The sequence below is a fragment of the Oncorhynchus mykiss genome, chromosome 11 (genome assembly GCF_013265735.2).
Source record: "Oncorhynchus mykiss isolate Arlee chromosome 11, USDA_OmykA_1.1, whole genome shotgun sequence".
NCBI classification, from domain to species: domain Eukaryota; kingdom Metazoa; phylum Chordata; class Actinopteri; order Salmoniformes; family Salmonidae; genus Oncorhynchus; species Oncorhynchus mykiss.
In genome coordinates, this window is record NC_048575.1 from 85,229,457 (window position 1) to 85,517,814 (window position 288,358).

The 288,358-nt window shown below is 43.7% G+C and overlaps 3 protein-coding genes and 1 long non-coding RNA gene across 11 annotated transcripts in view; 2 read left to right on the forward strand and 2 right to left on the reverse strand.

Annotated features, from left to right (window-relative positions):
• Positions 1–10,152: 10,152 nt before the first annotated feature.
• kank1a (KN motif and ankyrin repeat domains 1a) lies at positions 10,153–162,546 on the reverse strand. Of its 4 annotated transcripts, none has more exons than XM_036936599.1 (14): positions 162,166–162,541; positions 113,143–113,198; positions 57,089–59,360; positions 56,462–56,955; positions 33,573–33,719; positions 31,429–31,528; positions 28,167–28,376; positions 24,678–24,765; positions 23,389–23,439; positions 22,628–22,847; positions 22,223–22,365; positions 18,744–18,944; positions 18,481–18,579; positions 10,153–17,101 (listed from the first exon to the last, which is right to left on the reverse strand). In XM_036936599.1, exons 2-14 carry the CDS (start codon positions 113,177–113,179, stop codon positions 17,039–17,041), a joined length of 4,125 nt encoding a protein of 1,374 aa, XP_036792494.1. In that variant the 5' UTR covers positions 113,180–113,198; positions 162,166–162,541; the 3' UTR covers positions 10,153–17,038. The 4 variants fall into 4 exon arrangements, with proteins under 4 accessions (XP_036792494.1, XP_036792496.1, XP_036792497.1 ...); XM_036936601.1 differs by lacking the exon at positions 162,166–162,541 and adding an exon at positions 116,094–116,215; XM_036936602.1 differs by lacking the exon at positions 23,389–23,439 and having other exon boundaries at positions 162,166–162,475.
• LOC118937432 lies at positions 62,190–66,484 on the forward strand. The gene is made up of 3 exons (XR_005034783.1): positions 62,190–62,295; positions 62,520–62,561; positions 66,327–66,484. It is a non-coding gene; the product is annotated as an uncharacterized LOC118937432 (long non-coding RNA).
• Positions 162,547–180,362: 17,816 nt separating the features above from the next.
• On the forward strand, positions 180,363–200,053 carry fbp1a (fructose-1,6-bisphosphatase 1a). 3 transcript variants are annotated; one of them, XR_005034779.1, is made up of 8 exons: positions 180,363–180,694; positions 190,497–190,659; positions 192,080–192,172; positions 193,883–194,023; positions 195,807–195,944; positions 196,653–196,772; positions 199,190–199,474; positions 199,543–200,053. XR_005034779.1 is itself a non-coding variant. In XM_036936606.1 (8 exons), exons 1-8 carry the CDS (start codon positions 180,525–180,527, stop codon positions 199,422–199,424), a joined length of 1,026 nt encoding a protein of 341 aa, XP_036792501.1. In that variant the 5' UTR covers positions 180,363–180,524; the 3' UTR covers positions 199,425–200,053. The 3 variants fall into 3 exon arrangements, 2 of the variants coding, with proteins under 2 accessions (XP_036792501.1, XP_036792500.1); XM_036936606.1 differs by having other exon boundaries at positions 199,190–199,372; positions 199,407–200,053; XM_036936605.1 differs by having other exon boundaries at positions 199,190–200,050.
• Positions 200,054–222,728: 22,675 nt separating this feature from the next.
• The window catches only part of dapk1 (death-associated protein kinase 1), a 206,557-nt gene continuing 140,927 nt past the window's right edge, over positions 222,729–288,358 (reverse strand). For all 3 annotated transcript variants that reach the window (XM_036936598.1, XM_036936596.1, XM_036936597.1), the window contains 12 exons: positions 280,964–281,161; positions 269,480–269,677; positions 267,190–267,288; positions 260,821–260,898; positions 254,934–255,150; positions 242,088–242,273; positions 241,403–241,600; positions 238,830–239,089; positions 231,797–231,985; positions 230,302–230,490; positions 229,695–229,898; positions 222,729–224,141 (listed from right to left, as the gene is read on the reverse strand). In XM_036936598.1, the coding sequence (XP_036792493.1) occupies positions 223,248–224,141; positions 229,695–229,898; positions 230,302–230,490; positions 231,797–231,985; positions 238,830–239,089; positions 241,403–241,600; positions 242,088–242,273; positions 254,934–255,150; positions 260,821–260,898; positions 267,190–267,288; positions 269,480–269,677; positions 280,964–281,161 (2,910 nt within the window). In that variant the 3' untranslated portion in view covers positions 222,729–223,247. The remainder of the gene's footprint in view (positions 224,142–229,694; positions 229,899–230,301; positions 230,491–231,796; positions 231,986–238,829; positions 239,090–241,402; positions 241,601–242,087; positions 242,274–254,933; positions 255,151–260,820; positions 260,899–267,189; positions 267,289–269,479; positions 269,678–280,963; positions 281,162–288,358) is intronic.

Consider the following 288,358-nt stretch of genomic DNA (forward strand, 5'->3'; position numbering starts at 1 on the left):
ACTGACTGGGCCACTACAGAAGGTGTATTTTCTTCTGTTGAAGCCATTTTGTTGTTGATTTACATCTGTGTTTTGGGTCGTTGTCCTGTTGCATCACCCAACATTTGTTGACCTTCAGTTGACAGATAGCCTTATATTCTACTGAAAAAATGTATTGATATTCCTGGGAATTCATTTTTCCGTCGAAGATAGCAAGCTGTCCAGGCCCTGAGGCAGCCCCAAACCATGATGCTCCTTCCACCATACTTTACAGCTGGGATGAGGTTTTGATGTTGGTGTGCTGGGCCTTTTTTCTCCACACATAGTGTTGTGTGTTCCTTCCAAACAACTCAACTGTAGTTTCATCTGTCCACGTAATATTTTGCCAGTAGCGCTGTGGAACATCCAGCTCTTTTGCAAACTTCAGACCTGCACAGATTTTTTTTTTGGACAGCAGTGTCTTATTCCGTGGTCTCCTCCCCTGAACACAGTTCTTGTTTAGTGTTTTATGTATCGTAGACTCGTCAGAGATGTTAGCATGTTCCAAAGATTTCTGTAAGTCTTTAACTGACACTCTAGGATTCTTCTTAACCTCATTGAGCATTCTGTGCTGTGCTCTTGCAGTCATCTTTTCAGGATGGCCACTCCTAAGGAGAGTAGCAACAGTGCTGAACTTTCTCCATTTATAGACAATTTGTCTTATCGTGGACTGATGAACATCAAGGCTTTTAGAGATACTTATGTAACCCTTTCCTGCTTTATGCAATTCAACAATTCTTAATCTTAGGTCTTCTGAGATCTCTTTTGTTCAAGGCATGATTCACATCAGGCAATGCTTCTTCTGAGTGGGTGTTTTTTATAGGGCAAGGCAGCTCTAACCAACATCTCCAATCTAGTCTCATTGATTGGACTCCAGGTTAGCTGACTCCGTATTCCAATTAGCTTTTGGAGAAGTCATTAACCTAGGGGTTCACATACCTTTTTTTCCAACCTACACTGTGAATGTTTAAATTCTGTTTTCAATATAAGAAATAAATAAAAATACAATAATGTATGTGTTATTAGTTTAAGCACACTATGTTTGTCTATTGTTGTGACCTAGATGAAGATTTGAAGACTGATAACAGGTTCAAACAAGTTGCCATTAATACAGGTAACAAGTGGAGGACAGAGGAGGCTCTTAAAGAAGAAGTTACAGGTCTGTGAGAGCCAGAAATCTTGCTTGTTTGTAGGTGACCAAATACTTATTTTCCACCATTATTTGCAAATAAATTCATTAAAAATCCTACAATGTGATTTTCTGGATTTTTTTTCTAATTTTATCTGTCATAGTTGAAGTGTACCTGTGATGAAAAATACAGGCCTATCTCATCTTTTTAAGTGGGAGAACTTGCACAATTGGTGGCTGACTAAATGCTTTTTTGCCCCACTGTATATATACAGTGTATTCGGGAAGTATTCAGACCCCTTGACTTTTTCCACATTTTGTTTTACGGTACAGCCTTATTCTAAAATGTATTAAATTAAATGTTTTCCTCATCAATCTACACACAATACCCAATAATGACAAAGCAAAAACAGTTTTGTTTTTTGTTTGCACGTTTGTGACTTGTTTCAGGAAACTAGGCGTATGTCGAGCATCACTACTTCACAGGAAAGCCATTTAAACGTAAACTTTCTTTTAAAAAGTTTTGGCAGAAATGCCTTCTGGAACATAAAATTGGTAAATTATGAGCCTAGTTCGTTTAGTCACAGAAAAAGCCAGTAGCCTTCCCACTAGCCATAATTGGCTGAGATACTGAGTGGGCTGGACATGCCGAGAGATGAATTCGGATTGGTCTGTCATTGGACCTGGTCAGCATGTATAGGCAATCCTGTCTAATGCTGCTTTAAAAATATATATTTATCACGTAGTATAACTGCATAAGTGTTGCTCTCCACTTTCTGGAGGACAGAGTTTTTTGAAATCAGTGGAATTAGAGTATGATAACTAAGGAGACGGCTATTACACCTGTCGCTGGATTTCACCTTCAAACTAAAGGCAACCGTGGCATCCGTGACAGAGAGGGAGAAGCGTTCATCCATGTATATGGGTAAGATAGTCTAGCTAGCTACATTTTCATGGTTTTCATTTCAATTTAAAGTGTACTGTTAGCTAGCTAGCTAATATTACGTGTATGATCTTATTATTTGTATCTTAGAGCCATTGCTACTTATAGCCTAATGTTAGCTAGCTAACATTGAACCTGGTTGGTTAGCTACCTGCAGATCAATGCAGGGTAGTAACATTTTGAGTTGGGATTATGGTTCATTCTTTAGCTAGCTAGCTACATGTCTTGACAAAAGGCTCCACTATACAAGTCAGCATTTCAATAGAATGTTAATGATGTCACCGCGAAAACTATTGATACGCCGATTTCAGAGCACTTTCATGTCAGTGTACCAGAGCGCAGAATAACTGACGAATTTACGAACGCTCAAAACCCGTTGAATATGGCCAGTGTCAGTAAATGTTGGCAAAAAAAAAACGTACATTTTTGCCAGCAGCACAGTTGCCATCACCAACGGTATGGACAACATAAAAACAGCCTAACTAGCTCTGCTGGGGCGAGTAAAATAGCCAGTGAGCTTTTTTCTTCATTTGTGTCTGGAAGTAGATAGTAAACTAGCCAACGTTAGCCAGTTACCTTGGGTGCTTGATTGCAGTTGTTTGGACAGAACGCTCAGATCAACCCTTAAAGAGATGTGTGGGGTTAAGGCTTAAGAGGTTGTGAACATTGCTGAATGGGTGTAGACAAAGAAGAGCTCTCCAGTAGGTGTACCAAAACATTCAAGGTCCATTTTCTCAAAAGTGAGGTTACAAATTTATCAACTTTCAAAGCAGAATTACTTTCCCATTGTTCCTCAACTATAGTGTATGATATACCATTTTATAGCTCCGAGTCTCTAATTTTATCCAATGTAAAAACACATTTTGATACATATGACCAATTTGAGCCGGTCGGTCACATTTATTAAAAATAAAAATGTCAGACCATTTGCTATGATACACGAAATTGAGCTCGGGTGCATCTGTGGTAAAGTCTACCTGTTGATTTGAAAAGGCACACACCTGTCTATATAAGGTCCCACAGTTGACAGTGTATTTCAGAGCAAAAACCAAGCCATGAGGTCAAAGGAATTGTCCTTAGTTCTCCAAGACAGGATTGTGTCGAGGCACAGATCTGGGGAGGGTTACCAAAAAATATCTGCAGCATTGAAAATCCCCAAGAACACAGTGACCTCCATCATTCTTAAATGGAATTAGTTTGGAACCACCAAGACTCTTCCTAGAGCTGAACGCCTGGCCCAACTGAGCAATCGGGGGAGAAGGGCCTTGGTCAGGGAGGTGACCAAGAACGTGATGGTCTCTCTGACGGCTCCAGAGTTCCTCTGTGGAAATGGGAGAACCTTCCAGAAGGACAACCATATCTGCAGCACTCCACCAATCAGGCCTTTATGGTAGAGTGGCCAGACGGAAGCCACTCCTCAGTAAGTCACATGACAGCCCACTTGGAGATTGCCAAAAGGCACCGAAAGGACTCTCAGACCATGAGAAACAAGACTCTCTGATCTGATGAAACCAAGATTGAACTCTTTGGCCTGAAAGCCAAGTGTGAAGTCGGGAGGAAACCTGGCACCATCCCTATGGTGAAGCATGGTGGTGGCAGCATCAAGTTGTGGGGATATTTGTCAGTGGCAGGAACTGGGAGGCTAATCAGGATCGAAGGAAAGATGAACGGAGCAAAGTACAGAGAGATCCTTGATGAAAACCTGCTCCAGAGCGCTCAGGACCTCAGACTGGGGTGAAGGTTCACCTTCCATCAGGACAACGACCCTAAGTACACAGCCAAGACATGGCAGGAGTGACTTCGGGACATGTCTCTGAATGCCCTTGAGTGGCCCAGCCAGAGCTTGGACTTGAACCCGATCGAACATCTCTGGAGAGACCTGAAAATAGCTGTGCTGCCATGCTCCCCATCCAACCTGACAGAGCTTGAGAGGATCTGCAGAGAAGAATGCGGAGAAACTCCCCAAATACAGGTGTGACAAGCTTGTAGCATAATACCCAAGAAGACTGGAGACTGTAATCGCTGCCAAAGGAGCTTCAACAAAGTACTGAGTAAAGGGTCTACTGACAGTACCAGTCAAAAAGTTTGGACACACTTACTCATTCAAGGCTTTTTCAAAGTTAAACATTTCAGAGTTAACATAGGCTAATGTGATTAGCATGAGGTTGTAAGTAACAAGAACATTTCCCAGGAAATAGACATGTCTTATTTGGGCAGAAAGCTTAAAATCTTGTTAATCTAACTGCACTGTCCAATTTACAGTAGCTATTACAGCGAAAACATACCATGCTATTGTTTGAGGAGAGTGCACAGTTATGAACTTGAAAATGTATTACTAAACCAAATAGGCACATTTGATACAACATTTTGAACAGAAATACAATGGTTCATTGAATCAGTCAAAAACGGCGCACAGATTCCTAAGTCAAATATTGGCCTTTCTTTTGCATTTAAAAGATGAAACCAAATAAATATTGTATTATCTTTTACCAGATCTAATGTGTTATATTCTCCTACATTACTTTCACAAACTTCAAAGTGTTTCCTTTCAAATGGTATCAAGAATATGCATATCCTTGCTTCAGGTCCTGAGCTACAGGCAGTTAGATTTGAGTATGTAATTTTAGGCAAAAATTGAAAAAAAGGGGTCCGGTCCATAAGAGGTTTTAACAAGGCTTACCTGTTCATTGAAATGCATTCCAGGTGACTATCTCATGACGCTGGTTGAGAGAATGCCAAGAGTGTGCAAAGCTGTCAACAAGGCAAAGGGTGGCTAATATGAAGAATCTCAAAGATAAAATATATTTTGATTTGTTTAACACTTTTTTTTGGTGACAGCATGATTCCATATGTGTTATTTTGTAGTGTTGATGTCTTCACTATTATTCTACAATGCAGAAAATAGTTTTAAAAAGAACTTGAATGAGTAGGTGTGTCCAACCCTTTGACTGGTACTGAATTTAAATGTGATATTTCAATTTTTTGTAATACATTTGCAAACACTTCTAAAAGCTGTTATTGCTTTGTCATTATGGGGTATTGTGTGTAGATTGAGGGGGGAAAATAATCTAATCAATTTTAGAATAAGGCTGTAATGTAACAAAGTGGGGAAAAATTCAAGGGGTCTGAATATTTTCAGAATCCCTTCCTTCTGTAACGGTTTTCTAGGTGTGAAGGAGAGTCGGACCAAAATGCGGCGTGGCTATTGAGATTCATGTTTAATAAAACAGCGTAAACACGAATCAATACAAAAACAAACGTAACGTGAAAACCGAAACAGCCTAAACTGGTGCAAACTAACACAAGACAGTTACAAGGACACTAAGGACAATCACCCACGAAACACCCAAAGAATATGGCTGCCTAAATATGGTTCCCAATCAGAGACAACGATAAACACCTGCCTCTGATTGAGAACCACTTCAGACAGCCATAGACTTCACTAGAACACCCCACTAAGCTACAATCCCAACACACCACATACAAAAACCCATGCCACACCCTGGCCTGACCAAATAAATGAAAATAAACACAAAATACTTCGACCAGGGCGTGACACCTTCCTCTCTCTCTTCTGTCTCCCCCCCTTTCTCTCTCTCTTCTGTCTCCCCCCTTTCGCTCTCTTCTCTCTCTCACCTTTATCTCCCTGTTCTCTCTCCCTTCTTTCTCTCCCTGTTCTCTCTCCCTTCTTTCTCTCCTTTCTTTCTCTCCCTTCTTTCTCTCCCTGTTCTCTCTCTCCCTTCTTTCTCTCCCTGTTCTCTCTCTCCCTTCTTTCTCTCCCTTCTTTCTCTGCCTTCTTTCTCTCTCCCTGTTCTCTCTCCCTTCTTTCACTCTCCCTTCTTTCTCTCCCTTCTTTCTCTCCCTGTTCTCTCTCTCCCTTCTTTCTCTCCCCCTGTTCTCTCTCCCTTCTTTCTCTCTCCCTTCTTTCTCTCCCTGTTCTCTCTCCCTTCTTTCTCTCCCCGTTCTCTCTCCCTTCTTTATCTCCCTGTTCTCTCTCAATTCTTTATCTCCCTGTTCTCGCTCCCTTCTTTAGCTCCCTGTTCTCTCTCCCTTTTTTATCTCCCTGTTCTCTCTCCCTTCTTTCTCTCCCTGTTCTCTCTCTCACCTTTATCTCCCTGTTCTCTCTCTCACTTCTTTATCTCCCTGTTCTCTCTCCCTTCTTTATCTCCCTGTTCTCTCTCTCACCTTTATCTCCCTGTTCTCTCTCCCTTCTTTATCTCCCTGTTCTCTCTCACTTTTATCTCCCTGTTCTCTCCCTTTTTTATCTCCCTGTTCTCTCTCTCACCTTTATCTCCCTGTTCTCTCTCTCACCTTTATCTCCCTGTTCTCTCTCTCACTTCTTTATCTCCCTGTTCTCTCTCCCTTCTTTATCTCCCTGTTCTCTCTCTCACCTTTATCTCCCTGTTCTCTCTCTCACTTCTTTATCTCCCTGTTCTCTCTCCCTTCTTTATCTCCCTGTTCTCTCTCCCCTTTCTTTCTCCCTTCTTTATCTCCCTGTTCTCTCTCCCTTCTTTATCTCCCTGTTCTCTCTCCCTTCTTTCTCTCCCTGTTCTCCCTCTCACCTTCATCTCCCTTTTCTCTCTCACTTCTTTATCTCCCTGTTCTCTCTCCCTTCTTTATCTCCCTGTTCTCTCTCTCACCTTTATCTCCCTGTTCTCTCTCTCACCTGTATCTCCCTGTTCTCTCTCCCTTCTTTATCTCCCTGTTCTCTCTCACCTTTATCTCCCTGTTCTCTCTCCCTTCTTTATCTCCCTGTTCTCTCTCTCACCTTTATCTCCCTGTTCTCTCTCTCACTTCTTTATCTCCCTGTTCTCTCTCACCTTTATCTCCCTGTTCTCTCTCCCTTCTTTATCTCCCTGTTCTCTCTCCCTTCTTTATCTCCCTGTTCTCTCTCACCTTTATCTCCCTGTTCTCTCTCCCTTCTTTATCTCCCTGTTCTCTCTCTCACCTTTATCTCCCTGTTCTCTCTCTCACTTCTTTATCTCCCTGTTCTCTCTCCCTTCTTTATCTCCCTGTTCTCTCTCTCACTTTTATCTCCCTGTTCTCTCTCTCACCTTTATCTCCCTGTTCTCTCTCTCACTTCTTTATCTCCCTGTTCTCTCTCCCTTCTTTCTCTCCCTGTTCTCTCTCCCCTTTCTTTCTCCCTTCTTTATCTCCCTGTTCTCTCTCCCTTCTTTCTCTCTCCCTTCTTTCTCTCTCTTTCAAACTCAGTGCCTCTTTGCTTGACATCATGGGACATGAAAAGAAATCAGCCAAGACCTCAGAAAAAAATTATAGACCCCCACAAGTCTGGCTTATCCTTGGGAGCAATTTCCAAACGCCTGAAGGTACCACGTTAATCTGTACAAACAATAGTACACAAGTATAAACACCATGGGACCACGCAGCCGTCATACCGCTCAGGAGACGCATTCTGTCTCCTAGAGATGAACGTACTTTGGTGAGAAAAGTGCAAATTAATCCCAGAACAACAGCAAAGGACCTTATGAAGATGCTGGAGGAAACAGGTACAAAAGTATCTATATCCACAGTAAAACGAGTCCTATATCGACATAACCTGAAAGGCCGCTCAGCAAGGAAGAAGCCACTGATCCAAAACCACCATTAAAAAGTCAAACTACATTTTGCAACTGCACATGGGGACAAAGATCGTACTTTTTGGAGAAATGTCCTCTGGTCTGATGAAACAAAAATGGAACTGTTTGGCCATAATGACCATCGTTGTGTTTGGAGGAAAAAGGGGGAGGCTTGCAAGCCGAAGAACACAATCCCAAACATGATGCACGGGGGTGGCAGCATCATGTTGTGGGGGTGCTTTGCTGCAGGAGGGACTGGTGCAGTTCACAAAATAGATGGCATCATGAGGGAGAAAAAGTATGTGGATATATTGAAGCAACATCTCAAGACATCAGTCAGGAAGTTAAAGCTTGGTTGCAAATGGGTCTTCCAAATGGACCCCAAGCAGAAATAAAAGCTGAAATAAGTCATTCTACTATTATTCTGACATTTCACATTCTGAAAATAAAGTGGTGATCCTAACTGACCTAAGACAGGGCATTTTTACTAGGATGAAATGTCAGGAATGGTTAAAAAATGAGTTTAAATGTATTTGGCTAAGGTGTATGTAAACTTCCAACTTCAACTGTATATAGTAGTCTATGAGGTAGTCTTTGTGGTAGTATATCTGGTAGTCTATATGGTCTACATGATAGTCTATAAGGTATATTAGGTAGTCTATATGGGCTATATGCTAGTCTATATGGGCTATATGCTAGTCTATATGGGCTATATGCTAGTCTATATGGGCTATATGCTAGTCTATATGGGCTATATGCTAGTCTATATGGGCTATATGCTAGTCTATATGGGCTATATGCTAGTCTATAAGGGCTCTATGCTAGTCTATATGGGCTAATGCTAGTCTATATGGGCTATATGGTAGTCTATATGGGCTATATGCTAGTCTATATGGGCTATATGGTAGTCTATATGGGCTATAAGGTAGTCTATATGGGCTATATGGTAATCTATATGGTAGTCTATATGGGCTATATGGTAGTCTATATGGGCTATATGCTAGTCTATATGGTAGCTTATATGGGCTATATGGTAGTCTATATGGGCTATATGGTAGTCTATATGGGCTATATGGTAGTCTATATGGGCTATATGGTAGTCTATATGGGCTATATGGTAGTCTATTTGGGCTATATGGTAATATATATGGTAGTCTATATGGGCTATATGGTAATCTATATGGTAGTCTATATGGGCTATATGGTAGTCTATATGGGCTATATGCTAGTCTATATGGTAGTCTATATGGGCTATATGCTAGTCTATATGGGCTATATGGTAGTCTATATGGTAGTCTATATGGGCTATATGGTAGTCTATATGGGCTATATGCTAGTCTATATGGTAATCTATGTGGGCTATATGGTAGTCTACATGGTAATCTATGTGGGCTATATGGTAGTCTATATGGGCTATATGGTAGTCTATATGGGCTATATGGTAATCTATATGGTAGTCTATATGGGCTATATGGTAGTCTATATGGGCTATATGGTAATCTATATGGGCTATATGGTAGTCTATATGGGCTATATGGTAGTCTATATGGGCTATATGGTAGTCTATATGGGCTATATGGTAAACTATATGGTAGTCTCTATGGGCTATATGGTAGTCTATATGGGCTATATGCTAGTCTATATGGGCTATATGCTAGTCTATATGGGCTATATGGTAGTCTATATGGGCTATATGCTAGTCTATATGGGCTATATGGTAGTCTATATGGGCTATATGCTAGTCTATATGGGCTATATGGTAGTCTATATGGGCTATATGCTAGTCTATATGGGCTATATGCTAGTCTATATGGGCTATATGGTAATCTATATGCTAGTCTATATGGGCTATATGCTAGTCTATATGGGCTATATGCTAGTCTACATGGGCTATATGCTAGTCTATATGTGCTATATGGTAGTCTATATGGGCTATATGCTAGTCTATATGGGCTATATGCTAGTCTATATGGGCTATATGCTAGTCTATATGGGCTATATGCTAGTCTATATGGTATTAAGCTACCAGCTAGAACAGCCCATTAAAACCAGCAGGTAAAGAAAATGATATGAAATGTAGCCAATTAAAAAGACCAGCTTTCCAAGCTCTTCTATTAACCCAGGCCAATAACTAACACGTACCACTGCAGTACACACAGTGTGCAAGCTGCCGTTCTGTTGTAACTCAACATAACGGCAGCAGATATTCTGTGGTTCCTTTGGCACCATACTGCAATGATAGTTCATGCTAGGCTTATGTCACATGATTTATACAGTTTATTTGTAATTTCGAAATATCCAACAAATACATAAAGTATATAAAATATGACCAATGATGCAGCTGTAGAACGGGTCTGCCTTGGGAAGGGCTTCTGCATTTACAAACTACCTGCAAAATACCAGTTACCACCAGCAGATGGAGACAGTCCCCTGGAAACCTGTAACATTCTTCACCACCAGACAGACTGAGGACAAGACAACCCCAGGTTGTTTGAATTAAGTTTATTGTTATATGGCAATATGTTCCAGGCACTTTAAACTTCAACCAGATCAAAGTACCTCCTCTCCTTCTCAATGTTTTACTACAACAGGACAATACACTTACCAGCTCCAACACTTTACAGTACATACAAGGAAAAACAATGATATTTGCATTAAAAACTATACCTCGATAAATATATATCTTCATGTAACGTTAAGAAGTAATAGGAAATATTCAAAATATTGTGATTTTTAAATACATACAAATTAAATAGATTTGTATAAAAGTAGAATTTATATCCAATCCATAGAAAATTGAGTTACAATTATCCATTTGAGAAGGTCCCATGTACACTTACAGGCCCATTAAAGGTGGTAGAGAACACATACAGGCCCATTAAAGGTGGTAGAGTACACATACAGGCCCATTAAAGGTGGTAGAGAACACATACAGGCCCATTAAAGGTGGTAGAGTACACTTACAGGCCTATTAAAGGTGGTAGAGTACACATACAGGCCCATTAAAGGTGGTAGAGTACACATACAGGCCCATTAAAGGTGGTAGAGAACACATACAGGCCCATTAAAGGTGGTAGAGAACACATACAGGCCCATTAAAGGTGGTAGAGTACACATACAGGCCCATTAAAGGTGGTAGAGTACACATACAGGCCCATTAAAGGTGGTAGAGTACACATACAGGCCCATTAAAGGTGGTAGAGTACACATACAGGCCCATTAAAGGTGGTAGAGTACACATACAGGCCCATTAAAGGTGGTAGAGTACACATACAGGCCCATTAAAGGTGGTAGAGTACACATACAGGCCCATTAAAGGTGGTAGAGAACACATACAGGCCCATTAAAGGTGGTAGAGTACACATACAGGCCCATTAAAGGTGGTAGAGTACACATACAGGCCCATTAAAGGTGGTAGAGTACACATACAGGCCCATTAAAGGTGGTAGAGTACACATACAGGCCCATTAAAGGTGGTAGAGTACACATACAGGCCCATTAAAGGTGGTAGAGTACACATACAGGCCCATTAAAGGTGGCGGGGTGTGTACATACAGGTCCATTAAAGGCGGCAGGCAGGTGAAGAAAACAATATGACAATACAATATGATATAATATGTACAAACATTTAGTCTAAATGAAAGGCTGTATTGTGGGTGACATAGAATCTAATATACCAACTGCCTCCTGGGGTGACGATGATGATGATGATGATGATAAACAATATGGTGATGATTAATAATAATAACAACATGTCCTTATGCTCTTTAGCCTTCATCACAACTATGAGCTGTATGTTAATCTGCTCAGGAGCATGAATATCAACAGACTGTATCTAGTCTTATAGTGTCTGTATACTGCTGGAACCTATAGACCTTTTTAAGAGGAGCGCAAGTGAACCGTGGAACCCCAAAGAACTTCCGGTGAGTTTGTAAAAAAAAAAAAAAACAGCTGTTCCGTGGCGGCTGTAAACAGCTAGCTAGTTAACTTAGTGTAGTTGTTTTCTCAAGGTCAGAATGAGCATTTTTGACCATAGTAGTCATCTGTGGGATGGTCCTTACATCCTGGGAAAATGTAAGTTTAACGTTATAGCTAGATTTCCCAAAGAAGCATCGCAGCGAGCTGCATTGCCTGCATGGATGGTGACGTTAGCAGCAGCAGCAGGCGGTGGCGGCGCCAGGATGATGTGTAGCACACGGGCAAGCTGTTTATCAAGTTAACCATCTATTCTAGTTCATGTCAGGTAGCTAGCTAGCTACATATAAATAGGATAGACAGCCATCCAATATTCGTTTTTTTAATGACACAAACGGTAGCTTGATATGCTAAAAACAACAAGTTAGCTACCTAGCTAGTAGCTTAGCTAACTAGCTAATTGAACATATTTCCAGTCCCGAAGAGAAAACTATGACAATAGACCATTTAATATCAAACGCTATATCACTTGAGAATAATGAAGCAAAGTCCTGGTCTAAGGTCTATGTTTCTAATGAAGTCCTGGTCTAACGTCTATGTTTCTAATGAAGTCCTGGTCTAACGTCTATGTTTCTAATGAAGTCCTGGTCTAACGTCTATGTTTCTAATAAAGTCCTGGTCTAACGTCTATGTTTCTAATGAAGTCCTGGTCTAACGTCTATGTTTCTAATGAAGTCCTGGTCTAACGTCTATGTTTCTAATGAAGTCCTGGTAACGTCTATGTTTCTAATGAAGTCCTGGTAACGTCTATGTTTCTAATGAAGCAAAGTCCTGGTCTAACGTCTATGTTTCTAATGAAGTCCTGGTCTAACGTCTATGTTTCTAATGAAGTCCTGGTCTAACGTCTATGTTTCTAATGAAGTCCTGGTCTAACGTCTATGTTTCTAATGAAGTCCTGGTCTAACGTCTATGTTTCTAATGAAGTCCTGGTCTAACGTCTATGTTTCTTAATTTCAGATACAGAGACGTGTGAAAGCTGCTAAATCATGTCTGCGGATGAAGGTCCCAATGAAAGTCCCTGAAGAGACTAAAGGCTATATTTCCAATGGGTGATATGCTATTGGTTTACAGTTAGATTTGGTTGTAGGATTACAACAATACTGTTAGAGTAACAATACATAGATATAGAACATGCATGGCCAACCTTGCCGCTAGAGATCTATCTACTGGCTGAGCAGGTTTCTGTTCCAGCCCTTGCTGATTATATCTATTAGACACGATTCATTTAACTAATCAATCATCTCTTGTGTTGGAGTAAGATGGGTGTCTAAACCCACTACCCACATAACGAGGATAACCATGTTGAAAGAGACCAGATTAGACTCATAATGAGACTGACCATGTTGAAGGAGACCAGATTAGACTCATAACGAGAATAACCATGTTGAAGGAGACCAGATTCGACTCATAATGAGGCTGACCATGTTGAGGGAGACCAGATTAGACTCATAACGAGGATAACCATGTTGAAGGAGACCAGATTAGACACATAACGAGGATAACCATGTTGAAGGAGACCAGATTAGACTCATAATGAGGCTGACCATGTTGAAGGAGACCAGATTCGACTCATAATGAGGCTGACCATGTTGAAGGAGACCAGATTAGACTCATAACGAGGATAACCATGTTGAAGGAGACCAGATTAGACTCATAACGAGGATAACCATGTTGAAGGAGACCAGATTAGACACATAACGAGGATAACCATGTTGAAGGAGACCAGATTAGACTCATAATGAGGCTGACCATGTTGAAGGAGACCAGATTCGACTCATAATGAGGCTGACCATGTTGAAGGAGACCAGATTAGACTCATAACGAGGATAACCATGTTGAAGGAGACCAGATTAGACTCATAACGAGGATAACCATGTTGAAGGAGACCAGATTCGACTCATAACAAGGATAACCATGTTGAAGGAGACCAGATTCGACTCATAACGAGGATAACCATGTTGAAGGAGACCAGATTCGACTCATAACGAGGATAACCATGTTGAAGGAGACCAGATTAGACTCATAATGAGGCTGACCATGTTGAAGGAGACCAGATTAGACTCATAACGAGGATAACCATGTTGAAGGAGACCAGATTCAACTCATAATGAGGATAACCATGTTGAAGGAGACCAGATTAGACTCATAACGAGGATAACCATGTTGAAGGAGACCAGATTAGACTCATAATGAGGCTGACCATGTTGAAGGAGACCAGATTAGACTCATAACGAGGATAACCATGTTGAAGGAGACCAGATTAGACTCATAACGAGGATAACCATGTTGAAGGAGACCAGATTAGACTCATAACGAGGATAACCATGTTGAAGGAGACCAGATTAGACTCATAATGAGGCTGACCATGTTGAAGGAGACCAGATTAGACTCATAATGAGGCTGACCATGTTGAGGTTGACAGGCTCAGGGGAGACATTATGAAGGTGGGCCTTGAGGTTGACAGGCTCAGAGGAGAGACATTATGAAGGTGGGCCTTGAGGTTGAGGCTCAGAGGAGAGACATTATGAAGGTGGGCCTTGAGGTTGACATGCTCAGAGGAGAGACATTATGAAGGTGGGCCTTGAGGTTGACAGGCTCAGGGGAGAGACATTATGAAGGTGGGCCTTGAGGTTAACATGCCCAAGGGAGACATTATCACATATCACTATCAAGGTGTGCAGAAAGGAATATTTTAAGGTTAATTTGATTTAATCTAAAAAGACGTTGCTAAATATGTTGCTTGAAATTATTTTGAAATGAGTTCGCTTCATGTTATATACCATCCTGGTGTAATTAATATGCAGTTCAACATTATCACCACAAGGTGTCAGCACTAGCATTTGTATAGTCTAGCTTTACTGTAACCAAACCACTAGCTATGTCTCGTAACGTGCGGTTGATAATATATGAATAGCACAAGCTAGCAGTTCATTTAAACTACACTATATTTCTTAATTGAAACTAAGTGGGCAAAAGACCTGGGTAAAATATAGATGTGTTTTGGAGGAAAAGTCGACGAGCTGAGTGACAGATTAGTGAGGGGGGGGAGAGAAAGGTTGATAGTGGGGTCATTTTTAAACTGCTAGCTAACTTTGTTGTAAACAATGAGTCCGTCAAACATTGGATACTAACTACATTTAGTTTAGTTATATTGTTGGCTGTTGTGAGAGAAATGAATCCAGCTGGCTAACAAGGTCAGCTGATCTTTCTCTACCCTCACATCACGCTAGCTCTGGCTGGCTAATAAGGTCAACTGATCTTTCTCTACCCTCACATCACGCTAGCTCTGGCTGGCAAACAAGGTCAACTGATCTTTCTCTACCCTCACATCACGCTAGCTCTGTGCTGGCTAACAAGGTAAACTGATCTTTCTCTACCCTCACATCACGCTAGCTCTGGCTGGCTAACAAGGTCAACTGATCTTTCTCTACCCTCACATCACACTAGCTCTGTGCTGGCTAACAAGGTCAACTGATCTTTCTCTACCCTCACATCAAGCTAGCTCTGGCTGGCAAACAAGGTCAACTGATCTTTCTCTACCCTCACATCACGCTAGCTCTGTGGTTATTTACTGTGCTAGCCTAATGCAACACCACCAGAGCAAACGGATAATAAATTAGATATAAACATTGTCTCATGATTGTGTTTAGTGGATCTGGTAGCAAGTCAATAGGTCAATAAGTTGTTTTTTCAGTTTTTTGGTGGATCAAGAAATGCGAACTTGACATTTTGTGCTAGCTAGCCAACTACCTAGCTAGTTAGCAATTATGGGGTACCGTAGCACCGGGTGTTTACTGGGGAACCTCTTGGTTGCGCGTACAGAACGTGGTATTATTTTGACAGTTGAAAAGGTCTATAGTCTGGATAAGTAAGTATCCTTATCTGAACCTCTCTCTCTCTCTCTCTTGTGAGGCAGCTCTTGATGTACACATTCACTGCCTGGACAGGACGCTTGTCTATTGCAGCCCATATCTAGAATACAGTATTTGTGTTTCTGGGTTCTTATGAAGTCCAGCTCCTCAAGTAGTATGGCCTCTCTTCTCCTTCTCTCTCTCCTCCTCCTTCACACTCTCTCCTCTCCCACTCCTTCTTTCCCTCCTCCTCTTCCTCCTCTCTCTCTCCCTCCTTCTCTTTCTCCTCTCCCTTTCTCCTCTCTCTCCTTCTCTCCCTCCTCCTCTCCCTCCTCCTCTCTCTCTCTCCCCCCCCTCCTTCTCGCTCTCCTCCTCCTCTCTATCCACTCAGAGCAGACAGAATGCTGGTGGTGGTTTAACAAGGGCACTTTGGGATGTTCATGTAGAAGACTGACCAATACCAGCTCATCTTATTACAAGACTGACCAATACCAGCTCATCTTACTACAAGACTGACCAATAACAGCTCATCTTATTACAAGACTGACCAATACCAGCTCATCTTACTACAAGACTGACCAATACCAGCTCATCTTATTACAAGACTGACCAATACCAGCTCATCTTATTACAAGACTGACCAATACCAGCTCATCTTACTACAAGACTGACCAATAACAGCTCATCTTATTACAAGACTGATCAATACCAGCTCATCTTACTACAAGACTGACCAATACCAGCTCATCTTATTACAAGACTGACCAATACCAGCTCATCTTACTACAAGACTGACCAATAACAGCTCATCTTATTACAAGACCGACCAATACCAGCTCATCTTACTACAAGACTGACCAATAACAGCTCATCTTATTACAAGGCTGACCAATACCAGCTCATCTTACTACAAGGCTGACCAATACCAGCTCATCTTACTACAAGGCTGACCAATACCAGCTCATCTTACTACAAGACTGACCAATACCAGTTCATCTTACTACAAGACTGACCAATATGTTTCATCTTTCATCATGGTCAATAAACCCAAGGAACCTTTCTGTTGGTACCGCATGGTCTTTAAACCCAGGGATCCTTTCTGGTTGGACCACATGGTCAATAAACCCAGGGAACCCTTCTGGTTGGACCACATGGTCAATAAACCCAGGAACCTTTCTGGTTGGACCACATGGTCAATAAACCCAGGAACCTTTCTGGTTGGACCACATGGTCAATAAACCCAGGGAACCTTTCTGGTTGGACCACATGGTCAATAAACCCAGGAACCATTCTGGTTGGACCACATGGTCAATAAACCCAGGGAACCTTTCTGGTTGGACCACATGGTCAATAAACCCAGGAACCTTTCTGGTTGGACCACATGGTCAATAAACCCATGGAACCTTTCTGGTTGAACTGCATTGTCAATAATCCCACATGGTCCAATCAGGTTGTCAGGGGGTGGGGCCAAAGTCTGTCCCTGGGGGTTGAAATCCTCAGCGGTTGGTTGGTTGGTGTCATGAGACTTGACCAATGGGCGGTGGCGCTAGTCAAACATGCCCCTCCTGGTGGGACTGGGGGACATCTTCCTGCTCAGACGAGGGGTTCCCTGGAGACACACACACACCATGCGCCCACACACACACACACACACACAAACCATGCGCACACACACAACATGTGCACACAAACGAACACAACACACACACCATGCACACACACACAAACCATGCGCACACACACAACATGTGCACACAAACGAACACAACACACACACCATGCACACACACACAAACCATGCGCACACACACAACATGCGCACACAAACGAACACAACACACACACACACAAACCATGCGCACACACACAACATGCGCACACAAACGAACACAACACACACACGTAGATAACATTAGAACTACAGCGGGAGAATAGTTGCTCTGCTCAAAACAAAAACATGTTTGTCAAGAAGTGATTTCAGGGCAAGCAGCTCTGGTACAGGGAACAGAGGTAAGAGTTAGAGGTCAGGGAACAGAGGTAAGAGTTAGAGGTCAGGGAAGAGAGGTAAGGGTTAGAGGTCAGGGAACCGAGGTAAGGGTTAGAGGTCAGGGAAGAGAGGTAAGGGTTAGAGGTCAGGGAACCGAGGTAAGGGTTAGAGGTCAGGGAAGAGAGGTAAGGGTTAGCGGTCAGGGAACAGAGGTAAGGATTAGAGGTCAGGGAAGAGGTAAGGGTTAGAGGTCAGGGAACCGAGGTAAGGGTTAGAGGTCAGGGAAGAGAGGTAAGGGTTAGAGGTAAGGGTTAGAGGTCTTGGGAACAGAGGTAAGGGTTAGAGGTCAGGGAACAGAGTTAAGGGTTAGAGGTCAGAGAACAGAGTTAAGGGTTAGAGGTCAGGGAACAGAGGTAAGGGTTAGAGGTCATGGAAGAGAGGTTGGGGTTAGAGGTCAGGGAAGAGAGGTAAGGGTTAGAGGTCAGGGAACAGAGTTAAGGGTTAGAGGTCAGGGAACAGAGTTAAGGGTTAGAGGTCAGGGAAGAGAGGTAGGGGTTAGAGGTCAGGGAAGAGAGGTAAGGGTTAGAGGTCAGGGAAGAGAGGTAAGGGTTAGAGGTAAGGGTTAGAGGTCTTGGGAACAGAGGTAAGGGTTAGAGGTCAGGGAACAGAGTTAAGGGTTAAGAGTTAGAGGTCAGGGAACAGAGGTAAGGGTTAGAGGTCAGGGAAGAGAGGTAGGGGTTAGAGGTCAGGGAAGAGAGGTAAGGGTTAGAGGTCAGGGAAGAGGTAAGGGTTAGAGGTCAGGGAACCGAGGTAAGGGTTAAGGGTTAGAGGTCAGAGAACAGAGGTAAGGGTTAGAGGTCAGGGAACAGAGGTAAGGGTTAAGGGTTAGAGGTCAGAGAACAGAGGTAAGGGTTAGAGGTCAGGGAACAAAGGTAAGGGTTAGAGGTCAGAGAACAGAGGTAAGGGTTAGAGATCAGGGAACAGCGGTAGAGAGTACTGACCGGTGACTGCGCCTTAGAGAAGTTTACGTGGGCATACAACAACACTGCTATGTCCTTGTGACCCGCTTCCAGAGCGATAGACAGGGCATTGCTCTCATCCTAGAGAGAGAGAGAGGAAGGAGGGAGAAGTAGAAAAAGGTAGAGAGGGAGAGAGAGAGCACAAGAGAGAGAGAGAGAAAGGGGGATACCTAGTCAGTTGTGCAACTGAATGCCTTCAACTGAAAGGAACAGACAGACAGACAGACAGACAGACAGACACTCACACTGTCGCTGAGAGTGGCGTCGCAGCCCGGCTGGGCCAGCAGTAGTTTGACTATCTCAGCGTGGCCATGTTCGCTGGCACACATCAGGGCTGTAGAACCCTCATCATCCTGGATATTGACCTCTGCCCCCTGGGCCAGCAGCGCCCGAACCATGTCCATCCTGCCATGACTGACCGCCAGCATCAGCCCTGTCTGGCCAGCCTGAGGGAGGGAGGGAGAGGGTTAGCATCATGTCCATCCTGCTAACATCAGCCCTGTCTGGCCAGCCTGAGGGAGGGAGGGAGAGGGTTAGCATCATGTCCATCCTGCTAACATCAGCCCTGTCTGGTCAGCCTGAGGGAGGGAGGGAGAGGGTTAGCATCATGTCCATCCTGCTAACATCAGCCCTGTCTGGTCAGCCTGAGGGAGGGAGGGAGAGGGTGTTGTAATAACATATTAAAACATGTAATGACGCATTCACGGACTGTTGTTAAACACACTGATACCCCATGAATATACACTGCTCCAAACCCTTTGGGATGGGCTACAAAGACAAAGAACTCTGTCAAGAACCAATGGGATACTGACAACAGGCTGGAGAGGACTGTCTATCACCTACGAACAACCAACCAGGAGCCAGGACTACTAGAATCTACCTACGTCATTTCAATGTATAAATGTACTGCCCAAATATGTGTTACGCTCTCTTTTTCCGAAAGCTCCCTAAGAGTGGACGATAGGAGCCGTGCTGCACGTTTGCCAGATATTACTATGCTCGATTAAAGTGCCTCAAATATACCGTATCCGCCTTGTCCAGAGTCTCATCTTGGTCTTGTTTCTCCTATAACTAATCATTGACAAGGGTTAGCATCATATCCATTCTGTTAGCATCAGCCCTGTCTGGTCAGCCTGAGGGAGGGAGGGAGAGGGTTAGCATCATGTCCATCCTGTTAGCATCAGCCCTGTCTGGTCAGCCTGAGGGAGGGAGAGGGTTAGCATCATGTCCATCCTGTTAGCATCAGCCCTGTCTGGTCAGCCTGAGGGAGGGAGGGAGGGAGAGGGTTAGCATCATGTCCATCCTGTTAGCATCAGCCCTGTCTGGTCAGCCTGAGGGAGGGAGGGAGAGGGTTAGCATCATGTCCATCCTGTTAGCATCAGCCCTGTCTGGTCAGCCTGAGGGAGGGAGGGAGAGGGTTAGCATCATGTTCATCCTGTTAGCATCAGCCCTGTCTGGTCAGCCTGAGGGAGGGAGGGAGAGGGTTAGCATCATGTCCATCCTGTGAGCATCAGCCTTGTCTGGTCAGCCTGAGGGAGGGAGGGAGAGGGTTAGCATCATGTCCATCCTGTGAGCATCAGCTTTGTCTGGTCAGCCTGAGGGAGGGAGGGAGAGGGTTACATCTTCACAAATGATTTTAGACAGGTCTAAAGGAACATGATTTGAAGAAAATGTAGTCTATTTCAGAAGAACAGAACAGCATGGCTGTGGGCTAGTTCATTTAGCAGACAAGATGTGCTTAGGAGTATGTGGAATTATTGAGTAGTATTATTGTATAGTATTATTTTATAGTATTAGTGTATAGTATTATTTTATAGTATTATTTTATAGTATTATTTATAGGACACAATTAAACAAAGCTGAATATAACAGAAAGGATATTTTCTCCAAATTATTTGAGGGAGTGTGAACATGTGGCTATTCTGTATTGAGCTGTTAACAAAGAAACAGGTACTCCAATATGCTTCATTTAGAGTTATTCATGTAACTTTAGTTGTTCTACAAACGTTGGGCTGTATGTTTTGATTTGTAATACATTGTAAGGCTGCATGATGAGACTAATGGTGATCTGATAAAAGCCACTTGGAAGGCATGAGCAGGCTGTACACACTACATAAGTCTCTCATTCACAATTTGACAAGCACTTGATTATGCCTCACATTTCACTGTTGCTTCCCCTTTGTGGCCATAATGCCCCTTAAAATCCATGCCTTTGTTGTGCCCTTCTCCCTGATTGCTTCGAAACACTCACTGAGTGAGCTCTCCATCACATGATTGGGTCTTTCTCACAGGCTACAAGTGAAGACAGACACCCTTAGGGACGCAAATGCACGCGTTCTTATCCAATTCCGAGGTCCATATTGAAGATATTGGAAGAATTGTCCACATTTACTTTTCGTCAGCCAACAAGAAGAGCAGGCCTAACAAACAGCAAAATCACAAGTTTATGTCAATCTACTATCCCCCATAGTACAACAGTTGACTTATTCTATTCTGTGAGAGAAATAATTATTTCAAACATAGTCTGGGACAGTTGTGGGATGGAATAGATCCCTAATTAATACAACCACTAGGATCAAAAAAACTTTTTTAGACAATGTGGCTGACGCAACAGATCAGAACGTTTAGCTTAAAATGGTGATAAACTATTAGGATATTTTCAAATTCAAATCAGATTGTATTAGTCACACCGAATACTTACTTACCCCTAACCAACAATGCAGTTAAAAAAAATATGAATAAGAAATAAAAGTAATAAGTAATTAAAGAGCAGCAGTAAAATAACAATAGTGAGACTATATACAGGGTGTACCGGTACAGAGTCAATGTGGAGACTATATACAGGGGGTACTGGTACAGAGTCAATGTGGAGACTATATACAGGGGGTACTGGTACAGAGTCAATGTGGAGACTATATACAGGGGGGTACCGGTACAGAGTCAATGTGGAGGCTATATACAGGGTATTACGGTACAGAGTCAATGTGGAGGTTATATACAGGGGGTACCGGTACAGAGTCAATGTGGAGGCTATATACAGGGGGTACCGGTACAGAGTCAATGTGGAGGCTATATACAGGGTATTACGGTACAGAGTCAATGTGGAGGCTATATACAGGGGGTACCGGTCCCTCCTGCCCCTGACCCCATACCTGGCTGGCCCCATACCTGGCTGGCCCCTGACCCCATACCTGGCTGGACCCTGACCCCATACCTGGCTGGACCCTGACCCCATACCTGGCTGGACCCGGACCCCATACCTGGCTGGCCCCATACCTGGCTGGCCCCTGACCCCATACCTGGCTGGCCCCATACCTGGCTGGCCCCTGACCCCATACCTGGCTGGCCCCATACCTGGCTGGCCCCTGACCCCATACCTGGCTGACCCCATACCTGGCTGACCCCTGACCCCATACCTGGCTGACCCCTGACCCCATACCTGGCTGGCCCCATACCTGGCTGACCCCTGACCCCATACCTAGCTGGCCCCTGACCCCATACCTGGCTGGCCCCTGACCCCATACCTGGCTGGCCCCTGACCCCATACCTGGCTGGCCCCTGACCCCAGACCTGGCTGACCCCTGACCCCAGACCTGGCTGACCCCTGACCCCATACCTGGCTGACCCCTGACCCCATACCTGGCTGGCCCCTGACCCCATACCTGGCTGACCCCATACCTGGCTGACCCCTGACCCCATACCTGGCTGACCCCTGACCCCATACCTGGCTGGCCTTAGCGTTGACGTCTCCCTTGCTGAAGAGGTACTCTACGATGGCCATGTCTTTAGGAGCCTCCACAGCCGCCAGCACAGACAGCATGATGGGAGTATAGCCAGCCTTATTCTGCTGGTTCACGTTACACACATCTGGAATAAACAACAACAACGTTACAGTCTGGAAGTAAACAACAACAGTCTGGATGTAAACAACAACATTAAAGTTGAAGTAAAAAACAACAGTCTGGATGTAAACAACAACATTAAAGTTGAAGTAAACAACATTTTGTTTAAATGTTTATTTATTTAACACTAACTAGTGTTGTAACACTAGACAGACAGGAGGACAGAGAGACTGTATGATGTAACACTAGACAGACAGGAGAACAGAGAGACTGTATGTTTCCCTCACTTGCGTTGAGCAGCGTCTTGACGATGTGGAAGTTGGAGTGTGACACGCTGTAGTGGAGCGCTGTGTTCCCGTTACCGTCCGCCATGTTGACAATGTGACGCAGCATGGCCGGGGAGATGTCACGGAACGCTGTCAAATAGTCCTCCACTATGCCGGGCACCACCGTCTTCTGACTGGACACCCAGAACCACTCGCTCTGAACTGTGTTCACACAGGCTCTCTAGAGGACGGCGACAGAGAGATCAGACACTGTGAACCACTAGAACAGTGCTGCTGTGATGTGAATAGGAGTTGCTTTACAGTGAGTCAAATCTCATAAATAAATGTTAGTGATGGTTCATTTCTTCATTGTTCTTGTGAGCTACGGCAAACATAAAATCAGGACAATCGTCAGAGCAGACGGCATCCTCTGCCAGAAATCTGCCGGGCCGACAGCCCAGTAGAGAAAAGAGGAGAAAACCTGAGTAAAATGGACTTGCAGCGGAGTTACTTCCTGACTCTACTGTGCTGAGAGAGACAAGAGTTGTTTGGACAGACAATAGTGAGTGGGACAATACAAGGAGAGAGAGAGAGAGCTAACCAAGGAGGGCCTACAACAGCACCTAGATCTTCTGCACAGATTCTGTCAGACCTGGGCCCTGACAGTTAATCTCAGTAAGACAAAAATAATGTTGTTCCAAAAAAGGTCCAGTTTCCAGGACCACAAATACAAATTCCATCTAGACACCTTTGTCCTAGAGCACACAAAAAACTATACATACCTCGGCCTGAACATCAGCACCACAGGTAACTTCCACAAGGCTGTAAACGATCTGAGAGACAATGCAAGAAGGGCTTTCTATGCCATCAAAAGGAACATAAATTTGACATCCCTATTAGGATCTGATTAAAAATAGTTGAATCAGTTATAGAACCCATTGCCCTTTTTGGTTGTGAGGTCTGGGGTCCGCTCACCAACCAATAATTCACAAAATAGGATAAACACCAAATTGAGATATCCTCTGTGTACAACATAAAACACCAAATAATGCATGCAGAGCAGAATTAGGGCGATACCCACTAATTATCAAAATCCAGAAAAGAGACGTTAAAATCTCTACAACCACCTAAAAAGGAAGCAATTCCAAAACCTTCCATAACAAAGCCATCACCTACAGAGAGATGAACCTGGAGAAGAATCCCTTAAGCAAGCTGGTCCTGGGGCTCTGTGGGGTGTGTTTGTGTTTATGAACAGAGACCCAGGACCAGCTTGCTTAAGGGACTCTTCTCCAGGACAGCAACACAATTAGACCCAACCAAATCATGAGAAAACTAAAAGATAATTAGTTGACACATTGGAAATAATTAACAAAAAACTGCAAACTAGAATGCTATTTGGCCTTAAACAGAGAGTACATAGTGGCAGAATACCTGACCACTGTGACTGACCCAAAATTAAGGAAAGCTTTGACTATGTACAGACTCAGTGAGCATAGCCTTGCTATTGAGAAAGGCCGCCGTAGGCAGACATGGCTCTCAAGAGAAGACAGGCTATGTGCACACTGCCCACAAAATGAGGTGGAAACTGAGCTGCACTTCCTAACCTCTTGCCAAATGTATGACCATATTAGAGACACATATTTTCCCTCAGACTTCAAAGACCCACAAAGAATTAAAAAACAAATCCAATTTTGATAAACTCCCATATCTACAGGGTGAGATACCACAGTGTGCCATCACAGCAGCAAGATGTGTGACCTGTTGCAGCAAGAAATGGTCAACCAGTGAAGAACAAACACCATTGTACATGTATTTATTTTCCTTTCTTTTCCCTTTTGTACTTTAACTATTTGCAAATATGCCATTTGTAATGTCTTTAGTCTTTTGGAACTTATGTGAGTGTAATATTTACTGTTCATTTGTCTTGTACATTTCACTTTTGTTTATTATCTACTTCACTTGCTTTGGCAATGTAAACATAGGTTTCCCCTGCCAATAAAGCCCATTGAATTGAGAAAGAGAAAAAAATAGGTAGAATTGTTCAGAAGCAGAGTTAATAACTGTTGCTCACCACATCTTTACTGGTTAAGGCCTTGCCATCATTCAGGTGGTTCTTCAACACGTTACAGGCAGCCAACATCTTCTCACTCAACTCAAACCTGGAGAGACAGAGAGACACGACTCTGAATTTAATTCAGACAAATGGACAATTTCTTTATTTTCCAAATCTAGGGGTGAAAGTAGATGTGGTTTCTTACTGGTATAGGACGTACTATGTTATTAATCACCGTAGTCACATAATTAGATATAGAACCTCTATTAATGTAGTATGATCTCAGTGGGTCTAATCATAGAATTAGACATAGAACCTCTATTAATGTAGTATGATCTCAGTGGGTCTAATCATAGAATTACATATAGAACCTCTATTAATGTAGTATGATCTCAGTGGGTCTAATCATAGAATTACATATAGAACCCCTATTAATGTAGTATGATCTCAGTGGGTCTAATCATATAATTACATATAGAACCCCTATTAATGTAGTATGATCTCAGTGGGTCTAATCAGAGAATTACATATAGAACCCCTATTAATGTAGTATGATCTCAGTGGGTCTAATCATAGAATTACATATAGAACCCCTATTAATGTAGTATGATCTCAGTGGGTCTAATCATATAATTACATATAGAACCCCTATTAATGTAGTATGATCTCAGTGGGTCTAATCATAGAATTACATATAGAACCCCTATTAATGTAGTATGATCTCAGTGGGTCTAATCATATACAGTGCCTTGCGAAAGTATTCGGCCCCCTTGAACTTTGCGACCTTTTGCCACATTTCAGGCTTCAAACATAAAGATATAAAACTGTATTTTTTTGTGAAGAATCAACAACAAGTGGGACACAATCATGAAGTGGAACGACATTTATTGGATATTTCAAACTTTTTTAACAAATCAAAAACTGAAAAATTGGGCGTGCAAAATGATTCAGCCCCTTTACTTTCAGTGCAGCAAACTCTCTCCAGAAGTTCAGTGAGGATCTCTGAATGATCCAATGTTGACCTAAATGACTAATGATGATAAATACAATCCACCTGTGTGTAATCAAGTCTCCGTATAAATGCACCTGCACTGTGATAGTCTCAGAGGTCCGTTAAAAGCGCAGAGAGCATCATGAAGAACAAGGAACACACCAGGCAGGTCCGAGATACTGTTGTGAAGAAGTTTAAAGCTGGATTTGGATACAAAAATATTTCCCAAGCTTTAAACATCCCAAGGAGCACTGTGCAAGCGATAATATTGAAATGGAAGGAGTATCAGACCACTGCAAATCTACCAAGACCTGGCCGTCCCTCTAAACTTTCAGCTCATACAAGGAGAAGACTGATCAGAGATGCAGCCAAGAGGCCCATGATCACTCTGGATGAACTGCAGAGATCTACAGCTGAGGTGGGAGACTCTGTCCATAGGACAACAATCAGTCGTATATTGCACAAATCTGGCCTTTATGGAAGAGTGGCAAGAAGAAAGCCATTTCTTAAAGATATCCATAAAAAGTGTTGTTTAAAGTTTGCCACAAGCCACCTGGGAGACACACCAAACATGTGGAAGAAGGTGCTCTGGTCAGATGAAACCAAAATTGAACTTTTTGGCAACAATGCAAAACGTTATGTTTGGCGTAAAAGCAACACAGCTGAACACACCATCCCCACTGTCAAACATGGTGGTGGCAGCATCATGGTTTGGGCCTGCTTTTCTTCAGCAGGGACAGGGAAGATGGTTAAAATTGATGGGAAGATGGATGGAGCCAAATACAGGACCATTCTGGAAGAAAACCTGATGGAGTCTGCAAAAGACCTGAGACTGGGACGGAGATTTGTCTTCCAACAAGACAATGATCCAAAACATAAAGCAACATCTACAATGGAATGGTTCAAAAATAAACATATCCAGGTGTTAGAATGGCCAAGTCAAAGTCCAGACCTGAATCCAATCGAGAATCTGTGGAAAGAACTGAAAACTGCTGTTCACAAATGCTCTCCATCCAACCTCACTGAGCTCGAGCTGTTTTGCAAGGAGGAATGGGAAAAAATGTCAGTCTCTCGATGTGCAAAACTGATAGAGACATACACCAAGCGACTTACAGCTGTAATCGCAGCAAAAGGTGGCGCTACAAAGTATTAACTTAAGCGGGCTGAATAATTTTGCACGCCCAATTTTTCAGTTTTTGATTTGTTAAAAAAGTTTGAAATATCCAATAAATGTCGTTCCACTTCATGATTGTGTCCCACTTGTTGTTGATTCTTCACAAAAAAATACAGTTTTATCTTTATGTTTGAAGCCTGAAATGTGGCAAAAGGTCGCAAAGTTCAAGGGGGCCGAATACTTTCGCAAGGCACTGTAATTACATATTGAACCCCTATTAATGTAGTACGATCTCAGTGGGTCTAATCATAGAATTACGTTTAGGGACCGGTCGAAATGAATGCAACTGTTACCCGGAGGAAAATGGGAGAGAGTTTTGCTTTTTTTATTTAGTCCAGGGAGGGTCATGTAATTAGTAATTTATTAAATGTCAGAAGTTTGGAATTTACGTATTGAATTCGACTATGTGTAACTTTGGCGTACAACCCCTCTCTCTTATTCTCCTCGCTGAGCCTGGGTGGGTACCTTTTCATTTGCTGTTCGATTAGCTATCCAGAACGTGGGCGTGTAGAGTATCTAGTGAATCAAATAGCGCTTGCAGTGATAATGTAGGGAGCTAGCGCGCAACAACAACAAAAACAGTGGTAGAAATGCCGCAATTGAAAACAGCAACTTGGAACTCTGAAATATCCGACTTCAGACTTCAGTGCGTTCAAGAAAACTGGGAACTCTGGAAAAAAACTACCTCCGACTGGGAACACAGTTTTGAACGGTCATCTAACTTGGAATTCAAAGTCGGAATCCTTCTACACCTAAAGACCACTCGAGTTCCCAGTTTTTCTTAAAAGCACAAAAAAAACTCTGTTTGATCACAGCAACAAGCATGGCTTCTCACAATTAAGTAAGTAACACAGCTTGTGAAAATAGTTACCTTCACAATAATTTAAGGGTTTCTTTGCAGTCACTGTCTACTGAAAAGTTCAATGGAGGTTTGGAGACAAAAGAAGATGTTTCCTCAATGAGGAAAAAAGCTAACAGATGAAATCGAGTGTTGGAGGAGTTGCTACCGAATGGGGAAGACAACATGTGGATGGCTATCGGTTTGCCTACGAGTTGTTCTCCTCCTTTTTTAATTTTTAATTTCCTTTATGTGACCCAATTCAGGAAACTAGGCGTATGTCGCAAGTCACAACTTCACAGGAGAGCTGTTTGAACATACAATATTTTTATCATTTGCAAATGTTCATGGAGCTGACATGCGATAATGGAGTCATTTATTTTCCTTGGCATTTCATTTAAATTATTGTGATAAGTTTTGTTTTACCGGTACGGCGTACCCCCACTATTAATTTCCCGGGAAGCCGTACCGGCTTACTTTCTCCCCTGAATTCACTCAACCCACCTCTCTCTCATCTCTAGCTTGTCTCCTCCTCCCTCCTCTTCACTCCCTCCCGCTTCCACTGCTCCCTCATTCTGGAATTCCTCTGTGTTCCTCTCTTCAGCTTCCTCTCCTCCTCCGAACACCTTCTCCTCCTCTTCCTCCTCCTCCTCCTCCTCTTCTGTATCAGAGGAGCTGCTGTCCTCTGATTCATCACTCGACGTTGTCTCGTACCTGCATCAGAACGCCAACAGGGGAAGACAAAGTCAACACTATCTCACAGAACTACTGCATGTCAGTCAGGTTTCAGAAAGAAAACACAACCAGCCAGGAGCATGATACTACATCATACTTCTTCCTGCCTGTGGGCTGTTGATTGATTTGGGCTGCCTGTAGATACTGTTGATTGATTTGGGCTGCCTGTAGATACTGTTGATTGATTTGGGCTGCCTGTAGATACTGTTGATTGATTTGGGCTGCCTGTAGATACTGTTGATTGATTTGGGCTGCCTGTAGATACTGTTGATTGATTTGGGCTGCCTGTAGATACTGTTGATTGATTTGGGCTGCCTGTAGATACTGTTGATTGATTTGGGCTGCCTGTAGATACTGTTGATTGATTTGGGCTGCCTGTTGATACTGTTGATTGATTTGGGCTGCCTGTAGATACTGTTGATTGATTTGGGCTGCCTGTAGATACTGTTGATTGATTTGGGCTGCCTGTTGATACTGTTGATTGACTGACTGATTTGGGCTGCCTGTTGATACTGTTGATTGATTTGGGCTGCCTGTAGATACTGTTGATTGACTGATTGAGTTGGGCTGCCTGTAGATACTGTTGATTGATTTGGGCTGCCTGTGGATGCCGTTGATTGATTTGGGCTGCCTGTAGATACTGTTGATTGATTTGGGCTGCCTGTTGATACTGTTGATTGACTGACTGATTTGGGCTGCCTGTTGATACTGTTGATTGACTGAGTTGGGCTGCCTGTTGATACTGTTGATTGACTGACTGATTTGGGCTGCCTGTAGATACTGTTGATTGACTGACTGATTTGGGCTGCCTGTTGATACTGTTGATTGACTGACTGATTTGGGCTGCCCGTAGATACTGTTGATTGACTGATTTGGGCTGCCCGTTGATACTGTTGATTGACTGACTGATTTGGGCTGCCTGTAGATACTGTTGATTGACTGACTGATTTGGGCTGCCTGTTGATACTGTTGATTGATTTGGGCTGCCTGTGGATGCCGTTGATTGATTTGGGCTGCCTGTAGATACTGTTGATTGATTTGGGCTGCCTGTAGATACTGTTGATTGACTGATTGAGTTGGGCTGCCTGTAGATACTGTTGATTGATTTGGGCTGCCTGTGGATGCCGTTGATTGATTTGGGCTGCCTGTAGATACCGTTGATTGATTTGGGCTGCCTGTTGATACTGTTGATTGACTGACTGAGTTGGGCTGCCTGTTGATACTGTTGATTGACTGACTGATTTGGGCTGCCTGTTGATACTGTTGATTGACTGACTGATTTGGGCTGCCTGTAGATACTGTTGATTGACTGACTGATTTGGGCTGCCTGTTGATACTGTTGATTGATTTGGGCTGCCTGTGGATGCCGTTGATTGATTTGGGCTGCCTGTGGATGCCGTTGATTGATTTGGGCTGCCTGTGGATGCCGTTGATCGATTTGGGCTGCCTGTAGATACTGTAGATTGATTTGGGCTGCCTGTAGATACTGTTGATTGACTGATTGAGTTGGGCTGCCTGTAGATACTGTTGATTGATTTGGGCTGCCTGTGGATGCCGTTGATTGATTTGGGCTGCCTGTTGATACTGTTGATTGACTGATTGATTTGCGCTGCCTGTTGATACTGTTGATTGACTGACTGATTTGGGCTGCCTCTAGATACTGTTGATTGACTGACTGATTTGGGCTGCCTGTTGATTGACTGATTGATTTGGGCTGCCTGTTGATACTGTTGATTGACTGACTGATTTGGGCTGCCTGTAGATACTGTTGATTGACTGACTGATTTGGGCTGCCTGTTGATACTGTTGATTGACTGACTGATTTGCGCTGCCTGTAGATACTGTTGATTGACTGACTGAGTTGGGCTGCCTGTTGATACTGTTGATTGACTGACTGATTTGGGCTGCCTGTAGATACTGTTGATTGACTGACTGATTTGGGCTGCCTGTAGCTACTGTTGATTGACTGACTGATTTGGGCTGCCTGTAGATACTGTTGATTGACTGACTGATTTGGGCTGCCTGTTGATTGACTGATTGATTTGGGCTGCCTGTAGATACTATTGATTTACTGATTGATTTGAAAACACATACAGTATATACTCGGTAGATTTGTTGAAATGTGACTAATAATAGTAATAATACTACTACCACTAATAATAATAATGTGAACAATAATATAAGCTGGGATTGCAAAAGTTGCCAATTTATTTCCATTGTCTCGGATTATTATTTTTGTTTTAATGTCTACTGATACGAACGCACTACAGAGATACACATTCAAAATGGCTACTGATATAAACGCACTACAGAGATACACATTCAAAATGGCTACTGATACGAACGCACTACAGAGATACACATTCAAAATGGCTACTGATACGAACGCACTACAGAGATACACATTCAAAATGGTTACTGATACGAACGCACTACAGATATACACATTCAAAATGGTTACTGATACAAACGCACTACAGAGATACACATTCAAAATGGCTACTGATACAAACGCACTACAGAGATACACATTCAAAATGGTTACTGATACGAACGCACTACAGAGATACACATTCAAAATGGCTACTGATACGAACGCACTACAGAGATACACATTCAAAATGGCTACTGATACGAACGCACTACAGAGATACACATTCAAAATGGCTACTGATACGAACGCACTACAGAGATACACATTCAAAATGGCTACTGATACGAACGCACTACAGAGATACACATTCAAAATGGCTACTGATACGAACGCACTACAGAGATACACATTCAAAATGGCTACTGATACGAACGCACTACAGAGATACACATTCAAAATGGTTCTACTATTAGCTGTTTGCATTGAACAGTTCAAATCACAGTCTCTAGACCAGTGGTATTCAAACTTTCTCAGCAGGGCCCCCATTTTATTCTACAGAATTTCTGGCAACCCCACTGCAATTACCTGAGTCGTAACCCCGACTGTGAATACCACTGCTCTAGGACCTGTTGTAATAACTACATCCTGCAGACTGACCCTCCATTGACTCCTACAAACTGTAGGTTCTTCTTGGTTCCCAAAGAAACGTGGCGGCCATCTTTCTTCTTCATGATGGACTTCAGGGCGCTCTTACGACCTGGGAGGGATGAATGAAAGGGAGGAGACAACACTTATTAATGAACATATAAATCTGGAGGACATGAATGTTCGGTATGTCACCTATTTTGTTCATGACCCCTGATCCATCGAACAAAAGGACCCATGTCAGGACGAATCAAATGTTATTAGTCACATGTGCCGAATACAACAGGTGTAGTAGACCTCACAGTGAAATGCTGAATATAACAGGTGTAGTAGACCTCACAGTGAAATGCTGAATACAACAGGTGTAGTAGACCTCACAGTGAAATGCTGAATACAACAGGTGTAGTAGACCTTACAGTGAAATGCTGAATACAACAGGTGTAGTAGACCTTACAGTGAAATACTGAATACAACAGGTGTAGTAGCCCTTACACTGAAATGCTGAATACAACAGGTGTAGTAGACCTTACAGTGAAATGCTAAATACAACAGGTGTAGTAGCCCTCACAGTGAAATGCTGAATACAACAGGTGTAGTAGACCTTACAGTGAAATGCTGAATACAACAGGTGTAGTAGACCTCACAGTGAAATGCTGAATACAACAGGTGTAGTAGACCTCACAGTGAAATGCTGAATACAACAGGTGTAGTAGACCTCACAGTGAAATGCTTACTTAAGTCCTACAGCTAGCCCCTGTGTCTGTGTAGCAGGGTAACAAGTCCTCCAGCTAGCCCCTGTGTCTGTGTAGCAGGGTAACAAGGCCTCTAGCTAGCCCCTGTGTCTGTGTAGCAGGGTAACAAGGCCTCTAGCTAGCCCCTGTGTCTGTGTAGCAGGGTAACAAGTCCTACAGCTATCCCCTGTGTCTGTGTAGCAGGGTAACAAGGCCTCTAGCTAGCCCCTGTGTCTGTGTAGCAGGGTAACAAATCCTACAGCTATCCCCTGTGTCTGTGTAGCAGGGTAACAAGGCCTCTAGCTAGCCCCTGTGTCTGTGTAGCAGGGTAACAAGTCCTACAGCTATCCCCTGTGTCTGTGTAGCAGGGTAACAAGGCCTCTAGCTAGCCCCTGTGTCTGTGTAGCAGGGTAACAAGGCCTCCAGCTAGCCCCTGTGTCTGTGTAGCAGGGTAACAAGTCCTACAGCTAGCCCCTGTGTCTGTGTAGCAGGGTAACAAGGCCTCCAGCTAGCCCCTGTGTCTGTGTAGCAGGGTAACAAGGCCTCTAGCTAACCCTGTGTCTGTGTAGCAGGGTAACAAGTCCTACAGCTAGCCCCTGTGTCTGTGTAGCAGGGTAACAAGTCCTCCAGCTAGCCCCTGTGTCTGTGTAGCAGGGTAACAAGACCTCTAGCTAGCCCTTGTCTGTGTAGCAGGGTAACAAGTCCTACAGCTCCAGCTATCTCAAACATTATAAATGGGCTGTGGGGGTTTTCCAACAGTAGTAGGGAACAGTATAGTTCTGTGCCTGAGAAGCGTTGCCAGATTGAGAGGCCAGTCCAGCCGTAGCACGGTATCGTGCAGGAGTAATGTATTGTGTGTGTGTGTGTGTGTGTGTGTTAGAGTGTGTTGCCAGATTGGAAGTAGTTCCATTGGTTGTCATATTGGTAGTAGTTCTGTGTGTTGCCAGATTAGTAGTAGTTCTGTGTGTTGCCAGATTGGTAGTAGTTCTGTGTGTTGTCAGATTGGTAGTAGTTCTGTGTGTTGTCAGATTGGTAGTAGTTCTGTGTGTTGTCAGATTGGTAGTAGTTATGTGTGTTGCCAGATTGGTAGTAGTTATGTGTGTTGCCAGATTGGAAGTAGTTATGTGTTTTGCCAGATTGGAAGTAGTTCCATTGGTTGTCATATTGGTAGTAGTTCTGTGTGTTGCCAGATTGGTAGTAGTTCTGTGTGTTGCCAGATTGGTAGTAGTTCTGTGTGTTGCCAGATTGGTAGTAGTTCTGTGTGTTGCCAGATTAGTAGTAGTTCTGTGTGTTGCCAGATTAGTAGTAGTTCTGTGTGTTGCCAGATTAGTAGTAGTTCTGTGTGTTGCCAGATTAGTAGTAGTTCTGTGTGTTGCCAGATTAGTAGTAGTTCTGTGTGTTGCCAGATTAGTAGTAGTTCCGTACCGTTCAAGGCGCTGGACATCTGCTGGTCCATGCGGTGCTTCAGCGTGGCCGGGCTGGGCGGGGACCTGGGGTCAGGTGACACTACCTCCGTCTGGCTAACCTCTGAACTCTGCATGACTTCACTGGACACCTGCAGCTGAACCCGATCTGGACCAATCACAGAAGAGGGGAGGAGTCAGATGCAGAAGTGGACACAGGAAGAGGACAGATACAGACAGAAGGGGACAGATATAGACAGAAGGGGACACAGGAAGAGGACATATATAGACAGAAGGGTACACAGGAAGAGGACAGATATAGACAGAAGGGGACACAGGAAGAGGACAGATATAGACAGAAGGGGACAGATATAGACAGAAGGGGACACAAGACGAGGACAGATATAGACAGAGGGGGACACAGGAAGAGGACAGATATAGACAGAGGGGGACACACGAAAAGTACAATAGCCGAGGACGACACACAAATACTAAAGCAGGAGTCTGTTTTTAAAAGTGTTCAGAGGAGGCAGTTAAAGAGTACAACAGGAGTCTATCTTCAAGGAGTAGAACACCGGACTAGTTCTCTGATCTGCGTCCAGAGACCGTCTGTCTGGTTCCATGAGGCTACTGAACTGGAAGCAGTTAGAGACTTGGCTTCAGCATCATCTGATCAACTACCACTGGAATGTCCTGCTTCTAGAATTCACCAACACTATTTTAATACTCAGCTGAGTCCATATAAGCAGCGAGGTGAACAAGCATTAGGGAGAAGTGGGCTGATTATGTGCAACAGCAGACATGCATGTACACTTCTACCACACACCCAAGTGGTACCGAGTAGCTGCTAGAAATGAGTGCCCAGCACATGGCTACCAGGCTACCATTCCAGCGTTACATAACAGAGAAGGGTTATGAATCAGTTGTAGCTTAAGACAGAAACAACAAGTGTCCGTTGAGTCCTATGCTGGTTCTGCCTGTTCATCTAGGGCTCTGAACCCCTAAAGATACTGACTGTTGAAAGGTGCTTAACACCTCGGCAGTTCACTTTATGTTTGTTCATATATCACAGATACCTCACTGATCCAATAGTGTCAAAATACCCCAGAACACAAGGTGGCAGTAACTTGTTTGGCTTGTACAAAAGTATGTGGACACCCCTTCAAATTAGTGGATTATAATTTCAGCCACACCTGTTGCCGACAGGCCTATAAAATCTAGCACACCGCAATGCAATCTCCATAGACAAACATTGGCAGTAGAATGGCCTTACTGAATAGCTCAGTGACTTTCAACATGGCACCATCACAGGATGCCACCTTTCCAACAAGTCAGTTTGTCAAATGTCTGCCCTGCTAAAGCTGCCCCGGTCAACTGTAAGTGCTGTCATTGTGAAGTGGAAACGTCTAGGAGCAACAACAGCTCAGTCACGAAGTGGTAGGCCACACAAGCTCACAGAACAGGGCCGCCGAGTGCTGAAGCGTGTTCCAAACTTCCTCCGGAAACAACGTCAGCACAAGAACTGTTTGTCAGGACCTTCATGAATGGGTTTCCATGGCCTTGCAGCTGCACACAAACCGAAGATCACCATGCGCAATGCCAAGCGTCAGCTGGAGTGGTGTAAAGCTCGGTGCCATTGGACTCTGGAGTAGTGGAAACGCGTTCTCTGGAGTGATGAATCACTCTTTACCATCTGGCAGTCCGACATACGAATCTGGGATTGGCGGATTCCAGGAGAATGCTACCTGCCCGAAGGCATTGAGCCAACTGTAAAGTTTGGTGGAGGGGGAATAATGGTCTGGGGCTGTTTTTCATGGTTCAGGCCCCTTAGTTCCAGTGAAGGGAAATCTTAACGCTACAGCATACAATGGCATTCTAGACGATTCTGTGCTTCCATCTTTATGGCAACAGTTTGGGAAAGGCTCTTTCCTGTTTCAGAATGACAAATCGAGGTCAGTGTGGTAGAACTTGACAGGCCTGTACAGAACCCTGACCTCAACCCCACCTTTAGATGAATTAGAATGCAGACTGCGAGCCAGGCCTAACCGCCCAACATCAGTGTCCGACCTCACTAATGCTATTGTGGATGAATAGAAGCAAGTCCCCGAAACAATGTTCCAACATCTAGTGGAACGCGTTCCCAGAAGAGTGGAGGTTATTATTGCAGCAAAGGGGGGACTCCACACAGATCTTCAGTTTCTTGGCAATATCTCGCATGGAAAAGCCTAAATATCTCAGAACAAGAACAGACTGACGAGTTTCAGAAGAAAGTTCTTTGTTAATGTCCATTTTGAGTCTGTAATCGAACCCTAAACGATATCGTAACCGCAATTGATAAAAGACAGTACTGTGCAGCCGTCTTCATCGACCTGGCCAAGGCCTTCGACTCTGTCAATCACCGCATTCTTATCAGCAGACTTAATAGCCTTGGCTTCTCAAATGACTGCCTCGCCTGGTTCACCAACTACTTCTCAGATAGAGTTCAGTGTTTATTTTTTAAAATTTTATTTCACCTTTATTTAACCAGGTAGGCCAGTTGAGAACAAGTTCTCGTTTACAACTACGACCTGGCCAAGATAAAGCAAAGCAGTGTGAACAGACAACAACACAGAGTTACACATGGAGTAAACAATAAACAAGCCAATAACACAAACAAATCAATGACACAGTAGGAAAAAAAAAGTCAATATACATTGTGTGCAAAAGGCATGAGGAGGTAGGCAATAAATAGGCCATAGGAGCGAATAGTTACAATTTAACAGGGTTAACACTGGAGTGATAAATGAGCAGATGATGATGTGCAAGTAGAGATACTGGTGTGCAAAAAAGCAGAAAAGTAAACAAAATAAAAACAGTATGGGGATGAGGCAGGTAGATTGGGTGGGTGGGCTATTTACAGATGGACTATGTACGGCTGCAGCGATCAGTTAGCTGCTCATATAGTTGATGTTTAAAGTTGGTGAGGGAAATAAAAGTCTCCAACTTCAGCGATTTTTGCAATTCGTTCCAGTCACTGGCAGCAGAGAACTGGAAGGAAAGGCGGCCAAATGAGCTGTTGGCTTTGGGGATGATCAGTGAGATATACCTGCTGGAACGTGTGCTACGGGTGGGTGTTGTTATCGTGACCAGTGAACTGAGATCGTTGAAGCTCGTTTGGAGGTTAGATAGCACAGTGTCCAAAGAAGGGCCAGATACAGTGCCTTGCGAAAGTATTCGGCCCCCTTGAACTTTGCGACCTTTTGCCACATTTCAGGCTTCAAACATAAATATATAAAACTGTATTTTTTTGTGAAGAATCAACAAGTGGGACACAATCATGAAGTGGAACGACATTTATTGGATATTTCAAACTTTTTTAACAAATCAAAAACTAAAAAATTGGGCGTGCAAAATTATTCAGCCCCCTTAAGTTAATACTTTGTAGCGCCACCTTTTGCTGCGATTACAGCTGTAAGTCGCTTGGGGTATGTCTCTATCAGTTTTGCACATCGAGAGACTGAATTTTTTTCCCATTCCTCCTTGCAAAACAGCTCGAGCTCAGTGAGGTTGGATGGAGAGCATTTGTGAACAGCAGTTTTCAGTTCTTTCCACAGATTCTCGATTGGATTCAGGTCTGGACTTTGACTTGGCCATTCTAACACCTGGATATGTTTATTTTTGAACCATTCCATTGTAGATTTTGCTTTATGTTTTGGATCATTGTCTTGTTGGAAGACAAATCTCCGTCCCAGTCTCAGGTCTTTTGCAGACTCCATCAGGTTTTCTTCCACAATGGTCCTGTATTTGGCTCCATCCATCTTCCCATCAATTCTAACCATCTTCCCTGTCCCTGCTGAAGAAAAGCAGGCCCAAACCATGATGCTGCCACCACCATGTTTGACAGTGGGGATGGTGTGTTCAGCTGTGTTGCTTTTACGCCAAACATAACGTTTTGCATTGTTGCCAAAAAAGTTCAATTTTGGTTTCATCTGACCAGAGCACCTTCTTCCACATGTTTGGTGTGTCTCCCAGGTGGCTTGTGGCAAACTTTAAACAACACTTTTTATGGATATCTTTAAGAAATGGCTTTCTTCTTGCCACTCTTCCATAAAGGCCAGATTTGTGCAATACTCGACTGATTGTTGTCCTATGGACAGAGTCTCCCACCTTAGCTGTAGATCTCTGCAGTTCATCCAGAGTGATCATGGGCCTCTTGGCTGCATCTCTGATCAGTCTTCTCCTTGTATGAGCTGAAAGTCGTTCCACTTCATGATTGTGTCCCACTTGTTGTTGATTCTTCACAAAAAAATACAGTTTTATATCTTTATGTTTGAAGCCTGAAATGTGGCAAAAGGTCGCAAAGTTCAAGGGGGCCGAATACTTTCGCAAGGCACTGTATATACAGAATGGTGTCGTCTGCGTAGAGGTGGATCAGAGAATCACCAGCAGCAAGAGCGACATTATTGTTATATACAGAGAAAAGAGTCGGCCCGAGAATTGAACCCTGTGGCACCCCCACAGAGACTGCCAGAGGTCCGGACAACAGGCCCTCCGATTTGACACACTTATAAACACCTGTGATTACTGTATGCCTCGCTGTATGTCTCTCTCAGATGTCAATATGCCTTGTATACTGTTGTTCAGGTTAGTTATCATTGTTTTAGTTTACAATGGAGCCCCTAGTTCCACTCACATGCTGTGACCTCTCCCATTATAACCAGCTTATCCAGAGATACAACCTGAGCAGCTTACCGATCACTGTACCTGTACACAGCCCATCTGTAAATAGCCCACCCATCTACCTCATCAACATACTGTTTTTATTTACTTTGCAGCTCTTTTGCTCCAGTACCCCAGTATCTCTACTTGCACATCATCATCTGCACATCTATCACTCCAGTATTAATGCTAAATTGTAATTATTTTCACCTCTATCTATTTATTACTCTTCTACATTTGCACACACTGTACATAGATTTTTCTATTTAATTTTGTGTTATTAACTGTACGTTTGTTTATGTGTAACTCTGTGTTGTTGTTTGTGTCGCACTGCTTTGCTTTATCTTGGCCAGGTCACAGTTCTCAACTAGCATCTGGTTAAATAAAGGTTAAATAAAGGTGAAATAAAAAATAAATAAAAATGTAGATATTCCATTTTAAAAATCAGTAATTTCCATCTACAATAGTCATTTACAACATTAAAAATGTCTACCCTGTATTTCTGATCAATTTTATGTTTTCTTTCAAAAACAAGGACATTTCTACGTGACCTCAAACTTTTGAACGGTAGTGTAGGTCTCTTTTTCAAATGCGCCCTTGTATAATACAACATAAATATACAAAAACACAGTCATGGTAAGTACAAATAAAACATCCCAAATCACCCAGAAAGGGGCCCCCCGAGCGGCGCAGTGGTCTAAGGCACTGAGTCCAGGCTCTGTCACAGCCGGCCGCGACCGGGAGACCCATGGGGCGGTGAACAATTGGCCCAGCATTGTCCGGGTTAGGGGAGGGTTTGGCCGGCAGGGATGCGACTCTTGTGGCGGGCCGGGCGCAGTGCACGCTGACACGGTCGCCAGGTGTACGGTGTTTCCTCCGACACATTGGTGAGGCTGGCTTCCGAAGGGTTTAGCGGGCATTGTGTCAAGAAGCAGTGCGGCTTGGTTGGGTTGTGTTTCGGAGGACACAAGGCTCTCAACCTTCGCCTCTCCCGAGTCCGTACGGGAGTTGCAGCGATGAGACAAGACTGGATACAAATTGGATACCACGAAATTGGGGCGTAAAGGGGGTAAAAAACAAAATAACAAACACTAAAATAAAAAATAAACAAAGTCCCCGATCAATACTCTAAACTGCCCGAACGGCACCAGAACATCAGTTACATAGTCCCCGATCAATACTCTAAACTGCCCGAACGGCACCAGAACATCAGTTACATAGTCCCCGATCAATACTCTAAACTGCCCGAACGGCACCAGAACATCAGTTACATAGTCCCCGATCAATACTCTAAACTGCCCGAACGGCACCAGAACATCAGTTACATAGTCCCCGATCAATACTCTAAACTGCCCGAACGGCACCAGAACATCAGTTACATAGTCCCCGATCAATACTCTAAACTGCCCGAACGGCACCAGAACATCAGTTACATAGTCCCCAATCAATACTCTAAACTGCCCGAACGGCACCAGAACATCAGTTACATAGTCCCCGATCAATACTCTAAACTGCCCGAACGGCACCAGAACATCAGTTACATAGTCCCCGATCAATACTCTAAACTGCCCGAACGGCACCAGAACATCAGTTACATAGTCTATGATCAATACTCTAAACCACCAGAACATCAGTTACATAGTCTATGATCAATACTCTAAACCACCAGAACATCAGTTACATAGTCCCCGATCAATACTCTATACCACCAGAACATCAGTTACATAGTCTATGATCAATACTCTAAACCACCAGAACATCAGTTACATAGTCCCCAATCAATACTCTAAACCACCAGAACATCAGTTACATAGTCTATGATCAATACTCTAAACCGCCAGAACATCAGTTACATAGTCCCCGATCAATACTCTATACCACCAGAACATCAGTTACATAGTCCCCGATCAATACTCTAAACCACCAGAACATCAGTTACATAGTCTATGATCAATACTCTAAACCGCCAGAACATCAGTTACATAGTCCCCGATCAATACTCTAAACCACCAGAACATCAGTTACATAGTCTATGATCAATACTCTAAACCGCCAGAACATCAGTTACATAGTCCCCAATCAATACTCTAAACCACCAGAACATCAGTTACATAGTCTATGATCAATACTCTAAACCGCCAGAACATCAGTTACATAGTCCCCGATCAATACTCTATACCACCAGAACATCAGTTACATAGTCCCCGATCAATACTCTAAACCACCAGAACATCAGTTACATAGTCTATGATCAATACTCTAAACCGCCAGAACATCAGTTACATAGTCCCCGATCAATACTCTAAACCACCAGAACATCAGTTACATAGTCTATGATCAATACTCTAAACCGCCAGAACATCAGTTACATAGTCCCCAATCAATACTCTAAACCACCAGAACATCAGTTACATAGTCTATGATCAATACTCTAAACCGCCAGAACATCAGTTACATAGTCCCCGATCAATACTCTATACCACCAGAACATCAGTTACATAGTCCCCGATCAATACTCTATACCACCAGAACATCAGTTACATAGTCTATGATCAATACTCTAAACCGCCAGAACATCAGTTACATAGTCCCCGATCAATACTCTATACCACCAGAACATCAGTTACATAGTCCCCGATCAATACTCTAAACCACCAGAACATCAGTTACATAGTCCCCGATCAATACTCTAAACCACCAGAACATCAGTTACATAGTCTATGATCAATACTCTAAACCGCCAGAACATCAGTTACATAGTCCCCGATCAATACTCTAAACCACCAGAACATCAGTTACATAGTCTATGATCAATACTCTAAACCGCCAGAACATCAGTTACATAGTCCCCGATCAATACTCTATACCACCAGAACATCAGTTACATAGTCCCCGATCAATACTCTATACCACCAGAACATCAGTTACATAGTCTATGATCAATACTCTAAACCGCCAGAACATCAGTTACATAGTCCCCGATCAATACTCTATACCACCAGAACATCAGTTACATAGTCCCCGATCAATACTCTAAACCACCAGAACATCAGTTACATAGTCCCCAATCAATACTCTAAACCACCAGAACATCAGTTACATAGTCTATGATCAATACTCTATACCACCAGAACATCAGTTACATAGTCCCCGATCAATACTCTATACCACCAGAACATCAGTTACATAGTCTATGATCAATACTCTAAACCACCAGAACATCAGTTACATAGTCCCCGATCAATACTCTAAACCACCAGAACATCAGTTACATAGTCTATGATCAATACTCTAAACCACCAGAACATCAGTTACATAGTCCCCGATCAATACTCTAAACCACCAGAACATCAGTTACATAGTCTATGATCAATACTCTAAACCGCCAGAACATCAGTTACATAGTCTATGATCAATACTCTAAACCACCAGAACATCAGTTACATAGTCCCCGATCAATACTCTAAACCACCAGAACATCAGTTACATAGTCTATGATCAATACTCTAAACCGCCAGAACATCAGTTACATAGTCCCCGATCAATACTCTAAACCACCAGAACATCAGTTACATAGTCTATGATCAATACTCTAAACCGCCAGAACATCAGTTACATAGTCTATGATCAATACTCTATACCACCAGAACATCAGTTACATAGTCCCCGATCAATACTCTAAACCACCAGAACATCAGTTACATAGTCCCCGATCAATACTCTATACCACCAGAACATCAGTTACATAGTCCCCGATCAATACTCTAAACCACCAGAACATCAGGTACATAGTCCCCGATCAATACTCTAAACCACCAGAACATCAGGTACATAGTCCCCGATCAATACTCTAAACCACCAGAACATCAGTTACATAGTCTATGATCAATACTCTAAACCACCAGAACATCAGTTACATAGTCCCCGATCAATACTCTAAACCACCAGAACATCAGTTACATAGTCCCCGATCAATACTCTAAACCACCAGAACATCAGGTACATAGTCCCCGATCAATACTCTAAACCACCAGAACATCAGTTACATAGTCTATGATCAATACTCTAAACCACCAGAACATCAGTTACATAGTCCCCGATCAATACTCTAAACCACCAGAACATCAGTTACATAGTCCCCGATCAATACTCTAAACCACCAGAACATCAGGTACATAGTCCCCGATCAATACTCTAAACCACCAGAACATCAGGTACATAGTCCCTAATCAATACTCTAAACCGCCAGAACATCAGTTACATAGTCCCCGATCAATACTCTAAACCACCAGAACATCAGTTACATAGTCCCCGATCAATACTCTAAACCACCAGAACATCAGGTACATAGTCCCCGATCAATACTCTATACCACCAGAACATCAGTTACATAGTCCCCGATCAATACTCTAAACCACCAGAACATCAGTTACATAGTCCCCGATCAATACTCTATACCACCAGAACATCAGTTACATAGTCCCCGATCAATACTCTAAACCACCAGAACATCAGGTACATAGTCCCCGATCAATACTCTAAACCACCAGAACATCAGTTACATAGTCCCCGATCAATACTCTAAACCACCAGAACATCAGTTACATAGTCTATGATCAATACTCTAAACCACCAGAACATCAAGATGAAATGTATTGTGAATTTTGTTCGAGCAATACGGGGCATTAAAACTAAAAGCAGATTTATCTAGAGGAGGAGACCCTAGGAACATCAAGAGTTAACCAATCCTCTGAACAGGTTAGGCAACTCATGTGTCCATTCTTCAACAGCAAAGTTAGATAAGATAGAAGTTTATGAAGTAGGGTCTTGTGAACAAAAAGGGAGTAATGTCGAGATCTCTGTGTCTTTAGCGAAGTCCTGCCAACCTTTTGATACCGGATGCAGTGATTAGTATCACACATGTCACCTGTAACAAAACGAAGGGCACTATGGGAGATGGCATCCAATGGTTTAACACTTTTTTGGTTAGTACATGATTCCATATGTGTTATTTCATAGTTTACAACTTGATTGGAGTCCACCTGTGGCCAATTCAATTATTTGGGCATGATTTAGAAAGAAACACACCTGTCTATATAAGGTCCCATGGTTGACAGTGCATGTCAGAGCAGAAACTATACCATGAAGTGTCTGTCGATCTCCGAGATAGAATTGCGATGACGCATATATCTGGGGAAGGGTATAAAACAATTCTTACAGTGTTGAAAGTTTCCAAGAGCACAGTGGTGTTCATTGGGAAATGTAAAAAATACCAGACGCCTAAAACTGTCTGTCTAACCAAACTGAGCAACTGGGAAAGAATGACGGTTAGGGACGTGACCAAGAAGCCCATGACCACTCTGACAGAACTACATCTTGGCTGAAATGGGAGAACCTGGCAGAATGACAACAATCTCTACAGCACTTCACCATTCTGGACTTAATGGGAGAGTGGCCAGACAGACGCCACTCCTGAGAAAAAGGCACCTGACAGCACGCCTGGAGCTTGCAAAAAGGCACGTGAAATTCTCTGGGCAGATGAAACAAGAATGTACATCTTTGTCCCTGAATGCAAAGTGCTGTGTCTAGAGAAAACCAGGCACAGCTCATCACTATCCCTACCGTGAAACATGGGGGTGGCAGCATCATGCTATGGGGATGCTTTTCAGTGGCAGGGACTGGGAGACTGGTAAGGATAGAGGGAACAATGAATGGAGTCAAATACAGGCAGATCCTTGATGGGCACCTGCTTCAGAGTGCAAATGACAATAGACTGGGGTGACGATTAACATTCCAACAGGACAATGACTCCAAGTATACAGTCAAAGTGGCCCAGCTAAAGCCCAGACTTGAATCCCATTGGAAATCTATGGAAAAGATTTGAAGATTGTTGTCGCTCCCCGTCTAATTTAAAAGAGCTTGAGAAAATCTGCAAGGAAGAAAGGGAGAAAATCCCCAAATCCAGGTGTTCAAAGTTGATATAGACAAAGTTGTAATTGCCACCAAATGTGTTTCTATAAAGTACTGACTCAGGGGTGTGAAAACTTATGTAAATGAGACGTTTCAGTATTTCATTATCAATAAATGTGCGAAAATGTTGAAAAACACGTTTTCACTTTGTCATTACGGTGATTTTGAAATCCAGTTATTAAAAACAAAATGTGGAATAAGTCAAGGGGTATGAATACTTTCTGAAGGCTCTGTATAGTGAGCAATATGCTTGGAACATCAAATCGCAATAAAATCGCACTATTGAAAATCTCAATACATATTGTAACGACACTTAAGTATCATGATAATATCACATTGTGAGGTCCCTGGCAATTCCCGCCCTACTAGCTGGAGTATTAGCTAGCTAGTACACAGTGTCATTCGCCCCGGCCTGCCGAGCACCTGCCCTCGCCTTAACGTTAACAGAATTACAATCTTCTTCTTCAAATCAAATCAAATGTTATTGGTCACATGGTTAGCAGATGTTAATGCGAGTGTAGAGAAATGGTTGTGCTTCTAGTTATGACAGTGCAGTAACATCTAACAATTAATCTAACAATTCCCCAACAACTTATTCTGTGGGGTTTACAGTGGTTGGCATCCAACACTATGGTGCATTATCGTTACCTGCCGTACTGGAGTGCCCTGCCTCCCGCCTGTGTCCCAGAGTCCTAGCTGAAAAATGGACCAATAGAGAGTATAAAAAGGGGTTCCTGCAGATGCACACCCTTCTCCTGTCGGTTTCCCCACGGAGGTTCTTGCTCTCTGATAAGCTCAAAGTCAAGTTGTCGACCACTGCCCAGCTTTCCGATTCTACAGCGAGAAATGTCAGGTTCGTCGGTACCACCAGCAGTGAGGTTGAAGCTACCAATTACTACTTCTTCACATTGGAAGAAGTTAAGATACACTACATCTACCCTTTAAAAATTATATTGTTTACTGAACTAAAGTTACTGAGAAAAAAGTAGTTAACCACATCCAAACTACTACGTGACTACAAATTATTATATCTAAACCTGAAATGCCATAGACTACAAATTGCAAGATATGATAACTCTGGAGTCAGAGATTCAAGTGAGAATTAGGATTCTTAGGAAATTCTTGCCAATTTAACACACTTTTCTTTTTGCAAAAAAACAATAGTATGTAGTTCCAGTAGTTAGCTACACCGCTACATGGTAAAACAGTAGTGTGTAGTCCCAGTAGTTAGCTACACCGCTACATGGTAAAACAGTAGTGTGTAGTCCCAGTAGTTAGCTACACCGCTACATGGTAAAACAGTAGTGTGTAGTTCCAGTAGTTAGCTACATGGTAAAACAGTAGTGTATAGTCCCAGTAGTTAGCTACACCGCTACATGGTAAAACAGTAGTGTATAGTCCCAGTAGTTAGCTACACCGCTACATGGTAAAACAGTAGTGTGTAGTTCCAGTAGTTAGCTACACCGCTACATGGTAAAACAGTAGTGTGTAGTCCCAGTAGTTAGGTACACCGCTACATGGTAAAACAGTACTGTGTAGTTCCAGTAGTTAGCTACACCGCTACATGGTAAAACAGTAGTGTGTAGTCCCAGTAGTTAGCTACACCGCTACATGGTAAAACAGTAGTGTATAGTCCCAGTAGTTAGCTACACCGCTACATGGTAAAACAGTAGTGTGTAGTTCCAGTAGTTAGCTACACCGCTACATGGTAAAACAGTAGTGTGTAGTTCCAGTAGTTAGCTACACCGCTACATGGTAAAACAGTAGTGTGTAGTCCCAGTAGTTAGCTACACCGCTACATGGTAAAACAGTAGTGTGTAGTCCCAGTAGTTAGCTACACCGCTACATGGTAAAACAGTAGTGTGTAGTTCCAGTAGTTAGCTACACCGCTACATGGTAAAACAGTAGTGTGTAGTCCCAGTAGTTAGCTACACCGCTACATGGTAAAACAGTAGTGTGTAGTCCCAGTAGTTAGCTACACCGCTACATGGTAAAACAGTAGTGTGTAGTCCCAGTAGTTAGCTACACCGCTACATGGTAAAACAGTAGTGTATAGTCCCAGTAGTTAGCTACACCGCTACATGGTAAAACAGTAGTGTGTAGTTCCAGTAGTTAGCTACACCGCTACATGGTAAAACAGTAGTGTGTAGTCCCAGTAGTTAGCTACACCGCTACATGGTAAAACAGTAGTGTGTAGTCCCAGTAGTTAGCTACACCGCTACATGGTAAAACAGTAGTGTGTAGTCCCAGTAGTTAGCTACACCGCTACATGGTAAAACAGTAGTGTGTAGTCCCAGTAGTTAGCTACACCGCTACATGGTAAAACAGTAGTGTGTAGTCCCAGTAGTTAGCTACACCGCTACATGGTAAAACAGTAGTGTATAGTCCCAGTAGTTAGCTACACCGCTACATGGTAAAACAGTAGTGTATAGTCCCAGTAGTTAGCTACACCGCTACATGGTAAAACAGTAGTGTGTAGTCCCAGTAGTTAGCTACACCGCTACATGGTAAAACAGTAGTGTATAGTCCCAGTAGTTAGCTACACCGCTACATGGTAAAACAGTAGTGTGTAGTTCCAGTAGTTAGCTACACCGCTACATGGTAAAACAGTAGTGTGTAGTCCCAGTAGTTAGCTACACCGCTACATGGTAAAACAGTAGTGTGTAGTCCCAGTAGTTAGCTACACCGCTACATGGTAAAACAGTAGTGTGTAGTCCCAGTAGTTAGCTACACCGCTACATGGTAAAACAGTAGTGTGTAGTTCCAGTAGTTAGCTACACCGCTACATGGTAAAACAGTAGTGTATAGTCCCAGTAGTTAGCTACACCGCTACATGGTAAAACAGTAGTGTATAGTCCCAGTAGTTAGCTACACCGCTACATGGTAAAACAGTAGTGTGTAGTCCCATTAGTTAGCTACACCGCTACATGGTAAAACAGTAGAGTGTAGTCCCAGTAGTTAGCTACACCGCTACATGGTAAAACAGTAGAGTGTAGTCCCAGTAGTTAGCTACACCGCTACATGGTAAAACAGTAGAGTGTAGTCCCAGTAGTTAGCTACACCGCTACATGGTAAAACAGTAGAGTGTAGTCCCAGTAGTTAGCTACACCGCTACATGGTAAAACAGTAGTGTATAGTCCCAGTAGTTAGCTACACCGCTACATGGTAAAACAGTAGTGTGTAGTCCCAGTAGTTAGCTACACCGCTACATGGTAAAACAGTAGAGTGTAGTCCCAGTAGTTAGCTACACCGCTACATGGCAAAACAGTAGTGTGTAGTTCCAGTAGTTAGCTACACCGCTACATGGTAAAACAGTAGTGTGTAGTTCCAGTAGTTAGCTACATGGTAAAACAGTAGAGTGTAGTCCCAGTAGTTAGCTACACCGCTACATGGTAAAACAGTAGTGTGTAGTCCCAGCAGTTAGCTACACCGCTACATGGTAAAACAGTAGTGTATAGTCCCAGTAGTTAGCTACACCGCTACATGGTAAAACAGTAGTGTGTAGTCCCAGTAGTTAGCTACACCGCTACATGGTAAAACAGTAGAGTGTAGTCCCAGTAGTTAGCTACACCGCTACATGGCAAAACAGTAGTGTGTAGTTCCAGTAGTTAGCTACACCGCTACATGGTAAAACAGTAGTGTGTAGTTCCAGTAGTTAGCTACATGGTAAAACAGTAGTGTGTAGTTCCAGTAGTTAGCTACATGGTAAAACAGTAGTGTGTAGTTCCAGTAGTTAGCTACACCGCTACATGGTAAAACAGTAGTGTGTAGTTCCAGTAGTTAGCTACACCGCTACATGGTAAAACAGTAGTGTGTAGTCCCAGTAGTTAGCTACACCGCTACATGGTAAAACAGTAGTGTGTAGTCCCAGTAGTTAGCTACACCGCTACATGGTAAAACAGTAGTGTATAGTCCCAGTAGTTAGCTACACCGCTACATGGTAAAACAGTAGTGTGTAGTTCCAGTAGTTAGCTACATGGTAAAACAGTAGTGTATAGTCCCAGTAGTTAGCTACACCGCTACATGGTAAAACAGTAGTGTGTAGTTCCAGTAGTTAGCTACATGGTAAAACAGTAGTGTGTAGTCCCAGTAGTTAGCTACACCGCTACATGGTAAAACAGTAGTGTGTAGTTCCAGTAGTTAGCTCCTCCTCAACACTTCTTAAGACACATTCATTCTACACTACATGTAGTTCACTCCTCCTCAACACTGCTTAACTTGTTGGTGACAGGGGGCAGTATTTTCACGCCCGGATGAAATGCATGTCCAAATTCAACTGCCTGCTACTCATCCCCAGAAGATATGATAGTGTTTTCTATCCAAATAAATATGCCTATGAAGTTTCTAAAACTGTTTGAATCATGTATGTGAGTATAACAGAACTTATTTAGCAGGCGAAACCACGAGGACAAACCATTCAGATTTATTTTTTTGAGGTCACTCTCTTTCCAATGCATTTTCATTGGGAATCCAGATTTCTAAGGGACCTTCTTGCAGTTCCTATCGCTTCCACTGGATGTCACCAGTCTTTAGAAATTGGTTGAGGTTTTTCTTTGTGTAATGAAGAAGTACGGCCATCTTGAACGAGGGTCACTTGAAGTGTACTGTTAGATAGAGGCGCATGTCCAGAAAGGTACCGTCAGTTTGTTTTCCTCCTGTATTGAACACAGATCATCCCGTCTTCAATTGTATCGATTATTTACTTTAAAAAAAGAGGGACGGAAGCTATACTGTTACACTGGCAATACTATAGTGCCTATAAAACATCCAATAGTCAAAGGTTAATGAAATACAAATGGTATAGAGAGAAATAGTCCTGTAATTCCTATAATAACTACAACCTAAAACTTCTTACCTGGGAATATTGAAGACTCATGTTAAAAGGAACCACCAGCTTTCATATGTTCTCATGTTCTGAGCAAGGAACAGAAACGTTAGCTTTCTTACATGGCATATATTGTACTTTTAGTTCTCCAACACTTCGTTTTTGTATTATTTAAACCAAATTAAACATGTTTCATTATCTACTTGAGGCTAAATTGATTTTTATTGATGTATTATATTAAGTTAAAATAAGTGTTCATTCAGTATTGTTGTAATTGTCATTATTTCAAATATTTTTTTTTTTTTTTTTTTTTTAAATCGGCCGATTAATTGGTATCGGCTTTTTTTGGTCCTCCAATAATCGGTATCGGTGTTGAAAAATCATAATCGGTCGACCTCTATTCTACACTACATGAAGTTCACTACTCCCCAACACTGTGCAGCCGTACGTCTTTTGTTTCAGCAGTCAGATCTCTCGGTGTGTGACCTCTATCAGCTCCCAACAGGTCCCATCAGGTCCTGGCTGCTGCAGAGATAACTGTGGTCCCATCAGGTCCTGGCTGCTGCAGAGATAACTGTGGTCCCATCAGGTCCTGGCTGCTGCAGAGATAACTGTGGTCCCATCAGGTCCTGGCTGCTGCAGAGATAACTGTGGTCCCATCAGGTCCTGGCTGCTGCAGAGATAACTCTGGTCCCATTAGGTCCTGGCTGCTGCAGAGATAACTGTGGTCCCATCAGGTCCTGGCTGCTGCAGAGATAACTCTGGTCCCATCAGGTCCTGGCTGCTGCAGAGATAACTGTGGTCCCATCAGGTCCTGGCTGCTGCAGAGATAACTCTGGTCCCATCAGGTCCTGGCTGCTGCAGTGATAACTCTGGTCCCATCAGGTCCTGGCTCCTGCAGAGATAACTCTGGTCCCATCAGGTCCTGGCTGCTGCAGAGATAACTCTGGTCCATTCAGGTCCTGGCTGCTCCAGAGAGAACTCTGGTCCCATCGCATCACACATCACTTCACACATAACGACGATCACAAATGGCACCCTACTAGTAGTGCACTATGTAGGAAATAAGGTGCCATTTCAGACGCATAAACAGACATGCTTCTGTGAACCGCGACCCTAGAGCTCTGAACCAATCCTCTCCTCCTCCCCCTCTCCCTCTTTTCCCCACCAGATTCTAAAAATACATACTTTGGACAGCAGCTGTCTGTCTGTCTCCCTGGCTCCCTGGAGCACCTTCAATTACATTTTGGGCAAAAAGGCAAACTCAGCTCCATCATTCATTGAATCAGATGGCTGATTAATCACAAAACCCACTAATATTGCCAACTACTTTAAGCAAACCAAGACAGTCGTGAAGAGGGCACGACAAAATCTATTCCCCCTCAGGAGACTGAAAAGATTTGGCATGGGTCCCCAGATCCTCAAAAAGGTTTTACAGATGCACCAGAGAGCATCCTGACGGGTTGCATCACTGCCTAGTATGGCAACTGCACTGCCTCCGACCGCAAGGCACTACAGAGCCCAGTACATCACCGGTGCTAAGCTTCCTGCCATCCAGGACCTCTATACCAGGCTGTGTCAGAGGAAGGCCCTAAAAATTGTCAAAGACTCCAGCCATCCTAGTCATAGACTGTTCTCTCTGCTACCACACGGCAAGCGTTACCGGAGCGCCAAGTCTAGATCCAAGAGGCTTCTAAACAGCTTCTACCACCAAGCCATAAGACTCCTGAACATCTAATCAAATGGCTACCCAGACTATTTGCATTGCCCCCCCCCCTCTCTTCCACGCTGCTGCTACTCTCTGTTATTATCTATGCATAGTCACTTTAATAACTCTACCAACATGTACATATTACCTCAATTACCCCGACACCGGTACCCCGCACATTGACTCTGTACCGGTAGCCCCCTGTATATAGCCTCCACATTGACTCTGTACCGGTACACCCTGTATATAGCCTCCACATTGACTCTGTACCGGTACCCCGTTTATAGCCTCCACATTGACTCTGTACCGGTACCCCGTTTATAGCCTCCACATTGACTCTGTACCGGTACCCCATGTATTTAGCCTCCACATTGACTCTGTACCGGTACCCCGTTTATAGCCTCCACATTGACTTTGTACCGGTACCCCCGTTTATAGCCTCCACATTGACTCTGTACCGGTACCCTATGTATTTAGCCTCCACATTGACTCTGTACCGGTACCCCATGTATTTAGCCTCGCTATTGTTATTTACTGCTGCTCTTTAATTATTTGTTACTTTTAACTCTTACTTTTTTTTGTATTTTCTTAACTGCATTGTTAGATAAGGGCTTGTAAGTAAGCATTTCACCTGTTGTGTTCGGCGCATGTGACAAATAATAACAATTTGATTTGATTCTTTCATTGGAAAGCAAACATGACATGCCAGCAACAAACGCTGACAATACACATCCAAGTATAACTGGCCAAATTATGAAAGAAACATTATTGTTGTCTATCAACAATGACAAGCCACCGGGGTCTGACAACTTGGATGGAAAATGACTGAGGATAATAGCGGACAATATTGCCACTCCTACTTGTCATATCTTCAATTTAAGCCTACTAGAGAGCGTGTTCCCTCAGGCTTGGAGGGAAGTTAAAGTCATTCCACTTCCTAAGGATAGTAAAGCCCCCTTTACTGGCTCAAATAGCCAACCAATCAGCCTGTAAGAATCTCTACAGGATCGGTGTTCCACCCTCGGGACTGTTGAGCTAACGTGCGCTAATGTGAATAGCATGACGTTGTAAGTAACAAGAACATTTCCCAGGACATAGACATGTCTTATATGGGCAGAAATTCTTGCTAATCTAACTGCACTGTCCAATTTACAGTAGCTATTACAGCGAAAACACACCATGCTATTGTTTGAGGGGAGTGCACAATTATGCACTTGAAAATGTATATATTGACCAATTAGCCACATTTGGGCAGACTTGATACAACAGTTTAAAAGAAATGCAATGGTTCATTGGATAAGTCTGAAAATTGAAAACATACACTGCTGCCATCTAGTGGCCAAAATCTAAATTGCGCCTAGAGTCCCAAGTTAGATAATGGCCTTTCTCTTGCATTTCATGAGGATGGAACAAAAACAAATTAAAAAACGTATGTTTTTATGTATCATCTTTTACCAGATATAATGTGTTATATCCTCCTACATTCATTTCACATATCCACAAACTTCAAAGTGTTTCCTTTCAAATGGTATGAAGAATATGCATATCCTTGCTTCAGGTCCTAAGCTACAGGCAGTTAGATTTGGGCTAAAATTCCTTAATTAAGAGGCGTTAACAACCCTTTGTAAACTTTTTGAAAAAATGGTGTTTGACCAGATACAATGCTATTATGCAGTAAACAAATTGACAACAGACTTTCAGCTCGCTTATAGGGAAGGACACTCAACAAGCACAGCACTTATACAAATTACTGATGATTGGCTGAGAGAAACTGATGATAAAAAGATTGGGGGGGGGGGGGGGGGGGGGGGGCTCTCTTGTTAGACTTCAGTGCAGCTTTTGATATTATCGATCATAGTCTGTTGCTGGAAAACCGTATGTGTTCTGGCTTTACACCCCCTGCTATAACATGGATAAAGAGTTACCTGTCTAACAAAACACAGTGGGTGTTCTTTAATGGTAGCCTCTCCAACGTAATCCAGGTTTAATTAGGAATTCCCCAGGGCAGCTGTCTATGCCCCTTACGTTTTTCAATCTTTACTAACGACATGCCCCTGGCTTTGATTAAAGCCAGTATGTCTATGTATGTGGATGAATCAACACTATAGACGTCAACTACCACAGCGACTGAAATGACTTCAAGACTTAAAGAGCTGCAGCTAGTTTCAGAAAAGGTGGAAAGGAATTAGTTAGTAGAATGGGTGGAATAAGTTAGTACTACATATTTCAAAAACAAAAAAGCATTGTATTTGGAACAAAACACTCACTAAACCCTAAACCTCAACTAAATCTTGTAACAAATAATGTGGAAATTGAGCAAGTTGAGATGACTAAACTGCTTGGAGTAACCCTGGATTGTAAACTGTAATGGTCAAAACATGTTGATACAGGAGTAGCTAAGATGGGGAGAAGTCTGTCTATAATACAGCGCTACTCTACCTTCTTAACAACACTATCAACAAGGCAGGTCCTACAGGCCCTAGTTTCTACCTTAACAACACTATAAACAAGGCAGGTTCTACAGACCCTAGTTTCTACCTTAACAACACTATAAACAAGGCAGGTCCTACAGGCCCTAGTTTCTACCTTCTTAACAGCACTATCAACAAGGCAGGCCCTACAGGCCCTAGTTTCTACCTTCTTAACAACACTATCAACAAGGCAGTTCCTACAGGCCCTAGTTTCTATCTTCTTAACAACACTATCAACAAGGCAGGTCCTACAGGCCCTAGTTTCTACCTTCTTAACAACACTATCAACAAGGCAGGTCCTACAGGCCCAGTTTCTACCTTCTTAACAACACTATCAACAAGGCAGGTCCTACAGACCCTAGTGTCTACCTTAACAACACTATAAACAAGGCAGGTCCTACAGGCCCTAGTTTCTACCTTCTTAACAGCACTATCAACAAGGCAGGCCCTACAGGTCCCAGTTTCTACCGTCTTAACAACACTATCAACAAGGCAGGTCCTAGTTTCTACCTTCTTAACAATACTATCAACAAGGCAGGTCCTAGTTTCTACCTTCTTAACAACACTATCAACAAGGCAGGTCCTACAGGCCCTAGTTTCTACCTTCTTAACAACACTATCAACAAGGCAGGTCCTACAGGCCCTAGTTTCTATCTTCTTAACAACACTATCAACAAGGCAGGTCCTACAGACCCTAGTTTCTACCTTAACAACACTATAAACAAGGCAGGTCCTACAGGCCCTAGTTTCTACCTTCTTAACAGCACTATCAAAAAGGCAGGCCCTACAGGTCCTAGTTTCTACCGTCTTAACAACACTATCAACAAGGCAGGTCCTAGTTTCTACCTTCTTAACAATACTATCAACAAGGCAGGTCCTAGTTTCTACCTTCTTAACAACACTATCAACAAGGCAGGTCCTACAGGCCCTAGTGTCTACCTTCTTAACAACACTATCAACAAGGCAGGTCCTAGTTTCTACCTTCTTAACAACACTATCAACAAGGCAGGTCCTACAGGCCCTAGTTTCTACCTTCTTAACAACACTATCAACAAGGCAGGTCCTACAGGCCCTAGTTTCTACCTTCTTAACAACACTATCAACAAGGCAGGTCCTACAGGCCCTAGTTTCTACCTTCTTAACAACACTATCAACAAGGCAGGTCCTACAGGCCCTAGTTTCTACCTTCTTAACAACACTATCAACAAGGCAGGTTCTACAGGCCCTAGTTTCTATCTCCTTAACAACACTATCAACAAGGCAGGTTCTACAGGCCCTAGTTTCTATCTTCTTAACAACACTATCAACAAGGCAGGTCCTACAGGCCCTAGTTTCTACCTTCTAAACAAGGCAGGTCCTACAGGCCCTAGTTTCTATCTTCTTAACAACACTATCAACAAGGCAGGTCCTACAGGCCCTAGTTTCTACCTTCTTAACAACACTATCAACAAGGCAGGTTCTACAGGCCCTAGTTTCTATCTTCTTAACAACACTATCAACAAGGCAGGTTCTACAGGCCCTAGTTTCTATCTCCTTAACAACACTATCAACAAGGCAGGTTCTACAGGCCCTAGTTTCTATCTTCTTAACAACACTATCACCAAGGCAGGTCCTACAGGCCCTAGTTTCTACCTTCTAAACAAGGCAGGTCCTACAGGCCCTAGTTTCTACCTTCTTAACAACACTATCACCAAGGCAGGTCCTACAGGCCCTAGTTTCTACCTTCTTAACAACACTATCAACAAGGCAGGTCCTACAGGCCCTAGTTTCTACCTTCTTAACAACACTGTCAACAAGGCAGGTCCTAGTTTCTACCTTCTTAACAACACTATCACCAAGGCAGGTCCTACAGGCCCTAGTTTTATCACGTGTGGTCAGGTGCCACAAATAGGAATTTAGGAAAAGTATAATTGTCTCAGAACAGGGCAGCACTGGCCATTGGATGTACACAGAGAGCTAATTTTAATAATATGCATGTCAGTCTCTCCTGGCTCAAAGGGGAGGAGACATCGACTTCATCACTACTTGTATCTGTGAGAAGTGTTGACATGTTGAATGTACCGAGCTGTCTGTCTAAACTACTGGCACACAGCTCAGACACCCATGCATACCCCGCAATACATGCCACCAGAGGTCTCTTCACAGTCCCCAAGTCCAGAACAGACTATGGGAGGTGCACAGTACTACATAGAGCCATGACTACATGTTACTCTATTCCACAGTACTACATAGAGCCATGACTACATGGAACTTTATTCCACAGTACTACATAGAGCCACGACTACATGGAACTCTATTCCACAGTACTACATAGAGCCATGACTCCATGGAACTCTATTCCACAGTACTACATAGAGCCATGACTCCATGGAACTCTATTCCACAGTACTACATAGAGCCATGACTACATGGAACTCTATTCCACAGTACTACATAGAGCCATGACTACATGGAACTCTATTCCACAGTACTACATAGAGCCATGACTACATGGAACTCTATTCCACAGTACTACATAGAGCCATGACTACATGGAACTCTATTACACATCAGGTAACTGATACAACAATAGAATTAGATTTAAAAAGCAGATAACACACCTTATTGAACAGCGGGGACTGTGAAGCAACACAAACATAGACACATTCATAAAAACACACAATAACATAAGCACTATACACACACGTACACATGGATTTAGTATTGTAGATATGTGGTGGTTGAGTAGAGGCCTGAGGGCGCACACTAAATGTGTTGTGAAATCTGTTGTGAATGTATTGTAATGCTTTTAAAAATCTAGAACTGCCTTACTTTTTGCTGGACTGCCTTGTCAGCAGCTAATGGTGATTCATAAAAATGACAAATACAAACTGTCACCAGGTGAGGGACAGTAATGTTTTTGGTGATACTGTCTTGGGTTGTGGGTTCGATTCCCACGGGGGATCAGTATGAAAATGCATTCACTACTGTAGGTTGCTCTGGATAAGTGTCTGCTAAATGTTGAGGCTGTTCCTGTAACAATTCTTAACCTAAACATAAACCTACTAAAACATGAAATAGCATTTATAAAGTTCAGCAGTAATGTTACGATGTGACTGTGCTCCTCTTTCAGCTCAGTAAACAGAGATATCCTATTGTTAGGTCAATACTAACCCGACTGAGAAGAGAGCAGGCTAACAGTAGATAAATGGTCTGTCTGGTGAAATGACTCAAACTATTAGATATTCTGTGTGGCCTACCTGTAGTGGTGCAGCTGCTATCTCGCTGTGTTCTCAGATCCTCAGCACTGCCATACTTCATGACAGAGCTGATAGAAGTCAGAGTGTTGACCAGCTGGCTGTTGATAGAACCAAAGTGGGTGAACTGAGAAGAGCAGGGCTGTCCGAAAGCATCCGCTAGCTCACTGTAGTTCTCAGTCAACAGCATCTGTTGTTCCTGAAGTAGCTTCTGAAGCCTCTCTATGTAGTGGTCTAGTCCTGCCCCCCCCTCCACCTGCTGGGGCGGTGGTATGGCCTGGGCCTGGGGTGGTACAACAGTCGTCACTGCAATGGTCTCCTGGGTAACAGCGGTTCCGTCCAGGTGGGAGGGGCCACATGCAATGTTCCGGGTCTTCAGGCCGACCAGGAAGTTAGTGTGGATGCCGACCAGGCCGACGCCCACCTCTTTGGTCTGGGCCGACCATGCCTCCTCCGTACCGCCGTCTCGCTCCGCTGTGTTTCCCACGGCAACAGACCTAAGGACGACCACAATAGAAACATTTTATTCAACTTTTATGTGTTCAAAAAACATGTTTAAATGTATTGTATTATATCCACGTGGTTAAAATGTGTTGTTAAATGGTTAAATTAATCTAATAGAAAAAGTACCTGGTTTTGGTCTGTGGGTCTTTGATCAGCCCCTCGCCCACAGCGACAGTCCTTGTGTGATTGGTTAGCGTGCTGGTGTGTTTCTCAGCCGTGTGGAGCAGGGGGGTGTTGGTACAGCCGTCAGCTAGCACCACTGTCTCTGTGTTGGTGTGTTGGGAGGCTGTGTCTGGGGTTACCATGACAGCAGAGTCCGTGGTGGTGCCAAGGACAGGGTTAGTCCCCGTGGTAACCAGCTGTCTGATGGGAGAGACGGTGACGTCTCTAGAACACTCCCCAACGCCCACCGACCTGCTCTCCCTCTCCCTGGCCTCGGTCTCCTGGGCCTGACACAGCTCTAGACTGTCTACTTCCTCATCAGTGTTTACTCCCTGGTCACACAGCCCCACCTCCACCCCCACCCCCTGGTCACACACCTCCAACTGCCTCCCCACACACTGGTCCTGCACCTCTACCCTCTCCTGCACCAGCCACCTCTCCATGGGCAGGTCAGGACCCGAAGCAGTGTGTCTCAGGCTGGGTTGACAGGACACCCCTACCCCTACAGTGTGGAGGGTCTCCCCTGTGGAGGCATGGCTGGTCTCTAGATGGTTCCCCACTCCCTGGCTGTGTGTCTGGACTCTCCAGGTCTCTGAGCCAGTGCTCTGGGTGTCTGGCCGCGCCTGGCAGGCCATGCTGTAGGTGTCTGGCCGCACCTGGCAGCCTTTATCAGCCCTCTTCTTATTGGCTCCCCCAGCGGCCTGCAGCTCTAGCTTCAGCTTGGACATCTCCATCAGGTGGGTGGTCTCTCTCAGGTCCACCTCTAGCCGGTAGATCTTCTCCTTCAGGGCCTCGATGGTCTGCTGCTGCAAGTCTAGCTCTGCCTCCACCTCGCTGGTCACGCCCAACATGGCTTCTGTCACGCCCGTCCCAGCACTGCGAGTCTCACGCTGCTCCGTCGCCATTCCGACGTCACAGTAGAAGCGTCGTTGTTGTACCATCGTCATCACCGGCGACTTCCTCTGGGCGACCACCGAGGCGTCGTTCATGTTCTCATCTGGGCCGACCGCCGTGGAGGTGAGCTGGTTGTTGTTATTGTGGGTGAGAGGGAGGGAGGTCTGGGTCTGCCTGGCCTGGTGAGACCCTTGATCCTGGCTGTTTGCCCCCAGGGCTTGGACCTCTGCAGCCAGCCTCCTGAACTCCTCCATCCCCTTGGTACTCTGACTATGGCCCTGACACTCCTGGCCCTCTGGCTCCATGATGTGCAGCTCCTGGGTCTGTAGGGTATGTGTCTGGGGGTCCAGCTGGTCGGCCAACTGATCAGCACTGCCCACGCTATAGGACCTCTTCCTGAACCCCCCCCCCACTATGCCCCCCACCCCCAGCCTCTGGTTCTTCTGACAGGTCATCTGTCTCTTCTCCTCCTGCAGCACGGCTATCTTCACCTGCAGGACAGGTATGGTCTTCACCTTGTCCTCTAGCTCCTTCAGCCTCCGCAGTGCCACCACCATCTGCTCCCGGATGTGCTGCAGGTGGAGCGGAGACACGTTGGTGGCCGGCGTGGTCATGCCCGAGGACATGGGGCTGTGGTGCATAGAGGAACCCATGGAAGTGTAGTAGGGGTTGTACTCTCCACTACCTCCACCCCCGTTGGGAAGCAGGGGGGAGAACAGGGAGGTGCTGGACCCCCCCATCCCTCCGAAGGAGGCCAGGCGGTGGCGAGGAGCAGGGCCAGGGGGTTCGGAGGGGGAGGGGGGCTGCATGAGGTGGCGCTCCTGTTCTAACCTCCTCCTAGTCTCCATCAGGGTCTTCTCAACCTGGGGGTTGAGGAGGGGAGGTTCCCACGGAGAGGGGGGCGGAAGAAGGGGCCGTTGAGGGGCTTCGGCGGGGACGCTCAGGTAGCCCTCGGGGGGTAGGGGAGGAAGGGGAGGGGGAGGCTCACAGGAAGGGAGAGGGGCATGGGCGTGGTAAATCAGGGTGGGGGGAGGGTGAGGCTGGGGGGAGGAGTAGAAGAGGGGACTCTGCTGTGCCTCTTCACTGGAGGAGGGTAGGGAGCCTGTGGAGGTCCATTCAGCCTGGCCCTGCCCACTGTACCCACTGCCCCCACCAGAGCAACCTCCCCTGGGCACGGGCTCCGCCGTCGGCCGGACAGGCCTGGATTTCCGCTGGATGTTCAGCCTCTTGATGGTGTTGCCACGCTGTATGTCGTCCACATACTTCAGGAAGTCCAGGTCTAGCTGATAGCCATATGGGGGCGTGGCCTCAGTACCCCTGCTGACAGACCTCTCTCCTCTCTCTATGGGAAGAAGAGAAGAACAAAAGGCATTGGAACTAGAGTCATACCAGGAAACACATGTTGCAGTAAATTGGTTCTGTAACAATGACATTACAGGTATGGAACAATAGCTATAAATGGATCAGAGAATTCAATTCTTTACATGACAACTTTAAACCCCAGTGTTGCTTCTCTGGCAGCTGCTGGGAGAACAGTGGTCTAGTATGACGTGAGAACGTAGCCTCATCACCCGACAGTCATGGCCACAACAAGCATGGACAACATTAGCTACAATACAAAGTTTCACCAAGGACTATGCTGTCAACAGCAGACAGACCGCAATTATATGTTTAAAAAGAAACAAGTTTGGTCATTGAAAAGGGGATGAAGGCTGTGGAAATGGAGTGGCTTGCTACCTCGGGAACTGATGGACCGTGATATTACTCAAACCTGGTAAGACAAACCTCAAAACTAATGTTAGCTTAGCAACATTTCTTTGCAATTCCTCTCTGCTGTAGACATGTTGGTTGTTTAGAAACAAAACCGAGGCGTGCGTAACCATGGGGAAAAACAGACGGGGTCGATTGTTGCCATGGAAAATATCCTCCAATGTTTATTGAAAACATAAATACATTTGCACTTGTTGTCTCTCAAATACATCAATACAGTTATTGGTTAGCTAGCTATCGGGTTTTAGCCATTTTAGCCATACATATGCATCGCAGCGCTAGCTGTGCCACCAGAGACTGGGTTCGCACCCAGGCTCTGTCGCAGCCGGCCGTGACTGGGAGTGGGTGGGGCGACGCACAATTGGCCTAGCGTCGTCCGGGTTAGGGAGGGTTTGGCCGGTAGGGATATCCTTGTCTCATCGCGCACCAGCGACTCCTGTGGCGGACAGGGCACAGTGCGCGCCAACCAAGGTTGCCAGGTGCACAGTGTTTCCTCCGACACATTGGTGCGGCTGGTTTCCGGGTTGGATGCACGCTGTGTTAAGAAGCAGTGCGGTTTGGTTGGGTTGTGTTTTGGAGGACACATGGCTTTCGACCTTCGTCTCTCCCGAGCCCGTACGGGAGTTGTAGTGATGAGACAAGATAGTAATTATTAACTACCACGAAATTGGGGAGAAAAGGGGGTAAAAATGTGAAATAAATCAAATGGACAGTGACGGGGGTAAGGGGGGATACCTAGTCATATTTTGCATCGTCACTGCAGGGGATCACGACTCTCAAAAAAAAAAAGTTTACTTCTGAAGATCACTTTAGCACCGTCTGTAAAATCCGATTCAAATTCGACACAAACCTTCAAATAGGTATGTAATGACACATTATATAAACTCTTTATAGTGTTTTATTTACATTTTTAGAGGCGATAAGGTGATAAGTTGGACAGATCGAGTGAAAAAAAGCTATTTTCCCACATGACACCTCTCCTTCTCACTATCACGCATTAGTTTCTCTTCCCCACCCGCCATGTTTAAAAAGACCCGACGGAGCTCATTGCCTTGTTGAATTATGCAGAAACGGGCAGCATGGAGGTCATGTCATTGATTCTGTTGGAAAGGGGAGAGATTGTGCTTTACAATGGTATTGACATTACAGTTGATCTGGAAGTATTACATTTTGGGGCGTTAAAATAAGGTCAATTGTACGGACAAAGGCGATGTACAAAAGTGAGTGAGTTTACGTTACCGTGAAATGATTACTTAGAAGCACTTTCCCAACAATGCAGAGTTAAAAAGTATTAAAAGATGAGTAAAAACATACAAATAAAGAAAATAGTAACAATAACAACAGTCTATAAACAAGGAGTGCCAGTACCACATCCTCACAAAAACAGATATAACAGCAGTATACTGAAAATACTGCGTCTAATTTTGTTTTCCCACTGCAGGAATTTTGCAGTTTAATTGTAGTACACTGCAGTTATTCTGAGTCCAAAATACAGTTACTGCACTTTTACTGCAACATGTTTTTGTAAGGGCGAGTCAATGTGCGAAGTAGCTGAGGTAATATGTACTTGTTGGTCATCTAACGTTCATCGTACTGTTCCAGCAAAGTGTTTTTTAAAGTTTTTTTTGTTTTTATTTTTACATGTTGTAGAAAGCTAGCCGAGCTAGCTAACTGGTCTACTTTGCTAAGCACCATATTAATTCGCTATGCAGAGTGTGTGGTGTAATTATCATTATAAATCATATCTTTATTGCTTGGTCAACGTACTGTATTTAGTTGCTTCAGCATTGCTATTTATCCTTTAATTTAAGAGCCATAGTGGAGCCTGAGGTCGAGTGGAGCTAATGACGGTTTCATTTCTATTTATCCTCAGCCATAGTGGAGCCTGAACGTCGAGGGGAGCTATTATCCTCAGCCATAGTGGAGCCTGAGGTCGAGTGGAGCTATTATCCTCAGCCATAGTGGAGCCTGAGGTCGAGTGGAGCTATTATCCTCAGCCATAGTGGAGCCTGAGGTCGAGTGGAGCTATTATCCTCAGCCATAGTGGAGCCTGAACGTCGAGGGGAGCTATTATCCTCAGCCATAGTGGAGCCTGAACGTCGAGTGGAGCTATTATCCTCAGCCATAGTGGAGCCTGAGGTCGAGTGGAGCTAATGACGGTTTCATTTCTATTTATCCTCAGCCATAGTGGAGCCTGAGGTCGAGTGGAGCTATTATCCTCAGCCATAGTGGAGCCTGAGGTCGAGTGGAGCTATTATCCTCAGCCATAGTGGAGCCTGAGGTCGAGTGGAGCTATTATCCTCAGCCATAGTGGAGCCTGAGGTCGAGTGGAGCTATTATCCTCAGCCATAGTGGAGCCTGAGGTCGAGTGGAGCTAATGACGGTTTCATTTCTATTTATCCTCAGCCATAGTGGAGCCTGAACGTCGAGGGGAGCTATTATCCTCAGCCATAGTGGAGCCTGAACGTCGAGTGGAGCTATTATCCTCAGCCATAGTGGAGCCTGAGGTCGAGTGGAGCTAATGACGGTTTCATTTCTATTTATCCTCAGCCATAGTGGAGCCTGAGGTCGAGTGGAGCTATTATCCTCAGCCATAGTGGAGCCTGAGGTCGAGTGGAGCTATTATCCTCAGCCATAGTGGAGCCTGAGGTCGAGTGGAGCTATTATCCTCAGCCATAGTGGAGCCTGAGGTCGAGTGGAGCTATTATCCTCAGCCATAGTGGAGCCTGAGGTCGAGTGGAGCTATTATCCTCAGCCATAGTGGAGCCTGAACGTCGAGGGGAGCTAATGACGGTTTCATTTCTATTTATCCTCAGCCATAGTGGAGCCTGAGGTCGAGTGGAGCTATTATCCTCAGCCATAGTGGAGCCTGAGGTCGAGTGGAGCTATTATCCTCAGCCATAGTGGAGCCTGAGGTCGAGTGGAGCTATTATCCTCAGCCATAGTGGAGCCTGAAAGTCGAGTGGAGCTATTATACTCAGCCATAGTGGAGCCTGAGGTCGAGTGGAGCTAATGACGGTTTCATTTCTATTTATCCTCAGCCATAGTGGAGCCTGAGGTCGAGTGGAGCTATTATCCTCAGCCATAGTGGAGCCTGAAAGTCGAGTGGAGCTATTATCCTCAGCCATAGTGGAGCCTGAGGTCGAGTGGAGCTAATGACGGGTGATGTGGAGGTAAACCCAGGCCCTGCATGTCCCCAGGCACCCTCATTTGTTGACTTCTGTGATCGAAAAAGCCTTGGTTTCATGCATGTCAACATCAGAAGCCTCCTCCCTAAGTGTGTCTTACTCACTGCTCTAGCACACTCTGCTAACCCTGATGTCCTTGCCGTGTCTGAATCCTGGCTCAGGAAGGCCACCAAAAATTCTGAGATTTCCATACCCAACTATAACATCTTCCGTCAAGATAGAACTGCCAAAGGGGGAGGAGTTGCAGTCTACTGCAGAGATAGCCTGCAAAGTAATGTCATACTCTCCAGGTCCATACCCAAACAGTTCGAACTACTAATTTTGAAAATTACTCTCTCCAGAAACAAGTCTCTCACTGTTGCCGCCTGCTACCGACCCCCCTCAGCTCCCAGCTGTGCCCTGGACACCATTTGTGAATTGATCGCCCCCCATCTAGCTTCAGAGTTTGTTCTGTTAGGTGACCTAAACTGGGATATGCTTAACACCCCGGCAGTCCTACAATCTAAGCTAGATGCCCTCAATCTCACTCAAATCATCAAGGAACCCACCAGGTACAACCCTAACTCTGTAAACAAGGGCACCCTCATTGACGTCATCCTGACCAACTGGCCCTCCAAATACACCTCCGCTGTCTACAACCAGGATCTCAGCGATCACTGCCTCATTGCCTGTATCCGCTACGGAGCCGCAGTCAAACGACCACCCCTCATCACTGTCAAACGCTCCCTAAAACACTTCTGTGAGCAGGCCTTTCTAATCGACCTGGCCCGGGTATCCTGGAAGGACATTGACCTCATCCCGTCAGTTGAGGATGCCTGGTCTTTCTTTAAAAGTAACTTCCTCACCATTTTAGATAAGCATGCTCCGTTCAAAAAATGCAGAACTAAGAACAGATATAGCCCCTGGTTCACTCCAGACCTGACTGCCCTCGACCAGCACAAAAACATCCTGTGGCGGACTGCGCTAACATCGAATAGTCCCCGCGATATGCAACTGTTCAGGGAAGTCAGGAACCAATACACACAGTCAGTCAGGAAAGCTAAAGCCAACTTCTTCAGGCAGAAGTTTGCATCCTGTAGCTCCAACTCCAAAAAGTTCTGGGACACTGTGAAGTCCATGGAGAACAAGAGCACCTCCTCCCAGCTGCCCACTGCACTGAGACTAGGTAACATGGTCACCACCGATAAATCCATGATTATCGAAAACTTCAACAAGCATTTCTCAACGGCTGGCCATGCCTTCCGCCTGGCTACTCCAACCTCGGACAACAGCTCCCCCCCCCCCGCAGCTACTCGCCCAAGCCTCTCCAGGTTCTCCTTTACCCAAATCCAGATAGCAGATGTCCTGAAAGAGCTGCAAAACCTGGACCCGTACAAATCAGCTGGGCTGGACAATCTGGACCCTCTATTCCTGAAACTATCCGCCGCCATTGTCGCAACCCCTATTACCAGCCTGTTCAATCTCTCTTTCATATCGTCTGAGATCCCCAAGGATTGGAAAGCTGCCGCAGTCATCCCCCTCTTCAAAGGGGGCGACACCCTGGACCCAAACTGTTACAGACCTATATCCATCCTGCCCTGCCTATCTAAGGTCTTCGAAAGCCAAGTCAACAAACAGGTCACTGACCATCTTGAATCCCACCGTACCTTCTCCGCTGTGCAATCTGGTTTCCGAGCCGGTCACGGGTGTACCTCAGCCACGCTCAAGGTACTAAACGATATCATAACCGCCATCGATAAAAGACAGTACTGTGCAGCCGTCTTCATAGACCTTGCCAAGGCTTTCGACTATGTCAATCACCGTATTCTTATCGGCAGACTCAGTAGCCTCGGTTTTTCGGATGACTGCCTTGCCTGGTTCACCAATTACTTTGCAGACAGAGTTCAGTGTGTCAAATCGGAGGGCATGCTGTCCGGTCCTCTGGCAGTCTCTATGGGGGTGCCACAGGGTTCAATTCTCGGGCCGACTCTTTTCTCTGTATATATCAATGATGTTTCTCATGCTGCGGGCGATTCCCTGATCCACCTCTACGCAGACGACACCATTCTATATACTTCCGGCCCGTCCTTGGACACTGTGCTATCTAACCTCCAAACGAGCTTCAATGCCATACAGCACTCCTTCCGTGGCCTCCAACTGCTCTTAAACGCTAGTAAAACCAAATGCATGCTTTTCAACCGTTCGCTGCCTGCACCCGCACGCCTGACCAGCATCACCACCCTGGATGGTTCCGACCTTGAATATGTGGACATCTATAAGTACCTAGGTGTCTGGCTAGACTCTAAACTCTCCTTCCAGACCCATATCAAACATCTCCAATCGAAAATCAAATCAAGAGTCGGCTTTCTATTCCGCAACAAAGCCTCCTTCACTCACGCCGCCAAACTTACCCTAGTAAAACTGACTATCCTACCGATCCTCGACTTCGGCGACGTCATCTACAAAATTGCTTCCAACACTCTACTCAGCAAACTGGATGCAGTTTATCACAGTGCCATCCGTTTTGTCACTAAAGCACCTTATACCACCCACCACTGCGACTTGTATGCTCTAGTCGGCTGGCCCTCGCTACATATTCGTCGCCAGACCCACTGGCTCCAGGTCATCTACAAGTCCATGCTAGGTAAAGCTCCGCCTTATCTCAGTTCACTGGTTACGATGGCAACACCCATCCGTAGCACGCGCTCCAGCAGGTGTATCTCACTGATCATCCCTAAAGCCAACACCTCATTTGGCCGCCTTTCGTTCCAGTTCTCTGCTGCCTGTGACTGGAACGAATTGCAAAAATCGCTGAAGTTGGAGACTTTTATCTCCCTCACCAACTTCAAACATCTGCTATCTGAGCAGCTAACCGATCGCTGCAGCTGTACATAGTCTATTGGTAAATAGCCCACCCATTTTCACCTACCTCATCCCCATACTGTTTTTATTTATTTATTTTTATTTTTCTGCTCTTTTGCACACCAATATCTCTGTACATAACCATCTGATCATTTACCTGTACATAACCATCTGATCATTTATCACTCCAGTGTTAATCTGCATAATTGTAATTATCTGCCTACCTCATGCCTTTTGCACACAATGTATATATAGACTCCCCTTTTTTTCTACTGTGTTATTGACTTGTTAATTGTTTACTCCATGTGTAACTCTGTGTTGTCTGTTCACACTGCTATGCCTTATCTTGGCCAGGTCGCAGTTGCAAATGAGAACTTGTTCTCAACTAGCCTACCTGGTTAAATAAAGGTGAAATAAAATAAAAAAAAATAAAAATAGTGGAGCCTGAGGTCGAGTGGAGCTAATGACGGTTTCATTTCTATTTATCCTCAGCCATAGTGGAGCCTGAGGTCGAGTGGAGCTATTATCCTCAGCCATAGTGGAGCCTGAACGTCGAGGGGAGCTATTATCCTCAGCCATAGTGGAGCCTGAACGTCGAGTGGAGCTATTATCCTCAGCCATAGTGGAGCCTGAGGTCGAGTGGAGCTAATGACGGTTTCATTTCTATTTATCCTCAGCCATAGTGGAGCCTGAACGTCGAGTGGAGCTATTATCCTCAGCCATAGTGGAGCCTGAGGTCGAGTGGAGCTAATGACGGTTTCATTTCTATTTATCCTCAGCCATAGTGGAGCCTGAGGTCGAGTGGAGCTATTATCCTCAGCCATAGTGGAGCCTGAGGTCGAGTGGAGCTATTATCCTCAGCCATAGTGGAGCCTGAGGTCGAGTGGAGCTATTATCCTCAGCCATAGTGGAGCCTGAGGTCGAGTGGAGCTATTATCCTCAGCCATAGTGGAGCCTGAAAGTCGAGTGGAGCTATTATACTCAGCCATAGTGGAGCCTGAGGTCGAGTGGAGCTAATGACGGTTTCATTTCTATTTATCCTCAGCCATAGTGGAGCCTGAACGTCGAGTGGAGCTATTATCCTCAGCCATAGTGGAGCCTGAACGTCAAGGGGAGCTAATGACGGTTTCATTTCTATTTATCCTCAGCCATAGTGGAGCCTGAGGTCGAGTGGAGCTATTATCCTCAGCCATAGTGGAGCCTGAAAGTCGAGTGGAGCTATTATACTCAGCCATAGTGGAGCCTGAGGTCGAGTGGAGCTATTATCCTCAGCCATAGTGGAGCCTGAAAGTCGAGTGGAGCTATTATCCTCAGCCATAGTGGAGCCTGAGGTCGAGTGGAGCTATTATCCTCAGCCATAGTGGAGCCTGAACGTCGAGTGGAGCTATTATCCTCAGCCATAGTGGAGCCTGAGGTCGAGTGGAGCTATTATCCTCAGCCATAGTGGAGCCTGAACGTCGAGTGGAGCTATTATCCTCAGCCATAGTGGAGCCTGAGGTCGAGTGGAGCTATTATCCTCAGCCATAGTGGAGCCTGAGGTCGAGTGGAGCTATTATCCTCAGCCATAGTGGAGCCTGAACGTCGAGTGGAGCTATTATCCTCAGCCATAGTGGAGCCTGAGGTCGAGTGGAGCTATTATCCTCAGCCATAGTGGAGCCTGAGGTCGAGTGGAGCTATTATCCTCAGCCATAGTGGAGCCTGAGGTCGAGTGGAGCTATTATCCTCAGCCATAGTGGAGCCTGAGGTCGAGTGGAGCTATTATCCTCAGCCATAGTGGAGCCTGAGGTCGAGTGGAGCTATTATCCTCAGCCATAGTGGAGCCTGAGGTCGAGTGGAGCTATTATCCTCAGCCATAGTGGAGCCTGAGGTCGAGTGGAGCTATTATCCTCAGCCATAGTGGAGCCTGAGGTCGAGTGGAGCTATTATCCTCAGCCATAGTGGAGCCTGAAGTCGAGTGGAGCTATTATCCTCAGCCATAGTAGAGCCTGAGGTCGAGTGGAGCTATTATCCTCAGCCATAGTGGAGCCTGAGGTCGAGTGGAGCTATTATCCTCAGCCATAGTGGAGCCTGAGGTCGAGTGGAGCTATTATCCTCAGCCATAGTGGAGCCTGAGGTCGAGTGGAGCTATTATCCTCAGCCATAGTGGAGCCTGAGGTCGAGTGGAGCTATTATCCTCAGCCATAGTGGAGCCTGAGGTCGAGTGGAGCTATTATCCTCAGCCATAGTGGAGCCTGAGGTCGAGTGGAGCTATTATCCTCAGCCATAGTGGAGCCTGAGGTCGAGTGGAGCAATTATCCTCAGCCATAGTGGAGCCTGAGGTCGAGTGGAGCTATTATCCTCAGCCATAGTGGAGCCTGAGGTCGAGTGGAGCTATTATCCTCAGCCATAGTGGAGCCTGAGGTCGAGTGGAGCTATTATCCTCAGCCATAGTGGAGCCTGAGGTCGAGTGGAGCTATTATCCTCAGCCATAGTGGAGCCTGAAAGTCGAGTGGAGCTATTATACTCAGCCATAGTGGAGCCTGAGGTCGAGTGGAGCTAATGACGGTTTCATTTCTATTTATCCTCAGCCATAGTGGAGCCTGAGGTCGAGTGGAGCTATTATCCTCAGCCATAGTGGAGCCTGAGGTCGAGTGGAGCTATTATCCTCAGCCATAGTGGAGCCTGAACGTCGAGTGGAGCTATTATCCTCAGCCATAGTGGAGCCTGAGGTCGAGTGGAGCTATTATCCTCAGCCATAGTGGAGCCTGAGGTCGAGTGGAGCTATTATCCTCAGCCATAGTGGAGCCTGAACGTCGAGTGGAGCTATTATCCTCAGCCATAGTGGAGCCTGAACGTCGAGTGGAGCTATTATCCTCAGCCATAGTGGAGCCTGAGGTCGAGTGGAGCTATTATCCTCAGCCATAGTGGAGCCTGAGGTCGAGTGGAGCTATTATCCTCAGCCATAGTGGAGCCTGAGGTCGAGTGGAGCTATTATCCTCAGCCATAGTGGAGCCTGAGGTCGAGTGGAGCTATTATCCTCAGCCATAGTGGAGCCTGAACGTCGAGTGGAGCTATTATCCTCAGCCATAGTGGAGCCTGAGGTCGAGTGGAGCTATTATCCTCAGCCATAGTGGAGCCTGAGGTCGAGTGGAGCTATTATCCTCAGCCATAGTGGAGCCTGAGGTCGAGTGGAGCTATTATCCTCAGCCATAGTGGAGCCTGAGGTCGAGTGGAGCTATTATCCTCAGCCATAGTGGAGCCTGAGGTCGAGTGGAGCTATTATCCTCAGCCATAGTGGAGCCTGAGGTCGAGAGGAGCTATTATCCTCAGCCATAGTGGAGCCTGAAAGTCGAGTGGAGCTATTATACTCAGCCATAGTGGAGCCTGAGGTCGAGTGGAGCTAATGACGGTTTCATTTCTATTTATCCTCAGCCATAGTGGAGCCTGAGGTCGAGTGGAGCTATTATCCTCAGCCATAGTGGAGCCTGAGGTCGAGTGGAGCTATTATCCTCAGCCATAGTGGAGCCTGAGGTCGAGTGGAGCTATTATCCTCAGCCATAGTGGAGCCTGAACGTCGAGTGGAGCTATTATCCTCAGCCATAGTGGAGCCTGAGGTCGAGTGGAGCTATTATCCTCAGCCATAGTGGAGCCTGAGGTCGAGTGGAGCTATTATCCTCAGCCATAGTGGAGCCTGAGGTCGAGTGGAGCTATTATCCTCAGCCATAGTGGAGCCTGAGGTCGAGTGGAGCTATTATCCTCAGCCATAGTGGAGCCTGAACGTCGAGTGGAGCTATTATCCTCAGCCATAGTGGAGCCTGAGGTCGAGTGGAGCTATTATCCTCAGCCATAGTGGAGCCTGAGGTCGAGTGGAGCTATTATCCTCAGCCATAGTGGAGCCTGAGGTCGAGTGGAGCTATTATCCTCAGCCATAGTGGAGCCTGAGGTCGAGTGGAGCTATTATCCTCAGCCATAGTGGAGCCTGAGGTCGAGTGGAGCTAATGACGGTTTCGCCTATATTACACCGTAGGTGCCTGGAAATACGATGACATTGCTCAAGTAGGCAAATAAGTAGTAGGAAACAACTTGGCCATCATTATGATTTAGTCAAATGTACTTTAGAGAGAGGGCAAAGTTGGTCAAAGTTTTTACCCTTGTAGGGTGACCAAATTAATGGAGGCCAGAGAAAAATGGGGTCAAAAATAAGGAGAATGGCACAGCATGATGTCAGCTAGTCTGGGTGATATCTGACAGGTTCCCCTGGAACTCGTCATCTTCTCGAGCATGAAGGACATAAAACAATATTTTTTAAAATATTTTAACAAACGTAATATTAATACAAAATTCGGATAATTTTCCAAAAATTTCACAGAGAGCCAGAATTCTTACTGGTTGGTAGGTGATCAAATACTGATGTCATGCAAATGAATTACTTAAAAATCATACAATGTGATTTTCTGGATTTTTGTTTTAGATTCCATCTCTCACAGTTGAAGTGTACCTATGATAAAAATGACAGACCTCTACATGCTTTGTAAGTAGGAAAACCTGCAAAACAGCAGTGTATCAAATACTTTGTGTTTCTTGTTTTGTATTTAGTTGCATTTATTTTATTAAATCACTCACTCCCCGAACTTGCTTCCCGACTCTCAGCGCACGTTGTTACATGAGTCATGTCAAAATGTACTTTTGACCAAAGCTACAAACTATCTTTAGTTTACTAGGTAATGTACATGAGATGTTCTCAATTTCCATGATGAAACGTGGACTACAGCTCAGTATTTAACACCATAGTTCATCACTGGGTCTAAACCTTGCTCTGTTCAACTGGACTTCCAGCCCCCAGCTGGTAAAGATATGCAACAACACCTCTGCCCATCTGATCATCAACACAGGGGCCCCGCAGGGGTGTGTGCTCAGCCCCCTCCTGTAAACCCTATTCACCCACGTCTGGGTGGCCTCCACGACACGACTCCAACTCAATCATCAAGTTTGCTGATGAAGCGTGGTATGCCTAATTACCAACAACACTGAGACAACCTATAAGGAGGAGGTGAGGAAAATAACCTCTCCCTCAACAAAACAAAGGAGCAGATGGTGGACTTTCATCCTCGTCGACGGGCCCCAGTGGTGAGGGTCAAAAGCTTCAAGTTCCTTCGGCGTGGACATCACTTAAAAACCTGAAATGGTGCCTATTCAACTTTGGCGGCTGAAGAAATTCGCCCCCCCCACCCCCCATCACAAACTTCTACAGATGCACCATTGAGAGCATTCTGTCGGCCTACATCCCTGCCTGGTACAGGAACTGACCTCAACCACATGGCTCTCCAGAGTGTGGTGCGGTCTGCCCAACGCATAACCATGGGGCACGCCCCACATTAAAAAATACCACAGTTTACTATAGAAAACTACAGTACTTACTATGGAATGTTAGAGTAAACTGTAGTATACTGTAGAATACTGTACTACACACTGTAGTATCCATCCATCATGTGTAGTACTTGGTATTGAATGTTATAGTATAATACAGCAAATACTACAGTAATATCCACAAAAACACACTTTTTCACTATAGGAAAAACTACAGTTTTTAATTTGCATCCTTTTCACTCCCCCACCCATAACTGAGAGACCGACATGCCATACTGTGTTCCCTACAGGTTATATGTAAAAGACAATGAAATCGTATGCTAAAGTATTTTATAATGTGGGGCTGCTTGCCCTCCAGGACATTTAAAGCACTCTGTGTCAAAGGAAGACCAAGAAGATCATTAAGGAGCTCAGCCACCCGAACCACAGTCTGCTCACCCCGCTACCATCTAGCAGACAGAGACAGTACAGGTACATCAGAGCTGGAACCAAGAAACTGAGACACAGCTTCTATTACCATCAGACTGCAGAACAGCTTCTATCACCAGACCATCAGACTGTAGAACAGCCATCACTTGCCGGCTACCTCCCAGGTACTCTGCCCTGCACCTTGAGTCTGATGCCCCATGTAAAGTTGAAGTCAGAAGTTTACATTACACTCAGGAAGGAGACGCGTTCTCTCTCCTAGAGATGAACGTTCTTTGGTGCGAAAAGTGCAAATCAATCCCAGAACAACAGCAAAGGACCTTGTGAAGATGCTGGAGGAAACAGGTACAAAAGTATCTATATCCACAGTAAAACGAGTCCTATATCGACATAACCTGAAAGGCAGCTCAGCAAGGAAGAAGCCACTGCTCCAAAACCAACATAAAAAAAGCCAGACTACGCTGTGCAACTGCACATGGGGACAAAGATCACAATGACCATCATTATGTTTGGAGGAAAAAGGGGGAGGCTTGCAAGCCGAAGACCACCATCCAAACCGTGAAGCACGGGGGTGGCAGCATTATGTTGTGGGGGTGCTTTGCTGCAGGAGGGACTGGTGCACTTCACAAAATAGATGGCATCATGAGGGAGAAAAATTATGTGGATATATTGAAGCAACATCTCAAGACATCAGTCAGGAAGTTAAAGCTTGGTCGCAAATGGGTCTTCCAAATGGACAATGACCCCAAGCATACTTCCAAAGTTGTGGCAAAGTGGCTTAAGGACAACAAAGTCAAGGTATTGGAGTGGCCATCACAAAGCCCTGACCTCAATCCTATAGAACAAATTCACCCAACTTATTGTGGGAAGCTTGTGGATGGCTACCCGAAACGTTTGACCCAAGTTAAACAATTTAAAGTCAATGCTACCAAATACTAATTGAGTATGTAAACTTCTGACCCACTGGGAATGTGATGAAAGCTGAAATAAATAATTTTCTCTAGTATTCTGACATTTCACATTCTTAAAATAAAGTGGTGATCCTAACTGACCTAAGACAGGGAATTTTTACTTGGATTAAATGTCAGGAATTGTGAAAACTGATTTAAATGTATGTGGCTAAGGTGTATGTAAACTTCTGACTTCAACTGTCGCTGTACTCTCCACGTAGCTGTACTCTCCACGTAGCTGTACTCTCCACGTAGCTGTACTCTCCACATAGCTGTACTCTCCACATAGCTGTACTCTCCACATAGCTCATCCTATTATACCTACTACAGTACATACACGTGTTTACACACCATGAATGTATATTTAGATTCTGACACTGATATATCTACTTGAATTGTTAATTTCTTGATTTCTTGTATTAGATTTGTTGATTATTTCTGTATTCGTATTGTATTTGCTAGACATTCTACAGTAGTAACATAAGCATTTTGCTACCCCTGCTATAACCCCTGCTATAACCCCTGCTATAACCCCTGCTATAACCCCTGCTATAACCCCTGACAAATACACTTTTATTTGATATCGTGCTCTATTTTGAACCAACCCATGTGTCAGGTAAATGGTGCACGCTTAGGTGTATAATCCACAACAGACAATCACTGCTACAGGTTCAAACACCACTAAACTGTTTCACATACTTCTGCCAGCGGGGTATGAGAGCGAGAGAAAGAGAGAGAGAGAGAGAGAGAAGGAGAAAAATAGAAAGAGGGAGCTAATTATTTTACTGAGGAGAGGTTGAGTCAGGCTGAAAATATGTGGCTGTAGAGAAACTATGTTATAACAGACACACACTTTTCTAAGACTCATACGACGAGCTGCGGTAAACAGTGGTAAAGCTATCGTTGACGTTAGTTCATCCGTACGCTGTTTTAAAGTTGTTTTAGTACATTGCGTTCTGGCGACAGGGAATGAACAAAAGTAGAGCACACACTAATCAGATCCAGCAGTTTACAGAACACCAACAGGGAGATAGGCTGAGAGAGGGATGAGAGGAGAGGGAGGAGGGGAGGGGAGAAGAGGAAGGGGAGAGAGGGAGGAGGGGAGAGGGGGGAGAAGAGGAAGGGGAGAGAGGGAGGAGGGGAAGGGGAGAGAGGGAGGAGGGGAAGGAGAAATAGGGAGGAGGGGAAGGAGAAATAGGGAGGAGGGGAAGGAGAAATAGGGAGGAGGGGAAGGAGAAATAGGGAGGAGAAATAGGGAGGAGGGGAAGGGGAAATAGGGAGGAGAAATAGGGAGGAGGGGAAGGGAGGAGGGGAAGGGGAAATAGGGAGGAGAAATAGGGAGGAGGGGAAGGGAGGAGGGGAAGGGGAAATAGGGAGGAGAAATAGGGAGGAGGGGAAGGGAGGAGGGGAAGGGGAAATAGGAAGGGGAAATAGGGAAGAGGGGAAGGGAGGAGGGGAAGGAAGGAGGGGAACAGGAAATAGGGAGGAGGGGAAGGGAGGAGGGGAAGGGGAAATAGGAAGGGGAAATAGGGAGGAGGGGAAGGGAGGAGGGGAAGGGGAAATAGGAAGGGGAAATAGGAAGGGGGGAAATGGGGAGGAGGGGAAGGGGAAATGTGACAAAAACACATTTACTTGAAGAACAGTGCAGATGCAAAGTTTGGTAACAGAATGTTGGCATAAACAGCACCAACCGTTTTTCTGTTACCAAACTTTAAATCTGCACTGTTCAAATCGTATGACACGTGCGCCGAATACAACAGGTGTAGTAGACCTCACAGTGAAATGCTGAATACAACAGGTGTAGGTAGACCTTACAGTGAAATGCTGAATACAACAGGTGTAGTAGACCTCACAGTGAAATGCTGAATACAACAGGTGTAGTAGACCTCACAGTGAAATTATGAATACAACAGGTGTAGTAGACCTTACAGTGAAATGCTGAATACAACAGGTGTAGTAGACCTCACAGTGAAATGCTGAATACAACAGGTGTAGTAGACCTCACAGTGAAATGCTGAATACAACAGGTGTAGTAGACCTTACAGTGAAATGCTGAATACAACAGGTGTAGTAGACCTTACAGTGAAATTATGAAATACAACAGGTGTAGTAGACCTTACAGTGAAATGATGAATACAACAGGTGTAGTAGACCTTACAGTGAAATGCTGAATACAACAGGTATAGTAGACCTTACAGTGAAATGATGAATACAACAGGTGTAGTAGACCTTACAGTGAAATGCTGAATACAACAGGTGTAGTAGACCTTACAGTGAAATGCTGAATACAACAGGTGTAGTAGACCTCACAGTGAAATGCTGAATACAACAGGTGTAGTAGACCTCACAGTGAAATGCTGACTACAACAGGTGTAGTAGACCTCACAGTGAAATGCTGACTACAACAGGTGTAGTAGACCTTACAGTGAAATGCTGAATACAACAGGTGTAGTAGACCTCACAGTGAAATGCTGAATACAACAGGTGTAGTAGACCTTACAGTGAAATGCTGAATACAACAGGTGTAGTAGACCTCACAGTGAAATGATGAATTACAACAGGTGTAGTAGACCTTACAGTGAAATGCTGAATTCAACAGGTGTAGTAGACCTTACTGTGAAATACTGAATACAACAGATGTAGTAGACCTTACAGTGAAATGATGAATACAACAGGTGTAGTAGACCTTACAGTGAAATGCTGAATACAACAGGTGTAGTAACCTCACAGTGAAATGCTGAATACAACAGGTGTAGAAGACCTCACAGTGAAATACTGAATACAACAGGTGTAGTAGACCTTACAGTGAAATGCTGAATACAACAGGTGTAGTAGACCTTACAGTGAAATGCTGAATACAACAGGTGTAGTAGACCTCACAGTGAAATACTGAATACAACAGGTGTAGTAGACCTTACAGTGAAATGTTGAATACAACAGGTGTAGTAGACCTTACAGTGAAATGCTGAAAACAACAGGTTTAGACCTTATAGTGAAATGCTTACTTACAAGCCCTTAACCAACAATGCTTTAAGAAGATAAGCGAAATAATAATAAGTAAAAAAAAATGTAAATAAAAGTAACAACTAATTAAACAGCAGCAGTGAAATGCATTGTTCTTCAGGTAAATGTGTTTTTGTAAAATGTTCAGTGGAACATACTGAAGGCCCAATGCATCCGTTTTTATCGCAATGTCAAATCATTTCTGGGTAACAATTAAGCACCTTACTGTGATTGTTATCAATTATAATTGTTAAAAATAAACTACATTTGCTTCTTAGCAAAGAGAAATGTCTCAAGCAAGAATTTAGCGAGGACTGTCTAGGTCTTACTTCTCGCAGCCATTGAAGAGGAGTGGGATACTATTCCACAGGCCACAATCAACAGCCTGATCAACTCTATGTGAAGGAGATGTGTCGCGCTGCATGAGGCAACCAGATACTGACTGGTTTTCTGATCCACAACCCTACTTTTTTTTAAAGGTATCTGTGACCAACAGAGTATTGTATTCTGTATTCCCAGTCATGTGAAATCCGTAGATTAGGACCTAATGAATTTATTTAAATGGACTGATTTCCTTTTATGAAATGTAACTCAGTAAAATGTTTGAAATTGTTGCATGTTGCGTTTCTATTTTTGTTCAGTGTAATTTAGCGCCTCCATATCATCAGTCCAAAACAAACTCTAACACCAAAAGGGCAATTTTCACAATTTCACAGTATTATTCCAACCTCAAAGTGTGGAAATACACGTGCCTGTATGACCTCCCTAAAACGCCTGGGCTCCTGATGAGGTGGCGGATGGTCTCCTGAGGGATCTCCTCCCAGACCTGGACTAAAGCATTCGCCAACTCCTGGACAGTCTGTGGTGCAACATGGCGTTGGTGGATGGAGCGAGACATGATGTCCCAGATGTGCTCAATTGGATTAAGGTCTGGGGAACGGGCGGGCCAGTCCATAGCATCAATGTCTTCCTCTTGCAGGAACTGCTGACACACTCCAGCCACATGAGGTCTAGCATGGTCTTGCATTAGGAGGAACCCAGGGCCAACCGCACCAGCATATATGGTCTCACAAGGGGTCTGAGGATCCCATCTCGGTACCTAATGGCAGTCAGGCTACCTCTGGCGAGCACATGGAGGGCTGTGCGGCCCCCCAAAGAAATGCCACCCCACACCATGACTGACCCACCGCCAAACCGGTCATGCTGGAGGATGTTGCAGGCAGCAGAACGTTCTCCACGGCGTCTCCAGACTGTCACCTCTGTCACGTGCTCAGTGTGAACCTGCTTTCATCTGTGAAGAGCACAGGGCGCCAGTGGCGAATTTGCCAATCTTGGTGTTCTCTGGCAAATGCCAAATGTCCTGCACGGTGTTGGGCTGTAAGCACAACCCCCACCTGTGGACGTCGGGCCCTCATACCACCCTCATGGAGTCTGTTTCTGACCGTTTGAGCAGACACATGCACATTTGTGGCCTGCTGGAGGTCATTTTGCAGGGCTCTGGCAGTGCTCCTCCTGCTCCTCCTTGCACAAAGGCGGAGGTAGCGGTCCTGCTGCTGGGTTGTTGCCCTCCTACATCCTCCTCCCCATCTCCTGATGTACTAGCCTATCTCCTGGTAGTGCCTCCATGCTCTGGACACTACGCTGACAGACACAGCAAACCTTTTTGCCACAGCTCGCATTGATGTGCCATCCTGGATGAGCTGCACTACCTGAGCCACTTGTGTGGGTTGTAGACTCCGTCTCATGCTACCACTAGAGTGAAAGCACCGTCAGCATTCAAAAGTGACCAAAACATCAGCCAGGAAGCATAGGAACTGATAGTGGTCTGTAGTCACCACCTGCAGAACCACTCCTTTATTGGGGGTGTCTTGCTAAATGCCTATAATTGTCACCTGTTGTCTATTCCATTTGCACAACAGCATGTGAAATTTATTGTCAATCAGTGTTGCTTCCTAAGTGGACAGTTTGATTTCACAGAAGTGTGATTGACTTGGAGTTACATTGTGTTGTTTAAGTGTTCCCTTTATTTTTTTGAGCAGTGTATATACACAGCAAAATCACATTTTTGACTGCACTGGGCCTTTAACAGTAGTCCTTATGCAGAGAGTTTGATTAACGTTAAAATGGGTTTTGTTTGACATACATTTTAAAGTATAATTCTGTTACCGTGGAATTGGAGTAGATGGAGGTAAACACACAGTCTTCCACTTGGGTGAAAAGAACTTGGCAACATTAATACAGTCTCCAAATAGAAACACTGACTAACCCATCAGGAATATAGGAACTCTGTTTCCCAGACAGGGAAAGGACTAGGAGGTAAGCTAACAGCTATGGTGATTACTAACGTCTAAAACTGCCTAGATGCCAGGAGAAGAGGGGGCCAAGGGGTCAGTCAAAGCTGCTTACAGCACAGTCCAAATTCCTCCAACTGAAAACGCCTTCCTTTCCTCCGTCAGAGAGAGAGAGCTTCAGAATGTCAGGAGACTGTCGGCTACATTCAGACAGGAGAGTCTATGGTAGATGACAAGGCTGGTCAAACACATATTTCCTTGTCTTGCTATGTGTGGAACCTTTCCAGACTAAAGAAAACATTGGAAAATGGCTCAGCGCTCGGCTCCTTCTTCCCTCCAGAGGGGGGGTTAGGGTGGCTCAGCTCCTTCTTCCCTCCAGAAGGAGATTAGGGTGGCTCAGCTCCTTCTTCCCTCCAGAGGGAGATTAGGGTGGCTCAGCTCCTTCTTCCCTCCAGAGGGGGGGTTAGGGTGGCTCAGCTCCTTCTTCCCTCCAGAAGGAGATTAGGGTGGCTCAGCTCCTTCTTCCCTCCAGAAGGAGATTAGGGTGGCTCAGCTCCTTCTTCCCTCCAGAGGGAGATTAGGGTGGCTCAGCTCCTTCTTCCCTCCAGAGGGGGGGTTAGGGTGGCTCAGCTCCTTCTTCCCTCCAGAAGGAGATTAGGGTGGCTCAGCTCCTTCTTCCCTCCAGAGGGAGATTAGGGTGGCTCAGCTCCTTTTTCCCTCCAGAGGGAGATTAGGGTGGCTCAGCTCCTTCTTCCCTCCAGAGGGGGGGTTAGGGTGGCTCAGCTCCTTCTTCCCTCCAGAGGGGAGTTAGAGTGGCTCAGCTCCTTCTTCCCTCCAGAGGGGGGTTAGTGTGGCTCAGCTCCTTCCCTCCAGAGAGAGGTTAGGGTGGCTCAGCTCCTTCTTCCCTCCAGAGAGAGGTTAGGGTGGCTCAGCTCCTTCTTCCCTCCAGAGAGAGGTTAGGGTGGCTCAGCTCCTTCTTCCCTCCAGAGGGAGATTAGGGTGGCTCAGCTCCTTCTTCCCTCCAGAGGGGGGTTAGGGTTGCTCAGCTCCTTCTTCCCTCCAGAGGGAGATTAGGGTGGCTCAGCTCCTTCTTCCCTCCAGAGGGGGGGTTAGGGTGGCTCAGCTCCTTCTTCCCTCCAGAGGGGGGTTAGTGTGGCTCAGCTCCTTCCCTCCAGAGGGAGATTAGGGTGGCTCAGCTCCTTCTTCCCTCCAGCCTCATACAGCTCCAGTACCTCTCAGTCTGACCAGACCCAGTCTCTACCCCTCATTCAGTTCAAACAGAGACAATTCCACAGCTAAGCCCGATGTTAAAACCTCCTCACTGCCCCCACAATGTTCAGGCTTCACTTACCTCAGTCAAACAGCCGTTGCTCTGCAGTTTATTTTTCTCCCTCTAAGGCTGCTGTGTTGGACTTTAGTAGCTAAACAGAACAGGCTGCCAAGCTAGCTAGCTAGCTCACTGCCCTCTCTCTCCCTCTAAATCTTCAGTTCATGAGGGGAAAAATTCCACTATTGGTGTAAACTCAGCCAAGCCCAGCTCATGCTGGCATAGGCTGACGGGATCGACCAATCACAGAACAATTTCCCTCCCTGTTCTCCGCCCAAAACAGGAGGGCCTTATTCAGACAAACTCTTCTTGCTCTGTTCCACACTGCTCTGACGACACAGACACACAACTAGTACAGTGTTCCAGTTACTCAACAGATATGTTTGACTCGTTTCAGGAAACTAGGCACGTGTCATGGGTCACTAATTCACAGGAGAGTTATTTGAACGTAAACCTTTTTTTTTTCTTCTTTTTTTAAATCAAAATGTGTAGATTTTTTTGCAGAAATTCCTTCTGTAACATGTGAACTTTCATGTGGCTTAATATCAAACTTGTATGTCATCTGTAAATACGAATAAAATTGTTAAATTACGAGCCTTGTTGTTTCAACCACAGAAAAAGTCAGCAACCTTCCAGCTGACCATGATTGGCTGAGATAATGAGTGGGCTGGACATGCCGAGAGATGAGTTCGGATTGGTCTGCCATGTAGAACGCTTCTGTCTATTGGAGCTGGTCAGTATGTGTAGGTAATCCTGTCTAATGCTGCTTTTTTGAATGTATCTCATAGTAGAACTGCATAAGTGTTGCTCTCCACTTTCTGGAGGACTGAGTTTTGAAATCACTGGAATTAGAAAATGATAACTAAGGAGACGGATATTACACATATTTTCACCTTCAAACTAAAGGCAACCATGGCATCTGTGATCGAGCATTTTCAGTACACTACGGCACTCCACATTATATTTACGAACACACCCCTAGTATAAACCCGCATTCAGTCTTGAAATCTAGTGTCAAATATGAATCCTTAAAGAGATGAGTGGAGCTCAAGCTTAATGGGTTGTGAACGAGGCTGAATGGGTGGAGACAAAGAAGAGCTCTCCAGTCGTAGTACCAAAACATTCAAGGGCCAGTTTCTCAAAGGTGAGGTTACAAGTTTATCAACTTTCAAAGCAGAAAGACTTTCCCATTGTTCCTCAACTGTAGTGTATGATGTTGTAGCTCTGAGTCTCTACTTTTATCCAGTGTAAAAACACAACATTTCAAATGTTGCTACAAAAGACTGAATGGAGCCAGTCACAACGTAGTAGTGTTGGTTCAGTAGGTCCACTACAGCACCGACCAGGTTATTATCCAGTAGGTCCACTACAGCACCGACCAGGTTATTATCCAGTAGGTCCACTACAGCACCGACCAGGTTATTATCCAGTAGGTCCACTACAGCACCGACCAGGTTATTATCCAGTAGGTCCACTACAGCACCGACCAGGTTATTATCCAGTAGGTCCACTACAGCACCGACCAGGTTATTATCTAGTAGGTCCACTACAGCACCGACCAGGTTATTATCCAGTAGGTCCACTACAGCACCGACCAGGTTATTATCCAGTAGGTCCACTACAGCACCGACCAGGTTATTATCCAGTAGGTCCACTACAGCACCGACCAGGTTATTATCCAGTAGGTCCACTACAGCACCGACCAGGTTATTATCCAGTAGGTCCACTACAGCACCGACCAGGTTATTATCCAGTAGGTCCACTACAGCACCGACCAGGTTATTATCCAGTAGGTCCACTACAGCACCGACCAGGTTATTATCTAGTAGGTCCACTACAGCACCGACCAGGTTATTATCCAGTAGGTCCACTACAGCACCGACCAGGTTATTATCCAGTAGGTCCACTACAGCACCGACCAGGTTATTATCCAGTAGGTCCACTACAGCACCGACCAGGTTATTATCCAGTAGGTCCACTTCAGCACCGACCAGGTTATTATCCAGTAGGTCCACTTCAGCACCGACCAGGTTATTATCCAGTAGGTCCACTACAGCACCGACCAGGTTATTATCCAGTAGGTCCACTACAGCACCGACCAGGTTATTATCCAGTAGGTCCACTACAGCACCGACCAGGTTATTATCCAGTAGGTCCACTACAGCACCGACCAGGTTATTATCCAGTAGGTCCACTACAGCACCGACCAGGTTATTATCCAGTAGGTCCACTACAGCACCGACCAGGTTATTATCCAGTAGGTCCACTTCAGCACCGACCAGGTTATTATCCAGTAGGTCCACTACAGCACCGACCAGGTTATTATCCAGTAGGTCCACTACAGCACCGACCAGGTTATTATCCAGTAGGTCCACTACAGCACCGACCAGGTTATTATCCAGTAGGTCCACTACAGCACCGACCAGGTTATTATCCAGTAGGTCCACTACAGCACCGACCAGGTTATTATCCAGTAGGTCCACTACAGCACCGACCAGGTTATTATCCAGTAGGTCCACTACAGCACCGACCAGGTTATTATCCAGTAGGTCCACTACAGCACCGACCAGGTTATTATCCAGTAGGTCCACTTCAGCACCGACCAGGTTATTATCCAGTAGGTCCACTTCAGCACCGACCAGGTTATTATCCAGTAGGTCCACTACAGCACCGACCAGGTTATTATCCAGTAGGTCCACTACAGCACCGACCAGGTTATTATCCAGTAGGTCCACTACAGCACCGACCAGGTTATTATCCAGTAGGTCCACTACAGCACCGACCAGGTTATTATCCAGTAGGTCCACTACAGCACCGACCAGGTTATTATCCAGTAGGTCCACTACAACACCGACCAGGTTATTATCCAGTAGGTCCACTACAGCACCGACCAGGTTATTATCCAGTAGGTCAACTACAGCACCGACCAGGTTATTATCCAGTAGGTCAACTACAGCACCGACCAGGTTATTATCCAGTAGGTCCACTACAGCACCGACCAGGTTATTATCCAGTAGGTCAACTACAGCACCGACCAGGTTATTATCCAGTAGGTCCACTACAGCACCGACCAGGTTATTATCCAGTAGGTCCACTACAGCACCGACCAGGTTATTATCCAGTAGGTCCACTACAGCACCGACCAGGTTATTATCCAGTAGGTCAACTACAGCACTGACCAGGTTATTATCTAGTAGGTCCATTACAGCACCGACCAGGTTATTATCTAGTAGGTCCACTACAGCACCGACCAGGTTATTATCTAGTAGGTCCACTACTAGATAAGAGAAGTTCTAGAGTTCGGGACAGGATGGGACAGTCCACAGGAACGGGAGAGAAGTTCTAGAGTTCGGGACAGGATAGGACAGTAGACAGGAACGGGCAGTACAGGAAAAGTTGGGTAGAAATATGTAATGTGTGGAGCATTTTATAAAATTGAACTGTGTGTAACCTAATATACACTTCATGACCAAAATCATGGGCATTAATATGGAGTTGGTACCCCCTTATCTGCTAAAACAGAAACCACTCTTCTGGGAAGGCTTTCCACTAGATGTAGGAACATTGCTGCTATAACAGCCTCCACTCATCTGGGAAGGCTTTCCACTAGATGTTGGAACAGTGCTGCAGGGGACTTGCTTCCATTCAGCCACAAGCGCATTAGTGAGGTCAGGTACTAATGTTGGGCGATTAGGCATGGTTCGCAATCTGTGTTCCAATTAATCTCAAAAGTGTTCAATGAGGCTCTATGCAGGCCAGAAAAGTTATTCCACACCGACCTCAACAAACCATTTCTGCATGGACCTTGCTTTGTGTACCCCCCGTACATTGTCATGCTGAAACAGGAAAGGTCCGTCCCCAAACTGTTGCCACAAAAATGGAAATGGTCAAGAATGCGATTGTATGCTGTAGCATTATGATTTCCCTTCACTGAAACTAAGAGGCCCGAACCATGAAAAACAGCCCCGGACCGTTATTCCTCCTCCACCAAACTTTACAGTTGCCATTATTCATTGGGACAGGTAGCGTTCTCCTGGCATCCGCCAAACCTAGATTAGTCCGTCGGACTGCCAGACGGTGAAGCGTGATCATCACTCCATTGAACGCGTTTCCACTGCTCCAGAGTCTAAAGGCGGCGAGCTTTACACCACTCCAGCCGATGCTTGTTATTGCGCATGGTGATCGTAGGCCATGGAAACCCATTTCATGTTTCAGTTCTTGTGCTGACGTTGCTTCATTAGCCAGTTTTTGAACACGGTAGTGATTGTTGCAAACGACGACAGACGATTTTTACGTGCTACGCGCTTCAGCACATTTCCACTTCACAACGACAGCACTTACAGTTGACCGGCTCCAGCAGACATTTGATGAACTGACTTGTTAGAAAGGTGGTGTCATGTTGAAAGTCACTGAGCTCTTCAGTGAGGCCATTCTACTGCCAATGTTTGTCAAAGGAGATTGCATGGCTTTGTGCTCGATTTGATCCAGCTGTCAGTAACGGATGAAACAGCTGAATCCACAAATATGAACGTGTGTCCACATACTTTTTTATATATAGTGTAGGTTACTTAATATATATATATTTTTTTTATGGTAATTTCTCCCATCCTCCTGCCGTTGGCTCATTCTCACGCCTCGCTACAGTTGTAGCCAGTCACTCACTACCTTACCTCAGACGCCAATGTAGCTTACGTCAGTCAATGACAAAGCCTTCAAGAGAGGAATAGCAACATCTCATTGTAGCCAAGGACCCATCATTAACCAAGCCAAGGAAAACGCGATATTTTAGCTACATTTTATAGAGTTGTCTTTGACAGCGAAGGAACTGGGTAGGTTTCACAGCTTGTATACACTGCTGCGGTTTAATAGGCTACCAACCGGAGAGAGGGACAAGCAGCCTGAAGCCCATAGTTCCTCTAATCTCGATAACATTACTGGTCCAATCGTTTGTTTATTTAACTAGACCTGTGTCATCTGAGGTGAAGAGTGATGCAGTACTGCTGCTTAGGGTTTGTTTAAATGTTCATGTGTGGACAGTGCTCAGATGTTGGCTACAATTGTATGCTGGTGATGTACCTGTTGAGGTCTCTGTTCTCATCCTCCAGACTTGATCGATCTACACTAAGGTCATTTAGAAGACGCTCTTATGTAGAGAGACTTGCTAAGAGTGCATTTAACTAAGATAGGTAAGTTGCATATTGCAGTTGCATTTCTGAAATAATTTTCAAACACAATAGTCATATTTATTCACAGTAAAATGAGCACTGGACAGGATAGGAGTGTTTTTATCGGGAAGGGACAGGGAAGTTCTGGGGTTATAGAACTGTTGTGGGGTCAGGACAGGAAATAATTGAAGGGACAAGACGGGACAGCATTTTCCCTCTTGTGTCAATCTCTACTGAGCATGTGCTAGGTCTGCTACGCTTGGTGTTTCTGCACATTTCCTATACATCATGGCGGCAGGAAGCCTAGCGGTTAGAGCACTGGGCAAGTAGCCAAAAGGTTTAAATACCTGAGCCCACACAGTGATGTTGTCTCTAACACTGAGGCACTGCTCGGCCCTTCTCTCCTAACTTTTCCTTGTTAAAACAAATATGGTATTCTGTTTTGTTCTCCTTTTGCACTGTGTATTTCATGTGTTATCGCAGCATGGGGCAATTTCATCTCTGCTGCATCAATCCAACTCCTCAGCCAGACTATGTGAGCATCCCAAATGGTACCCTATTCCCTATATAGTGCACTACTTTAGACCAGAGCCCTATGGAATAGGGTGCATTCTATAATTCACCTTTGGTTGAGGAGTATTTCTCTGTTGACACTGAAAACACAGATCCCAGACAGACACCATGTCTGGGGCCAAAGTTCAGGATATCACCAGGTTGCTTCCAGAGGCTGTGACTCAGTCACCGGGGACTGATACTGTCATGGTTCATGTGGAGTCAAATGACATTATGAAGGGTTAGAACTCAGAACAGCTGAAGATGGATTTTAAAGAACTGATCGGGTCACTACTTGACACCAATAAACACCCCATAATATCCCTCTGCCCTCCCTAAATCGTGGCATTGACTGGTTCAGCGGACTGTTATCCCTCCATAACTGTCTACCAGACTATTGCAGCTCTTTGTGTAACATTAATTTTGAAACCTTCTGGAAACAAAGCTTGTTTTATAAGGAGGATGGGATCCACCCAAATCACTTGGGTTCCTGGATCCTTTCACAGCATTATAAGGAGGATGGGATTTACCCAAATCGTTCCTGGATCCTTTCACAACATTATAAGGCTGAGAGGTTGAGACAATGACTTATCAATGACCCAAGCACAGCTCATTTAATCGAATCAAATTTGATTTGTCACACACGTGTTTAGCAGATATTATCGCCGGTGTAGTGAAATGCTTGTGTTTCTAGCTCTAACAGAGCAGTAGTATCTAACAAGTAATATCTAACAATTACACAACAATACACACATCTAAAGTAAAGGGATTTAATTAAGAATATATAAATATTGGGCGAGCAATCCCAATCCCAACACCAAGTTGTCATAATGCTTTAGCTAAAGTAGAGTGGTAAGAAACAGGATATGAACCCTTTGGAAATACCGGGATTTCTGCATCAATTGGTCATAACATTTGATCTGATCTTCGTCTAGGTCACAACAATAGACAAACACCATCTGCTTAAACTAATAACACAAACAATTATACATTTTCATGTCTTTATTGAACACACCGTGTAAACATTCACAGTGCAGGGTGGGACAAGTATGTGAACCCTTGGATTTAATAACTGGTTGACCCTCCTTTGGCAGCAATAACCTCAACCAAATGTTTTCTTTAGTTGCGAATCAGACCTGCACAACGGTCAGGAGGAATTGTGGACCGTTCCTCTTTACAAAACTCTTTCAGTTCAGCAAAATTCTTGGGATGTCTGGTGTGAACTGCTCTCGAGGTCATGCCACAGCATTTTAAATTGGGTTGAGGTCAGGACACTGACTGGGCCACTACAGAAGGCATATTTTCTTCTGTTGAAGCCGTTCTGTTGTTGATTTACATCTGTGTTTTGGGTCGTTGTCCTGTTGCATCACCCAAATTCTGTTGACCTTCAATTTGGTGGACAGATAGCCTTACATTCTCCTGCAAAATGTCTTGATAAACTTGGGAATTCATTTTTCCTTCGATGAGAGCAAGCTGTCCAGGCCCTGAGGCAGCCCATATTTCCAAGGCCTTACTCATTCCCTATCTCACTGAAAGATAATGGGCTTGGATCGGTAGTCTTGCAAATGGTTGAAGAACTATCTGACAGACAGACAGGACACAATGTGTGCTTTCTGATGGTGTCAAGTCTAGTTTCTTCAAAATGATGAAAGGTGTACCGCAGGGGGTCGGTTTCCTGGATATTATGAAACGTGTACCGCAGGGGGTCGGTTCCTGGATATTATGAAAGGTGTACCGCAGGGGGTCGGTTTCCTGGATATTATGAAAGGTGTACCGCAGGGGGTTGGTTTCCTGGATATTATGAAAGGTGTACCGCAGGGGGTTGGTTTCCTGGATATTATGAAAGGTGTACCGCAGGGGGTCGGTTTCCTGGATATTATGAAAGGTGTACCGCAGGGGGTCGGTTTCCCGGATATTATGAAAGGTGTACCGCAGGGGCCGGTTTCCTGGATATTATGAAAGGTGTACCGCAGGGGGTCGGTTTCCTGGATATTATGAAAGGTGTACCGCAGGGGGTTGGTTTCCTGGATATTATGAAAGGTGTACCGCAGGGGGTCGGTTTCCTGGATATTATGAAACGTGTACCGCAGGGGGTTGGTTTCCTGGATATTATGAAAGGTGTACCGCAGGGGGTCGGTTTCCTGGATATTATGAAAGGTGTACCGCAGGGGGTCGGTTTCCTGGATATTATGAAAGGTGTACCGCAGGGGGTCGGTTTCCTGGATATTATGAAAGGTGTACCGCAGGGGGTCGGTTTCCCGGATATTATGAAAGGTGTACCGCAGGGGGTCGGTTTCCCGGATATTATGAAAGGTGTACCGCAGGGGCCGGTTTCCTGGATATTATGAAAGGTGAACAGCAGGGGTCGGTTTCCTGGATATTATGAAAGGTGTACCGCAGGGGGTCGGTTTCCTGGATATTATGAAAGGTGTACCGCGGGGGGTCGGTTTCCTGGATATTATGAAAGGTGTACCGCAGGGGGTCGGTTTCCTGGATATTATGAAAGGTGTACCGCAGGGGGTTGGTTTCCTGGATATTATGAAAGGTGTACCGCAGGGGGTTGGTTTCCTGGATATTATGAAAGGTGTACCGCAGGGGGTCGGTTTCCCGGATATTATGAAAGGTGTACCGCAGGGGCCGGTTTCCTGGATATTATGAAAGGTGTACCGCAGGGGGTCGGTTTCCTGGATATTATGAAAGGTGTACCGCAGGGGCCGGTTTCCTGGATATTATGAAAGGTGTACCGCAGGGGGTCGGTTTCCTGGATATTATGAAAGGTGTACCGCAGGGGGTCGGTTTCCTGGATATTATGAAAGGTGTATAGCTTCCATCCCTCTCCTCGCTCCTCCCTGGGCTCGAACCAGGAACACAACGAAAACAGCCACCCTCGAAGCAGCATTACCCATGCAGAGCAAGGGGAACAACCACTCCAAGTCTCAGAGCGAGTGACGTTTGAAACGCTATTAGTGCGCACTAACTAGCCAGCCATTTCACATCGGTTACACCAGCCTCATCTCGGGAGTTGATAGGCTTGAAGTCATAAACAGCGTAATGCTTGACGCACAACAAAGAGCTGCTGGCAAAACGCACTAAAGGGCTGTTTGAATGAATGTCTACGCGCCTGCTGGTGCCTACCACTGCTCAGTCAGATACTTGTATGCTTGCATGCTCAGTCAGATTATAAGCAACACAGGACACGCTAGATAATATCTAGTAATATCATCAACCATGTGATTATCAACTAGTGATTATGATTGATTGTTTTTTATAAGATAAGCTTAATGCTAGCCAGCAACTTACCTTGGCTTACTGAATTCGCGTAACAGGCAGTCTCCTTGTGGAGTGCAACGAGAGGCAGTTGGTTAGAGTTTTGGACTAGTTATCTGTAAGGTTGCAAGATTGTATCCCCCGAGCTGACAAGGGGAAAATCTGCCATTCCGATTAATCGGTCAACCCCTACCCCATAGTGTGTTATACTGAGTGACCTACCAAAAGGGAACGTACAGTTCTGAATATTCCGACTGTTCCCTGAAGGAGGGAACGTGGTATAACATATTTTGGTGCAGTGGGATTTGGACTCGCTGAAGAGCGGTACTGAATTGAGGAAATCAATGCGAATGCCTTGGTATTGTAGCCAGGAAGGTGGGTCTTCCGAGGGCGGGCTCCGCATCCAATTTCCTGTTGGGCGTGATATCAGTTTTCAGGTTTAACATGATTGGTCGTTGACTCCCCATAGTATATTATACCTTGTTCCCTCCTTCAGGGAACAGTAGTTAACTGTACTTGTTTTCTTTGTTAGAGACTCTGTTTTATTCACTGGTCTCAATGGGTTTCCCTGACTAAATAACAGTAAAAAATACATTTAAAAAAGGTTGTGCACTATATAGGGAACAGGGCCCTAGTCTAAAGTAGTGCACTATATAGGGAATAGGGTGCCATTTGGGACTATTTGCTGCAGAGTTTGTCAGACAGGAAGTGTTTAGCCGGGATGATAAAGTCATGATGACAGAGGAAAAGTAAACAGTAGCTATAACAGCAGACTCATGTTACAGACAGACACAAAGCTGTTAACCTAACCTCCTCGGTACAAGGCAATTTTTAGACTCAGAGAGAGGGGAAAAAGTCAGTCAAATATCTCTGTGCTCTCACTCTCTCTGTGCTCGCTCTCACTCTCTCTGTGCTCGCTCTCACTCTCTCTGTTCTTTCTCTCACTCTCTCTGTTATTTCTCTCACTCTCTCTGTTATTTCTCTCACTCTGTTATTTCCCTCACTCTCTGTGCCATATTTCTCACTCTCTCTTTCTTTCATGCTCTGCTCTTTCCTCAGACAACAACTTTATCTGCCTTAGAGAAAACACAGCCTGATGTCTGGGAGAGATACGCAGCGTGACACGGTGACGTTAGGGTACGGTACTGTTAGAGAAATGACCCTTGTGCTACAGGACACTACGGACACAGACCCTGTTAGAGAAATGACCCTTGTGCTACAGGACACTACAAACACACAGAGACCCTGTTCACTGTTACACGCCTATTCAGCTGATACTGATAAACACTAGTCAGATATAAGGGAGAAAACAAAAGCAGTGTTTCAAAGCAACAACAAGATATTACAGAGAGACTATGACAGACATCTTTATCTTTCCACAGGCTAATGTTCAACTGAGACAAACCACCTCTACACATATATACACTGTTTCCACAGGCTAATGTTCAACTGAGACAAACCACCTCTACACATATACACTCTGTTTCCACAGGCTAATGTTCAACTGAGACAAACCACCTCTATACATATACACTCTGTTTCCACAGGCTAATGTTCAACTGAGACAAACCACCTCTACACATATACACTCTGTTTCCACAGGCTAATGTTCAACTGAGACCAACCACCTCTACACATATACACTCTGTTTCCACAGGCTAATGTTCAACTGAGACAAACCACCTCTACACATATATACACTCTGTTTCCACAGGCTAATGTTCAACTGAGACAAACCACCTCTACACATATACACTCTGTTTCCACAGGCTAATGTTCAACTGAGACAAACCACCTCTACACATATACACTCTGTTTCCACAGGCTAATGTTCAACTGAGACCAACCACCTCTATACATATACACTCTGTTTCCACAGGCTAATGTTCAACTGAGACAAACCACCTCTACACATATACACTCTGTTTCCACAGGCTAATGTTCAACTGAGACAAACCACCTCTACACATATACACTCTGTTTCCACAGGCTAATGTTCAACTGAGACAACCCACCTCTACACATATACACAGTGAGCTGGGACAGAACTGGGACAGTGACACATGTTGTGTTGTTGTGGCTCTATACTCCGGCAATTTGGATTTCAAATTATACAATGACTATGAGGTTAAAGTGCAGATAATCAGCTTTCGTTTGAATGGGATCTTCATCCATTCCGTTTAGAAAATTACAGTACTTTTTGTACAACACTGGGCATTCCCAAATGTATTGGAGAAAATTAATTTTCTAAATTCATGATATTTGTGCATCTAACTTTCTCACTCATCATTATTCCCGATTCATTCAGGATTATCCGTTACCACGGTAACATCCACATTAATGTAGAAGTGTTTAGAAACATATTCTATTCTTATTTACTCCAAAATGGGACAATACATTATTTATCATCTCATTTCTATTGGACACAAAATAATCTGAAACACAACCAGAACAAACAGCAAATGCATCCAACAAGTTGGTTGAGTCACGAGCTTGATGTGGTCAATGTGTGCTATGAATAAGGAAACAAATATTAAACCTTTGACTACTTTAATACACATATACAGTCACAGAGCCGTCAGAAAGTATTCACAAGCGTTTGACAATTTACACATTTTGTCACACACAATACCCCGATAATGTCAAAGTGGAATTACGTTTTTCAAAAATTTTAACAAATTAATAAAAAGTGAAAAGCCTAAATGTCTTCAGTCAATAAGTATTCAACCCCTTTGTTATGTCTAAAAGTCTAAAACAGTTCAGGAGTAATAATGTGCTTCACAAGTCACATAATAAGTTGCATGGACTCTGTGTGCAATAATAATGTTGAGCATGATTTTCGAATGGCTACCTCGTCTCTGTACCCCACACAGATTCAACCACAAAGACCAGGGAGGTTTTCAATAACCTCGCAAAGAAGGGCACCTATTGGTAGATGGGTAAAAAACAAGCAGACATTAAATATCCCTTTGAGCATGGTGAAGTTATCAATCACACGTAGGATGGTGTATCAATACACCCAGTCACTACAAAGATACAGGTGTCCTTCCTAACTCAGTGTATCAATACACCCAGTCACTACAAAAATACAACTAATTTGCCAGAGGGGAAGGAAACTGCTCAGGGATTTCACCATGAAGCCAATGTTGACTTTAAAACAGTTACAGAGTTTAATGGCTGTGACAGGAGAAAACTGAGGATGGATCAACAACATTATAGTTACTCCACAATGCTAACCTAAATGACAGTGAAAAGAAGGAAGCCTGTACAGAATAAAAATATTCCAAAACATGTGTTTGCAACAAGGCACTAAAGTAAAACTGCAAAAAATGTGGCAAAGCAATTTACTCTATGTCCTGAATACAAAGTGTTATATTTCGGGCAAATCCAATACAACACATCACTGAGTACCACTCTCCATATTTTCAAGCATAGTGGTGGCTGCATCATGTTATGGGTATGCTTGTAATAGTTAAAGACTGGGGAGTTTTTCAGGATGTAAAAGAAACAGAATAGAGCTAAACCTGGCTCAGTCTGCTTTCCACCAGACATTAGGAGATTAATTAACCTTTCAGCAGAACAATAACCTAAAACACAAGGCCAGATCTACACTGAAGTTGCTTCAGAAACAGTGAATGTTTCTGAGTGGCTGAGTTAAAGTTTTGACTTAAATCAGCTTGAAAATATATGGCCAGACTTGAAAATGGTTGTCTAGCAATGATCAACAACCAATTTGACAGAGCATGAAGAACTTTGAAAATAATAATTGGCAAATATTGTACAATCCAGGTGTGAAAAGCTCTGAGAAACTTACCCAGAAAGACACACAGCTGTAATCACTGCCAAAGTTGATTCTAACATGTATAATACTTAGACTGCTCTGAAGTAGACACACGTACAGCAACACACACTTCCAAACAGAGGCCCCTTTTCTGTCACACTGGCCTGGTATTTCCTGGCCCTGCCCTGCCCGGCGGAGCCTCGTCACTTCAGCCTGCTAACATTCAGCCTCCTCTCCACCATCTCTTCACCCTCCACTCTCAACCCTCCTCTCCACCATGCCTGTCTCAGTTCAACATCCTCCTCATTGCAACTATAGCAAGCACAACACAACAATCAGAACAGAACACATGCTAACAGAACACTGGACTACTGGACATTCCCAAAGAACACTGGACATTCCCAAAGAACACCGGACATTCCCAAAGAACACCGCACATTCCTAAATAACACTGCACATTCCTAAAGAACACCGCACATTCCTAAAGAACACCAGACATTCCTAAAGAACACTGCACATTCCTAAAGAACACTGCACATTCCTAAAGAACACCGGACATTCCTGAAGAACACTGGACATTCCTAAAGAACACTGGACATTCCTAAAGAACACAGCACATTCCTAAAGAACACTGGACATTCCTAAAGAACACTGGACATTCCTAAAGAACACTGGACATTCCTAAAGAACACTGGACATTCCTAAAGAACACTGGACATTAGGTCAGTAACAAAAGTTTAAGGGCACAAGGCGAGACACATGGAGATGGGTGGAGACAATCACAAAGACAGGTGAAACAGATCAGGGCGTGACACAAAGGGTTTCTGAATCGAATCCCCCAGCCAATAAGGTGAAAACCTGTGGTTCTGAGCAAGGCAGTTAGGCCAAACAACAACTGTTATAAATAAAAATTATTTAAATAAGTATTCAGACCCTTTGCTATGAGACTCCAAATTGAGCTCAGGTGCATCCTGTTTCCATTGATCACAGGGCATCGTCCAGGTTAGGGTAGGGCGTCATTGTACATAAGAATTTGTTCTTAACCGACTAGTTAAATAAAGGTTAAATGTAATCAAGTAATCATCCTTGAGATGTTTCTACAACTTGGAGTCCACCTGTGGTAAATTAAATTGATTGGCCATGATTTGGAAAGGCACACACCTGTCTATATAAGGTTCCACAGTTGACAGTACATGTCAGGCAAAAACCAAGCCATGAGGTCGAAGAAATTGTCCGTAGAGCTCCGAGACAGGATTGTGTCGAGGCACAGATCTGGGAAAAGGAACCAAAACAATTTGGAACTACCAAGATTCTTCCTAGAGCTGGCTGGTCAGCCAAACTGAACAATTGGGTGAGAAGGGCCTTGGTCAGGGAGGTGAACAATAACCCAATGTGGAGATGAGAGAACCTTCCAGAAGGACAACCATCTCTGCAGCACTCCACCAATCAAGCCCTTTATGGTAGAGTGGCCAGACAGAAGCCACTCCTCAGTAAAACGCAGATGACAGCCTTCTTGGAGTTTGCCAAAAGGCACCTAAAGACTCAGACCATGAGAAACAAGATTGATGAAAGCAAGATTGAACTGTTTGGCCTGAATGCCAAGCGTCACGTCAGGAATAAACCTGGCACCATCCCTACGGTGAAGCATAGTGGTGGCAGCATCATGCTGTGGGGATGTTTTTCAGAAGCAGGGACTGGGAGACTAGACAAGATCGAGGGAAAGATGAATGAAGCAAAGAACAGAGAGATCCTTGATGAAAACCTTCTCCAAAACGCTCAGGACCTCAGAGTGGGGCAAAAGTTCAACCTTCCAACAGGACAACGACCCTAAAAACACAGCCAAGACAACACAGGAGTGGCTTCGGATCAAGTCTCTGAATGTCCTTGAGTGGCCCAGCCAGAGCCTGGACTTGAACCCGGTCGAACATCTCTGAAGAGATCTGAAAATAGCTGTGCAGCGACGCTCCCCATAAAACCTGACAGAGCTTGAGAGGATCTGCAGAGAAGAATGGGACCTTGCCTAGTAGACTCACGTTAACAAGCTAGCTAACTTAGCTGGGTCATTGTTGCCCATGCCAGGAAGTTATGCTAGCAAGCGTTTTAGCTAGGTAGCCGATGAAAATAAAAACTAAACATGTACTGTATGACGACAGAGTGATAGACCATTAACAACATGAAAGAGAGGATGGCATTTGTGTTCAACTAGTCTAGCAGTAGGGTGAGGCAAAAAAATCCTTGTTTAACTTGTGCACACATGCAAGCACACACACACACACACATAAATCAGTACCACCTGATATTTAGCAACATTGATTGGACTAAATTGTTTTTAGTATCTTTAAGTCTGTTTTCAGTGTATAAAACTAAGCAAATATAGCCTTGATTTGATGTTGAAATGATGCTGGAATAGCGGAGGCAGTGCTCCTGTTGTCTTTGTGCTGACTTGATTTAACTCTGTGGTTCTAAATCAATAGTTGTTCAGTAAACTGTTAACGTTAACTTGACCATGCAGCAGGTTATGTGCAATATTTGCTTTGTGGACTTCCCCCAGACAGAGACTATGTGTGGACTTCCCCCAGACAGACAGAGACTATGTGTGGCCTTCCCCCAGACAGACAGAGACTATGTGTGGACTTCCCCCAGACAGACAGAGACTATGTGTGGACTTCCCCCAGACAGACACTGTGTGTGGACTTCCCCCAGACAGACAGAAACTATGTGTGGACTTCCCCCAGACAGACAGAGACTATGTGTGGACTTCCCCCAGACAGACAGAGACTATGTGTGGACTTCCCCCAGACAGACAGAGACTATGTGTGGACTTCCCCCAGACAGACAGAGACTATGTGTGGACTTCCCCCAGACAGACAGAGACTATGTGTGGACTTCCCCCAGACAGAGACTATGTGGACTTCCCCCAGACAGAGACTATGTGGACTTCCCCCAGACAGAGACTATGTGGACTTCCCCCAGACAGACAGAGACTATGTGTGGACTTCCCCCAGACAGACATAGACTGTGTGTGGACTTCCCCCAGACAGACATAGACTGTGTGTGGACTTCCCCCAGACAGACAGAGACTGTGTGTGGACTTCCCCCAGACAATGTGTGGACTTCCCCCAGACAGACATAGACTGTGTGTGGACTTCCCCCAGACAGACAGAGACTGTGTGTGGACTTCCCCCAGACAATGTGTGGACTTCCCCCAGACAATGTGTGGATTTCCCCCAGACAATGTGTGGACTTCCCCCAAACCTCAACCAAATGTTTTCTTTAGTTGCGAATCAGACCTGCACAACGGTCAGGAGGAATTGTGGACCGTTCCTCTTTACAAAACTCTTTCAGTTCAGCAAAATTCTTGGGATGTCTGGTGTGAACTGCTCTCGAGGTCATGCCACAGCATTTTAAATTGGGTTGAGGTCAGGACACTGACTGGGCCACTACAGAAGGCATATTTTCTTCTGTTGAAGCCGTTCTGTTGTTGATTTACATCTGTGTTTTGGGTCGTTGTCCTGTTGCATCACCCAAATTCTGTTGACCTTCAATTTGGTGGACAGATAGCCTTACATTCTCCTGCAAAATGTCTTGATAAACTTGGGAATTCATTTTTCCTTCGATGAGAGCAAGCTGTCCAGGCCCTGAGGCAGCCCATATTTCCAAGGCCTTACTCATTCCCTATCTCACTGAAAGATAATGGGCTTGGATCGGTAGTCTTGCAAATGGTTGAAGAACTATCTGACAGACAGACAGGACACAATGTGTGCTTTCTGATGGTGTCAAGTCTAGTTTCTTCAAAATGATGAAAGGTGTACCGCAGGGGGTCGGTTTCCTGGATATTATGAAACGTGTACCGCAGGGGGTCGGTTCCTGGATATTATGAAAGGTGTACCGCAGGGGGTCGGTTTCCTGGATATTATGAAAGGTGTACCGCAGGGGGTTGGTTTCCTGGATATTATGAAAGGTGTACCGCAGGGGGTTGGTTTCCTGGATATTATGAAAGGTGTACCGCAGGGGGTCGGTTTCCTGGATATTATGAAAGGTGTACCGCAGGGGGTCGGTTTCCCGGATATTATGAAAGGTGTACCGCAGGGGCCGGTTTCCTGGATATTATGAAAGGTGTACCGCAGGGGGTCGGTTTCCTGGATATTATGAAAGGTGTACCGCAGGGGGTTGGTTTCCTGGATATTATGAAAGGTGTACCGCAGGGGGTCGGTTTCCTGGATATTATGAAACGTGTACCGCAGGGGGTTGGTTTCCTGGATATTATGAAAGGTGTACCGCAGGGGGTCGGTTTCCTGGATATTATGAAAGGTGTACCGCAGGGGGTCGGTTTCCTGGATATTATGAAAGGTGTACCGCAGGGGGTCGGTTTCCTGGATATTATGAAAGGTGTACCGCAGGGGGTCGGTTTCCCGGATATTATGAAAGGTGTACCGCAGGGGGTCGGTTTCCCGGATATTATGAAAGGTGTACCGCAGGGGCCGGTTTCCTGGATATTATGAAAGGTGAACAGCAGGGGTCGGTTTCCTGGATATTATGAAAGGTGTACCGCAGGGGGTCGGTTTCCTGGATATTATGAAAGGTGTACCGCGGGGGGTCGGTTTCCTGGATATTATGAAAGGTGTACCGCAGGGGGTCGGTTTCCTGGATATTATGAAAGGTGTACCGCAGGGGGTTGGTTTCCTGGATATTATGAAAGGTGTACCGCAGGGGGTTGGTTTCCTGGATATTATGAAAGGTGTACCGCAGGGGGTCGGTTTCCCGGATATTATGAAAGGTGTACCGCAGGGGCCGGTTTCCTGGATATTATGAAAGGTGTACCGCAGGGGGTCGGTTTCCTGGATATTATGAAAGGTGTACCGCAGGGGCCGGTTTCCTGGATATTATGAAAGGTGTACCGCAGGGGGTCGGTTTCCTGGATATTATGAAAGGTGTACCGCAGGGGGTCGGTTTCCTGGATATTATGAAAGGTGTATAGCTTCCATCCCTCTCCTCGCTCCTCCCTGGGCTCGAACCAGGAACACAACGAAAACAGCCACCCTCGAAGCAGCATTACCCATGCAGAGCAAGGGGAACAACCACTCCAAGTCTCAGAGCGAGTGACGTTTGAAACGCTATTAGTGCGCACTAACTAGCCAGCCATTTCACATCGGTTACACCAGCCTCATCTCGGGAGTTGATAGGCTTGAAGTCATAAACAGCGTAATGCTTGACGCACAACAAAGAGCTGCTGGCAAAACGCACTAAAGGGCTGTTTGAATGAATGTCTACGCGCCTGCTGGTGCCTACCACTGCTCAGTCAGATACTTGTATGCTTGCATGCTCAGTCAGATTATAAGCAACACAGGACACGCTAGATAATATCTAGTAATATCATCAACCATGTGATTATCAACTAGTGATTATGATTGATTGTTTTTTATAAGATAAGCTTAATGCTAGCCAGCAACTTACCTTGGCTTACTGAATTCGCGTAACAGGCAGTCTCCTTGTGGAGTGCAACGAGAGGCAGTTGGTTAGAGTTTTGGACTAGTTATCTGTAAGGTTGCAAGATTGTATCCCCCGAGCTGACAAGGGGAAAATCTGCCATTCCGATTAATCGGTCAACCCCTACCCCATAGTGTGTTATACTGAGTGACCTACCAAAAGGGAACGTACAGTTCTGAATATTCCGACTGTTCCCTGAAGGAGGGAACGTGGTATAACATATTTTGGTGCAGTGGGATTTGGACTCGCTGAAGAGCGGTACTGAATTGAGGAAATCAATGCGAATGCCTTGGTATTGTAGCCAGGAAGGTGGGTCTTCCGAGGGCGGGCTCCGCATCCAATTTCCTGTTGGGCGTGATATCAGTTTTCAGGTTTAACATGATTGGTCGTTGACTCCCCATAGTATATTATACCTTGTTCCCTCCTTCAGGGAACAGTAGTTAACTGTACTTGTTTTCTTTGTTAGAGACTCTGTTTTATTCACTGGTCTCAATGGGTTTCCCTGACTAAATAACAGTAAAAAATACATTTAAAAAAGGTTGTGCACTATATAGGGAACAGGGCCCTAGTCTAAAGTAGTGCACTATATAGGGAATAGGGTGCCATTTGGGACTATTTGCTGCAGAGTTTGTCAGACAGGAAGTGTTTAGCCGGGATGATAAAGTCATGATGACAGAGGAAAAGTAAACAGTAGCTATAACAGCAGACTCATGTTACAGACAGACACAAAGCTGTTAACCTAACCTCCTCGGTACAAGGCAATTTTTAGACTCAGAGAGAGGGGAAAAAGTCAGTCAAATATCTCTGTGCTCTCACTCTCTCTGTGCTCGCTCTCACTCTCTCTGTGCTCGCTCTCACTCTCTCTGTTCTTTCTCTCACTCTCTCTGTTATTTCTCTCACTCTCTCTGTTATTTCTCTCACTCTGTTATTTCCCTCACTCTCTGTGCCATATTTCTCACTCTCTCTTTCTTTCATGCTCTGCTCTTTCCTCAGACAACAACTTTATCTGCCTTAGAGAAAACACAGCCTGATGTCTGGGAGAGATACGCAGCGTGACACGGTGACGTTAGGGTACGGTACTGTTAGAGAAATGACCCTTGTGCTACAGGACACTACGGACACAGACCCTGTTAGAGAAATGACCCTTGTGCTACAGGACACTACAAACACACAGAGACCCTGTTCACTGTTACACGCCTATTCAGCTGATACTGATAAACACTAGTCAGATATAAGGGAGAAAACAAAAGCAGTGTTTCAAAGCAACAACAAGATATTACAGAGAGACTATGACAGACATCTTTATCTTTCCACAGGCTAATGTTCAACTGAGACAAACCACCTCTACACATATATACACTGTTTCCACAGGCTAATGTTCAACTGAGACAAACCACCTCTACACATATACACTCTGTTTCCACAGGCTAATGTTCAACTGAGACAAACCACCTCTATACATATACACTCTGTTTCCACAGGCTAATGTTCAACTGAGACAAACCACCTCTACACATATACACTCTGTTTCCACAGGCTAATGTTCAACTGAGACCAACCACCTCTACACATATACACTCTGTTTCCACAGGCTAATGTTCAACTGAGACAAACCACCTCTACACATATATACACTCTGTTTCCACAGGCTAATGTTCAACTGAGACAAACCACCTCTACACATATACACTCTGTTTCCACAGGCTAATGTTCAACTGAGACAAACCACCTCTACACATATACACTCTGTTTCCACAGGCTAATGTTCAACTGAGACCAACCACCTCTATACATATACACTCTGTTTCCACAGGCTAATGTTCAACTGAGACAAACCACCTCTACACATATACACTCTGTTTCCACAGGCTAATGTTCAACTGAGACAAACCACCTCTACACATATACACTCTGTTTCCACAGGCTAATGTTCAACTGAGACAACCCACCTCTACACATATACACAGTGAGCTGGGACAGAACTGGGACAGTGACACATGTTGTGTTGTTGTGGCTCTATACTCCGGCAATTTGGATTTCAAATTATACAATGACTATGAGGTTAAAGTGCAGATAATCAGCTTTCGTTTGAATGGGATCTTCATCCATTCCGTTTAGAAAATTACAGTACTTTTTGTACAACACTGGGCATTCCCAAATGTATTGGAGAAAATTAATTTTCTAAATTCATGATATTTGTGCATCTAACTTTCTCACTCATCATTATTCCCGATTCATTCAGGATTATCCGTTACCACGGTAACATCCACATTAATGTAGAAGTGTTTAGAAACATATTCTATTCTTATTTACTCCAAAATGGGACAATACATTATTTATCATCTCATTTCTATTGGACACAAAATAATCTGAAACACAACCAGAACAAACAGCAAATGCATCCAACAAGTTGGTTGAGTCACGAGCTTGATGTGGTCAATGTGTGCTATGAATAAGGAAACAAATATTAAACCTTTGACTACTTTAATACACATATACAGTCACAGAGCCGTCAGAAAGTATTCACAAGCGTTTGACAATTTACACATTTTGTCACACACAATACCCCGATAATGTCAAAGTGGAATTACGTTTTTCAAAAATTTTAACAAATTAATAAAAAGTGAAAAGCCTAAATGTCTTCAGTCAATAAGTATTCAACCCCTTTGTTATGTCTAAAAGTCTAAAACAGTTCAGGAGTAATAATGTGCTTCACAAGTCACATAATAAGTTGCATGGACTCTGTGTGCAATAATAATGTTGAGCATGATTTTCGAATGGCTACCTCGTCTCTGTACCCCACACAGATTCAACCACAAAGACCAGGGAGGTTTTCAATAACCTCGCAAAGAAGGGCACCTATTGGTAGATGGGTAAAAAACAAGCAGACATTAAATATCCCTTTGAGCATGGTGAAGTTATCAATCACACGTAGGATGGTGTATCAATACACCCAGTCACTACAAAGATACAGGTGTCCTTCCTAACTCAGTGTATCAATACACCCAGTCACTACAAAAATACAACTAATTTGCCAGAGGGGAAGGAAACTGCTCAGGGATTTCACCATGAAGCCAATGTTGACTTTAAAACAGTTACAGAGTTTAATGGCTGTGACAGGAGAAAACTGAGGATGGATCAACAACATTATAGTTACTCCACAATGCTAACCTAAATGACAGTGAAAAGAAGGAAGCCTGTACAGAATAAAAATATTCCAAAACATGTGTTTGCAACAAGGCACTAAAGTAAAACTGCAAAAAATGTGGCAAAGCAATTTACTCTATGTCCTGAATACAAAGTGTTATATTTCGGGCAAATCCAATACAACACATCACTGAGTACCACTCTCCATATTTTCAAGCATAGTGGTGGCTGCATCATGTTATGGGTATGCTTGTAATAGTTAAAGACTGGGGAGTTTTTCAGGATGTAAAAGAAACAGAATAGAGCTAAACCTGGCTCAGTCTGCTTTCCACCAGACATTAGGAGATTAATTAACCTTTCAGCAGAACAATAACCTAAAACACAAGGCCAGATCTACACTGAAGTTGCTTCAGAAACAGTGAATGTTTCTGAGTGGCTGAGTTAAAGTTTTGACTTAAATCAGCTTGAAAATATATGGCCAGACTTGAAAATGGTTGTCTAGCAATGATCAACAACCAATTTGACAGAGCATGAAGAACTTTGAAAATAATAATTGGCAAATATTGTACAATCCAGGTGTGAAAAGCTCTGAGAAACTTACCCAGAAAGACACACAGCTGTAATCACTGCCAAAGTTGATTCTAACATGTATAATACTTAGACTGCTCTGAAGTAGACACACGTACAGCAACACACACTTCCAAACAGAGGCCCCTTTTCTGTCACACTGGCCTGGTATTTCCTGGCCCTGCCCTGCCCGGCGGAGCCTCGTCACTTCAGCCTGCTAACATTCAGCCTCCTCTCCACCATCTCTTCACCCTCCACTCTCAACCCTCCTCTCCACCATGCCTGTCTCAGTTCAACATCCTCCTCATTGCAACTATAGCAAGCACAACACAACAATCAGAACAGAACACATGCTAACAGAACACTGGACTACTGGACATTCCCAAAGAACACTGGACATTCCCAAAGAACACCGGACATTCCCAAAGAACACCGCACATTCCTAAATAACACTGCACATTCCTAAAGAACACCGCACATTCCTAAAGAACACCAGACATTCCTAAAGAACACTGCACATTCCTAAAGAACACTGCACATTCCTAAAGAACACCGGACATTCCTGAAGAACACTGGACATTCCTAAAGAACACTGGACATTCCTAAAGAACACAGCACATTCCTAAAGAACACTGGACATTCCTAAAGAACACTGGACATTCCTAAAGAACACTGGACATTCCTAAAGAACACTGGACATTCCTAAAGAACACTGGACATTAGGTCAGTAACAAAAGTTTAAGGGCACAAGGCGAGACACATGGAGATGGGTGGAGACAATCACAAAGACAGGTGAAACAGATCAGGGCGTGACACAAAGGGTTTCTGAATCGAATCCCCCAGCCAATAAGGTGAAAACCTGTGGTTCTGAGCAAGGCAGTTAGGCCAAACAACAACTGTTATAAATAAAAATTATTTAAATAAGTATTCAGACCCTTTGCTATGAGACTCCAAATTGAGCTCAGGTGCATCCTGTTTCCATTGATCACAGGGCATCGTCCAGGTTAGGGTAGGGCGTCATTGTACATAAGAATTTGTTCTTAACCGACTAGTTAAATAAAGGTTAAATGTAATCAAGTAATCATCCTTGAGATGTTTCTACAACTTGGAGTCCACCTGTGGTAAATTAAATTGATTGGCCATGATTTGGAAAGGCACACACCTGTCTATATAAGGTTCCACAGTTGACAGTACATGTCAGGCAAAAACCAAGCCATGAGGTCGAAGAAATTGTCCGTAGAGCTCCGAGACAGGATTGTGTCGAGGCACAGATCTGGGAAAAGGAACCAAAACAATTTGGAACTACCAAGATTCTTCCTAGAGCTGGCTGGTCAGCCAAACTGAACAATTGGGTGAGAAGGGCCTTGGTCAGGGAGGTGAACAATAACCCAATGTGGAGATGAGAGAACCTTCCAGAAGGACAACCATCTCTGCAGCACTCCACCAATCAAGCCCTTTATGGTAGAGTGGCCAGACAGAAGCCACTCCTCAGTAAAACGCAGATGACAGCCTTCTTGGAGTTTGCCAAAAGGCACCTAAAGACTCAGACCATGAGAAACAAGATTGATGAAAGCAAGATTGAACTGTTTGGCCTGAATGCCAAGCGTCACGTCAGGAATAAACCTGGCACCATCCCTACGGTGAAGCATAGTGGTGGCAGCATCATGCTGTGGGGATGTTTTTCAGAAGCAGGGACTGGGAGACTAGACAAGATCGAGGGAAAGATGAATGAAGCAAAGAACAGAGAGATCCTTGATGAAAACCTTCTCCAAAACGCTCAGGACCTCAGAGTGGGGCAAAAGTTCAACCTTCCAACAGGACAACGACCCTAAAAACACAGCCAAGACAACACAGGAGTGGCTTCGGATCAAGTCTCTGAATGTCCTTGAGTGGCCCAGCCAGAGCCTGGACTTGAACCCGGTCGAACATCTCTGAAGAGATCTGAAAATAGCTGTGCAGCGACGCTCCCCATAAAACCTGACAGAGCTTGAGAGGATCTGCAGAGAAGAATGGGACCTTGCCTAGTAGACTCACGTTAACAAGCTAGCTAACTTAGCTGGGTCATTGTTGCCCATGCCAGGAAGTTATGCTAGCAAGCGTTTTAGCTAGGTAGCCGATGAAAATAAAAACTAAACATGTACTGTATGACGACAGAGTGATAGACCATTAACAACATGAAAGAGAGGATGGCATTTGTGTTCAACTAGTCTAGCAGTAGGGTGAGGCAAAAAAATCCTTGTTTAACTTGTGCACACATGCAAGCACACACACACACACACATAAATCAGTACCACCTGATATTTAGCAACATTGATTGGACTAAATTGTTTTTAGTATCTTTAAGTCTGTTTTCAGTGTATAAAACTAAGCAAATATAGCCTTGATTTGATGTTGAAATGATGCTGGAATAGCGGAGGCAGTGCTCCTGTTGTCTTTGTGCTGACTTGATTTAACTCTGTGGTTCTAAATCAATAGTTGTTCAGTAAACTGTTAACGTTAACTTGACCATGCAGCAGGTTATGTGCAATATTTGCTTTGTGGACTTCCCCCAGACAGAGACTATGTGTGGACTTCCCCCAGACAGACAGAGACTATGTGTGGCCTTCCCCCAGACAGACAGAGACTATGTGTGGACTTCCCCCAGACAGACAGAGACTATGTGTGGACTTCCCCCAGACAGACACTGTGTGTGGACTTCCCCCAGACAGACAGAAACTATGTGTGGACTTCCCCCAGACAGACAGAGACTATGTGTGGACTTCCCCCAGACAGACAGAGACTATGTGTGGACTTCCCCCAGACAGACAGAGACTATGTGTGGACTTCCCCCAGACAGACAGAGACTATGTGTGGACTTCCCCCAGACAGACAGAGACTATGTGTGGACTTCCCCCAGACAGAGACTATGTGGACTTCCCCCAGACAGAGACTATGTGGACTTCCCCCAGACAGAGACTATGTGGACTTCCCCCAGACAGACAGAGACTATGTGTGGACTTCCCCCAGACAGACATAGACTGTGTGTGGACTTCCCCCAGACAGACATAGACTGTGTGTGGACTTCCCCCAGACAGACAGAGACTGTGTGTGGACTTCCCCCAGACAATGTGTGGACTTCCCCCAGACAGACATAGACTGTGTGTGGACTTCCCCCAGACAGACAGAGACTGTGTGTGGACTTCCCCCAGACAATGTGTGGACTTCCCCCAGACAATGTGTGGATTTCCCCCAGACAATGTGTGGACTTCCCCCAGACAATGTGTGGACTTCCCCCAGACAATGTGTGGACATCCCCCAGACAATGTGTGGACATCCCCCAGACAATGTGTGGACTTCCCCCAGACAATGTGTGGACTTCCCCCAGACAATGTGTGGCCTTCCCCCAGACAGACAGAGACTATGTGTGGACTTCCCCCAGACAGACAGAGACTATGTGTGGACTTCCCCCAGACAGACAGAGACTGTGTGTGGACTTCCCCCAGACAGACAGAGACTGTGTGTGGACTTCCCCCAGACAGACAGAGACTATGTGTGGACTTCCCCCAGACAGACAGAGACTGTGTGTGGACTTCCCCCAGACAGACAGAGACTATGTGTGGACTTCCCCCAGACAGACAGAGACTGTGTGTGGACTTCCCCCAGACAGAGACTGTGTGTGGACTTCCCCCAGACAGACAGAGACTATGTGTGGACTTCCCCCAGACAGACAGAGACTATGTGTGGACTTCCCCCAGACAGACAGAGACTATGTGTGGACTTCCCCCAGACAGACAGAGACTATGTGTGGACTTCCCCCAGACAGACAGAGACTATGTGTGGACTTCCCCCAGACAGACACTGTGTGTGGACTTCCCCCAGACAGACAGAGACTATGTGTGGACTTCCCCCAGACAGACAGAGACTATGTGTGGACTTCCCCCAGACAGACAGAGACTATGTGTGGACTTCCCCCAGACAGACACTGTGTGTGGACTTCCCCCAGACAGACAGAGACTATGTGTGGACTTCCCCCAGACAGACAGAGACTATGTGTGGACTTCCCCCAGACAGACAGAGACTATGTGTGGACTTCCCCCAGACAGACAGAGACTATGTGTGGACTTCCCCCAGACAGACAGAGACTATGTGTGGACTTCCCCCAGACAGACAGAGACTATGTGTGGACTTCCCCCAGACAGACACTGTGTGTGGTTGAATTTATTCCTCCACTGTGTGACTGTTGTCTTTTTGTTGTCAAGGCCTTACTGTATAACACGGTGGCGTATTAACCAATGGGTTATAGAGAAAACAAACGCAATTATCACAACATACACTACAAAAGTAGTCACGGACCAGGATGTCCTGCTCCCAGGCAGACTAAATAACTTTTTTGCCCGCTTTGAGGACAATACAGTGCCACTGACACGGCCTGCAACGAAAACATGCGGTCTCTCCTTCACTGCAGCCGAGGTGAGTAAGACATTTAAACGTGTTAACCCTCGCAAGGCTGCAGGCCCAGACGGCATCCCCAGCCGCGCCCTCAGAGCATGCGCAGACCAGCTGGCCGGTGTGTTTACGGACATTTTCAATCAATCCCTATACCAGTCTGCTGTTCCCACATGCTTCAAGAGGGCCACCATTGTTCCTGTTCCCAAGAAAGCTAAGGTAACTGAGCTAAACGACTACCGCCCCGTAGCACTCACTTCCGTCATCATGAAGTGCTTTGAGAGACTAGTCAAGGACCATATCACCTCCACCCTACCTGACACCCTAGACCCACTCCAATTTGCTTACCGCCCAAATAGGTCCATAGACAATGCAATCTCAACCACACTGCACACCGCCCTAACCCATCTGGACAAGAGGAATACCTATGTGAGAATGCTGTTCATTGACTACAGCTCAGCATTCAACACCATAGTACCCTCCAAGCTCGTCATCAAGCTCGAGACCCTGGGTCTCGACCCCGCCCTGTGCAACTGGGTACTGGACTTCCTGACGGGCCGCCCCCAGGTGGTGAGGGTAGGCAACAACATCTCCTCCCCGCTGATCCTCAACACTGGGGCCCCACAAGGGTGCGTTCTGAGCCCTCTCCTGTACTCCCTGTTCACCCACGACTGCGTGGCCACCAACTCAATCATCAAGTTTGCGGACAACACAACAGTGGTAGGCTTGATTACCAACAACGACGAGACGGCCTACAGGGAGGAGGTGAGGGCCCTCGGAGTGTGGTGTCAGGAAAATAACCTCACACTCAACGTCAACAAAACTAAGGAGATGATTGTGGACTTCAGGAAACAGCAGAGGGAACACCCCCCTATCCACATCGATGGAACAGTAGTGGAGAGGGTAGCAAGTTTTAAGTTCCTCGGCATACACATCACAGACAAACTGAATTGGTCCACTCACACAGACAGCATTGTGAAGAAGGCGCAGCAGCGCCTCTTCAACCTCAGGAGGCTGAAGAAATTTGGCTTGTCACCAAAAGCACTCACAAACTTCTACAGATGCACAATCGAGAGCATCCTGGCGGGCTGTATCACCGCCTGGTACGGCAACTGCTCCGCCCTCAACCGTAAGGCTCTCCAGAGGGTAGTGAGGTCTGCACAACGCATCACCGGGGGCAAACTACCTGCCCTCCAGGACACCTACACCACCCGATGTCACAGGAAGGCCATAAAGATCATCAAGGACAACAACCACCCGAGCCACTGCCTGTTCACCCCGCTATCATCCAGAAGGCGAGGTCAGTACAGGTGCATCAAAGCTGGGACCGAGAGACTGAAAAACAGCTTCTATCTCAAGGCCATCAGACTGTTAAACAGCCATCACTAACATTGAGTGGCTGCTGCCAACACACTGACACTGACTCAACTCCAGCCACTTTAATAATGGGAATTGATGGGAAATTATGTAAATATATCACTAGCCACTTTAAACAATGCTACCTTATATAATGTTACTTACCCTACATTATTCATCTCATATGCATACGTATATACTGTACTCTATACCATCCACTGTATCCTTATGTAATACATGTATCACTAGCCACTTTAACTATGCCACTTTGTTTACATACTCATCTCATATGTATATACTGTACTCGATACCATCTACTGTATCTTGCCTATGCTGCTCTGTACCATCACTCATTCATATATCCTTATGTACATATTCTTTATCCCCTTACACTGTGTACAAGACAGTAGTTTTGGAATTGTTAGTTAGATTACTTGTTATTACTGCATTGTCGGAACTAGAAGCACAAGCATTTCGCTACACTCGCATTAACATCTGCATGTGACAAATACAATTTGATTTGAAGTATGTGGACACCACTTCAAATTAGTGGATTCAGCTATTTCAGTCACACCCATTTCTGACAGGTGTATACCATCGAGCACGCAGCCATGCAATCTCCATAGACAAGCAAAGTTTGGTGGAGGAGGAATAATGGTCTGGGACTGTTTTGTCGGTTTGGGCCCCTTAGTTCCAGTGAAGGGAAATCTCAACACTACAGTATACAATCGCATTCTAGACGACTCTGTGCTCCAACTTTGTGGCATCAGTTTGGGGAAGGCCCTTTCCTGTTTCAACATGACAATGCCCCTGTGCAAAAAGGGAGATTCATACAGAAATGGTTTGTTGAGATCAGTGTGGAAGAACTTGACAGGCCTGCACAGAGCCCTGACCTCAACCCCATCAAAACACCTTTGGGAAGAATTGGAACGCCCTGGGTCTGAACCCAGCCCTGTTCAACTGGGTCCTGGAATTCCTGATGGGCTGTATCACCGCCTGGTACGGCAAATGCACCGCCCACAACCGCAGGGCTTCTATCTCAAGGCCACCAGACTGTTAAATAGCCATCACTATCTGCTGCCTTATATACCATAGACTTGGAATCACTGGCCAATTCAATAATTGAACACTAGTAACTTTTAATAATGTTTAAATAATGTTAAAATACTGCTTTACAAAAGCTGAAGAACATACGCACATCCAGGTGCTGGAGTTGTATACAAACAGAAATTGAAAACACTGCTGCTCATGCACCCAGGTGATATTTATTTACAACAACGTTTCCACCCCTAGGTCTTCATCAGGCATCCACATCACAGGTGGGGGTGGAAGGTCCTATATATAGGGGCAGTAGTCAGTGACATCACTTCCTGAAATAGGAGGTAAAATGTATAACATAGTTTCACAATATTAACATTCAATGTATCAAAATATATGAAAACTTCTATACTCATTTCATATGTATATACTATATTCTATTCTACTGTATTTTAGACAATGCTACTCCGACATTGCTCGATCTAAAATGTATATATTTCATAATTCCATTCTATTATTTTTAGATTTGTGTGTATTGTTGTGTATTGTTAGATACTACTGCACTGTTGGAGCTAGAAACACAAGCATTTAGTTAGATACTACTGCACTGTTGGAGCTGGGAACACAAGCATTTAGTTAGATACTACTGTACTGTTGGAGCTGGGAACACAAGCATTTAGTTAGATACTACTGTACTGTTGGAGCTGGGAACACAAGCATTTAGTTAGATACTACTGTACTGTTGGAGCTGGGAACACAAGCATTTAGTTAGATATTACTGTTGGAGCTGGGAACACAAGCATTTAGTTAGATATTACTGTACTGTTGGAGCTAGGAACACAAGCATTTAGTTTGATATTACTGTTGGAGCTAGGAACACAAGCATATAGTTAGATATTACTACACTGTTGGAGCTAGGAACACAAGCATTTAGTTAGATATTACTGCACTGTTGGAGCTAGGAACATTTAGTTAGATACTACTGTACTGTTGGAGCCAGGAACACAAGCATTTAGTTAGATACTACTGTACTGTTGGAGCTGGGAACACAAGCATTTAGTTAGATATTACTGCACTGTTGGAGCTAGAAACACAAGCATTTAGTTAGATACTACTGCACTGTTGGAGCTAGGAACATTTAGTTAGATACTACTGTACTGTTGGAGCCAGGAACACAAGCATTTAGTTAGATACTACTGTACTGTTGGAGCTGGGAACACAAGCATTTAGTTAGATATTACTGCACTGTTGGAGCTAGAAACACAAGCATTTAGTTAGATACTACTGCACTGTTGGAGCTAGGAACATTTAGTTAGATACTACTGTACTGTTGGAGCTAGGAACACAAGCATGTCGCGACACCCGCAATAACATCTGCTAAACATGTGTATGTGACCATTAAAATTTGACTTGATTTGGGAAAACAGCACTATCAACAAGGAAGCAGCTAATACAAACACAAATCCTAACAACCCTGGTCCTGTCAGACTACTGTCTCTAATCCTAACAGCCCTGGTCCTGTCAGACTACTGTCTCTAATCCTAACAACCCTGGTCCTGTCAGACTACTGTCCCTAATCCTAACAACCCTGGTCCTGTCAGACTACTGTCTCTAATCTTAACAACCCTGTCAGACTACTGTCTCTAATCCTAACAACCCTGGTCCTGTCTGATTACTGTCTCTAATCCTAACAACCCTGGTCCTGTCAGACTACTGTCTCTAATCCTAACAACCCTGGTCCTGTCAGTCTATTGTTTCTAATCCTAACAACCCTGGTCCTGTCAGATTACTGTCTCTAATCCTAACAACCCTGGTCCTGTCAGTCTATTGTTTCTAATCCTAACAACCCTGGTCCTGTCAGATTACTGTCTCTAATCCTAACAACCCTGGTCCTGTCAGATTACTGTCTCTAATCCTAACAACCCTGGTCCTGTCAGATTACTGTCTCTAATCCTAACAACCCTGGTCCTGTCAGTCTATTGTTTCTAATCCTAACAACCCTGGTCCTGTCAGATTACTGTCTCCAATCCTAACAACCCTGGTCCTGTCTGATTACTGTCTCTAATCCTAACAACCCTGGTCCTGTCAGACTACTGTCTCTAATCCTAACAACCCTGGTCCTGTCAGATTACTGTCTCTAATCCTAACAACCCTGGTCCTGTCAGATTACTGTCTCTAATCCTAACAACCCTGGTCCTGTCAGTCTATTGTTTCTAATCCTAACAACCCTGGTCCTGTCAGTCTATTGTCTCTAATCCTAACAGCCCTGGTCCTGTCAGTCTAACAACCCTGGTCCTGTCAGACTAACAACCCTGGTCCTGTCAGACTAACAACCCTGGTCCTGTCAGACTACTGTCATATCTTGATGGGTTTATTTAGCCAGGACAAACACACACACACACACACACATAAAAACACACAACCACAGACTGGAGTTAGTTAGGAAACCCCTGGACTAGAGTATTAAGGCCAATATTTTTCTCCAATTTTAGCCTTTCCTAGTCTATTGCCCATCAGCCCTTGATTATCAAGCGCAGCCAATCTCCCCTTTACAGCGCAAGAGCACTTGCCTCTCATGTCCAATGAGCTTATTAACTCAATTAATGCAGTTCTATAGATGATGTATTCACCTGTATTGTGAGTAGGCCTATGACATCTTAATGTACCCAGTTGATCAAGATATTTACCATTCGGATTAAATGAGCAAGATTATGTAGTAGATTATTAAAAAAAAACACATTTTCATTTTACCAAAGTCCCTATGGGACTCCCAATCACGGCCGGATGTGATACAGCCTGGAATCGAACCAAGAACTGTAGTGACGCCTCTTGCACCGAGATGCAGTGCCTTAGATCGCTGCGCCACTCAGGAGCCCGGTTGCATAATTTATTTGTTACTGCATACATGGCACTCTGGGAAAAAGTCTCATCAAGATGCTGAAATGTTATATGTGTTAGTGGCATAAAATATCGGCCATTGGCACCTAAAAATCTGTATCGGTCCTTAAAAAACAATATCGGTTGTTCACTAACACAGACAGTGATACGGACTGAACACAGACACACACTACACACAAACAAACACACACACACACACACTACACACACTACACACTACAAACAAACACTACTCCTGCAGCTGTTGGGTCGCTGGGTGTGTGATGGAAAGCACATTGAGGCATTTCGCTCTGACAATCACACCTACATGACACACATCTAAGCACTAAGGACCTGGTCCATAAACACCACACAGCGCCTCTTCAAGGGCAAGTTCTACAGCTGCATCATCACTTGGTATGACAAATCTACTGCCCTCGACCGCAAAGAGCTACAGAGGCACACAGCCCAAAGACATCGTCTGGATGGCAGAGAGCAGTGGTGTCAGAAGAAGACACGAAATATTGCCAAAGACTCCACTCCCCAAAGCCATAGACTGTTCTCTCTGCTACCACACAGAAAGCCGGGGAGTCAAGTCTAGGACCAGAAGGCTCCTGAACAGCTTCCACCCCCAAGCCAGAAGACTGCTGAACAATTAATCAAATGGCCACCGGACTATTTACATTAACCCCCCCCCCCCCTTTGTTTTTACACTGTTGCTGTTCGCTGTTTATTATCTATGCATAGTCATTTCACCCCTACCTACATATACAAATCACCTTTAACCTGTACTACTGTTTATTATCTATGCATAGTCATTTCACCCCTACCTACATATACAAATCACCTTTAACCTGTACTACTGTTTATTATCTATGTATAGTCATTTCACCCCTACCTACATATACAAATCACCTTTAACCTGTACTACTGTTTATTATCTATGTATAGTCATTTCACCCCTACCTACATATACAAATCACCTTTGACCTGTACTACTGTTTATTATCTATGTATAGTCATTTCACCCCTACCTACATATACAAATCACCTTTGACCTGTACTACTGTTTATTATCTATGCATAGTCATTTCACCCCTACCTACATATACAAATGACCTTTAACCTGTACTACTGTTTATTATCTATGCATAGTCATTTCACCCCTACCTACATATACAAATCACCTTTGACCTGTACTACTGTTTATTATCTATGCATAGTCATTTCACCCCTACCTACATATACAAATGACCTTTGACCTGTACTACTGTTTATTATCTATGCATAGTCATTTCACCCCTACCTACATATACAAATCACCTTTAACCTGTACTACTGTTTATTATCTATGCATAGTCACTTCACCCCTACCTACATGTACAAATGACCTTTAACCTGTACTACTGTTTATTATCTATGTATAGTCACTTCACCCCTACCTACATATACAAATGACCTTTAACCTGTACTACTGTTTATTATCTATGTATAGTCATTTCACCCCTACCTACATGTACAAATGACCTTTAACCTGTACTACTGTTTATTATCTATGTATAGTCATTTCACCCCTACCTACATATACAAATGACCTTTAACCTGTACTACTGTTTATTATCTATGCATAGTCATTTCACCCCTACCTACATGTACAAATTAACTTTAACCTGTACCTGATAATCAGGTTTTCACAGCCGATGTGTCTCAGATAGGCAGGGTTAGATCTTTAGAGCCTAAACAGACAGGACAAGAACTCAACCTGGCTTTTAGCGCCCAGAGATAAGGACCAATCACAAATCACTCCTTCGTGGGGTGTACAAAGGTCCTCTTTGTACACCCCACGAGGAAAATGAGCCGTGACTGTGGAAAATGACCCGTGACTGCCCGTGACTGTGGAAAATGACCCGTGACTGTGGAAAATGACCCGTGACTGCCCGTGACTGTGGAAAATGACCCGTGACTGTGGAAAATGACCCGTGACTGTGGAAAATGACCCGTGACTGCGGAAAATGACCCGTGACTGTGGAAAATGACCAGTGACTGAGGAAAATGACCAGTGACTGTGGAAAATGACCAGTGACTGAGGAAAATGACCAGTGACTGAGGAAAATGACCAGTGACTGAGGAAAATGACCAGTACTTTCAACTCAAGCATTTCCATATCATTAGACTGTAACAAAACCATTTTGATCATAAAGCTATATAAACTGTAAAGCAGCAGAGAGGGTGAAAGGAAAGGGAGAGAGGAGCTACTGACAGAGAGATGCTCCCCAAAACATTATACCACCACACACACACACACACACACACGACTGACCAATAATCTCCAAGGTTTCCAAGGTTTCCTGCTCCATGGGTTGTTGGTATACACACCTGTAGAGGAGGGAGGAGAACCTTAAAATAGGCTGCTGCCACTCACATGCACATACATTTTCTTAAATAAACTATTTTTCAATTGAAATCCTAATACAACCAAGTAGGTTGTCAACATCAGAAGACAAACCTGTATACCGAGTCACCTGACTGGTTAATCTGAGTAGAAGGGCTTAAAAAAGGGCCCCAGATGTTCATTATTATATCAGTTAGTATGGGGGAAAGCTAACATGGCAGTCAGAGGTTTTAGGTAACTGTCATTTTGCAGCAAAACAACATAGGGCTGACCGAGTCATAATAAAGAGGCCATTTTCAAGTGGCTTGCCACTAAAACGTTTAACTGTATGTAGCCATAACAACATCGGTGAACTAGACCACTTTAGCTGATCAGTGACATTTATAGACATTGTTTAAGCAAACAGTTTCAACACTATTGCATAATTTATAAGGTAAATAGAGCAAAGTATTCAACTGTAGCTGAATAAATGTTTGCCAATATTTAAACCTGCGGCATGCATGTAGCCTCGGCCCAAATTTACTTCCACTTCAAAATAGACTCAAACGAAGAGTCCTGGTTAAATATACCAGCATGGCAGGTCACATTTCAGAGCTAATTATACTATTTGAAAGATGAAGGAGCTTTCAGTTGCACTATGCTATGTTCTAGAACGAGTCATATAGACTGGACTAGGGGAACATTCTCGAGGGAATGCGTAAAACTACCCAGCTAGCACATTTGGTTCCTTGGAAGTCGTGGTAAAATATGTTTTTGGTTTAACATACAGCTCCACAGTGGAGATGTCATAATACCCATAAGACCTAGCGGTTAAACAGGGAACATACATTTTTCCCCATGGGGAGAAAAACGTAAAATAAGGGCTGTGTTTCGAGTAGGCTTACCATGGCGTGATGTTTTAATTACCAAGTAAATATCTCTCGGACAAGGTGACTTTGAACAATATATTCAGCTCTATTTACTCTCAAATTCGAGAATGCAAATCAGCATCAAAGTAGACGACATGCAAAACTTCAAATCCCTGCCAGCTCCTGCACGTCATCTCGAGCTGACACCGTTGCTAACAGGTAGTGTCAATTTCAAACTTATACAAGACAGTTCACAGAATAAACATTATAAAAAACATAGCCAGTTTATTCCTTATAGTTAATCCAGAGTTTCTTACCTTTGCCTTGATTCGGCAGTCTTGTCCAGAGCATCATGGCATTTGTGTTCTTTATGATAGCCACATTAGAATTTCATTTTGGGGGGGTAAATAAGGGCAAATATATTGATAAAAGTCCCCTTGTCCTACAGAGATTTACATGATTATGAAAACATCACGCCAGGATAAGCCTGCATGAAACACAGCCCTTATTTCAGGTGTTTCTAACATGTATGGTGGAAAAACTATTGGAACCGTTTCTCTGTTTGACCGCTAGGTTTTATGGGTATTACAACTCATACTGTGGTACTCTCTTGGTTGTGGGAATGAAGCCAGTGTTTTTTTAAACATTCTGAGAACAGAAGGGAACATTTGGCCCGGTCTGGGAACGTTTATTTTAAGGTTACAGAGTGGTTCCCAGAATGTTTTACTCTGGTTCCTAGACAGTTTTCCTGGGAGGTTTCGATTTACACCCCGAGATTGAAATTATTTGGAGGTTTTTCAATAACTTCCTTTAACTCAAAGCACAGATAGGACACATGGAAATTCATTTCCTGAAGCATTGATCAAGCAAACACACTTTTTTTACTGTGTCACGGCATCAGTGAGATTCAAACCTGTAACGGTGTGTTCTTTATCCATGGAATCAGTCCACTGAGCCACCAGGATGGAGCTAGCATGCCATGTTTTTATATCTCATACAAGGCTGTTCATTTTAGTCTACTAAAACACACCCCATTTCAAAGGAAACAAGCGCTCATTAAGATCAAGTGTGGCCAATTAGAGAAGAAGGTGGATAGAGAGTTTTGTTGATACGGAGAACGGAATATAAAATGTTTTTAAATAACATTCTTAGAATGTTAAAGTTTTCTTAACGTTCTCTGAACAATTTGAGAACATGACTTTAAATAGAACCATGAGGAAACCTGTAGGAAACGACATGCTGCAAGTACTGAAATTCCCAACAGAATAATGTTGTTTCTTAACGTTCTCTGAACTATTTGAGAACATTCCCAATGTCAAATCAATTGGAGAACGTTCCGAAAACATTACCAAATGTTTTATTAAATGCAACCATGATTGAAATTTTAGGAAACGTTCTGTTAACGTAATGAGTTCCCTAAATGTGCTGAGAATGTTTCAAAGACAAGCAACTATCCTGCACCGTGCCCAGAAAGTTGTGGGAAGGTTGTATGCAGAATAACCATAGGACGACCACACTCTCACCAAGATCTAAGAAACATATGGTTCCCAGTACGCTGTGGGAAGGCTGTATGTAGAATAACCATAGGACGACCACACTCTCACCAAGATCTAAGAAACATATGGTTCCCAGAACGCTGTGGGAAGGCTGTATGTAGAATAACCATAGGACGACCACACTCTCACCAAGATCTAAGAAACATATGGTTCCCAGAAAGTTGTGCTCGCTGGGTAAGGAGAATAGGCGGGGTACTCTTTGCCAGGGTCAAGTCAGTGTGCCCCCTCTGCAAGATACAGATGACAGATCTTTTTTAATAAATAATTATGATAAAACGTGGGCTTAAAAATGAAGTTTAGTAATTTATTTAACATATAAACATTATGTGCTAGCTGGTTAACTGCCTTTGCACTCTTGAAAGAGTTAGATATGTACTTACAAAGTTAGATACTACTAACAAACATGACAAATTCAGTCAACCATCAAAACAACACAATCAAATGTTATGTTTCTAACGGAACACTGAGCTCCTACCTGCAAGTCTCATTCTACCTCTCTCCTCTCCCACAGACAGACAGCATGCAGGTAGCAGCTGAAGCAGTAACACTGTACTATAACCTATGTGCATGGCATCCCCAACCCACAGCCCAGGGGAGGGGGGGTTACAGCTAAGATTAGACAGCTAATACCTTAGATGACAGCGATCTTCCTATTAGAGGAAACAGCCTTTAGCCAGTGACCCGAGCCCTAGCCAAGCCTCCCGACCCCTCACCAAGCCCCCCGACCCCTCACCAAGCCCCTAACCAAGCCTCCAGACCCCTCACCAAGCCCCTAGCCAAGTCCCTCACCAAGCCTCCAAACACCGCACCATGCCCCTAGCCAAGCCTCCAGACCCCTAACCAAGCCCCTAGCCAAGACTCCTGACCCATCACCAGGACTCTAACCAAGCCTCCTGACCCCTCACCAAGCCCCTAGCCAAGCCTCCAGACAACTAACCAAGCCTCCAGACCCCTTACCAAGCCTCCAGACCCCTCACCAAGCCCTTAGCCAAGCCTCCAGACCCCTAACCAAGCCTCCCGACCCCTCACCAAGCCCCTAACCAAGCCTCCAGACCCCTCACCAAGCCCCTAACCAAGCCTCCAGACCCCTCACCAAGCCCCTAACCAAGCCTCCAGACCCCTAACCAAGCCCCTAACCAAGCCTCCCGACCCCTCACCAGACCCGTAACCAAGCCTCCAGAACCCTAACCAAGCCCCGAATCAAGCCTCTCGACCCCTAACTAAGCCACCTGACCCCTCACCAAGCCCCGAATCAAGCCTCCCGACCCCTCACCAGGCCTCTAACCAAGCCTCCCGACCAGCAATATTACCACTGACCAGCTATAGTACCACTGACCAGCTATATTACCACAGACCAGCTATAGTACCACTGACCAGCTATAGTACCACTGACCAGCTATAGTACCACTGACCAGCTATATTACCACAGACCAGCAATATTACCACTGACCAGCTATAGTACCACTGACCAGCTATAGTACCACAGACCAGCTATATTACCACAGACCAGCTATATTACCACTGACCAGCTATATTACCACTGACCAGCTATAGTACCACTGACCAGCTATAGTACCACTGACCAGCTATAGTACCACTGACCAGCTATATTACCACAGACCAGCTATATTACCACAGACCAGCTATAGTACCACTGACCAGCTATATTACCACTGACCGGCTATAGTACCACTGACCGGCTATAGTACCACTGACCAGCTATATTACCACTGACCAGCTATAGTACCACTGACCAGCTATAGTACCACTGACCAGCTATATTACCACTGACCAGCTATATTACCACTGACCAGCTATAGTACCACTGACCAGCTATATTACCACTGACCAGCTATATTACCACTGACCAGCTATAGTACCACTGACCAGCTATAGTACCACTGACCAGCTATATTACCACAGACCAGCTATATTACCACTGACCAGCTATAATACCTGACCAGCTATATTACCACTGACCAGCTATAGTACCACTGACCAGCTATAGTACCACTGACCAGCTATATTACCACTGACCAGCTATAGTACCACTGACCAGCTAGCTATAGTACCACTGACAAGCTATATTACCACTGACCAGCTATATTACCACTGACCAGCTATAGTACCACTGACCAGCTATAGTACCACTGACCAGCTATAGTACCACTGACCAGCTATAGTACCACTGACCAGCTATATTACCACTGACCAGCTATATTACCACAGACCAGCTATAGTACCACTGACCAGCTATAGTACCACAGACCAGCTATATTACCACTGACCAGCTATAGTACCACTGACCAGCTATATTACCACTGACCAGCTATAGTACCACTGACCAGCTATATTACCACTGACCAGCTATATTACCACTGACCAGCTATAGTACCACTGACCAGCTATAGTACCACTGACCAGCTATATTACCACTGACCAGCTATAGTACCACTGACCAGCTATAGTACCACTGACCAGCTATATTACCACAGACCAGCTATATTACCACAGACCAGCTATATTACCACAGACCAGCTAGCTATAGTACCACTGACCAGCTATATTACCACTGACCAGCTATAGTACCACTGACCAGCTATAGTACCACTGACCAGCTATATTACCACTGACCAGCTATATTACCACTGACCAGCTATAGTACCACTGACCAGCTATATTACCACTGACCAGCTATAGTACCACTGACCAGCTATATTACCACTGACCAGCTATATTACCACAGACCAGCTATATTACCACTGACCAGCTATAGTACCACTGACCAGCTATATTACCACTGACCAGCTATAGTACCACTGACCAGCTATAGTACCACTGACCAGCTATATTACCACTGACCAGCTATATTACCACTGACCAGCTATAGTACCACTGACCAGCTATAGTACCACCAGCTATAGTACCACTGACCAGCTATAGTACCACAGACCAGCTATATTACCACAGACCGGCTATAGTACCACTGACCGGCTATAGTACCACTGACCGGCTATAGTACCACTGACCGGCTATAGTACCACTGACCAGCTATAGTACCACTGACCAGCTATATTACCACTGACCAGCTATAGTACCACTGACCAGCTATAGTACCACCAGCTATAGTACCACTGACCAGCTATATTACCACTGACCAGCTATAGTACCACTGACCAGCTATAGTACCACTGACCAGCTATAGTACCACTGACCAGCTATATTACCACTGACCAGCTATAGTACCACAGACCAGCTATATTACCACTGACCAGCTATAGTACCACTGAACAGCTATAGTACCACTGACCAGCTATAGTACCACTGACCAGCTATATTACCACAGACCGGCAATATTACCACAGACCGGCAATATTACCACTGACCGGCTATAGTACCACTGACCAGCTATAGTACCACTGACCAGCTATATTACCACTGACCAGCTATAGTACCACTGACCAGCTATAGTACCACTGACCAGCTATATTACCACTGACCAGCTATAGTACCACTGACCAGCTATAGTACCACTGACCAGCTATATTACCACAGACCAGCTATATTACCACTGACCAGCTATAATACCTGACCAGCTATATTACCACTGACCAGCTATAGTACCACTGACCAGCTATAGTACCACTGACCAGCTATATTACCACTGACCAGCTATAGTACCACTGACCAGCTAGCTATAGTACCACTGACCAGCTATATTACCACTGACCAGCTATATTACCACTGACCAGCTATAGTACCACTGACCAGCTATAATACCTGACCAGCTATATTACCACTGACCAGCTATATTACCACTGACCAGCTATAGTACCACTGACCAGCTATAATACCTGACCAGCTATATTACCACTGACCAGCTATAGTACCACTGACCAGCTATAATACCTGACCAGCTATATTACCACTGACCAGCTATAGTACCACTGACCAGCTATAGTACCACTGACCGGCTATATTACCACTGACCAGCTATAGTACCACTGACCAGCTAGCTATAGTACCACTGACCCGCTATATTACCACTGACCAGCTATATTACCACTGACCAGCTATAGTACCACTGACCAGCTATAGTACCACTGACCAGCTATAGTACCACTGACCAGCTATAGTACCACTGACCAGCTATATTACCACTGACCAGCTATATTACCACAGACCAGCTATAGTACCACTGACCAGCTATATTTCCACAGACCAGCTATATTACCACTGACAGGCTATAGTACCACTGACCAGCTATATTACCACTGACCAGCTATAGTACCACTGACCAGCTATATTACCACTGACCAGCTATAGTACCACTGACCAGCTATAGTACCACAGACCAGCTATATTACCACTGACCAGCTATATTACCACTGACCAGCTAGCTATAGTACCACTGACCAGCTAGCTATAGTACCACTGACCAGCTATATTACCACTGACCAGCTATATTACCACAGACCGGCAATATTACCACTGACCGGCTATAGTACCACTGACCAGCTATAGTACCACTGACCAGCTATATTACCACTGACCAGCTATAGTACCACTGACCAGCTATAGTACCACTGACCAGCTATATTACCACTGACCAGCTATAGTACCACTGACCAGCTATAGTACCACTGACCAGCTATATTACCACAGACCAGCTATATTACCACTGACCAGCTATAATACCTGACCAGCTATATTACCACTGACCAGCTATAGTACCACTGACCAGCTATAGTACCACTGACCAGCTATATTACCACTGACCAGCTATAGTACCACTGACCAGCTAGCTATAGTACCACTGACCAGCTATATTACCACTGACCAGCTATATTACCACTGACCAGCTATAGTACACCTGACCAGCTATATTACCACTGACCAGCTATAGTACCACTGACCAGCTATAGTACCACTGACCAGCTATAGTACCACTGACCAGCTATAGTACCACTGACCAGCTATAGTACCACTGACCAGCTATATTACCACTGACCAGCTATATTACCACAGACCAGCTATAGTACCACTGACCAGCTATATTTCCACAGACCAGCTATATTACCACTGACAGGCTATAGTACCACTGACCAGCTATATTACCACTGACCAGCTATAGTACCACTGACCAGCTATATTACCACTGACCAGCTATAGTACCACTGACCAGCTATAGTACCACTGACCAGCTATATTACCACTGACCAGCTATATTACCACTGACCAGCTAGCTATAGTACCACTGACCAGCTAGCTATAGTACCACTGACCAGCTATATTACCACTGACCAGCTATAGTACCACTGACCAGCTATAGTACCACTGACCAGCTATAGTACCACTGACCAGCTATAGTACCACTGACCAGCTATATTACCACTGACCAGCTATAGTACCACTGACCAGCTATAGTACCACTGACCAGCTATATTACCACAGACCAGCTATATTACCACTGACCAGCTATAATACCTGACCAGCTATAGTACCACTGACCAGCTATAGTACCACTGACCAGCTATAGTACCACTGACCAGCTATATTACCACTGACCAGCTATAGTACCACTGACCAGCTAGCTATAGTACCACTGACCAGCTATATTACCAATGACCAGCTATATTACCACTGACCAGCTATATTACCACTGACCAGCTATAGTACCACTGACCAGCTATAGTACCACTGACCAGCTATATTACCACTGACCAGCTATATTACCACAGACCAGCTATAGTACCACTGACCAGCTATATTTCCACTGACCAGCTATAGTACCACTGACCAGCTATAGTACCACTGACCAGCTATATTACCACTGACCAGCTATAGTACCACTGACCAGCTATAGTACCACTGACCAGCTATATTACCACAGACCAGCTATATTACCACTGACCAGCTATAATACCTGACCAGCTATATTACCACTGACCAGCTATAGTACCACTGACCAGCTATATTACCACTGACCAGCTATATTACCACTGACCAGCTATAGTACCACTGACCAGCTAGCTATAGTACCACTGACCAGCTATATTACCACTGACCAGCTATATTACCACTGACCAGCTATAGTACCACTGACCAGCTAGCTATAGTACCACTGACCAGCTAGCTATAGTACCACTGACCAGCTATATTACCACTGACCAGCTATATTACCACTGACCAGCTATAGTACCACTGACCAGCTATAGTACCACTGACCAGCTATAGTACCACTGACCAGCTATAGTACCACTGACCAGCTATATTACCACAGACCAGCTATATTACCACTGACCAGCTATAATACCTGACCAGCTATAGTACCACTGACCAGCTATAGTACCACTGACCAGCTATATTACCACTGACCAGCTATATTACCACTGACCAGCTAGCTATAGTACCACTGACCAGCTAGCTATAGTACCACTGACCAGCTATATTACCAATGACCAGCTATATCACCACTGACCAGCTATAGTACCACTGACCAGCTATAGTACCACTGACCAGCTATAGTACCACTGACCAGCTATAGTACCACTGACCAGCTATATTACCACTGACCAGCTATATTACCACAGACCAGCTATAGTACCACTGACCAGCTATATTTCCACAGACCAGCTATATTACCACTGACCAGCTATAGTACCACTGACCAGCTATAGTACCACTGACCAGCTATATTACCACTGACCAGCTATAGTACCACTGACCAGCTATAGTACCACTGACCAGCTATATTACCACAGACCAGCTATAATACCTGACCAGCTATATTACCACTGACCAGCTATAGTACCACTGACCAGCTATATTACCACTGACCAGCTATAGTACCACTGACCAGCTAGCTATAGTACCACTGACCAGCTATATTACCACTGACCAGCTATATTACCACTGACCAGCTAAAGTACCACTGACCAGCTATAGTACCACTGACCAGCTATAGTACCACTGACCAGCTATAGTACCACTGACCAGCTATATTACCACTGACCAGCTATATTACCACAGACCAGCTATAGTACCATTGACCAGCTATATTTCCACAGACCAGCTATATTACCACTGACCAGCTATAGTACCACTGACCAGCTATATTACCACTGACCAGCTATAGTACCACTGACCAGCTATATTACCACTGACCAGCTATAGTACCACTGACCAGCTATAGTACCACTGACCAGCTATAGTACCACAGACCAGCTATAGTACCACAGACCAGCTATATTACCACAGACCAGCTATATTACCACAGACCAGCTATATTACCACTGACCAGCTATATTACCACTGACCAGCTATAGTACCACTGACCAGCTATAGTACCACTGACCAGCTATATTACCACTGACCAGCTAGCTATAGTACCACTGACCAGCTAGCTATAGTACCACTGACCAGCTATATTACCACTGACCAGCTATAGTACCACTGACCAGCTATAGTACCACTGACCAGCTATAGTACCACTGACCAGCTATAGTACCACTGACCAGCTATAGTACCACTGACCAGCTATAGTACCACTGACCAGCTATAGTACCACTGACCAGCTATAGTACCACTGACCAGCTATAGTACCACTGACCAGCTATAGTACCACTGACCAGCTATAGTACCACTGACCAGCTATAGTACCACTGACCAGCTATATTACCACTGACCAGCTATAGTACCACTGACCAGCTATAGTACCACTGACCAGCTATATTACCACAGACCGGCAATATTACCACTGACCGGCTATAGTACCACTGACCAGCTATAGTACCACTGACCAGCTATATTACCACTGACCAGCTATAGTACCACTGACCAGCTATAGTACCACTGACCAGCTATATTACCACTGACCAGCTATAGTACCACTGACCAGCTATAGTACCACTGACCAGCTATATTACCACAGACCAGCTATATTACCACAGACCAGCTATAATACCTGACCAGCTATATTACCACTGACCAGCTATAGTACCACTGACCAGCTATAGTACCACTGACCAGCTATATTACCACTGACCAGCTATAGTACCACTGACCAGCTAGCTATAGTACCACTGACCAGCTATATTACCACTGACCAGCTATATTACCACTGACCAGCTATAGTACACCTGACCAGCTATATTACCACTGACCAGCTATAGTACCACTGACCAGCTATAGTACCACTGACCAGCTATAGTACCACTGACCAGCTATAGTACCACTGACCAGCTATAGTACCACTGACCAGCTATATTACCACTGACCAGCTATATTACCACAGACCAGCTATAGTACCACTGACCAGCTATATTTCCACAGACCAGCTATATTACCACTGACAGGCTATAGTACCACTGACCAGCTATATTACCACTGACCAGCTATAGTACCACTGACCAGCTATATTACCACTGACCAGCTATAGTACCACTGACCAGCTATAGTACCACTGACCAGCTATAGTACCACTGACCAGCTATAGTACCACTGACCAGCTATATTACCACTGACCAGCTATAGTACCACTGACCAGCTATAGTACCACTGACCAGCTATATTACCACAGACCAGCTATATTACCACTGACCAGCTATAATACCTGACCAGCTATAGTACCACTGACCAGCTATAGTACCACTGACCAGCTATAGTACCACTGACCAGCTATATTACCACTGACCAGCTATAGTACCACTGACCAGCTAGCTATAGTACCACTGACCAGCTATATTACCAATGACCAGCTATATTACCACTGACCAGCTATATTACCACTGACCAGCTATAGTACCACTGACCAGCTATAGTACCACTGACCAGCTATATTACCACTGACCAGCTATATTACCACAGACCAGCTATAGTACCACTGACCAGCTATATTTCCACTGACCAGCTATAGTACCACTGACCAGCTATAGTACCACTGACCAGCTATATTACCACTGACCAGCTATATTACCACTGACCAGCTATAGTACCACTGACCAGCTATATTACCACAGACCAGCTATATTACCACTGACCAGCTATAATACCTGACCAGCTATATTACCACTGACCAGCTATAGTACCACTGACCAGCTATATTACCACTGACCAGCTATATTACCACTGACCAGCTATAGTACCACTGACCAGCTAGCTATAGTACCACTGACCAGCTATATTACCACTGACCAGCTATATTACCACTGACCAGCTATAGTACCACTGACCAGCTAGCTATAGTACCACTGACCAGCTAGCTATAGTACCACTGACCAGCTATATTACCACTGACCAGCTATAGTACCACTGACCAGCTATAGTACCACTGACCAGCTATAGTACCACTGACCAGCTATAGTACCACTGACCAGCTATATTACCACAGACCAGCTATATTACCACTGACCAGCTATAATACCTGACCAGCTATAGTACCACTGACCAGCTATAGTACCACTGACCAGCTATATTACCACTGACCAGCTATATTACCACTGACCAGCTAGCTATAGTACCACTGACCAGCTAGCTATAGTACCACTGACCAGCTATATTACCAATGACCAGCTATATCACCACTGACCAGCTATAGTACCACTGACCAGCTATAGTACCACTGACCAGCTATAGTACCACTGACCAGCTATAGTACCACTGACCAGCTATATTACCACTGACCAGCTATATTACCACAGACCAGCTATAGTACCACTGACCAGCTATATTTCCACAGACCAGCTATATTACCACTGACCAGCTATAGTACCACTGACCAGCTATAGTACCACTGACCAGCTATATTACCACTGACCAGCTATAGTACCACTGACCAGCTATAGTACCACTGACCAGCTATATTACCACAGACCAGCTATATTACCACTGACCAGCTATAATACCTGACCAGCTATATTACCACTGACCAGCTATAGTACCACTGACCAGCTATATTACCACTGACCAGCTATAGTACCACTGACCAGCTAGCTATAGTACCACTGACCAGCTATATTACCACTGACCAGCTATATTACCACTGACCAGCTATAGTACCACTGACCAGCTATAGTACCACTGACCAGCTATAGTACCACTGACCAGCTATAGTACCACTGACCAGCTATATTACCACTGACCAGCTATATTACCACAGACCAGCTATAGTACCATTGACCAGCTATATTTCCACAGACCAGCTATATTACCACTGACCAGCTATAGTACCACTGACCAGCTATATTACCACTGACCAGCTATAGTACCACTGACCAGCTATATTACCACTGACCAGCTATAGTACCACTGACCAGCTATAGTACCACTGACCAGCTATAGTACCACTGACCAGCTATAGTACCACAGACCAGCTATAGTACCACAGACCAGCTATATTACCACAGACCAGCTATATTACCACAGACCAGCTATATTACCACTGACCAGCTATATTACCACTGACCAGCTATAGTACCACTGACCAGCTATAGTACCACTGACCAGCTATATTACCACTGACCAGCTAGCTATAGTACCACTGACCAGCTAGCTATAGTACCACTGACCAGCTATATTACCACTGACCAGCTATAGTACCACTGACCAGCTATAGTACCACTGACCAGCTATAGTACCACTGACCAGCTATAGTACCACTGACCAGCTATAGTACCACTGACCAGCTATAGTACCACTGACCAGCTATAGTACCACTGACCAGCTATAGTACCACTGACCAGCTATAGTACCACTGACCAGCTATAGTACCACTGACCAGCTATAGTACCACTGACCAGCTATAGTACCACTGACCAGCTATATTACCACTGACCAGCTATAGTACCACTGACCAGCTATAGTACCACTGACCAGCTATAGTACCACTGACCAGCTAGCTATATTACCACAGACCAGCTATATTACCACAGACCAGCTATAGTACCGCTGACCAGCTAGCTATATTACCACAGACCAGCTATATTACCACAGACCAGCTATATTACCACAGACCAGCTATATTACCACTGACCAGCTATATCACTGCCCGGAAAACAGTTTAGACATTTTGCTCCTTTAAAAAATATATAAAAATGCAAATACCTTATTTACATAAGTATTCAGACCCTTTCCCATGAGTCTTGAAATTGAGCTCAGGTGCATCCTGTTTCCATTGATCATCCTTGAGATGTTTCTACAACTTGATTGGAGTCCATCTGTGGTAAATTCAATTGATTTAACATGATTTGAAAGGAACACCTGTCTTTATAATGTCCCACAGTTGACAGTGTATGTAAAGCAAAAACCAAGCCACGAGGTCGAAGGAATTGTCTGTAGAGCTCTGAGACAGGATTGTGTCAAGGTACAGATAAAAAAATGTCTGCAGCATTGAAGGTCCCCAAGAACCCAGTGGCCTCCATCATTCTTAAATCGATGAAGTTTGGAACCACCAAGACCCTTCCTAGAGCTGGCCACCCAGCCAAACTGAGCAATCAGGGTAGAAGGGCATTGGTCAGGGAGGTGAACAATAACCTGATGGTCTCGCTGACAGAGCTCCACAGTTCCTCTGTGGTGATGGGAGAACCTTCCAGAAGGACAACCATCTCTGCAGCACTCCACCAATCAGGCCTTTATGGTAGAGCGGCCAGACGGAAGCCACTCCTCAGTAAAAGGCACGACAACCTGCTTGGAGTTTGCCAAAAGGCACCTAAAGGACTCTCAGATGATGAGAAACAAGATTCTCTGGTCTGATGAAACCAAGATTGAACTCTTTGGCCTGAATGCCAAGTGTCACGTCTGGATCAAACCTGGCACCATCCCTACGGTGAAGCATGGTGGTGGCAGCATCATGCTGTGGGGATGTTTTTCAGCCGCCAGGGACTGGGAGACTAGTCAGGATCGAGGGAAAGATGAACGGAGCAAAGTACAGAGAGATTGTTGATGAAAACCTTCTCCAGAGCGCTCAGGAACTCCGACGGGGCAAAGGTTCACCTTTCAACGGGACAACGACCCTAAGTACACAGCCAAGGCAACGCAGGAGTGGCTTTGGAACAAGTCTCTGAATGTCCTTGAGTGGCCCAGCCAGAGCCCAGACTTGAACCCGATCAAACATCTCTTGAGAGACCTGAAAATAGCTGTGCAGTGGCGCTCCTCATCCAACCTGACAGAGCTTGAGAGGTTCTGCAGATAAGAATGGGAGAAACTGCCAAAGATGCTTCAAAGTATTGAGTAAAGGGTCTGAATACTTGTAAATGTAATATTTACGTTTTTTTTTATACATTTGCAAAAATTGCTAAAAAAACACTTTTTTTTGCTTTTTCATTGTGGTTGTATGTAGATTGATTAAATCGTTTTTTTCACTAATCAATTTTAGAATAAGGCTGTAACGTAACAAAATGTGGAAAAAGTCAAGGGGTCTGAATACTTTCCGAATGCACTGTATATTCCATATTAGGCCTGTGTTGCTTCTGGGAGAAAAAGAAAATGTGCTATAGCATATTGTATATTATATAGTACAGAATAATATATATATATATATATATATATATATATATATATATATATTAGTATATTAGTTAACCCAGGAATTTTAAAAAGTGTGCATTTTGAAGCATCTCTATATATCATATGCCAGAGCGAGCGAACAGCCTCAGAGTAGGAAAGAAGAGAAGACACAAGAGATCACATCATGCAACCCTTGCGGTCATAAATCTACTTCACTTGTGCCAGAAGGCAAAGTACCCGCTGCCGCTGGCGTCATGAGCTTGCGGCGGGACTTGTTGAGTTGGCTACTTGCGTGAGAAAGCAGAACGGCTAACCAGGCAGAACGGCTAACCATGCCCAATGAAAGTGTCAATAATATGAGTCGCCTGCACATGAATGCAGAGATAATATTGTGGCGTAGAGGATTTACTTCCTTGACTCGTGACTTTCTTCAAGAGGGTGAATCTTGCATGCGTCAAGATTGCTTTTTCATTTTTTTTGTCTTTTGATTTAGATTTTTCGGGCAATGGCATGCCATTTAAATGTTATTGATATATCTAGTGAAATATGGAAATGAGATCAGAACTAGGCTTGGGCGGTATCCAGATCATCATACCGACCTTGTGACATACCGAGATATTCTACCGGTACTGAACAAGGGGCTCTGTTTTCAAACCCCACTGATACTCTGTAATCTGAAGGTTAGCAATGTTAACAAGTACAGTGGGGAGAACAAGTATTTGATAACCTGCCGATTTTGCAGGTTTTCCTACTTACAAAGCATGTAGAGGTCTGTGATTTTTATCATAGGTACACTTCAACTGTGAGAGACGGAATCTAAAACAAAAATCCAGAAAATCACATCGTATGATTTTTCAGTAATTAATTTGCATTCTATTGCAAGACATAAGTATTTGATCACCTACCAACCAGTAAGAATTCCGGCTCTCACAGACCTGTTAGTTTTTCTTTAAGAGGCCCTCCTGTTCTCCACTCATTACCTGTATTAACTGCACCTGTTTGAACTCGTTACCTGTATAAAAGACACCTGTATATGTAAAATCCCATAGAGAATGCTAACTACATGCTAACGAGCGCATTTGCGAACCGTTTGTACAGTTTCTGACCTAAACCATACAAGTCTACAAGTATCTAAAAAATGCAACTCACAGCTTTCTGCATGGACAAAACAAATATTGGCCAGCAAGGCTCTTGATCCAGGAGGGGGTTCTCTGCAGTTACCAAGCAAATGCTTGATTTTGGAAGAAGCTAACCACTTAGCTAGATAGATAACTAGCTAATAAATTAGTAAACCAAATGCACAACTGTAGAGCATTTGGCCCATTTTAGACAGGTAACTTAATAGTTATAAGAGCATGCAAACATTTAGATGTGAATTCCCTACTGTAACTAGATCACCTGCTGTACAACAGTGAGTGACTCAAGGCCCTAGTCTCTCCTTGTTGTGTGCTTGTAAACAAACACCACATGGCATGTGACTGGGGACTACTGTGCTTGTAAACTAACACCACATGACATGTGACTGGGGACTACTGTGCTTGTAAACCAACACCACATGGCATGTGACTGGGGACTACTGTGCTTGTAAACCAACACCACATGACATGTGACTGGGGACTACTGTGCTTGTAAACCAACACCACATGACATGTGACTGGGGACTACTGTGCTTGTAAACCAACACCACATGACATGTGACTGGGGACTACTGTGCTTGTAAACCAACACCACATGACATGTGACTGGGGACTACTGTGCTTGTAAACCAACACCACATGACATGTGACTGGGGACTACTGTGCTTGTAAACCAACACCACATGACATGTGACTGGGGACTACTGTGCTTGTAAACCAACACCACATGGCATGTGACTGGGGACTACTGTGCTTGTAAACCAACACCACATGACATGTGACTGGGGACTACTGTGCTTGTAAACCAACACCACATGACATGTGACTGGGGACTACTGTGCTTGTAAACCAACACCACATGGCATGTGACTGGGGACTACTGTGCTTGTAAACCAACACCACATGACATGTGACTGGGGACTACTGTGCTTGTAAACCAACACCACATGACATGTGACTGGGGACTACTGTGCTTGTAAACCAACACCACATGACATGTGACTGGGGACTACTGTGCTTGTACACCAACACCACATGACATGTGACTGGGGACTACTGTGCTTGTAAACCAACACCACATGACATGTGACTGGGGACTACTGTGCTTGTAAACCAACACCACATGACATGTGACTGGGGACTACTGTGCTTGTAAACCAACACCACATGGCATGTGACTAGGGACTACTGTGCTTGTAAACCAACACCACATGACATGTGACTGGGGACTACTGTGCTTGTAAACCAACACCACATGGCATGTGACTGGGGACTACTGTGCTTGTAAACCAACACCACATGGCATGTGACTGGGGACTACTGTGCTTGTAAACCAACACCACATGACATGTGACTGGGGACTACTGTGCTTGTAAACCAACACCACATGACATGTGACTGGGGACTACTGTGCTTGTAAACCAACACCACATGGCATGTGACTGGGGACTACTGTGCTTGTAAACCAACACCACATGGCATGTGACTGGGGACTACTGTGCTTGTAAACCAACACCACATGGCATGTGACTGGGGACTACTGTGAGCTTCATAATAACGTGACAGATAAATATTCAAATGTATAAAAAAAAACGTCTAAATAAATAGTTTCAACGGTATTGACGGTTAAAAACCCTCCAGTGGCTTTTTCCAAATACTCCGGTGTGCGGTATACCGCCCAAGCCTAAATCAGCACTCGATTGTCAGTAGCAAGCGTCTGAAATTTGATTTCCACTAGATAGCACAGCCACAGGTCAATCTCAAGGAAACGTCAGAAGATGTTATTTGTGATTGTGCTGCAACCTTATGGAATAATTGAGAATTGCAGTACCTGATTGATGAATTTGACAATGAATGTATTAATAACTAGGAAACAACTTTTACTTGACCAGAGGTGACTGAATTAATGTTCAGAATTATTGATAATTGTTAGTGAAATAGTAATCAAGTACAATTTCAAAACATTAGCATTAAAACAGGAAATAACAGGTAATAAATATGAATAATCATTATATTAATTCACAGTAATCTGTTAATACGTTTTTAAACACTATATTTCTGCAGCTGTGTAATATCTCAAATGTAACGCAGACACACAATGGAAATGAGCTCTTCATTATTAACTCTGTGACCTCGTTTGTCAAAGAAAGGTCTGTTTCAGATGGTTTCCCTGATACTCATATTCTAGTGAACTGAATCACAAAAACAACACGTTATTGGTACATCTTATTCACTAGATATATAAAGAAGTCATATAAACATAATATAGACACTGTTTACAAATACATCCAGTCCTGTAAAGAGTTTGATTGGCATGTGTTTGATTCATTATGAACATAAAACACAGGATGATCAGGGGGGATGGGAAGTTGGGCGTTGGCTCTTTAAAGAGCTCTTGTTTTGGGTTTGGGAGAGCAGAAATGTTCAGGAAGGCAAATCAAATCACTAAAGTTATGTGGTCTGTTGATATCCCTCTAGTGGTGTGGGGGCTGTACTCAGCCTGGTCTCAGGGTAGTAAGTTGGTGGTCTGTTGATATCCCTCTAGTGGTGTGGGGGCTGTACTCAGCCTGGTCTCAGGGTAGTAAGTTGGTGGTCTGTTGATATCCCTCTAGTGGTGTGGTGCTGTACTCAGCCTGGTCTCAGGGTAGTAAGTTGGTGGTCTGTTGATATCCCTCTAGTGGTGTGGGGCTGTACTCAGCCTGGTCTCAGGGTAGTAAGTTGGTGGTCTGTTGATATCCCTCTAGTGGTGTGGGGGCTGTACTCAGCCTGGTCTCAGGGTAGTAAGTTGGTGGTCTGTTGATATCTCTCTAGTGGTGTGGGGCTGTACTCAGCCTGGTCTCAGGGTAGTAAGTTGGTGGTCTGTTGATATCTCTCTAGTGGTGTGGGGCTGTACTCAGCCTGGTCTCAGGGTAGTAAGTTGGTGGTCTGTTGATATCTCTCTAGTGGTGTGGGGCTGTACTCAGCCTGGTCTCAGGGTAGTAAGTTGGTGGTCTGTTGATATCCCTCTAGTGGTGTGGGGGCTGTACTCAGCCTGGTCTCAGGGTAGTAAGTTGGTGGTCTGTTGATATCCCTCTAGTGGTGTGGGGGCTGTACTCAGCCTGGTCTCAGGGTAGTAAGTTGGTGGTCTGTTGATATCCCTCTAGTGGTGTGGTGCTGTACTCAGCCTGGTCTCAGGGTAGTAAGTTGGTGGTCTGTTGATATCCCTCTAGTGGTGTGGTGCTGTACTCAGCCTGGTCTCAGGGTAGTAAGTTGGTGGTCTGTTGATATCCCTCTAGTGGTGTGGGGACAGTACTCAGCCTGGTCTCAGGGTAGTAAGTTGGTGGTCTGTTGATATCCCTCTAGTGGTGTGGTGCTGTACTCAGCCTGGTCTCAGGGTAGTAAGTTGGTGGTCTGTTGATATCCCTCTAGTGGTGTGGTGCTGTACTCAGCCTGGTCTCAGGGTAGTAAGTTGGTGGTCTGTTGATATCCCTCTAGTGGTGTGGGGCTGTACTCAGCCTGGTCTCAGGGTAGTAAGTTGGTGGTCTGTTGATATCCCTCTAGTGGTGTGGGGGCTGTACTCAGCCTGGTCTCAGGGTAGTAAGTTGGTGGTCTGTTGATATCTCTCTAGTGGTGTGGGGCTGTACTCAGCCTGGTCTCAGGGTAGTAAGTTGGTGGTCTGTTGATATCTCTCTAGTGGTGTGATGCTGTACTCAGCCTGGTCTCAGGGTAGTAAGTTGGTGGTCTGTTGATATCCCTCTAGTGGTGTGGGGCTGTACTCAGCCTGGTCTCAGGGTAGTAAGTTGGTGGTCTGTTGATATCCCTCTAGTGGTGTGGGGCTGTACTCAGCCTGGTCTCAGGGTAGTAAGTTGGTGGTCTGTTGATATCTCTCTAGTGGTGTGGGGGCTGTACTCAGCCTGGTCTCAGGGTAGTAAGTTGGTGGTCTGTTGATATCCCTCTAGTGGTGTGGGGACAGTACTCAGCCTGGTCTCAGGGTAGTAAGTTGGTGGTCTGTTGATATCCCTCTAGTGGTGTGGGGGCTGTACTCAGCCTGGTCTCAGGGTAGTAAGTTGGTGGTCTGTTGATATCTCTCTAGTGGTGTGGGGCTGTACTCAGCCTGGTCTCAGGGTAGTAAGTTGGTGGTCTGTTGATATCTCTCTAGTGGTGTGGGGCTGTACTCAGCCTGGTCTCAGGGTAGTAAGTTGGTGGTCTGTTGATATCCCTCTAGTGGTGTGGTGCTGTACTCAGCCTGGTCTCAGGGTAGTAAGTTGGTGGTCTGTTGATATCTCTCTAGTGGTGTGGGGGCTGTACTCAGCCTGGTCTCAGGGTAGTAAGTTGGTGGTCTGTTGATATCCCTCTAGTGGTGTGGGGGCTGTACTCAGCCTGGTCTCAGGGTAGTAAGTTGGTGGTCTGTTGATATCCCTCTAGTGGTGTGGGGGCTGTACTCAGCCTGGTCTCAGGGTAGTAAGTTGGTGGTCTGTTGATATCCCTCTAGTGGTGTGGGGGCTGTACTCAGCCTGGTCTCAGGGTAGTAAGTTGGTGGTCTGTTGATATCCCTCTAGTGGTGTGGTGCTGTACTCAGCCTGGTCTCAGGGTAGTAAGTTGGTGGTCTGTTGATATCCCTCTAGTGGTGTGGGGGCTGTACTCAGCCTGGTCTCAGGGTAGTAAGTTGGTGGTCTGTTGATATCCCTCTAGTGGTGTGGGGGCTGTACTCAGCCTTGTCTCAGGGTAGTAAGTTGGTGGTCTGTTGATATCTCTCTAGTGGTGTGGGGGCTGTACTCAGCCTGGTCTCAGGGTAGTAAGTTGGTGGTCTGTTGATATCCCTCTAGTGGTGTGGTGATGTACTCAGCCTGGTCTCAGGGTAGTAAGTTGGTGGTCTGTTGATATCTCTCTAGTGGTGTGGTGCTGTACTCAGCCTGGTCTCAGGGTAGTAAGTTGGTGGTCTGTTGATATCCCTCTAGTGGTGTGGGGCTGTACTCAGCCTGGTCTCAGGGTAGTAAGTTGGTGGTCTGTTGATATCCCTCTAGTGGTGTGGGGCTGTACTCAGCCTGGTCTCAGGGTAGTAAGTTGGTGGTCTGTTGATATCCCTCTAGTGGTGTGGGGGCTGTACTCAGCCTGGTCTCAGGGTAGTAAGTTGGTGGTCTGTTAATATCTCTCTAGTGGTGTGGGGGCTGTACTCAGCCTGGTCTCAGGGTAGTAAGTTGGTGGTCTGTTGATATCCCTCTAGTGGTGTGGGGACAGTACTCAGCCTGGTCTCAGGGTAGTAAGTTGGTGGTCTGTTGATATCTCTCTAGTGGTGTGGGGGCTGTACTCAGCCTGGTCTCAGGGTAGTAAGTTGGTGGTCTGTTGATATCCCTCTAGTGGTGTGGGGGTTGTACTCAGCCTGGTCTCAGGGTAGTAAGTTGGTAGTCTGTTGATATCTCTCTAGTGGTGTGGGGGCTGTACTCAGCCTGGTCTCAGGGTAGTAAGTTGGTGGTCTGTTGATATCTCTCTAGTGGTGTGGGGGCTGTACTCAGCCTGGTCTCAGGGTAGTAAGTTGGTGGTCTGTTGATATCCCTCTAGTGGTGTGGGGACAGTACTCAGCCTGGTCTCAGGGTAGTAAGTTGGTGGTCTGTTGATATCCCTCTAGTGGTGTGGGGGCTGTACTCAGCCTGGTCTCAGGGTAGTAAGTTGGTGGTCTGTTGATATCTCTCTAGTGGTGTGGGGACAGTACTCAGCCTGGTCTCAGGGTAGTAAGTTGGTGGTCTGTTGATATCCCTCTAGTGGTGTGGGGGCTGTACTCAGCCTGGTCTCAGGGTAGTAAGTTGGTGGTCTGTTGATATCCCTCTAGTGGTGTGGTGCTGTACTCAGCCTGGTCTCAGGGTAGTAAGTTGGTGGTCTGTTGATATCTCTCTAGTGGTGTGGGGCTGTACTCAGCCTGGTCTCAGGGTAGTAAGTTGGTGGTCTGTTGATATCCCTCTAGTGGTGTGGGGGCTGTACTCAGCCTGGTCTCAGGGTAGTAAGTTGGTGGTCTGTTGATATCTCTCTAGTGGTGTGATGCTGTACTCAGCCTGGTCTCAGGGTAGTAAGTTGGTGGTCTGTTGATATCCCTCTAGTGGTGTGATGCTGTACTCAGCCTGGTCTCAGGGTAGTAAGTTGGTGGTCTGTTGATATCCCTCTAGTGGTGTGGTGCTGTACTCAGCCTGGTCTCAGGGTAGTAAGTTGGTGGTCTGTTGATATCTCTCTAGTGGTGTGGGGCTGTACTCAGCCTGGTCTCAGGGTAGTAAGTTGGTGGTCTGTTGATATCCCTCTAGTGGTGTGGGGGCTGTACTCAGCCTGGTCTCAGGGTAGTAAGTTGGTGGTCTGTTGATATCTCTCTAGTGGTGTGATGCTGTACTCAGCCTGGTCTCAGGGTAGTAAGTTGGTGGTCTGTTGATATCCCTCTAGTGGTGTGGGGGCTGTACTCAGCCTGGTCTCAGGGTAGTAAGTTGGTGGTCTGTTGATATCCCTCTAGTGGTGTGGGGGCTGTACTCAGCCTGGTCTCAGGGTAGTAAGTTGGTGGTCTGTTGATATCCCTCTAGTGGTGTGGGGCTGTACTCAGCCTGGTCTCAGGGTAGTAAGTTGGTGGTCTGTTGATATCTCTCTAGTGGTGTGGTGCTGTACTCAGCCTGGTCTCAGGGTAGCAAGTTATGTGGTCTGTTGATATCCCTCTAGTGGTGTGGTGCTGTACTCAGCCTGGTCTCAGGGTAGTAAGTTGGTGGTCTGTTGATATCCCTCTAGTGGTGTGGTGCTGTACTCAGCCTGGTCTCAGGGTGGTAAGTTAGTGGTCTGTTGAAATCCCTCTAGTGGTGTGGAGGGTGGGGTTACATCCTGCCTGTCTCAGCCTCCAGTATCTATGCTGCAACAGTCTATGTGCCAGGGGCCTAGGTTCACTCTGTCCTGCCTGGTGAAACTCTCCTGTCTTATCTGATGTCCTGTTTGAACTGAAGTTCTCTCTCCCTCCACCTCCACCGTAGTGCTACCTTGAGTTGCTGATGCCGTTTCAACTGTTCTGCCTGCGGCTATTGTTTCCCTTTGGGAAAATTCCACAAGAACAGATTGTAGTCGTACAATGTGTGCCATTTAGGGAAAATTGAATTCCAAGCTTCACTCCAGACAGAAAAGGCTCAGCGAAAGTTTGTTTCTGCTCAACCAATATATATTGGATGTTTTTCAGTATTTTTACTCATTCTATAGTCCAGCCTGGCTAAAGCATGACTGATTAGCTAAATTACCACAGACAAGCTATATTACCACCAGCTATAGTACCACTGACCAGCTATAGTACCACTGACCAGCTATAGTACCACTGACCAGCTATAGTACCACTGACCAGCTATAGTACCACTGACCAGCTATATTACCACTGACCAGCTATAGTACCACTGACCAGCTATAGTACCACTGACCAGCTATAGTACCACTGACCAGCTATATTACCACTGACCAGCTATATTACCACTGACCAGCTATAGTACCACTGACCAGCTATAGTACCACTGACCAGCTATAGTACCACTGACCAGCTATAGTACCACCAGCTATAGTACCACTGACCAGCTATAGTACCACTGACCAGCTATAGTACCACTGACCAGCTATAGTACCACTGACCACTGACCAGCTATAGTACCACCAGCTATAGTACCACTGACCAGCTATATTACCACTGACCAGCTATATTACCACTGACCAGCTATAGAACCACTGACCAGCTATAGTACCACAGACCAGCTATAGTACCACTGACCAGCTATATTACCACTGACCAGCTATAGTACCACTGACCAGCTATAGTACCACTGACCAGCTATATTACCACTGACCAGCTATAGTACCACTGACCAGCTATAGTACCACTGACCAGCTATAGTACCACTGACCACTGACCAGCTATAGTACCACCAGCTATAGTACCACTGACCAGCTATAGTACCACCAGCTATAGTACCACTGACCAGCTATATTACCACTGACCAGCTATATTACCACTGACCAGCTATAGAACCACTGACCAGCTATAGTACCACAGACCAGCTATAGTACCACTGACCAGCTATATTACCACTGACCAGCTATAGTACCACTGACCAGCTATAGTACCACTGACCAGCTATATTACCACTGACCAGCTATAGTACCACTGACCAGCTATAGTACCACTGACCAGCTATAGTACCACTGACCAGCTATATTACCATATTAGAAAATGACTCAAGAAGAAGTGAAAGTCACCCAGTAAAATACTACTTCAGTAAAAGTCTACACGTATTTGGTTCTAAATGTACTTAAGCATCAAAAGGTACCACTGACCAGCTATAGTACCACTGACCAGCTATAGTACCACTGACCAGCTATAGTACCACTGACCAGCTATAGTACCACTGACCAGCTATAGTACCACTGACCAGCTATAGTACCACTGACCAGCTATAGTACCACTGACCAGCTATAGTACCACTGACCAGCTATAGTACCACTGACCAGCTATAGTACCACCAGCTATAGTACCACTGACCAGCTATAGTACCACTGACCAGCTATATTACCACTGACCAGCTATAGTACCACTGACCAGCTATAGTACCACTGACCAGCTATAGTACCACTGACCAGCTATAGTACCACTGACCACTGACCAGCTATAGTACCACCAGCTATAGTACCACTGACCAGCTATAGTACCATATTAGAAAATGACTCAAGAAGAAGTGAAAGTCACCCAGTAAAATACTACTTTAGTAAAAGTCTAAACGTATTTGGTTCTAAATGTACTTAAGCATCAAAAGGTTTGAATGAAATCAAATTCCTCATATTACTCAAACCAGGCGGAACCATTTTCTTGCTTTTTTTAATGAATGGATAGCCAGGAGCTCACTCCAACACTCACTTTACAAATGAAGCATTTATGTTTAGTGAGCCCACCAGATCAGCGGCAGTAAGGATGTTCTCTTGATAAGTGTGTGAATTGGACCATTTTCCTGTCTTGCTAAGCATTCAAAACGTCAGGGAAAATGTATGGAGTAAAAAGTACATTATTTTCTTTAGGAATGTAGTGAAGTAAAAGTTGCTCAAAAATATAAATAGTCAATTAAAGTACAGATAACTACTAATTAAGTCGTTTTTTGGGTAAGTATTTTCTACTTAAGTACTTTCCACCACTGATAACAAGGGAATATCAGCTCACTGTTCTAGTCCTCTCAAATGTTATGTTTTAATAAAGCTTTGGTGATTAAGATTTATTTCCAAGCGGTCACAGGAGCCAAACCCTTTATCGACAGTCTACTTTGCGATTGGACAGACAAAAAAACAGCCTTCATTGAGAGGAGGGGAGATGCCTGGTTTTTAACCAAATAAAACGAAATGGTAAAAACACCGGTTTGTATGTTTCTAAATAGGAAGTATACAGACACCAAAAGCCCGTTAGGCTTGTTCCATGTTCATATGGGCAGTGTGCGTCACGGCTGCCATAATCAGCTGAGTTACTGCTTAAACCAGATTTTGGGTGGTCTTAAATTTCCCCATCAGCGCTGCCTGAAATTAGCACTTTGGATCATGTTTGTATTTTGTTATGGATCCCCATTAGCTGCTGACAACAATACTCTTCCTGGGGTCCAGCAAAATGAAGGCAGTTATCTATTTCAAAACCTCTCCACTGTTCCATGAGGTGTATTTATATCTGCTTTTTAAATCTGATTCTACTGCCGCATCAGTTACCTGATGTGGAATAGAGTTCCATGTAGTCATGGCTCTATGTAGTACTGTGGAATAGAGTTCCATGTAGTCATGGCTCTATGTAGTACTGTGGAATAGAGTTCCATGTAGTCATGGCTCTATGTAGTACTGTGGAATAGAGTTCCATGTAGTCATGGCTCTATGTAGTACTGTGGAATAGAGTTCCATGTAGTCATGGCTCTATGTAGTACTGTGGAATAGAGTTCCATGTAGTCATGGCTCTATGTAGTACTGTGGAATAGAGTTCCATGTAGTCATGGCTCTATGTAGTACTGTGGAATAGAGTTCCATGTAGTCATGGCTCTATGTAGTACTGTGGAATAGAGTTCCATGTAGTCATGGCTCTATTTAGTACTGTGGAATAGAGTTCCATGTAGTCATGGCTCTATGTAGTACTGTGGAATAGAGTTCCATGTAGTCATGGCTCTATGTAGTACTGTGGAATAGAGTTCCATGTAGTCATGGCTCTATGTAGTACTGTGGAATAGAGTTCCATGTAGTCATGGCTCTATGTAGTACTGTGGAATAGAGTTCCATGTGGTCATGGCTCTATGTAGTACTGTGGAATAGAGTTCCATGTAGTCATGGCTCTATGTAGTACTGTGGAATAGAGTTCCATGTAGTCATGGCTCTATGTAGTACTGTGGAATAGAGTTCCATGTAGTCATGGCTCTATGTAGTACTGTGGAATAGAGTTCCATGTAGTCATGGTTCTATGTAGTACTGTGGAATAGAGTTCCATGTAGTCATGGTTCTATGTAGTACTGTGGAATAGAGTTCCATGTAGTCATGGTTCTATGTAGTACTGTGGAATAGAGTTCCATGTAGTCATGGCTCTATGTAGTACTGTGGAATAGAGTTCTATGTAGTCATGGCTCTATGTGGTACTGTGGAATAGAGTTCCATGTAGTCATGGCTCTGTGTAGTACTGTGGAATAGAGTTCCATGTAGTCATGGTTCTATGTAGTACTGTGGAATAGAGTTCCATGTAGTCATGGTTCTATGTAGTACTGTGGAATAGAGTTCCATGTAGTCATGGCTCTATGTAGTACTGTGGAATAGAGTTCTATGTAGTCATGGCTCTATGTAGTACTGTGGAATAGAGTTCTATGTAGTCATGGCTCTATGTAGTACTGTGGAATAGAGTTCCATGTAGTCATGGCTCTATGTAGTACTGTGGAATAAAGTTCCATGTAGTCATGGCTCTATGTAGGACTGTGGAATAGAGTTCCATGTAGTCATGTCTCTATGTAGTACTGTGGAATAGAGTTCCATGTAGTCATGGCTCTATGTAGTACTGTGGAATAGAGTTCCATGTAGTCATGGCTCTATGTAGTACTGTGGAATAGAGTTTCATGTAGTCATGGCTCTATGTAGTACTGTGGAATAAAGTTCCATGTAGTCATGGCTCTATGTAGGACTGTGGAATAGAGTTCCATGTAGTCATGTCTCTATGTAGTACTGTGGAATAGAGTTCCATGTAGTCATGGCTCTATGTAGTACTGTGGAATAGAGTTCCATGTAGTCATGGCTCTATGTAGTACTGTGGAATAGAGATTCATGTAGTCATGGCTCTATGTAGTACTGTGGAATAGAGTTCCATGTAGTCATGGCTCTATGTAGTACTGTGCACCTCCCATAGTCTGTTCTGGACTTGGGGACTGTGAGGAGACCTCTGGTGGCATGTCTTGTGGGGTATGCATGGGTGTCTGAGCTGTGTGCCAGTCGTTCAAACAGATTGCTCGGTGCATTCAACATGTCAATACCGCTCACAAATACAAGAAGTGATGAAGTCGATCTCCTCTCCACTTTGAGCCAGGAGAGACTGACATGCATATTATTAATATTAGCTCTCTGTGTACAACCAATGGCCAGTGGCGCCTCCATGTTCTGAGACAATTATACTTTTCCGAAGTCCTTTTTTGTGGCACCTGACAACACGACAGACTAGGGCCTGTAAAACCTGCCTTGTTAATAGTGTTGTTAAGAAGGTAGAAACTAGGACCTGTAGGACCTGCCTTGTTGATAGTGTTGTTAAGAAGGTAGAAACTAGGGCCTGTAGGACCTGCCTTGTTGATAGTGTTGTTAAGAAGGTAAAAACTAGGGCCTGTAGGACCTGCCTTGTTGATAGTGTTGTTAAGAAGGTAGAAACTAGGGCCTGTAGGACCTGCCTTGTTGATAGTGTTGTTAAGAAGGTAGAAACCTCTAGGACACCTGGCCCACCTCTCTAACCTCTAGGACACCTGGCCCACCTCTCTAACCTCTAGGACACCTGGCCCACCTCTCTAACCTCTAGGACACCTGGCCCACCTCTCTAACCTCTAGGACACCTGGCCCACCTCTCTAACCTCTAGGACACCTGGCCCACCTCTCTAACGTCTAGGACACCTGGCCCACCTCTCTAACCTCTAGGACACCTGGCCCACCTCTCTAACCTCTAGGACACCTGGCTGCTGGCCCACCTCTCTAACCTCTAGGACACCTGGCCCATCTCTCTAACCTCTAGGACACCTGGCTGCTGGCCCACCTCTCTAACCTCTAGGATATCTGGCCCACCTCTCTAACCTCTAGGACACCTGGGAGGGGAGGGGACTGTGTGTTTGCTATCGAGAGAAGCTAGCCATAACTCTGTGGAGGACAGGTGGTTGTGAATATGCAGAGACAAGCCAAGCAGCAGGAGGGAGAAAATTACCTATTGACACTCCCAACAAGGTAGGACTTGTAGGCTTCGTGGACACTGTCCCAAATGGTGTCATATACCCTACATAGTGCACTACTTTTGACCAGGATGCATAGGGAATAGGGTGCCATTTGGGACACATGCCAGGAGTAAGACATAGAAGGGAATATGACACGAGTTTCTGCAGAGACCTAAAAAAAGGCCCCAGTGTAGGTAACTCCTTATTTACATAAAGGCAAAATGAAGACAGTTGGTCCACTACTTTGACTAAACAAAGCTTTTCCTGGCCATATATCTGAGTCTGCTCATCCAGCCCTAGCCTTGGGCTCAGACTGGTCAAGTGGCTTCCTCTCTCTGTGTCACTGGTGTGATACCTGGGATAGCCTTGTGAAGAGCTGTCCCAGGGATAACATGATCCAGGACCAGCATGCTCTACACTGGGTTACCAGGGATCAGGACATGACAGGATGTTTGAGGACACAGGCACTCGTTGCCTACGTGACCCACCCCACCTTGTCGTGTGTGGAAGCAGAAACCTGAGATGTCCAGGCTTTACCATGCATGAGCCACAGGCTGTGCACCAGGCGGTATAGAGGTTGAGCCCAGACGACAGGGACAGGGAGGGAAGGCAGTGAGAGGCAGGGAAACCAGGCTTTACCATGCATGAGCCACAGGCTGTGCACCAGGCGGTATAGAGGTTGAGCCCAGACGACAGGGACAGGGAGTGAAGGCAGTGAGAGGCAGGGAAACCAGGCTTTACCATGCATGAGCCACAGGCTGTGCACCAGGCGGTATAGAGGTTGAGCCCAGACGACAGGGAGGGAAGGCAGTGAGAGGCAGGGAAACCAGGCTTTACCAAGCATGAGCCAAAGGCTGTGCACCAGGCGGTATAGAGGTTGAGCCCAGACGACAGGGAGGGAAGGCAGTGAGAGGCAGGGAAACCAGGCTTTACCATGCATGAGCCACAGGCTGTGCACCAGGCGGTATAGAGCTTTTGAGGTTTCGAGCCCAGACGACAGGGACAGGGAGGGAAGGCAGTGAGAGGCAGGGAAACCAGGCTTTACCATGCATGAGCCACAGGCTGTGCACCAGGCGGTATAGAGGTTTCGAGTCCAGACGACAGGGACAGGGAGGGAAGGCAGTGAGAGGCAGGGAAACCAGGCTTTACCATGCATGAGCCACAGGCTGTGCACCAGGCGGTATAGAGGTTGAGCCCAGACGACAGGGAGGGTTTCCAGCGTCCAGCCGGGCGGCCAGCTCTAGGACGAGTCTTGGTGGTTCCAAACTTGATGGAGGCCACTGTGTTCTTGGGGACCTTCAATGCTGCAGAAATGTTTTGGTACCCTTCCCCAGATCTGTGCCTCAACACAATCCTGTCTCGGAGCTCTACGGACAATTCCTTCGACCTCGTGGCTTGGATTTTGCGCTGACATGCACAGTCAACTGTGGGACCTTATATAGACAGGTGTGTGCCTTTCCAAGTCATGTCCAATCAATTGAATTTTCCACAGGTGGACTCCAGTCAAGTTGGAGAAACATCTCAATGATGATCAATGGAAACAGGATGCACCTGAGATCAATTTCGAGTCTCATAGCAAAGGGTCTGAAGACTTATTTAAATAAGATATTGTAGTTTTGTTAGAATAATTTTGCCAAAATTGTCATAATTGGGTATTGTGTATATATATATATAAAGATATATCTATATACACACACACACACAACCAATCAAAAGTTTGGACACACCTACTCATTCAAGAGCTCTTATTTATTTGTATTATTTTCTACCATGTTACTAGAATAACAGTGAAAACATCAAAACTATGAAATAATTTGGAATCATTTATCACATCGGCCCTGATTGGGAGTCCCATAGGGCGGCGCACAAACCCGGGTAGCCGGGTTTGGCCGGGGTAGGCAGTCATTGTAAATAAGAATAAGTTCTTAACAGACTTCCCTTCACCGTGACTTGTGTAGTTAAATAAAAGGTTAAAACATTTTTTTTAAATGTAGTTAATTACCAAAAAGGTGCTCAACAAATCAAAATATTATTTTGTATTTGAGATTCATCAAAGTAGCCACCCTTTGCCTTGGTGACAGCGTTGCACACTCTTGGCATTCTCTCAACCAGCTTCATGAGGTAGTCACGTGGAATGCATTTCAATTAACAGGTGTGCCTTGTTAAAAAATAATATGTCGTGTTGTGACAAGGTACAGGTGTTATACAGAAGATAGCCCTATTTGGTAAAAGACCAAGTCCATATTATGGCAAGAACAGCTCAAATAAACCAAGAGAAACAACAGTCCGTCATTACTTTAAGACATGAAGGTCAATCAATCTGGAAAATTCAAAGAACTTTGAAAGTTTCTTCAAGTCCAATCGCAAAAACCATCCAGCGTTATGATGAAACTGGCTCTCATGAGGACCGCCACTGGAATGGAAGACCCAGAGTTACCTCTGCTGCAGAGGATAAGTCCAGAAATTCACCAGCCTCAGAAATTGCATCCCAAATAAATGTTTAGTTCATGTCTAGTAACAGACTAGATCTCAACATCAACTGTTCACGGCTGGGAATGTAAGTTTGTGTTCCATTTTGTGCGTGGATTCCACGAGTGCTAGCTGGCTGTACTACAGACACCTGTAGTCGTCGTGGGAAAGACTCGTTGTTATCTTTTCGTAAAACAACTGGTTGGAGTAAAGAGCCAACCTGGACACTAAGGAGATCCTGAGGGAAATCGACAAGAACCAACAGCTTTACGCTATGGAGGAACAACATATTCCTTCGTGGAAAGATCTGACTACCTCACAAAATATCTTTAACCCGACAAAAGGGACAGTAAACAAGGTGGCTTTCCACCGAGGACACAGAATTGATTGGGAACTGTAAAAATATCTGAACATTATGAAGTGAATAGGAACACAGGTACTCAACTACATGCTTGCTTACAGATACGGACTTATACATACACACACCTGATCTCGATCTCTTCTCTCACTCTCTCTTTTCTCCTCTCCCTCTCTATTGTCGAGAACTGTTTTATAATTTAATGTGTTTATTGTTTGTCTCTCTTATGTATTTGTCTACAGGTTTATATATGTTTACAACAAGCAAGGGGAAGATATCAGGCGTTGGGGAATTATATATATTATATTGTACGGAATACATTTGTACTGTAGTGAAGCCGTCTCTAGAGTAATGCAAGGTCTCTTTCATGATCATGTGAATCGTCAATTGCTATGGAAATGCTGGGATGTGTTTTTCAATGATGTTAAAGGTAATTATGATGCAACTATGATGGTGATACGATATGGATTACAATTATCATCATGAATATCAAGGCAATACGCTCTACATGTTACACACATACACTCAACCATGCAAATTGGCAGAGTTATTATAGTCTTACTTTTATACAGACGACAACGTACACACTCTCACTAAATCACATCCAATATCATACACAGCAACCTACTCAGATTTACTACACTAATAATAATATCTTGTCTCAATGTTCTAACATCTGTGGCACTGGCTCACAGGCAAACAGACAAGGGAATAAAACAAATATTGCTAGAACCTATTTCTTGAATTGTAAATATCAGACATTTTAAAGCTCTATTTTTGACCATCATAATAACTCTGATGGCAGTAACTTTAAAGGCAATAATTATGGTCAATTTAGACTGAGAATAGTATGTAGTTATGGTAAGGAATGAAATTATAATTGCATAATTGTTATAATTGTAACGGTTTAGCAGATTTTTTTAAATAAAGATCAGTCTTTACATGAATAAAAGAAAAGGAATATAACATTTACTGTTTACAGGAAACTCTACATCCTTAGATGAAGTTGTTTACAGGAAACTCACTCTACATCCTTAGATGAAGTTGTTTACAGGAAACTCACTCTACATCCTTAGATGAAGTTGTTTACAGGAAACTCACTCTACTTCCATAGATGGAGTTGTTTACAGGAAACTCACTCTACATCCTTAGATGAAGTTGTTTACAGGAAACTCACTCTACATCCTTAGATGAAGTTGTTTACAGGAAACTCACTCTACATCCTTAGATGAAGTTGTTTACAGGAAACTCACTCTACATCCTTAGATGGAGTTGTTTACAGGAAACTCACTCTACATCCTTAGATGAAGTTGTTTACAGGAAACTCACTCTACATCCTTAGATGAAGTTGTTTACAGGAAACTCACTCTACATCCTTAGATGAAGTTGTTTACAGGAAACTCACTCTACTTCCATAGATGGAGTTGTTTACAGGAAACTCACTCTACATCCTTAGATGAAGTTGTTTACAGGAAACTCACTCTACATCCTGAGATGAAGTTGTTTACAGGAAACTCACTCTACATCCTTAGATGAAGTTGTTTACAGGAAACTCACTCTACATCCTTAGATGAAGTTATTTACAGGAAACTCACTCTACATCCTGAGATTAAGTTGTTTACAGGAAACTCACTCTACATCCTTAGATGGAGTTGTTTACAGGAAACTCACTCTACATCCTTAGATGAAGTTGTTTACAGGAAACTCACTCTACATCCTGAGATGAAGTTGTTTACAGGAAACTCACTCCAAATCCTTAGATGAAGTTGTTTACAGGAAACTCACTCTACTTCCTTAGATGGAGTTGTTTACAGGAAACTCACTCTACTTCCTTAGATGGAGTTGTTTACAGGAAACTCACTCTACATCCTTAGATGAAGTTGTTTACAGGAAACTCACTCTACATCCTTAGATCACGTTGTCTACAGGAAACTCACTCTACATCCTAAGATGAAGTTGTCTACAGGAAACTCACTCTACATCCTTAGATGAAGTTGTTTACAGGAAACTCACTCTACATCCTTAGATGAAGTTGTTTACAGGAAACTCACTCTACTTCCATAGATGGAGTTGTTTACAGGAAACTCACTCTACATCCTTAGATGAAGTTGTTTACAGGAAACTCACTCTACATCCTGAGATGAAGTTGTTTACAGGAAACTCACTCTACATCCTTAGATGAAGTTGTTTACAGGAAACTCACTCTACATCCTTAGATGAAGTTATTTACAGGAAACTCACTCTACATCCTGAGATTAAGTTGTTTACAGGAAACTCACTCTACATCCTTAGATGGAGTTGTTTACAGGAAACTCACTCTACATCCTTAGATGAAGTTGTTTACAGGAAACTCACTCTACATCCTGAGATGAAGTTGTTTACAGGAAACTCACTCCAAATCCTTAGATGAAGTTGTTTACAGGAAACTCACTCTACTTCCTTAGATGGAGTTGTTTACAGGAAACTCACTCTACTTCCTTAGATGGAGTTGTTTACAGGAAACTCACTCTACATCCTTAGATGAAGTTGTTTACAGGAAACTCACTCTACATCCTTAGATCACGTTGTCTACAGGAAACTCACTCTACATCCTAAGATGAAGTTGTCTACAGGAAACTCACTCTACATCCTTAGATGAAGTTGTTTACAGGAAACTCACTCTACATCCTTAGATGAAGTTGTTTACAGGAAACTCACTCTACATCCTTAGATGAAGTTGTTTACAGGAAACTCACTCTACATCCTTAGATGAAGTTGTTTACAGGAAACTCACTCTACATCCTTAGATGAAGTTGCGTGGGAAAAGGAATGGAGTGGTGAAATAATTTTCTGTCATGGACAAAGGAACTCAAATGTGATGATATTAATTAACAAAAATGTCGATCTGAATGTGCAAATAGTCAGCAAGGAAGGTGGATCCTTTTGAATATGAAATTGGAAGAAAAAGAGATTTGGCTCATTAATCTATATGGTCCAAATCAGGATGATCCATACTTCTTTGAATACATTTATACCAATTTATCGAACTTACAGGCAACAAATGATCAAATCGTTATGGAAGGAGACTATAACACAGTGTTAAGTACCTCAATGGACCATAAAGGTAATCCCTCTACAAACTATCACCACCGTTCCCTTAAGGAAATCACAAATATTATGGACACATTAGAAATAGTGGATAGTTGGAGACTAAAAAACCCCGACCTAGTGAGATATACGGAGGAGACTTAATCAAGCTAGTCGTCTTGACTACTTTGTCTCTTTCATCAAAGGTTAAAAAAGTTAATAGGAGACAGAATGCGATCATCATCTAATTGGTCTTCACATAACTCATAGATTTTCCACATGGACGGGGATATTGGAAATTTAATCAAAGTTTACTGGAGGACAACTTATTTTTAACAAAGACAAAATAATGTAACCTCATTTTGCACGCCCAATTTTTCAGTTTTTGATTTGTTAAAAAAGTTTGAAATATCCAATAAATGTCGTTCCACTTCATGATTGTGTCCCACTTGTTGTTGATTCTTCACAAAAAAAATACAGTTTTATATCTTTATGTTTGAAGCCTGAAATGTGGCAAAAGGTTCAAGGGGGCCGAATACTTTCGCAAGGCACTGTATCAAGCCTTTTTTGATATACTAAAAGCTCCATTGTTAGATTGTTTTAACTTGTCCTATAGAAATGGTAGTCTGTCAGGTACTCAGCAGGAAGGTCTGATTTCTCTATTATTAGAACAAGACCCAGGTGACAAATATAAAAACCCTGTCTATCTAAAAAACTGGAGGCCCCTTATACTTCAATGTTGTGATGCAAAAATACTAGCGAAATGCATAGCACTCAGAATTAAAAGGGTTTTACCAGATATTGTTCATCCTGATCAGACAGGTTTTTTACATGGACGATACATTGGATATAAAATACGACAACTAATAGAACAACAAGAAACATCTAAGCCAGGCCTGGTATTTATAGCGGATTTTGAAAAGGCATTTGATAAAGTAAGACTGGATATTTTCAATTGAGGTGATTCTCTTATAAAATGGGTAAAAGTAATATATAGCAACCCCATGTGTAAAATAGTAAATAACGGCTACTTCTCGGAGAGTTTTGAATTGTCAAGAGGAGTTAAACAAGGGTGTCCGCTGTCACCATATCCATTCATTATGGCCATCGAACTGCTAGCTATTAAAATCAGATCCAATAACAACATTAGAGGATTAGAAATCCAAGACTTTAAAACAAAGGAGTTCATGTATGCCGATGACTCAAGTTGTATATTAAGTCCACAAGCTAGATCCCTGCAATGTCTCATTAAAGATCTAGATAACTTTTCTGTACTCTCTGGACTAAAACCTAATTATGATAAGTGTACAATATTACGTATTGGATCCTTAAAAAATACAACTTTTACATTACCTTGCAGTTTACCTATAAAATGGTCTGATGGTGAAGTAGACATACTCTATTCATATCACAAAAATATAATAAGCTCTCCACAATGAATTTCAATAGAAAAATTGTAAAAGTAGACAAGATCCTGCAACCATGGAGAGGTAAATACCTGTCTATTTATGGAAAAATTGCCCTGATTAACTCCTTAGTCGTATCTCAGTTTACTCACTTACTTATGGCGCTGCCTACTCCTGGTGATTTGTTTGTCAAATCATATGAGCAAAAAATATTTCTCTTTATCTGGGACGCTAAACCAAACAAGATAAAACGTGCCTATGTGTATAATGAATATGAATTTGGTGGGTTGAGATTATTAAATATAAAAGCACTAAACCTCTCTCTAAAAGCTTCACTTATTCAAAAGTGTTACTTGAACCCTAAAATGGTTCGCAAATAGATTACTAAGAAAAGCTCATCCATTGTTTAAAAATGGCCTTTTTGCCGATTGCCATGTCTCATTTTCGATTAATTGCAAATGATAATTTTTTCAAAGTATCTCTTTTTCAAACAAACATTGCAGAGCTGGCTACAATTTCAATTTCATCCCCCTGAAAAGAGAGAACAAATATTATGGCTGAACTCAAATGTGCAGGTTGATATAATACCTGTATTTATGGGAAAAATGTTTGTTTGAAAAGGGTATTTTATTCTTAAATGATATTATCACAGAACAGTGCAAACCGGCTCTACCCAGAATAGAAAGAGGAGTGGGAAGCCTCGGGGCACAACCGAGCAAGAGGACAAGTACATTAGAATGTCTAGTATGAGAAACAAATGCCTCACAAGCCCTCAATTGGCAGCTTCATGAAATAGTACCCACAAAACACCAGTCTCATCAACAGTGAAGAGGCAACTCTGGGATGCTGGCCTTCTATATATAGTTTGGGAAACACTGGTTTAGTTCTCAAGCTTTACACTTCAGTCTATTATAATACTCTGAGGTGTGTGTATAACTCTGGGGTTATTGCTATATTACTCTGGGGTTGTTGCTATGGTGTTACTCTGGGGTTATTACTGTTACTCAGGGTTATTGCTATGTTACTCAGGGTTATTGCTATATTACTCTGGGGTTATTACTATATTACTCTGGGGTTATTACTCTGTTACTCTGGGGTTATTACTCTATTACTCTGGGGTTATTACTCTATTACTCTGGGGTTATTACTCTATTACTCTGGGGTTATTACTCTATTACTCTGGGGTTATTGCTCTATTACTCTGGGGTTATTACTCTATTACTCTGGGGTTATTGCTCTATTACTCTGGGGTTATTGCTCTATTACTCTGGGGTTATTGCTCTATTACTCTGGGGTTATTACTCTATTACTCTGGGGTTATTACTCTATTACTCTGGGGTTATTACTCTATTACTCTGGGGTTATTGCTATATTACTCTGGGGTTATTACTATATTACTCTGGGGTTATAGTAATATATCCCCTTCTCTATCTGCCTCAGGCCCTGATCACATCACACTGATCCAGTATTATGAAGGACCAGAAGATTTCAATACGAACACAAAACCTGGTTTGCTACAGTCTGTCTCATTGACACGCTAACCAGAATACGGCAATAATAACAATGACTGAAAACATTCTAAACCTAGCAGTAATACAGTAGTAGTATCCATTTTAGACATTAGCAGTTATACAGTAGTAGTATCCATTCTAAACCTAGCAGTAATACAGTAGTAGTATCCATTCTAGACCTAGCCCAACGTTAACAACATCAGTTGTTGAATCCACCCCAGACCTCATTGTGACTATAAATCTGGTTAATCCAGGCAGTGGAGATTTAACAAGTTGCTTAACATTTTGCCAGGCCTTTGATCTCCTAAAGAAAACACTTCCTGGTTAAATATAGGCTTTTATTGCTTCATCAAAACTCTGAATTTGAACGCACTAGCACTTCCATATCAGGCTCCAGCTACTGTATACACACATACCATTTTTTTAAAGTAAGAGATGAGAATAACAAATAATTGGTAGAAGCTGTTTAGAAGCCTCTTGGACCTAGACTTGGTGCTCCGGTAACGCTTGCCGTGTGGTAGCAGAGAGAACAGTCTATGACTAGGGTGGCTGGGGTCGTTGACAATTTTTAGGGCTTTCCTCTGACACAGCCTGGTATAGAGGTCCTGGATGGCAGGAAGCTTGGCCCTGGTGATGTACTGGGTCGTATGCACTACCCTCTGTAGCGCCTTGCGGGTGGAGGCCGAGCAGTTGCCATACCAGGCAGGGATGCAACCAGTCAGGATGCTCTCGATGGTGCAGCTGTATAACCTTTTGAGGATCTGAGGACCCATGCCAAATTTTCAGTCTCCTGAGGGGGAATAGGTTTTGTCGTGCCCTCTTCACGACTGTCACCTGGACTCCATCACTTCCTTGATTACCTGCCCTATTTATGTCACACCCTTAAATTCCTTCCCCAGGCCTTATTGTTTCAGATTCATATGCTGTTAGTGTTTCATGTTTGTGTTATATTCCATTTATGTGATTAAATATTCACTCCCTGTACTTGCTTCCCGACTCTCAGCGCACATCGTTACACTGGGGCTCCGTTCACGAACACAAACAGACCCCACAGAGCCCCAGCAACACAATCAGACCGAATCATGAGAAAGAAAAAGATAACTTGACACATTGGAAAGATTTAACCAAAAAAACAGAGCAAAGTAGAATGCTATTTGGCCCTAAACAGAGAGTACAGCAGAATACCTGACCACTGTGACAGACACTGTGACTGTGTCTGGCACCACATTACACATCAAAATACAATAAACACATGAAAATACATGTTATTATACACAATATTACATGAAAACAAAACACGTTCATAAAAAAAGACACCTTCAGTAAAAGTGTGTGTGTGTGTGTGTGTTGTACCAACCAACATCAGTGTCTCCCTGCACCAGTTTAGTGACAAAGCCCCAGTCTGTGTTTCAGTGGAAAACACCCATGTAATGTTGATGACCCACACACACAAAATGTACCTTTCAATTTTTATCAAGGATCCCCATTAGTTCCTGCCAAGGCAGCAGCTACTCTTCCTGGGGTAGCACATACTACTAATGGAGTTATGGTACATAATGGTACATACAGACTGCTAATGGAGTTATGGTACATACAGACTACTAATGGTGTTATGGTACATACAGACACTAATGGAGTTATGGTAAGCACAGACTCCTAATGGAGTTATGGTACATACATACTACTAATGGAGTTATGGTACATACATACTAATAATGGAGTTATGGTACAGACTACTAACAGAGTTATGGTACAGAGAATGGAGTTATGGTACAGACCAGTAATGGAGATATGGTACGTACAGACGACTAATGGAGATATGGTACAGACTACTCATGAAGTTATGGTACAGACTCCTAATGGAGTTATGGTACAGACTCCTAATGGAGTTATGGTACGCACAGACTACTAATGGAGATATGGTACAGACTACTCATGAAGTTATGGTACAGTCAGACTACTAATGGAGTTATGGTACAGTCAGACTACTAATGGAGTTGTGGTACATATACTACTAACAGAGTTATGGTACAGATAATTAATGGAGTTATGGTACAGACCAGTAATGGAGGTACATACAGACTAATAATGTAGATATGGAACACAGACTACTAACGGATTTATGGTACATACAGACTACTAACGGATTTATGGTACATACAGACTACTAATGGGGTTATGGTACATACAGACTACTAACAGAGTTATGGTACAGACTACTAACAGAGTTATGGTACATACAGAATAATAATGTAGATATGGAACATACAGAATGGTACAAACTACTAACGGAGTTATGGTACAGACTACTAATGGAGATATGGTACATACAGACGAATAATGTAGATGTGGTACATACAGACTGGTACAGACTACTAATGGAGTTATGGTACGTACAGACTACTGATGGAGTCATGGTACATACAGACTACTGACGGATTTATGGTACATACAGACTACTAACAGAGTTATGGTACAGACTACTAACATAGTTATGGTATGGGCTACTAATGGAGTTATGGTACAGACTACTAATGGAGTTATGGTACATACAGACTAATAATGGAGTGATGGTACATACAGACTACTAATGTAATTATGGTACATACAGACTACTAATGGAGTTATGGTACATACAGACTACTAATGGAGTTACGGTACAGAGAATTAATGGAGTTATGGTACATACAGACTACCAACGTAGATATGGTACATACAGACTACTAACAGAGTTATGGTACATACAGACTAATAATGTAGATATGGAACATACAGACTGGTACAAACTACTAACGGAGTTATGGTACAGACTACTAACGGAGTTATGGTACATACAGACTAATAATGTAGATATGGTACATACAGACTGGTACAGACTACTAATGGAGTTATGGTACGTACAGACTACTAATGGAGTCATGGTACATACAGACTACTAACGGAGTTATGGTACATACAGACTACTAACGGGGTTATGGTACATACAGACTACTAACGGAGTTATGGTACATACAGACTACTAACGGAGTTATGGTACATACAGACTACTAACGGAGTTATGGTGCGTACAGACTACTAACGGAGTTATGGTACATACAGACTAATAATATAGATATGGTACATACAGACTGGTACAGACTACTAATGGAGTTATGGTACGTACAGACTACTAACGGAGTTATGGTACGTACAGACTACTAACGGAGTTATGGTACGTACAGACTACTAACAGAGTTATGGTACGTACAGACTACTAACGGAGTTATGGTACAGACTACTAACAGAGTTATGGTACAGACTACTAACAGAGTTATGGTACGTACAGACTACTAACGGAGTTATGGTACGTACAGACTACTAACGGAGTTATGGTACAGACTACTAACGGAGTTATGGTACAGACTACTAACAGAGTTATGGTACAGACTACTAACAGAGTTATGGTACAGACTACTAACAGAGTTATGGTACAGACTACTAACAGAGTTATGGTACAGACTACTAACAGAGTTATGGTACAGACTACTAACAGAGTTATGGTACAGACTACTAACAGAGTTATGGTACAGACTACTAACAGAGTTATGGTACAGACTACTAACAGAGTTATGGTACAGACTACTAACAGAGTTATGGTACAGACTACTAACAGAGTTATGGTACAGACTACTAACAGAGTTATGGTACAGACTACTAACAGAGTTATGGTACAGACTACTAACAGAGTTATGGTACAGACTACTAACAGAGTTATGGTACAGACTACTAACAGAGTTATGGTACAGACTACTAACAGAGTTATGGTACAGACTACTAACAGAGTTATGGTACAGACTACTAACAGAGTTATGGTACAGACTACTAACAGAGTTATGGTACAGACTACTAACAGAGTTATGGTACAGACTACTAACAGAGTTATGGTACAGACTACTAACAGAGTTATGGTACAGACTACTAACAGAGTTATGGTACAGACTACTAACAGAGTTATGGTACAGACTACTAACAGAGTTATGGTACAGACTACTAACGGAGTTATGGTACAGACTACTAACGGAGTTATGGTACAGACTACTAACGGAGTTATGGTACAGACTACTAACGGAGTTATGGTACAGACTACTAACGGAGTTATGGTACAGACTACTAACAGAGTTATGGTACAGACTACTAACGGAGTTATGGTACAGACTACTAACGGAGTTATGGTACAGACTACTAACGGAGTTATGGTACAGACTACTAACAGAGTTATGGTACAGACTACTAATGGAGTTATGGTACAGAGAATTAATGGAGTTATGGTACAGATAATTAATGGAGTTATGGTACAGACTACTAACAGAGTTATGGTACATACAGACTACTAACAGAGGTATGGTACATACAGACTACTAACGGAGGTATGGTACATACAGACTACTAACATAGTTGTGGTACAGACTACTAACAGAGTTATAGTACAGACTACTAACAGAGTTATGGTACAGACTACTAACAGAGTTATGGTACATACAGACTAATAATGTAGATATGGTACATACAGACTGGTACAAACTACTAATGAAGTTATGGTACATGGAACTCCAGGAATTTCATAAATAGCTGTCAAGGATCTCCTTTTGGTTCCTTGTTACAGCTTTTCATCATTGCATCAAAGGTAATAGCTCCTTGTCAGGAAGAGATATTATGAAGAGATGGAACTGAACTTTTTGACCACTGGGAAAATCTAAAAATTACACCCTGTGGATAGTCCAAACGCTAACATAATCTACAAATAGAGACCAGCCGAGTTGTGTTCCAGATGGGACATAATTTGTCTAAACACCATCAGAATGCATAGCTAGCAGTGCACTGGAATGAAATTCACTCTCATGGGATGGGTGGCCAGAAAAAGGAACTGAAAGTTTACCCCAATAAGCCAGGAATATGACTGCATTGAGGCATACTGTATGTGTGCTTCTATGGCTACATTCACCATGCCACTGCCTATTCAATTAGCAAACACGACAACTCATCCTCCGGTGCCTTTATTACAGTCAACACACCTATACTGACTGGACAAAACATTAAGTACACCTGCTCTTTCCATGATAGACTGACCAGGTGAATCCAGGTGAAAGCTATGATCCCTTATTGAGGTCACTAAATCCACTTCAAAATCAGTGTAGATGACTGGGAGGTGACAGGTTAAAGAAGGATTTTTTTTAGCCTTCAGACAACTGAGACATGGATTGTGTCTGTGTGCCATTCAGAGGGTGAATGGGAAAGACAAAACATTTAGGTGCCTTTGAACCAGGCGCACCGGTTTGTGTCAAGAACTGCAACGCTGCTGGGTTTTTCATGCTCAACAATTTCCTGTGTGTATCAAGAATGGCCCACCACCCAAAGGACAGCCAGCCAACTTGACACAACTGTGGGAATCATTGGAGTCAACATGGACCAGCATCTCCGTGGAGCGCCTTCACCCCATGGCAAAATGCATAGAATTGCAGGAAATTCGCTTTAAAACAGCAAAATGTTCTCTCAGTCTCATGGTAAAATGTGACTCATTTCAGGAAACTAGGAAACTACTTCCCTAGGGTCACTACTTCACAGGAGAGCTATTTGAAAGTAAACTGTCTTTTTTAAATCAAAATACGTTTTTTTTGCAGAAATTCCTTCTGTAACATGTGAACTTTCATGTGGCTTAATAACAAACTTGTATGCCATCTGTAAATACGAATAAAATTGTTAACTTACGAGCCTAGTTGGTTAAGCCACAGAAAAAGTCTGCAACCTTCCAGCTGACCATGATTGGCTGAGATAATGAGTGGGCTGGACATGTCGAGAGATGAGTTCGGATTGGTCTGCCATGTAGAACACTTCTGTCTATTGGAGCTGGTCAGTATGTGTAGGTAATCCTGTCTAATGCTGCTTTTTTTAATGTATCTCATAGTAGAACTGCATAAGTGTTGCTCTCCACTTTCTGGACGGCCGAGTTTTGAAATCACTGGAATTAGAGTATGATAGCTAAGGAGATTGAGGAAACACCTGTCTCTGGATTACATCTTCAAACTAAGGGCAACCATGGTATCCGTGGAAGGGAGAAGCGTCCATCCATGATGGACAACTGTCGATAGACGTAGCTGGTAAATTCTCTCTGGTTATCTACGCTGATATCAGAGCACTCTCACCTCAGTGTGCCAGAGCACAGAATAACTGATGAATTTACCAATACTCAACACCCGTTGAATATGGACGATGTCAGTAAACGTTGGCAAAAAAGTGTAAATTGCGCCAGCAGCACAGTTACAGTCACCAACGCTCTGGATAACATAAAAACAGCCTAACCAGCTCTGCTAGGGGGAGTAAAATGGTCAGAGTGGGGTGTTCTCTCATTTGTGTCTGGAAGTAGCTAGCAAACTAGCCAACATTAGCCAGTTATCTTGGGTGCTTGATTGCAGTTGTTTGGACAGAACGCTCAGATCAACCCTTAAAGAGATGGGTGGGGCTAAAGCTTTTAAGAGGGTGTGAACAATGCTGAATGGGTGTAGACAAAGAAGAGCCCCCCCCCCTCCTGCAAGCACACCCACCAATGAATGTCTGGCCACACTACGGATACAGACACACAGCTGTCTACCTCAGTTACAGAATACTGCTGCCACATAAAAAACATTTGTGGGAGAAGGACGGTTTCCAAATGACTCCTTGTTGAAATGTTTAAATGCGTCCAAGCCCTGTATAAAGGAGGTCTGATACAATCAACAGTGTTCATTTACATCGTCTGTTATGGATCCAAGTCACTGACAATTCCTATCAGCACAGCATAATAAGGCTTTGTGGCCATCTGCCTCACATTGTATCAGGCTGGGGGATGGGGGGGGGGCAATGATCACACCGCCACCATAGTACAGGACCTTGGTACGATGTACAGAACTGTCCCATGTCATTCTATAATACAGAACTGTCCCATGTCATCCTATTGTACACAACTGTCCCATGTCATCCTATAGTACAGAACTGTCCCATGTCATCCTATAGTACAGAACTGTCCCATGTCATCCTATAGTACAGAACTGTCCCATGTCATCCTATAGTACATAACTGTCCCATGTCATCCTATAGTACAGAACTGTCCCATGTCATCCTATAATACAGAACTGTCCCATGTCATCCTATAGTACAGAACTGTCCCATGTCATCCTATAGTACAGAACTGTCCCATGTCATCCTATAATACAGAACTGTCCCATGTCATCCTATAGTACAGAACTGTCCCATGTCATCCTATAATTACAGAACTGTCCCATGTCATCCTATAGTACAGAACTGTCCCATGTCATCCTATAATACAGAACTGTCCCATGTCATCCTATAGTACAGAACTGTCCCATGTCATCCTATAGTACAGAACTGTCCCATGTCATCCTATAGTACAGAACTGTCCCATGTCATCCTATAATACAGAACTGTCCCATGTCATCCTATAGTACAGAACTGTCCCATGTCATCCTATAGTACAGAACTGTCCCATGTCATCCTATAATTACAGAACTGTCCCATGTCATCCTATAGTACAGAACTGTCCCATGTCATCCTATAGTACAGAACTGTCCCATGTCATCCTATAATACAGAACTGTCCCATGTCATCCTATAGTACAGAACTGTCCCATGTCATCCTATAGTACAGAACTGTCCCATGTCATCCTATAGTACAGAACTGTCCCATGTCATCCTATAGTACAGAACTGTCCCATGTCATCCTATAGTACAGAACTGTCCCATGTCATCCTATAGTACAGAACTGTCCCATGTCATCCTATAGTACAGAACTGTCCCATGTCATCCTATAGTACAGAACTGTCCCATGTCATCCTATAGTACAGAACTGTCCCATGTCATCCTATAGTACAGAACTGTCCCATGTCATCCTATAATACAGAACTGTCCCATGTCATCTTGGTATGGCTGGGAAAGCCTACAGGAAACACTATATAAGCTACATGCAAATACACAAACCTGTTTAGGAAATATACCTGTAAAACAACTACAGGTCACCTAATGTTAAATGTAGCATTATAACCACCCACTAAGGTCCAACATATTAAATGTAGCATTATAACCACCCACTAAGGTCCAACATGTTAAATGTTGCATTATAACCACCCACTAAGGTCCAACATGTTAAATGTAGCATTATAACCACCCACTAAGGTCCAACATGTTAAATGTTGCATTATAACCACACACTAAGGTGCAACTTGTTAAATGTAGCATTATAACCACCCACTAAGGTGCAACTTGTTAAATGTAGCATTATAACCACCCACTAAGGTTCAACATGTTAAATGTAGCATTATAACCACCCACTAAGGTCCAACATGTTAAATGTAGCATTATAACCACCCACTAAGGTCCAACATGTTAAATGTAGCATTATAACCACCCACTAAGGTCCAACATGTTAAATGTAGCATTATAACCACCCACTAAGGTTCAACATGTTAAATGTAGCATTATAACCACCCACTAAGGTCCAACATGTTAAATGTTGCATTATAACCACCCACTAAGGTCCAACATGTTAAATGTAGCATTATAACCACCCACTAAGGTGCAACATGTTAAATGTAGCATTATAACCACCCAGTTTAAGGTCCAACATGTTAAATGTAGCATTATAACCACCCACTAAGGTCCAACATATTAAATGTAGCATTATAACCACCCACTAAGGTCCAACATGTTAAATGTAGCATTATAACCACCCACTAAGGTCCAACATGTTAAATGTAGCATTAACACCCGCCATCTGCAGGTAGATTTTGGCATTGGTGGGTAAGAGCTCTACTTCATCAGCCACATTGGCGAGTGGTCAGGGCTCCACAGTGCCAGCATTTCGCTGCCATTTGTTAATAAAAAAATATGATCACATTTATAGTAAAATAAATGCTGCAGTAGCTGTTTTCAAAGTGTTTCTGCTGTTTTGTTTCATAGCTGGTAAATTAATCGCACAAAGTCAAAAACGATGTATCCTATAGCCTCACACTGCAACCAGTGTTGCCATTTTCACAATTTTCCTGCCAAATCGGGCTATTTTGAAAACGATGTCGCCGGAGAAAATGTATTGGTCGCAGGTTGTGGGTTTTGGGCTATTTCTAAATTTACCAGTTGTAGTTAGGGCTATTTAACATGTCATTATGGAGACTACTGTTTACCAGTTGTTGGTATGGCTATTTAACATATCATTATGGAGACTCCTGTTTACCATAAAACATTAACGCATTGGAACTGATATAACGGCGACAAATAACAAGCTAATCTCGAATAATAGGCCATTTATAGTTTGTTGTCTCAACATCTTGCACATAACAATGGCACAATTTCCAGAAAATAGCCCAAAATTGGTCCAAGTGTTTCTTGCTCAGAGATTGAGATCGTCTGTCCAACTTTCAGCACTTAAACTCTCCTGTCAGATTGATCTACAGTTTGCACATGAACAAACAGGATTTATCTACAATTATAAACTGGTTGGTTTGAACCCTGAATGCAGATTGGATGACAGCCATGGTATATCAGGCGTGTACCACAGGAATGACAAAAACATACTTTATACTGATATAATTACGTTAGTAACCAGTTTATAATAGCAAGAAGGCACCTCAGGGGTTTGTGGGGTATGGCCAATCTACCACAGCTAAGGACTATGTCCAAAGAACAGCCCTTAGCCGTGGTATATTGGCCATATACCACACCTGCTCCGGCCTTATTGCTTACTCAAAGCAGTCAAAACAAATTAAATCGACATCCATTGATGGAAAATTATCTGGAGAGTTTAACAAGGGCGACTTATCTTTTCTCTTGTGTCATATTCTTAAACTCGCAAGAATTATTATTTTGATGGAAAACCGAATTTAGCTTCTTAGACTACATCGTTAAAAATACAGTTTAGCTAGACCTGGCAAGCCTCGCTGCAACACTGTCTGATACAATTTAGCTAGACCTGGCAACCCTGGCTGCAACACTGTCTGGCTGGGGACTGTGCTCACATGAAGAGCTGACTAAAAGATTCATTTTTAGAAGTGCTGCGCGCACAGTCATAAAAGTTGGTCTAATTTACTTGAAATGAAAGTCTACTGAAGTGAGACTTTGTCGTTGTGTTGCTTGAATATTCACATTGTTTTGTTCACAAGCTAGGTTGTTTTTCTTCTAACGTTTGACTTTCATCAGCTAGGGAAGAAAAGACAAGGCTTCTACTAGTCAGACTCAATCTCACAGGCACAAACATGACTCCAGGCCACCCAGTTTAAGGTCCAACATGTTAAATGTAGCATTATAACCACCCACTAAGGTCCAACATGTTAAATGTAGCATTATAACCACCCACTAAGGTCCAACATGTTAAATGTAGCATTATAACCACCCACTAAGGTCCAACATGTTAAATGTAGCATTATAACCACCCACTAAGGTTCAACATGTTAAGTGTAGCATTATAACCACCCACTAAGGTCCAACATGTTAAATGTAGCATTATAACCACCCAGTTTAAGGTCCAACATGTTAAATGTAGCATTATAACCACCCACTAAGGTCCAACATGTTAAAGGCCTAGTTATTACACTGTACTAATTTGAATGTACTAATAGGAATAATCACACATGAATAACTACTGTAAAGTGTGAACCATGGGTGGATGACAGAAAGCAATAGGTTAAGTCACAAATGAACACCTATTCCCTATTTAGTGAACTACTTTGGCCCAGATCCCTACTGGAAAGTAGACTCCTGAAGGAAACCTTGTGTAGATCCCTCAGGATTTGCTAGCAACAACATTGAGTCACCATCAGTCGATTCTTGTAAAAATATCAACTCTGAAAACGCGTAGCAACCTGTACAAGTCTGTCCTGTACAACTGCGGTCCTTCAGTGGTTATAGTCGATTAAAATATATATATTTAAAGTATTCATTTCAGCACCCCGCAGAAAGACCGCAATTGTACAAGACAAAGATAGGTACGTTTACAGAATCGACTCTTTAATAGTCATTGTTGTTGTGGGACCAGGTATGAAAAGTCAACTCCGCGTCAGTATGAGAGACCGGAGTTCAGCGATCCTCAGCATGAATAGTATCACATACTGTCTAACAGCCTACGGCATGTCATAGTCCACAAACAATCAAACTCACACCAGTTTGACTTATTCACACATTGTTTCATTTGCATTAGATGCACAAGGTGTTCATTTTCAACTAAATGTTCAATAAATGCCAGATGTGTGGTTGGTGTGGTATTAAAGGGCCACCTTGGAATGAAAGTCCACTTCACTACAGAAAGTGTGATACGTATCCACGTAAAAAATAAACTAAAATAAACTACAACAGATGAAAGACTTGTAAAGTAACTATAACAATAGAGTGTAAATAACAGCGATATGTAGAACAGGCAAATCACAACTAATGAACTACTAATCGTGTGTAGCGTTTTCATTTCTAAAACACGTTTTGCTGAACCCAAGAACACACCCACTGGGAATACACTGGTTGAATCAACGTTGTTTCCACGTCATTTCAATTCCATTTCAAATTGGAATAGACATTCAATTGACGTCTGTGTCCAGTAGGCAACAACAACAGGCCAATTATGTCTGATTTATTTCAATAACATACATAAAGTCAACTCACCGCTTCCCAATTGCAAGTCAAAAAGCCACAAGTGTTTCGCAAGCAGACGCGCTCGCTTTTTTTAACGAGGCTACGTGTTTCAGGTCTTGTCCAAATCTACTGTGTTACCACGCACTTCTTATCACCACGTGTCATGTGAACAACTAGATAAGAAGAATAACTTTTCGTTGAAACCAAACTTCGTCAGTGAGCACACTTTCCGTACAGTCTGCTCCGGTCTTATCTCTCCCGTCGCATTGGAGTTGTCCTTCTGCAGCATACTGCACATGCGCAGCAGCAGCCTGGCGCAACACTCTTCCTCATGGGGCCACACAACGGATCTGGATGGAGCCAAAGAGGAAGAGGAAAAGCGAGAGCTTTCACTCTCGACAAAATATTCCCAATCCGTTTCTACGGGTTTATTTTGGGCCTAAGCTTTTTTGCCTGCATTCCAGCCTTTTGAACAGCGACTCCATTCTTAGGGTGGAGACATGATGAGCATCTCGTCATTATATATATATCTCTGGTGGAGGGTTTTGGAGGTGTGGAGAGGTGGAGGCAATGCTCTTTACAGGGGTGCCGGTTCTGAGCCAATCTGCGGGGGTACAGGTTAGTGGAGGTCATTTGTACATGTAGGTAGGGGTAAAGTTACATAAAAATTAAACAAAATCAAATGTTATTTGTCACATGCGCCGAATACAACAGATGTGGAACTTACAGTGAAATGCTTAATTACAAGCCCTTAACCAATGAAGTTTTAAGAAAATAGAGTTAAGAAAATATGTACTAAATTAACTATTTTTCACTTTAGTTTATTTAGTTTAATAACAATAATGGGGCTATATACAGGGGGTACCGGTACCGAGTCAATGTGCAGGGGTACAGGTTATTCGAGATAATTTGTACATGTAGGTAGGGGTAAAGTGACTGTGCATAGATAATAAACAGAGAGTAGCAGCAGTTTAAAAACAGGGGGGTCAATAAAAATAGTCCGGGTGGCCATGACTTTGCGCTCCGGCACCGCTTGCCTATCAGGTATCGAGGTAAGACCCAAGTGCAGACTGTGTGAAGTAACAATGTTTATTGTAACAACAGGGCAGGTTAACAACAGGTCAAGGTAGACCGGGGTTGGTAATCCAGAGTAGGAGCAAAGGTACAGGAATGCAGGCAGGCTCAGGATCAGGGAGTGGTCAGGCAGGCTCAGGATCAGGGAGTGGTCAGGCAGGCTCAGGATCAGGGAGTGGTCAGGCAGGCTCAGGATCAGGGAGTGGTCAGGCAGGCTCAAGGTCAGGGAGTGGTCAGGCAGGATCAGGGAGTGGTCAGGCAGGCTCAGGATCAGGGAGTGGTCAGGCAGGCTCAGGATCAGGGAGTGGTCAGGCAGGCTCAGGATCAGGGAGTGGTCAGGCAGGCGGGTACAGGCTTAGGATCAGGGAGTGGTCAGGCAGGCTCAGGATCAGGGAGTGGTCAGGCAGGCTCAGGGTCAGGGAGTGGTCAGGCAGGCTCAGGATCAGGGAGTGGTCAGGCAGGCTCAGGATCAGGGAGTGGTCAGGCAGGCGGGTACAGGCTCAGGATCAGGGAGTGGTCAGGCAGGCTCAGGATCAGGGAGTGGTCAGGCAGGCTCAGGGTCAGGGAGTGGTCAGGCAGGCTCAGGATCAGGGAGTGGTCAGGCAGGCTCAGGATCAGGGAGTGGTCAGGCAGGCGGGTACAGGGTCAGGACAGGCAAGGGTCAGAAACCAGAGGACGAGAAAAAGAGAGGCTGGGAGAAGACAGGAGCTGACAGGACAAACGCTGGTAAACTTGACAAACAAGATGAACTGGCACAGACAGACAGAAAACACAGGTTTAAATAGCCAGGGGATAAATTGGGAAGATGGGCGACACCTGGAGGGGGTGGAGACAAGCACAAGGACAGGTGAAACAGATCAGGGTGTGACATTTTCTTTCTTTCTTTTTTATTTATCCATTATTTTACCAGATAAATTGACTGAGAACACGTTCTCATTTACAGCAACAACCTGGGGAATAGTTACAGGGGAGAGGAGGGGGATGAATGAGCCAATTGTAAACTGGGGATTATTAGGTGACAGTGATGGTTTGAGGGCCAGATTGAGAATTTAGCCAGGACACCGGGGTTAACACCCCTACTCTTACGATAAGTGACCTCAGAGAGTCAGGACACCCGTTTAACGTCCCATCCGACAGACATTGCCGTGCGGTAGCAGAGAGAACAGTCTATGACTTGGGTGATGGAGTGTTTGACAATTTTTTGGGCCTTCCTTTGACACCACCTAGTATATAGGTCCTGGATGTCAGGAAGCTTGGCCCCAGTGATGTACTGGGCTATTCGCACTACCCTCTGTAGCGCCTTACGGTCAGGTGCCGAGCAGTTGCCATACCAGGCAGTGATGCAACTGGTCAGGATGCTCTCGATGGTGCAGCTGAAGAACTTTTTGAGGATCTGGGGACCAATGCCAAATATTTTCAGTCTCCTGAGGGGGAAAAGGTGTTGTCGTGCCCTCTTCATGACTGTCTTGGATAGTTTGTTGGTGATGTGGACACCAAGGAACTTGAATCTCTCGACCCGCTCCACTACAACCTTGTCGATGTGAATGGGGTCCTCATTTTCCTGTAGTCCACAATCATCTCCTTTGTCTTGATCACATTGAGGGAGAGGTTGTTGTCCTGGCACCACAGTACCAGGTCTCTGACCTCCTCCCTATAGGCTGCCTCATTGTTGTCAGTGATCAGTCTTACCACTGTTGTGTCGTCAGCAAACTTAATGATGGTGTTGGAGTCATGCTTGGGCACACTGGGAGACTAGTCAGCATCTAGGCAAAGAGAAAAGTACAGAGAGATCCTTAATGAAAACCTGCTCCAGAGTGGAGCAGCGGTCTAAGGCACTACATCTCAGGCGTCAGTACAAACCCTGGTTCGATTCCAGGCTGTATCACAACCGGCGGTGCACAATTTAATATCCTTGAGAGGCCCAGCCAGAGCCCGGACTTGAACACAATTGAACATCTCTGGAGAGACCTGAAAATAGCTGTGCAGAAACGCTCCCCATCCAACCTGACAGAGCTTGAGAGGATCTGCAGAGAAGAATGGGAGAAACTCCCCAAATACAGGTGTGCCAAGCTTGTAGCGTCAAACCCAATACGACTCGAGGCTGTAATCACTGCCAAATGTGCTTCAACAAAGTACTGAGTAAAGGGTCAGAATACTTATGCAAGTGTGATATATCAGTGTTAGATTTTTTTATACATTTGCAAACATTTTTCTTCATAAACAGTTTTTGCTTTGTCATTATGGGGTATTGTGATGTCATTATGGGGTATTGTGATGTCATTATGGGGTATTGTGTGTAGATTGATGAGGGAAAAACTATTGAATCCATTTCAGAATAAGGCTGTAACGTAAAACATGTGGGAAAAGTCAATGGGGGATATTTTCTGAATGCACTGTATATAAACCCTGGATTGCTGATAAGGGAACATTTTTAATTGTTTTTTTCCATTTGTAATTTGATGTTTAAGTCACATAATATAATTAAAACTATGCATTAAGGTGTCTGTAATATAAAACACATGTCAAAAACTAATGTAGAAAATAAATGAATGTCTTCCAAAATGGCTGCTTGGTGGCTTCAATACAGCACCCCCCCTGTCAGTCATCCAGGGTTTATACACATCAGGATTTGACTAGTTGAAACAGTCATACTTAATTGTAATTAATGTGTACTTATACAGTAAATTACCCATCATAACAACTTGGCCCTCATTATAAGGCCATCTAAGTGAGAAAATAAACCCACTTGTGCACCACAGAGTACATATCATATCTGCATAAGTACAATATAATTACCACCCCTCATCACTCATCACATAACGACCTCATCACTGTCAAACGCTCCCTAAAACACTTCAGCGAGCAGGCCTTTCTAATCGACCTGGCCCGGGTATCCTGGAAGGATATTGACCTCATTCCGTCAGTAGAGGATGCCTAGTTATTCTTTAAAAGTGCTTTCCTCATCATCTTAAATAAGTATGCCCCATTCAAGAAATGTAGAACCAGGAACAGATACAGCCCTTGGTTCACTCCAGACCTGTCTGCCTTTGACCAGCACAAAAACATCCTGTGGCGTTCAGCATTAGCATCGAACAACCCCCGCAATATGCAACTTTTCAGGGAAGTCAGGAACCAATATACACAGGCAGTTAGGAAAGCAAAGGCTAGCTTTATCAAACAGAAATTTGCATCCTGAAGCACAAACTCCAAAAAGTTCTGGGACACTGTAAAGTCCATGGAGAATAAGAGCACCTCCTCCCAGCTGCCCATTGCACTGAGGCTAGGAAACACTGTCACCACCGATAAATCCACGATAATTGAGAATTTCAATAAGCATTTTTCTATGGCTGGCCATGCTTTTCACCTGGCTACCCCAACCACGGTCAACAGCCCTGCACCCTCCACAGCAACTTGCCCAAACCTCCCCCATTTCTACTTCACCCAAATCCAGATAGCTGATGTTCTGAAAGAGCTGCAAAACCTGGACCCCTACAAATCAGCTGGGCTAGACAATCTGGACCCTCTCTTTCTAAAATTATCAGCCGTAATTGTTGCTACCCCTATTACTAGCCTGTTCAACCTCTCTTTTGTATCGTCTGAGATTCCCAAAGATTGGAAAGCTGCAGCGGTCATCCCTCTTTGAAAGAGGGGGATGACCGCTGCAGCTTTCCAATCTATGGGAATCTCAGACGATCTAGACCCAAACTGTTACAGACCTATATCTATTCTACTCTGCCTTCCTACCTTCTCTGCTATGCAATCTGGTTTCCGAGCTGGTCATGGGTGCACCTCAGCCACACTCATAACTGCCATTAATAAAAGACAGCACTGTGCAGCCATATTCATCGACCTGGCCAAGGCTTTTGACTCTGTCAATCACCACATTCTTATCGGCAGACTCAACAGCCTTGGTTTCTCAAATGACTCACCTGGTTCACCAACTACTTCTCAGATAGAAATCAGTGTGTCAAATCAGAGGGCCTGTTGTCCGGACCTCTGGCAGTCTCTATGGGGGTGCCACAGGGTTCAATTCTCGGGCCGACTCTTCTCTCTGTATACATAAATGATGTCGCTCTTGCTACAGACGACACCATTCTGTATACTTCTGGCCCTTCTTTGGACACTGTGTTAACTAACCTACAGATGAGCTTCAATGCCATACAACTCTCCTTCCGTGGCCTCCAACTGCTCTTAAATGCAAGTAAAACTAAATGCATGCTTTTCAATCGATCGCTGCCCGCACCTGCTGGCCCGTACAGCATCACCACTCTGGACGGTTCTGACTTAGAATATGTGGACAATTACATAGGTGTCTGGTTAGACTGTAAACTCTCTTTCCAGACTCATACTAAACATCTCCAATACAATATTAAATCTAGAATCTGCGTCCTATTTTGCAATAAAGCATCCTTCACTCATGCTGCCAAACATACCCTCGTAAAACTGACTATCCTACCAATCCTTGACTTTGGCGATGTCATTTATAAAATAGTCTCCAACACTCTACTCAGCAAATTGGATGCAGTCTATCACAGTGCCATCCGTTTTGTCACCAAAGCCCCATATACTACACACCACTGCGACCTGTATGCTCTCGTTGGCTGGCCCTCGCTTCATACTCGTCGCCAAACCCACTGGCTGCAGGTCATCTATAAGTCTTTGCTAGGTAAAGCTCCGCCTTATCTCAGATCACTGGTCACCATAGCAACACCCACCCGTAGCACGCACTCCAGCAGGTATATTTCACTGGTCACCCAGCACCAGCTGTCAGAGCAGCTCACAGATCACTGCACCTGTACATAGCCCATCTGTAAATAGCCCATCCAACTACCTCATCCCCATATTGTTTTTTATTTATTTGTTTTTTGCTCTTTCGCACCCCAGTATCTCTACTTGCACACTCATCATCTGCTCATCTATCACTCCAGTGTTAATTTGCTAAATTGTAATTATTTTGCTACTATGGCCTATTTATTGCCTAAACTCTTTACTCCATTTGCACACACTGTATAGAGATCGTTTTTTTGTATTGTGTTATTGACTGTACGTTTGTTTATTCCATGTGTAACTCTGTGTTGTTGTTTGTGTCGCACTGCTTTGCTTTATCTTGGCCAGCTAGCAGTTGTAAATGAGAACTTGTTCTCAACTGGCCTACCTGGTTAAATGAAGGTTGAGATAATTAAAAATTAAAAACTAGGTTTTACACAGAATTTAGCTAGTTAAACTTCAGTTCATTTCTATGTATTTACTGATTATTCATTACCAATTGAAAGTACTTACAAACTAAAGATTAGCTTCTACTTTTGTCAACTTTATTACAACATGTATAAATACATTTCTGACAAAATAATAAGGATTTTTATTGTTAATAAATTGATTAATTAAATAAAGATACAGGCCTACTCAATAGCATAAATGTGTAGCCTACAGTAGAGTAGCCTAGATTAGATCATTGTTTCCCAACAGTCCTGGAGTATTCCCAACAGTACACATGTTTGTTGTAGCCCCGGACAAAGAAACCTGATTTAACGCATAGAGAACTTGATGATTAGTTCAATCAGGTCTGTTTGTCCGGGGCTTCCATACAAATGTGTCCTGTTGGGGGGTAATCGAGGACGGGAGTTGGGAAACACTGGTCTAGATAGCTCATTTAGAAAAACAGAATTGTATTTTTCTTCTCTTTTTAACATTACAAAATGGAAATGGACAACTCTGTCTCTGTCTTCATCGGTTTCTTTCTTGGAAAGCATTTTCCCATTCTGGAGTTAAGGTTAATGTTAGGTAAGGGTTATGGTTAGAGTAATGTTAGGAGTTAAGGTTAAGGTTGGAGTTATGTAAGGGTTATGGTTAAGGTTAGAGTAAGGGTTATGGTTATGGTTAAGGTTATGTAAGGGTTATGGTTATGGTTAAGGTTATGTAAGGGTTATGGTTATGGTTAAGGTTATGTAAGGGTTATGGTTAAGGTTTGGGTAAGGGTAGGAGTTAAGGTTAGGATAAAGATGTCCCAAGGATCCCAGGTAGCACTGACCAATATGATGAGTTGAGATGCTATCAGAAACATTAACATTTGTAACAAGCATGGTAAGAAGCATTCGTTGTTACCAGTGTGTAAAAAGTACCCAATTGTCATACTTGAGTAAAAGTAAAGATACCCTAATAGAAAATCACTCAAGTAAAAGTGAAAGTCACCCAGTAAAATACTACTTGAATAAAGTATAGTAGTATAAGTATAAGTATAAGTATAAGTATAAGTATGTGGTTTATGTGCTGTCTGATGTGTCTGATGTGCTGTCTGATGTGCTGTCTGATGTGTCTGATGTGCTGTCTGATGTGCTGTCTGATGTGCTGTCTGATGTGTCTGATGTGCTGTCTGATGTGCTGTCTGATGTGCTGTCTGATGTGTCTGATGTGTCTGATGTGCTGTCTGATGTGCTGTCTGATGTGCTGTCTGATGTGCTGTCTGATGTGTCTGATGTGCTGTCTGATGTGCTGTCTGATGTGCTGTCTGATGTGTCTGATGTGCTGTCTGATGTGCTGTCTGATGTCTGATGTGCTGTCTGATGTTCTGACTGATGTGCTATCTGATGTGCTGTCTGATGTGCAGTCTGATGTCTGATGTGCTGTTTGATGTGTCTGATGTGCTGTCTGATGTCTGATGTGCTGTTTGATGTGCTGTCTGATGTCTGATGTGCTGTCTGATGTGCTATCTGATGTGCTGTCTGATGCTCTGTCTGATGTGCTGTCTGATGCTCTGTCTGATGTGCTGGCTGATGTGCTGGCTGATGTGCTGTCTGATGTGCTGTCTGATGTGCTGTCTGATGTCTGATGTGCTGTCTGATGTGCTGTCTGATGTCTGATATGCTGTCTGATGTGCTGTCTGATGTGCTGTCTGATGTGCTGTCTGATGTCTGATGTGCTGTCTGATGTGCTGTCTGATGCGCTGTCTGATGTGCTGTCTGATGTGCTGTCTGATGCTCTGTCTGATGCTCTGTCTGATGCTCTGTCTGATGTCTGATGTGCTGTCTGACTTGCTGTCTGATGTGCTGTCTGATGTCTGGCTCTGTCTGATGCGCTGTCTGATGCGCTGTCTGATGTGCTGTCTGATGTGCTGTCTGACGTGCTGTCTGATGTGCTGTCTGATGTCTGATGCGCTGTCTGATGTGCTGTCTGATGTCTGATGTGCTGTCTGATGTGCTGTCTGATGTCTGATGTGCTGTCTGATGTGCTGTCTGATGTGCTGTCTGATGTGCTGTCTGATGCGCTGTCTGGTGCGTTGTCTGATGTGCTGTCCGATGTGCTGTCTGATGCGCTGTCTGATGCGCTGTCTGATGTGCTGTCTGATGCTCTGTCTGATGCTCTGTCTGATGTCTGATATGCTGTCTGATGTGCTGTCTGATGTGCTGTCTGATGTGTTGTCTGATGTGCTGTCTGATGCGCTGTCTGATGCGCTGTCTGATGCGCTGTCTGATGCTCTGTCTGATGTCTGATGTGCTGTCTGATGTGCTGTCTGATGTCTGATGCTCTGTCTGATGCGCTGTCTGATGCTCTGTCTGATGTCTGATGTGCTGTCTGATGCTCTGTCTGATGCTCTGTCTGATGTCTGATGTGCTGTCTGATGTGCTGTCTGATGTCTGATGCTCTGTCTGATGCTCTGTCTGATGCGCTGTCTGATGCGCTGTCTAGGTTGTCTTAGGTGTAAATCTTAGGTGCATATCGTTTAAACGTTTCAATGAAGTTGATTTTTTTTTAAATTACTTACAATCACAGCAGTATATTATAGTATGTAGCCCAAAGAATCAGGGCCTGGAACTGTAAGTATAGACCGCCACCCTGTGGTCATCTACTGGTACTTCCGTATTCACTTCTTTCAATGAAAGTGCAGTCGATGATGGATCAGTCTGGTATGACTAGATGATGGATCAGTAGACCAACCGTCTGGTATGACTAGACGACGTTGATGTGAAATATATACATTTCTATCCACATATCCTGACATGTATTGGGGTGATAAAGATATTCACAGCTGACCTGTGTGGAGGAGCTTCCTGTCAAGTCCACAGTTCTACATCAAACCAAATCAAGCATTATTTATAGAGCACATTTCAGACATGGAATGCAACACAATGTGCTTCACAGGGAGGGCTTCACAGGGAGAAAAAAAACAACAAACATAAAAGGAAAAAAACAGAAGAATAACAATAAAAACTGAACAACTAAACAGCACTCTGAAGAAAAGTAAAACTAAAAAGGTGTGTTTTAAGTTTCGGCCCCTCAGGTTCTCTGGCAGCCTCTTCCAGAGTCTGAGCCCCGCAGGTTCTCGGGCAGGCTCTTCCAGAGTCTGGGCCACTCAGGTTCTCTGGCAGGCTCTTCCAGGGTCTGGGCCCCTCAGGTTCTCGGGAGGATCTTCCAGAGTCTGGGCCCTGCAGGTTCTCGGGCAGGCTCTTCCAGAGTCTGGGCCACTCAGGTTCTCAGGCAGGCTCTTCCAGAGTCTGGGCCACTCAGGTTCTCGGGCAGGATCTTCCAGAGTCTGGGCCACTCAGGTTCTCTGGCAGGCTCTTCCAGAGTCTGGACCCCGCAGGTTCTCGGGCAGGCTCTTCCAGAGTCTGAGCCCCTCAGGTTCTCGGGCAGGCTCTTCCAGAGTCTGGACCCCGCAGGTTCTCGGGCAGGCTGTTCCAGAGTCTGAGCCCCGCAGGTTCTCGGGCAGGCTCTTCCAGAGTCTGAGCCCCGCAGGTTCTCCGGCAGGCTCTTCCAGAGTCTGAGCCCCGCAAGTTCTCGGGCAGGCTCTTCCCGAGTCTGGGCCCCGCAGGTTCTCGGGCTGGCTCTTCCAGAGTCTGGGCCCCGCAGGTTCTCGGGCAGGCTCTTCCAGAGTCTGGACCCCGCAGGTTCTCTGGCAGGCTCTTCCAGAGTCTGGGCCACTCAGGTTCTCGGGCAGGCTCTTCCAGAGTCTGGGCCCCACAGATTCTCTGGCAGGATCTTCCAGAGTCTGGGCCACTCAGGTTCTCTGGCAGGCTCTTCCAGAGTCTGGGCCACTCAGGTTCTCGGGCAGGATCTTCCAGAGTCTGGGCCACTCAGGTTCTCTGGCAGCCTCTTCCAGAGTCTGGGCCACTCAGGTTCTCTGACAGGCTCTTCCAGAGTCTGGGCCACTCAGGTTCTCTGGCAGGCTCTTCCAGAGTCTGGGCCACTCAGGTTCTTGGGCAGGCTCTTCCAAAGTCTGGGCCACTCAGGTTCTTGGGCAGGCTTGATAAACAACAGTAACAGTGAAGTGATTACTGACAGGCCCTTCCCAACAGAGAGAGAGAAAACAGAGAAGTCATGCAGATAATTAAATAGTTAACCAAACAGCAGACTAACTACAGTGAGCTCCAACACTATTGGACATGTTGTGTTGTTGTGTTGTTGTGTCTCTGTACTCCAACACTTTGGATTTAAAATGATGCAATAACTTTGAGTTTAAAGTGCAGACAATCAGCTTTAATTTCAGGGGATCTTCATCCATACCGTTTAGAAATTACAGCACTTTTTGCACCTTTTTGCACCTAGTCCCCCCATTTTAGGGGACAAAAAGTATTGGGTTAAATTCACCTACAGTGGGGCAAAAAAGTATTTAGTCAGCCACCAATTGTGCAAGTTCTCCCACTTAAAAAGATGAGAGAGGCCTGTAATTTTCATCATAGGTACACTTCAACTATGACAGACAAAATGAGATAAAAAAATCCAGTAAATCACACTGTAGGATTTTTAATGAATTTATTTGCAAATTATGGTGGAAAATAAGTATTTGGTCAATAACAAAAGTTTATCTCAATACTTTGTTATATACCCTTTGTTGGAAATGACAGAGGTCAAACGTTTTCTGTAAGTCTTCACAAGCTTTTTCACACACTGTTGCTGGTATTTTGGCCCATTCCTCCATGCAGATCTCCTCTAGAGCAGTGATGTTTTGGGGCTGTTGCTAGGCAACACAGACTTTCAACTCCCTCCAAAGATCTGGAGACTGGCTAGGCCACTCCAGGACCTTGAAATGCTTCTTACGAAGCCACTCCTTCATTGACCCATCCACGTTTCATCTTCAATGTCCTTGCTGATTGGAGGAGGTTTTCACTCAGAATCTCACGATACATGGCCCCATTCATTCTTTCCTTTACACGGATCAGTCGTCCTGGTCCCTTTGCAGAAAAACAGCCCCAAAGCATGATGTTTCCACCCCCATGCTTCACAGTAGGTATGGTGTTCTTTGAATGCAACTCAGCATTCTTTGTCCTCCAAACACGACGAGTTGAGTTTTTACCAAAAAGTTATATTTTGGTTTCATCTGACCATATGACATTCTCCCAATCTTCAATCATCGAAATGCTCTCTAGCAAACTTCAGACGGGCCTGGACATGTACTGGCTTAAGCAGGGGAACACGTCGGGCACTGCAGGATTTGAGTCCCTGGAGGCGTAGTGTGTTACTGATGGTAGGCTTTGTTACTTTGGTCCCAGCTCTCTGCAGGTCATTCACTAGGTCCCCCGTGTAGTTCTAGGATTTTTGCTCACCGTTCTTGTGATCATTTTGACCCCACGGGGTGAGATCTTGCGTGGAGCCCCAGATCGAGGGAGATTATCAGTGGTCTTGTATGTCTTCCATTTCCTAATAATTGCTCCCAAAGTTGATTTCTTCAAACCAAGCTGCTTACCTATTGCAGATTCAGTCTTCCCAGCCTGGTGCAGGTCTACAATTTGGTTTCTGGTGTCCTTTGACAGCTCTTTGGTCTTGGCCATAGTGGAGTTTGGAGTGTGACTGTTTGAGGTTGTGGACAGGTGTCTTTTATACTGATAACAAGTTCAAACAGGTGCCATTAATACATGTAACGAGTGGAGGACAGAGGTGCCTCTTAAAGAAGAAGTTACAGGTCTGTGAGAGCCAGAAATCTTGCTTGTTTGTAGGTGACCAAATACTTATTTTCCACCATAATTTGAAAATAAATTCATTAAAAATCCTACAATGTGATTTTCTGGATTTTTCTTTCTCATTTTGTCTGTCATAGTTGAAGTGTACCTATGATGAAAATTACATCTAATCTTTTTAAGTGGGAGAACTTGCACAATTTGTGGCTGACTAAATCATTTTTGCCCCACTGTATGTGTATTAAGGTAGTCAAAATTGTATTACTTCAGTGGAGGCTGCTGAGGGGAGGACGGCTCATAAAATGTCTGGAATGGATTCAATGGAATGGCAACAAACACATCAGAGATGTGGTTTCCATGTGGTTGATATCTCTGCATTGACTGCATTCCAGACATTATTATGAGCCGTCCTCCCCTCAGCTGCCTCCACGGATTTGGTTCCTTATTCCTAGCACACATTGACTACATCAAGCTCGTGACTCGACCAACTTGTTGGATGCATTTGCTGTTTGTTTTGGTTGTGTTTCAGATGATTTTGTGTCCAATAGAAATGAATGATAAATAATGTATTGTGTCATTTTGGAGTCACTTTTATTGTAAATAAGAATAGAATATATTTCTAAACACTTCTACATTAATGTGGATGTTACCGTGATCACGGATAATCCTGAATGAATCGTGAATAATGATGAGTGAGAAAGTTATAGACACACAAATATCATACTCTCAAAAAATGCTAACCTCCCCTGTTATTGTAATGGTGAGAGGTTAGCATGTCTTGGGGGTATGATATAAAATGCTAACCTCCCCTGTTATTGTAATGGTGAGAGGTTAGCATGTCTTGGGGGTATGATATAAAATGCTAACCTCCCCTGTTATTGTAATGGTGAGAGGTTAGCATGTCTTGGGGGTATGATATAAAATGCTAACCTCCCCTGTTATTGTAATGGTGAGAGGTTAGCATGTCTTGGGGGTATGATTTAAAATGCTAACTTCCTATGTTATTGTAATGGTGAGAGGTTAGCATGTCTTGGGGGTATGATATAAAATGCTAACCTCCCATGTTATTGTAATTGTGAGAGGTTAGCATGTCTTGGGGGTATGATTTAAAATGCTAACCTCCCATGTTATTGTAATGGTGAGAGGTTAGCATGTCGTGGGGGTATGATATTTGTGCATCTGTAACTTCTTCACTCACTATTGTTCACGATTCATTCATGACAGATCCTTAGTGTGGACACCAAGGAACTTGAAACTCTCAACCTGCTCTGCAGCCCCGTCAATGAGAATTGGGGCGTGCTCGGCCCTCCTTTTCCTCCTTTCCACGATCAGCTCCTTTATCTTGCTCACATTGAGGGTGATGTTGTTGTCCTGGCACCACACTGCCAGGTCTCTGACCTCCTCCCTATAGGCTGTCTCATCATTGTCGGTGATCAGGCCTACCACTGTTGTGTCGTCAGCAAACTTACTGATGGTGTTGGAGTCGCGCTTGGTCACACAGTCGTGTGTGAACAAGAAGTACCGAAGGGCACGCACCCCTGAGGGGCCCCAGTGTTGAGGATCAGTATGACATATGTGTTCTTACCTACCCTCACTACCTGGGGGCGGCCCCGTCAGGAAGTCCAGGATCCAGTTGCAGGGGGAGGTGTTTAGTCCCAGGGTCCTTAGCTTATTGATGAGCTTTGAGGGCACTATGATGTTGAACGCTGAGCTATAGTCAATGAATAGCATTCTAACGTAGGTGTTCCTTTTGTCCAGGTGGGAAAGGGCAGTGTGGAGTGCAATAGAGATTGCATCATCTGTGGATTTGTTGTGGCGTTATGCAAATTGGAGTGGGTCCAGGGTATCCATGAGTTTTGCAAAATGTGTATAATCTTCAGTTTAACAATATAGTGAGTTAGACCTATAATAGCTTAATACACTATATATGCAAAAGTATGTGGACACCCCTTCACATGAGTGGTTTTGGCTATTTCAGCCACACCCGTTGGTGACAGATGTATAAAATTGAGCACATAGTCATGCAATCTCCATAGACAAACAATGGCAGTAGAATGGCCTTACTGAATAGCTCAGTGACTTTCAATGTGACACCGTCATAGCGTGACACTTTTCCAACAAGTTAGTTTGTCAAATTTCTGCCCTGCTAGAGCTGTCCCAGTCAACTGTAAGTGCTGTCATTGTGAAGTGGAAACGTCTAGAAGCAACAACGCCTCAGCCGGGACGTGGTAGACCACACAAGCTCACAGAACGGGACCGCCGAGTGCTGAAGCGCATCATCTGTCCTCGGGTGCAACACTCACTACCGAGTGAAACTATGCAGTTTTTTGTTTTTTTACGTGTTATTTCTTACATTAGTACCCCAGGTCATCTTAGGTTTCATTACATACAGTCGAGAAGAACTACTGAACATAAGAGCAGCGTCAACTCACCATCAGTACGACCAAGAATATGACTTTCGCGAAGCGGATCCTGTGTTCTGCCTTTCACCCAGGACAATGGAATGGATCCCAGCCGGCGACCCAAAAAAACAACTTTGTAAAAGGGGGAAACGGAGCGTTCTTCTGGTCAGACTCCGGAGACGGGCACATCGTGCACCACTCCCTAGCATTCTTCTCGCCAATGTCCAGTCTCTTGACAACAAGGTTGATGAAATCCGAGCAAGGGTAGCATTCCAGAGGGACATCAGAGACTGTAACGTTCTTTGCTTAACGGAAACATGGCTCACTGGAGAGACGCTATCGGAGTCGGTGCAGCCAACGGGTTTCTCCACGCATCGCGCAGACAGAAACAAACATCTTTCTGGTAAGAAGAGGGGCGGGGGCGTATGCTTCATGGTTAACGTGACGTGGTGTGATCATAACAACATACAGGTACTTAAGTCCTTCTGTTCACCTGATTTAGAATTCCTCACAATCAAATGTCGACCGCATTATCTACCAAGGGAATTCTCTTCGATTATAATCACAGCCGTATATATTCCCCCCCAAGCAGACACATCGATGGCTCTGAACGAACTTTATTTGACTCTTTGCAAACTGGAATCCATTTATCCGGAGGCTGCATTCATTGTAGCTGGGGATTTTAACAAGGCTAATCTGAAAACAAGACTCCCTAAATTTTATCAGCATATCGATTGCGCAACCAGGGCTGGAAAAACCTTGGATCACTGCTATTCTAACTTCCGCGACGCATATAAGGCCCTGCCCCGCCCTCCTTTCGGAAAAGCTGACCGCGACTCCATTTTGTTGATCCCTGCCTACAGACAGAAACTAAAACAAGAAGCTCCCGCGCTGAGGTCTGTTCAACGCTGGTCCGACCAAGCTGACTCCACACTCCAAGACTGCTTCCATCACGTGGATTGGGATATGTTTCGTATTGCGTCAGACAAAAACATTGACGAATACGCTGATTCGGTGAGCGAGTTCATTAGAACGTGCGTTGAAGATGTCGTTCCCATAGCAACGATTAAAACATTCCCAAACCAGAAACCGTGGATTGATGGCAGCATTCGTGTGAAACTGAAAGCCCGAACCACTGCTTTCAATCAGGGCAAGGTGACCGGAAACATGACCGAATACAAACAGTGTAACTATTCCCTCCGCAAGGCAATCAAACAAGCTAAGCGTCAGTATAGAGACAAAGTAGAATCTCAATTTAACGGCTCAGACACAAGAGGTATGTGGCAGGGTCTACAGTCAATCACGGATTACAAAAAGAAAACCAGTCCTGTCACGGACCAGGATGTCTTGCTCCCAGGCAGACTAAATAACTTTTTTGCCCGGTTTGAGGACAATACAGTGCCACTGACACGCCCGCAACTAAAACATCCAGACTCTCCTTCACTGCAGCCGACGTGAGGAAAACATTTAAACGTGTCAACCCTCGCAAGGCTGCAGGCCCAGACGGCATCCCCAGCCGCACCCTCAGAGCATGCGCAGACCAGCTGGCTGGTGTGTTTACGGACATATTCAATCAATCCCTATCCCAGTCTGTTGTTCCCACATGCTTCAAGAGGGCCACCATTGTTCCTGTTCCCAAGAAAGCTAACGTAACTGAGCTAAACGACTACCGCCCCGTAGCACTCACTTCCGTCATCATGAAGTGCTTTGAGAGACTAGTCAAGGACCATATCACCCCCACCCTACCTGACACCCTAGACCCACTCCAATTTGCTTACCGCCCAAATAGGTCCACAGACGATGCAATCTCAACCACACTGCCCTAACCCATCTGGACAAGAGGAATACCTATGTGAGAATGCTGTTCATTGACTACAGCTCTGCATTTAACACCATAGTGCCCTCCAACAACATTTCCACCCCGCTGATCCTCAACACTGGGGCCCCACAAGGGTGCGTTCTGAGCCCTCTCCTGTACTCCCTGTTCACCCACGACTGCGTGGCCACGCACGCCTCCAACTCAATCATCAAGTTTGCGGACGACACAACAGTGGTAGGCTTGATTACCAACAATGACGAGACGGCCTACAGGGAGGAGGTGAGGGCCCTCGGAGTGTGGTGTCAGGAAAATAACCTCACACTCAACGTCAACAAAACTAAGGAGATGATTGTGGACTTCAGGAAACAGCAGAGGGAACACCCCCCTATCCACATCGATGGAACAGTAGTGGAGAGGGTAGTAAGTTTTAAGTTCCTCGGCGAACACATCACAGACAAACTGAATTGGTCCACCCACACAGACAGCATCGTGAAGAAGGCGCAGCAGCGCCTCTTCAACCTCAGGAGGCTGAAGAAATTTGGCTTGTCACCAAAAGCACTCACAAACTTCTACAGATGCACAATCGAGAGCATCCTGTCGGGCTGTATCACCGCCTGGTACGGCAACTGCTCCGCCCACAACCGTAAGGCTCTCCAGAGGGTAGTGAGGTCTGCACAACGCATCACCGGGGGCAAACTACCTGCCCTCCAGGACACCTACACCACCCGATGTCACAGGAAGGCCATAAAGATCATCAAGGACAACAACCACCCGAGCCACTGCCTGTTCAACCCGCTATCACCCAGAAGGCGAGGTCAGTACAGGTGCATCAAAGCTGGGACCGAGAGACTGAAAAACAGCTTCTATCTCAAGGCCATCAGACTGTTAAACAGCCACCACTAACATTGAGTGGCTGCTGCCAACACACTGACTCAACTCCAGCCACTTTAATAATGGGAATTGATGGGAAATGTTGTAAAATATATCACTAGCCACTTTATACAATGCTACCTAATATAATGTTTACATACCCTACATTATTCATCTCATATGTATATGTATAGACTGTACTCTATATCATCTACTGCATCTTTATGTAATACATGTATCACTAGCCACTTTAACTATGCCACTTTGTTTACATACTCATCTCATATGTATATACTGCACTCAATACCATCTACTGTATCTTGCCTATGCCGCTCTGTACCATCACTCATTCATATATCTTTATGTACATATTCTTTATCCCCTTACACTTGTGTCTATAAGGTAGTAGTTTTGGAATTGTTAGCTAGATTACTTGTTGGTTATTACTGCATTGTCGGAACTAGAAGCACAAGCATTTCGCTACACTCGCATTAACATCTGCTAACCATGTGTATGTGACAAATAAAATTTGATTTGATTTGATTTGATGACTCACTCTTCTCCATCTGGCAGTCCAACGGACAAACCTGGGTTTGGTGGATGCCAGGAGAACGCTACATGCCCCAATGCATAGTGCCAACTGTAAAGTTTGGTGGAGGAGGAATAATGGTTTGGCCTGTTTTTCATGGTCCAGGCCCCTTAGTTCCAGTGAAGGGAAATCTTAACGCTACAGCATACAATGACATTCTAGATTATTCTGTGCTTCCAACTTTGTGACAAAGCGCGCACACTGTGCATTCACTCAGCTTCAGCTTGATTTCAGGCATGAGAGAGTCTATTATTTACCCTCCCATTCTAGCTACAGTGTCAGTTCAGTCCATTGTTGGTTACAGACGGCATTGTCCCCTACAAAGGACGCTGTGTTTTCCACCGAGAAGGTGCATGTGATGCAGGAACCCCTCTTTATACTTCTGTAGGTCATTTTTTTCAGTGGGAGGGGGGGTGTTCAGTAGGTGGCGGTAATGCACCATAGTGTTCGATGCCAATCACGATAAACCCCACAGAGGAAGAAGAAGCCTACCGCTTTTGCCCGTTTATGTCACGGGCCATAGACCGGTGCCCCACGGCTCAGCATAATCGAATAACCCATTGTTTCCACCCGGCCGGCCACTCCTCTTTCCCTGTGCGCTTTCACTTCGGATTGGCTGTCCTGTCTTCACTACGCTCTCTTATCTCAAAGTTCCGTGTTAACAGTCAGGCATTTAATTGTTTGATTTGTAGTCAACATTATCATTCAGGACTCTTCTGGCCCGCCGCTCTACGATCTTTGCAGTCATGTCTGACCGAGGCTCTTTTGATACCAACGTGGTGACTTTAACCCGGTTTGTGCTGGAGGAAGGGAGGAAAGCGAAGGGGACAGGGGAGCTCACTACCCTGCTCAACTCGATGTGCACGGCCGTCAAAGCCATCTCCACCGCGGTGAGGAAAGCTGGCATCGCCAACCTGTAAGTAATTATCATCACACTTAGCAGGCATGCCTTCAACAAAATAGGACTTGTCTGTCTCGCTCTCTCATTGGAGAGACAATTTACACACAGAATGAAGTTTCAGATGCACCATATCCACGTAAGGAACTTGTTGGTGAGGACGGGCTCGCGGGAATGGCTGGAACGGAATCAGTTGAATGAGAGACAGACCGCAGGGAAACTTACGCCATTCAAATTCAAATTGAAATAGCTATTCAAATTTGGCTGAAACGAATTGCCTGTCATTGAACCAATTGCACTTTATGGCAGCGAGGTGTGGGGTCCACTTGCAAAACAAGATTTCCTCAAATGGGACAAACACCCCATTGAAACGCTGCATGCAGAGTTCTGTATGATTCTCCTACATGTCCAGAGGAAAACTACAATCAATGCATGCAGGGCAGAATTAGGCCAATATCCATTTAATAATAAAAACTAAAAAAAGAGCATTTTAAGTTTTGGAAACATCTAAAATACAGTGACCCCCCTCTCATATAATTACCAAGCCCTGCAATGCCAAGAGCTGAGCAAAGAAAATAGTCCCCTCATCCAGCTGGTCCTGAGTTCACTAACACACTGAAGCCTCAGTCCCCTCATCCAGCTGGTCCTGGGGCTGAGTTCACTAACCTGTTCTACTAACACACTGAAGCTTCCTGATCAGAACATCCAATCAATCAGAATAAACCAAATTATAACACAATCAAAACAAAACTACATTGCTTATTGGGAAGCACAAACACAAAGCAAAATGCAGTGCTATCTGGCCCTAAATCGACAGTACACTGTTGCCAACTATTTGACCATGGTTACTGATCAAAACCTTAGAAAAACCTTGACAAAGTACAGGCTCAGTGACCACTGCCTTGCCATTGAGAAGGGTAGACATCTGTAGACACCTGAGGAAAACCTGTCTCCCTGTAGAGGAAAGGCTGTGCAACCACTGCACCACAGCAGAACCTGGATCCCTGTAGAGGAAAGGCTGTACAACCACTGCAGAACCTGGCTCCCTGTAGAGGAAAGGCTGTGCAGCCACTGCACCACAGCAGAACCTGGATCCCTGTAGAGGAAAGGCTGTACAACCACTGCAGAACCTGGCTCCCTGTAGAGGAAAGGCTGTGCAGCCACTGCACCACAGCAGAACCTGGATCCCTGTAGAGGAAAGGCTGTACAACCACTGCAGAACCTGGCTCCCTGTAGAGGAAAGGCTGTGCAACCACTGCACCACAGCAGAACCTGGCTCCCTGTAGAGGAAAGGCTGTGCAACCACTGCACCACAGCAGAACCTGGCTCCCTGTAGAGGAAAGGCTGTGCAACCACTGCACCACAGCAGAACCTGGCTCCCTGTAGAGGAAAGGCTGTGCAACCACTGCACCACAGCAGAACCTGGCTCCCTGTAGAGGAAAGGCTGTGCAACCACTGCACCACAGCAGAACCTGGCTCCCTGTAGAGGAAAGGCTGTGCAACCACTGCACCACAGCAGAACCTGGCTCCCTGTAGAGGAAAGGCTGTGCAACCACTGCACCACAGCAGAACCTGGCTCCCTGTAGAGGAAAGGCTGTGCAACCACTGCACCACAGCAGAACCTGGCTCCCTGTAGAGGAAAGGCTGTGCAACCACTGCACCACAGCAGAACCTGGCTCCCTGTAGAGGAAAGGCTGTGCAACCACTGCACAACAGCAGAACCTGAGACGGAGCTGCATTTCCTGACAAAATGTCAAAAAATATAGAACAATTATTGTCTTTTCCCCAAATTTTAATCCCTTATTCACGGTTTCAAAGACCTCTCTGATGAGAGTAGGCTCCCGTCCTGTTGGGGGAGGACGCAGAGAGCTGTGGGTTGGCAGCGCACTACATTGCTGCCTGCCATAAGATGAGGGACAGTGTCTGACAGACCAATCAACCTGCACATGTCCTCTACTGTATGCTTATTGTTATTGTTGAATATCTGGTTATTTTTACCCTTGGTTATTGTTGTTACTGTTGTCCCGTTGACAAAATTGACAACTGTCAGTAAGAGTGTCCATGATTTGAGTCTCTGAATGAAGAGATTGAGATAAAACTGTCCAGTTTGAGTGTTTGTTGCAGCTCGTTCCAGTCGCTAGCTGCAGCGAATTGAAAAGACGAGCGACCCAGGGATGTGTGCGCTTTGGGGACCTTTAACAGAAAGTGACTGGCAGGACAGGTGTTGGATGTGGAGGATGAGGGCTGCAGTAGTTATCTCAGATAGGGGGGAGTGAACGGGTGTTGTATGTGGAGGATGAGGGCTGCAGTAGGTATCTCAGATAGGGGGGAGTGAGGCCTAAGAGGGTTTTATAAATAAGCATCAACCAAGTGGGTCTTGTGACGGGTATACAGAGATGATCAGTTTACAGAGGAGTATAGAGTGCAGTGATGTGTCCTATAAGGAGCATTGGTGGCACATCTGATGGCCGAATGGTAAAGAACATCTAGCCTCTTGAGAGCACCCTTACCTGCCAATCTATAAATGATGTCTCCGTAATCTAGCATGGATAGGATGGTCATCTGAATCAGGGTTAGTTTGGCAGCTGGGGTGAAAGAGGAGTGATTACGATAGAGGAAACCAAGTCTAGATGTAACTTTAGCCTGCAGCTTTGATATGTGCTGAGAGAAGGACAGTGTTTTTGGTATACACAATCGCACTCACTTCCTCATTTCAAAATTGCAGTATCACACTTGGCACATATTTCTTTACATGTGGTAATGTGGAGTTGTTTTTGTGAAAGAGCACTGGTCAACTAAAACCAGCACATCAACAGACAGGACTAATCTGTCTCTCATTAGAGACAGGTACAGTTGAAGTGGGAAGTTTACATACACTGTAGCCAAATACATTTAAACTCAGTTTTTCACAATTGCTGACATTTAATCCAAGTAAAAATTCCCTGTTTTAGGTCAGTTAAGATCACCACTTTATTTTAAGAATGTGAAATGTCAGAATAATAGTAGAGAGAATTATTAATTCAGTTTGTATTTCTTTCATCACATTCCCAGTGGGTCAGAAGTTTACATACACTCAATTAGTATTTGGTAGCATTGCCTTTAAATTGTTTGTCTTGGGTCAAATGTTTCGGGTAGTCTTCCACAAGCTTCCCACAATAAGTTGGGTGAATTTTGGCCCATTCCTCCTGACCGATCTGGTGTAACTGAGTCAGGTTTGTAGGCATATCTGCACACAACACACCATAATGACGAAGCAAAAACACCTTTTTAGATTTTTATTTTTTATATATACATTTGCAAACATTTATGAAAAACGGTTTTTGCTTTGTAATTATGGTGTGTTGTGTGTAGATAATTTTTCCTCAGCAAGGTTTGAAATTATTATGTTTTAGTCAGACTGTCTGTGCTTGTTGCTGCCAATTTGCAGTCTACAAATGATTTGTAATTACGTTCCGGCACCACGACCATCCACTCCCCAAGGAAATTGGCCCCCAGCTGAATCTAGTTGATGATCCCCAGGATACGGCTTAGTATGAAAATAAATTTTAAAAAAATTAAAAAAATGAAAGCGGTGGTAAGGAGGCGGCGGTGGTTAGGAGGCGGCGGTGGTTAGGAGGCGGCGGTGGTTAGGAGGCGGCGGTGGTTAGGAGGCGGCGGTGGTTAGGAGGCGGCGGTGGTTAGGAGGCGGCGGAGGTAGCGGTGGTTAGGAGGTAGCGGAGGCGGCGGTGGTTAGGGGGCGGCGGTGGTTAGGGGGCGGCGGTGGTTAGGAGGCAGCGGTGGTTAGGAGGTAGCGGTGGTTAGGAGGTAGCGGTGGTTAGGAGGTAGCGGTGGTTAGGAGGTGGCGGTGGTTAGGAGGTGGCGGTGGTTAGGAGGTGGCGGTGGTTAGGAGGTGGCGGTGGTTAGGGTGCGGCGGTGGTTAGGGTGCGGCGGTGGTTAGGGTGCGGCGGTGGTTAGGGGGTGGCGGTGGTTAGGGGGTAGCGGTGGTTAGGGGGTAGCGGTGGTTAGGGGGTAGCGGTGGTTAGGGGGTGGCGGTGGTTAGGGGGCGGCGGTGGTTAGGAGGCGGCGGTGGTTAGGAGGCGGCGGTGGTTAGGAGGCGGAGGCGGCGGTGGTGGTTAGGGGGCGGCGGTGGTTAGGGGGCGGCGGTGGTTAGGGGGCGGCGGTGGTTAGGAGGTAGCGGTGGTTAGGAGGTAGCGGAGGTAGCGGTGGTTAGGTGGTAGCGGAGATAGCGGTGGTTAGGTGGTAGCGGAGATAGCGGTGGTTAGGAGGCAGCGGTGGTTAGGAGGCAGCGGTGGTTAGGGGGCAGCGGTGGTTAGGTGGTAGCGGTGGTTAGGAGGTAGCGGTGGTTAGGAGGTAGCGGTGGTTAGGAGGTAGCGGTGGTTAGGAGGTAGCGGTGGTTAGGAGGTAGCGGTGGTTAGGGGGTAGCGGTGGTTAGGGGGCAGCGGTGGTTAGGGGGCAGCGGTGGTTAGGAGGTAGCGGTGGTTAGGAGGTAGCGGTGGTTAGGGGGCAGCGGTGGTTAGGAGGTAGCGGTGGTTAGGAGGCGGCGGTGGTTAGGGGGCGGCGGTGGTTAGGGGGCGGCGGTGGTTAGGGGGCGGCGGTGGTTAGGGGGCGGCGGTGGTTAGGGGGCGGCGGTGGTTAGGGGGCGGCGGTGGTTAGGAGGCGGCGGTGGTTAGGGGGCGGCGTTGGTTAGGGGGCAGCGGTGGTTAGGAGGCAACGGTGGTTAGGAGGCAGCGGTGGTTAGGGGGCAGCGGTGGTTAGGAGGTAGCGGTGGTTAGGAGGCGGCGGTGGTTAGGAGGTAGCGGAGGTAGCGGTGGTTAGGTGGTAGCGGAGATAGCGGTGGTTAGGTGGTAGCGGAGATAGCAGTGGTTAGGTGGTAGCGGAGATAGCGGTGGTTAGGGGGCAGCGGTGGTTAGGTGGTAGCGGAGATAGCGGTGGTTAGGTGGTAGCGTAGATAGCGGTGGTTAGGTGGTAGCGGAGATAGCGGTGGTTAGGGGGCAGCGGTTGTTAGGGGGCAGCGGTGGTTAGGGGGTAGCGGTGGTTAGGGGGCAGCGGTGGTTAGGGGGCAGCGGTGGTTAGGGGGCAGCGGTGGTTAGGGGGCAGCGGTGGTTAGGGGGCAGCGGTGGTTAGGGGGTAGCGGTGGTTAGGGGGTAGCGGTGGTTAGGGGGTAGTGGAGATAGCGGTGGTTAGGGGGTAGCGGAGATAGCGGTGGTTAGGGGGCAGCGGTGGTTACGGGGCAGCGGTTGTTAGGAGGCAGCGGTGGTTAGGAGGCAGCGGTGGTTAGGGGGCAGCGGTGGTTAGGGGGCAGCGGTGGTTAGGGGGCAGCGGTGGTTACGGGGCAGCGGTGGTTAGGAGGCAGCGGTGGTTAGGGGGTAGCGGTGGTTAGGGGGTAGCGGTGGTTAGGGGGTAGCGGTGGTTAGGGGGTAGCGGTGGTTAGGAGGTAGCGGTGGTTAGGATGTAGCGGTGGTTAGGGGGCAGCGGTGGTTAGGGGGCAGCGGTGGTTAGGAGGTAGCGGTGGTTAGGAGGTAGCGGTGGTTAGGAGGCAGCGGTGGTTAGGAGGCAGCGGTGGTTAGGAGGCAGCGGTGGTTAGGAGGCAGCGGTGGTTAGGAGGCAGCGGTGGTTAGGAGGTAGCGGAGTTAGCGGTGGTTAGGAGGCAGCGGTGGTTAGAAGGCAGCGGTGGTTAGGAGGTAGCGGTGGTTAGGAGGTAGCGGTGGTTAGGAGGTAGCGGTGGTTAGGTGGTAGCGGAGATAGCGGTGGTTAGGAGGCAGCGGTGGTTAGGAGGTAGCGGTGGTTAGGGGGCAGCGGTGGTTAGGGGGCAGCGGTGGTTAGGAGGTAGCGGTGGTTAGGAGGCAGCGGTGGTTAGGAGGTAGCGGTGGTTAGGGGGCAGCGGTGGTTAGGGGGCAGCGGTGGTTAGGGGGCAGCGGTGGTTAGGGGGTAGCGGTGGTTAGGAGGCAGCGGTGGTTAGGGGGCAGCGGTGGTTAGGAGGTAGCGGTGGTTAGGGGGCAGCGGTGGTTAGGGGGCAGCGGTGGTTAGGGGGCAGCGGTGGTTAGGGGGTAGCGGTGGTTAGGGGGTAGCGGTGGTTAGGGGGCAGCGGTGGTTAGGGGGCAGCGGTGGTTAGGGGGCAGCGGTGGTTAGGTGGTAGCGGAGATAACGGTGGTTAGGAGGCAGCGGTGGTTAGGAGGCAGCGGTGGTTAGGGGGCAGCGGTGGTTAGGGGGCAGCGGTGGTTAGGGGGCAGCGGTGGTTAGGAGGCAGCGGTGGTTAGGAGGCAGCGGTGGTTAGGAGGTAGCGGTGGTTAGGTGGTAGCGGAGATAGCGGTGGTTAGGGGGCAGCGGTGGTTAGGAGGCGGCGGTGGTTAGGAGGCGGCGGTGGTTAGGAGGCGGCGGTGGTTAGGAGGCGGCGGTGGTTAGGAGGCAGCGGTGGTTAGGAGGCAGCGGTGGTTAGGAGGTAGCGGTGGTTAGGAGGTAGCGGTGGTTAGGAGGTAGCGGAGATAGCGGTGGTTAGGAGGTAGCGGTGGTTAGGAGGCAGCGGTGGTTAGGAGGCAGCGGTGGTTAGGAGGCAGCGGTGGTTAGGGGGCAGCGGTGGTTAGGGGGCAGCGGTGGTTAGGAGGTAGCGGTGGTTAGGGGGCAGCGGTGGTTAGGAGGTAGCGGTGGTTAGGGGGCAGCGGTGGTTAGGGGGCAGCGGTGGTTAGGGGGCAGCGGTGGTTAGGGGGTAGCGGTGGTTAGGAGGCAGCGGTGGTTAGGAGGTAGCGGTGGTTAGGGGGCAGCGGTGGTTAGGGGGCAGCGGTGGTTAGGGGGTAGCGGTGGTTAGGGGGCAGCGGTGGTTAGGGGGCAGCGGTGGTTAGGGGGCAGCGGTGGTTAGGGGGCAGCGGTGGTTAGGGGGCAGCGGTGGTTAGGGGGCAGCGGTGGTTAGGGGGCAGCGGTGGTTAGGAGGCAGCGGTGGTTAGGGGGCAGCGGTGGTTAGGGGGCAGCGGTGGTTAGGGGGCAGCGGTGGTTAGGAGGTAGCGGTGGTTAGGTGGTAGCGGAGATAGCGGTGGTTAGGGGGCGGCGGTGGTTAGGAGGCGGCGGTGGTTAGGAGGCGGCGGTGGTTAGGAGGCGGCGGTGGTTAGGAGGCGGCGGTGGTTAGGAGGCGGCGGTGGTTAGGAGGCGGCGGTGGTTAGGAGGCGGCGGTGGTTAGGAGGCGGCGGTGGTTAGGAGGCGGCGGTGGTTAGGAGGTGGCGGTGGTTAGGAGGTAGCGGTGGTTAGGAGGTAGCGGAGATAGCGGTGGTTAGGAGGCAGCGGTGGTTAGGAGGCAGCGGTGGTTAGGAGGCAGCGGTGGTTGAGGTAGCGGTGGTTAGGAGGCAGCGGTGGTTAGGTGGTAGCGGTGGTTAGGTGGTTGCGGTGGTTAGGAGGTAGCGGTGGTTAGGTGGTAGCGGAGATAGCGGTGGTTAGGGGGCAGCGGTGGTTAGGGGGCAGCGGTGGTTAGGGGGCAGCGGTGGTTAGGGGGTAGCGGTGGTTAGGGGGCAGCGGTGGTTAGGGGGCAGCGGTGGTTAGGGGGTAGCGGTGGTTAGGGGGTAGCGGTGGTTAGGGGGCAGCGGTGGTTAGGGGGCAGCGGTGGTTAGGAGGTAGCGGTGGTTAGGAGGTAGCGGTGGTTAGGAGGTAGCGGTGGTTAGGAGGTAGCGGTGGTTAGGAGGTGGCGGTGGTTAGGAGGCGGCGGTGGTTAGGAGGCGGCGGTGGTTAGGGGGCGGCGGTGGTTAGGTGGCGGCGGTGGTTAGGGGGCGGCGGTGGTTAGGGGGCGGCGGTGGTTAGGGGGCGGCGGTGGTTAGGGGGCGGCGGTGGTTAGGGGGCGGCGGTGGTTAGGAGGCGGCGGTGGTTAGGAGGCGGCGGTGGTTAGGAGGCGGCGGTGGTTAGGAGGCGGCGGTGGTTAGGAGGCGGCGGTGGTTAGGTGGCGGCGGTGGTTAGGAGGCGGCGGTGGTTAGGAGGCGGCGGTGGTTAGGAGGTGGCGGTGGTTAGGTGGTAGCGGTGGTTAGGAGGTAGCGGTGGTTAGGAGGCAGCGGTGGTTAGGAGGTAGCGGTGGTTAGGTGGTAGCGGAGATAGCGGTGGTTAGGAGGCAGCGGTGGTTAGGGGGCAGCGGTGGTTAGGGGGTAGCGGTGGTTAGGAGGTAGCGGTGGTTAGGTGGTAGCGGTGGTTAGGGGGTAGCGGTGGTTAGGGGGCAGCGGTGGTTAGGAGGTAGCGGTGGTTAGGTGGTAGCGGTGGTTAGGGGGTAGCGGTGGTTAGGGGGTAGCGGTGGTTAGGAGGCGGCGGTGGTTACGAGGTGGCGGTGGTTAGGAGGCGGCGGTGGTTAGGGGGCGGCGGTGGTTAGGAGGTGGCGGTGGTTAGGAGGTGGCGGTGGTTAGGAGGTGGCGGTGGTTAGGAGGTAGCGGTGGTTAGGTGGTAGCGGTGGTTAGGAGGTAGCGGTGGTTAGGAGGTAGCGGTGGTTAGGAGGTAGCGGTGGTTAGGAGGTAGCGGTGGTTAGGAGGTAGCGGTGGTTAGGAGGTAGCGGTGGTTAGGAGGTAGCGGTGGTTAGGAGGTAGCGGAGATAGCGGTGGTTAGGAGGCAGCGGTGGTTAGGGGGCAGCGGTGGTTAGGTGGTAGCGGTGGTTAGGTGGTAGCGGTGGTTAGGAGGTAGCGGTGGTTAGGAGGTGGCGGTGGTTAGGAGGTGGCGGTGGTTAGGAGGCGGCGGTGGTTAGGGGGCGGCGGTGGTTAGGAGGTGGCGGTGGTTAGGAGGTAGCGGTGGTGGTTAGGAGGTAGCGGTGGTGGTTAGGAGGTGGCGGTGGTTAGGAGGTAGCGGTGGTTAGGAGGTAGCGGTGGTTAGGAGGTAGCGGTGGTTAGGAGGTAGCGGTGGTTAGGAGGTAGCGGTGGTTAGGAGGTAGCGGTGGTTAGGAGGTAGCGGTGGTTAGGAGGTAGCGGTGGTTAGGAGGCAGCGGTGGTTAGGAGGCAGCGGTGGTTAGGAGGCAGCGGTGGTTAGGAGGTAGCGGTGGTTAGGAGGCAGCGGTGGTTAGGGGGCAGCGGTGGTTTGGGGGTAGCGGTGGTTAGGAGGTAGCGGTGGTTAGGTGGTAGCGATGGTTAGGGGGTAGCGGTGGTTAGGGGGCAGCGGTGGTTAGGGGGCAGCGGTGGTTAGGAGGTAGCGGTGGTTAGGTGGTAGCGGTGGTTAGGGGGTAGCGGTGGTTAGGGGGTAGCGGTGGTTAGGGGGCAGCGGTGGTTAGGGGGCAGCGGTGGTTAGGGGGTAGCGGTGGTTAGGTGGTAGCGGTGGTTAGGAGGTAGCGGTGGTTAGGAGGCAGCGGTGGTTAGGAGGTAGCGGTGGTTAGGTGGTAGCGGAGGCAGCGGTGGTTAGGGGGCAGCGGTGGTTAGGAGGTAGCGGTGGTTAGGAGGTAGCGGTGGTTAGGAGGCAGCGGTGGTTAGGTGATAGCGGTGGTTAGGGGGTAGCGGTGGTTAGGAGGTAGCGGTGGTTAGGTGGTAGTGGTGGTTAGGGGGTAGCGGTGGTTAGGGGGCAGCGGTGGTTAGGAGGCAGCGGTGGTTAGGAGGCAGCGGTGGTTAGGAGGTAGCGGTGGTTAGGAGGTAGCGGTGGTTAGGAGGTAGCGGTGGTTAGGAGGCAGCGGTGGTTAGGGGGTAGCGGTGGTTAGGAGGCAGCGGTGGTTAGGGGGCAGCGGTGGTTAGGGGGTAGCGGTGGTTAGGGGGTAGCGGTGGTTAGGGGGTAGCGGTGGTTAGGGGGTAGCGGTTCTGTCTCTCCCCTGGTTGACAGGTATGGCACAGCGGGCAGCACCAATGAGATGGGTAGTGGGTACTAATTGCGTCTCCTCTCGTCTTCCCAGGTATGGCATAGCGGGCAGCACCAATGTGACGGGGGACCAGGTGAAGAAGCTGGACATCCTGTCTAACAACCTGGTTATCAACATGATCAAATCCTCCTTCACATCCTGTGTCCTGGTGTCAGAGGAGGATGACACAGCCATCATAGTAGAACCAGACAGACAGGTAACTAACGCTGTTGTTCTGGTGTCAGAGGTACGATATCACGTTCATAGTAGAACCAGACAGACGAATAACTAACGCTGTTGTTGTTCTGGTGTCAGAGGGATGATAGTAGAACCAGACGAAAATTTGTTATTGGATCAAAGGTTATTCAAATTCTGGCAGCATTGCTGTTTAGAGCAGGGGGGCGGGGCAACGCACCAGAAAGTCCACATTTTGGTTCTATCCCTGCACTGATGAGCATAATACAAATTATAATTTTTATCTGGTCTCCTCCAGGGTAAATACGTTGTGTGTTTTGACTCCCCTTGTCTCTCCTCCAGGGTAAATACGTGGTGTGTTTTGACTCCCCTTGTCTCTCCTCCAGGGTAAATACGTGGTGTGTTTTGACTCCCCTGGTCTCTCCTCCAGGGTAAATACGTGGTGTGTTTTGACTCCCCTGGTCTCTCCTCCAGGGTAAATACGTGGTGTGTTTTGACTCCCCTTGTCTCTCCTCCAGGGTAAATACGTGGTGTGTTTTGACTCCCCTTGTCTCTCCTCCAGGGTAAATACATGGTGTGTTTTGACTCCCCTTGTCTCTCCTCCAGGGTAAATACGTGGTGTGTTTTGACTCCCCTTGTCTCTCCTCCAGGGTAAATACGTGGTGTGTTTTGACTCCCCTTGTCTCTCCTCCAGGGTAAATACGTGGTGTGTTTTGACTCCCCTTGTCTCTCCTCCAGGGTAAATACGTGGTGTGTTTTGACTCCCCTGGTCTCTCCTCCAGGGTAAATACGTGGTGTGTTTTGACTCCCCTGGTCTCTCCTCCAGGGTAAATACGTGGTGTGTTTTGACTCCCCTTGTCTCTCCTCCAGGGTAAATACGTGGTGTGTTTTGACTCCCCTTGTCTCTCCTCCAGGGTAAATACGTGGTGTGTTTTGACTCCCCTTGTCTCTCCTCCAGGGTAAATACGTGGTGTGTTTTGACTCCCCTTGTCTCTCCTCCAGGGTAAATACGTGGTGTGTTTTGACTCCCCTGGTCTCTCCTCCAGGGTAAATACGTGGTGTGTTTTGACTCCCCTGGTCTCTCCTCCAGGGTAAATACGTGGTGTGTTTTGACTCCCCTTGTCTCTCCTCCAGGGTAAATACGTGGTGTGTTTTGACTCCCCTTGTCTCTCCTCCAGGGTAAATACGTGGTGTGTTTTGACTCCCCTTGTCTCTCCTCCAGGGTAAATACGTGGTGTGTTTTGACTCCCCTTGTCTCTCCTCCAGGGTAAATACGTGGTGTGTTTTGACTCCCCTTGTCTCTCCTCCAGGGTAAATACGTGGTGTGTTTTGACTCCCCTTGTCTCTCCTCCAGGGTAAATACATGGTGTGTTTTGACTCCCCTGGTCTCTCCTCCAGGGTAAATACGTGGTGTGTTTTGACTCCCCTGGTCTCTCCTCCAGGGTAAATACGTGGTGTGTTTTGACCCTCTGGATGGTTCCTCCAACATCGACTGCTTGGCTTCCATCGGCACCATCTTTGCTGTCTTTAGAAAGGTCTGTATTCTATAGGCTTCTCTACAGGAGCCATATCTCACCTTGTTTTTAACCAAATAGAAGGTGAACCCAGCGGTCAGTGTGTTTGACCAGGCTGGGTTTGTATGGATGTGTTCTATAAGGTGCTTTGAGACCTAATGTATTTAGCTTATACAGTGGCAAGAAAAAGTATGTGAACTGATTTTCATCTAAGTCACAACAATAGACAAACACAGTGTGCTTAAACTAAAACACAGAAATTATACATCATTTAATCATTGTATCGGTTGTAAAAAGTATGTGAACCCCCCAATAGCTAATGACTTCTCCAAAAGATAATTGGAGTCAGGGGTCAGCTAACCTGGAGTCCAATCAGTGAGATGAGATTGTAGATGTTGGTTAGAGCTGCCTTGCCCTATAAAAACAGTCAACATTTGGTTGCTATTCACAAGGAGCATTGCCTGATATCAACCATGCCTCGAACAAAAGATCTCAGAAGACCTAAGATTAAGAATGGTTGACTTGCATAAAGCAGGAAAAGGTTACAAAAGTATCTCTAAAAGCCTTGATGTACTTCAGTCTACAGTAAGACATATTGTCTATAAATGGAGAAAGTTCAGCACTGTTGCTACTCTCCCTAGGAGTGGCCGTCCTGCAAAGATGACTGCAAGAGCACAGTGCAGAATGCTCAATGAGGTTAAGAAGAATCCTAGTGTCAGCTAAAGACTTACAGAAATCTCTGGAACGTGCAAACATCTCTGTTGACGAGTCTACGATAGGTAAAACACTAAACAAGAAGTGTGTTCAGGGCAGGACACCACGGAATAAACCACTGCTGTCCAAAAAAAACATTGGTGCAGGTCTGAAGTTTGCAAAAGAGCTGGATGTTCCACAGCGCTACTGGCAAAATATTACGTGGACAGATGAAACTACAGTTGAGTTGTTTGGAAGGAACACACAACACAATGTGTGGAGAAAAAAAGGCCCAGCACACCAACATCAAAACCTCATCCCAGCTGTAAAATGGTGGAGGGAGCATCATGGTTTGGGGCTGCTTTGCTGCCTCAGGGCCTGGACAGCTTGCTCTCATCGAAGGAAAAATGAATTCCCAAGTTTATCAAGACATTTTACAGGAGAATGTTAGGCTATCTGTCAACTGAAGTTGGGTGACGCAACAGGACAACGACCCAAAACACAGAAGTAAATCAACAACAGAATGGCTTCAACAGAAGAAAATACACCTTCTGTAGTGGCCCAGTCAGTCCTGACCTCAACCCGATTGAGATACCGTGGCATGACCTCAAGAGAGCAGTTCACACCAGACATCGCAAGACTATTGCTGAACTGAAACAGTTTAGTATAGAGGAATGGTCCAAATTCCTCCTGACTGTTGTGTAGGTCTGATCCGCAACTACAGAAAACGTTTTGTTGAGGTTAGTGCTGCCAAAGGAGGGTCAATCAGTTATTAAATCCAAGGGTTCACATACTTTTCCCACCCTGCACTGTGAATGTTTACACGATGTGTTCAATAAAGACATGAAAACGTATAATTGTTTGTGTTACTAGTTTAAGCAGATGGTGTTTGTCTATTGTTGTGACCCTAGATGAAGATCAGACCAAATGTGATGACCAATTTATACAGAAATCCAGGTAATTCCAAAGGGTTCATATCCTGTTTCTCACCACTGTAATGATCAAATCAATCAACCAATAGTCCGGTGTGTGTTCCAGACGACAGAGGACGACCCGTGTGAGAACGACGCGCTGCAGCCCGGGAGGAACATCGTTGCGGCTGGATACGCCCTCTATGGCAGCGCCACCATGATGGTACTGTCCACTGGGCAGGGGGTCAACTGCTTCATGTTGGACCCGGTCAGTACATACCCATTACCGGGCAGGAAGTCAACTACTGTCCCCTTGAGTACTGTCCTCTACCCACATCACTGCAGCTGTTATAGCTCAGGAAGTCAACTACTGCTTGTCCCCTTGAGTACCTTCCTCTACCCGCAGCTGTTATAACTCTTACTGGACCTTTCATTCATGTTAATGTATCCAGCTGTCTGTCCGGTGATTGGATCATTCATGTTAATGTATCCAGCTGTCTGTCCGGTGATTGGATCATTCATGTTAATGTATCCAGCTGTCTGTCCGGTGATTGGATCATTCATGTTTATGTATCCAGCTGTCTGTCCGGTGATTGGATCATTCATGTTAATGTATCCAGCTGTCTGTCCGGTGATTGGATCATTCATGTTAATGTATCCAGCTGTCTGTCCGGTGATTGGATCATTCATGTTAATGTATCCAGCTGTCTGTCCGGTGATTGGATCATTCATGTTAATGTATCCAGCTGTCTGTCCGGTGATTGGATCATTCATGTTTATGTATCCAGCTGTCTGTCCGGTGATTGGATCATTCATGTTTATGTATCCAGCTGTCTGTCCGGTGATTGGATCATTCATGTTAATGTATCCAGCTGTCTGTCCGGTGATTGGATCATTCATGTTAATGTATCCAGCTGTCTGTCCGGTGATTGGATCATTCATGTTAATGTATCCAGCTGTCTGTCCGGTGATTGGATCATTCATGTTAATGTATCCAGCTGTCTGTCCGGTGATTGGATCATTCATGTTAATGTATCCAGCTGTCTGTCCGGTGATTGGATCATTCATGTTTATGTATCCAGCTGTCTGTCCGGTGATTGGATCATTCATGTTTATGTATCCAGCTGTCTGTCCGGTGATTGGATCATTCATGTTAATGTATCCAGCTGTCTGTCCGGTGATTGGATCATTCATGTTTATGTATCCAGCTGTCTGTCCGGTGATTGGATCATTCATGTTAATGTATCCAGCTGTCTGTCCGGTGATTGGATCATTCATGTTAATGTATCCAGCTGTCTGTCCGGTGATTGGATCATTCATGTTAATGTATCCAGCTGTCTGTCCGGTGATTGGATCATTCATGTTAATGTATCCAGCTGTCTGTCCGGTGATTGGATCATTCATGTTAATGTATCCAGCTGTCTGTCCGGTGATTGGATCATTCATGTTTATGTATCCAGCTGTCTGTCCGGTGATTGGATCATTCATGTTTATGTATCCAGCTGTCTGTCCGGTGATTGGATCATTCATGTTAATGTATCCAGCTGTCTGTCCGGTGATTGGATCATTCATGTTAATGTATCCAGCTGTCTGTCCGGTGATTGGATCATTCATGTTTATGTATCCAGCTGTCTGTCCGGTGATTGGATCATTCATGTTAATGTATCCAGCTGTCTGTCCGGTGATTGGATCATTCATGTTAATGTATCCAGCTGTCTGTCCGGTGATTGGATCATTCATGTTAATGTATCCAGCTGTCTGTCCGGTGATTGGATCATTCATGTTAATGTATCCAGCTGTCTGTCCGGTGATTGGATCATTCATGTTTATGTATCCAGCTGTCTGTCCGGTGATTGGATCATTCATGTTAATGTATCCAGCTGTCTGTCCGGTGATTGGATCATTCATGTTAATGTATCCAGCTGTCTGTCCGGTGATTGGATCATTCATGTTAATGTATCCAGATGTCTGTCCGGTGATTGGATCATTCATGTTAATGTATCCAGCTGTCTGTCCGGTGATTGGATCGTTTATATATCTATCTCTGTCAGGCCATAGGTGAGTTCATTCTGGTGGACAGAGATCTAAAGATCAAACCGAAAGGGAATATCTACAGTCTGAATGAAGGATACGCCAAATACTTTGACACCGCTGTCACGGAGTACCTGCAAAAGAAGAAGTTCCCCGAGGTACATGCACACAAAGTAGTTCCCCGAGGTACATGCACACAAAGTAGTTCCCCGAGGTACATGCACACAAAGTAGTTCCCCGAGGTACATGCACACAAAGTAGTTCCCCGAGGTACATGCACACAAAGTAGTTCCCCGAGGTACATGCACACAAAGTAGTTCCCCGAGGTACATCCACACAAAGTAGTTCCCCGAGGTACATGCACACAAAGTAGTTCCCCGAGGTACATGCACACAAAGTAGTTCCCCGAGGTACATGCACACAAAGTAGTTCCCCGAGGTACATGCACACAAAGTAGTTCCCCGAGGTACATGCACACAAAGTAGTTCCCCGAGGTACATGCACACAAAGTAGTTCCCCGAGGTACATGCACACAAAGTAGTTCCCCGAGGTACATGCACACAAAGTAGTTCCCCGAGGTACATGCACACAAAGTAGTTCCCCGAGGTACATGCACACAAAGTAGTTCCCCGAGGTACATGCACACAAAGTAGTTTCCCGAGGTACATGCACACAAAGTAGTTCCCCGAGTTTAGGCTTGCGTCTAGCCAAGGTACTTCCTTACTTGAGATTATTTTCTCATAAACATCTGAAACTGTCTGTATACAGAACAGCTACAATGGTGAAATGTCCCCCTGTTATTGGCTAACCATTTAGACTGTAACTGTGTTTGTGGTTCAGGGGCTAACCCTTACTCTGTGTCTCAGGATGGCAGTGCCCCGTACGGTGCCCGCTATGTGGGTTCTATGGTAGCAGACGTCCACAGGACCCTGGTCTACGGAGGAATCTTCCTCTACCCTGCTAACGTCAAGAGCCCCGAGGGAAAGGTGGGCCCTGACCTCTAACCCTCTCAAGGGGAAAGATGGGTCAAGATGTTGTAGCTTTGTGTCCTGGCTTGTTTAGTTTCCTAATGTGGAGGGTCACAATGTGATCAATGTGTGTTCATCTCCTCTATTGCTGAAAGCAGAAGAGCTGGAGCCTCTGGGGAAACAGGGGAAATAGGAAACAGAGGTGGTGTTCATGTCACAACAGTGATGTCTTCAGAACAGTGACGGTTGTGTGTAAGGATGTGGTTCTGTTGAAAAATATATTTATTATTGTCCCCTAACCCTACCACCCCTCCCCTAATTGGAGTAAACTAATGGATAACAATACTTAGGCTTCTACTTCCAATTTATACAGAACAAAAAAATAAACTCAACATGTACAGTGTTGGTTCCATGAGCTGAAATAAAAGATCACGGAAATGTTCCATACGCACAAAACACTGATTTCTCTCATATGTAGTGCACAAACTTGTTTTCACCCGTTAGCATTTCTCCTTTGCCAAGATGGAATATCAAGAAGCATCATAACACAGGTGCACCTTGTGCTGGGGACAATAAAAGGCCACTCTAAAATGTGCAGTTTTGTCACAACACAACGCAAGTTTTGAGGAAGCGTGTGTAACAGTATAGAATTTACGTCCGGCCCCGACCTGGGCGCGAACCAGGGACGCTCTGCACACGTCAACAGTCACCCTCGAAGCATCGTTACCCATCACTCCACAAAAGCCGCGGCCCTTGCAGAGCAAGGGGAACCACTACTTCAAGGTCTCAGAGCAAGTGATTGAAACGCCACTAGCGCGCACCACTGCTAACTAGCTAGCCATTTCACATCGGCTACACGTGCAATTGGCATGCTAACTGCAGGAATATCCGCCAGATAATTGAATGTGCATTTCCCTACCATAAGCCACCTCCAACATCATATTAGAGCCCAGGACATCCACGTCTGGCTTCTTAACGTGCGGGATCATCTGAGACCAGCCACCTGGACAGCTGATTAAACTGAGGAGTATTTCTGTCTGTAATCAAGCCCTTTTGTTAGGGAAAAACTCATTCAGGATTTGGTTGTGCCCCTGCCCAGTCATGTGAAATCCATAGATTAATATATATATATATATATTACATACTAAAAACAAGCTACATGAGGACAGCACCAAAACAAGTGATCTAATCATTCTCTTCGCAGCACAATCTACAGAGCTGGGATGGTTGTATCCTCATACATAAATCAATTAGTATATTTGGTATTTTCTCGTGGATTAAACTGAAATTGCAACCAACTTCCTATGGCTTGTTTTAAAAAATAGAGATATTCTGGAGATTATTTCGTTATCAAATAACTGTGAGAGTGAGAGTTTAATCTGACTAAATGGGAAAAGGTCATTCTTACTAATTTGCTGGAAAACCAGTTTGGATTTAAGTATGACTGAAGCCTTTAGTGAGGTCTAATGCTTTAATACTTAATCATTTCTGCCCTCTGAATTCATTGTATAAATAGGCCTGTTAAATTTTTTCTGGCTTTTTCCAAATAAGTGGAATATTTTTTGGCTCATAATTTAAACATGTCGTTAGGTGTAGGCAGGACCATAAGTAAATAGGTAAACTGGGATATGACTAAAGAATGAATTAGGGTGATTTGTTAACTTAATATTAAAATCTACTTTAGTGAGATCATTACTTTCTTTACAATGACAGCTTTGTTTTTAAGCCCTGAATTTCTAGCCCCTTTTATTATTGTTGGATCTGATTTTAATATGATAAATGGATATGCTGATAGCGGACAACCTTGTTTTTCTCCTCTTGACAATTTAATGCTTTCTGAGAAGTAGCCATTAGTTACTATTTTACACCTGGAGTTTACTATACATAACTTATACAATGGGTTAAAGAGATTCTCAATTTAAAATAGTCCAGGCATGTATATATACATTCCAGTTGTCTTTTCAAAGTCTGCTATGAATACCAGGCCATTATGAACACCTGTTCTTTCCATGACAGACTGTCCAGGTGAAAGCTATGATCCCTTATTGATGTCACCTGTTAAATCCACTTCAATCAGTGTAGATGAAGGGGAGGAGACCAGGTTTAAAAATCCTTCTTTAATCTGAGACAACTGAGACATGGATTGTGTTCAGAGGGTGGACGAAAGATTTAAGTGGGTTATGGTAATAGGTGCGGTTCCAGGTGCTTCAGTTTGTGTCAAGAACTGCAACAGTTCTGGGGTTTTCAAACTCAACCGTTTCCTGTGTGTATCAAGAATGGTCCACCACCCAAAAGACCATCCAGCGAACTTGAAACAGCTGTGGGAAGCATGAGTCAACAACACCTTGATGAATTGAGGCTGTTCTGAGGGAAAAAGGGGGTGAACTCAATATTAGGAAGATATTCTGTAATATTAAGTGTTCTCTGTGTTCTAGCTGCGTCTGCTGTATGAGTGCAACCCCATGGCGTTCATCATCGAGCAGGCGGGCGGTATGGCAACCACAGGAAGTCAGAACGTCCTGGACATTCAGCCAATCAACATCCACCAGAGAGTTCCCGTGGTGCTGGGGTCACCTAGTGACGTCCAGGAGTACCTGGATATATACCAAAAACACCAGGCCAACAATGGTAACTAGGGACCGCACACACCAGGCCAACAATGGTAACTAGGGACCGCACACACCAGGCCAACAATGGTAACTAGGGACCGCACACACCAGGCCAACAATGGTAACTAGGGACCGCACACACCAGGCCAACAATGGTAACTAGGGACCGCACACACCAGGCCAACAATGGTAACTAGGGTCCTAGTAACTAGGGACCAAGCAGGTACACACTCCCTATGTAAAGACCCATTATAAACCAAGAGACCAAAGATTCTCTATCACTTATAAGACTCAACGGGATCAGCATGCTGTTGACCAAGTGACCAACGATACACCAACACTCCATCAACCACTAGACTAGACCAAAGATACACCCTCATGCCTCACCACCCAGACCAAAGAATAAGTAAACCAAGATAGCCACCAACTACTTCCCATCCTGGACCAGGAACTGAAGGGGAAGAGACCATTTTCCCCTTATTCCTTCATTGTCATTTATTTTCAAGGAATTTGCAGTACCTTCTCAGACCACTATGGGGAACCAGTGTGTGAACTATTTATCAGTACTACTAAATGACAGACCTAATGTTACCTCTATGCAGTATATAAGATATGTGCCTTGACACAGATATTGTTTGGGATGATGAAGCATGTGAATAATAAACCTTGGTGGTGCTGTACCAAACAGAATGTTGTATCTCATTTCACCACACAACACCAGGGGCTCGTGCAGCAGGATGCTTTGGAACGATCAGATTGATATGTTTGTTGTACGTAAGCATATTTCTATGACCTGTAGAGGATATCGTTTCGGCTCTTTTCATGGCATTTCTATCTGCAACGTTTGGCTAATGAACCCTGGAGTCAGATGGTCTTAAATGAACAGCAAAGATAAACCAGACTGATAGGCAGCCCACAGTACACTGATTGTCTAACAACATAACACTGTGTCTCGTGATAACTAGATATTTTCTCACAACACTCTTTCAGACAACTTTAGGTCCAATAAACTCAGAGACCAATAGTTTCCATGATGCCTCAGATGAGGACACATTGTACACTAGAGCAGCGGTCCCCAACCACAGGGCCGCAGACCGGTATCGGGGCGCTGCACATTCACTACCGTGCCGCACAGAAAGGATAAATAACTAATTTAAAATAATAATTATATACAATTCTATGCTAGTTGTGCAGTAATTACATTGAACTTGGTGCAGGTAAAGTGGCTGCATTCAAAGCCAAACTGGAAGTGGTTGACGGCGAATGGACAGGGGCATATTTGGCATGTTCCAAACAGCAGGGTTTTGGGAGAGACAGACTGGGCCGTCCGTCTCCCAGCTGGTGCACGATCATCTAGCTTCAGTCAACGGAGCTCGAGCGCTACTTCCCAACCGCCAAAGACCCACGAAGGAGAAGGAATGGATCCGCGACCCATTTGTGAATGTCCCAGGTGAATCGTCCATGTCAACCGCTGTTCCCCCAGACACAGTGAGTCAACCGCTGTTCCCCCAGACACAGTGAGTCAACCGCTGTTCCCCCAGACATAATGAGTCAACCGCTGTTCCCCCAGACATAATGAGTCAACCGCTGTTCCCCCAGACACAGTGAGTCAACCGCTGTTCCCCCAGACATGAGTCAACCGCTGTTCCCCCAGACAGTGAGTCAACCGCTGTTCCCCTAGACACAGTGAGTCAACCGCTGTTCCCCCAGACATAATGAGTCAACCGCTATTCCCCCAGACACAGTGAGTCAACCGCTGTTCCCCCAGACACAGTGAGTCAACCGCTGTTCCCCCAGACATAATGAGTCAACCGCTGTTCCCCGAGACACAGTGAGTCAACCGCTGTTCCCCCAGACATAATGAGTCAACCGCTATTCCCCCAGACACAGTGAGTCAACCGCTGTTCCCCCAGACATAATGAGTCAACCGCTGTTCCCCCAGACACAGTGAGTCAACCGCTGTTCCCCCAGACATAATGAGTCAACCGCTGTTCCCCCAGACACAGTGAGTCAACCGCTGTTCCCCCAGACATAATGAGTCAACCGCTGTTCCCCCAGACACAGTGAGTCAACCGCTGTTCCCCTAGACACAGTGAGTCAACCGCTGTTCCCCCAGACACAGTGAGTCAACCGCTGTTCCCCCAGACATAATGAGTCAACCGCTGTTCCCCCAGACACAGTGAGTCAACCGCTGTTCCCCCAGACACAGTGAGTCAACCGCTGTTCCCCCAGACACAGTGAGTCAACCGCTGTTCCCCCAGACATGAGTCAACCGCTGTTCCCCCAGACAGTGAGTCAACCGCTGTTCCCCTAGACACAGTGAGTCAACCGCTGTTCCCCCAGACATGAGTCAACCGCTGTTCCCCCAGACACAGTGAGTCAACCGCTGTTCCCCCAGACACAGTGAGTCAACCGCTGTTCCCCCAGACACAGTGAGTCAACCGCTGTTCCCCCAGAAATAATGAGTCAACCGCTGTTCCCCGAGACACAGTGAGTCAACCGCTGTTCCTCTAGACACAGTGAGTCAACCGCTGTTCCCCCAGACACAGTGAGTCAACCGCTGTTCCCCCAGACACAGTGAGTCAACCGCTGTTCCCCCAGACACAGTGAGTCAACCGCTGTTCCCCCAGACACAGTGAGTCAACCGCTGTTCCCCCAGACACAGTGAGTCAACCGCTGTTCCCCCAGACACAGTGAGTCTGCTTCACTCTCAACCCCTTCAGTCAAATTCGATGTGAAGTCTTGTCTAGTGAAAAGTTGAAATCTCAGAGAAGTATTTAAGACAGACAGTCACCAAACAGACCCTACAGTCATAGCATCATGATTCAAGGTGACATTACAATCCCTGGCCCTGTTAAAGACCTTTTAACTGTGTGGAGCTTTCCTCATCAATGAATGGTTGCTATGTTGGTGTAGGTAACAGGGCGATGTCTCTATACTCCAGTAGCAGCAGGCTTCACATGCACATCATTCTGGCATGGACTCATCCAGGGTTAACTCTAACCCTGGGAACAGCCACCCTGTGATGCTCGGGTACGGTTTCTTGGACATCGATAAAGTCCTGGATAAATCATTTTCAATTGAGATTCTCCATTAAGCTTGTTTTTAAGTCCATGACTAGGCCTAATCTGTTTCAGGACCCCCCCCCCCCCCCCCCCCATCCAATAGCCAACACTGATATAATGACGGAATATTAAACTGACATAGGCCTATTCTACAGAAAAACACCTCTCTCAATATTTGAGCAACAACAGTATAATGTTGCACACTTGTCTTGCATGATAAGGAAGTGGTCTGTGTTTAACTTCTGTCTTAGCAAGAGCAGTCACACACACAAACACACATACGCCCGGCTGTCTGTCACAAAAGGTCTTCTGTCACTAGATACCCCCTCCGTCCTCATCACAGATGTAACCTGAGGTTCATCCATGCCGTAGGAATTAAGAAGACCTGCTCTGTAACAGCCACACAGTTCTACTGTCCTTGTGGGGACCTAGAGTTGATTTCCATTCAAAATCCTATTTAACCGAACTCTAATTCTAACCTTAAACCTAACTCCTAAGCCAATTGTCTTTGTGGGGTCCTGGGAAATGTCCCCGGGAGGGAAAATGTCCCTTGTTTTTGTGGGGACTTTCCCAGGGGACTTGGATCATAACTGAGATCGGCACAGATGTGGGGACCCGGTTTGTCATGGAGACGGGTCACCACGTCAAGGGGTCTCTGCCTGGCCGGTTCCCCTCTCTCCACTGGGATTCTCTGCCTGGCCGGTTCCCCTCTCTCCACTGGGATTCTCTGCCTGCCCGGTTCCCCTCTCTCCACTGGGATTCTCTGCCTGGCCGGTTCCCCTCTCTCCACTGGGATTTTCTGCCTGGCCAGTTCCCCTCTCTCCACTGGGATTCTCTGCCTCTGACCCTATTACAGGGGCTGAGTCACTGGCTTACTGGTGCTCTTCCATGCCGTCCCTAGGAGGGGTGCGTCACTTGAGTGGTTTGAGTCACTGACGTGATCTTCCTGTCTGGGTTGGCTCCCCCCCTTGGGTTGTGCAGTGGCGGAGATCTTTGTGGGCTATACTCGGCCTTGTCTCAGGATGGTAAGTTGGTGGTTGAAGATATCCCTCTAGTGGTGTGGGGTCTGTGCTTTGGCAAAGTGGGTGGGGTTATATCCTTCCTGTTTGGCCCTGTCCGGGGGTATCATCGGATGGGGCCACAGTGTCTCCTGACCCGTCCTGTCTCAGCCTCCAATATTTATGCTGCAGTAGTTTATGTGTCAGGGGGCTAGGGTCAGTTTGTTATATCTGGAGTACTTCTCCTGTCTTATCCGGTGTCCTGTGGGAATTTAAGTATGCTCTAATTCTCTCTTTCTTTCTCTCTCTCTCGGAGGACCTGAGCAATAGGACCATGCCTCAGGACTACCTGGCATGATGACTCCTTGCTGTCCCCAGTCCACCTGGTCGTGCTGCTGCTCTAGTTTCAATTGTTCTGCCTGCTGCTATGGAACCCTGACCTGTTCACTGGACGTGCTACCTGTCCCAGAACTCCTGTTTTCAACTCTCTAGAGAGCAGGAGCGGTAGAGATACTCTTAATGATCGGCTATGAAAAGACAACTGACATTTACTCCTGAGGTGCTGACCTGTTGCACTCTCGACAACTACTGTGATTATTATTATTTGACCATGCTGGTCATTTATGAACATTTGAACATCTTGGCCATGTTCTGTTATAATCTCCACCCGGCACAGCCAGAAGAGGACTGGCCACCCCTCATAGCCTGGTTCCTCTCTAGATTTCTTCCTAGGTTTTGGCCTTTCTAGGGAGTTTTTCCTAGCCACCGTGCTTCTTCACATGCATTGCTTGCTGTTTGGGGTTTTAGGCTGGGTTTCTGTACAGCACTTTGAGATATCAGCTGATGTAAGTAAATTTGATTTGATTTGAAGGGGTGGACAGTAGCGTTGACCCAGTTGATTCTCAGTCTGCTGACATCCATCAAAGATTAATTTTGGAATCAACCAATGCTTGAAACCCTAGGCCTGTATTGTGTATTTCTGGTTGAATTGGAACAATAGCTCTGTTTAGTGACTATTGAATTATGCCATTTGTGGGCAATTAGACATTCAATAGACACAATTAGTTATAATGCACATACGAAAATCAGAAGTGGCACACAGATCGTTTGAAGTGGTAGGATGAATTGTAAATAGACTCTCGACACAAAAAAGGTTCCCAACCGCTGCTCTAAATGCCCTTTACTCCACACAAAGAAACCCATACAAGTCCCTCACTAATCCTCCCTTTGGCAAATCAGACCATAACTCCATACTCCTGCTTCCTGTTTACAAGCAAAAACTCAAACAGGAAGTACCAGTGACACTGTCTATACTGAACTGGTCCGATGAAGCGGATGCTAAGCTACAGGACTGTTTCGCTAACACAGACTGGAATATGTTCCGGGATTCATCTGATAACATTGAGGAGTTTTACACATCAGTCGCCGGCTTCATTAATATGTGCATCGCTGACGTCGTCCCCACGTCGTCAGTTACTATATAACACACGGTCAACAGGTTACTACAACAACACATTCATCACATCAGCCAAGTCTCATTTCAGCCCAAAGCACATGCACATACGTGCAAGACAGCATTCAAATGGTATAAACTACATCAAATGGTATACACTAGATTAAATGGTATAAACTAGATTAAATGGTATACACTAGATTAAATGGTATAAACTAGATTAAATGGTACAAACTAGATTAAATGGTATACACTAGATCAAATGGTATACACTAGATCAAATGGTATAAACTAGATTAAATGGTATAAACTAGATTAAATGGTACAAACTAGATTAAATGGTATACACTAGATCAAATGGTATAAACTAGATCAAATGGTATAAACTAGATTAAATGGTATACACTAGATTAAATGGTATAAACTAGATTAAATGGTACAAACTAGATTAAATGGTATACACTAGATCAAATGGTATAAACTAGATTAAATGGTACAAACTAGATTAAATGGTATACACTAGATCAAATGGTATAAACTAGATCAAATGGTATAAACTAGATTAAATGGTATAAACTAGATTAAATGGTACAAACTAGATTAAATGGTATACACTACATCAAATGGTATACACTAGATTAAATGGTACAAACTAGATTAAATGGTATACACTAGATTAAATGGTATAAACTAGATTAAATGGTATAAACTAGATTAAATGGTACAAACTAGATTAAATGGTATACACTAGATCAAATGGTATAAACTAGATCAAATGGTATAAACTAGATTAAATGGTATAAACTAGATTAAATGGTACAAACTAGATTAAATGGTATACACTACATCAAATGGTATAAACTAGATTAAATGGTATAAACTAGATTAAATGGTACAAACTAGATTAAATGGTATACACTAGATCAAATGGTATAAACTAGATTAAATGGTATAAACTAGATTAAATGGTACAAACTAGATTAAATGGTATACACTAGATCAAATGGTATAAACTAGATCAAATGGTATAAACTAGATTAAATGGTATACACTAGATTAAATGGTACAAACTAGATTAAATGGTATACACTAGATTAAATGGTACAAACTAGATTAAATGGTATACACTAGATCAAATGGTATACACTAGATTAAATGGTATGAACTAGATTAAATGGTACAAACTAGATTAAATGGTATACACTAGATCAAATGGTACACACTAGATCAAATGGTATACACTAGTTCAAATGGTACAAACTAGATTAAATGGTATACACTAGATTAAATGGTACAAACTAGATTAAATGGTATACACTAGATTAAATGGTACAAACTAGATTAAATGGTATACACTAGATCAAATGGTATACACTAGTTCAAATGGTATAAACTAGATGAAATGGTATACACTAGATTAAATGGTATAAACTAGATTAAATGGTATAAACTAGATCAAATGGTATAAACTAGATTAAATGGTATACACTAGATCAAATGGTACAAACTAGATTAAATGTTATAAACTAGATGAAATGGTATACACTAGATTAAATGGTATAAACTAGATTAAATGGCATAAACTAGATTAAATGGTATAAACTAGATTAAATGGTATAAACTAGATCAAATGGTATAAACTAGATTAAATGGTATGAACTAGATCAAATGGTACAAACTAGATTAAATGGTACAAACTAGATCAAATGGTATAAACTAGATTAAATGGTACAAACTAGATCAAATGGTATGAACTAGATCAAATGGTATACACTAGATTAAATGGTACAAACTAGATCAAATGGTATGAACTAGTTCAAATGGTATACACTAGATTAAATGGTACAAACTAGATCAAATGGTATGAACTAGATCAAATGGTATACACTAGATTAAATGGTACAAACTAGATCAAATGGTATGAACTAGTTCAAATGGTATACACTAGATTAAATGGTACAAACTAGATCAAATGGTATGAACTAGATCAAATGGTATACACTAGATTAAATGGTACAAACTAGATCAAATGGTATGAACTAGTTCAAATGGTATACACTAGATTAAATGGTACAAACTAGATCAAATGGTATGAACTAGATCAAATGGTATAAACTAGATTAAATGGTACACACTAGATCAAATGGTATAAACTAGACTAAATGGTACACACTAGATCAAATGGTATAAACTAGATTAAATGGTATGAACTAGATCAAATGGTACAAACTAGATCAAATGGTATACACTAGATCAAATGGTACAAACTAGATCAAATGGTATAAACTAGATTAAATGGTACACACTAGATCAAATGGTACAAACTAGATTAAATGGTACAAACTAGATCAAATGGTACAAACTAGATCAACTGGTACAAACTAGATCAAATGGTATACACTAGATCAAATGGTATGAACTAGTTCAAATGGTATAAACTAGTTCAAATGGTATAAACTAGATTAAATGGTATAAACTAGATCAAATGGTATAAACTAGTTGAAATGGTATGAACTAGTTCAAATGGTATACACTAGATTAAATGGTACAAACTAGATTAAATGGTATACACTAGATCAAATGGTATACACTAGATTAAATGGTACAAACTAGATTAAATGGTATACACTAGATCAAATGGTATACACTAGATTAAATGGTACAAACTAGATTAAATGGTACAAACTAGATTAAATGGTATAAACTAGATCAAATGGTACAAACTAGATCAAATGGTATACACTAGATTAAATGGTACAAACTAGATTAAATGGTATGAACTAGATTAAATGGTATAATCTGGATTAAATGGTATACACTAGATTAAATGGAATAAACTAGATCAAATGGTACAAACTAGATTAAATGGTATGAACTAGATTAAATGGTATAAACTAGATTAAATGGTATAATCTAGATTAAATGGTATAAACTAGATTAAATGGTACAAACTAGATCAAATGGTACAAACTAGATTAAATGGTATAAACTAGATTAAATGGAATAAACTAGATTAAATGGTATAAACTAGATTAAATGGTATACACTAGATCAAATGGTATACACTAGATGAAATGGTACAAACTAGATTAAATGGTATAAACTAGATGAAATGGTATACACTAGATTAAATGGAATAAACTAGATTAAATGGTATACACTAGATTAAATGGTATAAACTAGATTAAATGGTATACACTACATCAAATTGTATAAACTAGTTGAAATGGTATGAACTAGTTGAAATGGTATGAACTAGTTCAAATGGTATACACTAGATTAAATGGTACAAACTAGATTAAATGGTATACACTAGATCAAATGGTATACACTAGATTAAATGGTATAAACTAGATTAAATGGTATAAACTAGATCAAATGGTATGCACTAGATTAAATGGTACAAACTAGATGAAATGGTATAAACTAGATTAAATGGTATAAACTAGATTAAATGGTATAAACTAGATTAAATGGTATAAACTAGATTAAATGGTACACACTAGATTAAATGGTACAAACTAGATTAAATGGTACAAACTAGATTAAATGGTACAAACTAGATTAAATGGTACAAACTAGATTAAATGGTACAAACTAGATTAAATGGTATAAACTAGATTAAATGGTATAAACTAGATTAAATGGTATAAACTAGATTAAATGGTATAAACTAGATTAAATGGTATACACTAGATTAAATGGTATAAACTAGATTAAATGGTATAAACTAGATTAAATGGTATACACTAGATTAAATGGTATAAACTAGATTAAATGGTATAAACTAGATTAAATGGAATAAACTAGATCAAATGGTACAAACTAGATTAAATGGTATAAACTAGATTAAATGGTATAAACTAGATTAAATGGTATAAACTAGATTAAATGGTATAAACTAGATTAAATGGAATAAACTAGATTAAATGGTATAAACTAGATCAAATGGTATACACTAGATTAAATGGTACAAACTAGATTAAATGGTATACACTAGATCAAATGGTATACACTAGATTAAATGGTATAAACTAGATTAAATGGTATAAACTAGATCAAATGGTATGCACTAGATTAAATGGTACAAACTAGATGAAATGGTATAAACTAGATTAAATGGTATAAACTAGATTAAATGGTATAAACTAGATTAAATGGTATAAACTAGATTGAATGGTACACACTAGATTAAATGGTACAAACTAGATTAAATGGTACAAACTAGATTAAATGGTACAAACTAGATTAAATGGTACAAACTAGATTAAATGGTACAAACTAGATTAAATGGTATAAACTAGATTAAATGGTATAAACTAGATTAAATGGTACAAACTAGATTAAATGGTATAAACTAGATTAAATGGTATAAACTAGATTAAATGGTATAAACTAGATTAAATGGTATACACTAGATTAAATGGTATAAACTAGATTAAATGGTATAAACTAGATTAAATGGTATACACTAGATTAAATGGTATAAACTAGATTAAATGGTATAAACTAGATTAAATGGAATAAACTAGATCAAATGGTACAAACTAGATTAAATGGTATAAACTAGATTAAATGGTATAAACTAGATTAAATGGTATAAACTAGATTAAATGGTATACACTAGATTAAATGGTATAAACTAGATTAAATGGAATAAACTAGATTAAATGGTATAAACTAGATCAAATGGTATACACTAGATTAAATGGTACAAACTAGATTAAATGGTATACACTAGATTAAATGGTATAAACTAGATTAAATGGTATACACTAGATTAAATGGTATAAACTAGATTAAATGGTATAAACTAGATTAAATGGTATACACTAGATTAAATGGTATAAACTAGATTAAATGGTATAAACTAGATTAAATGGTATACACTAGATTAAATGGAATAAACTAGATTAAATGGTATACACTAGATTAAATGGTATAAACTAGATTAAATGGTATACACTAGATCAAATGGTACAAACTAGTTGAAATGGTATGAACTAGTTCAAATGGTATACACTAGATTAAATGGTACAAACTAGATTAAATGGTATATACTAGATTAAATGGTACAAACTAGATTAAATGGTATAAACTAGATTAAATGGTACAAACTAGATTAAATGGTATAAACTAGATTAAATGGTACAAACTAGATTAAATGGTATAAACTAGATTAAATGGTATAATCTAGATTAAATGGTATAAACTAGATTAAATGGTACAAACTAGATCAAATGGTACAAACTAGATTAAATGGTATAAACTAGATTAAATGGAATAAACTAGATTAAATGGTATAAACTAGATTAAATGGTATACACTAGATCAAATGGTATACACTAGATGAAATGGTACAAACTAGATTAAATGGTATAAACTAGATGAAATGGTATACACTAGATTAAATGGAATAAACTAGATTAAATGGTATACACTACATTAAATGGTATAAACTAGATTAAATGGTATACACTACATCAAATTGTATAAACTAGTTGAAATGGTATGAACTAGTTCAAATGGTATGAACTAGTTCAAATGGTATACACTAGATTAAATGGTACAAACTAGATTAAATGGTATACACTAGATCAAATGGTATACACTAGATTAAATGGTATAAACTAGATTAAATGGTATAAACTAGATCAAATGGTATGCACTAGATTAAATGGTACAAACTAGATGAAATGGTATAAACTAGATTAAATGGTATAAACTAGATTAAATGGTATAAACTAGATTAAATGGTACACACTAGATTAAATGGTACAAACTAGATTAAATGGTACAAACTAGATTAAATGGTACAAACTAGATTAAATGGTACAAACTAGATTAAATGGTACAAACTAGATTAAATGGTATAAACTAGATTAAATGGTATAAACTAGATTAAATGGTACAAACTAGATTAAATGGTATAAACTAGATTAAATGGTATAAACTAGATTAAATGGTATAAAATAGATTAAATGGTATACACTAGACTAAATGGTATAAACTAGATTAAATGGTATAAACTAGATTAAATGGTATACACTAGATTAAATGGTATAAACTAGATTAAATGGTATAAACTAGATTAAATGGTATAAACTAGATTAAATGGAATAAACTAGATCAAATGGTACAAACTAGATTAAATGGTATACACTAGATTAAATGGTATAAACTAGATTAAATGGTATACACTAGATTAAATGGTATAAACTAGATTAAATGGTATAAACTAGATTAAATGGTATACACTAGATTAAATGGTATAAACTAGATTAAATGGTATAAACTAGATTAAATGGTATACACTAGATTAAATGGAATAAACTAGATTAAATGGTATACACTAGATTAAATGGTATAAACTAGATTAAATGGTATACACTAGATTAAATGGAATAAACTAGATTAAATGGTATAAACTAGATTAAATGGTATACACTAGATCAAATGGTATACACTAGATTAAATGGTACAAACTAGATTAAATGGTATACACTAGATTAAATGGTACAAACTAGATTAAATGGTATAAACTAGATTAAATGGTACAAACTAGATTAAATGGTATAAACTAGATTAAATGGTACAAACTAGATTAAATGGTATAAACTAGATTAAATGGTATACACTAGATTAAATGGTATACACTAGTGGATCATTGATACATTTGTTATTTAAACAGAAGAGTCCAAGTGAATGTTGGACCTGACTGACACCTACACCTGTCTGTTTACCTCTCGTTATGAATATGTTGTTGTGTTGACCCCAGGGAAGCATTACCTGTTGTTGTGTTTACCCCAGAGAGAAGCATTACCTGTTGTTGTGTTGACCCCAGAGAGAAGCATTACCTGTTGTTGTGTTGACCCCAGAGAGAAGCATTACCTGTTGTTATGGATACGTTGTGTTGACTCCAGAGAGAAGCATTACCTGTTGTTATGGATACGTTGTGTTGACCCCAGAGAGAAGCATTACCTGTTGTTATGGATACGTTGTTGTTTTGACCCCAGAGAGAAGCATTACCTGTTGTTATGGATACGTTATGTTGACCCCAGAGAGAAGCATTACCTGTTGTTATGGATACGTTGTGTTGACCCCAGAGAGAAGCATTACCTGTTGTTATGGATACGTTGTGTTGACCCCAGAGAGAAGCATTACCTGTTGTTTTGCCAATTGGCAACCCATTCCTTATGGGATTAATTGACACAAACAAACTGTGGTAATTAAATAATAATTCTTCTTCTGGTGTTCTCTGCATTAAAGGTAAAAACCAATACATAATAGTAAATAAGGCTATCCAAACAATAATTCCATCCTTAGGGCAGTAAAATAATATGCATACATATGTACCTGTACAGTACCAGTCAAACAGTTTGGACACACCTACTCATTCAAGGGTTTTTATTTATTTTTACTATTGTCTACATTGTAGAATAATAGTGAAGTTAACAACACTATGAAATAACACATATGGAATCATGTAGTAACCAAAAAAAGTGTTTAAAAAAATCAAAATACATTTAGGATTTTTAGATTCTTCAAAGAAGCCACCCTTAGGAGTGCTACACATCTCAGGTTGTATTTCCACACACCTTCTTGATTGAGTTTGCACCCTGCAGTCATCCATTCCCACACTTCATCTTTTGGTGCACTGCTTTGCATGTCTCTAATGTCTTGCAATGTGTCCAAGGTCTATTTCCTAATCAGTTTAGATTCTCTTGGCAGTCGCTTTAGCAGCTCTTTTAATCTGTAAAGATTTTTTCCATGTGCTTTAATTTTCAAAATCGCAACTTGTCCAGGTAAATGGAGAGCATACAGTAGAGCCATCACCTCTGGTCCATACTTCACAGGAGAGCATACAGTAGAGCCATCACCTCTGGTCCATACCTCACAGGAGAGCATTCAGTAGAGCCATCACCTCTGGTCCATACTTCACAGGAGAGCATACAGTAGAGCCATCACCTCTGGTCCATACTTCACAGGAGAGCATTCAGTAGAGCCATCACCTCTGGTCCATACTTCACAGGAGAGCAATCAGTAGAGCCATCACCTCTGGTCCATACTTCACAGGAGAGCATACAGTAGAGCCATCACCTCTGGTCCATACTTCACAGGAGAGCATTCAGTAGAGCCATCACCTCTGGTCCATACTTCACAGGAGAGCATACAGTAGAGCCATCACCTCTGGTCCATACTTCACAGGAGAGCATACAGTAGAGCCATCACCTCTGGTCCATACTTCACAGGAGAGCATTCAGTAGAGCCATCACCTCTGGTCCATACTTCACAGGAGAGCATTCAGTAGAGCCATCACCTCTGGTCCATACTTCACAGGAGAGCATACAGTAGAGCCATCACCTCTGGTCCATACTTCACAGGAGAGCATACAGTAGAGCCATCACCTCTGGTCCATACTTCACAGGAGAGCATTCAGTAGAGCCATCACCTCTGGTCCATACTTCACAGGAGAGCATTCAGTAGAGCCATCACCTCTGGTCCATACTTCACAGGAGAGCATACAGTAGAGCCATCACCTCTGGTCCATACTTCACAGGAGAGCATTCAGTAGAGCCATCACCTCTGGTCCATACTTCACAGGAGAGCATACAGTAGAGCCATCACCTCTGGTCCATACTTCACAGGACAGCATTCAGTAGAGCCATCACCTCTGGTCCATACTTCACAGGAGAGCATACAGTAGAGCCATCACCTCTGGTCCATACCTCACAGGAGAGCATTCAGTAGAGCCATCACCTCTGGTCCATACCTCACACGAGAGCATACAGTAGAGCCATCACCTCTGGTCCATACCTCACTGGAGAGCATACAGTAGAGCCATCACCTCTGGTCCATACTTCACAGGAGAGCATACAGTAGAGCCATCACCTCTGGTCCATACTTCACAGGAGAGCATTCAGTAGAGCCATCACCTCTGGTCCATACTTCACAGGAGAGCATTCAGTAGAGCCATCACCTCTGGTCCATACTTCACAGGAGAGCATACAGTAGAGCCATCACCTCTGGTCCATACTTCACAGGAGAGCATACAGTAGAGCCATCACCTCTGGTCCATACTTCACAGGAGAGCATTCAGTAGAGCCATCACCTCTGGTCCATACTTCACAGGAGAGCATTCAGTAGAGCCATCACCTCTGGTCCATACTTCACAGGAGAGCATACAGTAGAGCCATCACCTCTGGTCCATACTTCACAGGAGAGCATACAGTAGAGCCATCACCTCTGGTCCATACTTCACAGGAGAGCATTCAGTAGAGCCATCACCTCTGGTCCATACTTCACAGGAGAGCATACAGTAGAGCCATCACCTCTGGTCCATACTTCACAGGAGAGCATTCAGTAGAGCCATCACCTCTGGTCCATACTTCACAGGAGAGCATACAGTAGAGCCATCACCTCTGGTCCATACCTCACAGGAGAGCATTCAGTAGAGCCATCACCTCTGGTCCATACCTCACAGGAGAGCATACAGTAGAGCCATCACCTCTGGTCCATACCTCACTGGAGAGCATACAGTAGAGCCATCACCTCTGGTCCATACCTCACAGGAGAGCATTCAGTAGAGCCTCTAACACCATCGACCACTTGTTCCAACGAGCAGCTGTGGCCTGTGCAGCTCCATTCATTGTCGAAAGAGTATGAACAGCATGTGGACACTTGATGGCAAGATGTTGATCGAGAACAAGCGATGCCACCATCGACACAGCGACGAAGTAGACTGCAGAGCTCTGAGACAGGGACCTCATCCCAATGCCACATCATCCGGTTTCTTTGAATAAAAACCCTTCAAGTTTCTCTTCTGCTGAACGAGTCAACTGTTTGGTTTCACTTGGGAACCTGCACAACTCTGAGAACAGATGGTTTATTATGTTGTTAGACATCTCTGTCCAGTCGTGACAGCCTGTCGATGATGTCGCCATAGTTTTGTCTCTCCCAGTCAGTAGTAACATCGTGTGTGTCTAAACCTTTTTCAAATTTGACAAAAAGTTATTTCGGTTTTTGAACACATCTCTCTCCAATTGTTGGTTGCGTTGGTCAGACACTTAAGGAAAACATGTATGGCTCTCCATCCATCGGCCACATCTTCAGCTCTTCACCACCCACAGCTCTATAAACCTGGTCTTCATGTACACCATGTTCACGTTTGTTCAAAACAAAAGCTAACAGCGTGGAAGAGATTTAAACATTTTTTTTGTCTATCAACAATAACAAGCCTCTGAGGTCTGACAAGTTGGATGGAAAATGACTGAGGATAATAGCGGACGATTGTGCCACATCTTCATTCTGGAGGGAAGCTAAAGTAATTCTGCTACCTAAGAATAGTAAAGCCCCCTTTACTCAAATATCTGACCAATCAGCCTGTTACCAACCCTTAGTAAACTTCTGGAAAAAATTGTGTTTGACCAGATACAATGCTATTTTACAGTAAACAAAAAACACTTATAGGGAAGGACATTCAACAGGCACAGCCCTTACACAAATGACTGATGATTGGCTGAGAGAAACTGATGATAAAAAGATTGGGGGGGGGGGGGGGGGCTCTCTTGTTAGACTTCAGTGCAGCTTTTGATATTATCGATCATAGTCTGTTGCTGGAAAACCGTATGTGTTATGGCTTTACACCCCCTGCTATAACATGGATAAAGAGTTACCTGTCTAACAGAACACAGAGGGTGTTCTTTAATGGAAGCCTATCAAATATAATCCAGTTAGAATCAGGAATTCCACAGGGTAGCTGTTTAGGCTTCATACCCACATCTCACGAATGCTTCAGTCTTTCACCATTCATCCAACTGTTTTGGAGGTGCTGATTTGTGTGTGATTACTGTCACCGGGGGTTTGTCTTTACTCACTTTTACAGCCTGTGTTCTTGTTGGCCTGAGATATCGTTCGTCACCGCTGTCAGAATCTGTTGACTCAAGGCCAGGCAGTGCTGACCAGATGCCTGAAACCTGAGCAACTCAGCCTGAGGGTAGATTGTTTCCTCAAAGAGCCCATAGGAGGAAGCCAAGTCTGCCTTCACGACCTTTGCCTCCAGTAATTGTGGAATTTCGCCTTTTAAGATTTTTATCTGTTCACCAAAGAGCCCTCAAACTCTATCTCTCTGCAATGTCCTAATAAATAATTTCTCATCCCTTTTTCTTACTTCGGATAATACAGTTAAAGACCATTGTGTCTTAATGAGTTAGACATTCTCTGTATTGTTCCCCAAGCTTTTTGTATATCAGACAGATTTAATCTTACATCAACAGAATATTTATTTATTATCTCTTGCCTACACTTCTCTACTTCGTAATGGTTATTCATATCACTAGACAGTGAATTTAAAATATATTTTCATGTTCATATCCGGAGGAGCTGTTCCGCCCTTCTCCAGAGTGGTTCTCACTTAACAATGGCATTAACTTCAAAATATGTATAATATATAATACCGTTCAGAAGTTTGGGGTCGTTTAGAAATGTCCTTGTTTTTTAAATAAAAGCACCTTTTTTTGTCCATTAAAATAATATCAAATTGATCAGAAATACAGTGTAGACATTGTTAATGTTGCAAATGAAACTGCAGATTTTTAATGGAATATCTACATAGGCGTATAGAGGCCCATTATCAGCAACCAAGCATCTAACACCACCAGTTGTTCCTCACATTAACACCACCAGTTGTTCCTCCCATTAACACCACCAGTTGTTCCTCCCATTAACACATCTAACACCACCAGTTGTTCCTCACATTAACACCACCAGTTGTTCCTCCCATTAACACCACCAGTTGTTCCTCACATTAACACCACCAGTTGTTCCTCACATTAACACCACCAGTTGTTCCTCACATTAACACATCTAACACCACCAGTTGTTCCTCACATTAACACCACCAGTTGTTCCTCCCATTAACACCACCAGTTGTTCCTCACATTAACACCACCAGTTGTTCCTCACATTAACACCACCAGTTGTTCCTCACATTAACACCACCAGTTGTTCCTCCCATTAACACATCTAACACCACCAGTTGTTCCTCCCATTAACACCACCAGTTGTTCCTCACATTAACACCACCAGTTGTTCCTCCCATTAACACATCTAACACCACCAGTTGTCCCTCCCATTAACACATCTAACACCACCAGTTGGTCCTCACATTAACACCACCAGTTGTTCCTCACATTAACACCACCAGTTGTTCCTCCCATTAACACCACCAGTTGTTCCTCACATTAACACCACCAGTTGTTCCTCCCATTAACACATCTAACACCACCAGTTGTCCCTCCCATTAACACATCTAACACCACCAGTTGGTCCTCACATTAACACCACCAGTTGTTCCTCACATTAACACCACCAGTTGTCCCTCCCATTAACACATCTAACACCACCAGTTGGTCCTCACATTAACACCACCAGTTGTTCCTCACATTAACACCACCAGTTGTTCCTCCCATTAACACCACCAGTTGTTCCTCCCATTAACACATCTAACACCACCAGTTGTCCCTCCCATTAACACATCTAACACCACCAGTTGGTCCTCACATTAACACCACCAGTTGTTCCTCCCATTAACACATCTAACAGTTTTCCGTAGCCAGTCTAACAACAGCTCAGGAATCTGAATAGACTAGACTCCTCTTACTAAACACAGTGAAGTCAACACATTGAACTACATTGATGTGAACATATTATCGCAACACTGACTGGCCCCAAACACAATCCTGTTCAGGTAATTCTTGCATCAAAATAAAGTGCTGTTTATCTGATGGGTGGGGAAAATATTACCAGGAAGATTTCAGTCACAAACATCTCATCTATGAACAGGAGCTGGAGATTTATAGAGAAGGGAGGGAAGGAAATGTTGCTATGCATTCAATAAATCAAGGTACACAATGTTCTCAGGTAATCAATTTATTATCAAAATGTAACTACTACACTGTAAAGGTTCAGGACATGGTATCATCCCAGTCTATGGGAACAATCAGAAATACAAACAAGGCTATTGTGCAGAGAGAGACGTCTTTCTGATGTGTCTGTACAAAGTCTTGAATACACCCGTCTCCATGCGCTCAGACAGACAGATACAGAGGGTGCTCAACAAATGGCACTGTATTCCCTACATGGTGCTAACCATAGTGGGCCCTGGTCTAAAGTAGTGTACTATATAGGGAATAGGGTTCTAAAGGGCCCTGGTCTATAGTAGTGTACTATATAGGGAATAGGGTTCTAAAGGGCCCTGGTCTATAGTAGTGTACTATATAGGGAATAGGGTTCTAAAGGGCCCTGGTCTATAGTAGTGTACTATATAGGGAATAGGGTTCTATAGGGCCCTGGTCTATAGTAGTGCACTATATAGGGAATAGGGTTCTATAGGGCCCTGGTCTATAGTAGTGCACTATATAGGGAATAGGGTTCTATAGGGCTCTGGTCTAAAGTAGTGCACTATATAGGGAATAGGGTTCTATGGGGTTCTGGTCTATAGTAGTGTACTATATATAGGGAATAGGGTTCTATAGGGCTCTGGTCTATAGTAGTGTACTATATAGGGAATAGGGCTCTGGTCTAAAGTAGTACACTATATAGCAAATAGGGCTCTGGTCTAAAGTAGTGCACTGTCTGGTCTAAAGTAGTGCACTATATAGGGAATAGGGCTCTGGTCTAAAGTAGTGTACTATATAGGGAATAGGGCTCTGGTCTAAAGTAGTGCACTATATAGGGAATAGGGCTCTGGTCTAAAGTAGTGCACTATATAGGGAATAGGGTTCTGGTCTAAAGTAGTACACTATATAGCGAATAGGGCTCTGGTCTATAGTAGTACACTATATAGGGAATAGGGTTCTATAGGGCTCTGGTCTATAGTAGTGCACTATATAGGGAATAGGGCTCTGGTCTAAAGTAGTGCACTATATAGGGAATAGGGCTCTGGTCTAAAGTAGTGCACTGTCTGGTCTAAAGTAGTGCACTATATAGGGAATAGGGCTCTAGTCTAAAGTAGTGTACTATATAGGGAATAGGGTTCTGGTCTAAAGTAGTACACTATATAGGGAATAGGGTTCTGGTCTAAAGTAGTACACTATATAGAGAATAGGGCTCTGGTCTAAAGTAGTGCACTATATAGGGAATAGGGCTCTGGTCTAAAGTAGTGCAGTATATAGGGAATAGGGCCCTGGTCTAAAGTAGTGCACTATGTAGGGAATAGGGCTCTGGTCTAAAGTAGTGTACTATATAGGGAATAGGTTTCTGGTCTAAAGTAGTACACTATATAGAGAATAGGGCTCTGGTCTAAAGTAGTGCACTATATAGGGAATAGGGCTCTGGTCTAAAGTAGTGCAGTATATAGGGAATAGGGCCCTGGTCTAAAGTAGTGCACTATGTAGGGAATAGGGTTCTGGTCTAAAGTAGTGCACTATATAGGGAATAGGGTGCCAATTGGGACGCAGTAGGGTCTGCGTCAAATCCAAGGAAACAAAGAAAGCCACTTACCATCAGAATCAAGAAACAATAAAAACATTTCAATGTTCATTAGAAGACTTTAAAAGCTCAGTAGTACACTACTAGTAACTTCCCTTTCACAGACACCGCTCTTCAGCTCAGCAAGGCAGCAGTAGGAGAGTTGAGAGTAACTGTGTGTGTGTCTGTGTCTGTGTCTGTGTGGTGTGTGTGTGCTAAAGTAAACCCACAAAAAAAACTCACATGGGAATGAATCTCTGTTGCTCTTCAGGAGAAGATGCGTATGTTTAGGTGAGAAGCAACATGTTGTCTCTGATACCACTACTACCACTGTGTTCTGTCTTCCCCCGTCTAGGCCTCTGGGTATTCACATCATAATAATTAACATGTTGTTTCTGCTAGGAAAGGTCCTGTCATGGTAGCTAGGTCTCTGTCTGGGTTTAAACCACAGTCGTCTTCACAACACTGCATTAGCCTGGTGATCTTAAGCCACTAGCTCACGCAACAGTACTCATTTGGTTTCCCAGACTAAGATTAAGACTAGTCCAAAGTGTTTATTTGCAGGCTTAATCTGTGACCGGGAAACCAGCCCTAAGAGTTAGATGTTCCATTACGTTGTGGATCTATCAACACATTGTTAGTCCCCACCTGCCGTGCTGTATCGTTGTAACTAACCCCTAACCCTTAGACAGGGCCAATGGACTGTTCAGGGTTCCATCCCAGATGGGACCCTTTTGACCAGAGCTCTGTGGTGCATTATGTAGGAAAGACCCCAGGACAAGAAGATCCCCTAGACAGGGTTGTTGGACCTTTGTGCTTTTTAGGAGAGGTAGAAGGTCAGAAAGATCTCACTGTCATTAGAACTAGTCAAGCATTGAACTCCTTATATGATGTTAGAAAGAAATGGACAGAGACTTCATCTGTTATCAAACTGTAATCATGTCAGAAAGAGATGGAGACAGAGACTTCATCTGTTATCAAACTGTAATCATGTCAGAAAGAGATGGAGACAGAGACTTCATCTGTTATCAAACTGTAATCATGTCAGGAAGAGATGGAGACAGAGACTTAATCTGTTATCAAACTGTAATCATGTCAGAAAGAGATGAAGACAGAGACTTAATCTGTTATCATGTCAGAAAGAGATGGAGACAGAGACTTCATCTGTTATCAAACTGTAATCATGTCAGAAAGAGATGGAGACAGAGACTTAATCTGTTATCATGTCAGAAAGAGATGGAGACAGAGACTTCATCTGTTATCAAACTGTAATCATGTCAGAAAGAGATGGAGACAGAGACTTCATCTGTTATCAAACTGTAATCATGTCAGGAAGAGATGGAGACAGAGACTTAATCTGTTATCATGTCAGAAAGAGATGGAGACAGAGACTTCATCTGTTATCAAACTGTAATCATGTCAGAAAGAGATGGAGACAGAGACTTCATCTGTTATCAAACTGTAATCATGTTAGAAAGAGATGGAGACAGAGACTTAATCTGTTATCAAACTGTAATCATGTCAGAAAGAGATGAAGACAGAGACTTCATCTGTTATCAAACTGTAACCTCAGTATATAAAAGGAGCCCAGATTGATATCAAATCCTCCATTGCTGATGTGGATTTATTTATTTTCCTTCGTGAACACCAGTTGTGTTGTGTTGAGGGGCATGTGCTGACATGTACATTATCAGTCAAAAGTTTGTACACTCCTACTCATTCAAGGGTTTTTCTTTATTTTTACTATTTTCTACATTGTAGAATAATAGTGAAGACATCAAAACTATGAAATAACACATATGGAATCATGTAGTAAGCAAAAAAGTTTTGGGATTCTTCAAATGAGATTCTTCAAATGAAGGAGTTCCCATATATGCTGAGCACTTGTTGGCTGCTTTTTTCATGAGAGCCAGTTTCATCATAGCGCTTGATGGTTTTTGAGACTGCACGTGAAGAAACTTTCAAAGTTCTTGAAATGTTCCAGATTGACTGACCTTCATGTCTTAAAGTAATGATGGACTGTCATTTCTCTTGTCATTTCAGCTGTTCTTGCCATAATATGGACTTGGTCTTTCACTAAATAGGGCTATCTTCTGTATGTCCCAACATAACTGATTGGCTCAAACACATTAAGGAAAGGAAAAACAATCCACACATTTTTACTTTTAACAAGGCACACCTGTCAATTTAAATGCATTCCAGGTGACTACCTCATGAAGCTGGTTGAGAGAATGTCAAGAGTGTCTAAAGCTGTCATCAAGGCAAAGAGTGGCTACTTTGATGAATGTGAAATATATTTTGATTTGTTAAAGACCTTGTTGGTTACTACATGATTCCATATGTGTCATTTAGTAGTTTCACTATTATTATTCAATGTAGAAAACAGTAAAAATAAAGAAAAACCCTTGCTGTACTTCTAGTGCTGTGTTGGAGTTGAGATGCTGACAAGCAGGGCAGCAGGGCAGAAAGAGTAACTACTGAAGTTTAGTGCCACTTCAGTAGGGTTCCATTTGGGATCCTCTTTGGAGCTCAGGACAGCCAGTTCATTTCAACATTCATATAGGGGGATGGTGAGGAGAGGAGGGGGAGAGAGGACAGGAGGAGAGAGAACAGGGTGAGAGAGGAGGAGAGAGGAGAGGTTTGAAGGAGAGAGGAGAGGAGATGAGGACAGGGGGAGGATGAGAGTGGACAGGAGGAGGACAGGAGGAGAGAGGAGGAGAGGTGGAGAGAGAACAGGATGAGAGAGGAGAGGTTTAGAGGAGAGATGAGATGAGGACAGGGGGAGGAGGAGAGGACAGGAGGAGGATGAGAGTGGACAGGAGGATGACAGGAGGACAGGAGGAGAGAGGAGGAGAGGAGGAGAGAGAACAGGATGAGAGAGGAAAGGTTTAGAGGAGAGAGGAGATGAGGACAGGGGGAGGAGGAGAGGACAGGAGGAGGATGAGAGTGGACAGGAGGAGGACAGGAGGACAGGAGGAGAGAGGAGGAGAGGAGGAGAGAGAACAGGATGAGAGAGGAGAGGTTTAGAGGAGAGAGGAGATGAGGACAGGGAGAGGAGGAGAGGACAGGAGGAGGATGAGAGTGGACAGGAGGAGGACAGGAGGAGAGAGAACAGGATGAGAGGGAGAGGTTTAGAGGAGAGAGGAGAGAGGAGATGAGGACAGAGGGAGGAGGAGAGGACAGGAGGAGGATGAGAGTGGACAGGAGGAGGACAGGAGGAGGAGAGGAGGACAGGAGGAGGATAGGAGAACAGGAGGAGGAGGAGGAGAGGACAGGAGGAGGAGGACAGGACAGGAGGAGGAGGACAGAAGGAGGAGAGGAGGAGGAGAGGAGGAGGACAGGAGGAGGGCAGGAGGAGGAGGAGAGGACAGGAGGAGGAGGAGAGGAGGACAGGAGGAGGAGAGGAGGAGGAGAGGAGGAGGAGAGGAGGACAGGAGGAGGAGAGGAGGACAGGAGGAGGAGGAGAGGACAGGAGTAGAGTAGGAGAAGAGAGGAGGGGAGCTATATGGACACTGGATGTGCACAGAGCATCAGTCTCACAGAGCATCAGTGACCTAGGGGTTAACAGGAGAGAACTAACACTAAACCCCCGGGAAAGATTACATTGCACATGGTGTTGGTTGGTTCGTCAGCCCTAGTTAGCCCAGCCTCACTCTGAGGACAGGACAGTTAGTTTCCCCAGTCAGGACTCTGATCTAGGATCAGATTCTAGTCTTCTCCCCTGATGGGCCAGATCAGGATGAGCGGAAGCTGTTCTGATCCAGGACATGGTGTGTATTCAATAGCACACACTGAAGCAAAATGTTTTTCAACGGAAAAAGAAAATCCATTTCAGGTTTGTCCCTGTGTTTCTCTACCCGCTTGGTTCCGCTTGGTTCCCAGTGATTAGACCCGTCTCATCATCGGGAGATGACTGAGCTGATGGAGTTGTAGGAGGTGCCTCCGTTACAGGCTCTTCCCCTCCCCCTAGCCACACCCTCTATGTTGACCCTGAAGACAGGCGAGGTCTTTAACAGGAAGTCAGCCGCGTCACGCCTCCCCAACTCACGCAGCTTCCACATCAACAACCCCACCGTGCTGTCTGGACGGACTGACCAATCCAGGAGCAGCGCTGCCGTGGGGCTGGCCAGGAGGGCGGGGTCATTGTCTGGGGCAGGGCCCCCATTGGTTGGGGTGCCGTTGGGGGTGGAGCTGTGTTTGGCCACCAGGTAGGTGAGACCCAGGTTCATAGCCAGCAGACACCAGTCCTTCCCCAGCGCATCAGGAGGGTCTAACAGACGACACAGCTTCCTCCTGGCCAGCAGGCTGACCTCTGAGATGTGGACATCTGCACACAGACTACCCTGACTATAGACTTCAGTACAGCCCAAGGCTAGGATACTGCTGAAGCTCTCCCTGTAACCACCCATGGTGTTGGTGAGGCTGGTCTCTCTCTGGGTCTGGGCCTTCAGGAAGTCTTTAGGCTGGTAGATCATGACGGGACCGTGATGCTCTCTGAGCTGCTGGGGGCTGAGGTAGTACCGGGCGGTGAGGAGGCCAGGGAGGGTGGAGGACAGGAGCGACTCTGTAATGGTAACCATGGTGTCCAGGAGGGTGTAACACTTGGCCCGTTCGCTGTCGTGACCTCTGACCTGGATCTCCACCCCCTGGCCGTGGTTGACCAATAGGATCATGGCCTCCGCTCCGCCTTGGCTCACCTTTGCCCCATTGGTCCAGAGGCGGATGTCTCCGTCAGGCCCCTCCCCTGTGTCGTCCTCAGGGCGCTGCTGGTGGCTCCAGCGACACAGGTTCACCTGGAGGTCAGAGGTCAGGAAACATGACAACAGCATACTATTCATTCTGGGAGAAGAAACATACTCCAGAGCATCCCAGATGGCAGCATATTCAATAGGGACTGGGGAGTCATTCAGACAGTATTCAATAGGGACTGGGGAGTCATTCAGACAGTATTCAATAGGGACTGGGGAGTCATTCAGACAGTATTGGTAGGGACTGGGGAGTCATTCAGACAGTCTTGACAGGGACTGGGGAGTCATTCAGACAGTCTTGGTAGGGACTGGGGAGTCATTCAGACAGTCTTGGTAGGGACTGGGGAGTCATTCAGACAGTCTTGGTAGGGACTGGGGAGTCATTCAGACAGTATTGACAGGGACTGGGGAGTCATTCAGACAGTCTTGACAGGGACTGGGGAGTCATTCAGACAGTATTGATAGGGACTGGGGAGTCATTCAGACAGTCTTGACAGGGACTGGGGAGTCATTTAGACAGTCTTGGTAGGGACTGGGGAGTCATTCAGACAGTCTTGGTAGGGACTGGGGAGTCATTCAGACAGTCTTGGTAGGGACTGGGGAGTCATTCAGACAGTCTTGATAGGGACTGGGGAGTCATTCAGACAGTCTTGACAGGGACTGGGGAGTCATTCAGACAGTCTTGACAGGGACTGGGGAGTCATTCAGACAGTCTTGGTAGGGACTGGGGAGTCATTCAGACAGTCTTGGTAGGGACTGGGGAGTCATTCAGACAGTCTTGATAGGGACTGGGGAGTCATTCAGACAGTCTTGGTAGGGACTGGGGAGTCATTCAGACAGTCATGGTAGGGACTGGGGAGTCATTCAGACAGTCTTGATAGGGACTGGGGAGTCATTCAGACAGTCTTGACAGGGACTGGGGAGTCTTTCAGACAGTCTTGACAGGGACTGGGGAGTCATTCAGACAGTCTTGGTAGGGACTGGGGAGTCATTCAGACAGTCTTGATAGGGACTGGGGAGTCATTCAGACAGTCTTGGTAGGGACTGGGGAGTCATTCAGACAGTCTTGGTAGGGACTGGGGAGTCATTCAGACAGTCTTGATAAGGACTGGGGAGTCATTCAGACAGTCTTGACAGGGACTGGGGAGTCATTCAGACAGTCTTGACAGGGACTGGGGAGTCATTCAGACAGTCTTGGTAGGGACTGGGGAGTCATTCAGACAGTCTTGATAGGGACTGGGGAGTCATTCAGACAGTCTTGGTAGGGACTGGGGAGTCATTCAGACAGTCTTGGTAGGGACTGGGGAGTCATTCAGACAGTCTTGATAGGGACTGGGGAGTCATTCAGACAGTCTTGATAGGGACTGGGGAGTCATTCAGACAGTCTTGATAGGGACTGGGGAGTCATTCAGACAGTCTTGGTAGGGACTGGGGAGTCATTCAGACAGTCTTGGTAGGGACTGGGGAGTCATTCAGACAGTCTTGACAGGGACTGGGGAGTCATTCAGACAGTCTTGGTAGGGACTGGGGAGTCAATCAGACAGTCTTGGTAGGGACTGGGGAGTCATTCAGACAGTCTTGGTAGGGACTGGGGAGTCATTCAGACAGTCTTGATAGGGACTGGGGAGTCATTCAGACAGTCTTGACAGGGACTGGGGAGTCATTCAGACAGTCTTGATAGGGACTGGGGAGTCATTCAGACAGTCTTGACAGGGACTGGGGAGTCATTCAGACAGTCTTGATAGGGACTGGGGAGTCATTCAGACAGTCTTGATAGGGACTGGGGAGTCATTCACACAGTCTTGACAGGGACTGGGGAGTCATTCAGACAGTCTTGACAGGGACTGGGGAGTCATTCAGACAGTCTTGATAGGGACTGGGGAGTCATTCAGACAGTATTGGTAGGACTGGGGAGTCATTCAGACAGTCTTGACAGGGACTGGGGAGTCATTCAGACAGTCTTGGTAGGGACTGGGGAGTCATTCAGACAGTCTTGATAGGGACTGGGGAGTCATTCAGACAGTCTTGATAGGGACTGGGGAGTCATTCAGACAGTATTGGTAGGGACTGGGTAGTCATTCAGACAGTCTTGATAGGGACTGGGGAGTCATTCAGACAGTATTGTTAGGGACTGGGGAGTCGTTCAGACAGTCTTGATAGGGACTGGGGAGTCATTCAGACAGTCTTGATAGGGACTGGGGAGTCATTCAGACAGTATTGGTAGGGACTGGGGAGTCGTTCAGACAGTCTTGATAGGGACTGGGGAGTCATTCAGACAGTCTTGATAGGGACTGGGGAGTCATTCAGACAGTCTTGACAGGGACTGGGGAGTCATTCAGACAGTCTTGACAGGGACTGGGTAGTCATTCAGACAGTCTTGATAGGGACTGGGGAGTCATTCAGACAGTCTTGACAGGGACTGGGGAGTCATTCAGACAGTCTTGACAGGGACTGGGGAGTCATTCAGACAGTCTTGATAGGGACTGGGGAGTCATTCAGACAGTCTTGACAGGGACTGGGGAGTCATTCAGACAGTCTTGGTAGGGACTGGGGAGTCATTCAGACAGTCTTGATAGGGACTGGGGAGTCATTCAGACAGTCTTGGTAGGGACTGGGGAGTCATTCAGACAGTCTTGATAGGGACTGGGGAGTCATTCAGACAGTCTTGGTAGGGACTGGGGAGTCATTCAGACAGTCTTGATAGGGACTGGGGAGTCATTCAGACAGTCTTGACAGGGACTGGGGAGTCATTCAGACAGTCTTGATAGGGACTGGGGAGTCATTCAGACAGTATTGACAGGGACTGGGGAGTCATTCAGACAGTCTTGACAGGGACTGGGGAGTCATTCAGACAGTCTTGACAGGGACTGGGGAGTCATTCAGACAGTCTTGATAGGGACTGGGGAGTCATTCAGACAGTCTTGGTAGGGACTGGGGAGTCATTCAGACAGTCTTGATAGGGACTGGGGAGTCATTCAGACAGTCTTGGTAGGGACTGGGGAGTCATTCAGACAGTCTTGATAGGGACTGGGGAGTCATTCAGACAGTCTTGACAGGGACTGGGGAGTCATTCAGACAGTCTTGACAGGGACTGGGGAGTCATTCAGACAGTCTTGACAGGGACTGGGGAGTCATTCAGACAGTCTTGATAGGGACTGGGGAGTCATTCAGACAGTCTTGATAGGGACTGGGGAGTCATTCAGACAGTCTTGACAGAGACTGGGGAGTATTTCAGACAGTCTTGACAGGGACTGGGGAGTCATTCAGACAGTCTTGATAGGGACTGGGGAGTCATTCAGACAGTCTTGACAGGGACTGGGGAGTCATTCAGACAGTCTTGGTAGGGACTGGGGAGTCATTCAGACAGTCTTGATAGGGACTGGGGAGTCATTCAGACAGTCTTGACAGGGACTGGGGAGTCATTCAGACAGTATTGGTAGGGACTGGGTAGTCATTCAGACAGTCTTGATAGGGACTGGGGAGTCATTCAGACAGTATTGTTAGGGACTGGGGAGTCGTTCAGACAGTCTTGATAGGGACTGGGGAGTCATTCAGACAGTCTTGATAGGGACTGGGGAGTCATTCAGACAGTATTGGTAGGGACTGGGGAGTCGTTCAGACAGTCTTGATAGGGACTGGGGAGTCATTCAGACAGTCTTGATAGGGACTGGGGAGTCATTCAGACAGTCTTGACAGGGACTGGGGAGTCATTCAGACAGTCTTGACAGGGACTGGGTAGTCATTCAGACAGTCTTGATAGGGACTGGGGAGTCATTCAGACAGTCTTGACAGGGACTGGGGAGTCATTCAGACAGTCTTGACAGGGACTGGGGAGTCATTCAGACAGTCTTGATAGGGACTGGGGAGTCATTCAGACAGTCTTGACAGGGACTGGGGAGTCATTCAGACAGTCTTGGTAGGGACTGGGGAGTCATTCAGACAGTCTTGATAGGGACTGGGGAGTCATTCAGACAGTCTTGGTAGGGACTGGGGAGTCATTCAGACAGTCTTGATAGGGACTGGGGAGTCATTCAGACAGTCTTGGTAGGGACTGGGGAGTCATTCAGACAGTCTTGATAGGGACTGGGGAGTCATTCAGACAGTCTTGACAGGGACTGGGGAGTCATTCAGACAGTCTTGATAGGGACTGGGGAGTCATTCAGACAGTATTGACAGGGACTGGGGAGTCATTCAGACAGTCTTGACAGGGACTGGGGAGTCATTCAGACAGTCTTGACAGGGACTGGGGAGTCATTCAGACAGTCTTGATAGGGACTGGGGAGTCATTCAGACAGTCTTGGTAGGGACTGGGGAGTCATTCAGACAGTCTTGATAGGGACTGGGGAGTCATTCAGACAGTCTTGGTAGGGACTGGGGAGTCATTCAGACAGTCTTGATAGGGACTGGGGAGTCATTCAGACAGTCTTGACAGGGACTGGGGAGTCATTCAGACAGTCTTGACAGGGACTGGGGAGTCATTCAGACAGTCTTGACAGGGACTGGGGAGTCATTCAGACAGTCTTGATAGGGACTGGGGAGTCATTCAGACAGTCTTGATAGGGACTGGGGAGTCATTCAGACAGTCTTGACAGAGACTGGGGAGTATTTCAGACAGTCTTGACAGGGACTGGGGAGTCATTCAGACAGTCTTGATAGGGACTGGGGAGTCATTCAGACAGTCTTGACAGGGACTGGGGAGTCATTCAGACAGTCTTGGTAGGGACTGGGGAGTCATTCAGACAGTCTTGATAGGGACTGGGGAGTCATTCAGACAGTCTTGACAGGGACTGGGGAGTCATTCAGACAGTCTTGACAGGGACTGGGGAGTCATTCAGACAGTCTTGATAGGGACTGGGGAGTCATTCAGACAGTCTTGACAGGGACTGGGGAGTCATTCAGACAGTCTTGGTAGGGACTGGGGAGTCATTCAGACAGTCTTGATAGGGACTGGGGAGTCATTCAGACAGTCTTGACAGGGACTGGGGAGTCATTCAGACAGTCTTGACAGGGACTGGGGAGTCATTCAGACAGTCTTGACAGGGACTGGGGAGTCATTCAGACAGTCTTGACAGGGACTGGGGAGTCATTCAGACAGTCTTGGTAGGGACTGGGGAGTCATTCAGACAGTCTTGATAGGGACTGGGGAGTCATTCAGACAGTCTTGGTAGGGACTGGGGAGTCATTCAGACAGTCTTGATAGGGACTGGGGAGTCATTCAGACAGTCTTGACAGGGACTGGGGAGTCATTCAGACAGTCTTGACAGGGACTGGGGAGTCATTCAGACAGTCTTGGTAGGGACTGGGGAGTCATTCAGACAGTCTTGATAGGGACTGGGGAGTCATTCAGACAGTCTTGACAGGGACTGGGGAGTCATTCAGACAGTCTTGACAGGGACTGGGGAGTCATTCAGACAGTCTTGGTAGGGACTGGGGAGTCATTCAGACAGTCTTGATAGGGACTGGGGAGTCATTCAGACAGTCTTGATAGGGACTGGGGAGTCATTCAGACAGTCTTGATAGGGACTGGGGAGTCGTCCAGACAGTATTGGTAGGGACTGGGGAGTCGTTCAGACAGTCTTGATGAATCAAAGCATGTACCTGTAGCTTGTGGAACAGTCCACAGGGGAAAGGTGTGAGGTGTTCAGCAGGAACCAGTCTGACCCCTCCGTAGATCAGGACATCGTCCTCCTCCTCTTCCTCCGTCCAGGAGTGGTGGAGGCTGTTGGTCTTGATCAGGGCGGGGACATCCACCATGCCAGGGTTGGTCAGGTCACGTACGCACACGTCCATGGCATCCAGCACCTGTCGTAAGAGAGGATGTTAGCATGGACGCTAATGTCTTCCTATGGGAGATGCTAACATGTTGCATTGTGGTATACTTGATACTTGACGGTATACAACTATGCATGCCCAGCTTGTGTTAGCATGGTCGCTAAGTGTGACATGTTTTTCTATGGGAGATGCTAGCATGTTGCATTGCGGTATACTTGACAGTATACAACTATGCATGCCCAGCTTGTGTTAGCATGGTCGCTAAGTGTGACATGTTTTCCTATGGGAGATGCTAACATGTTGCATTGTGGTATACTTGACAGTATACAACTATGCATGCCCAGCTTGTGTTAGCATGGTTGCTAAGCGTGACATGTTTTCCTATGGGAGATGCTAACAGTTCCCCGTCTTAGTAATGATGACTGTCTCTGACCTGTAGCAGTTCGTCCACGTCGCTCTCTGGGGCCAGAGCCTGTATCTCCTCCAGTCTGTAGCGCCCCCTGTAGTGGTGGATGGCTTTAGGCGTGTCCACAGAGAGGAGGCGGGCTAACACCCCACTACACAGCCAGCGGGGCTCCAACACCATCACATCCTGCACCGTCTCACTCTGCATCAGGTTGATCTGTTAGGAGGATGGGGAAGAGAGAGAGATGGATACAAATTGGAGGGAGAGAAAGCACGGGGGAGAGAGAGATGTATAATCAAAAATAAATTGTCCATAGTTAAGGGGGGCATGTAAAAATCTTCCCAGTGTGAAATAGTTCCAGATCGTTGTGAATGAACTGGGATGACGTCACAATAACTGCTCGTGCGTCTCCATGTGATTGGCTGATATCTCTCACACCCTCCCTGAACCACGGTTCAGCACCATGTGGCTAGAAGGAACCAAGGTTCAGCACCGTGTAGGTAGAAAGAACCAATTTCATTGGTCTAATATGAGGTGGAAACTGAACTTCCTAACCTCCCGCCAACGTATGACCATGTTAAAGACACATATTTCCCTCAGATTCCACAGACCCACAAAGTATTAAAAAACAAATCACATTGTGATGAAATTCCACAGTGCGACTTCACAGCAGCAGGATTTGTGACCTGTTGCCACTAGAAAAGGGCAACCAGTGAAGAACAAACTCCATTGTAAATACAAACCATATTTATATTTCTTATTTTCCCTTGAACTATTTTCCCATCGTTAGAACACTCCATATAGACATAATATGACATTTGAAATGTGTTTATTGTTTTGGAACTGTTCTGAGTGTAATGTTTACTGTTCAGTAATGTTTATTTCACTTTTGTTTATTATCTATTTCACTTTGGCAATGTAAACATGTTTCCCATGACAATAAAGTCCTTAAATTGAATTGAGTGAGTGAGTGAGTGAGTGAGTGAGTGAGTGAGTGAAAGAGAGAATAGAAGAGAGAAAGGTGAATGAAGTTAGCATATCAAATATAATCTGGTATTGAATTGTGTGAAGTACAAGACAAGTTGAAGTCTGTCCAGGCCAGTTGGCTGTCTATCTACCAGAGCAGAGTCATTCTTGTTAACATCAACATGTCGTAACAGTCCAATCACTGTTTCCAGATGGAGGAACACACTGCTAAACAGTGACACCTGGTGGCAGAAACCAGAACCTCACAACACAGACACTGAATAGAGGAGTATCATGGGTTGAATATGGATCCTTGACACTATTTGAGGTGCACTCGACTTACGTTGAAGTTTGGACTTTTGTGTAATAGGGTGAGTGTGTACCTCTCCCATGTTGTGGAGCTACTGTGTGTGTACCTCTCCCATGTTGTGGAGCTGCTGTGTGTGTACCTCTCCCATGTTGTGGAGCTGCTGTGTGTGTACCTCTCCCATGCTGTGGAGCTGCTGCTGTGTGTGTGTGTGTGTGTGTGTGTGTGTGTGTGTGTGTGTGTGTGTACCTCTCCCATGCTGTGGAGCTGCTGTGCGACCCCTCGGAGGTGCTCCTCGCTGACCAGTGGGTTGATGTGTTCCTGGACGTCAGAGACAAACTGTTGCCATGACGTCAGCTGGTTAGGGCCACTCATTTTCCTCCAGGAGGGCAGGGTCGAGACCAGACACTCTGAAAGGGCCGACATGGGACTACAGGTCTGTCAGAGAGAGGGCAGAGAGAGGGACTTAACAAATTTGACCCTAATAACTACCGTTGGGATATGCGTCAAAAGAAACCTTGGGAAAATCCTATGCATTATCATTAACAGCAGACTCATACATTTACTCAGCGAAAACAATGTACTGAGCAAATGTCAAATTGGCTTCTTACCAAATGACTGTACGACAGACCACGTATTCACCCTGCACACCCTCATTGACAAACAAACAAAACAAAACAAAGGCAAAGTCTTCTCATGCCGCGTTGATTTAAAAAAAGCTTTTGGACTTAATTTGTCACAAGTCCCATTTCTCTAAAGACAAATAATACCAAAAACAAGGTAGGCTTCTGTTGCAACATTGTAGCCAACATCACCAGCGTTGCTATGGAAATAAGTACATTGACACCCTCAACCAGCAGCTGGTCATTATGTCCTCTTCATCTAGAGAACATGTTCACCAGCTTGCTACAACAAAGGCAGAACCTGAGACCAGCATGGCCTCCATCACACAGCCTGATGACACTGCACCAGCCTTCCTGTCTGCTCCAGCCCAGGTTAATCTACCAGCCTCCCAGTCTGCTCCAGCCCAGGTCAGCCAACCAGCCTCCCAGTCTGCTCCAGCCCAGGTCAGCCAACCAGCCTCTCAGTCTGCTACAGCCCAGGTCAGCCAACCAGCCTCCCAATCTGCTCCAGCCCAGGTTAACCTACCAGCCTCCCAGTCTGCTCCAGCCCAGGTCAACCAACCAGCCTCCCAGTCTGCTCCAGCCCAGGTCAACCAACCAGCCTCCCAGTCTGCTCCAGCCCAGGTCAACCAACCAGCCTCCCAGTCTGCTCCAGCCCAGGTCAGCCAATCCCCCTTCCAGTCTGCTCCAGCCAGAATACCAGCCTCCCTGTCTGCTCCATCCCAGAATACCAGCCTCCCAGCCTGCTCCAGCCCAGGTCAACCTACCAGCCTCCCAGTCTGCTCCAGCCCAGGTCAACCTACCAGCCTCCCAGTCTGCTCCAGCCCAGGTCAACCAACCAGCCTCCCAGTCTGCTACAGCCCAGGTCAACCTACCAGCCTCCCAGTCTGCTCCAGCCCAGGTCAACCGACCAGCCTCCCAGTCTGCTCCAGACCAGGTCAACCAACCAGCCTCCCAGTCTGCTCCAGCCCAGAATACCAGCCTCCCAGTCTGCTCCAGCCCAGGTCAACCTACCAGCCTCCCAGTCTGCTCCAGCCCAGAATACCAGCCTCCCAGTCTGCTCCAGCCCAGGTAAACCTCCCAGTCTGCTCCAGCCCAGGTCAACCTACCAGCCTCCCAGTCTGCTCCAGCCCAGGTCAACCTACCAGCCTCCCAGTCTGCTCCAGCCCAGGTCAACCTCCCAGTCTGCTCCAGCCCAGGTCAACCTACCAGCCTCCCAGTCTGCTCCAGCCCAGGTCAACCTCCCAGTCTGCTGCAGCCCAGGTCAACCTACCACCCTCCCAGTCTGCTCCAGCCCAGGTCAACCTCCCAGTCTGCTCCAGTCCAGGTCAACCTCCCAGTCTGCTCCAGTCCAGGTCAACCTCCCAGTCTGCTCCAGCCCAGGTCAACCTCCCAGTCTGCTCCAGCCCAGGTCAACCTCCCAGTCTGCTCCAGCCCAGGTCAACCTACCAGTCTGCTCCAGCCCAGGTCAACCTACCAGCCTCCCAGTCTGCTCCAGCCCAGGTCAACCTCCCAGTCTGCTCCAGCCCAGGTCAACCTACCACCCTCCCAGTCCGCTCCAGCCCAGGTCAACCTCCCAGTCTGCTCCAGCCCAGGTCAACCTCCCAGTCTGCTCCAGCCCAGGTCAACCTCCCAGTCTGCTCCAGCCCAGGTCAACCTACCAGCCTCCCAGTCTGCTTCAGCCTAGGTCAACCTACCAGCCTCCCAGTCTGCTTCAGCCTAGGTCAACCTACCAGCCTCCCAGTCTGCTCCAGCAGAGGTCAACCTACCAGCCTTCCTGTCTGCTCCAGCCCAGGTCAACCTACCAGTCTGCTTCAGCCCAGGTCAGAATAACAGCCTCCCAGTCTGCTCCACCCAAACAACTACCCACAACTGCAATCTTTATTGATTAAAATAGGAAGCTCTTGGTCAGGAGAGATGATTCCCTGGACACCTGGTGTATAAGTTCTGGTGTCCTACAACTGACAGTGCAATGCAGCTACTCAGTCAGACCAGGATTGACACCTCTGATAACATCATCATCCACACTAGCACAAACAACCTTCCTGCCAAAGGTGAAAATGTATCTGGGGCAATGAGAAGAGTGGCAGAATGGGCACAGGCTATGTTCCCAACAACCAATATAGATGTATCTACCCTCCTACCAAGAAAAGACTTCTCAGGACAGTTAATCAACAAAATAAATCAAATTTCATTGGTCACATACACATTGTTAGCAGATGTTAATGCGAGTGTAGCGAAATACTTGTGCTTCAAGTTCCGACAATAATATATTCTAGTTCCGGCAGTAATATCTAACAATTAATCGAACAATTTCACAACAACTGCCTTATACACACAAGTGTAAAGGAATGAATAAGAATATGTACATATAAATATATGGATGAGCGATGGCCGAACGGCATAGGCAAAATGCAGGAGATGGTATAGAGTACAGTATATACATATGAGATGAGTAGTGTATGTCAACATTATATAAAGTGGCATAATTTAAAGTGACTAGTGATACATTTTTTACATATATTTTTACATTATTAAAGTGGCTCAGCATTTAACACCATAGTACCCTCCAAACTCTTCATTAAGTGCTTCGTTGTGGAGATTCCAATGCGAGAACAGGTTCTGAGCCTGACTACACTGATGAGGGAGGTAACCACCACATATTTGGACACCCCTCCTTGTACAGCAGCCCTATTATAAATAATAGAAGCAGTCCTGACCACCCTCCTTGTACAGTAGCCCTATTATAAATAAGAGAAACAGTCCTGACCACCCTCCTTGTACAGTAGCCCTATTATAAATAAGAGAAACAGTCCTGACCACCTTCCTTGTACAGTAGCCCTATTATAAATAAGAGAAACAGTCCTGACCACCCTCCTTGTACAGTAGCCCTATTATATTATAAATAAGAGAAACAGTCCTGACCACCCTCCTTGTACAGTAGCCCTATTATAAATAAGAGAAACAGTCCTGACCACCCTCCTTGTACAGTAGCCCTATTATAAATAATAGAAGCAGTCCTGACCACCCTCCTTGTACAGTAGCCCTATTATAAATAAGAGAAACAGTCCTGACCACCCTCCTTGTACAGTAGCCCTATTATAAATAAGAGAAACAGTCCTGACCACCCTCATTGTACAGTAGCCCTATTATAAATAAGAGAAACAGTCCTGACCACCCTCCTTGTACAGTAGCCCTATTATAAATAATAGAAGCAGTCCTGACCACCCTCCTTGTACAGTAGCCCTATTATATTATAAATAAGAGAAACAGTCCTGACCACCCTCCTTGTACAGTAGCCCTATTATAAATAAGAGAAACAGTCCTGACCACCCTCCTTGTACAGTAGCCCTATTATAAATAATAGAAACAGTCCTGACCACCCTCCTTGTACAGTAGCCCTATTATAAATAAGAGAAACAGTCCTGACCACCCTCCTTGTACAGCAGCCCTATTATAAATAAGAGAAACAGTCCTGACCACCCTCCTTGTACAGTAGCCCTATTATATTATAAATAATAGAAACAGTCCTGACCACCCTCCTTGTACAGTAGCCCTATTATATTATAAATAAGAGAAACAGTCCTGACCACCCTCCTTGTACAGTAGCCCTATTATAAATAAGAGAACCAGTCCTGACCACCCTCCTTGTACAGTAACCCTATTATAAATAAGAGAAACAGTCCTGACCACCTTCCTTGTACAGTAGCCCTATTATAAATAAGAGAAACAGTCCTGACCACCCTCCTTGTACAGTAGCCCTATTATAAATAAGAGAAACAGTCCTGACCACCCTCCTTGTACAGTAGCCCTATTATAAATAATAGAAACAGTCCTGACCACCCTCCTTGTACAGTAGCCCTATTATAAATAAGAGAAACAGTCCTGACCACCCTCCTTGTACAGTAGCCCTATTATAAATAATAGAAGCAGTCCTGACCACCCTCCTTGTACAGTAGCCCTATTATATTATAAATAAGAGAAACAGTCCTGACCACCCTCCTTGTACAGTAGCCCTATTATAAATAAGAGAAACAGTCCTGACCACCCTCCTTGTACAGTAGCCCTATTATAAATAATAGAAGCAGTCCTGACCACCCTCCTTGTACAGTAGCCCTATTATAAATAAGAGAAACAGTCCTGACCACCCTCCTTGTACAGTAGCCCTATTATAAATAATAGAAACAGTCCTGACCACCCTCCTTGTACAGTAGCCCTATTATAAATAAGATAAACAGTCCTGACCACCCTCCTTGTACAGCAGCCCTATTATAAATAAGAGAAACAGTCCTGACCACCCTCCTTGTACAGTAGCCCTATTATATTATAAATAATAGAAACAGTCCTGACCACCCTCCTTGTACAGTAGCCCTATTATATTATAAATAAGAGAAACAGTCCTGACCACCCTCCTTGTACAGTAGCCCTATTATATTATAAATAAGAGAAACAGTCCTGACCACCCTCCTTGTACAGTAGCCCTATTATATTATAAATAAGAGAAACAGTCCTGACCACCCTCCTTGTACAGTAGCCCTATTATAAATAAGAGAAACAGTCCTGACCACCCTCCTTGTACAGTAGCCCTATTATAAGTAAGAGAAACAGTCCTGACCACCCTCCTTGTACAGTAGCCCTATTATAAATAAGAGAAACAGTCCTGACCACCCTCCTTGTACAGCAGCCCTATTATAAATAAGAGAAACAGTCCTGACCACCCTCCTTGTACAGTAGCCCTATTATAAATAATAGAAACAGTCCTGACCACCCTCCTTGTACAGCAGCCCTATTATAAATAAGAGAAACAGTCCTGACCACCTTCCTTGTACAGTAGCCCTATTATAAATAAGAGAAACAGTCCTGACCACCCTCCTTGTACAGTAGCCCTATTATAAATAAGAGAAACAGTCCTGACCACCCTCCTTGTACAGCAGCCCTATTATAAATAATAGAAGCAGTCCTGACCACCCTCCTTGTACAGCAGCCCTATTATAAATAATAGAAACAGTCCTGACCACCCTCCTTGTACAGTAGCCCTATTATAAATAAGAGAAACAGTCCTGACCAAATACTGAACAGAAACGGGAAGGAGTTAGTGCATCTCTGTCGAGCCTTAGGCCTGTACATGCCTAATGGTAGAATCAGAGGGGACTCTTTAGGTCAGTTTACTTACTGCTCAGCTCTTGGGACAAGTGTAGTCGATTATGCCATCACTGACATTGACCCCTCCTCCATTAGTGCATTCACTGTCAGACCACAGACACCATTGTAAGACCACAGACACCATTGTCAGACCACAGACACCATTGTCGGATCATAGACACCATTGTCGGATCACAAACACCATTGTCGGATCACTTGAACATTTGAACATCTTGGCCATGTTCTGTTATAATCTCCACCCGGCACAGCCAGAAGAGGACTGGCCACCCCACATAGCCTGGTTACTCTCTAGGTTTCTTCCCGGGTTTTGGCCTTTCTAGGGAGTTTTTCCTAGCCACCGTGCTTCTACACCTGCATTGCTTGCTGTTTGGGGTTTTAGGCTGGGTTTCTGTACAGCACTTTGAGATATCAGCTGATGTACGAAGGGCTATATAAATACATTTGATTTGATTTGATTTGGTGGTACGTATTGGTAAGGGTACAAAGACGATGTTATTGGCTGTCAGAATGTAGGAACTAACAGAGACGATGTTATTGGCTGTCAGAGTGTAGGAACTAACAGAGACGATGTTATTGGCTGTCAGAGTGTAGGAACTAACAGAGACGATGTTATTGGTTGTCAGAGTGTAGGAACTTACAGAGACAATGTTATTGGCTGTCAGAGTGTAGGAACTTACAGAGACGATGTTATTGGCTGTCAGAGTGTAGGAACTAACAGAGACGATGTTATTGGCTGTCAGAGTGTAGGAACTTACAGAGACGATGTTATTGGCTGTCAGAGTGTAGGAACTTACAGAGACGATGTTATTGGCTGTCAGAGTGTAGGAACTTACAGAGATGATGTTATTGGCTGTCAGAGTGCAGGAACTTACAGAGACGATGTTATTGGCTGTCAGAGTGTAGGAACTTACAGAGACGATTTTATTGGCTGTCAGAGTGTAGGAACTTACAGAGACAATGTTATTGGCTGTCAGAGTGTAGGAACTTACAGAGACAATGTTATTGGCTGTCAGAGTGTAGGAACTTACAGAGACGATGTTATTGGCTGTCAGAGTGCAGGAACTTACAGAGATGATGTTATTGGCTGTCAGAGTGCAGGAACTTACAGAGACGATGTTATTGGCTGTCAGAGTGTAGGAACTAACAGAGACGATGTTATTGGCTGTCAGAGTGCAGGAACTTACAGAGACGATGTTATTGGCTGTCAGAGTGTAGGAACTAACAGAGACGATGTTATTGGCTGTCAGAGTGTAGGAACTTACAGAGACGATGTTATTGGCTGTCAGAGTCTAGGAACTTACAGAGATGATGTTATTGGCTGTCAGAGTGCAGGAACTTACAGAGACGATGTTATTGGCTGTCAGAGTGTAGGAACTAACAGAGACGATGTTATTGGCTGTCAGAGTGTAGGAACTTACAGAGACGATGTTATTGGCTGTCAGAGTGTAGGAACTTACAGAGACGATGTTATTGGCTGTCAGAGTGCAGGAACTTACAGAGACGATGTTATTGCGTAGTTCCAGCAGGTGGTTCCGGAGCAGTTTGACATCTTTAGAGGTGGAGGCTCCAGCGTCCATCACAAACAGCCTCTCTGAGATCTGCAGGTCATTGCCAAACCTGTTCCGGAGCTCCTTGAGTAGAGGCCTCTCCTTGTCGTATCCAAACTCCCCTCCAGCCCCCCGAGGCAGGCAAGCCACGTCAGCATGAGTCCCCACAAGGACTACCGTCAGCGGGCTATGGATGCGACCTCCAAACGCTGGGGACGGACACACTGTGTTACCGGTCAGCTCAACATTCCACTACAGATACTCCTAGCTAAACCTCTATACCTGCAGTCAGATTCCTAACAAACTCATTCAAGCCATGTTCTACTGTATGGATGTAGTCTCTTAAAGCAACACTGAACTGTCTGTCATGTGATGTTCAGACAGGCTGGAACCATGACAACATAGGAGAGAGGAGATGCGTCCGGAGCGAGAGGTCAAGGGTTAGAGAGGAGGAGGGGAATATGACAAGGCAAAGTAGACAGATACAGGATGATTCTTTTCTACTAAAAGATATTTGATGATTTAATGAATGATTAGTGAAGGTATAGTGAGTCTATGTGACTGGCTTACAGATGTTATCCTGAGAGACTAACATGTTGAACCAGTATGTGGTCTGGCTGAGGGTTAAGGTCAGGAGAACAAGCTGCAGACGCCCTGATGATATGGAGCTGCCTGCCCACCACCTCTACTGACCATCTAGTTATGAGCTTCCAGATCCTCAAACAGACTGGATCTAGAAGCAGTGAAACAGACTGGATCTAGAAGCACTGAAACATACTTCATCTGGAAGCACTGAACCAGACTGCATCTAGAAGCACTCAAACAGACTTGATCTAGAAGCACTGAACCAGACTGCATCTAGAAGCACTGAACCAGACTGGATCTAGAAGCAGTGAAACAGACTGGATCTAGAAGCAGTGAAACAGACTGGGATCTAGAAGCAGTGAAACAGACTGGATCTAGAAGCAGTGAAACAGACTGGATCTAGAAGCAGTGAAACAGACTGGATCTAGAAGCAGTGAAACAGACTGGATCTAGAAGCAGTGAAACAGACTTGATCTAGAAGCAGTGAAACAGACTGGGATCTAGAAGCAGTGAAACAGACTGGATCTAGAAGCAGTGAAACAAACTTGATCTAGAAGCAGTGAAACAGACTGGATCTAGAAGCAGTGAAACAGACTGGATCTAGAAGCAGTGAAACAGACTGGATCTAGAAGCAGTGAAACAGACTGGATCTAGAAGCAGTGAAACAGACTGGATCTAGAAGCAGTGAAACAGACTGGATCTAGAAGCAGTGAAACAGACTGGATCTAGAAGCAGTGAAACAGACTGGATCTAGAAGCAGTGAAACAGACTGGATCTAGAAGCAGTGAAACAGACTTGATCTAGAAGCAGTGAAACAGACTGGGATCTAGAAGCAGTGAAACAGACTGGATCTAGAAGCAGTGAAACAGACTTGATCTAGAAGCAGTGAAACAGACTGGATCTAGAAGCAGTGAAACAGACTGGATCTAGAAGCAGTGAAACAGACTGGATCTAGAAGCAGTGAAACAGACTGGATCTAGAAGCAGTGAAACAGACTGGATCTAGAAGCAGTGAAACAGACTGGATCTAGAAGCAGTGAAACAGACTGGATCTAGAAGCAGTGAAACAGACTGGATCTAGAAGCAGTGAAACAGACTGGATCTAGAAGCAGTGAAACAGACTGGATCTAGAAGCAGTGAAACAGACTGGATCTAGAAGCAGTGAAACAGACTGGATCTAGAAGCAGTGAAACAGACTGGATCTAGAAGCAGTGAAACAGACTGGATCTAGAAGCAGTGAAACAGACTTGATCTAGAAGCAGTGAAACAGACTGGATCTAGAAGCAGTGAAACAGACTGGATCTAGAAGCAGTGAAACAGACTGGATCTAGAAGCAGTGAAACAGATTGGATCTAGAAGCAGTGAAACAGACTGGATCTAGAAGCAGTGAAACAGACTGGATCTAGAAGCAGTGAAACAGACTGGATCTAGAAGCAGTGAAACAGACTGGATCTAGAAGCAGTGAAACAGACTGGATCTAGAAGCAGTGAAACAGACTGGATCTAGAAGCAGTGAAACAGACTGGATCTAGAAGCAGTGAAACAGACTGGATCTAGAAGCAGTGAAACAGACTGGATCTAGAAGCAGTGAAACAGACTGGATCTAGAAGCAGTGAAACAGACTGGATCTAGAAGCAGTGAAACAGACTGGATCTAGAAGCAGTGAAACAGACTGGATCTAGAAGCAGTGAAACAGACTGGATCTAGAAGCAGTGAAACAGACTGGATCTAGAAGCAGTGAAACAGACTGGATCTAGAAGCAGTGAAACAGACTGGATCTAGAAGCAGTGAAACAGACTGGATCTAGAAGCAGTGAAACAGACTGGATCTAGAAGCAGTGAAACAGACTGGATCTAGAATATATTTCTTTTTAAATGACTTGTTGTTTATTTTGCTTAACAGGTGCTCTGAGATGATGTAATGAAAAGGGGTTACGTACCTATAGTATCCTGTGGCAGTGTTAAGGCCTTCAACATGTTGAGCCAGTATGTAGCCTGGCTGAGCTGAGTCTCGTAGGGTTCCTCCAGACTGAACAGCACCAGGTGGATGGCTGTAGGGTCGTTGGCAGCAAAGTAGTCGTAAGAACAGTAGTACACAGGGTTACCACTGAACTCCCAAACACTGAAGTCTCCTACACCTAGAGACAGAGAGACAGTCACAGAGAGAGACAGACAGAGAGACAGTCACAGAGAGAGACAGACAGAGAGACAGTCACAGAGACAGACAGAGAGACAGTCACAGAGAGAGATAGAGAGAGTTTAATGAATAGAGCACAAAAAGGTTTTAAGGGTTAGGGGTTAGAGGAGGATCTTCTATGACTGGAACTCATCTAGTAAAGGTTAAGGGTGAGGGGTTAGAGGAGGATCTTCTATGACTGGAACTCATCTAGTAAAGGTTAGGTCTTAGAGCAGTGTTTCCCAAACTCGGTCCTGGGGACCCCAAAGGGTGCACGTTTTGGTTTTTGCCCTAGTACTACACAGCTGACTTCAAAGCTTGATGATGAGTTGATTATTTGAATCAGCTGTGCAGTGCTGAGGCAACAACCAAAACATGCACCCTTTGGGTCCCGAGGACCGAGTTTGGGAAAGGCTGGGTTAGAGGATCGGGGTCAGACTAGTATTCACCATTGATGTTAGTGTTCTGGATGTCGATGGCTCTGGTGGCGAGGTCGTCGGCTGAGGAGAGTGCGTTGGTGACGGGGCTGAACACTTCCAGGACTCCCTTGGTCAGGCTGGGCTCAAACATCATACTGCGACTACGCACACAGACGTTCTCACAGCCAGGATACAGGTTGGAGATACTCACGGACACTACAGAGACACACATAATGAATATAGACAAAGACGTTCTCACAGCCAGGATACAGGTTGGAGATACTCACGGACACTACAGAGACACACATAATGAATATAGACACAGACGTTCTCACAGCCAGGATACAGGTTGGAGACCAAAGTCAAGAAGATAATATAATATATCTAATAATATACGTTGTAACCAGCAGGTGGAGCTGCAACCTCACAGAACAATACATACCCCCAGTAGATATACTGTCTAGATTTACTAAACTACCCTAATGTCTAGATATACTAAACTACAGTACTGTCTAGATATACTAAACCTCAGTACTGTCTAGATATACTAAACTACAGTACTGTCTAGATATACTATACTACTGTCTAGATATACTACACTACACCACTGTCTAGATATACTAAACTACACTAATGTCTAGATATACTAAAATACACTACTGTCTAGATATACTAAACTACACTACTGTCTAGATATACTAAACCTCAGTACTGTCTAGATATACTAAACTACAGTACTGTCTAGATATACTATACTACTGTCTAGATATGCTAAACTACACCACTGTCTAGATATACTAAACTACACTACTGTCTAGATATACTAAAATACACTACTGTCTAGATATACTAAACTACACTACTGTCTAGATATACTAAACTACAGTACTGTCTAGATATACTAAACTACACCACTGTCTAGATATACTAAACTACACTACTGTCTAGATATACTAAAATACACTACTGTCTAGATATACTAAACTACACCACTGTCTAGACATACTAATCTACCATACTGTCTAGATATAGTAAACTACACCACTGTCTAGATATACTAAACTACACTACTGTCTAGATATACTAAACTACACTACTGTCTAGATATACTAAACTACAGTACTGTCTAGATATACTAAACTACACCACTGTCTAGATATACTAAACTACACTACTGTCTAGATATACTAAAATACACTACTGTCTAGATATACTAAACTACACCATTGTCTAGATATACTAAACTATACTACTGTCTAGGAATACTAAACTACATGACCATACTGTCTAGATATACTAAAGTACACTACTGTCTAGATATACTAAACTACACCACTGTCTAGATATACTAAACTATACTACTGTCTAGATATACTAAACTACACCATTGTCTAGATATACTAAACTATACTACTGTCTAGGAATACTAAACTACACGACCATACTGTCTAGATATACTAAACTACACCGTCTAGATATACTAAACTACACTACTGTCTAGATATACTAAAATAGACAACTGTCTAGATATACTAAACTACACCACTGTCTATATGTACTAATCTACCATACTGTCTAGATATACTAAACTACACCACTGTCTAGATATACTAAACTACACTACTGTCTAGATATACTAAAATACACTACTGTCTAGATATACTAAACCTCAGTACTGTCTAGATATACTATAGTACACCTCTGTCTAGATATACTAAACTACACCGCTGTCTAGATATACTACACTACACCACTGTCTAGATATACTACACTACACCACTGTCTAGATATACTACACTACACCACTGTCTCGATATACTAAACTACACTACTGTCTCGATATACTAAACTACCATACTGTCTAGATATACTAAACTATACTACTGTCTAGATATACTAAACGACCATACTGTCTAGATATACTAAAATATACTACTGTCTAGATATACTAAACTATACTACTGTCTAGGAATGCTAAACTACATGACCATACTGTCTAGATATACTAAACTACACCACTGTCTAGATATACTAAACTACACCACTGTCTAGATATACTAAACTACACCCCTGTCTAGATATACTACACTACACCACTGTCTAGATATACTACACTACACCACTGTCTAGATATACTACACTACACAACTGTCTCGATATACTAAACTACACTACTGTCTCGATATACTAAACTACCATACTGTCTAGATATACTAAACTACACTACTGTCTAGATATACTAAACTACCATACTGTCTAGATATACTAAAATATACTACTGTCTAGGAATACTAAACTACATGACCATACTGTCTAGATATACTAAACTACACCACTGTCTAGATATACTACACTACACCACTGTCTAGATATACTACACTACACCACTGTCTAGATATACTAAACTACACCACTGTCTAGATATACTACACTACACCACTGTCTAGATATACTAAACTATACTACTGTCTAGGAATACTAAACTACATGACCATACAGTCTAGATATACTAAACTACACCACTGTCTAGATATACTACACTACACCACTGTCTAGATATACTACACTACACCACTGTCTAGGAATACTAAACTACATGACCATACTGTCTAGATATACTAAACTACACCACTGTCTAGATATACTAAACTATGCTACTGTCTAGATATACTAAACTACACCACTGTCTAGATATACTACACTACACCACTGTCTAGATATACTAAACTATACTACTGTCTAGATATACTAAACTATACTACTGTCTAGGAATACTAAACTACATGACCATACAGTCTAGATATACTAAACTACACCACTGTCTAGATATACTACACTACACCACTGTCTAGATATACTACACTACAACACTGTCTAGATATACTAAACTATACTACTGTCTAGGAATACTAAACTACATGACCATACTGTCTAGATATACTAAAGTACACTACTGTCTAGATATACTAAACTACACTACTGTCTAGATATACTACATTACATCACCATACTGTCTAGATATACTAAACTATACTACTGTCTAGATATACTAAACTACAACATTGTCTAGATATACTAAACTACACCACTGTCTAGATATACTACACTACACCACTGTCTAGATATACTACACTACACCACTGTCTAGATATACTACACTACACCACTGTCTAGATATACTAAACTACACTACTGTCTCGATATACTAAACTACCATACTGTCTAGATATACTAAACTATACTACTGTCTAGATATACTAAACTACCATACTGTCTAGATATACTAAACTATACTACTGTCTAGATATACTAAACTATACTACTGTCAAGGAATACTAAACTACATGACCATACTGTCTAGATATACTAAAGTACACCACTGTCTAGATATACTAAACTACACTACTGTCTAGATATACTACATTACATTACCATACTGTCTAGATATACCTAACCTATACTACTGTCTAGATATACTAAACTACACCATTGTCTAGATATACTAAACTATACTACTGTCTAGGAATACCAAACTACACGACCATAATGTCTAGATATACTAAACTACACCGTCTAGATATACTAAACTACCATACTGTCTAGATATACTAAACTACACCACTGTCTAGATATACTACACTACACCACTGTCTAGATATACTACACTACACCACTGTCTAGATATACTACACTACACCACTGTCTAGAAATACTAAACTACATGACCATACTGTCTAGAAATACTAAACTACACCGTCTAGATATACTAAACTACCATACTGTCTAGATATACTAAACTACACCACTGTCTAGATATACTACACTACACCACTGTCTAGATATACTACACTACACCACTGTCTCGATATACTAAACTACACTACTGTCTTGATATACTAAACTACACCACTGTCTAGATATACTACACTACACCACTGTCTCGATATAGTAAACTACACTACTGTCTTGATATACTAAACTACCATACTGTCTAGATATACTACACTACACCACTGTCTAGATATACTAAACTACACCACTGTCTAGATATACTACACTACACCACTGTCTAGATATACTACACTACACCACTGTCTCGATATACTACACTACACCACTGTCTAGATATACTACACTACACCACTGTCTAGATATACTAAACTACACCACTGTCTAGATATACTACACTACACCACTGTCTAGATATACTACACTAAACCACTGTCTAGATATACTACACTACACCACTGTCTAGATATACTACACTACACCACTGTCTCGATATACTAAACTACACTACACTACTGTCTCGATATACTAAACTACCATACTGTCTAGATATACTAAACTATACTACTGTCTAGATATACTAAACTACCATACTGTCTAGAAAAACTAAACTATACTACTGTCTAGATATACTAAACTATACTACAGTCTAGGAATACTAAACTACATGACCATACTGTCTAGATATACTAAAGTACACCACTGTCTAGATATACTACACCATTGTCTAGATATACTAAACTATTCTACTGTCTAGATATACTAAACTATTCTACTGTCTAGATATTCTAAACTATACCACTGTCTAGATATACTAAACTACACCACTGTCTAGATATACTAAACTACACCACTGTCTAGATATACTAAACTACACCACTGTCTAGATATACTATACTACACCACTGTCTAGATATACTACACTACACCACTGTCTAGATATACTACACTACACCACTGTCTAGATATACTACACTACACCACTGTCTAGATATACTACACTACACCACTGTCTAGGAATACTAAACTACATGACCATACTGTCTAGATATACTAAACTACACCACTGTCTAGATATACTACACTACACCACTGTCTAGATATACTACACTACACCACTGTCTAGATATACTACACTACACCACTGTCTAGATATACTACACTACACCACTGTCTAGATATACTACACTACACCACTGTCTAGGAATACTAAACTACATGACCATACTGTCTAGATATACTAAACTACACCACTGTCTAGATATACTACACTACACCACTGTCTAGATATACTACACTACACCACTGTCTAGATATACTAAACTACACCACTGTCTAGATATACTAAACTATACTACTGTCTAGCAATACTAAACTACATGACCGTACTGTCTAGATATACTAAAGTACACTACTGTCTAGATATACTAAACTACACTACTGTCTAGATATACTAAACTACACTACTGTCTAGATATACTAAACTACACTACTGTCTAGATATACTACATTACATGACCATACTGTCTAGATATACTAAACTATACTACTGTCTAGGAATACTAAACTACACGACCATACTGTCTAGATATACTAAACTACACCACTGTCTAGATATACTACACTACACCACTGTCTAGATATACTACACTACACCACTGTCTAGATATACTAAACTACACCACTGTCTAGATATACTACACTACACCACTGTCTAGATATACTAAGCTACACTGTCGTCTAGATATACTAAACTACACTACTGTCTAGATATACTAAACTACACCACTGTCTAGATATACTAAACTACACCACTGTCTAGATATACTACACTACACCACTGTCTAGATATACTACACTACACCACTGTCTAGATATACTACACTACACCACTGTCTAGGAATACTAAACTACATGACCATACTGTCTAGATATACTAAACTACACCACTGTCTAGATATACTACACTACACCACTGTCTAGATATACTACACTACACCACTGTCTAGATATACTACACTACACCACTGTCTAGATATACTACACTACACCACTGTCTAGATATACTAAACTATGCTACTGTCTAGATATACTACACTACACCACTGTCTAGATATACTACACTACACCACTGTCTAGATATACTACACTACACCACTGTCTAGATATACTACACTACACCACTGTCTAGATATACTAAACTATGCTACTGTCTAGATATACTAAAATGCACCACTGTCTAGATATACTACACTACACAACTGTCTCGATATACTAAACTACACTACTGTCTCGATATACTAAACTACCATACTGTCTAGATATACTAAACTACACTACTGTCTAGATATACTAAACTACCATACTGTCTAGATATACTAAAATATACTACTGTCTAGGAATACTAAACTACATGACCATACTGTCTAGATATACTAAACTACACCACTGTCTAGATATACTACACTACACCACTGTCTAGATATACTACACTACAACACTGTCTAGATATACTACACTACAACACTGTCTAGATATACTAAACTATACTACTGTCTAGGAATACTAAACTACATGACCATACTGTCTAGATATACTAAACTACAACACTGTCTAGATATACTAAACTATACTACTGTCTAGGAATACTAAACTACATGACCATACAGTCTAGATATACTAAACTACACCACTGTCTAGATATACTACACTACACCACTGTCTAGATATACTACACTACAACACTGTCTAGATATACTAAACTATACTACTGTCTAGGAATACTAAACTACATGACCATACTGTCTAGATATACTAAAGTACACTACTGTCTAGATATACTAAACTACACTACTGTCTAGATATACTACATTACATCACCATACTGTCTAGATATACTAAACTATACTACTGTCTAGATATACTAAACTACAACATTGTCTAGATATACTAAACTACACCACTGTCTAGATATACTACACTACACCACTGTCTAGATATACTACACTACTGTCTAGATATACTACACTACACCACTGTCTAGATATACTAAACTACACTACTGTCTCGATATACTAAACTACCATACTGTCTAGATATACTAAACTATACTACTGTCTAGATATACTAAACTACCATACTGTCTAGATATACTAAACTATACTACTGTCTAGATATACTAAACTATACTACTGTCAAGGAATACTAAACTACATGACCATACTGTCTAGATATACTAAAGTACACCACTGTCTAGATATACTAAACTACACTACTGTCTAGATATACTACATTACATGACCATACTGTCTAGATATACCTAACCTATACTACTGTCTAGATATACTAAACTACACCATTGTCTAGATATACTAAACTATACTACTGTCTAGGAATACCAAACTACACGACCATGATGTCTAGATATACTAAACTACACCGTCTAGATATACTAAACTACCATACTGTCTAGATATACTAAACTACACCACTGTCTAGATATACTACACTACACCACTGTCTAGATATACTACACTACACCACTGTCTAGATATACTACACTACACCACTGTCTAGAAATACTAAACTACATGACCATACTGTCTAGAAATACTAAACTACACCGTCTAGATATACTAAACTACCATACTGTCTAGATATACTAAACTACACCACTGTCTAGATATACTACACTACACCACTGTCTAGATATACTACACTACACCACTGTCTCGATATACTAAACTACACTACTGTCTTGATATACTAAACTACACCACTGTCTAGATATACTACACTACACCACTGTCTCGATATAGTAAACTACACTACTGTCTTGATATACTAAACTACCATACTGTCTAGATATACTACACTACACCACTGTCTAGATATACTAAACTACACCACTGTCTAGATATACTAAACTACACCACTGTCTAGATATACTACACTACACCACTGTCTAGATATACTACACTACACCACTGTCTCGATATACTACACTACACCACTGTCTAGATATACTACACTACACCACTGTCTAGATATACTAAACTACACCACTGTCTAGATATACTACACTACACCACTGTCTAGATATACTACACTACACCACTGTCTCGATATACTAAACTACCATACTGTCTAGATATACTACACTACACCACTGTCTAGATATACTACACTACACCACTGTCTAGATATACTACACTACACCACTGTCTAGATATACTACACTACACCACTGTCTCGATATACTAAACTACAATACTGTCTTGATATACTAAACTACCATACTGTCTAGATATACTAAATCATACTACTGTCTAGATATACTAAACTACACCACTGTCTAGATATACTAAACTACACCACTGTCTAGAAATACTAAACTACACCACTGTCTAGATATACTACACTACACCACTGTCTAGATATACTACACTACACCACTGTCTAGATATACTACACTACACCACTGTCTCGATATACTAAACTACACTACTTTCTCGATATACTAAACTACCATACTGTCTAGATATACTAAACTATACTACTGTCTAGATATACTAAACTACCATACTGTCTAGAAAAACTAAACTATACTACTGTCTAGATATACTAAACTATACTACAGTCTAGGAATACTAAACTACATGACCATACTGTCTAGATATACTAAAGTACACCACTGTCTAGATATACTACACCATTGTCTAGATATACTAAACTATTCTACTGTCTAGATATACTAAACTATTCTACTGTCTAGATATTCTAAACTATACCACTGTCTAGATATACTAAACTACACCACTGTCTAGATATACTAAACTACACCACTGTCTAGATATACTAAACTACACCACTGTCTAGATATACTATACTACACCACTGTCTAGATATACTACACTACACCACTGTCTAGATATACTACACTACACCACTGTCTAGATATACTACACTACAACACTGTCTAGATATACTACACTACACCACTGTCTAGATATACTAAACTATACTACTGTCTAGCAATACTAAACTACATGACCGTACTGTCTAGATATACTAAAGTACACTACTGTCTAGATATACTAAACTACACTACTGTCTAGATATACTAAACTACACTACTGTCTAGATATACTACATTACATGACCATACTCTCTAGATATACTAAACTATACTACTGTCTAGGAATACTAAACTACACGACCATACTGTCTAGATATACTAAACTACACCACTGTCTAGATATACTACACTACACCACTGTCTAGATATACTACACTACACCACTGTCTAGATATACTACACTACACCACTGTCTAGATATACTACACTACACCACTGTCTAGATATACTACACTACACCACTGTCTAGATATACTAAACTATGCTACTGTCTAGATATACTAAAATGCACCACTGTCTAGATATACTAAACTATACTACTGTCTAGATATACTAAAGTACACTACTGTCTAGATATACTACACTACACCACTGTCTAGATATACTAAACTATACTACTGTCTAGGAATACTAAACTACATGACCATACTGTCTAGATGTACTAAAGTACACTACTGTCTAGATATACTACACTACACCACTGTCTAGATATACTAAACTATGCTACTGTCTAGATATACTAAACTACACTACTGTCTAGATATACTAAACTACAATACTGTCTAGATATACTAAACTACACTACTGTCTAGATATACTACATTACATGACCATACTGTCTAGATATACTAAACTATACTACTGTCTAGATTTACTAAACTACACCATTGTCTAGATATACTAAACTATACTACTGTCTAGGAATACTAAACTACAAGACCATACTGTCTAGATATACCAAACATACACCGTCTAGATATACTAAGCTACACCGTCGTCTAGATATACTAAACTACACTACTGTCTAGATATACTAAACTATACTACTGTCTAGATATACGACACTATACTGATGTCTAGATATACTCAACTATAATACTGTCTAGATATATTATACTACTGTCTAGATATACTAAACTACACTACTGTCTAGATATACTAAACTATACTACTGTCTAGATATACTAAAATATACTACTGTCTACATATATTTAACTATACTACTGTCTAGATATACTACACCACTGTCTAGATATACCAAAATACACCACTGTCTAGATATACTAAAATACACCATTGTCTAGATATACTAAAATACACCACTGTCTAGATATACTGAACTACACTACTGTCTATAAATACTAAACTGAATGACTTTGGCTTCTCTCCCTTCCCGAGGACAAATACTTTCCTCTAGACACAGATTAAATATATGACAGATAGGAGTGGCTATAGTCAGCCACCATCCTCAGTAGCTTTCCATCTAAGTTGTCAATGCCAGGAGGTTTATCGTGAAATTCTTACAAGTCAATGTGCGGGGGTACAGGCTAGTTGAGGTCATTTGTACATGTAGGGTGAAGTGACTATACATAGATAATAAACAGTAGTACAGGTTAAAGGTGATTTGTACATGTAGGTAGGGGTGAAATGACTATGCATAGATAATAAACAGTAGTACAGGTTAAAGGTGATTTGTATATGTAGGTAGGGGTGAAATGACTATGCATAGATAATAAACAGCGAGCAGCAGCAGTGTAAAAACAAAGGGGGGGGGGGGGGGGGGGGGTTAATGTAATAGTCCGGTGGCCATTTGATTAGATGTTCAGCAGTCTAATGGCTTGGGGGTAGAAGCTGTTCAGGAGCCTTTTGGTCTTGGACTTGGCGCTCCGGTACTGCTTGCCGTGCGGTAGCAGAGAGAACAGTCTATGACTTGGGTGACTGGAGTCTCTGACAATTTTATGGCCTTTCCTCTGACTCTGCCAAGCAGGAAGCTTGGCCCCAGGGATGTACTGGACCATACGCACTTTGCTTGTTTGATGGTTTATCTGAGGGCATAGCGGGATTTCTTATAAGCGTCCAAATTAGTTTCCCACTCCTTGAAAGCGGCAGCTCTAACCTTTAGCTTGATGTGGATGTTGCCTGTAATCCACGGCTTCTGGTTGGGATATGTACGTATGGTCACTGTGGGGACGACGTCGTCAATGCACTTATTGATGAAGCTGATGACTGAGGTGGTGTACTCCTCAATGCCATTGGACGAATCCCGGAACATATTCCAGTCTGTGCTGACCAAACAGTCCTGTAGTGTAGCATTCACGTCATCTGACCACTTCCGTATTGAGTGAGTCACTGGTGCTTCCTGCTTTAGTTTTTGCTTCTAAGCAGGAATCAGGAGGATAGAATTATGGTCAGATTTGTCAAATGGAGGGCGGGGGAGAGCTTTGTACGCATCTCTGTGTGTGGAATAAAGGTGGTCTAGGATTTGTTTTCTCTGGTTGCACATGTGACATACTGGTAAAAAGTTGGTAAAACTGATTTAAGTGTGGCTGCATTAAAGTCCCCGGCCACTAGGATGGGTGGTGGTAAATAGACGGCTACGAATAACATAGATGTGAACTCTCTTGGTAGATAGTGTGGTCTACAGCTTATTATGAGGTACTCTACCTCAGGCGAGCAATACCTCGAAGCCTCCTTAATATTAGACATCGAGCAACAGCTGTTACTGACAAAAAGACAACCCCTACCCCTTGTCTTACCAGACGTAGCTGTTCTGTCCTGCCGATGGAAAACACAGCCAGCTTTTATCTTGAATGAATCTCATTATTCAGCCCCGACTCGGTGAAACATAAGCTATTACAGTTTTTTATTTATTTGTATTTATTTTATTTAACTAGGCAAGTCAGTTAAGAGCAAATTCTTATTTACAATGACAGCCAACCAAAGGGCAAAAGGCCTCCTGCAGGGATGAGGGCCTGGGATTAAAATAAAATAAACAATATACACTGCTCAACAAAGTAAAGGGAACACTAAAATAACACATCCTACATCTGAATGAATGAAATATTCTTATTAAATACTTGTTTCTTTACATAGTTGAATGTGCTGACAACAAAATCACACAAAAATTATCAATGGAAATCAAATTTATCCAACTGATGTAATGTCCTTAAAACAAGTCAAAATGAGGCTCAGTAGTGTGTGTGTGGCCTCCACGTGCCTGTATGACCTCCCTACAACGCCTGGGCATGCTCCTGATGAGGTGGCGGATGGTCTCCTGAGGGATCTCCTCCCAGACCTGGACTAAAGCATCCGTCAACTCCTGGACAGTCTGTGGTGCAATGTGGCGTTGGTGGATGGAGCGAGACATGATGTCCCAGATGTGCTCAATTGGATTCAGGTCTGGGGAACGGGTGGGCCAGTCCATAGCATCAATGTCTTCCTCTTGCAGGAACTGCTGACACACTCCAGCCACATGAGGTCTAGCATTGTCTTGCATTAGGAGGAACCCAGGGCCTGACTGTTTACTATACCACCATACTGTCTATACACTATACTGATTGTTTACTATACTACCATACTGTCTACACACTATACTGACTGTTTACTATACTACCGTACTGTCTATACTGACTGTTTACTATACTACCATACTATCTATACTGACTGTTTACTATACTACCATAATGTCTATACTGACTGTTTACTATACCACCATACTGTCTATACACTATACTGAATGTTTACTATACTACCATACTGTCTATACTGACTGTTTACTATACTACCATACTGTCTATACTGACTGTTTACTATACTACCATACTATCTATACTGACTGTTTACTATACTACCATACTATCTATACTGACTGTTTACTATACTACCATACTGTCTATACTGACTGTTTACTATACTACCATACTATCTATACTGACTGTTTACTATACTACCATACTGTCTACTGGCTGTTTTCCTGTCAAAGAAAGCCCTTGGCCAGAGACATGAACATCTTAATAATATGAACGCATTATGGTGAGTTGGGGTAGAGATAAGTAATAACTTATCTTGGGGCTTGATGTGTTGCTACGTGGCTACGGTTCATCCTCAGCCATTAAAACCAGTGTGTGCCTGTGTGTGCCTGTGTGTGCCTGTGTGTGTGTGAATCCTACCTGCAGCCTTGCCATCCATGGGTGAGTTGGGATGTCGTGGGGTGTTGTTGCCCCGTGGTCGTCTCCTCCTGAAGAAGCCCCTTAGGATGCCACACTTCAGACTCTCCAGGAGGGAGCTCTTCCCACAGCCACAGTGGCCCAGCAGCTTCAGCTTGACCCGAGGCTGGGGGGTGCTGGTGGGACGCAGAGCCTGGATGTAGCTGCCTTTATGGTTGTTCTGGAGAGGGGGACGGGGAACAATCAGATCATATAAAGAGAAATACTACTATAGACCTGAGGTAGCGGTGGAAACTTATGAACGGACACTTCCCTTCTGTCATATGCTGAGAAAGAGAAGGAGGGAGGGAGGGAGGGAAGGGAAGGAGGGAGGATGGGGGAGGGAGGGAGGGAGGGAGGGAAGGGAAGGGAAGGGAAGGGAAGGGAGGGAGGGAGGGAGGGAGGGAGGGAGGGAGGGAGGGAGGGAGGGAGGGAGGGAGGGAGGGAGGGAGGGAGGGAGGGAGGGAAGATGGGGAGGGAGAGAGGATGGGGGAGGAGGGAGGGAAGAGAAATACTACCACTATACACCTGAGGTAGCGGTGGAAACTTATGAACGGACACTTCCCTTCTGTCATATGCTGAGAAAGAGAAGGAAGGAGAGAGGAGGGGAAGGGAAGGTGGGAGGGAAGGGAAGGGAGGGAGGGAGGGAGGGAGGGAGGGAGGGAGGGAGGGAGGGAGGGAGGGAGGGAGGGAAGGAAGGAGGGAGGGAGGATGGAGGAGGGAGGGAGGGAAGATGGGGAGGGAGAGAGGATGGGGGAAGGAGGGAGGGAAGAGAAATACTACTATAGTCCTGAGGTAGCGGTGGAAACTTATGAACGGACACTTCCCTTCTGTCATATGCTGAGAAAGAGAAGGAGGGAGAGAGGAAGGGAAGGGAAGGGAAGGAGGGAGGGAGGGAGGATGGGGGAGGGAAGATGGGAAGGAGGGAAGATTGGAAGGGAGGGAGGGAGGGAGGGAGGGAGGGAGGGAGGGAGGGAGGGAGGGAGGGAAGGAAGGAAGGAAGGAAGGAAGGAAGGATGGGAGAGGGAAGGGAGGGAGGGAGGGAGGATGGGTGAGGGAAGATGGGAAGGAAGGGAGGATGGGGAAGGGAGGGAGGGAGGGAGGATGGGGGAGGGAAGGAGGGAAGATGGGAAGGGAGGGAGGGAGGTAGGATGGGAAGGAAGGGAGGGAGGGAGGGAGGATGGGGGAGGGAAGAAGGGAAGGGAGGGAGGGAGGGAGGGAGGGAGGGAGGGAGGGAGGGAGGGAGGGAGGGAGGGAGGGAGGGAGGGAGGGAGGGAGGGAGGGAGGGAGGGAGGGAGGGAAGGGAGGGAGGGAGGGTGGGAAGGAAGGGAGGGTGGGAGGGAGGGAGGGAGGATGGGGGAGGGAAGGAGGGAAGATGGGGGAGGGAAGGAGGGAAGATGGGAAGGGAGGGAGGATGGAAGGAGGGAAGATGGGAAGGGAGGGAGGCAGGGAGGGAAGAGAGGGAGGGAGGGAAAATGGGAAGGAGGGAAGATGGGAAGGAAGGGAGGGAGGGAGGGAGGGAGGGAGGGAGGGAGGATGGGGGAGGGAAGGAGGCAAGATGGAAAGGGAGGGAGGATGGGGGAGGGAAGGAGGGAAGATGGGAAGGGAGGGAGGGAAGATAGGAAGGGAGGGAGGGAGGGAAGATGGGAGGGAGGGAGGGAGGATGGGGGAGGGAAGGGAGGGAGGGGGGGAGGATGGGGGAGGGAAGATGAGAAGGGAGGGAGGATGGGGGAGGGAGGGAGGGAGGGAGGGAAGGAATGATGTAAGGAAGGAAGGAAGGAAGGAAGGAAGGAAGGAAGGAAGGAAGGAAGGAAGGAAGGAAGGAAGGAAGGAAGGAAGGGAGGGAGGGAGGGAGGGAGGGAAGGGAGGGAGGATGGGGTAGGGAATGAGGGAAGATGGGAAGGGAGGGAGGGAGGATGGGAAGGAAAGGAGGGAGGGAGGGAGGATGGGGGAGGGAAGATGGGAAGGGAGGGAGGGAGGGAGGGAGGGAGGGAGGGAGGGAGGGAGGGAGGGAGGGAGGGAGGGAAGGAAGGAAGGAAGGAAGGAAGGAAGGGAGGGAGGGAGGGAGGGAGGATGGGAAGGAAGGGAGGGAGGGAGGGAAGGAGGGAGGGAGGATGGGAAGGAAGGGAGGGAGGGAGGGAGGATGGGGGAGGGAAGGAGGGAAGATGGGGGAGGGAAGGAAGGAAGATGGGAAGGGAGGGAGGATGGGGGAGGGAAGGAGGGAAGATGGGAAGGGAGGGAGGCAGGGAGGGAAGATGGGAAGGAAGGGAGGGAGGGAGGATGGGGGAGGGAAGGAGGGAAGATGGGAAGGGAGGGAGGACGGGGGAGGGAAGGAGGGAAGATGGGAAGGGAGGGAGGCAGGGAGGGAAGATGGGAAGGAGGGAAGATGGGAACGAAGGGAGGGAGGGAGGATGGGGGAGGGAAGATGGGAAGGGAGGGAGGATGGGGGAGGGAAGGAGGGAAGATGGGAAGGGAGGGAGGGAAGATAGGAAGGGAGGGAGGGAGGGAAGATGGGAAGGAGGGAAGATGGGAAGGAAGGGAGGGAGGGAGGATGGGGGAGGGAAGGAGGGAAGATGGGAAGGGAAAGGGGATGGGGGAGGGAAGGAGGGAAGATGGGAAGGGAGGGAGGCAGGGAGGGAAGATGGGAAGGAGGGAAGATGGGAAGGAAGGGAGGGAGGGAGGATGGGGGAGGGAAGGAGGGAAGATGGGAAGGGAGGGAGGATGGGGAGGGAAGGAGGGAAGAAGGGAAGGGAGGGAGGGAAGATAGGAAGGGAGGGAGGGAGGAAAGATGGGAAGGAAGGGAGGGAGGGAGGATAGGGGAGGGAAGGGAGGGAGGGAGGATGGGGGAGGGAAGATGGGAAGGGAGGGAGGATGGGGGAGGGAGGGAGGGAGGGAGGGAGGGAAGGAAGGAAGGGAGGGAGGGAGGGAAGATGGGAAGGGAGGGAGGATGGGGGAGGGAATGAGGGAAGATGGGAAGGGAGGGAGGGAGGATGGGAAGGAAGGGAGGGAGGGAGGGAGGATGGGGGAGGGAAGATGGGAAGGGAGGGAGGATGGGGGAGGGAGGGAGGGAGGGTGGGATGGAGGGAGGGAGGAAAGGAAGGAAGGAAGGAAGGAAGGAAGGAAGGGAGGGAGGGAGGGAGGGAGGGAGGGAGGGAGGGAGGATGGGAAGGAAGGGAGGGAGGGAGGGAGGGAGGATGGGAAGGAAGGGAGGGAGGGAGAAAAGGAGGGAAGATGGGGGAGGGAAGGAGGGAAGATGGGAAGGGAGGGAGGATGGGGGAGGGAAGGAGGGAAGATGGGAAGGGAGGGAGGCAGGGAGGGAAGATGGGAAGGAGGGAAGATGGGAAGGAAGGGAGGGAGGGAGGATGGGGGAGGGAAGGAGGGAAGATGGGAAGGGAGGGAGGATGGGGAGGGAAGGAGGGAAGATGGGAAGGGAGGGAGGCAGGGAGGGAAGATGGGAAGGAGGGAAGATGGGAAGGAAGGGAGGGAGGGAGGATGGGGGAGGGAAGGAGGGAAGATGGGAAGGGAGGGAGGATGGGGGAGGGAAGGAGGGAGGGAGGATGGGGGAGGGAAGGAGGGAAGATGGGAAGGGAGGGAGGATGGGGGAGGGAAGGAGGGAAGATGGGAAGGGAGGGAGGGTGCATTTAACTAGTCAAATGGATGAGGTGAGTTTCTCTACAATGTAAAGCACTTTCAGAGATGCTAAATAATACAACAGCGGTTCATTACAATTCATATATTTTGTACCATATCATTATTATATGGACCAATAACAAAAGCACGTTCCTTCCTCTCCGGCAACTGAGTTAGGACGCCTGTATTTTGGGTGTATTGATACACCATCCAAAGTGTAATTAATATCTTCACCATGCTATTCAATGTCGGGTAAAAATGCAATCTACCAATTGGTGCCCTTCTTTGTGAGGCATTGGAAAACCACTCTGGTCTTTGTGGTTGAATCTGTGTTCAAAATAATTGTACAGTTGAAGTCGGAAGTTTACATACACTGGAGTCATTAAAACTAGTTTACATACACTCAGGTTGGAGTCATTAAAACTAGTTTACATACCCTTAGGTTGGAGTCATTAAAACTAGTTTACATACCCTTAGGTTGGAGTCATTAAAACTAGTTTACATACCCTTAGGTTGGAGTCATTAAAACTAGTTTACATACACTCAGGTTGGAGTCATTAAAACTAGTTTTTCAATCACTCCACAAATTTCTTGTTAAACTATAGTTTTGGCAAGTCGGTTAGGACATTTTAAATTTTTCCAAAAATTGTTTACAGACAGATTATTTCACAAATTATTGTGGAAAGCTTGTGGAAGGCTACCCGAAACATTTGACCCAAGTTAAACAATTTAAAAGGGCAATGCTACCAAATACTAATTGAGTGTATGTAAACTTCTGACCCACTGGGAATGTGATGAAAGAAATGAAAGCTGAAATAAATCATTCTCTCTACTATTATTCTGACATTTCACATTCTTAAAATAAAGTCTAACTGACCTAAAACAGGGAATTTTTACTAGGCTTAAATGACAGGAATTGTGAAAAACTGAGTTTAAATGTATTTGGCTAAGGTGTATGTAAACTTCTGACTTCAACTGTATGTGTGGGGTACAGAGATGAGGGAGTCATTCAGAAACCATGTTAAACACTATTATTGGACACACAAGTGAGTCCATGCAACTTATTATGTGACTTGTTAAGCACATTATTACTCCTGAACTGATTTAGACTTTTAGACATAACAAATGGGTTGAATACTGACTGAAGACATTTCAGCTTTTCATTTTTTTATTCATTTGTAAAAATGTGAACTTTGACATTATGGGGTATTGTGTGTAGAGTGTTGGGCCAGATCAAATCCCCGAGCTGACAAGTTAAAAATCTGTCGTTCTGCTCCTGAACAGGCAGTTAACCCACTGTTCCTAGGCCAGTTAACCCACTGTTCCTAGACCAGTTAACCCACTGTTCCTAGGCCAGTTAACCCACTGTTCCTAGACCAGTTAACCCACTGTTCCTAGACCAGTTAACCCACTGTTCCTAGACCAGTTAACCCACTGTTCCTAGACCAGTTAACCCACTGTTCCTAGGCCAGTTAACCCACTGTTCCTAGGCCAGTTAACCCACTGTTCCTAGACCAGTTAACCCACTGTTCCTAGGCCAGTTAACCCACTGTTCCTAGGCCAGTTAACCCACTGTTCCTAGGCCAGTTAACCCACTGTTCCTAGACCAGTTAACCCACTGTTCCTAGGCCAGTTAACCCACTGTTCCTAGGCCAGTTAACCCACTGTTCCTAGGCCAGTTAACCCACTGTTCCTAGGCCAGTTAACCCACTGTTCCTAGGCCAGTTAACCCACTGTTCCTAGGCCAGTTAACCCACTGTTCCTAGGCCAGTTAACCCACTGTTCCTAGGCCAGTTAACCCACTGTTCCTAGGCCAGTTAACCCACTGTTCCTAGGCCAGTTAACCCACTGTTCCTAGGCCAGTTAACCCACTGTTCCTAGGCCAGTTAACCCACTGTTCCTAGGCCAGTTAACCCACTGTTCCTAGACCAGTTAACCCACTGTTCCTAGGCCAGTTAACCCACTGTTCCTAGACCAGTTAACCCACTGTTCCTAGGCCAGTTAACCCACTGTTCATAGGCCAGTTAACCCACTGTTCCTAGACCAGTTAACCCACTGTTCCTAGACCAGTTAACCCACTGTTCATAGGCCAGTTAACCCACTGTTCCTAGGCCGTCATTGAAAATAAGAATTTGTTCTTAACTGACTTGCCTGGTTAAATAAACAAATAATTTAAAAGAATCTATGTAATGTGGAGGACCACAGAGATGTGTGGTAGTACCTTCTTCAGTTTAACCAGCAACACAGCAACATGCTCCTGCTGCTCCTGCACTGCCAAATCTTCTGCTGTTTTACCATCCTGAGGGAGAGAGAGGGAGGTAGAGGGAGAGAGTGAGAAAAACACTCAATGCTGTATAGTAGGGATGTAACTGTACAGTAGGGATGTAACTGTACAGTAGGGATGTAACTGAACAGTAGGGAGGTAGAGGGAGAGAGTGAGAAAAACACTCAATGCTGTATAGTAGGGATGTAACTGTACAGTAGGGATGTAACTGTACAGTAGGGATGTAACTGAACAGTAGGGATGTCACAGTATAGTAGGGATGTAACTGTATAGTAGGGATGTAACTGTATAGTAGGGATGTAACTGTATAGTAGGGATGTAACTGTATAGTAGGGATGTAACTGTACATATGTAACTGTATAGTAGGGATGTAACTGTACAGTAGGGATGTAACTGTATAGTAGGGATGTAACTGTATAGTAGGGATGTAACTGTATAGTAGGGATGTAACTGTATAGTAGGGATGTAACTGTATAGTAGGGATGTAACTGTATAGTAGGGATGTAACTGTATAGTAAGGATGTAACTGTACAGATGTAACTGTATAGTAGGGATGTAACTGTACACTAGGGATGTAACTGTATAGTAGGGATGTAACTGTATAGTAGGGATGTAACTGTATAGTAGGGATGTAACTGTACAGTAGGGATGTGACTGTATAGTAGGGATGTAACTGTACAGTAGGGATGTAACTGTATAGTAGGGATGTAACTGTACAGTAGGGATGTAACTGAACAGTAGGGATGTCACAGTACAGTAGGGATGTAACTGTACAGTAGGGATGTAACTGTATAGTAGGGATGTAACTGTATAGTAGGGATGTAACTGTATAGTAGGGATGTAACTGTACAGATGTAACTGTATAGTAGGGATGTAACTGTATAGTAGGGATGTAACTGTACAGTAGGGATGTAACTGTATAGTAGGGATGTAACTGTACAGTAGGGATGTAACTGTACATATGTAACTGTATAGATGTAACTGTATAGTAGGGATGTAACTGTACAGTAGGGATGTAACTGTACAGTAGGGATGTAACTGTATAGTAGGGATGTAACTGTACAGGTGTAACTGTATAGTAGGGATGTAACTGTATAGTAGGGATGTAACTGTACAGTAGGGATGCAACTGTACAGAAGGGATGTAACTGTATAGATGTAACTGTATAGTAGGGATGTAACTGTATAGTAGGGATGTAACTGTATAGTAGGGATGTAACTGTACAGTAGGGATGTAACTGTACAGTAGGGATGTAACTTTATAGATGTAACTGTATAGTAGGGATGTAACTGTATAGTTGGGATGTAACTGTACAGATGTAACTGTATAGTAGGGATGTAACTGTACAGTAGGGATGAAACTGTATAGTAGGGATGTAATTGTATAATTGCGATGTAACTGTATAGTAGGGATGTAACTGTTCAGTAGGGATGTAACTGTATAGTAGGGATATAACTGTACAGATGTAACTGTATAGTAGGGATGTAACTGTACAGTAGGGATGTAACTGTATAGTAGGGATGTAACTTTATAGTAGGGATGTAACTGTATAGTAGGGATGTAACTGTACAGATGTAACTGTATAGTAGGGATGTAGCTGTACAGTAGGGATGTAACTGTATAGTAGGGATGTAACTGTACACTAGGGATGTAACTGTATAGTAGGGATGTAACTGTATAGTAGGGATGTAACTGTATAGTAGGGATGTAACTGTACATATGTAACTGTATAGTAGGGATTTAACTGTACAGTAGGGATGTAACTGTATAGTAAGGATGTAACTGTACAGATGTAACTGTATAGTAGGGATGTAACTGTACACTAGGGATGTAACTGTATAGCAGGGATGTAACTGTACAGTAGGGATGTAACTGTATAGTAGGGATGTAACTGTACAGATGTAACTGTATAGTAGGGATGTAACTGTATAGTAGGGATGTAACTGTACAGTAGGGATGTAACTGTATAGTAGGGATGTAACTGTACAGTAGGGATGTAACTGTACAGTAGGGATGTAACTGTATAGTAGGGATGTAACTGTATAGTAAGGATGTAACTGTACAGATGTAACTGTATAGTAGGGATGTAACTGTACACTAGGGATGTAACTGTATAGTAGGGATGTAACTGTATAGTAGGGATGTAACTGTATAGTAGGGATGTAACTGTACAGATGTAACTGTATAGTAGGGATGTAACTGTACAGTAGGGATGTAACTGTACAGTAGGGATGTAACTGTACAGAAGGGATGTAACTGTATAGATGTAACTGTATAGTAGGGATGTAACTGTATAGTAGGGATGTAACTGTATAGTAGGGATGTAACTGTATAGTAGGGATGTAACTGTATAGTAGGGATGTAACCGTATAGTAGGGATGTAACTGTATAGTAGGGATGTAACTGTATAGTAAGGATGTAACTGTACAGATGTAACTGTATAGTAGGGATGTAACTGTACACTAGGGATGTAACTGTATAGTAGGGATGTAACTGTATAGTAGGGATGTAACTGTATAGTAGGGATGTAACTGTACAGATGTAACTGTATAGTAGGGATGTAACTGTACACTAGGGATGTAACTGTACAGATGTAACTGTATAGTAGGGATGTAACTGTATAGTAGGGATGTAACGGTACAGATGTAACTGTATAGTAGGGATGTAACTGTATAGTAGGGATGTAACTGTACAGATGTAACTGTATAGTAGGGATGTAACTGTATAGTAGGGATGTAACTGTATAGTAGGGATGTAACTGTACAGATGTAACTGTATAGTAGGGATGTAACTGTATAGTAGGGATGTAACTGTATAGTAGGGATGTAACTGTACAGATGTAACTGTATAGTAGGGATGTAACTGTATAGTAGGGATGTAACTGTACAGTAGGGATGTAACTGTACACTAGGGATGTAACTGTATAGTAGGGATGTAACTGTATAGTAGGGATGTAACTGTATAGTAGGGATGTAACTGTACAGTAGGGATGTAACTGTATAGTAGGGATGTAACTGTATAGTAGGGATGTAACTGTACAGATGTAACTGTATAGTATGGATGTAACTGTATAGTAGGGATGTAACTGTATAGTAGGGATGTAACTGTACAGATGTAACTGTATAGTAGGGATGTAACTGTACATTAGGGATGTAACTGTACAGATGTAACTGTATAGTAGGGATGTAACTGTATAGTAGGGATGTAACTGTATAGTAGGGATGTAACTGTACAGATGTAACTGTATAGTAGGGATGTAACTGTATAGTAGGGATGTAACTGTATAGTAGGGATGTAACTGTACAGATGTAACTGTATAGTAGGGATGTAACTGTATAGTAGGGATGTAACTGTATAGTAGGGATGTAACTGTACACTAGGGATGTAACTGTTTAGTAGGGATGTAACTGTATAGTAGGGATGTAACTGTATAGTAGGGATGTAACTGTACAGATGTAACTGTATAGTAGGGATGTAACTGTATAGTAGGGATGTAACTGTACAGTAGGGATGTAACTGTATAGTAGGGATGTAACTGTACAGATGTAACTGTATAGTAGGGATGTAACTGTATAGTAGGGATGTAACTGTATAGTAGGGATGTAACTGTACAGATGTAACTGTATAGTAGGGATGTAACTGTACACTAGGGATGTAACTGTACAGATGTAACTGTATAGTAGGGATGTAACTGTATAGTAGGGATGTAACGGTATAGTAGGGATGTAACTGTAGAGATGTAACTGTATAGTAGGGATGTAACTGTATAGTAGGGATGCAACTGTATAGTAGGGATGTAACTGTATAGTAGGGATGTAACTGTATAGTAGGGATGTAACTGTACAGATGTAACTTTATAGTAGGGATGTAACTGTACACTAGGGATGTAACTGTATAGTAGGGATGTAACTGTACAGATGTAACTGTACAGTAGGGATGTAACTGTACAGTAGGGATGTAACTGTATAGTAGGGATGTAACTGTATAGTAGGGATGTAACTGTACAGATGTAACTGTATAGTAGGGATGTAACTGTATAGTAGGGATGTAACTGTACAGATGTAACTGTATAGTAGGGATGTAACTGTATAGTAGGGATGTAACTGTATAGTAGGGATGTAACTGTACAGATGTAACTGTATAGTACGGATGTAACTGTACACTAGGGATGTAACTGTACAGATGTAACTGTATAGTAGGGATGTAACTGTATAGTAGTGATGTAACTGTATAGTAGGGATGTAACTGTACAGATGTAACTGTATAGTAGGGATGTAACTGTATAGTAGGGATGCAACTGTATAGTAGGGATGTAACTGTACAGATGTAACTGTATAGTAGGGATGTAACTGTATAGTAGGGATGTAACTGTACAGATGTAACTGTACAGTAGGGATGAGATCCAGATCAGCACACTAGTTTCCATTTTAGTTTTTGATTTGAGACTCTGTGAAAGGTGCTGTATGAATGTAATGTTGAATTCCACAGAGATATGTGTTGGTACCTTCAGTTGTCCCAGAAACACAGCCTCATGAAGTGCTTAAAGAAAGGTGTGGTATCAAGGTCAATATAAACTTGGTGGTTCGAGCCCTGCGTTGCGTCGTGCCTAATAACAGCAGTGATACAGTGCCTTGCGAAAGTATTCGGCCCCCTTGAACTTTGCGACCTTTTGCCACATTTCAGGCTTCAAACATAAAGATATAAAACTGTATTTTTTTGTGAAGAATTAACAACAAGTGGGACACAATCATGAAGTGGAACGACATTTATTGGATATTTCAAACTTTGTTAACAAATCAAAAACTGAAAAATTGGGCGTGCAAAATTATTCAGCCCCTTTACTTTCAGTGCAGCAAACTCTCTCCAGAAGTTCAGTGAGGATCTCTGAATGATCCAATGTTGACCTAAATGACTAATGATGATAAATACAATCCACCTGTGTGTAATCAAGTCTCCGTATAAATGCACCTGCACTGTGACAGTCTCAAAGGTCCGTTAAAAGCGCAGAAAGCATCATGAAGAACAAGGAACACACCAGGCAGGTCCGAGATACTGTTGTGAAGAAGTTTAAAGCCGGATTTGGATACAAAAAGATTTCCCAAGCTTTAAACATCCCAAGGAGCACTGTGCAAGCGATAATATTGAAATGGAAGGAGTATCAGACCACTGCAAATCTACCAAGACCTGGCCGTCCCTCTAAACTTTCAGCTCATACAAGGAGAAGACTGATCAGAGATGCAGCCAAGAGGCCCATGATCACTCTGGATGAACTGCAGAGATCTACAGCTGAGGTGGGAGACTCTGTCCATAGGACAACAATCAGTCGTATATTGCACAAATCTGGCCTTTATGGAAGAGTGGCAAGAAGAAAGCCATTTCTTAAAGATATCCATAAAAAGTGTTGTTTAAAGTTTGCCACAAGCCACCTGGGAGACACACCAAACATGTGGAAGAAGGTGCTCTGGTCAGATGAAACCAAAATTGAACTTTTTGGCAACAATGCAAAACGTTATGTTTGGCGTAAAAGCAACACAGCTCATCACCCTGAACACACCATCCCCACTGTCAAACATGGTGGTGGCAGCATCATGGTTTGGGCCTGCTTTTCTTCAGCAGGGACAGGGAAGATGGTTAAAATTGATGGGAAGATGGATGGAGCCAAATACAGGACCATTCTGGAAGAAAACCTGATGGAGTCTGCAAAAGACCTGAGACTGGGACGGAGATTTGTCTTCCAACAAGACAATGATCCAAAACATAAAGCAAAATCTACAATGGAATGGTTCAAAAATAAACATATCCAGGTGTTAGAATGGCCAAGTCAAAGTCCAGACCTGAATCCAATCGAGAATCTGTGGAAAGAACTGAAAACTGCTGTTCACAAATGCTCTCCATCCAACCTCACTGAGCTCGAGCTGTTTTGCAAGGAGGAATGGGAAAAAAATTCAGTCTCTCGATGTGCAAAACTGATAGAGACATACCCCAAGCGACTTACAGCTGTAATCACAGCAAAAGGTGGCGCTACAAAGTATTAACTTAAGGGGGCTGAATAATTTTGCACGCCCAATTTTTCAGTTTTTGATTTGTTAAAAAAGTTTGAAATATCCAATAAATGTCGTTCCACTTCATGATTGTGTCCCACTTGTTGTTGATTCTTCACAAAAAAATACAGTTTTATATCTTTATGTTTGAAGCCTGAAATGTGGCAAAAGGTCGCAAAGTTCAAGGGGGCCGAATACTTTCGCAAGGCACTGTATATTGGCCGTATGCCACACCCCCCCGGGCCTTATTGCTTAAATATCTTACATTGGTGACGACGTCTGTATTGGCCCCAGCTACACACAGGTGTCTGACTACCTCTAGAAGACCGTTGATAGCTGCCATGTGGAGAGGTGTCCTGCCATACTGGAGAGAGACAGAGGTTAGAGGTCATCAGAGCGTTACGTTGGTACAGTTAGTGAAGTGTAAAGTAAGGAGGAAGGCAAAAGAAGTTCAACAGCAGCAACCAGACTTCATCTGACTGATTCAACAAATTATTAACCCAGTCTGATGGATGCCTCCTAACGAGGACCAATAGCACGCATCACACAGGCAGGACTTATCCAATAGCACGCATCACACAGACAGGACTTAACCAATAGCACGCATCACACAGACAGGACTTAACCAATAGCACGCATCACACAGACAGGACTTAACCAATAGCACGCATCACACAGACAGGACTTAACCAATAGCACGCATCACACAGACAGGACTTAACCAATAGCATGCACCACACAGGCAGGACTTAACCAATAGCACGCATCACACAGACAGGACTTAACCAATAGCACGCATCACACAGACAGGACTTAACCAATAGCACGCATCACACAGACAGGACTTAACCAAAAGCACGCATCACACAGACAGGACTTAACCAATAGCACGCATCACACAGACAGGACTTAACCAATAGCACGCATCACACAGACAGGACTTAACCAATAGCACGCATCACACAGACAGGACTTAACCAATAGCACGCATCACACAGACAGGACTTAACCAATAGCACGCATCACACAGACAGGACTTAACCAATAGCACGCATCACACAGACAGGACTTAACCAATAGCACACATCACACAGACAGGACTTAACCAATAGCATGCACCACACAGGCAGGACTTAACCAATAGCACGCATCACACAGACAGGACTTAACCAATAGCACGCATCACACAGACAGGACTTAACCAATAGCACGCATCACACAGACAGGACTTAACCAATAGCACGCATCACACAGACAGGACTTAACCAATAGCACGCATCACACAGACAGGACTTAACCAATAGCACGCATCACACAGACAGGACTTAACCAATAGCACGCATCACACAGACAGGACTTAACCAATAGCACGCATCACACAGACAGGACTTAACCAATAGCACGCATCACACAGACAGGACTTAACCAATAGCACGCATCACACAGACAGGACTTAACCAATAGCACGCATCACACAGACAGGACTTAACCAATAGCACGCATCACACAGACAGGACTTAACCAATAGCACGCATCACACAGACAGGACTTAACCAATAGCACGCATCACACAGACAGGACTTAACCAATAGCACGCATCACACAGACAGGACTTAACCAATAGCACGCATCACACAGACAGGACTTAACCAATAGCACGCACCACACAGGCAGGACTTAACCAATAGCACGCATCACACAGACAGGACTTAACCAATAGCACGCATCACACAGACAGGACTTAACCAATAGCACGCATCACACAGACAGGACTTAACCAATAGCACGCATCACACAGACAGGACTTAACCAATAGCACGCATCACACAGACAGGACTTAACCAATAGCACGCATCACACAGACAGGACTTAACCAATAGCACGCATCACACAGACAGGACTTAACCAATAGCACGCATCACACAGACAGGACTTAACCAATAGCACGCATCACACAGACAGGACTTAACCAATAGCACGCATCACACAGACAGGACTTAACCAATAGCACGCATCACACAGACAGGACTTAACCGTCGTGTTTACACCACCGTCGTGTTTACATGAATTCAAGAGGAAAATCAGACCAGACTTTTCAATTCAATTAGAATAATTTCCCTCTACTTGACAGACAGACCTGTCGCTACCAATGAGCTTGAGGAAACCAACAATATTTCACGGCAGATCTCAAAATGAAGAAATACAAGACGCTCAGGCTTTCAGACGCACAGCACCTCCCACAATCCTTTAGGGGGGGAAAGATCTGCACAAAAATAACAGAAATGGCTTCAATCCAGTCTCAGAATACATGAATATCACAACGCTGGTACCAGAACCAGAAGTGAGGTGAGGTGAGTTATAATGGGATTATATTCAAGTCCTGTTTAGCAGAGAGAGATATGAAGCCTGGAGTCTGAAGTCTGTCATGTTTTTAATGGGAAGTAATGCTGTTGATTGATTGACTGATGAATTGATTGGCAGATTGAGGGACTGATAATAATAGATACCTTGCTGGGTAGTCTGGTCAATTGATGAATAAAATATAGTATCTCTACCTTGTTGGGAAGGTCGAGGGTTGCCTTGGCAGCACACAGTGTCGTGACAACGGGCAAGTTGCCGTCCTTACAGGCGATGTGCAGCGGCGTGTTGCCGTGGCGATCCTGATGGTCGACGGGGCAAGGGTGACGGAGCAAACATCTGACCACCTCCAGTTGGCACCTCCTCACAGCCAGGTGGAGCGCTATGTGGCTGTCCTGAACACAAGGCCCCATGTCATAGATCTCTACCAGTACTAGTATAGTAATACTATATCCCAGGAATATTACAGTCATATCATAGTAATATAGTCATATCATAGTAATATAGTCATATCATAGTAATATAGTCATATCATAGTAATATAGTCATATCATAGTAATATAGTCATATCATAGTCATATCATAGTAATATCATAGTCATATCATAGTAATATAGTCATATCATAGTAATATAGTCATATCATAGTCATATCATAGTCATATCATAGTAATATAGTCATATCATAGTCATATCATAGTAATAGTATAGTAATATCATAGTAATATAGTCATATCATAGTAATATAGTCATATCATAGTAATATCATAGTAATACTATATCCCAGTGATAGTCATATCATAGTAATATAGTCATATCATAGTAATAGTATAGTAATATCATAGTAATATCATAGTAATATAGTCATATCATAGTAATATAGTCATATCATAGTAATATAGTCATTTCATAGTAATATAGTAATATCATAGTAATATAGTCATATCATAGTAATATAGTCATATCATAGTAATATAGTCATATCATAGTAATATAGTAATATCATAGTAATATAGTCATATCATAGTAATATAGTCATATCATAGTAATATAGTCATATCATAGTAATATAGTCATATCATAGTAATATAGTCATATCATAGTAATATAGTCATATCATAGTAATATAGTCATATCATAGTAATATAGTCATATCATAGTAATATAGTCATATCATAGTCATATCATAGTAATATAGTCATATCATAGTAATATAGTCATATCATAGTAATATAGTCATATCATAGTAATATAGTCATATCATAGTCATATAGTCATATCATAGTAATATAGTCATATCATAGTAATATAGTCATATCATAGTAATATAGTAATATCATAGTCATATCATAGTAATATAGTCATATCATAGTAATATAGTCATATCATAGTCATATCATAGTAATATAGTCATATCATAGTAATATAGTCATATCATAGTAATATAGTCATATCATAGTAATATAGTCATATCATAGTAATAGTATAGTAATATCATAGTAATATAGTCATTTCATAGTAATATAGTCATATCATAGTAATATAGTAATATCATAGTAATATAGTCATATCATAGTAATATAGTAATATCATAGTAATATAGTCATATCATAGTAATATAGTCATATCATAGTCATATCATAGTAATATAGTCATATCATAGTAATATAGTCATATCATAGTAATATAGTCATATCATAGTAATATAGTCATATCATAGTAATAGTATAGTAATATCATAGTAATATAGTCATTTCATAGTAATATAGTCATATCATAGTAATATCATAGTAATATCATAGTAATATAGTCATATCATAGTAATATAGTAATATCATAGTCATATCATAGTAATATAGTAATATCATAGTAATATAGTCATATCATAGTAATATAGTCATATCATAGTAATATAGTCATATCATAGTAATATAGTAATATCATAGTCATATCATAGTAATATAGTCATATCATAGTAATATAGTAATATCATAGTAATATAGTCATATCATAGTAATATAGTCATATCATAGTAATATAGTCATTTCATAGTAATATAGTAATATCATAGTAATATAGTCATTTCATAGTAATATAGTCATATCATAGTAATATAGTCATATCATAGTAATATAGTCATATCATAGTAATATAGTCATATCATAGTAATATAGTCATATCATAGTAATATAGTCATATCATAGTAATATCATAGTAATATAGTCATATCATAGTAATATCATAGTAATATAGTCATATCATAGTAATATAGTCATATCATAGTCATATCATAGTAATATAGTCATATCATAGTAATATAGTAATATCATAGTAATATAGTCATATCATAGTAATATAGTCATATCATAGTAATATAGTCATATCGTAATATAGTCATATCATAGTCATATCATAGTAATATAGTCATATCATAGTAATATAGTCATATCATAGTAATATAGTCATATCATAGTAATATCATAGTAATAGTATAGTCATATCATAGTAATATAGTCATATCATAGTAATATAGTCATATCATAGTAATATAGTCATAACATAGTAATATAGTCATATCATAGTAATATAGTCATATCATAGTAATATAGTCATATCATAGTAATATAGTCATATCATAGTAATATAGTCATATCATAGTAATATAGTCATATCATAGTAATATAGTCATATCGTAATATAGTCATTTCATAGTAATATCATAGTAATACTATATCCCAGGAATATTCCAGTCATATCATAGGAATATCATAGTAATATAGTCATATCATAGTAATATAGTCATATCATAGGAATATCATAGTAATATAGTCATATCATAGTAATATAGTCATATCGTAATATAGTCATATCATAGTCATATCATAGTAATATAGTCATATCATAGTCATATCATAGTAATATAGTCATATCATAGTCATATCATAGTAATATAGTCATATCATAGCAATATAGTCATATCATAGTAATATAGTCATATCATAGTAATATAGTCATATTATAGTAATATAGTCATATCATAGTAATATAGTCATATCATAGTAATATAGTCATATCATAGTAATATAGTCATATCATAGTAATATAGTCATTTCATAGTAATATAGTCATATCATAGTAATATAGTCATATCGTAGTAATATAGTCATATCATAGTAATATAGTCATATCATAGTAATATAGTCATATCATAGTAATATAGTAATATCATAGTCATATCATAGTAATATAGTCATATCATAGTAATATAGTAATATCATAGTCATATCATAGTAATATAGTCATATCATAGTCATATCATAGTAATATAGTCATATCATAGTAATATAGTAATATCATAGTAATATAGTCATATCATAGTAATAGTATAGTAATATCATAGTAATATAGTCATTTCATAGTAATATCATAGTAATATAGTCATATCATAGTAATATAGTCATATCATAGTAATATAGTCATATCATAGTAATATAGTCATATCATAGTAATATAGTCATATCATAGTAATATAGTCATATCATAGTAATATAGTCATATCATAGTCATATCATAGTAATATAGTCATATCATAGTAATATAGTCATATCATAGTAATATAGTCATATCATAGTAATATAGTCATATCATAGTCATATAGTCATATCATAGTAATATAGTCATATCATAGTAATATAGTCATATCATAGTAATATAGTAATATCATAGTCATATCATAGTAATATAGTCATATCATAGTAATATAGTCATATCATAGTAATATAGTCATATCATAGTAATATCATAGTAATAGTATAGTCATATCATAGTAATATAGTCATATCATAGTAATATAGTCATATCATAGTAATATAGTCATATCATAGTAATATAGTCATATCATAGTAATATAGTCATATCATAGTAATATAGTCATATCGTAGTAATATAGTCATATCATAGTAATATAGTCATATCATAGTAATATAGTCATATCATAGTAATATAGTCATATCATAGTAATATAGTCATATCATAGTAATATAGTCATATCGTAATATCATAGTAATACTATATCCCAGGAATATTCCAGTCATATCATAGGAATATCATAGTAATATAGTCATATCATAGTAATATAGTCATATCATAGGAATATCATAGTAATATAGTCATATCATAGTAATATAGTCATATCGTAATATAGTCATATCATAGTCATATCATAGTAATATAGTCATATCATAGTCATATCATAGTAATATAGTCATATCATAGTCATATCATAGTAATATAGTCATATCATAGCAATATAGTCATATCATAGTAATATAGTCATATCATAGTAATATAGTCATATCATAGTAATATAGTCATATCATAGTAATATAGTCATATCATAGTAATATAGTCATATCATAGTAATATAGTCATATCATAGTAATATAGTCATTTCATAGTAATATAGTCATATCATAGTAATATAGTCATATCGTAGTAATATAGTCATATCATAGTAATATAGTCATATCATAGTAATATAGTCATATCATAGTAATATAGTAATATCATAGTAATATCATAGTAATATAGTCATATCATAGTAATATAGTAATATCATAGTCATATCATAGTAATATAGTCATATCATAGTCATATCATAGTAATATAGTCATATCATAGTAATATAGTAATATCATAGTAATATAGTCATATCATAGTAATAGTATAGTAATATCATAGTAATATAGTCATTTCATAGTAATATCATAGTAATATAGTCATATCATAGTAATATAGTCATATAATAGTAATATAGTCATATCATAGTAATATAGTCATATCATAGTAATATAGTCATATCATAGTAATATAGTCATATCATAGTAATATAGTCATATCATAGTCATATCATAGTAATATAGTCATATCATAGTAATATAGTCATATCATAGTAATATAGTCATATCATAGTAATATAGTCATATCATAGTCATATAGTCATATCATAGTAATATAGTCATATCATAGTAATATAGTCATATCATAGTAATATAGTAATATCATAGTCATATCATAGTAATATAGTCATATCATAGTAATATAGTCATATCATAGTCATATCATAGTAATATAGTCATATCATAGTAATATAGTCATATCATAGTAATATAGCCATATCATAGTAATATAGTCATATCATAGTAATAGTATAGTAATATCATAGTAATATAGTAATTTCATAGTAATATAGTCATATCATAGTAACATAGTAATATCATAGTAATATAGTCATATCATAGTAATATAGTCATATCATAGTAATATAGTCATATCATAGTAATAGTATAGTAATATCATAGTAATATAGTCATTTCATAGTAATATAGTCATATCATAGTAATATAGTAATATCATAGTAATATCATAGTAATATAGTCATATCATAGTAATATAGTAATATCATAGTCATATCATAGTAATATAGTAATATCATAGTAATATAGTCATATCATAGTAATATAGTCATATCATAGTAATATAGTAATATCATAGTCATATCATAGTAATATAGTCATATCATAGTAATATAGTAATATCATAGTAATATAGTCATATCATAGTAATATAGTCATATCATAGTAATATAGTCATTTCATAGTAATATAGTAATATCATAGTAATATAGTCATTTCATAGTAAAATAGTCATATCATAGTAATATAGTCATATCATAGTAATATAGTCATATCATAGTAATATAGTCATATCATAGTAATATAGTCATATCATAGTAATATAGTCATATCATAGTAATAGTATAGTAATATCATAGTAATATAGTCATTTCATAGTAATATAGTCATATCATAGTAATATAGTAATATCATAGTAATATCATAGTAATATAGTCATATCATAGTAATATAGTAATATCATAGTCATATCATAGTAATATAGTAATATCATAGTAATATAGTCATATCATAGTAATATAGTCATATCATAGTAATATAGTAATATCATAGTCATATCATAGTAATATAGTCATATCATAGTAATATAGTAATATCATAGTAATATAGTCATATCATAGTAATATAGTCATATCATAGTAATATAGTCATTTCATAGTAATATAGTAATATCATAGTAATATAGTCATTTCATAGTAAAATAGTCATATCATAGTAATATAGTCATATCATAGTAATATAGTCATATCATAGTAATATAGTCATATCATAGTAATATAGTCATATCATAGTAATATAGTCATTTCATAGTAATATAGTCATATCGTAATATAGTCATATCATAGTCATATCATAGTAATATAGTCATATCATAGTCATATCATAGTAATATAGTCATATCATAGTAATATAGTAATATCATAGTAATATAGTCATATCATAGTAATATAGTCATATCATAGTAATATAGTCATATCGTAATATAGTCATATCATAGTCATATCATAGTAATATAGTCATATCATAGTCATATCATAGTAATATAGTCATATCATAGTAATATAGTCATATCATAGTAATATAGTCATATCATAGTAATATCATAGTAATAGTATAGTAATATCATAGTAATATAGTCATATCATAGTAATATAGTCATATCATAGTAATATAGTCATATCATAGTAATATAGTCATATCATAGTAATATAGTCATTTCATAGTAATATAGTCATATCATAGTAATATAGTCATATCGTAGTAATATAGTCATATCATAGTAATATAGTCATATCATAGTAATATAGTCATATCATAGTAATATAGTAATATCATAGTCATATCATAGTAATATAGTCATATCATAGTAATATAGTAATATCATAGTCATATCATAGTAATATAGTCATATCATAGTCATATCATAGTAATATAGTCATATCATAGTAATATAGTAATATCATAGTAATATAGTCATATCATAGTAATAGTATAGTAATATCATAGTAATATAGTCATATCATAGTAATATAGTCATATCATAGTAATATAGTCATATCATAGTAATATAGTCATATCATAGTAATATAGTCATTTCATAGTAATATAGTCATATCATAGTAATATAGTCATATCGTAGTAATATAGTCATATCATAGTAATATAGTCATATCATAGTAATATAGTCATATCATAGTAATATAGTAATATCATAGTCATATCATAGTAATATAGTCATATCATAGTAATATAGTCATATCATAGTAATATAGTCATATCATAGTAATATAGTCATATCATAGTAATATAGTAATATCATAGTCATATCATAGTAATATAGTCATATCATAGTAATATAGTCATATCATAGTCATATCATAGTAATATAGTCATATCATAGTAATATAGTCATATCATAGTAATATAGTCATATCATAGTAATATAGTCATATCATAGTAATAGTATAGTAATATCATAGTAATATAGTCATTTCATAGTAATATAGTCATATCATAGTAATATAGTAATATCATAGTAATATAGTAATATCATAGTCATATCATAGTAATATAGTCATATCATAGTAATATAGTCATATCATAGTAATATAGTCATATCATAGTAATATAGTCATATCATAGTAATAGTATAGTAATATCATAGTAATATAGTCATTTCATAGTAATATAGTCATATCATAGTAATATAGTAATATCATAGTAATATCATAGTAATATAGTCATATCATAGTAATATAGTAATATCATAGTCATATCATAGTAATATAGTAATATCATAGTAATATAGTCATATCATAGTCATATCATAGTAATATAGTCATATCATAGTAATATAGTCATATCATAGTAATATAGTCATATCATAGTAATATAGTCATATCATAGTAATATAGTCATATCATAGTAATATAGTCATATCATAGTAATATAGTCATATCATAGTAATAGTATAGTAATATCATAGTAATATAGTCATTTCATAGTAATATAGTCATATCATAGTAATATAGTAATATCATAGTAATATAGTAATATCATAGTCATATCATAGTAATATAGTCATATCATAGTAATATAGTCATATCATAGTAATATAGTCATATCATAGTAATATAGTCATATCATAGTAATAGTATAGTAATATCATAGTAATATAGTCATTTCATAGTAATATAGTCATATCATAGTAATATAGTAATATCATAGTAATATCATAGTAATATAGTCATATCATAGTAATATAGTAATATCATAGTCATATCATAGTAATATAGTAATATCATAGTAATATAGTAATATCATAGTCATATCATAGTAATATAGTCATATCATAGTAATATAGTCATATCATAGTAATATAGTCATATCATAGTAATATAGTCATATCATAGTAATATAGTCATATCATAGTAATATAGTCATATCATAGTAATATAGTCATATCATAGTAATATAGTCATATCATAGTAATATAGTCATATCATAGTCATATCATAGTAATATAGTCATATCATAGTCATATCATAGTAATATAGTCATATCATAGTAATATAGTCATATCATAGTAATATAGTCATATCATAGTAATATAGTCATATCATAGTAATATAGTCATATCATAGTAATATAGTCATATCATAGTAATATAGTCATATCATAGTAATATAGTCATATCATAGTAATATAGTCATATCATAGTAATATAGTCATTTCATAGTAATATAGTCATATCATAGTAATATAGTCATATCGTAGTAATATAGTCATATCATAGTAATATAGTCATATCATAGTAATATAGTCATATCATAGTAATATAGTCATATCATAGTAATATAGTCATATCATAGTAATATAGTCATATCATAGTAATATAGTCATATCATAGTAATATAGTCATATCATAGTAATATAGTCATATCATAGTAATATAGTCATATCATAGTAATATAGTCATATCATAGTCATATAGTCATATCATAGTAATATAGTCATATCATAGTAATATAGTCATTTCATAGTCATATCATAGTAATATAGTCATATCATAGTCATATCATAGTAATATAGTCATATCATAGTAATATAGTCATATCATAGTAATATAGTCATATCATAGTAATATAGTCATATCATAGTCATATCATAGTAATATAGTCATATCATAGTAATATAGTCATTTCATAGTAATATAGTCATATCATAGTAATATAGTCATATCGTAATATAGTCATATCATAGTAATATAGTCATATCATAGTAATATAGTCATATCATAGTAATAGTATAGTAATATCATAGTAATATAGTCATATCATAGTCATATCATAGTAATATAGTCATATCATAGTAATATAGTAATATCATAGTAATATAGTCATATCATAGTAATATAGTCATATCATAGTAATATAGTCATATCATAGTAATATAGTCATATCATAGTAATATAGTCATATCATAGTAATATAGTCATATCATAGTAATATAGTCATATCGTAGTAATATAGTCATATCGTAGTAATATAGTCATATCATAGTAATATAGTCATATCATAGTAATATAGTCATATCATAGTAATATAGTCATATCATAGTAATATAGTCATATCATAGTCATATAGTCATATCATAGTAATATAGTCATATCATAGTAATATAGTCATTTCATAGTCATATCATAGTAATATAGTCATATCATAGTCATATCATAGTAATATAGTCATATCATAGTAATATAGTCATATCATAGTAATATAGTCATATCATAGTAATATAGTCATATCATAGTCATATCATAGTAATATAGTCATATCATAGTAATATAGTCATTTCATAGTAATATAGTCATATCATAGTAATATAGTCATATCGTAATATAGTCATATCATAGTAATATAGTCATATCATAGTAATATAGTCATATCATAGTAATAGTATAGTAATATCATAGTAATATAGTCATATTATAGTCATATCATAGTAATATAGTCATATCATAGTAATATAGTAATATCATAGTAATATAGTCATATCATAGTAATATAGTCATATCATAGTAATATAGTCATATCGTAATATAGTCATATCATAGTAATATAGTCATATCATAGTAATATAGTAATATCATAGTAATATAGTCATATCATAGTAATATAGTCATATCATAGTAATATAGTCATATCATAGTAATATAGTCATATCATAGTAATATAGTCATATCATAGTAATATCATAGTAATACTATATCCCAGGAATATTCCAGTCATATCATAGGAATATCATAGTAACAGTATAGTAATATCATAGTAATAGTCATATCATAGTAATATTATAGTAATAGTATAGTAATATCAGTGATAGTCATATCATAGTAATATAGTCATATCATAGTAATATCATAGTAATAGTATAGTAATATCATAGTAATATAGTCATATCATAGTAATATAGTCATATCATAGTAATATAGTCATATCATAGTAATATAGTCATATCATAGTAATATAGTCATATCATAGTAATATAGTCATATCATAGTAATATAGTCATATCATAGTCATATCATAGTAATATAGTCATATCATAGTAATATAGTCATATCATAGTAATATAGTCATATCATAGTAATATAGTCATATCATAGTAATATAGTCATATCATAGTAATATAGTCATATCATAGTAATATAGTCATATCATAGTAATATAGTCATATCGTAATATAGTCATTTCATAGTAATATCATAGTAATACTATATCCCAGGAATATTCCAGTCATATCATAGGAATATCATAGTAATAGTCATATCATAGTAATATTATAGTAATAGTATAGTAATATCATAGTGATAGTCATATCATAGTAATATAGTCATATCATAGTAATAGTATAGTAATATCATAGTAGTATCATAGTAATAGTCATATCATAGTAATAGTATAGTAATATCATAGTAATAGTAACATCATAGCAATATAGTCATATCATAGTAATAGTATAGTAATATCATAGTAGTATAGTAATATCATAGTAATAGTGTAGTAATATCATAGTAGTATAGTAATATCATAGTAATAGTGTAGTAATATCATAGTAATAGTATAGTAATATCATAGTAATAGTATAGTAGTAGCATTAATAGTATAGTAATATCATTGTAATAGTATAGTAATATCATAGTAATATCATAGTAATAGTATAGTAATGTCATAGCGATATAGTAATATCATAGTAATAGTATAGTAATATCAGTAATAGTATAGTAATATCATAGTAATATATTACTAGTAATGTCATAGTAATATAGTAATAGTATAGTAATGTCATAGTAATAGTATAGTGATATAATAGTATAGTATAGTAATATCATAGTAAGAGTATAGTAATGTCATAGTAATATAGTAATAGTATAGTAATGTCATAGTAATAGTATAGTAATATCATAGTAATAGTATAGTAATATCATAGTAGTAGTATAGTAATATCATAGTAGTAGTATAGTAATATCAGAGTAATAGTATAGTGATATCATAGTAGTAGTATAGTGATATCATAGTAGTAGTAGTAGTATAGTAATAGAGTAATAGTGTAGTAATATCATAGTAGTAGTATAGTAATAGAGTAATAGCATAGTAATATCATAGTAGTAGTATAGTAATATAGTCATAGCATAGCCACAGCATTACCTTGTCAGTAGAGTTGAGGTCAGCGCCATGTTCTATCAGACACTCTACTATATCAGCGAACCCCCTGGCAGAGGCGGTGAGGAGGGGGCTCTCTCCCTCCCTGTTCTTGGCATTAACCTGGCACCCCGCCTGGCATAGTGTCCTGGCCACCGAGGAGTAGCCATGCCACGACGCACAGTGGAGCGGTGTCTCCTGCTCCTGATGAGGAGAGGAGGGGGTGGGGGTGGGGTTATAGGGATACCTACATGGCAGCTCCTAATCTAGGTGAAGGAGCCTGGCACCAGTCTGTTTGGGCCTAAATGCCACTGCTTTTCACTTCCAGCGGAATCAAAATGATCACAAAACTATCCTAAACACTACCTTAAGCCTTGAAAAACAGTCTGTGCTTTTCTAACGCTGATGTTTCTCCTGCTCTAACGGTTGGTACAGAACAATGCTGCTGTCAATTATCTAACGGTTGGTACAGAACAACGCTGCTGTCAATTATCTAACGGTTGGTACAGAACAACGCTGCTGTCCCTCCTGATCTAATGGTTGGTACAGAACAATGCTGCTGTCCCTGATCTAACGGTTGGTACAGAACAATGCTGCTGTCCCTCCTGATATAACGGTTGGTACAGAACAACGCTGCTGTCCCTGATCTAACGGTTGGTACAGAACAATGCTGCTGTCCCTCCTGATCTAACGGTTGGTACAGAACAACGCTGCTGTCCCTGCTGATCTAACGGTTGGTACAGAACAATGCTGCTGTCCCTCCTGATCTAACGGTTGGTACAGAACAACGCTGCTGTCCCTCCTGATCTAAAGGTTGGTACAGAACAATGCTGCTGTCCCTCCTGATCTAACGGTTGGTAAAGAACAACGCTGCTGTCCCTGATCTAACGGTTGGTACAGAACAACGCTGCTATCCCTGATCTAACGGTTGGTACAGAACAACGCTGCTGTCCCTCCTGATCTAATGGTTGGTACAGAACAATGCTGCTGTCCCTCCTGATCTAACGGTTGGTACAGAACAACGCTGCTGTCCCTCCTGATCTAACGGTTGGTACAGAACAACGCTGCTGTACCTGATCTAACGGTTGGTACAGAACAACGCTGCTATCCCTGATCTAACGGTTGGTACAGAACAACGCTGCTGTCCCTCCTGATCTAATGGTTGGTACAGAACAATGCTGCTGTCCCTCCTGATCTAACGGTTGGTACAGAACAACGCTGCTGTCCCTCCTGATCTAACGGTTGGTACAGAACAACGCTGCTGTCAATTCTGATCTAACGGTTGGTACAGAACAATGATGCTGTCCCTCCTAATCTAACGGTTAGCACAGAACAGCGCTGCTGTCCCTGATCTAACGGTTGGTACAGAACAATGCTGCTGTCCCTCCTGATCTAACGGTTGGTACAGAACAATGCTGCTGTCTCTGATCTAACGGTTGGTACAGAACAACGCTGCTGTCACTCCTGATCTAACGGTTGGTACAGAACAATGCTGCTTTCCCTGATCTAACGGTTGGTACAGAACAACGCTGCTGTCCCTCCTGATCTAACGGTTGGTACAGAACAACGCTGCTGTGCCTGATCTAACGGTTGGTACAGAACAACGCTGCTGTGCCTGATCTAACGGTTGGTACAGAACAACGCTGCTGTCCTTCCTGATCTAACGGTTGGTACAGAACAACGCTGCTGTCCCTGCTGATCTAACGGTTGGTACAGAACAACGCTGCTGTCCCTGATCTAACGGTTGGTACAGAACAACGCTGCTGTCCCTCCTGATCTAACGGTTGGTACAGAACAACGCTGCTGTCCCTGATCTAACGGTTGGTACAGAACAACGCTGCTGTCCCTCCTGATCTAACGGTTGGTACAGAACAACGCTGCTGTCCCTCCTGATCTAACGGTTGGTAAAGAACAACGCTGCTGTCCCTCCTGATCTAACGGTTGGTACAGAACAACGCTGCTGTCCCTCCTGATCTAACGGTTGGTACAGAACAACGCTGCTGTCCCTCCTGATCTAACGGTTGGTACAGAACAAAGCTGCTGTCCCTCCTGATCTAACGGTTGGTACAGAACAATGCTGCTGTCCCTCCTGATCTAACGGTTGGTACAGAACAATGATGCTGTCCCTCCTGATCTAATGGTTGGTACAGAACAATGCTGCTGTCCCTGATCTAACGGTTGGTACAGAACAACGCTGCTGCCCCTCCTGATCTAACGGTTGGTACAGAACAACGCTGCTGTCCCTCCTGATACAACGGTTGGTACAGAGCAATGCTGCTGTCCCTCCTGATCTAACGGTTGGTACAGAACAACGCTGCTGTGCCTGATCTAACGGTTGGTACAGAACGCTGCTGTCCCTCCTGATCTAACAGTTGGTACAGAACAACGCTGCTGTCCCTCCTTATCTAACGGTTGGTACAGAACAACGCTGCTATCCCTGATCTAACGGTTGGTACAGAACAACGCTGCTGTCCCTCCTGATCTAATGGTTGGTACAGAACAATGCTGCTGTCCCTCCTGATCTAATGGTTGGTACAGAACAACGCTGCTGTCCCTCCTGATCTAACGGTTGGTACAGAACAATGCTGCTGTCCCTCCTGATCTAACGGTTGGTAAAGAACAACGCTGCTGTCCCTGATCTAACGGTTGGTACAGAACAACGCTGCTATCCCTGATCTAACGGTTGGTACAGAACAACGCTGCTGTCCCTCCTGATCTAACGGTTGGTACAGAACAACGCTGCTGTCCCTCCTGATCTAACGGTTGGTACAGAACAACGCTGCTGTACCTGATCTAACGGTTGGTACAGAACAACGCTGCTATCCCTGATCTAACGGTTGGTACAGAACAACGCTGCTGTCCCTCCTGATCTAATGGTTGGTACAGAACAATGCTGCTGTCCCTCCTGATCTAACGGTTGGTACAGAACAACGCTGCTGTCCCTCCTGATCTAACGGTTGGTACAGAACAACGCTGCTGTCAATTCTGATCTAACGGTTGGTACAGAACAATGATGCTGTCCCTCCTAATCTAACGGTTAGCACAGAACAGCGCTGCTGTCCCTGATCTAACGGTTGGTACAGAACAATGCTGCTGTCCCTCCTGATCTAACGGTTGGTACAGAACAATGCTGCTGTCTCTGATCTAACGGTTGGTACAGAACAACGCTGCTGTCACTCCTGATCTAACGGTTGGTACAGAACAATGCTGCTGTCCCTGATCTAACGGTTGGTACAGAACAACGCTGCTGTCCCTCCTGATCTAACGGTTGGTACAGAACAACGCTGCTGTGCCTGATCTAACGGTTGGTACAGAACAACGCTGCTGTGCCTGATCTAACGGTTGGTACAGAACAACGCTGCTGTCCTTCCTGATCTAACGGTTGGTACAGAACAACGCTGCTGTCCCTGCTGATCTAACGGTTGGTACAGAACAACGCTGCTGTCCCTGATCTAACGGTTGGTACAGAACAACGCTGCTGTCCCTCCTGATCTAACGGTTGGTACAGAACAACGCTGCTGTCCCTGATCTAACGGTTGGTACAGAACAACGCTGCTGTCCCTCCTGATCTAACGGTTGGTACAGAACAACGCTGCTGTCCCTCCTGATCTAACGGTTGGTACAGAACAACGCTGCTGTCCCTCCTGATCTAACGGTTGGTACAGAACAACGCTGCTGTCCCTCCTGATCTAACGGTTGGTACAGAACAACGCTGCTGTCCCTCCTGATCTAACGGTTGGTACAGAACAAAGCTGCTGTCCCTCCTGATCTAACGGTTGGTACAGAACAATGCTGCTGTCCCTCCTGATCTAACGGTTGGTACAGAACAATGATGCTGTCCCTCCTGATCTAATGGTTGGTACAGAACAATGCTGCTGTCCCTGATCTAACGGTTGGTACAGAACAACGCTGCTGTCCCTCCTGATCTAACGGTTGGTACAGAACAACGCTGCTGTCCCTCCTGATCCAACGGTTGGTACAGAGCAATGCTGCTGTCCCTCCTGATCTAACGGTTGGTACAGAACAACGCTGCTGTGCCTGATCTAACGGTTGGTACAGAACGCTGCTGTCCCTCCTGATCTAACGGTTGGTACAGAACAACGCTGCTGTCCCTCCTTATCTAACGGTTGGTACAGAACAACGCTGCTATCCCTGATCTAACGGTTGGTACAGAACAACGCTGCTGTCCCTCCTGATCTAATGGTTGGTACAGAACAATGCTGCTGTCCCTCCTGATCTAATGGTTGGTACAGAACAACGCTGCTGTCCCTCCTGATCTAACGGTTGGTACAGAACAATGCTGCTGTCCCTCCTGATCTAACGGTTGGTAAAGAACAACGCTGCTGTCCCTGATCTAACGGTTGGTACAGAACAACGCTGCTATCCCTGATCTAACGGTTGGTACAGAACAACGCTGCTGTCCCTCCTGATCTAATGGTTGGTACAGAACAATGCTGCTGTCCCTTCTGATCTAACGGTTGGTACAGAACAACGCTGCTGTCCCTCCTGATCTAACGGTTGGTACAGAACAACGCTGCTGTCAATCCTGATCTAACGGTTGGTACAGAACAATGATGCTGTCCCTCCTGATCTAACGGTTAGCACAGAACAGCGCTGCTGTCCCTGATCTAAAGGTTGGTACAGAACAATGCTGCTGTCCCTCCAGATCTAACGGTTGGTACAGAACAATGCTGCTGTCTCTGATCTAACGGTTGGTACAGAACAACGCTGCTGTCACTCCTGATCTAACGGTTGGTACAGAACAATGCTGCTGTCCCTGATCTAACGGTTGGTACAGAACAACGCTGCTGTCCCTCCTGATCTAACGGTTGGTACAGAACAACGCTGCTGTGCCTGATCTAACGGTTGGTACAGAACAACGCTGCTGTCCCTGCTGATCTAACGGTTGGTACAGAACAACGCTGCTGTCCCTGATCTAACGGTTGGTACAGAACAACGCTGCTGTCCCTCCTGATCTAACGGTTGGTACAGAACAACGCTGCTGTCCCTGATCTAACAGTTGGTACAGAACAACGCTGCTGTCCCTCCTGATCTAACGGTTGGTACAGAACAACGCTGCTGTCCCTCCTGATCTAACGGTTGGTACAGAACAACGCTGCTGTCCCTCCTGATCTAACGGTTAGTACAGAACAACGCTGCTGTCCCTCCTGATCTAACGGTTGGTACAGAACAACGCTGCTGTCCCTCCTGATCTAACGGTTGGTACAGAACAAAGCTGCTGTCCCTCCTGATCTAACGGTTGGTACAGAACAATGCTGCTGTCCCTCCTGATCTAACGGTTGGTACAGAACAATGATGCTGTCCCTCCTGATCTAATGGTTGGTACAGAACAATGCTGCTGTCCCTGATCTAACGGTTGGTACAGAACAACACTGTGGCCCTTCTGATCTAACAGTTGGAACAGAACAACGCTGCTGTCCCTGATCTAACGGTTGGTACAGAACAACGCTGCTGTCCCTCCTGATCTAACGGTTGGTACAGAACAACGCTGCTGTCCCTCCTGATCCAACGGTTGGTACAGAGCAATGCTGCTGTCCCTCCTGATCTAACGGTTGGTACAGAACAACGCTGCTGTGCCTGATCTAACGGTTGGTACAGAACGCTGCTGTCCCTCCTGATCTAACGGTTGGTACAGAACAACGCTGCTGTCCCTGATCTAACGGTTGGTACAGAACAACATTGCTGTCCCTGATCTAACGGTTGGTACAGAACAACGCTGCTGTCCCTGATCTAACGGTTGGTACAGAACAACGCTGCTGTCCCTCCTGATCTAATGGTTGGTACAGAACAATGCTGCTGTCCCTTCTGATCTAACGGTTGGTACAGAACAACGCTGCTGTCCCTCCTGATCTAACGGTTGGTACAGAACAACGCTGCTGTCAATCCTGATCTAACGGTTGGTACAGAACAATGATGCTGTCCCTCCTGATCTAACGGTTAGCACAGAACAGCGCTGCTGTCCCTGATCTAAAGGTTGGTACAGAACAATGCTGCTGTCCCTCCAGATCTAACGGTTGGTACAGAACAATGCTGCTGTCTCTGATCTAACGGTTGGTACAGAACAACGCTGCTGTCACTCCTGATCTAACGGTTGGTACAGAACAATGCTGCTGTCCCTGATCTAACGGTTGGTACAGAACAACGCTGCTGTCCCTCCTGATCTAACGGTTGGTACAGAACAACGCTGCTGTGCCTGATCTAACGGTTGGTACAGAACAACGCTGCTGTCCCTGCTGATCTAACGGTTGGTACAGAACAACGCTGCTGTCCCTGATCTAACGGTTGGTACAGAACAACGCTGCTGTCCCTCCTGATCTAACGGTTGGTACAGAACAACGCTGCTGTCCCTGATCTAACAGTTGGTACAGAACAACGCTGCTGTCCCTCCTGATCTAACGGTTGGTACAGAACAACGCTGCTGTCCCTCCTGATCTAACGGTTGGTACAGAACAACGCTGCTGTCCCTCCTGATCTAACGGTTAGTACAGAACAACGCTGCTGTCCCTCCTGATCTAACGGTTGGTACAGAACAACGCTGCTGTCCCTCCTGATCTAACGGTTGGTACAGAACAAAGCTGCTGTCCCTCCTGATCTAACGGTTGGTACAGAACAATGCTGCTGTCCCTCCTGATCTAACGGTTGGTACAGAACAATGATGCTGTCCCTCCTGATCTAATGGTTGGTACAGAACAATGCTGCTGTCCCTGATCTAACGGTTGGTACAGAACAACACTGTGGCCCTTCTGATCTAACAGTTGGAACAGAACAACGCTGCTGTCCCTGATCTAACGGTTGGTACAGAACAACGCTGCTGTCCCTCCTGATCTAACGGTTGGTACAGAACAACGCTGCTGTCCCTCCTGATCCAACGGTTGGTACAGAGCAATGCTGCTGTCCCTCCTGATCTAACGGTTGGTACAGAACAACGCTGCTGTGCCTGATCTAACGGTTGGTACAGAACGCTGCTGTCCCTCCTGATCTAACGGTTGGTACAGAACAACGCTGCTGTCCCTGATCTAACGGTTGGTACAGAACAACGCTGCTGTCCCTGATCTAACGGTTGGTACAGAACAACGCTGCTGTCCCTGATCTAACGGTTGGTACAGAACAACGCTGCTGTCCCTCCTGATCTAACGGTTGGTACAGAACAACGCTGCTGTCCCTCCTGATCCAACGGTTGGTACAGAACAACGCTGCTGTCCTTCCTGATCTAACGGTTGGTACAGAACATCGCTGCTGTCCTTCCTGATCTAACGGTTGGTACAGAACAACGCTGCTGTCCCTGCTGATCTAACGGTTGGTACAGAACAACGCTGCTGTCCCTGATCTAACGGTTGGTACAGAACAACGCTGCTGTCCCTCCTGATCTAACGGTTGGTA

What these genes read in the sequence shown, in the direction of transcription:
- fbp1a (XM_036936606.1), top strand. Translation starts at nt 180,525, where the DNA reads ATGTCTGACCGAGGCTCTTTTGATACCAACGTGGTGACTTTAACCCGG. An exon ending in TAGTAGAACCAGACAGACAG is followed by an intron (nt 190,660 to 192,079) that starts GTAACTAACGCT and finishes TCTCTCCTCCAG; the next exon opens with GGTAAATACGTGGTGTGTTT. An exon ending in TCAAGAGCCCCGAGGGAAAG is followed by an intron (nt 196,773 to 199,189) that starts GTGGGCCCTGAC and finishes TCTGTGTTCTAG; the next exon opens with CTGCGTCTGCTGTATGAGTG.
- kank1a (XM_036936599.1), bottom strand. Translation starts at nt 113,179, where the DNA reads ATGGAGCAGGAAACCTTGGAAACCTTGGAGATTATTG. An exon ending in GGAAACCTTGGAGATTATTG is followed by an intron (nt 59,361 to 113,142) that starts GTCAGTCGTGTG and finishes TTCTTCCCATAG; the next exon opens with AGAGAGGAGAGAGGTCTGTC. An exon ending in GTGCTGATGTTCAGGCCGAG is followed by an intron (nt 22,848 to 23,388) that starts GTATGTATAGTT and finishes GCCGTCCTCTAG; the next exon opens with AGAGCCTGTGTGAACACAGT.